General features: G+C 43.6%; 8 protein-coding genes and 2 long non-coding RNA genes across 29 annotated transcripts in view; 5 read left to right on the top strand and 5 right to left on the bottom strand.

The window, feature by feature from the left end:
• The first annotated feature begins 1,869 nt into the window (after positions 1-1,869).
• LOC310689662 (aldehyde oxidase-like) lies at positions 1,870-54,246 on the top strand. 4 transcript variants are annotated; one of them, XR_014517567.1, is made up of 37 exons: positions 1,870-2,201; positions 4,014-4,071; positions 6,777-6,873; positions 7,737-7,845; positions 9,174-9,300; positions 9,553-9,614; positions 10,529-10,615; positions 11,453-11,533; positions 12,546-12,690; positions 13,547-13,639; positions 13,809-13,960; positions 14,120-14,213; positions 16,056-16,165; positions 16,755-16,939; positions 18,365-18,527; positions 19,469-19,561; positions 20,146-20,315; positions 21,537-21,663; positions 22,621-22,743; positions 23,465-23,561; positions 24,928-25,052; positions 25,938-26,071; positions 29,072-29,159; positions 31,196-31,282; positions 32,681-32,872; positions 33,677-33,904; positions 35,405-35,500; positions 39,400-39,528; positions 40,876-40,950; positions 43,147-43,199; positions 44,603-44,717; positions 46,328-46,393; positions 46,907-47,095; positions 49,951-50,118; positions 50,397-51,919; positions 52,596-52,922; positions 53,279-54,246. XR_014517567.1 is itself a non-coding variant. In XM_083467505.1 (35 exons), the coding sequence occupies exons 1-35, from the start codon at positions 2,130-2,132 to the stop codon at positions 50,448-50,450; spliced, it is 4,044 nt and encodes a 1,347-aa protein (XP_083323631.1). In that variant the 5' UTR covers positions 1,870-2,129; the 3' UTR covers positions 50,451-54,246. The 4 variants fall into 4 exon arrangements, 1 of the variants encoding a protein (XP_083323631.1); XR_014517568.1 differs by having other exon boundaries at positions 52,596-54,246; XR_014517569.1 differs by having other exon boundaries at positions 50,397-52,922.
• Positions 54,247-55,400: 1,154 nt separating this feature from the next.
• LOC310691220 lies at positions 55,401-60,339 on the bottom strand. Its single transcript, XR_014518396.1, has 2 exons — positions 59,972-60,339; positions 55,401-56,770 (listed from the first exon to the last, which is right to left on the bottom strand). It is a non-coding gene; the product is annotated as an uncharacterized lncRNA (long non-coding RNA).
• On the top strand, positions 58,109-131,412 carry LOC310689672 (aldehyde oxidase 4-like). Of its 2 annotated transcripts, XM_083467552.1 has the most exons (35): positions 58,109-58,274; positions 60,346-60,403; positions 63,158-63,254; positions 64,944-65,052; positions 66,515-66,641; positions 67,321-67,382; positions 68,841-68,957; positions 71,657-71,737; positions 72,912-73,056; positions 74,424-74,516; positions 76,471-76,622; positions 78,992-79,085; positions 80,871-80,980; positions 83,337-83,521; positions 84,723-84,885; positions 86,353-86,445; positions 90,295-90,464; positions 92,223-92,337; positions 94,290-94,409; positions 97,066-97,162; positions 98,639-98,763; positions 100,984-101,117; positions 101,976-102,063; positions 102,519-102,605; positions 106,042-106,233; positions 116,638-116,865; positions 118,799-118,894; positions 119,143-119,271; positions 121,110-121,184; positions 122,876-122,928; positions 124,152-124,266; positions 125,674-125,739; positions 126,826-127,014; positions 127,766-127,933; positions 130,400-131,412. In XM_083467552.1, the coding sequence occupies exons 1-35, from the start codon at positions 58,221-58,223 to the stop codon at positions 130,451-130,453; spliced, it is 4,041 nt and encodes a 1,346-aa protein (XP_083323678.1). In that variant the 5' UTR covers positions 58,109-58,220; the 3' UTR covers positions 130,454-131,412. The 2 variants fall into 2 exon arrangements, with proteins under 2 accessions (XP_083323678.1, XP_083323679.1); XM_083467553.1 differs by lacking the exons at positions 58,109-58,274; positions 60,346-60,403; positions 63,158-63,254 and adding an exon at positions 63,890-64,042.
• Positions 131,413-133,028: 1,616 nt separating this feature from the next.
• BZW1 (basic leucine zipper and W2 domains 1) lies at positions 133,029-150,642 on the top strand. 3 transcript variants are annotated; one of them, XM_083469560.1, is made up of 12 exons: positions 133,029-133,302; positions 136,011-136,084; positions 140,076-140,252; positions 141,632-141,726; positions 142,258-142,323; positions 142,719-142,854; positions 143,461-143,570; positions 143,674-143,844; positions 145,228-145,374; positions 147,204-147,342; positions 148,300-148,422; positions 148,523-150,642. In XM_083469560.1, exons 2-12 carry the CDS (start codon positions 136,021-136,023, stop codon positions 148,552-148,554), a joined length of 1,260 nt encoding a protein of 419 aa, XP_083325686.1. In that variant the 5' UTR covers positions 133,029-133,302; positions 136,011-136,020; the 3' UTR covers positions 148,555-150,642. The 3 variants fall into 3 exon arrangements, with proteins under 3 accessions (XP_083325686.1, XP_083325688.1, XP_083325687.1); XM_083469562.1 differs by having other exon boundaries at positions 133,132-133,298; XM_083469561.1 differs by having other exon boundaries at positions 133,244-133,722.
• On the bottom strand, positions 150,544-160,950 carry CLK1 (CDC like kinase 1). The gene is made up of 13 exons (XM_083469071.1): positions 160,748-160,950; positions 157,682-157,839; positions 157,152-157,377; positions 155,752-155,842; positions 155,320-155,386; positions 154,736-154,852; positions 154,257-154,423; positions 154,016-154,110; positions 153,804-153,933; positions 153,336-153,418; positions 152,623-152,702; positions 150,928-151,018; positions 150,544-150,833 (listed from the first exon to the last, which is right to left on the bottom strand). Exons 2-13 carry the CDS (start codon positions 157,837-157,839, stop codon positions 150,690-150,692), a joined length of 1,449 nt encoding a protein of 482 aa, XP_083325197.1. The 5' UTR covers positions 160,748-160,950; the 3' UTR covers positions 150,544-150,689.
• A 2,031-nt stretch (positions 160,951-162,981) lies between these two features.
• Positions 162,982-171,701, bottom strand: PPIL3 (peptidylprolyl isomerase like 3). Its single transcript, XM_083470573.1, has 7 exons — positions 171,592-171,701; positions 169,421-169,494; positions 167,413-167,487; positions 165,649-165,742; positions 163,913-163,980; positions 163,542-163,660; positions 162,982-163,324 (listed from the first exon to the last, which is right to left on the bottom strand). Exons 2-7 carry the CDS (start codon positions 169,421-169,423, stop codon positions 163,198-163,200), a joined length of 486 nt encoding a protein of 161 aa, XP_083326699.1. The 5' UTR covers positions 169,424-169,494; positions 171,592-171,701; the 3' UTR covers positions 162,982-163,197.
• On the top strand, positions 171,661-183,039 carry NIF3L1 (NGG1 interacting factor 3 like 1). 4 transcript variants are annotated; one of them, XR_014518145.1, is made up of 8 exons: positions 171,696-171,787; positions 172,950-173,025; positions 173,667-174,110; positions 176,250-176,415; positions 177,417-177,543; positions 179,805-180,442; positions 181,252-181,819; positions 182,730-183,039. XR_014518145.1 is itself a non-coding variant. In XM_083470132.1 (7 exons), the coding sequence occupies exons 2-7, from the start codon at positions 173,684-173,686 to the stop codon at positions 182,912-182,914; spliced, it is 1,128 nt and encodes a 375-aa protein (XP_083326258.1). In that variant the 5' UTR covers positions 171,661-171,787; positions 173,667-173,683; the 3' UTR covers positions 182,915-183,039. The 4 variants fall into 4 exon arrangements, 1 of the variants encoding a protein (XP_083326258.1); XR_014518143.1 differs by lacking the exon at positions 172,950-173,025 and having other exon boundaries at positions 171,661-171,787; XR_014518144.1 differs by lacking the exon at positions 172,950-173,025 and having other exon boundaries at positions 171,661-171,787; positions 181,252-181,866; positions 182,236-183,039.
• A 1,146-nt stretch (positions 183,040-184,185) lies between these two features.
• On the bottom strand, positions 184,186-208,726 carry ORC2 (origin recognition complex subunit 2). 10 transcript variants are annotated; one of them, XM_083468736.1, is made up of 19 exons: positions 208,137-208,607; positions 205,944-206,104; positions 205,708-205,830; positions 205,040-205,146; positions 204,094-204,231; positions 203,745-203,831; positions 201,623-201,715; positions 199,745-199,776; positions 197,779-197,836; positions 195,112-195,296; positions 193,645-193,743; positions 192,142-192,251; positions 190,428-190,560; positions 189,250-189,346; positions 187,823-187,969; positions 186,773-186,944; positions 186,037-186,098; positions 185,359-185,477; positions 184,186-184,932 (listed from the first exon to the last, which is right to left on the bottom strand). In XM_083468736.1, exons 4-19 carry the CDS (start codon positions 205,128-205,130, stop codon positions 184,849-184,851), a joined length of 1,707 nt encoding a protein of 568 aa, XP_083324862.1. In that variant the 5' UTR covers positions 205,131-205,146; positions 205,708-205,830; positions 205,944-206,104; positions 208,137-208,607; the 3' UTR covers positions 184,186-184,848. The 10 variants fall into 10 exon arrangements, with proteins under 10 accessions (XP_083324862.1, XP_083324865.1, XP_083324861.1 ...); XM_083468739.1 differs by having other exon boundaries at positions 197,779-197,839; positions 208,137-208,511; XM_083468735.1 differs by lacking the exon at positions 205,944-206,104 and having other exon boundaries at positions 197,779-197,839; positions 208,598-208,726.
• Positions 189,341-190,373, top strand: LOC310691269. Its single transcript, XR_014518436.1, has 2 exons — positions 189,341-189,501; positions 190,028-190,373. It is a non-coding gene; the product is annotated as an uncharacterized lncRNA (long non-coding RNA).
• A 4,975-nt stretch (positions 208,727-213,701) lies between the features above and the next one.
• The window catches only part of HYCC2 (hyccin PI4KA lipid kinase complex subunit 2), a 48,247-nt gene continuing 29,758 nt past the window's right edge, over positions 213,702-232,190 (bottom strand). Inside the window, exons 11-14 of one of the 2 annotated variants that reach the window (XM_083468677.1) lie at positions 232,061-232,148; positions 228,875-229,034; positions 227,448-227,615; positions 213,702-222,197 (exon numbers count right to left, since the gene is read on the bottom strand). In XM_083468677.1, the coding sequence (XP_083324803.1) occupies positions 221,599-222,197; positions 227,448-227,615; positions 228,875-229,034; positions 232,061-232,148 (1,015 nt within the window). In that variant the 3' untranslated portion in view covers positions 213,702-221,598. The remainder of the gene's footprint in view (positions 222,198-227,447; positions 227,616-228,874; positions 229,035-232,060; positions 232,149-232,190) is intronic. The other variant, XM_083468678.1, reaches the window with a different exon arrangement.

The raw sequence follows: 232,190 nt of genomic DNA, 5'->3' as shown, positions 1-232,190 counted from the left end.
TTATATCCATTCAACATTTCCCCTAGCATTAACAATATTTGGATATGGCACAACTAGCAAGAACACTTTTGGCTTCTCACAAAATATGTCCACCTTCCATGACAATGAGAAAATACTCAGAGAACCTTCTACCTGGAGAAATACTTAGCTACTGAAAAGTATATAAATAAAATGTGACAATAATGGAGGAGCCAGGGTGGTCAATTTCATATTCTCTAATTTTGTCTTTACATTTAATTAACCCTGTTTTCTAATCACTCCTGTGATTCGCTGTGCTTCCAATTCATTTGAAACATTATCTTAATATTAAGGGCTATCCCCGTGTACCATAACAACAACGGTATAAATAATAAAATCATCATCATCATCATCATCATGAAGTATAAATAATCCTGTATTCCTGTCCCCTACATAATAGCAGGTGCCACTAGGTAAAGGTAAAGGACCACTGACAGTTAAGTCCAGTCGCAGACAACTCTGGGATTGCGGCGCTCATCTCGCTTTACAGGCTGAGGGAGCCGGCGTTTGTCCGCAGACAGTTTTTCCAGGTCATGTGGTCAGCATGACTAAGCTGCTTCTGGCGCAACGGAACACCGAAACTAGAGCAGTGCACGGAAATGCCGTTTACCTTCCCGCCGGAGCGGTATCTATTTATCTGCTTGCACTTTTTGGCGTGCTTTTGAACTGCTAGGTTGGCAGGAGCTGGGACCGAGCAACGGGAGCTCACCCCGTCGCGAGGATTCAAACCGCCGACCTTCTGATCAGCAAGCCCAAGAGGCTCAGTGGTTTAGACCACAGTGCCACAAAAAAACAAAAACAACAACAGAGGAATAAGAAGGCCAAAAAGTGTGCCTTAAGTGTCTCAAAATAACATGGGGATCAGGAGGAAAATGTAGTGCTTATCATACTGATGTTTCAGGCACTATGCAATAGGTGTTCATAACACACTTGTTTTCTGAGAAAGCTTTGCTTTTAATTTCCCCCAACCCAGGAACACTCCCAGTGAGCTTTTTACCATGGGAAAAGCTGTGGCCTGCAGTGATTGAGCCAGTGCCCAACATGAATATACACATGGAAATGAATGGCTGTATGGCAGGAATGTTGTTTCTAGGTAGCCTGGGGCCCTGAGCCCTGAGCCTTTTCTGCCAGACCCTAGATCTCCTGTCCCGTTAAACTTATTTTAGAAAACAAAAAACTTTGATGGCAGGGCAGTTGGACACACTGGAAACCACATAGCTGGGGGTACCCATCCATGCACCATCTTAATTTGTCCAGAGAAATATACAGTCCTGGGTGGAGTAGGGAAGAGATGTGTGTGAAAGTGGCTGAGAAACCCAGAGAAGGCATGTTAAGAGGAGCAGCGCACATGTGATGAAGGGGTGATAGCAAAACACAGTAACCAGTAAATCAGCATAAACTAGTCCGAGAAATCGTAGAATTAAGGGGTCAGCCATATCACACCTGGGAGTGAGTATCATCACATGCACTGCTTGTGATCATACTGGTTTTAAAAAACTTAGTGTGGGTTGGCCTTCAGTTAACATAATTTATGTCTGTGGGTTTCATTGGGTCTACTGTAGGATGACAAAAGTTGAATATCACCCACTATCTTGAAGACAGATATTAAGAATACCATATCCCAGATAGAATTGCATGAGGCTTCTTGGATGGCTGAATTTATCAGGCTGTAATTTGGAGGAGGATTGGGGCATGCAACTAATTAGCAAGGAAGTGCCACGAAGCATGCATTTATCCAGTGGTTTTCCCTCGTTACTGTGAAAAAGCAAAGACGATGTCGTCCCACATCCAGAGTTAAGGAGAAGGGTTGTTAGGAATTAAATTACAGGAAATTGGGCTTTTTCTTCCGAAACGAAGTGTTCTGCACCGGGATATAACTGGAAGATCGGGGATGCTATGGCTAAGCGGCGACCAAAAAACTTTTCCTCTGCAAGAGAAAAATGTCCTACACCCCCCCCCCCTCTAAGGCGGAAGGAGGAGGCTAGGGCTGAAGCCTCAAAGCCACGCCTCGCACTCATGTTTCATGTTGTTGAATTCACAATCAGTCCTTACTCTCCTTCACGACCTGCTGCTCCTGTTTCCTCGCTCAGTTGCTATCCCTCTGTGCTGCGATGTCTGTCCCAGCAACAGAACGAGAAGAAAGGGCTTCAGACGATCTGATTTTCTACGTGAACGGCAAAAGGGTAAGTGGGAATCGAGCTCCCCGAGGACGCAGGAACAGCTGCTTGCGGGTATTTCCTGCTCTGACAGTGCAGCTTGAAGTGTAGCAAAAGGAAACTGCCTGTACTGTACTGCCCTCTGCTTCCGATTAGAGGGTCCCAGTATAGTAGATAGACCCCCTTTATCCCTCTTCTAACAAGACGTTTCATTCTGCGTATTAACCCAAACGGCAGAAATGCTTCCCTGCCTCCGGCCCTAGGGAAAAACACAGCGGCAAATTACGTAAAAACCCTGGAAGGTTTGCATTTCACTTGCTTTGCAGGTTGAAACTATAGACACCTTTGCTCAGAAGTGAATTCCTCTGGCTACGGTAGGAGTTACTGCTAAGCAAGTGCGCAGCTTAGGAGTCTCGTTGATATTCAGAAAAGCGAGTCAAAACTCTCGGCAGTCAATCCTATTTATAAAATGCCAGACTATAATGTGTAGGGTATAGCTATACTGTACAAATATCCTTTCGAGTGTTGGAATATTGCAGGAAATTCACCCCCCATTCTCCAGCGCAATAAACTCTCAGTGCCAAGGGTGTGCATATTTACTAGCTGGAAACAAACAAGGGCATTTAGATTTTTTTAAACATACGGAGACTTTTAACATACTGGCTGATAGGCGTGCAATAAATAAATAAATGTTACACCTCCGCTGCCTCGGAATCCCAGATTTTTGGACTAAATCCCAGCTTTTGGGACTCTTGGGAGGGGAGAGTGCTGTTGTGCTCTTGTTCAGATTGCAGACTTCCCATGGGCAACTGGTCAGCCCCTGTGACCTAGATGGGCCATTGGCATGCTCCAGCAGCTCTTAAGTTTCAAGAGCATTCTTGGATAGTGCTCGTTGATATTAGTTTCACCTCTATATCTTCCTTCCATTTTATTAACTTTGTCATTTTAATTTCGTTTTTTAAAAGGGCCTTCTATACACTTCTGCAACATACTACCACAGTGTGGACTAGTTTGCTGGTTTTAATTTTAAAAGCACTGCCTTTCGATCTTGATTTTTAAAAGCATTTCCTCACTGCCAATGCTGTTCTCTCAAGCCATCACTACTCATCTGATTTCCTTTACAAAAATTAAAAAAGCAGTTTAGCTACCCACCATGGAAAACAAGAGACGTGAGTGGCGCTGTGGGTTAAACGACAGAGCCTAGGACTTGCCGATCAGAAGGTCGGCGGTTCAAATCCCTGCAATGGGGTGAGCTCCCGTTGCTCGGTCCCATCTCCTGCCCACCTAGCAGTTTGAAAGCACCTCAAAGTGTAAGTAGATAAATAGATACCACTCCGACGGGAAGGTAAACAGCATTTCCATGTGCTGCTCTGGTTCACCAGAAGTGGTTTAGTCATGCTGGCCACATGACACGGAAGCTGTACGCCGGCTCCCTCAGCCAATAAAGCGAGATGAGCGCCGCAACCCCAGAGTCGGCCACGACTGGACCTAATGGTCAGGGGTCCCTTTACCTTTTTATGGAAAACAAAACAAAAACAAAAAACCTATCCCCTGTGTCAGGGAACCTTTGATACTGAACTACAATTCACATAATCCCTGACCCATTGATGGTGCTTCTTGAGGCTTATGGGAGTTGTAATTCAGCAACATCAGGAGCGCTATAGGTTCTCCAACCTTGGTCCAGACCTGAGCCTACCTATACCTACATTTCCCAGAAGCCTTAACTAAACTACAGTTCCCAGAATTCTTTTGGGTTAGCCACATCTATTAAATGTGGTACAGGAGTGCTTTAAATGTGTGCTGTGGGTATGACTATCTGGTTTTCACCCCCCTCTGCAGGTAGTGGAGAAGAATGCCGACCCTGAGCAGACATTGCTGCCTTATCTACGGAAGATACGTATCCTTCTTCCGCTTGTGGCAGCCCAGAATCAAGTCAACTGTTTCTACTACGTTTTTCACTCATCTCCTGTTCTTTCTCACTCTCTCGCCAGTGTGGTGTAGTGGTTAAGAGCGGTAGTCTCGTAATCTGGGGAACCGGGTTCGCGTCTCCGCTCCTCCACATGCAGCTGCTGGGTGACCTTGGGCCAGTCACACTTCTCTGAAGTCTCTCAGCCCCACTCACCTCACAGAGTGTTTGTTGTGGGGGAGGAAGGGAAAGGAGAATGTTAGCCGCTTTGAGACTCCTGAAGGGGAGTGAAAGGTGGGATATCAAATCCAAACTACTACTCTTCTTCTTCTTCTTCTTCTTCTTCTTCTTCTTCTTCTTCTTCTCCTCCTCCTCCTCCTCCTCCTCCTCCTCCTCCTCCTCCTCCCACTTCTTCACACACACCAAACAAATATGTCATTAAGCCTCCCAGTGCTTCCTTTTTTAAAACCAAAATGCAGGCTCAGGGAAAGGAGTCTGCATATTTGCTTTCCAAATATTTGTGTTGTTGAATGTTCACATTTAAAAGGCATTCTAGTGGTTAGAGAGTCTAGCCAACACAGGAGTTCTAGTCACATGTTCCAATGCTTGTGAAGGGAACGGCACTATACCAAGTAATTTTGCTTCCCCACATCACGTGCCAAGTAACACGCCATCCTCTGTGCCTACAGTCAGAACATGGAGACATGATCTGGAACTGTGAGCACCTTGTGCACACAGCTGTAAACACAAAGGTCATGCGTTGAAGGCATGAGACAAGTGAGCAAAACATATTCACCTAGGACTATTGCATTGGCTGCACAGGGCTACTGGAACTAGCTTCATTTGGACACTGTCAACTCCATCTGCCTGTATATTTTGTAGTACCATATTAGAAGGGGAGGGGGAGAAAATGAGGGTTAATTCAGTTTTCCGAGGGTCTAGCATTTGGCAGCTTGAAAGAATAATGGAAGATTACTGTACATGCATTTAGATAATTTTGTATCCCAGTTCTTTGGCTTAATTCAGTTGATGTGGCATTAAATTTATGCGGTTTTGTACTGACTGACTGTAAAGTTTTATAGCTAGTCTGTGACCAGCCTGTGAACCACACGATAAACATAGAAAGGAAATGGAGGGAGGATGCTTTGTGTATTACATGAAATCCTTTCTATATCAAAAGTCAAGAACATGAAGCACTGAGCAATGCGCGTCTTGAAAAGAAGTAGTAATTTAAAGTGCCTTCAGAATTTTTGTCAGTTATATAAATGTGAAAATTTCCATGTTATAACATTGCTCAATCACTTCAAATTAATTTAGATGTCTTCAAATTATGCACGGTTTATACTAGGAAGGCCAGTGTTATTTAACATAAACTTTCCTTTTGTTTTTAGTGCTGGAGAGGTTGCACCCATTTTGGACTGCTGGTCATTTTCTTAAGTCTGATGATATGCTTGGATTTTATGCTTGGATTAATGATTTCAAACAACATATAAGCCTCTGTTATGAAAATGGAATTGCTTCTTTTTGTTCTGTAGTGCTCATTAGTTTGTAGCCTACCGATAATCTTTCCTGCAACAAATCAACTTTTGCACTTCTATTATTTTAATTGTACCTCATTTAACTCTTTAGCACTGACTTTCCCAGAATAAACTTGAGGGAGGAATCCACTGAATCATCACTTTGGAAACGCTTGTTTTCAGAAGTGATGGTCCCCATCTCTAACACAGTTTGAAAACCTTGCAGTCCAATGAAATGCGTGCTTACTCTGCAGTAAGTTTTTCTTAGTTCAGTGACACTTCCAAGTAAGTGCATGATATTACATCCTTAGTTTGGAAAACACAAACTTCTGCTTGTCACAAAAGTAACCCATGAATCTCAGTGGGTTCCTTTGGACTGGTCATCATCTCTCAACCTAGCCTATGTGGCAAGTTTGTTATGAGAATAGCATTAGGACTGGGTCATATGACACCCTGAGCTTCTGGGAGGAATTGTGAAATAAAAGTGCAATCAACCAACCCAAAACAGATACAGTACCCTCTTTAGGCCCAGGAAAGGTCAGTATTGCAATCTGAGAGTGTGCCCCCAGGCTTCTAATCTTGAAATAATCTATGGGTGGGGATGTATGTAAACTGGATTTTAAAAATTCTGCTTCAAGGCAGAATTCCTGCACGAAAGAAAGCTAAATTATGCAGTTGCACAAATGAAATTTATAATTACTTTTATTGTGTTATTTATTCTGCTCTAGTCGTGGGAATATAGAGAACACTAAAGTCCCTCGCTGCTGACTACAATCCTACTGAGTCCCACATCCCAACTTTGGATAGTTAACTGGCTATTGCCCCCATTTTTTCAAGCAACCTCCCTTCATAGCCATAAGGGTTCCCAGATAATATGCTTGTACCTTTTAATGTGTATTGCCATAGGACAAGGATGGGGAAACTGTGACCCTCAGGATGTGGGTGGACTACAAGTCACATCAGCACCAGCCAGCATGGCCAGTGTTCAGGGCTGATGAGTGTTGTGTAGTCCAGGAACATCTGGAGGACCTATGGGTCCCTGTCCATGTCTTGTTAAATGTAGATGGGGTAAGACAAGTTTGTCGCAAGAGCAATGGTGTTCCAGGTTAAAGCAGACAGAAAATTTGTGTAGTTGTGCTCCAGCACGAAACATTTCCTCCTTAACTGCAGATTTTTCAGTCCGTCTTACAGGTACCAAGTATGGCTGTGGTGGAGGCGGATGTGGTGCATGCACTGTGATGATCTCAAAATATGAGCCTGTCGCTAAGAAGATTGTGTATCCTTTTGAGCCAAGAGACTGGTAAACTGCACATTGCAACCGTCTTCCTCAGATGAGGAATATTGTTGGTTAAGTATGTTTATAGCTGTGCCATGATCTCCATGTCAGGGACTTGAAACCTGTAGCCCTCCAGGTGTCATTGGGCTCCCAACTCCCATCAGCCCAGGCTAGTATTGTCAATGGAAAGTGAATGCTCATGACTCTATATAGGTGATCGTCAATTTCAGCTTCAGTGATCTTTACATACTACTTTTCCGTATTATGCTGGAGGATGTTTATGGGAAAGTGACAGAAGTATAATAGAAAACAAACAAACCCAGAAACAATTGAGCTACAGTAGCTCAGTGCATAAATACAGGCGGTGACAATTTTAGGCAGTTCCAACCTAAATGTTTGAGGGACACGGGTGGCTCTGTGGGTTAAACCACAGAGCCTAGGACTTGCCAATCAGAAGGTCGGCGGTTCGAATCCCCGCGATGGGGTGAGCTCCCGTTGCTCGGTCCCTGCTCCTACCAACCTAGCAGTTTGAAAGCATGTCAAAGTGCAAGTAGATAAATAGGTACCGCTCCAGCGGGAAAGTAAACGGCGTTTCCGTGCGCTGCTCTGGTCTGCCAGAAGCAGCTTAGTAATGCAGGCCACATGACCCGGAAGCTGTCCGCCGGCTCCCTCGGCCAATAAAGCGAGATGAGCGCCGCAACCCCAGAGTCGGTCACGACTGGACCTAATGGTCAGGGGTCCCCTTTACCTTTTAACCTAAGTGTTTAATTTTAAATATATTTGTAATTATAATGCACACAAATAATAGAGGCAAATAATATACTTATAATAAATGCTAAACATATTTTTCTTTACAATCCAAGTCATTATTCAGCCAATGCATGCTTGATTCCCATATGTTCATTGCATGGCAGTGCAGTCATCACTGTAGAAGGAATTGGAAATACAGAAACCAGGATTCATCCAGTTCAGGTAAATGCATGCTGTAACTTGTGGGAGATTTTTTATTTACTCCTTGTACATTTCAGCAACCAGCAGTGCTGTGAATATTTATTGGGAACTGTCCAATTCATGAACACGGTTGCAGAGGGCCGAGTATGGTGCAGTTAAGCCTGCATCCAGACTATTAGAGCACATGCACATGTGAAAATGGCTACAGCCATTCCAGTTGTATCATAGCTAAGTACATTTTAATACATCAGTCCATGGCACCAATCCAGAAAAACATCCAGCTTTGCAGGTTACTCTTGTCCAGAATATACAGAAGCTCCAGCCATTCATTCACGAATGAAGAGAAAACATTGTGTTTTATTACAATGTTGCAGTGAAGGCAAACATACCAATGAGAGATCCTTACAATATACAAGTCTCCCCTGAGAGTGCATGCCTGTGTACACGCATGTGCACACACATACATACATCATGGTCATTTTGCTAATTTAAAATAACTTGTGGCTGAACTTTTTGTCCTTCGAGAGATGGGTAAAAATGTTTTTGTTTTATTTTGCTTTAATTTTGTTTAATCAGTCTCACGTTTTTTCCAACATGAAGCTCAAGGCAGCGTACATAAAGTTTCTCCAGGCAGCCTGCTCTACAGGCTCTGACCTGACCTACTTAAACTCAGTAAGGTGGCTGCAATCTTCCCCCTCAAACTATGCCCAGGGGCTTTCCTAAGACCAATGGTGGACGACTACGATCTTTGTATTTTAGCTCTTGCTTTGTGATTTTATTATGGGCTTGTTATTTTTTAATGTGGGATTTAAACTCTTGTTGCCTGTTTCAAATTGCTTTTCTGATGTTGTAGGCTGCCTTGAGGGGATTCTTGGATCTGATGTGGCAAACTATAAATCAAGCCCTAAGTTTCAGACAGGACTACTCTCATGTGCAATACATACGCAGCACTCCTGAGCTTTCTGCTTTTTTCCACTTCATCTGCCACTTGAGGCCACTTGTTGGCTCCCTGTTTTAGAATAAACAAAGCTAACATGGTGCCTTCCAGATATCACTGGAACTCCCAACTCCCATTAGCCCAGGCCAGCTTGGCCAGTAGTCAGGAATGATGGGCGCTGTAGTCCAACAAGGTCTGGAAGGTACCACATTGCCTACTTGTGTTTTACAACAGCAGTCGACTCATGTCCTGTCGCAGCAACACATGCAGGTTCCATAAGCAATAAGCCAAGCTATGGTGACCTTTATAACATTTCAGGTTCAGCTCCTGCATGAATCATGAGCAGGCTTTCATTTAAAATAGCTGAATAAGAGAATGTGGTAATCCTGCAGCAGGTTTTCCATTGTCCCAGGAACGGATTGCTAAAAGTCATGGCTCTCAGTGTGGCTTCTGCACCCCTGGAATGGTGATGTCGATCTACTCTTTGCTGCGCAACCAGATGGAACCCACGTCGGATGAAATGATGGAAGCTCTCGCTGGTAAATACTTTGAAGATAATTTTAAACTCTGAATTGTTTTATGCTACTTTTATGTTGGATTTTTTTTAAAAAAAACCTCAACATTTCATTGCTGCTGTTTCATGTGTAAGTTGCCCTGTAGATGGTTTTTTTAAGGGTAGCATAAAAATCTGTTAAGTACATAGAAATAGTGATTTTTTTTTAAAAAAACTACATTTGTTTGGGTCTTCTTATCTTGAAGAAATAACCTTATCTGTTTTATTGTTTAATTAGGTAATTTATGTCGCTGCACAGGTTACAGACCTATTATTGACTGTTGTAAAACCTTCTGTAAGGTAAGAGAGAGAGAGAGAGAGAGAGAGAGGTGGTCTGTTCATCTGGTTCTCTTATTTCCATTTGGTATTGCTCTCTGTGACGTAATTCTGCATTCACAGATTTTGGGATAAAGGGCATAGCTTAGTGGTAAAGCATTTGCATTTTATGCAGAAGGTATCGGGTTTAATCCTCAGCATTGCTAGGTTGTGCTAGGAAGGACTCAAAATCCTGGAGAGATGCTGCCAATTAGTGTAGAGTAGTGTTCTAAGATGGAACGATGATCTGACACAGCTTCCTATGATCTACAGAAAAAAGGCCATGCACAACTATGAGATGGATTGCTGATTATGAAACGAATGCATTGTTACATGCCTCCCCAATTTCCTAGTGGTGCAAGATTCCATGGGTTCCAGGCACTTACCCTGAATCCATGTTTCCTTTTGGAAATTAGGCACAGTGTAGACTGTGGGGTCTTTATGACATATGACATAAGGCATATTTACACATATATGCAACCTTGAGGCTACAATGGAGGGGCTCCCAGCATTACACTTCAAGAAAGTCTTGCTTTTGAATTCAACCTGGGATTCACACATGGTTCTGACCCTCTCTTTCAGTGGTTTCATTGTACATGCTTAAATTGCTCCCATTGACTGTTTAACTGAAAATGTATTGTGCCTTTTCTTTTTTCTTTATAAAAAGAAAAGAGAATTGAGGTGGTTGTGGGGCTGAATTCCATGCCCAATACCAAAATTGTTTCTGGCAATTCAGTTGCAGAACTATTAATATATACATAGATACATGAATACAATTTGGAGGGGCAGTTCCATTATTAGCTAAAATAAAAGTTCAGTCTAAGGCCTTTTTGGATTAATGGAAGCCATTCCACTTTTTGCTAATATCCATATTTCTCTTTACTGAATTTTGTATTTAGGAATCCTCTTGTTGCCAAAATAAAGTTTCTGGGGATTGTTGCTTGAATCAAAAAGATTATTTACCTTCACCAACTAATGAAAAAAAGGTAAGTTATTTGATTAACACACTCCCCCTTTCCTATTTTTGTTTGTTTGATTGTAACAATTGTTGGTGGCAAGAACAAAATCAGTATAAAAAGAGAATTCCTGGATGCCAAGATTCACGTTTGGGGCAGGTAGTATTTGGAGATAGAACCCCAGCAGAGATTGAAAATCACAAAATATGCAGCAAAGCGGGGAAATACATGTTGTTAGACCTTTAAAATATGCCCTTGTGAGTCCCTTCCATAGTCGCTCTCTTCCCCATCATAGAAAAAGACTACAAATTTGGTAAGTTAAATGGTTTACTTACAAACTCTCCAAAGATAAGGTTCATGTGCTTTTTCGTACATCTGTCAGAAAACACAGGAAGTGAAACTAGGCCTAGTTACAGTGGTGAAAGTTCCTTAATTATTGGTATAAGAACACAAAAAAGGCTTGTTAGAGCCATGTAGCTAAGCTGCAGCAATTGTTAGCCTCTTCACGAGCTTCTCAGGTGGACTGGGCTAAACAAAGGCCACTGTTCATGTGGAAGAGAATGATTCAGGTTAAACCCAAGAGCCAGAGAAAGTAAGTAGATGGAATAGGCAAAGACCCATAGCACTTTTTCCTGCCACTGTATAATTGAATGAACCATAGCCACCCTAATATGAGATGATAGCCTTATGGTAATAAAGGCCAATGACAATATGAGATGATAGCATAACACAGTCACAGTGATAAATGCTAGTTCTTCGGGGCAAAGTCTGAAATCTACCCAACTTAATATTCAGTTTTGAAAATACACACTCTTGGTGATTTCAATGGAAATTCACACATTTGTGTACTGTCTTTCTCTTTTTAAGATTTGCACAGCACTATTTTCTGCAGAAGAATTCCAGCCATTGGATCCCACTCAAGAACTAATATTTCCGCCAGAACTCATAGTAAGAAAAATTAGCATACATACAGCATGTTGTCTTGCAGCTTAGAGCCAATTTCCACTATCATTTTAATGTGGTGATATTTGGGCTACTGGGTGAGTCGTGAACACTGAATTTGTGAAGAAGCAACCTTGTTCTGTCCCACGGGTCCAAATACAGACTAGGGCGAAAGTTTACCTGATGCCCCACAGCACCCTGTTGCAGGGATTCCAAAGAAAGATGCACAGAAGGCCAGAGCGATCGGCTCTAGTGCTTTAAATAAATCAAGAGACTTGCAGCAGTGCAATGCAAGGTTCCTTGCCACCGCACCTCAGAGCAGATGTTGTAGGGGCAAACACCATGGCATTGTCCATGACGGGCCATTTGTATATGAGTTACTTATACAAAAAGCAAGCTATGTAAGCTGGCAGCAATAGCCCAATTAACCATCCCTGGCTTAGAGACCTGTTCCCCACTTCCATCCATCTCTCAGATATGGGGGTGGCTGACAGGCAGGCAGAGTGAGGAGTCTCCCCTCTCCCAACTAACTGAACCAAAACTAAGGTTTCAGAGCTTCAAAACAAACAGAAAATCATGTGTGATTTCATTTTACAGCTCCCATCGATTAGTTATATTGACTACCAAGATCGTGTTTACAGGCCTTTGGGGACATTTGGTTCTATACACAACCAGCTCTGATAGCTTTACTGTGTGCCCTGATTGTAGAATGCCTTACTAATATAAAGCTGAAGTTAGGCTGAACTTAGCAACTGGTGAACCATCCTTTGACCTGAGTTGGAGCAGCTGGCGAAACGCTTTGCCAACGTTGGGGTTTGCCATCCAATAGCTTATCTACCACTCCCCATACCTAAAATTTGTACTAAGGCTACCAGTGTGGTAGGGCAGCAGCGCTTAACTGACCTCCCACCATACATGTTGCTGTAGTGTCCTGGGAAGGAGAGGGGCAAGGTCAGTGCAGTTCAAACACACTCCAAAGCATATCAAACCTCTGAATCTGATACTGTTTTCCCTACAGAAAATGGCTGAAGATCAGACACCACAAACTCTTGTTTACCATGGAGAAAGGACTGCGTGGATTTCTCCTGTAAATCTAAATGAACTTCTGGAACTGAAAGCCGAGCACCCCCAGGCACCTCTTGTAGTAGGCAATACTGCTGTGGGTATGTAGATTCCATACATAAAGGAGCAGCTCCCCCACTATGAGCTATTGAAAGTCAGCTCCTGGTTAAAGTTAGATGATTTGTACGTGATCTGTCTGTAGGCCATGGTTTCATGGAGCTGCTGTGATTTATTCTTTCTGTAGAATTTCGGTATATCCTGTTACTGTAATACCAGTATATGTATCACTGCGCGCCTTGTTTTGTGGCCCTTCGTTTGCAGTGATCAAATCTGCGAACTGACATGGTGGGATTTTTTTCCGTGGGAACAGCTTTTCATTTAAAATAGTCTGCCAAGGAAATTCTGTTTGGCCCAGAATACACCCACACCTATACATACGCAACACCTTTTACCAGCAGTAAGTTTAGTCTCTGGTTACTGTGGTACATTTTAATCTTATGGTGGCATATTTTAAAGTGCAGCATTTATATGTTATTGGATTTTCTCTACAGTGGTACCTTGGGTTACATACGCTTCAGGTTACATATGCTTCAGGTTACAGAATCCGCTAGAAATATTACCTCGGGTTAAGAACTTTGCTTCAGGATGAGAACAGAAATCGTGCTTCAGCAGTGCAGCGGCAGCAGGAGGCCCCATTAGCTAAAGTGATGCTTCAGGTTAAGAACAGTTTCAGGTTAAGAACAGACCTCCAGAACGAATTAAGTTCTTAACCCGAGGTACCACTGTACTTTTAAAACATTCTCTAGATTGTTACTAGCTTTAGAGTACTTCATATCCCATCTGTGAGTAGCAGAAGTGGCTCACAATTTTTATAAACAAATATTTTCAAAGGTTTAAATTGCAATCAAGCAACATTCCCCTTCCTCCTCATTTTCACTGTTATCTTCTGCCCTTTAGGACCTGATATGAAATTTAAAGGTGTATTTCATCCACTTATCATCTCGCCCACTAGAATATTGGATCTGTATGTTGTGGAACGCACAGAAGATGGTCAGTAAACTTTGTTTTCTATCTTTGGGCCCCGCTATCAGTTTTAAGAGCAGTGGGATCAGTTTGAAAGTGCACACTGTGCTCCATTAAATGATTATTTTCCCCCCTTGATGAGCTCTGAAAAAGCAGTTCCAGCATGTGTTTTACTCCTGTGTTTTACTCTTTTCAGGACTAATTCTAGGAGCTGCGTGTAGCCTGACTGCAGTGAAAAACATCCTGACAGATGCGGTCTCAAAACTTTCAGCAGAGAAAACCAAGATATTCTCTGCTCTTTTGCAACAATTAAAAACTCTGGGTGGACAGCAGATCCGAAACGTGGCTGTATGTTTCCTTAATTGAAACATTTTTACAAATTTTACCTTGGATTACTGTTAACTGAGAAACAAATATTTTCCAGTTTAATTTGTTAACGTTGATATTGTAAGTGTTTCGTTTTTGTGTGTCGAAACTGCATTTTTCCTCCCCTCTTTTTGTTTTTAGTCCTTTGGAGGAAATATCATAAGCAGAAGTTCAACATCTGACATCAATCCCATTCTAGCAGTGAGCAACTGTATCCTCAATGTGGCATCACAAGGTAGGACCAAATGCATTCTCAGTTTTCCATCACACTTGGTATTATCCAAACCTTCCAAATCTCTTTTATGTATTTGGAACACATTGTAGGTCCCTGGGAAGCCAGCTGCAGGCCTGTGCCCTTGAGGGAGCTAGAGATAAGGCTGTGGCTATGATAGTTGCTTGTGAGGATATTTCTTTCTTTCTTTCATTGGCACAGGGAGTGTAAGCTGTGTAGCGCAATCCTATACATGTCTACTCAGAAGTAAGGCCCATTGAATTCAATGGGACTTTCCCCAGGTGAATTTGTATGGAGTTGCAGCCTTCATCATATTTTTGTTCTTTTCACTCTAAACCCTTTCTCAATAAGGAACTCTAAGGTGCCAGTGTTTTCTTTTTACGAATAAGCAAATATCACAGTAAGGATTGGAATGAAGATCCTATTACAGTGGTACCTCTGGTTACGAACTTAATTCATTCCAGAGGTCCGTTCTTAACCCGAGGCGCGCTTTCACTAATGGGGCCTCCTGCTGCCGCCGCGCCGCTGGCACATGACTTCCGCTCACATCCGGGGGCAAAGTTTGCTACTAGGAGCATCTACTTCCGGGTTAGCGGAGCTCGTTACCCAAAGCATTTGTAAGGAGGACAGTACGTAACCCAAGGTTCCACTGTATTTCACTCTAAGGCCTTTGATAAATTCATTCATTCACTAGCTGAGTTTCCTGCTGCCTGCTTATCCTACTAAGGGCATGTTTTTGATGCCCACGTCAGCTTTCTTTTTAGGGTAAATAGCAGCATTTGTGGGCAAGAGAGGTGATTTTCATCAGGACCACATCATGGCAGGGGACGGGGGTGGGACCCCTCCACCTGTAGTCCTAACCTGAATCTGGGTCTCCTGCGGTTGTGGTGCACACAACTGTGAAGGCCCATTTAATGCAATGTGTAGTTTGGCACAGCAATGCTTTGTATGTTACATTAAGAAAGGCGCAGTATGCTATCTTACAAACCAGGCTTAGTTGGAGAGCCAGTGTGGTGTAGTGGTTAAGAGCGGTAGACTTGTAATCTGGTGAACCGGGTTCGCTTCCCCGCTCCCCCACATGCAGCTGCTGGGTCAACTTGGGCTAGTCACACGTCTCTGAAGTCTCTCAGCCTCACTCACCTCACAGAGTGTTTGTTGTGGGGGAGGAAGGGAAAGGAGATTGTGAGCCGCTTTGAGACTCCTTTGGGTAGTGATAAAGCGCGATATCAAATCCAAACTCCACTGTGCAAAATCTCATGGGCAAGGCACACTTCTGTTATGATGAGAAGAAGTATGCACACATGTTTCTGGTTGTTTGCATATGTTCTTTGCAAAGCAATTTGTGGAATGTTGGAAGTTGCTTTATACGAAATTAGGACATTGGTCCAGCTAGCTCAGTGTTGCTAATACTGACAGGCAGTGACTCTTCAGGGTTTGGACAGGGGTCATTTGCAGCTCTACCAGGAGATGCCAGAGACAGAATCTGGTGCCTTCTGCAAGCAAGGCAGATGCTCTACTACTGAGCTATGGCCCTTACTGTGTAACATCCTTGCACCCTTACAAGTTTAGGTAGATATATTAAAATGCAAAGGTGTGAGACTCCCAAAAGCATTCCGACTTTGCTCTGGCACACTTCTTTAATAATTATAGGGGGGTGAAGAGAAAGTGATCGCTCCTGCCACCTAAGCAAGAAAGCCAACAGAATTGCTTTGAGTTTCTGCAACCTACATGCATAGCTAGTCCAGAATTTTCCATGTCAGCCAAGCCAAAATGATCACTCTGTGATCTCTTTACAGTGCTTAGTATTTATTTTCAATTTGTATGGATGTTAACGTTCTCTGTTAGGGAGGCTGCGACAGATTCCTTTCAGTGACCTTTTTGCTGATGGACTTGGAAACAATACCCTGGAACCAGAGGAGATCCTAGTGTCTGTTAAAATCCCACATTCCAGGAAGGTCAGTGGTCTTTCCTTTTCCTTTAAGATTGGTAATTATTAAAAAAAGTTAGATGACAATCCACAACATGCATATTTTGGCAAATGTCAGTGTTTTTGCCACATTCAGATTGGTTTGGGACTGAAACATGATACATTCATAAATACGTGAACAGTCGTAAATGGGGACCGCAAGGGCAAAGTGCTTTCTTAATGGGACTGCCAATCCTTGCCCAGAGGCTATGCCTCTTGCTTCAGGAGCTCCAGGGCTTTGAACCATCTGTAGTGCGGACCCTGGCTCTCCCCATACTCTATTCAGTTTGCTGTGAAAAATAGGAATCAAACTGTATGTAGGGGAGAATATATAGCAGTAGCCTCCAAATTTAATCTAAGGCACAAAGGCGGTCTGCAACTGCTATAAGAGGAATACAGCCTTTTAAACTTAGATTTGAATACGATCCAGGGGAGAAATTAGGAAAAACCTTTCTCTCAGTTTTCAATGGTCAGGTTGTGAGTGCCACTGTGGAATGTCCTGTAATAAAAGGTGGATTTCAAAAGGTTGTAGCCCAACTAATCTCTCTTTTTTTATTCTGATTCCTGTCCCTTTCCAGGGTGAGTTTGTCGCAGCGTTTCGACAAGCTCCGAGGCGGGAAAATGCTTTACCTATTGTTACAGCAGGGATGAGGGTTGCCTTTGAAGAAGACTGCAACATCATTAGGGACTTGCGCATCTGTTACGGAGGTGTTGGCTTCACTACAGTTGCCGCCAAGCAAACATGCCAGGCGCTCATTGGAAGGTACTATATGATTTCCTGTAGCATTGACACCTTTTAGACTGAAAGTTCACCCCAATGGTAGCAATTTCCAAAGGAAGAGGAAATAGATAAACTGTGAGTTCTCAAATCCTAAAATCATATTGTTGCCGGATAAATGCTCGACATGCAGCAATTAAATGGCCAAATTACTGTTTATATAAAATAGGTTGTAAGAATATTTCAGACCTTATTGTTCTTCAGAATTCCTTTTGGATTCATCAACACAATGGAACTATCTTTACTTTTCCATTCTGTTCGTCTTTGATCACACAAAGTCACTAGTGAGCAAGCAGTTCAGTACCAAGAGTTAAACAAGTTCTGCCATCTTGTAAAATCATTTTGTATTTTCTGCACATTTTAAGCATTTTAAATTTATGATGTTTTTTTAAAAAAATACATAATGCATGATGCATGCATGCAATGTTTAATGATTGTCAGTTGCCTTGAGTATGTTAGCAGCTATTTCTAAATTTACATCTGTGCATATAAGCTAGCATATGCCATTACTTCCTGTGCAGAGTCACAGAAATTAATGGACCTAACTTAGTCAAGTTCATTCATTTCAGTGGGTCTGCACTGAATAAAACAGTTGAATACCATCCTTAGTTAATGAAGTTGTCACTGTTTGCGTTAACTAGATTTGGTGGACAGGCTATACTTATTCTAGTCTAGTCTTATTTTGAAATGGAACCGAAGAAACAGTCATTAAAAGAGTTGAAAAACATATGCAGCCTGACTCCTTGGTTCTAGCCCTCTACGATTGTTCTGACCTCCAAATTTACCACAGTAGTCAGGAGGGCTAGCTACATAGGTCTTTAAAAAATTAAACTGGAATTCGTACAGTTTTAAACAGGAACACCTTGGGATGGGGGTCCTTTTTGTAAGCTGTATATTGTGCACATCTTCTTTAACCAAAATACAGAAATCAGATCCACTTACTTCCTAGCAAAGGAAGATACTCATAACTAAGGCACCCCAAAATATCAATCCCCATTGGAATAGTGAATCTGTTTCCTTGATGTACAATAACAGTGTGCTGCAGAATGCATGTTTTAAGTCTTTCCCCCATTAAGAATCTAATTTTACTGAGATAGCCCGTTGGAATAAAAACTTCATGATCAAAACGCTGGGCACTATTTTTGTGCTAGTGTAAGGCGATTTTTCCTCCCATGTATGCTTTGCTCTGTCTCCAAATCTGTTCTGTGGGGTTGAGTGAAACCCTCCCCCCAGACAGATTTAGGGAAAGGGGAGAGATGTGCTGTGCTGAATACAGTCCTGTGCATTTAGAGCTGTGTTCCTATAGGAAATGAATAGTAAGGATACAACTACTGTTGTTCTAATAGTAGATATGCAACTACTGTTTAGTTTGCCTGCTTACTGAGCATATATAATTATTTATTTTTCCAGACCTTGGGATGGGCAGATGCTGGATGAAGCTTGCAGAGCGGTCCTCAAAGAAATTATTCTCCCAAGTTCAGCTCCAGGTGGTAAAGTGGAGTACAGAAGAACTCTCATTGTTAGTTTCATCTTCAAATTCTACTTGGAGGTGTTGCAGTCACTGAAGATAATGGTAATTTTGATTTGTATTGATCCCTGTTTTGCTGTTATATGTGACCAGTCTGATTCATAAACCGTTTAAAGCCAAAGTGTTGGGTAAATGACATTTCCATGCCTGCATGCCTACATAATTCAGTTCCATTTCTGGGTGGAATTGAAGGGCGCAGTCTCAGGGTGAGCAGCCTACCAAGTTATTTTAGAAGCTGCGTCTCAATCTGCCTGTTCTTGTCTTGGGAGTATTTTTATTTATAATTATAATTTCTAGATGTTGGAAGGTGAATGTAATAGATGTTGAGCTGGAATTCACTAAAGTATATAATGCATTTGGTTTGTTTATATTCCATGCTGCATTTGCTTCTGATAGCATTTGGAGGAAGGGGAAGTCTTGAGACTATGTTTTGCCCCAGGTTACATCTCTATGGCTCTGCTACTAGATCAGACGAAAGGTCCCTCTAAGTCTGACATCCTCTTCTCACAGTGAACCATGAGGTGCCTATAAAAAGAGGAGACCCACCATTCTTCCACACATGCTTGCACATATCCTTATTTTTGGATTCTGTCCCTTTTTGCAAGGAGCATGGTATAGTTTATTTTTAAACATTCAAAAACTTATTTAACTGAATTACATTTACAGTGGTATCTCGGGTTAAGTACTTAATTCATTCCGTTCTTAACCTGAAACTGTTCTTAACCTGAAGCACCACTTTAGCTAATGGGGCCTCCTGCTGCTGCTGCGCCACCGGAGCACAATTTCTGTTCTCATCCTGAAGCAAAGTTCTTAACCCGAGGTACTATTTCTGGGTTAGCAGAGTCTGTAACCTGAAGCGTATGTAACCCGAGGTACCACTGTTATTGTGTATGGGGAGGTGTGTTCCTGTGTGCATGTTAACTTTAGAATTGAGTTTTAATTAAATGTTTCCTTTTTATAAAATGTGACAAATCATCTTCTTACAGTATCCTACTCAGTATCCTGATATCCCAGATAATTATGCAAGTGCCCTTGAAAGTTTCCATACAAAAATGCCACAGAGCATGCAAAAGTATCAGGTGAGCAGAATTATTTTAGTACTACCTTATTACACAAAACACATTATTTAAAAACTGTGATTTTGAGGGGTTTTGTAATATCAGGCTTTGACTTCTCTAAGTGTTAAGCTATTGCTGCCTGCTTAGAATTCAATCATTATCTTAGCTTTCTTCGTCAGATCAGTGAGCTTTGTTAGATTAGTGAGCTATTTCCAAGGTGGAATGAGAGGTGTTCCAGAGAGTCATTGATTTCAGCTTTTTTAGTCTATACATTGGAGGGCTATGGAAGCTAAGGGAAACACAGTCTGCTTTCATGCTAGGTAGAAGTCTTGTTCACTTGCATGTTATGGTAAAAGTATTAGGTAAAAGTGTGGCACTAGCTTGACTGAAAGAGTTGAACTAAAACATAATGTGGATAAGCCCTGATTTCTCTTCCTTACAGTTTAGGATGCAGTTTATCTCATTGTGATTCCAATTTGCGGGGTGGATTGTCGAAAGGAGAAATAGTTTGCATTAAAAAGAAAAGAAGTTAAAGCAAAGGGTCATCTTGACTTTTTTGTAGTTGATTTGTGGTTTCCTTTTCTTTCTTTCTTTTAATTAAAAAGGATGTGGAGCCAGGACAGCTTCCTCAAGATCCCGTAGGACGTCCAGTCATGCACCAGGCCGGTACTAAACACGCCACAGGGGAAGCTATTTATTGTGATGACATTCGCACCGTTGATGAAGAACTCTTCTTGGCTTTAGTAACCAGTTCTAAACCCCATGCAAAGATTGTGTATGTGCCGCAATATAGAAAATTATATATATTTGTGTGTGTGTGTGTGTGTGTGTATGCCATCTGCCCCTTCATGGATCACTGTCTTGTCGTGGCGAAGGGGCTTTAATAACCCCAAGAAGCTAAGAGCTATGCCGTGCAGGGCCACCAAGACGGACAGGTCATAGCCCAGAGTTTAGCCTAAATGTGATCCACCTGGAGAAGGAACTGGCAAACCACTCCAGTATTTTGCCAAGAAAACTCCGCAGACATAAAAAATGGGAAGCTTTGAGAAGAAAGTGAGAGTTTCCAAGGCATGCTCTGGTTCATGGGGTCACGGAGAGTCAAGCACGACTAAGACGGCTAAACAATAACCATATGCCACCTGATCTTATAAGATAAGAAGTTGTGGTGTATAACAATAAATTCAAGTACAATATAACGGAAAACACTGTAAAAACAATACAAAATAAGCATGATGTGTCATGTAATAGCTGCATGTAACCCAAATATAAGGGAGGTACAGACTACTACTAGTAGTAGTAATAATAATAATAATAATAATAATAATAATAATAATAATAATAAATTTATTTATTCCCCAGCCACTCTGGGCGGCTTCCAACAAAACACTAAAATACAATAACCTATTAAGCATTAAAAGCTTCCCTAAACAGGGCTGCCTTTAGATGTCTTTTAAAAGTTTGGTAGTTATTTTTCTCTTTGACATCTGGTGGGAGGGCGTTCCACAGGGCGGGTGCCACTACTGAGAAGGCCCTCTGCCTGGTTCCCTGTAACTTGGCTTCTCGCAGCAAGGGAACCGCCAGAAGGCCCTCGGCGCTGGACCTCAGTGTCCAGGCAGAACAATGGAGGTGGAGACGCTCCTTCAGGTATACTGGACCGAGGCCATTTCGGGCTTTAAAGGTCAGCACCAACACTTTGAATTGTGCTCGGAAACGTACTGGGAGCCAGTGTAGGTCTTCACCCCTTCCCTTCCCTGCCCCCCCCCCCCCAGTTTCCTTACCAGCCCCGTCTCCATTTCAGTGTCGAAGCGACACATCCCCCTGCTTCCCCACCCCAGTCCCATAGCCCCTTTAGTCTTTGCCAGCCCAATGTCCCCTTGGCACATCTCATCCTCATTCTGCCACGTACCTCCTTTTCTCCCCGCCCTTGTCCCAGCAACCTATGAATAATTGTTTCTGCGCTTATTATTAGTTAACTTGCTTGCACTACTTCTTGCAGATCTATTGATTCTTCAGAAGCTCTCAAGGTGTCAGGGGTAGTTGATATCATTTCTGTTCAGGATGTCCCAGCGACTAATGAGTTCTACAACTATGATGTCCCAGATATTGTGTTTGCCAGAGAAAAGGTATGCCACGTTTAATCATCAACAGTTCATAGTTATTTAAACTATTTATTTTAATTTTGTTAATTTAAATAAGAATTGACTCATTCTCCATTGTATATATACTTTGTTTTTTGTTTGAATATTTGTTTCTGTTGCATTATTATTTAAGTGTTCACCGATTTGTCTCACTTTTTATCTCTCTAATATTCCCCTGCCAGGGACAGTGTGTGACAGTTTCTTGACTGGGCTTCATTCACAGAGTACTTTTTCACACTGTCTCTCAGTTCATGCCTGGCTAATGAAAGTAAAGTGTGGGACAGTTGGGAAAAGTGCAGCTTTCAACTAGCTCCTGAAATTATGCAGATCCCACAGTTTGGTTTGTGCACCAAACCAGCAAACCACTGACTTGCTCCGTTAATTATACAAGTTAGTTGTGCATCAGTGTGGAGCCAATATTGAACCAACATATATATTTGTGCTGAGGTTTAGGATACACACTTTTTTATATAAAAAAGAGATAACTTTGCATATGTATGTAGAGTAAGCCCACTATTTACACAGGGGTTAAATTCTGGGGATAACTACTAAAACCAAAATCATGTATAGTCTAACACGCTGGGGGACTCAGCTATACAGCTGCAAATAAAACTTTTAAGTGCAATATACAATGTGACACTAGATGGCGATGGTGAGCCTTATGGAAAAATCAATATATTTTTAAAAACGCTTTTTAAAAAAGCATTTTCAGAATGGTTTTTATGTGTGTGTGGATTCCACCTGGGTTCAATGGCAGGTGGGGTCGTCAAAGTCATTTCTCCCAGAATTCTGCCCCCTTTTTATTTTTAAAATTACCACATGCGTAAAGCTGAATGCACACTAGTTAAATGTGTGTAAATTGTGGGCTTACTGCAGTTTCATCAGCTTTCTGTGGAATATGTGTGTCCAAAAGTTAAGACACTGGTTTTCTCTGGTTTTCAGGTGATTTGTGTGGGTCAGATTGTCTGTGCAGTGGTAGCAGATTCAGATGTTCATGCTAAACAAGCAGCTGCAAAAGTGAAAATACAGTATGAACTTCAAGAACCTGTGATCCTGACCATTGAGGTAAAGAACATCCTTTTCTTAACTGCTGCTGTGATAAAAGCTATTTATTTGTACTACTAGTTATTTCTATTAAAATTCCAGGTGTCTGATTCAGTCCACAACCCAGTTAAATCAAATTACATTGATTTAAAATAATCTAGTCCCATTGTAGGGCTAAGTAGGCCTACAACCAGATATTCGGATTTTACTAATTTCCATATTGACAGTCAGTCTGTTATAACAGAAGAACCAAAGAGTCCTGTGGCACTTTAAAAACCGAGACATCTTATGATGGTATAAGCTTATTGTGCCCTAAGCTTTGTTGCACTCTAGTAAACAGAAGCTTATGCCATAATTGACTTGGTTAATCTTTCTCTTTTTTATTACTTTTTTATTGATTTTCAAAAACAAAACAAAATTAAATAAAACTTTAACATTCAACCTTTTTTATCTTCTTATTTACCCTGCGCAATTTCGCGCCCGGACTTCCCTCCTTCCCTGCTTTGGTTTTCCCAATTTAGACTTGGTTAATCTTTCAAGTGTCACAATACTCATTGTTGCTTCTGATTTTACTGCTCCACAGCCTGCCCTGTAAATTGTGTATTTGGGCATGTCTATATTAAAGATTCACAATGCATAAAAGTTTAAATATCATGGCTTTCCCTCAAGGGGTGCTGGCAGTTTGTTCAAAATAAACAGGTAGGGTTCTGAGCTTAGGTGTATGTCTCTTCTGTTGCTGCAGGAGGCAATAGAGCACAATTCATTCTTTGAACCACAGAGAAAACTGGAACGAGGAAATGTGGATGAAGCATTTAAAGTCGTCGACCATGTGCTTAAAGGTAAATCTCAGCCTGCTGATTCAAAACCTTACCGTGAAAGCCACAGAACAGACACCCCACCATTTGCAGCAGGTGTGGGGAACATTTGGCCCTCCAGATGTTGCTGAACTGAGACTTCTATCAGCCACAGCAAGCACTGCCAATGATGATGGGAGCTGGACGTTCAGCAACACCTGGAAATCTAAAGGCTCCTTGTACCTGATTTACACCCCACTCATCAGTGCACTTGGACTGAACACAATACAAATCCACAGTGGCGTAGCGTGGGGGGTGCAAGGGGGGCCGGCCGCACCGGGCGCAACATCTGGGGGGGGGGCGCGCTCGCTGCCTCTGGAGTCGCCGAAGAGCCTCAGGCACAGGCTGTAGCAGAGCCCCATGTCTCGCGGAACCGACGAGCTGTGCGCGCGTCCGGGCTGAAGGCGTCCGGCAGGCAGCGGCTCTCAGCGCTCGCCACGGTCCCCGTGCGTCAGGGCCGCGGAGGACGCGCCAGGCAGCCCCTCCTCACAGCCCCGCCTCCGCCGCTGCTGCTGCAGCTGCTGGGCCATGTTGCATTTTCCTCGCCTCTCTGCCCCCTCCTCCTCCGGGCAAGCGGCGTCGTTTGGGCGGCAGCACCAGCGGCAACTCGCCTCAGATCACCTGACGCGGCAGGTTAGGGGTTGGGGGGCGCAAATTACTTGCCTTGCCCCGGGTGCTGACAACTCACGCTACGCCGCTGCAAATCCATGCCTCCCAAACTTGCGAATATACAGTGGTACCTCGGGTTACATATGCTTCAGGTTACGTACACTTCAGGTTACGCACTCCACTAAGCCAGAAATAGTGCTTCAGGTTAAGAACTTTGCTTCAGGATAAGAACAGAAATCGGGCTCCGGCGGCCTGGCGGCAGCAGGAGACCCCATTAGCTAAAGTGGTGCTTCAGGTTAAGAACAGTTTCAGGTTAAGTACGGACCTCCGAAATGAATTAAGTACTTAACCCGAGGTACCACTGTAGTTAATGCACCATACAATGTCAGAAACAGCTATTTGTTCGATTTGAATATATACCTTGTCAGAATGCAGGTGCTTAACCCTAATTCTCACACAGGCAATAATTTGTAACTTCTGCATACAGGCAGACTTTTAAAGATTAGTTGTGCCTCATAATTTCTGCCATAGAGAAGTGCAACATCTACATCCTTTCTTACTGGTGCCCTTTATTATACTAGGCGGTTTGAGGCTTGGCATTTCTAAGATTGCAAAAATGAACATTTGTCTACAGTTATGCACAATGCAGTGTGGTTTTTCATCCACTTTCTTCCCAGTCTCAAGAAAGCCAGGCTGCACACTTTTGGATGTACTGATTTAAGATGTTCTCTTTTTGAAACAGGCGAGATCCATGTTGGTGGACAGGAGCACTTTTATATGGAGACTCAGAGCATTCTTGCTGTTCCAACAGGAGAGGATAAAGAAATGAACTTGTTTGTGTCCACCCAGCATCCAGCATTTGTACAGGTTAAGAGAGCTATCTCATAACATGTTGCACAAGTGACAGCCACGTTCTCTGTGTCTTAAAGCCCTACGTTTATTGGGCTCAGCATATCACTTCCTCTCTTATGGGCTCCCACTGATATTTTGCTGCTACCTGGAAATCAGGATGCTACCCTGGAGAGGAGCTCCAGAATGGGCTCTTTCTTACACCTGCCGCCCGGCGCGCGGGGCGCCCTTAAGCAGAGCGCCCCTCGCGCCGGGCAGACATCCACAGTGTCGCGAGCCCTGCGGGAACTCCTGCGGGGCTCCCCACGCTGCGGATAGCAGCCTGCCACCCGGCGCGCAGGCCACCCTGAAGCAGAGCGCCCCGCGCACCGGGCAGACATCGGCCAGCCCCACAAGCTCGGGGGACAGCTGGGAGGCGCAGCACCGCCATACTGCTGTTCCCCGACCTGGTTTTGGGGGGGAAATAAAGGGGAAAATTTTTCCCTTTATTTCCCCCTCAGAAAACTAGATGCGTCCTATGGGACAGAGCGTCCTATGGGACGAAAAATACGGTAAATTGCTTTCCGCAGGTAGGAAACAATAGACTCGCATAAGCCTTCAGCTATGATTAATTTGCATTTATCAATCAATCAATCTTTATTACGCTCCAGAGACCAACAAATTTGCAATTTGATTGAATTTGCATTTATAGCAAAGCTGGTGCCTTACCTGATTCTGCTAATGTTCAACCACTTTTGGAGAAGATTTAGGAGAAAAACAACAACCAGCCTCTGAAGTATTTCTGTTGGTCCAAGTTTTAGAAAGGTGTTTTTTTTCCCCTTTTACTTTTTTAACCTATGTGTTATCCCGAATTTGAGACACCTCTGATTGTACCGGCATAATAAAATATTTGGTTTTGTGCAGGAAATGGTGGCCTCCTGTTTAGGCATCTCAAGCAACAGGATCATGTGTCATGTGAAACGAATCGGAGGGGCTTTTGGTGGAAAACTGTTGAAAACAAGTCTTCTGGCATGTGTTGTTGCTGTGGCAGCTAAGAAGTAAGTGTGTATGTGTGTGTGTATATACGATAGCTCATGAAGTTGTCTGTCAAAGCAGTGGAATTGGAGGGGATGGGAAATGAAATAATGAATAAGGCGGGTGAAACATCCATCCCATTTTCAGATGCTAATTGGAACACAGTCAACAAGCTTTTAGAAACTGAACGTATCTATTTTGATACTTAAAGTAGCATTGGATGGATTTAAATGCCAGGAAGGAATTGTCATAAAACTCTTGGCAAATGTAGAGGAGGTGTATAGGGTTTGCCATGCTGTGCTGAGACCAACAGAGCTTCTGTTGAGACAGTAGCATTGTGACTCATTGAAATAGATCAGGGGTCTGCAACCCGCGGCTCCGGAGCCACATGTGGCTCTTTTCCACCTTTGCCGCGGCTCCGGGCGGATACTAGCGAGGGGAGGAGGTGATTTGTGCGCCCCGACACTCCCCACTGTGGCGGGCGCTGTACTGGCTGTGACGTCGCATGGGAGTGGTGCGTGCATCAGTCACGCACCGTCCCGACGTCACCTTCCCGCCCACTATCAGATCAGAGGGCAGAGGCGCGCATGCAGGTCTATAACTGCGAAGAGGAAGATGACGTCCCTGTTTTGGACCCCTGGTAGGCCAGCCACGGATAAAGGCGTGTTATATTTGTTTTAAATGTCGCAATGATTTTGCGGCTCCCAGTTTTTTTTTCTCCTTCGGAAGCGGGGCCAAGTGGCTCTTTTTGTCTTAAAGGTTGCAGACCCCTGAAATAGATAATGACAGGATGTCTGTTGTAGCCCAAAGCAATGGGCTGTTGTGCAAGTGGTTCCTATCTCGAAGAAAGGCTGTGTTTTGGATACAAAGCCACCATTTCAGATTTTAGTGGCAAGAGATATATTTCACTGGTGCTGGACATCCTCATCTAAGGATAAAACTAAATTTCAAAAAAGCTGTGTATGTTAAGAGGTTTTGTTGTGATTACTTTTTTTTGTACCTCATAACATATAGCCGTGATACCAAGGTGAGATCAATTGGCCTTATTCTTTTTTTAAACAAAGGGATTTATACTTTTTGCTGTAGCTGCTAACTGCATAGGCCAGGGGTAGCCAGTGTGACGCCTTCCAGAGGTTTTGGGCTACCATTCCCATCACCATAAATGATAGTTAATGTTGGGATTTCACATTGCAAGCCTGTTCGTGTTTACTGAGAAGGAAGCCACATTAAGGGACTGGGGCTTGCTCCCTGATTAAGTTTTTCATTTTATTAAAAAAATAACATACTTATTCAGCTCATTTAATTTAAAGGTTTTGTCTCCTCTGGATTTCAGCCATGATAATAGCTATTCTCTGTGCGTGTGCGCTTGGTATGCGCGGGATCAGTACGGGAACTATTTCCTTAGATGGTAGCATGTGAATAAAATGCTGAAACATGCTCAAAGTTGGAAAGACAAGCATCCAAAGAATTGCTGAAGCATTTATTTGCTGCATTTATATTCCACACCAGAAGCACTATAGAGTTCCTGGGGCAGTTTACAATTTCTTAAAAAATGCAGTGTCATACAATATGATAGGAACGTTGCCAAATTAAAAAGAACAGCACAGTGAAAACAGCAAAAGACTCCAGTGAATACAGCCTCAAAGGAGCACAGTAGCTTAAAAGCACAACACTTAGCAGTCTGAAAAGTTAAGTACTTGAACACTCTAGGCTATAATAACATGGTTTTCTTAGAGCAAAACTAGATGGAATGTTAGACACATTGTCTGTCATGGGGTCCCTACACCCTTTTAAATAGCAGCTGGCAGGGAGTGAAGCTGCTGTTTCTTCCCCGGAGGTGCAAATCTGTAAATATTAGCTGGGCTGGTGGTGGAAAAAGCCATAGGGAAAGGGGTTAAGCCAAATCACCTCCACACACAATGGATACTATCAAAAAGAAAAGGGACCTACAGATGGCAGCAGGCAGATCCACACCATACATTAAAAGCACATAAAGTGCTTTTAAAGTGCTTGGCTCCCCCCCCCCAAAGAATCCTGGGAGATGTAGTTTGCTAAGGGCCCTGAGAGTTGTAGCTCTGTGATGGGGAAACTTCATTTCCCAGGGTTCTTTGGTGGAAGACATGTGCTTTAAATGTGTGTTGAACGTTCTTTAAATACAGTGGTACCTCGGGTTACAGACGCTTCAGGTTATAGACGCTTCAGGTTACAGACTCCACTAACCCAGAAATAGTACCTCGGGTTAAGAACTTTGCTTCAGGATAAGAACAGAAATTGCGGGGCGGCGGCAAGGGCCCCATTAGCTAAAGTGGTACCTCAGGTTAAGAACAGTTTCAGGTTAAGAATGGACCTCTGGAACAAATTAAGTTCATAACCCAAGGTACCACTGTATATGGTATGGCTCTGCCCAACATGTTTAACATCACAACTAGTTTGGTGATAGTATAGCTCCCTTCCCGTTTGATCCATTGCCTATAGTTCAAGTATATGGGAGTAGTTTATGTGGTAGCAGTTATTATGAACATGGAGCAGGGGTTTGGTTATTCTAGATGAATAAACATGGATCACATGTGTCTGTCTGCCATATGATGTGCAGGGGGCTCCTAAGAAAATGTTAAGCTACATTATCATAAAAGTAGGCATCAAAGGGGCGTTTTAGGCTTGGTTACATAGAATGCTTTTATTACAAACTTAGAAAATAAAACATGCTTCTCAAAGATCACAAATTACACTTTCACACCTGTGCAAAAAACTCTCTCTCTCTCTCTCTCCCTACTTCAGTTTCCATTCACAGCCACCACTGGTTGGAACAGCTTGTTTTAAACTTAAAGAGCTCTCTCCTTTTCCTTGCATCTTTCCTCTGATATCTCCCACATTCTACAGAAACCTGAAATCTGTTTGATGATTACATAAGTATTGCAGTGGCACTCATTGAGTTTTGCCACCCGAGGCAGTAGTTTGAATTGCCTAGTAGGTTGGGGCAGCCCTCTTTGTCACTCTCTACTTAGCTATTTTTTTGTTTTCAGGACAGGCCATGCAGTTCGCTGTGTTCTAGACAGAAGCACTGACATGTTAATCACCGGAGGCCGTCACCCAACCATCGGCAAATATAAAGTAAGCAGCAGAATTAACCTGTGTGTCAGAATTTTTTCCTGCTTCTCATCTTGCAAATAAATGTGTACATAGAACAATGCACTTGCATCAATTGTGAATGCCACACATGTAGCATGGTACCTCAGAGGCTGAGCTGTGAAAGTAGAAAGGCACAGGCTCACATTACTAGAGGTCCTTCAGTCCTCTTCAAACTTTGTTGGCATTCTTCGTTGCACTCAAGGAACACAGTTATGGGAAAGGTATCTACCCACATGTGTTCCCTCACTCATTTGCAACATTCTTCTGCAAATAGAATCTCTCCCATGCAGGCAAGAAACTGCAAAGGCATGCTTGTCAGTTGCCTGGAGAAGGGACTGCACATGTACAAGCATAGTCACATTGGAGATGTGTGAAGTATCCAAACATGGCAGAGATTGACTCTGCTGCTGCTACATTCAGCTCACACATTCAGGAGCTCCCAGCAAGCCATTGTGTCTCAGTTTTTTGAAATGGTATGATGAGGAGTGTTCAAAGAGTGTTTGCAAAGAAGATAACTAAGACTTCTAGGTTTATTAGGTGGCTTCTATGAAGGGTTTCCATTCTGAAGGAAATCAGCCCTGAGTGCTCACTGGAAGGACAGATCCTGAAGCTGAGGCTCCAATACTTTGGCCACCTCATGAGAAGAGAAGACACCCTGGAAAAGACCCTGATGTTGGGAAAGATGGAGGGCACAAGGAGAAGGGGACGACAGAGGACGAGATGGTTGGATAGTGTTCTCGAAGCTACCAGCATGAGTTTGACCAAACTTCGGGAGGCAGTGGAAGACAGAAGTGTCTGGCGTGCTCTGGTCCATGGGGTCACGAAGAGTCGGACACGACTAAACAACTAAACAACAACAACAACAATGAAGGGTTGGCAAAAGGCTGTTTCATATCTCATTCTTATCATCCAAAGGCATTCAATGTATCTGAAGCACCCTGAACCTTATGAAGTGCTATGTAAATGCTTTAAATATTGCCCTATTTTAAAACATCATATTCCTCTTCTCACCTCTCAAAGCAACTTACAAAAGGATATACAGTGGTACCTCGGGTTACATACGCTTCAGGTTACATACGCTTCAGGTTACAGACTCCGCTAACCCAGAAATATTACCTTGGGTTAATAACTTTGCTTCAGGATGGGAACAGAAATCGTGCTCTGGTGGCGTGGCAGCAGCAGGAGGCCCCATTAGCTAAAGTGGTGCTTCAGGTTAAGAACAGTTTCAGGTTAAGAACGGACCTCCGGAAAGAAATAAGTACTTAACCCAAGGTAGCACTGTAATTATAATGAAATGACTGGATCTGCCTGTGGTCAACATTGCAGTGAAAATAGGGAAAGATTTGGCCTCATCTTCTGTGTTTATTGCAGGGAAAGCTATCCTTTTAACTGAATGGTTGTTTGTACATACATAATTTTATTTGTATGCCGCCTTTCCACAGTTCAATCCATGCTCAAGGTGACTTACAACATGAAAAAATACATAACTACAAAACAACAAAAGTAAATCACAAGGTCTAAAATAAAGATACACTGGTGCCCTGCAAGACGAATGCCTCGCAAGACGGAAAACTCGCTAGACGAAAGAGTTTTCCATTTTGGAGGTGCTTCGCAAAACGAATTTCCTATGGGCTTGCTTCGCAAGACAACAATGTCTTGCGAGTTCCTGTGGGGTTTTTTTCCTCCCCCCCCCTTTTTCTAAGCCGCTAAGCCGCTTATCAGCTGATCCGATAAGCCACTAAAAGCCGCTAATAGCGCTAATAGCGCTAATCCTCTAATCCGTCAATGGGCTTGCTTCACAAGACGAAGAAACCGCTAGACGAAGAGAATCACAGAACGGATTCTTTTCATCTTGCGAGGCACCACTGTACGAAAAAAGAACAGCAAGCCCCACTCAAAAACCCCGAACACCCCCCGCAAAGACTATATTTTGCTGCAGTACCATTTAAATAATAGATAAGTGGAGAGTACCGGGCATTAAGCTCAAAGTAGCCTGTCCTTTCATTGATCCAATTTAGGTTGGCTTCATGAGTGATGGCAGAATCATGGCTTTGGATATCAATTTGTACTTGAATGGAGGATGCACCACTGATGATTCTGTTCTGGTGAGTATGTTTTAACCGGAATGATTTTTCATGTTGTACAATAGGAAAATGAACAAAACACCACCTTCCTATGAGAACAGTGGGGAAAAGGGCAGCTCTTATGAGGATGAATGCAATTTACTTATGTAGGGTGATTTTTAAAAAGCCGCTCTTCCCCTAGTTACTGATATTACCCTTGCTGGTACCTTTCCCGGGAAAATCAGAGGCTCACTATGTCAGGTTCCTATTGGAAGACCGGACAAACGCTAGAACATTATCAGTGGCAAAGTTTTTATCAGTGGTTGCAAGAACCAATGATCCCTATCTTTACGTCTGAACAAAATGCTTGTTTAACCTTGAGGTAGGCTGTCTGAATTGTGCATTGCTTTGTAACGATTTGTTGGGTCTCTGGACCGTAATAAAGATTGATTAATTGATTTACTTATGTAGGGTGATTTTTAAAAAGCCGCTGTTCCCCTAGTTACTATATGTTACATTATCACCCGTCCAGTTGCAGGAGTTCAGTTTACAATGTTTCAACAATGAAATCAGGTTAGATAAAACAAGAAAGGTCAACAATTAAATCCAAAACAAATATATACACACATACAAACCAGTGAAAATGTTCAACTTGCCCAACGGCTTTTTAATATAAATAAATGTATGGTATGGCATTCACCATAAATAGCTGAGTGCAGACAGACTTGGGATATTTTAGCAATGTGCATTTTCCAGAATACACATTAGCTACAGCCGCACACTACTGTACCTGATCTTCATAATAGAAGCTCCAGCATACATACACCTGAAGGCATGTGGAGGAGCATGGCCTGAGACATGTGCCATCATTGGGGCATGGCTGGTGCGGTCCAGTTCTCTCCCTGCCCCCCATTTGTGAAAAGAGGCTAGTGTTAATAGGCCAGGGGAAGCCAACACGGTGCCCTCCACATTCTGTTGGGCTACAACTCCCATCGGCCCCAGCCTTGTGGTAAACACTCGGAGATGGTGGGTGTTGCAACCAAACAACCTCTGGGGAGCAACACGTTGGCTCCATTTAGCAATAGGCATTAGCTTTGATTTGCTTCAGTTGATTGTGGCACATGGAATCTGAACCTTAGCTTCTTTCTTGCCTGTTTGATCCCATTTTCATTTCTGTGCATTGTATTCAGTCCTTTTAACCTCTGCTCAACTTGTTTCAGCAAGAGACCTAGTAGCAGCACAGCACTAACCATCCCAGCTTTTCAGTGTCCTCCTTGCCAAAACAATAATGGAGGCAACAGCTTCAGGAGTTCCTGGAGAGGGGAGTGGGAGTGGTTAATGCCCGTATTAGAAGAAGGTCACCCTATGTTGCGAACGGCCCAGTGTTCTCTCATATTGTTGTTATTCTCATGCTCAGCTATTAATGTTCCCCTGATGAAGGTTTCGGAGATAATGCTGCTGAAACTGAATAATTCTTACAAGATTCCCAATATCCGAGCTCACGCCCGCGCTTGCAAGACAAACATGCCACCCAACACTGCTTTCCGTGGCTTCGGTTTCCCACAAGGAGGACTCATTACAGAAGCCTGGATAACACGCGTTGCAGCCAGATGTGGATTATTACCAGAGAAGGTAGATTGGGGGCGGGGAGAAAGAGAAACTGCATGCCTATGGTTCTGAAATTTTAAGAGTGAATGAAAAAGTGCAGCTGGTTGCAAAGGGCATTCTGGGAAGAGGTGTGAGAGTGAAGGCTGGGTGTAAGTAGCTTATGCACTCCCCAGAAAGAAGAGACCCGAGTACACAGAGTACACTTTTGAAGATTTCAGATAAACCAGGGACTGCAAGATACTTTTCACAGGACTTTTGCAAGACTGAACTTTCAGAAAGCCTATCAGAAAGGAGTGTTAGCTGAGAGGAAATGTAGCTGCATCAGTAGGAGATAAGAACTTGGCATCTAACATTGGTTTCAGTACCATGAATAGTTTAATTGCCCTCTTGCTTTCTAGTGGTGGGCAGGCTATCAACTCCCTGCTCCCCACTTTTGGGACCCTTTCAGCTGTAAAGGAGCATAAGAAATGGGCTTGTTTGGTTTCTGTATTAATAAGACCTAGATGAAACCCACTTTGAAAAGTTTGCTTTCTCAAATATATTGATCCTGGTCATATAATTAAGTACCCTTGTGTGACTGAATCCTGTTTTTGAGGTGTCCTGAATATTATTGTTACTTGCTTGTATTGATGCTAGCATTAATAATACTTTATGATCTGGTAATAGTTCAAATGTGGATGTGTGTGTAAAATATAAATAGGCCCAATTCTACCTCTAGGCTGAGAAAAATCTATATAAGGTTTGGCTTTGGGTAAATGCATCTTAACTCCCAAAGCTCGTTATGAATGTGGCACCATATTGCAGTTTGTTGAGATACTTGTCTTCCAGATTAGAGAAATAAATATGTACAAAGAAACCGGACAGACAGCTTATAAACAAGAGCTCAAGCCAGAGAACCTCCTCAGATGCTGGGACGAATGCATGGAGAAGTCTATGTATCACACCAGGAAAGAAGCTGTGAATAAATTCAATAAGGAAAATTACTGGAAGAAAAAGGGGATTGCCATTATTCCCATGACGTTCCCTGTTGGATTTGGCTTACGCTCCCTAGGTCAGGTCAGTTTCTCTGGACACTGTACAAGAAGACAAGCATTGGTCACATGCCTTTCTTGTTTTTATTTTATTATTATTATTGGCTGTTTTCTGTTTCGTTTTGGAAAGTGCTCCCTTTCACTGCAGTTCCCACTTGCATGCCCCTTGCCACACAACTTGAAATCTGAGCTAGCTTCCCTTACAAGGGCAGACATGCTCCTGATAGGTGTGCCATGGTTGGCAGCAGTGTCAGTTGTAATCCTTTACTGCGCTTTGATTGTAGGAGGGCAATACATGGGAGTGGTTTTTATTTATGCCGTCTCCTTTGCAGCTTTCAGTGGTGTATTCTCAAGTTACGACTGACCCCCAAGCAGGCATGGAATTCCCACTAAGCACCATTCTTCCCCCACTGCAACCTTGACTTTCCTATCATCATCATCATCATCATCCTTGCATTGCTGGTGAACCATCAACATGGCAGTTTTACTAGCACTGTGTACCACCAGCAGAACAGCAACACCGTGCTCAAGACTGCCCCGAGACATTTTGCTGTCCACAAGGACAGTGCGTTTCCAATTCCACATACAGAAATTTGGCAGTGGAAGGTCACTTCAGCACTTCTGAGCAGGCAATGCCCACCACCACACATGAGGACAGCAGACTGGCTTAGGGGTGCAGGCCAGGCTACGTGTATCTCTGTCCTCCTATACCACTTCTCCCTACCACCCCAGCATCTGCTTGCCTGGGGTAGCTGTTTTCCTCTGCTTAATGCAAGGATGGGGAAATAATTTTTAGCCCTTCTGTCAACCTTCACGGGTGAAGAGGGCCAAAGGCAGAAGCTGACAGAGCAACAAGTGTGAATTTCATCTTTGGACCATTGGCTAGTTTCTACACACCCTTTTCTATCTTCCAAACGAGCAACAGCCAGCGTGGTGTAGTGGTTAAGAGCAGCGGACTCGTAATCTGGTGAACCGGGTTTGATTCCCTGCTCCTCCACATGCAGCTGCTGGGTGACCTTGGGCCAGTCACACTTCTCTGAAGTCTCTCAGCCCCACTCACCTCACAGAGTGTTTGTTGTGGGGGAGGAAGGGAAAGGAGATTGTTAGCCGCTTTGAGACTCCTTCGGGTAGTGATAAAGCGGGATATCAAATCCAAATCCAAACTCTTCTTATCAGTATTCAAGTGCATATTCCATCAAGGGAGAAGCACTCGTGGAGGGTGTGAAACATGGACGGCTAGGGACTTGTGTTTGGAGAGTGGATGTGGCTTGGGAAAAGTCAGGGCAAGTCCTGGAGGCTTGCATTTGACTCCTTGGCCTGAGGTTGCCAATCCCTGACCTAAGAATAGGGCTAACACTAGTGCAGCAGATTGTAGCAGCAATCCTAACCTTTCATTGCAGAGCGTCTCTTTAAAATATATATATAGCTCTTCACTTTTAGATTGATAAAGACAGCCCAAGTGAAAACATTTCTGCTCGTTTCATGCAGAGTGCAGAGCCAAACTGTGTGTTCTTATTTTATGCAGGCCGCTGCTCTGGTTCATTTGTATACCGATGGGTCCGTGCTTCTGACTTACGGTGGTGTAGAAATGGGGCAAGGGCTCCACACCAAAATGATCCAGGTACTAGGAATTGCTTATCTCTTGCTTGTGTGTGTGAATAACAAATTGCTTTAATGAGAGTTTCTGCTGATTGACATCTTTAATTTTCTGTTTTAAAAAGATGGCAGCAGTCCATGTTACTTCCTGGCATCTATTTATTAGTTTCAGTGAAGTTATGCCAGATGGAATATAGTGGTCTGATCTCAAGATAAGGGTAATTACAAACCCCAGTTTTTGTTTTTTTAAAAAATAATATTTATTGAAAAAAAGAGTTTTCTCAAAATTACAAAGATAAAAAACAAAATTATAAAAAGAAAAAAAAACAACAAAAGAAAAAAAGAAAAAACAAACCATTATTTTCAAGTTATCAATTTTCGTTACCTTCTTTCCATGACCTCCTCCTCCCCTCTCTTGTATCTTGATTTATAATTGTCACAGCAAATCCTTCTCATAATTCATAATATTCTGTCATTACGTTACCTTACTCTATTATCATCTTATCTTATAAAAAGTCTTAAAACTTAAAACTTAAATCTTATCTTTACTAACTTCTCATAACCATTACCTTTTTACCTAGTTCTTAAAACATTTTTTACAAGAGCCAAGTAATTTCATTTCAACATTTTCCCAACATTCATAAAACATTTCTAGTAATAGAAAACAAAAAAGAGAATAATAAACAATCCAATCTTCTTCCAGCGTCCCCTCCCCCCGGTCCCGGGATTGTCAGTCCTTTTTATCCCATTATTCTGGCACATAAACCTGGTGCTCTTACATCCGAGGCCTTCAAATATCTTCCATGTCCCTTCCGCAGCTCTTCTTCATATTTTCCTTTCACTCGAGGGAACGCCAGCTCAGTAATGTTTTTGACCCTTTTCAACAAGTCAGCCCCTTTCTCATAGTCCAGACTAAGCTCCATGTGGTATTTTAGGACATGTTTCAAATTCCCTCCCAGATTGGAAGTCCCAACAGCTCCAAACCTCTGGCGGCCCATTGCCAGACTCGGAAAGTCCAAACATCCCTGCATAGGGGGGGTCAGTCCAACCCCCCATTTCCAAGTCAATCCAAGCTTTGTCTTTCCAAATCTGGTTTTTCCCAAGTTCATTTATCAAATCCAAAGGTTCATTTCCCTGCTGGGCCAAAAGACCCATCCCTGGCGCCCCAGATTCAACAAAATCCTCTTCTTTCTGTTGTTCTGTCATGGCGCGCTCCTGTTTTGGTTCCTGAGTGGGTTCCATATACTTTTCCACTACCTGATCAAAGGTTCTGGCAGCCTTAGTCATAAAAACCATCTTTTGGCTTAATTGATCCAATAGGGCATTTATTTTACAGAAAGCACCCAGCAGTGCTTCTGAAGGCATTGTCCTGCAAGGTCACAAAATCCTTTCCCACGGTTGTAATCAGTGACAGCTGCAAGTTCCCAGAATTTAGTTACAGTTTTGTCATTCCCCTCAAGGGGGGGAACTTCTGATTGTTCTTTTCCTTGAAAACAACAGCAACAGAGTTTCTTTTTCAAGATGTTTTGTCCATATTAGTTCTTTTAAAAGACGAAAGGAAACAATGGAGTCACAATGTTTCTCTCCTTTTAACTATCTGTCAAAGCATTTATTTCTGGTCAATGAGCTTCAATCATCAAGTCTGACACCCCGCTCCAGGGTCAGGTCGGTGGAAAAGTACTTTAACTTTATTTCTGCAGGTTTAAACAACTCAATAAAGGGACCCCCTTCTTCTCCTGCTTCCGAAGGGGGGTTCCGCGATTTTAAGTGCTGAAAGCCGATCCTTTAAAAGTAAATTTTTAAGGCTCTAGTTTGCATTGTCTTTGCTTTGTTGTAGCTACAAGAGAACGGAAGGGTGACTTCCTGTTTAGCCCTTTCCATTTCAGTACCGAATTAGGGTAAATTTTTAAAAGTCCAAGTTCCTTTTGTTTCACAGCACCGCGCCACTTCCCCCTCTTCACTTCGGAGCCCGTTTATGGGCTCCTTTGTGGGTTGGGGGCGCGCTAAGGGTGCCCGCCGAGTCCCACGGTCACAGGCTTCCTCCGCCTGTGATTTCCAAAAGGGTCCCCGCTATGCTGCAGCGGAAAAGACCCGTTTCGTGCGGAGCTAGTCCCTCCAGTTCAGAGGGAGTCCGCCATCACCGGAGGCGCCACCCCGGAAGTCTCTACAAACCCCAGTTTTAATTGAGGACCCAACCCCCGGTGGTTTCCAGGAACTGGAAGCATTACTGCCTCTAGCTGTGGCTAATAATGACTGCTCCCCACTTCAAATGGGGGGCGCTTTTTGCGTGGCCGCGTGCAGCCCCCTGATCCCACACGATTCCGGCAATTCGGCCTGCTTTCACCTCCCCGAGCTGGATACCTGGAGGTTCCCGCCCCACCTCAGACAGTAAACCAATCCCAGCTGGGGAGGTGTTGCCAGGGGAGTCAACCAGGTAGGGTTGGGACCGCCCTGCACACACAATAGAGGGTGGAACTTACCTGGGAGTCCTCAGTCCCCTGCCCTCCCTCAGTTTATGCCTTCATTTTGCAGGTTAACATCTTCTTTACAGGTATGCGGGCGCTGCTACGGTCATTGATGGTTGCTGTTGAAGGATCAGGAAGGAATTTCCCTGCATTGGCAGGTTTTGCCTTCCCCGTAGCAAAAACGTCACAACCTTGGCAGTTTCAGGCCTTGGGCGGAATCCTTTAGTCTATCTTCCCTAAATTGGGGGGGGGCGTGAAGCGGTGACCCATGCCCCCCCTGTGGCGGTGATCCCAGGGTTCCCCATTAAAGGGGTTGTTTTTGGGGGAGTCACTGGCCGTACGCTGATAGGTTGTCAGTGCTCTCCCCTGCTTTGCAGTGAAATGGGGGGTGGGCTCTCTGCTTACATTCTCCAGAGCCAGCCCAATCCCCACACTGTTTGGACAACCCTGATGTTCCCCAGATCCCCGGCTGGGGACTGGGAGGGATAAATGCCCAATGCCTATGCCAAGGTCTCCCTACATCTGAAAGTTTAATAAAGTTGTGGCCAATTTTAATCCCATAACATGTCATGAGTCATTATTCCACCCGGGGGCCGGGGGGGTCTTCGTCTGGCCACGCAATACTGCCTTTTATTTGCAGTTGGGAAGCCACATTGGGAACAATGAGCTAGTTATGCTCGATGAAAAGATGGACAAACCTGGCTGTTTCTGGTCCGCATTACTTTCACATGCTTTTAGCCATAATTTAAGTCTGCTTCAACACTAATCTGCATTGGGGCAATAAGGTTAGTCAGAGAAGATGGTGCCAAGATGTGAAAGTTGGTGAACACTCCCTTAACTGTCTGCAGCATTAAAAGAGGAGCAAAAAACCCAACCCGTCCTGACATCTCTTCACCTACCTTCAGCGTTACTCTAGTTAATATGCAGAACAGCTGTGATTATACGCAAGCAAATTAAATAGTTATCAGTTCCTGATACATGTACATGATAAAATAGGCTCTGGCTTCTTTGTATGGTCTATATACAGTAGACATTGTGGAGGAGCTAAACCTTAATCTGATTTCTCCAGCTATACCCCCTCCATGACCATGGGAGTATAATTATTCCATACAGTATTCAGCTGCTGAAAGTGGGGGAATTTGGGTCAATGGCATTTGTTGAGTGTCTTTGTGAATGCCACTGAACCCAAAAAGACCTTTTGCAAGCAGAACTATGAGGTGTAACCCTTTTGTGTGTGTGTGTGTGTGTGTGTGTGTAAAGGTCTAGGTCAGGCTTCCTCAACCTCGGCCTTCCAGATGTTTCGAGACTACAATTCCCATCATACCTGACCACTGGTCCTGCTAGCTAGGGATCAAGGGAGTTGTAGGCCAAAAACATCTGGAGGGCCGAAGGTGAGGAAGCCTGGTCTAGGTTGCTGTACTTAAAACAGAATATTGTACGTATTCCTTTCTCATTCTAGGTTGCAAGCCGAGAATTAAAGATGCCAATGTCAAATATTCACTTCTGTGAAACAAGTACGCAGACAGTCCCGAATGCATGTGCTTCAGTTGGATCAATGGGAACGGATGTCAATGGAATGGCAGTGAAGGTAAAATAAGATATTAATCTTCTAGTTAGTGCAAAATTCCAAGGTTCCAGCTTCTTGAAAGATATTCATAGGAGCTTACTTCTGGTAGATGATGATGAAATGTATTGTTTTTTTTGAAAGACTTTCATACTAAGTGCACAGAAACGCTCAGAAGAAAGCACCACTGACTTCTTGAACACAGGTGCCTGACTGTGTTTTAGGATTGCAACCTTAAATAACGTATAAACTATAATAATAATAATTTATTATTTATACCCCACCAAGCTGGCTGGGTTTCCCCAGCCACTCTGGGCGGCTCCCAACTGAATATTAAAAACACAGTACAGCATTAAACATTAAAAACTTCCCTAAACAGGGTTGCCTTCAGATGTCTTTTAAAAGTAAGATAGTTGCTTATTGCCTTGACATCTGCTGGGAGGGCATTCCACAGGGAGGGCGCCACTACCGAGAAGGCCCTCTGCCTGGTTCCCTGTAACCTTACTTCTCGCAGCAAGGGACCCAGCAGAAGGCCCTCGGAGCTGGACCTCAGTGTCCGGGCTGAAAGATGGGGGTGGAGACACACCTTCAGGAGCTGAGTCCTACTTTCTCTTATTCCCCATACCTTGAGCAACATTGTGTTTTGCAGAGAAGATACACGCTGAGATGGGAAGTGCTGGGAGTTTCATAGATTCATAGAATTGTAAAGTTGAAGGGATCATGAGGGTCATCTAGTCCAACCCACTGCAATGCAATAATCTCGCACCCAATGTGGGGGTCGAACCCATGACCCTGAGGTTAAGAGTCTCATGCTCTATCCTGCAATGGCTTTCAGACAGCTAGGTGGGAATGTACGAATCACAGGAACAGCATAGGAAACTGCCATATACCAAGTAAGACATCTGGCCCATTTAACTTAGTTTTGTCTACACTGATGGGGAGTGGTTCTCCAGTTTTTCAGGCAAGGCTCTTTATCAGACTTACCTGGCAATGCCAGGGATTGAACCTGGGATGTTCTGCATGCGAAGCAGATACTCCACCACTGAGCTATGGTCCTTACCTGGTGAGCTACAGCACAGAGCATGCAACATCTGGTTAGTGCAAATTTGCCCAATTGGTTGTAGTACAGAAGAAGCCTTAATGAGGTTTAACTGATGCCCTTCCTCTTCTGGGTTGCAGAATTTAAGCTGCTCAGGACTGAATGTGGAGGCTCTTGATTTTTTTGTTGAAATAACCTCTTGGCAATGCCATAGGCTAGTGTTCAATGACTCCTGTGGTGTGAGCAACAGCGTAGCAGCATGGCAAAAACAGAACCCTTTCAATGTCTTACATAGAAATTTTCCTTCTTTGTGCTCCTCCCAATGTCATCAGGATGCCTGCCAGACCCTCCGGAAACATCTTGAGCCCATCATTAGGCAGAACCCTAAGGGCACATGGAAAGAGTGGGTAAGATTAGTTCTGTGGTTTCCATGGATTACCCTTTATATGGAAATTCCCAGGGCACATTTTATGTTTTTGCACTCCCTTCAGATCAGAAAGCATCAATTTCTTGCAGCATGGCTAATTATAGTGCTGCTGCATGTAAAACTTTAGCAACTTGTAATTTTGCTCTCTATTCCCGGTATTATATAGTATGATACAGTTACTAGTAATTTCAGCATTGTCAGTCTTTACTTTGTTTTGTTGGGGATCATTTTATATATTTGGGCATTTCTATTTTGACCGCTGGCTATTGACCATAACAAAGGGGTTGATTGACTTACAGCAATTAAATAAGAAACACCACAACAGACATTTGACTTGTATTAAATGTTACATGACTTTAGAGCCAAGGCATAACCTCTTGTTTTAACTTGCCTAGCTTACCGCAACATGATTAAAGAAAGAAAATGGAATATGAAGAGTTTGTGTTTATGCAGGACTTTGCCCCTGCCTTTGGCAAGTTTCTTCATTCAGATTTGTTATTCACACTTTTATAAAGGGGCTTGTTTTCTTTTCCACTGTCCCTTAAATTAATGCACTTAGTACAGAGGAGAGGAATCTTTCGCACACCAAGAACTGCTTTCCCCTGTGGGAAGTGGTGTGCACAGCAATTGATGTGACTCTTACCTTTGTAAAGAAAACAACATTGCAGCCGCACAAAAGTCACAGATTTCTGCATCCCCTCCTACCGTTCTGCATGCACAGTTCTCCGTACTTCATCTAGGCATGCACAGGGTGTTACCACAGCTGAAGGACACATTCCAGGGGGGATATTAGTCTACGGTTTGAGTGGACAAATTAACATTTAAATTAAGAGCAGTGAGGAGGTGAAATGAAGTGCCATATTTTTCGCTCTATAGGACGCACCTGACCATAGGACGTACCTTGTTTTAGAGGGGCAGAACAAGAAAAAAAAAATTCTCCTCCTCTCTGCTCAGCACCCCTTCAGCGAAGCGGCAGGAGAAACGGAGCCCCTTCCATTTCTCCTCCCGCTTCACTGAAGGGGCGCTGCACAGCTCTCCCTCTCTGCTGAAGCCGGGAGAGTCTTACTCTCCCGGCTTCAGCAAAAGGAACCGGAAGCCTTCGGAGTGCAGCGCGAGTTCCCACTGCGCTCCAAAGGCTTCAGGGATAGCCACCTGAAGCCTTTGGAGCACAGCGGAAACTCGTGCTGCGGCTATCCCTGAAGCCTGGAGAGCGAGAGGGGTCACTGTGCACTGACCCCTCTCGCTCTCCAGGCTTCAGCGAAAGCAACGCATAGCCTCTGGAGTGTGGAGGGAGTGCTCCCTCTGCGCTTCGGAGGCTTCGCGTTGCTATCACTGAAGCCAAGGAGCCTGCATTCGTTCCATAGGACGCACACACATTTCCCCTTAATTTTTGGAGGGGAAAAGGTGCGTCCTATAGAGCGAAAAATACAGTACTGTAGACACATTTCCAGAAGCTTTATGGCGCACGCCGCTATATAGAAAGCAACTTTTTCCACCACCAGGTGCTTCTCTTTTGCTGGAGGAAAATATACGGCTACTAAGAATTAGGTACAATTTGACTCTTAACTAAGCTAATAAACCTGTGTGTGGTGCTAGTGAGAGCTCATGTACTGGGACGCCTCTCCATAGAAAACAACTGCTTGCAACTATCATGTCAGGAAGAAGGCTAGGCCAAACTTCTCCCTGAAACACTAATTTTCTGGATGGATGGGATTGTTTTATTTGGAGGAGTATTCAGCTACCTGAGCTCCTACCAGCAGTCTTACTTCCTCAGTGAAAGCCTCATTTTCACAATTCTCATATGTGCAACATTCCATTTCATCATTCAGTCAACTGGAAATACAATTTTTTCCGATTGTATTTTATTAAGTTTCAACACTTTTAACATATACAATCAAAACACGATTTCGTCTTTTCTTTTTGTTGATTTCCCACCCCATTTTCCATGGAGTTGTTTCTCCCCTTCTGCTGCCCCCTATATTCTATCTATTAAATCATAAGCACAATATTATTGCCTGATTACTTCTGTTACTCATAGCTCAAATCCTGCTCATGAGTTGATCGTCCAGCTGGAAATATTAATAGGAATGTCTTGGTTTTAGCATGGCCATGGTATCTTTTTTATACAAGATTGCTTTTTGAAGGAATAAACTTACTATGCTTGCTTGTTTTACAGGCCAAAGAAGCGTTTGAGCAGAGTATCAATCTGTCAGCAATAGGTTATTTCAGGTACTAGATATTAACTCATGACTTCAAGAAGTGACTGTCAAAAGAGAATTACTGTAATGACTTGCATAACAAGGTGGCTTCTGCAGGGATCATGAATGACTTGAGCTGATGCTTTTAGTAGTTGCATATACTTCTTAGACATAAGCATACAGAGAAAAGGGCATGTCATGTCTAGTCTTGTGCATGAAGGTCCTGAAGGAGAATGTTAGCAGCAGAGTTAAAGCTACACGACTGTGGCCTACTGTTTTGCATTCTAGAAGAAGAAGAAGAGTTTGGATTTGATATCCCGCCTTTCACTCCCTTTAAGGAGTCTCAAAGCGGCTAACATTCTCCTTTCCCTTCCTCCCCCACAACAAACACTCTGTGAGGTGAGTGGGGCTGAGAGACTGGGGCTGAGAAAGGTCACCCAGCAGCTGCATGTGGAGGAGCGGGGAAGCAAACCCGGTTCACCAGATTACGAGACTACCGCTCTTAACCACTACACCACACTGGCTCTCTATAATGAATCATGCACACTGATGGCACTAAATCGATAAATATTTCAGGGAGGATCCAGAGGATCCTTCTGTGATTGAAAGGCACTAAGATCCAGCAGATCGTTCTGCTGGAGAAAGATGCATTTTTTTTAACCAGTTGGAGAAAGAGGAAGGCTGCCCTGTGCTGCTTCCCAAATGATTCCAGAGACATTCCCAACTCTCCAGAGCCACTTTTCAGGCAAAACTCACCTGTTCTCCCCCTCCCCAACCCACCTCATGGGCTTTCTCATGATCTGCATTCTGCTTACAGTAACTCTGGATCCAAACCACTGATCAAGTGGAAGGAATTATTGGTCGCATTCAGAAATTTGTACATTTGGTTAAAAGTGCTGTCAGTGAGTCTGGAGGGGTTTTTTTTATGTTTCTGTAAAGGAAAAGTCTTTCCGAATCAGAGAACTCAGGTCAGCGCTGCATTCTGACTGCATCAAGGGAGAATATAATGTGGCAACGATGAGTAGTAGATGATACAGCTTTAAATGAGGAAAAGCCAAATCCATAGATCTATTAATGGGTATTAGCCATTATAGTATTGACTGGCTTTGGGGGTGAAGAATGTCAGGGGCTTTTACCTACATCTCCTGTTTTGGGGTTCCTGGAGGCCTGGCCACTTCCAGAAACAGAATGCTGAATTAGATGAACATTTCATCTGATCAGCAGGCCTGCTGCTATGTTCTTAAACAACATGATGCATTATCAGAGCAAACATCACATTGCTCCACTGTCATGACCGATTGTACCAACTGAGGGTCCAGCACATCACTGTGATTGTGAGGCTCTTTATTGCTATTTCCCCCTTGTCTCCTTTATTGTTGTTCCCATGCCTGCAAGCATCCCTTACTCTCCAACATACTTTGTTGCTTCTTGCAGAGGTTATGAAGCAAACATGGACTGGGAGAAAGGGGAAGGCCACCCATTTGAATATTTTGTTTTTGGAGCCGCCTGCGCAGAGGTTGAAATAGACTGTCTGACTGGAGACCACAAGGTAAACTGTCAGGTGTCACTTACAGCTAGTGCAAAAAGCACAGCCAAGTTCCTGTGTAACTAATGAAAGGCTCTTGTGTTTTCTTTGTCGTATTCAGTCTAAACAGTTGTTTGCAGTGGACAGCAATAAATCCTGCTGGTTTCTACAAAGCACAGCTAATTGGAAATGGGTGCAGGATACTGTATTTTTCGCTCTATAAGACGCACCAGACCACAAGACGCACCTAGTTTTTGGAGGAGGAAAACAAGGAAAAAAAATATTCTGAATCTCAGAAGCCAGAACAGCAAGAGGGATCGCTGCGCAGTGAAAGCTGTTCTGGCTTCTGGGATAGCTGCACAGCCTGCATTCGCTCCATAAGACGCACACACATTTCCCCTTACTTTTTGGGAGGGAAAAAGTGAGTCTTATAGAGCAAAAAATACGGTGATTGGAAATGGGTGCAGGATACATAGTGGTTTCTTGTGTGGATTGAGTTTAACCTCTCCTCCTTCCTTGTGTGACTTCAGTAATCCATGAGCTGCTGCTATGGCACATGCATGGCAACTTTGAATGTGAATTCATCCGGGCACTTGTGTTGCAGTAGCCAACAGCCTCCACTTTGCCCTTTTCCCAGCTGTTTTCTTCCAAAGCTGACTGGGCAAAAGCAGGCAGCCTTGTGCAGAACCAGACAGCTTTTTATTTAAGTTTTACAATTTATGAATTCCATTTTGCACATGAATTTTCCCATAGAAGTGGTATACTGTTTATTGCCACAGAAAGATAAAAAGAATACATAGCATTTATATAGCACATAAACGAGTGTAGTCCACTTTGCATATATTGTGTAGTGGTACCTTGGGTTAAGTACTTAATTCGTTCCAGAGGTCTGTTCTTAACCTGAAACTGTTCTTAACCTGAAGCACCACTTTAGCTAATGGGGGCCTCCTGCTGCCACCGCGCCGCCGGAGCCCGATTTCTGTTCTTATCCTGAAGCAAGGTTCTTAACCTGAAGCACTATTTTTGGGCTAGTGGAGTCTGTAACCTGAAGCGTATGTAACCCGAGGTACCACTGTATCTCTAATTTTGGAGGATTCCTGCAGTATTATTCCTTTTTGGTATATGGGAATCTGGCTTTGAGGCTGAAAGGCTGCCCGGTACATTCATAGTTGAAGGAAAATTTTATTTAAAAAAACCAGAAACCTTTATTCAAAAGTTACAATACATTTTCAATCAGTATATTGGGAGGATTCAAAAGCTGGTATTTGTTGGTTTCTTAGCCAAAGCTCTCTTTCTTAGCCAATACAATGCACCAGCTTTGCTGGCTACTGTTACTTTTCCATTAAAGTGATGTCCACTCTACCTACTTCTAAAAATGAAAGTAGCATCATTGACTTTAATATGGTTTTAGACTGGGGAAAGTATTACAAGATAAGGACTTCAGCCCTAAGCATACTTATAACAAATAAAGTATTGTTAAATTCATTGGGACTTATTTCCCAAAATGAGCCACAAATAGGTCATATCACACTGGGTACAAATTCTCGATATCCTAGCCATAATATTTGGCTCATCTCCTCATGCTTCAGTCCCCCGAATGTAATACAAAGTTACAACCTGTTTTTCATTAACAGAATGTCAAAACAGATATTGTTATGGACATTGGATGCAGCATCAATCCGGCAATGGATATAGGTCAGGTAAGTCCTGAGAATTTCTTCATTTTGCTATGAGGTACTAAATTCACTTCAATTAGAATCATAAGATTTGGAGGGAGATCCAACTCCCTGTTCAGTGACAGATACAAAACCCAACAATACAGAAATTCACTGAGCACAGGATTGGACCTCCTTCCAACTCTTATGATAGAAATGGGTAATTAAAATGTAGCATCTTGCAAAAATGCCATTTCAGCTTTGTTAGATGGTGAAATTTAAGAGAAGGAGAGCAAAGAATTGAAATATTTGTGAAAGGCCAGCATTATTCATAGAATTCTGAAAGTCTAATTACAATATTAATGGAAAGGTGTCCAGTTGTCCTTCAGATGTTAGATTTTTATGCTTGCTTTTATGGTTCATTTGTTCAATTTTAATAATAAATAATTATAATTTTAAAGCTAGCATCGCTTTCAGACAATGTAACGAGAGCTCGTATTAATTTAACACAACAAAGTATATGGAAATCTCACTATAAGCTATCCTTCCTCTTGGCAGATTGAAGGTGCCTTTGTCCAGGGCCTTGGACTCTACACAACAGAGGAACTCAAATATTCCCCAGAGGGGGTCCTCTACACACGGGGCCCAGATCAATATAAAATCCCTGCTGTTTGTGACATTCCAGAACAGATCAGTGTCTCCTTGTTGGCATCTAGCCAAAACCCAACAGCGATCTACTCATCCAAGGTAAGAAGATTGAAATCCAAGGTGAAGTTCTTCCCCTTTTCTCCTGCTAAACCTAAGTGACCCATATTACTGAAGGAAAAACTGCAGACTTGGAGGATGGGATGGAAATGATACAAGAGAATAAGTTGTTTTCATTATGAATATCTTGTTACTGTATTATTAATCATGCGGCTATAATCCATCCCACAGCCATTCAGGCATAAGTGCGCTTGAAATCAACAGTGATTAAATGCGCTTAACAGCGGTTGGGTTTATGCCCACATGGATATAATATCAGGAGTATTTCATTCAGTTTTGTGACATATTATTGAGCAAGTTGTCTCCCCTAAGACTGAAGTCCTCAACTTCCCATTGGAATATTGATTGCAGACCACAAGGCAGCAGAGCCAAAAGAAAAATACATGATATACTCCAGTGGGAACCCTTGCTAGGCAATTGTTTCACTGTAGCATGTCCCCCTATCGGGAGAAGAGCAGTCAGTTTTGAGGCATTCCAAGCCCTTCTTCTTCGCCGAAGAATTGATGCTTTTGAATTATGGTGCTGGAGAAGACTCTTGAGAGTCCCATGGACTGCAAAAAGATCAAACCTATCCACTCTGAAGGAAATCAGCCCTGAGTGCTCACTGGAAGGACAGATCCTGAAGCTGAGGCTCCAATACTCTGGGCACCTCATGAGAAGAGAAGACTCCCTGGAAAGGACCCTGATGTTGGGAAAGATGGAGGGCACAAGGAAAAGGGGACGACAGAGGATGAGATGCTTGAATAGTGTTCTTGAAGCTACCAGCATGAGTTTGACCAAACTGCGGGAGGCAGTGGAAGACAGAAGTGCCTGGCGTGCTCTGGTCCATGGGGTCACGAAGAGTCGGACACGACTAAACAACAACAACAACAACAACAAAGCCCTTTTTGGAGGTATGATAGCAGAACAGGCTATCAAACAATCGGAAATAAGGAATGCAATTTTTACAGTGGCGTAGCCTTCTCTCTTAACTACCCATCGAGGCAGTGGTAGCTAGAAAAACTGTGCCAACTAGCCGAAAACAGTCAGAGCACAGTTATTTACTTGCAGCCAAACAGAACACAAGTTATGTCAAACTTCTAGCAAAACAAGGCCAAAAAGCCTAATGGGGGATTAGCCAGTTACACAGCTTGACGGATTGTGACTATAAGGCCTAAATTATCCCTTGCAGACCACACACTTGAGTGTTATTATCTGTAGCTCTGCTGGCTGTGCTAACCACCTCTGCTTGTTGATTGGCATCCATCTGTTTTGAGAGACAATGGAGTGCACCTCCAGGGATGAATTCAAACCACTGTGTTAGCAGCACCAAAATGACCTCCCCTTGCACAGCCCTGGGCAGTATGTATGGAGGTCCTGAGCTATGCAGATGGCAAGAGCCTCCCCTTTCAGCCTCACTGATGTGTTACACAGGAAAGTAGAGCAATACGTTTTGCACCAGCTTGACTGCAGGATTTGCCGGAAAGAGGCTTACTGTACATCCAACCGTTTTAGGGGCTGCACTCTGGATTTGTGCAGGGTTTACTCCTTAGCTTTTTCTTTTTCCAAAGATATCCCACGTGGCATCTTGAGGTCTAGGATCAGTGTTTTCCTTCTCCTAAATGGGCTCCCTTCCTAAGTTGACGAGCCCCTGGGAAAGCACTAATATCAGGTGATGCCAATTGTGTCCATCCATATCTTGATCTCATTGGGCTGACGCTCAAAAGGGCTTTTCACCTTTGGCCTTTTGGATGTAAAAACTGTGGCATGTAAAATGAAACACGTCGTTCCAGGGAACTGGACAGATGTTGCATCTTAGGATAAACACAGACGAGGGGGAGCTATATAGTGGCAGCCCAAGCTCAGATGAGAGGGGCAGAATAATAACAGTCACAGATTCCTAGTCTGTGACATCAGCCAGCTGCATGGGCAATTTGCTCTTCCCACTACACTCAGCTCTCCAGCACCCATGATAGGCTGCAGTTGCGGCTGCCACCATTTTGGAATATGGTGAGCAATCTTTGTGAACCGACTAGGACACAATAAAAATATGTTCTTGAATGGCAGCAGTGCGTTACTAGCAGAGAGGTGTGGCCTCACATTGTTTGTTTTCATTTTGGTTAGTCTTTAAAAAGCTGCATGTGCACACATGTGGATATAAGCTCATGCTTTCACATATATTTTTAAAGCAACCACTCAGAATAGGTTAAAACCTTTCTAAAATAGCCCAGAGTTTGCAGTCAGCATTCTCAGAAAGGCTGCCACAGGACCCTTGTTAGATATACAGCTGTCTCCTTCTCCACAGATGAGCAACAGGTGGGCACCATTGCAATTGTGACACTTGGACATTGATAAGCCACCCAGTACTGATTTGAGGAGTGCTGCTACTTCTGCTACCATCACTACTGCTCCTCCTCCTTCTCAGTAAGGCAGGGCCACCTACCACCCTTGGAGCTTAGTGGGAAATAAGTGGAAGGACAGAGAATGAGACTGGAATATCCACTCATCACATACTGAATCGGAAAGCCCGCTAGTGGCCCCATTGCAAAGGCCCCCTCAAGCTTGGAGCCAGCCCTGAGCACAGGGAGGTGTTATGCAGTAGGTTCCTATGGCTTCTCACATCAGCCACATGAAGGTGCTGGCTCATGTAAGGTCTGCCTGCTGGCCCAAGTGAGTCCACAAAGGCTGATGCCACCAAGCTCTTAAGAGTGTGTCAGATGCTGGGTCTTGTTCCCACACAATGAGAAAACAAAACTCATTTCGTGTGCGGACAGAGATGCTCCCTGAAAGGTTCTTGATGTGAAATATTTGCTAATGCCTCAACATGATTTCACTGCTTTTGTCTCTGCTTTTGGCAGGGCCTCGGTGAAGCGGCACTTTTCTTGGGGAGCTCTGTATTTTTTGCAATATGGGATGCAGTGGCTGCTGCCAGGAAGGAAAGAGGATTGCCATCAGACTTTGTGTTGAACAGCCCCTTGACTCCTGAACGAGTGCGAATGGCCTGTGGTGACCAGTTTACGGAGATGGTAAAGATTTTTAATGCATCTGGTGCCTAATTCTTCTTTCTCTTGTGACTGTCAGGATGAGGAATAGGTTACTCTTAAATTAAAATCAGGACGTAGCATCTTCTGGTCTGTCTGTCCTTAATGGCACCCTAAATCTTTTGTGCCTCCAGTGGCTTCCTCTCGTTGCCTTCAGGTATTGTTGAATCAGTTTCACAGAAATCCAAACTGATTTTGCAACAAGCCTTAGCAATGACTCTTCAAGACTGATTGTTCCGTTTACTACTTATTCATTTTTCTAGATCCCAAAGGATGAAAAAAGCAAGTCCACTGTTCCGTGGGAAATCTCCCTTTGAAGAAGAACCAGGAATGTGCAGAAAGTGCCATGAAGTGCTAACTTCTTCAAGTCAACATCTTCCAGTGCTTTATCAACAAATGCAGTTCATTTTAGTTCAGTAGTTGCTTTCTTGTGGGGAATTATATTGCAGGCTTCATATTCATTTACATGAGAGTCTCCTACCATTTTCACACTGTTTGGTACTAGGCTGCTACAATTCAAGGCCTAACCATTTGGTGGTTGTTTCTATCTGCCTTGCTAGGTTCCTAGTGCTAACATATTCCGTCTCCTTCATGGAGCCCCCTCAGCAGATCCAGGGGTCTCCTGCCTCTCTTAACTCATTTGCCAGTCTACTCTCCCTCCTCTCCCAGGGTCCTATTTCACCATCCCCTCCTTTTCTTGGCTACTAAGTTTCCTACAACCTCTAACCACCTTTCCATCCGTCTTCTGCCTCTTTCACACCTCTTTCCCTCAGTTTTTCAAGGTATTACTAAATGTTACAGAAAAACATGTGCCAGCCACTAGACATAGCAATCATGTACAGAGTTCCCCAACCTCAGGCAATATCTAATTCAGCCTTCCCCAACATAGTGAGCCTGAGATGCTTTGGACTACATCTCCCATCATTCCTGACCATTGGTTATAAAATGGCTGGAGCTGAAGGGACTTGGGAGTCCAACAACATCTGGGTTGGCGAAGGCTGATGGTAGCTGAACTTGCCTTGCATCCTCCTCGTCTCATTATGCTGTGTGTTTCCCTGTTCCCACATGCCAGGATTGGCTGCCACTGAGCATCTGCCTACTGCTGCTGTTGTCTTTGAAGTGCGAATCTCAAATTGATCCACTTTATTTACTTTGAACAAGGTCTGTGGTAAAATAAATCTTGAGCTGGTTTTGGCTTTAGGAAACCTACTGTGCAGTGGTGCGCATGAAAGATTGCTCGGGGCATCAGACAACATCCTCAGGGTGTGAGACAGCATTGTTTAATGACTGCTGACTGTTAAACAGTACAAGGTGCATGCCAGAAAGAGTCCCTTTGTGCATCTTAGACGTCTGGTTCATGCATTATCTCCTGGGACGGTTGTGTTGTGTAAGATAAGCTGTCTTTCCAGAATATCAAGCACTAGGCAATAAAAAATCATGCACATTAAAAGATGCATATGCCACTTCCTAAGGCTACCATGCAGATTATTTCTTGAAAGGCGAAGGAAATAATGTGAGGAGTGATCTGTTGTTTGATTATGTGCCTTGTTATCGCACCTTTTTTAACTAGAGCATGGATTAAAATTGATTAAGTATGCAGGTGCACGAGTAATGAAGCCTACAAGTAATATTGCTTCACACTTACCATGTTACTCTCTTGTGTGTAGCTTTGCCAGGAAGACTGAATCACTTGGCTTGCACTTCACCGAACTTTAATTTATTTTCAGAAGTTTCTCAACAAGTTTAATTAGAGATGTGCAATATATATATAAAAATAATCCCTTCCGTGCTCATGGGTGATAGAGTGGCAAAGAATTTAATGGGAGGAGGAGGAAGAAGAGGAAGAAGACTAGTTGCACTCATTCCGGCTAAGAGAATGGCAGTTCCTGGGACTCCCAGAGATCCCAGAGATCCAGAGTTGGTACCCCTCCAAATGTCAGTGGATTCCACATGCCACCATACCATATGGTTGGTCTTGGAGACCCCAGGTTCTCCATCTCTGCTGTCACTCACGGTCCTTGTCTCACACTCTTTTTCCTGGGTTTTGCATTTCACTTAACCCATGCTGTGTATGTGCAGTTGCACCCACGCCCTTGCATGCACCTTGGATCAATATGAAAATGGCAGTGCTGTGAGTTTTCCCCTCTGTGCCATCTGGTACAACTTGTCCTGTATTTTGATGTCATTGAGCTGTGCCTTTCCTTGCTTCACAGGATTGGCTGGTGTGGGCCAGGAAGCACATAGTGTAACAATGTGAGGACGCTGGGCAAATTGTGCTATGCATTATAAAGCTGGAAGAAAGATTCTGTGTTTGGCGGCACCTACCTTTTTTTGTCCGTTCACCCAAAGCAGAACTAAATCTTACAGAGGGCTTCTGGGCGGGGACTTAATGTTGTAAGTAGGTTGTTCAGAAATTACAATTGGGTTGTTGTCAACAGTTTTGGGTTTTTTTTAATAAGGAGCCCGCCCCCCCCCCGAAGGGTAAATGCAGGTTAAAGGGGGGAGAATATACAGTCTAGCATTTTGATGCCAATGAGATTGTGCAAAAAAACTGCACGAGGAACACCCATTAATAAGTACCTGTCTGAAAGCAGCCCAAGTACACAGGTGCAGTGATATAATTTCACACCTTTTTGAATCTTGTTTAGAAGAGCAGAAAAAACTGATGATGCGCAGGATGAGAGTTGGAGAAGGTTCAGAAAAGGCAATCAGAATGATCAAGGAGCTGCAGCAGCTTCCCTATGAGGAAAGCATTTTGGACTTTTTCATTTAGAGAGAAGGCAAGTACCGTATTTTTCGCTTTATTGGACGCAGTTTTCCCCCTCCAAAAATTGAGGGGAAATGTGTGTGCGTCCTATGGCGCGAATGCAGGCTTGTGCCATAGCCGTGCGCAACCCCTCCGGCAGGGAGAGGCTGCGTGGGGCTAAAGAGGAAGCCAAAGCAGTGAGCGGGATCCATCCCACTGGCTACCTTGGCTTGTGACATAGCCGCGTGCAACCCCTCCGGCAGGGAGAGGTTGTGCGCAGCCTGTACGCTGCTCTTTGGGGCTGGAGGGGGGAAAAGATTTTTTTTATTGATTTCCCCGTCTAAAAACTAGGTGCGCCCTATGGTCCAGTGCGCCCTATGGTGCGAAAAATACGGTAAGTAGTGACATGATAGGATTTTATAAGACTAGGCGTGGCATGGAGAAAGGGGATTGAGAAAATATTTTCTCCCTCATAACACTAGAAACATTCAACGATGCTTATTGAAGTACCTCACGCATAGTTAAGCTCTGGAACCCACTCCCATAAACGGCATGATAGCCACCAACTTGGAAGCCTTTAAAAGAGGATTGAACAAATGTAGAATAGACTTGTGCTCTGTCTGTATGGTCAGAAGCAGAATTATTTTGAATACCCGTTGCTGGAAACGGCAGAAGGAGTGAGGGCTCTTATGCTTGGATCTTGCTTGCGTGCTTCTCGCAGGTATCTGGTTGGCCTCTGTGAGAACCGGGTGCTGGACTAAGTGGGCCATTGGCCTCATCCAGCAGGCTCTTTAATGAGAGACTAGCAATTCTGTGCAAAGAAAAATTCAAGAAGTACAGTGCATATCATGCATTGTACTATTGTAATATTGGTAGAAAAATGCAAAAATCTGTTGGCATGGTTGCATGTAAGGTATTCTACTTCCTGACTTTCTATTTTGCAGGGGGAATTAGACTGCATGTAGCAAATTTGGGTTACGAAATTAAAGTGTATTTGGCACTCTTATGCAACAAACCATACTCCCTCTAAATGACGCTTCTTGTAGTAAGGAAAGTGTAGGGAAGAATGCACTGGAAAATGTAGGGTTACAATTGCTTGATGTGATGTACTAGAATTTCCACACAAATCAGTCTCAACTAATAGTGTATAACCTCAAGAAATTTTGTGCAAACAAATCAAAATGAATGATAATCTGTAAGTACCCCAAGTCTGGGAAATGTTTGCTGGTTTAATCAAGCTTGTTAAGGTGATGTGATCACTACAACTGTTGGTATTCATTTCTGTTGAACAAAAGGTCCCATTCTGTTTTAGTGTGGACAGATGTACCTCGGAGTCCTATTACCTAAATAAACTTTGTAAGCTTCCATTTTTGATCTTTTACTTGAAACCGCCCACAAGTGCTGGGCGTGTTAAGCAGAGGGGGGTTATAGAGTCAAATGTTTCAGAGGAGGAATGAAATATGCAATGTTGATACCTTTTCCCATCTCTGTCAACCCTGATCCCACCATGGGTATAATCCCAGGAACTACTCAACATGGAGAGGTAGTTTCAAGTCAAGGAATTGGGGAGGCTAGCTGTTCTGGACAGGGTTGCACTGCCTTTGAAGGGACAGGTGCATAACCTGGAGGTGCTCCTACAGCTGTCTTTGAAGGCTCAGGTGGTCTCCACAAGCAGTGCCTTTTACTATCTCTGGCCAATTTACCAGCTATTGCCATCCCTGGACATGGAGAGCCTTGCCACAGTGATCCAAACACTGCTGGTAACAGGGCCGTAGCTAGGGGGTGGCGAGGTGGGCCCCTGCCAGGGGCGCAGGTGAGGGGGGGGCGCAAAATCAGCTGCCAAGACCCTCCGCCGGCCAGCACCCTGTCCAGCCAGTGCTCCCTGCCTGCAGCCAAGCAGGACAAGGAAAAGGGCCCGCACCAACTTCAAAGCTTGCCTACTCTGGAGTCACTCCCCCCCTCCTTTCTCACACCCTCCCTCAAGGGTGCCAACTTGAATAAAATACATTGGGGGGGCAGGTAAGCACCGCCCTGTATAATCGACCACAAGAGGGAGCACACGGACACTATTTGAATGGCAATGCCCATTAACTGGGGGGGGGGCTCCTCAAATATTTTAGGGGGGGTGAAGGAACCTTGGCCCCAAGGAATTGGCTCCCATGCCCTTCTCCCTATTAAAGTGGGGTGCTCCCCACTTTATGCGATTTCACTTATGCAGGCAGGGGCCTAGAATGTAACCCGCACGTAAGTGGGGAGACGCCTATATACCGTCGTCTAGGTCAGCCTTCCCCATCTTGGTGGCCTTCAATCAGAACTCATTACAAAAAAGAATTCACTCCAAGGTGAAGTGCATGAGGAATTGAAGGGGGGTGTTGGAGGAGAGGCAGAAAGAAGAGCTAATTTGTTCGTGGCTGGGGGCGCAATCTGGACTGTTCTGCCAGGGGCGCAAGATCACCTAGCTACGGCTCTGGCTGGTAACCTTAGAAGTGGAAAATTGTAATGCACTCTGTGTGGACTGTCCTTGAAGTTCATCATCATCATCAAACCTTTTATTGGCATCACATACAAACATCCATAGCAAATCAACACAGAATTCCTGCCTTCCCAGTGACACAAAACGTTTGTCAAATGAAAGAGGCAAAGCAGTCTAACATTACATCTCTAGGTCTCCAGGGAGGTCAGACGTCTGCAATGTGTTTCGACGACAAAAAACCAGATATAGATATTTAGCCACTAACTTAGTGAGCTCCTGATTATTCCCCAATAATAGAAAATGTATGACCTCTAACTCTGGTTTCCATTTGGGGATGCAGAGTTGATCTAGGAACTGCTGGCGGAGATCAACATATAGTTTACATTTAAGAACCATATGTGTAAGAGTTTCCACCTGATGGTCTTCACATGGGCAAATTCTTTCTCCTTCCACCATTCCCGAGAACCTTCCCTATAGGAGGTTTGAAGGATTTGAATTAAACCTGGCCAGCGAAAATGCCCTTTCTTGAGGATTAAACAAAAAATCAAGATAATTGTGGTTAATTTCATATGCCCAAGAAAGTTGAAAGTTAAGAGGGGAACATGGTTTCTCTGCTGCCGCTGTTAGTTCCTGGCGTTCAATGTCCCACAACCTAGTTTTTATTATAGCCTTGGCAGATGGTGGGGGCATCAATCGCAAAAATTCCACTGACAGCCCAAGTTGCTGTACCTTTAGGTTAAACTGTTGTAGCCCTGGGGAAAGAAAGGGATCTAGCAAAACGTCACTAAGGAGAGGATCTTTATCTGTTGTGAGGCAGATGTTTAGCCAGCATGTAAGAAATCTCGCCCAGGCTATGGTCTCTACCTTGTGTTACCTCCCTCTAGACACAAGGCTGCATAGGGTACACCACGTGGGACAGCAAAAATCTTAATAAGGAAAGCTGCCTGCACTCGTTTTACCAGCTGGATAAACCCTGGCAGCCAGACTGGAATTCCGTAGATCAATTGAGCTATAACTTTGGCGTTGAAGACCTTGAGGGCATTGGGGATATGCGAATTACCTCCTTATAAAGAAACGCATTATGGCTTGCATAGACATCTTATTGGCATTCACCGCCATGCAAGGACCATAGAAGCCTATGATGGAATGTGATTCCCAGGTAGTTGAATTCTAATACCTGCTGGATGGGTTTTCCACCAAATACCCAGCTATAGATTTTGCGTGAATTCCCCAAAACTATTTGCTTTTATTATTTTGCTTTTATCAAAGTTCATGCACAATTTCATTCTGGACAGATAGTCAATACAGGAATTTAACAAACATTTTAGGCCAATTCTTGTCCGTGAAAGCAAAATCATATCTGCATATAGAAGGATGGGAATACTTGATGCATTGAGTTTTGGGCTGTGGGTATCCACCTGTTTTAGTAAAGAAGCGAGGTCGTTAGGAAAAAGATTAAAAAGAGAGGGAGCGAGTACACAGCCCTGCTTTACTCCTCTGTTTATAATGACAGGATCTGTCATTACATTCCCTGGTGGTGTTCTTATGCGACAGGTGTTCTTTGTGTAAAGCTTTTTGATCAAGTAAAGTCATCTAGGTTCTAGGCCCATTGTCGCCAATTTGGACCATATCAGCCCCCTGTTGACAGTGTCAAAAGCAGCCTTGATATCAAGGAAGGCCACATAAAGACATTCTTTATGAAGCTGCGTGTACAGTGGTACCTCGGGTTAAGTACTTAATTCGTTCCGGAGGTCCGTACTTAACCTGAAACTGTTCTTAACCTGAAGCACCACTTTAGCTAATGGGGCCTCCTGCTGCTGTCGTGCCACCGGAGCACAATTTCTGTTCTCATCCTGAAGCAAAGTTCTTAACCTGAAGCACTATTTCTAGGTTAGTGGAGTCTGTAACCTGAAGCGTATGTTACCTGAAGCATACGTAACCTGAGGTACCACTGTACTTAGTGGCTAAATGAGATAACACCAAACAGTTGCATAAAGTAGATTTCCCTGGTCCTTGAAGTTGATTCAGAAGCTACAATTAGTGCAGAATGTAGCTGCTAGACCTCAACTTGTAGTGGCCTGATGCAAACACACTTTTTAAAAAATGCACTAGCTACCTATATGCATACCAGGAGTGCTTGGTATTGGTTCTCCAGCTGTGGCCTTTCCTGGACAGTGATTCACAGATGGGTAACTTCAAGACTGATCTATTGTAATGTGCTCTGTGTGGAGGTACCACTGAAGTATGAAGAATGCAGAAGCTAGGCTTTTCCTGCTGCAAACAATTCTGAGAGAACTGCACTCAATGCTTGTTTGCTTCAAGTTACTTGCATTGGCTTAAAAAGCCTATACAGTTTTGGGCCAGGACACCTGACAGAAATCCTGTTCCTGTACTGACCTGCACATTTGTCAAGATCGGCCAGTCTTGCCATCCTTAGGGAAAGCCCACTTCTATGGCAATGTTTGCTGGCATCTCCTCTTTTGACCTTTCAGCGCCCTGTTCAATTGAAAAGGGAGACCGGTACAGAAAGGCATACTTGCTTAGGACGATCACAATGGTTTCTGTGTCAACCAGTCCTTTTGCTTTTTTAAAACAAAACCTTAGGTGTAAAAGCATCTGCCACCTGCAAGAAACCTTAATTTATTACAGCCATGCATCAAATTTATGATTAGAGAGGAAGAAAAGCAACCCTACAGAGCTCTTCCAACCGATTCTGCTCTGGCTCCTCCTCTTCGCCTATATAATTTGTCGCTCGGTTCTGGGCAACACAGACCAAAGCGGTGGTGGAAGCAACTGTAGAATCTGTATCCCCCCCCCTCCTTTTGCTTAATATCTGACAGCTTTCAAGGTGTGCTTTCATACGGCAGAATGGCTAATCCCCAACAATCGGATGAGCTCATTTTTTTTGTGAATGGAAGGAAGGTAAGGATTTCTTTTAGTACTTTAGTGTGTTTTTAAAAGGGGGGGGACAAGGGGCACATTCTTGTATCTACAAAGAAGATTTAAAATGTTCTCTAGATGTTATTCATGACCTTACAAATTACACATCTTTCCCCTGCAATCTTCTGTCATTTCAACTTCATTGTTTACAAGTTGGGACTTTCTTTCTCTATTTCATTGACCACCATTGATTTAGATAAATTTATTGTCATTGTCCGTATATACACAGTATACACAACAACGAAAATCAACTGTGTTTATTTCACGTTACTAAATTAAACTTTGCAGACACTTCCTCTAGTGTTTGAATGCCTAGGTCTTACGAAAATGAAAAAGGATGGAGCAACAGCTGTCAGAGCAATGCTCGGTTGCAATACCGTATCACCAAACTTTTAAAAATGAAAATACGACATGAGTTCACTGTGAGTGCCCTACAACAATCTTAAGTAAAAAGTACATTCAATGAAAGGTTCCCTAATGAAATATAATCAAATAACATTAATATCCCTTCCTGCTAAAAAAGAAAGAAAGAGGTATGCATGCAATTTAACACTTAAAATGCACCCATGTGTTTACTTTCTCTTGTTTTCTCCACTTGAGAACAAAGACAATAAAACATCTCCATTTACAGATATTTCACCCAGAGAGGACGAGGAAATGATTAAAAGACATGTGTCATGTTTCTTAGCAACTTGAATTCTGCATTTATAGGAAGAAAACTACTGCATGCACTAATTGTGCTTTGTATACTCTCAACTATAAGTCTACTATGACATAACTATAAGAGAGGCACTTTGATTTCAGTGGGAGAGAATTAAGCACATTTGAAACTGTCCTATTGAAATTGTCAGTGTTTAAAAGTGATTACTTGGCTAAATTGTGCCCTTATTTTTTATTTATTATTATCAGAAGAGGAAAATAGTGGGTGGCATTCAACTAACATTTAAGTTCATTAATTTTAACATCTGGAGGGCCAAAGGTTCCCTTCAGCTGCTATAAAATATTGTTTCATGCCACCCCAATCTCTGAGCAGTGAGAGATTCCAGAGGTTCGAAGCACTTGCCCAGGGTTTGTGTTTCCTTTTGGAAATGAGGCACAACAGAGAATACGGTGTCTTTATGACATATGGTTTCTTTACACACATATACAGCCTTAGCCTACGATGGAGGGGTTCACAACATTAACACCCCAAGAGTGTCCTACTACTCCCATAGCTGCAGCCTTGGATTCAAGCAGAAATCAAACAGAAATCTGCCTCTGGCTTTCGAACCTTCAGCTGCATTTCTAGTTTACATCACAGCTCCAAAAACTCTACATCAAACTCTGGCTTTGTATTCTAACTAACTCTGAGTTGCTATCATTTGCTATCTGGCATACAGCCCCTCTCCTTGCTTTCTTAATGGCCCATTACCTTTCCTTCGTTCTTTTAATGACCCATCACCTGGGCCTCATGAGGAAGTTTGCCCGGGTCCCAGGATTAAGAGTCTGGCACCCATTTTTACATTTCAAGCCTTGATTAAATTCTCACACTTCCTGGATCCAGGAATTACAGGTGCCTGGCACCCACAAATTCATAACAGTACTCATCCATTCATATATTTTATTACTCTTCTGCCTTGTTCTCTACAAATACATCATAGTTAAGCAGAACTTCCAAAAAAGAAAAAAATATTACAAACCTTATATGTTGGATCCAAATAAAACTAAATGCAAATAAGGGAGAAGGATTTGGATTCCAAATCTTTTTAAAGTTTCTCCGGTATGCAAGTGCTCCCCAAAATGGTTCCCATCATAAATCAAGGCATAAATCAAGATTTCAAAAGATGCAATGGGAGCACTCTAGATGCAGAGTAAATGCCTGGAATGCCATCAACCCAAGTAGCTGAACTCAAGTTCCAGTTTCCCTGTGGTTTGATAAGACCTGCATTGTTGCATCTGAATAAGAGAAACTGAAGAAAAGCGGCATGTGATATTAATTCCTCTCATCAAAGCATAGGTAATCCTCTTAAGCAAGGTGTATTTTTTGGTTTCTCGACTCTCCTTTCTAATGCAGGTGATAGAGAAATCTGCTGATCCCGAAGAACTGCTGCTTAATTACCTGAGAAAGGGGCGTATCCTTTTAGAGCTCTTGCGTTACATAACTATTCTGTTACCGATTTGAAAAGTTTATTGAGACGTATCCTGGGGCTCCCATGTTCAATCAAGTATGAGAGGTATGCAGAACTAGGTATAGGTATAGAACTAGTACTATAAAATACTGGTTGCGTTGCCATTTTCGTTGCCAACCTTCGACTCTGCAAACTGACTTACTTAGGGACTCTTCTAAATCCACCTCTTACATAGCAAAATCAGATCTATTGGTATTGACTTGGAACCCTTGTATAATTCAAGTGAGCGATATATTTATCGCAATATTCAAACCAGATTAAGGGACATTGAAAAACAAAACATCGAGTCAGCTGTAAATATAATTTACTCCCCCAAGTTCTGTGGTTTAAATACAACAGGTAACAGGGTCACCTATATCTCAAAATTAATAATTCCAGTCCAACACAGAGCCTTTATGTTAGCCCGACTGAACATTTTCCCCTCAGCTTTTGTCAAGGGCAGATATTTAAACATCCCCAGAAATGATAGCCATTGTGGATGCTCTTTGAATATGCTGGACACTGTAGAACATATCCTTTTCTACTCTCCATTGTACAGCCAGCTATGCAAACATGTGCCAAAATTACATTTTCTGTGAAAAAATCTTATACTTTGGCAACAGGTTTCTTAAGGTGTTTTTTTACAAGTCCTAGTCTAGAAGCATCCTATTCCACAATTCAATTTTGCATGCATTGGAAAAATAAATAGATATTTTAGAACTAGAAACTTACTAAAACTTAGTGTTCCGGGGCCCGGATCTGGCCCAATCACCTTCTAAATCTGGCCCGTGGACAGTCCGGGAATCCGCGTGTTTTTACATAAGTAGAATGTGTGCTTTTATTTAAATGCATTTATTTAAATGCATCTCTGGGTTATTTGTAGGGCTTGCCTGGTGTTTTTACATGAGTAAAATCTGGGCTTTTATTTAAAATGCATCTCTGGGCTATTTGTGGGGCATAGGAATTCATTCATTCCCCCCCCCAAAAAAATATATAGTCCAGCCCCCCACAAGGTCTGAGGGACAGTGGACTGGCCCTCTGCTGAAAAAGTTTGCTGACCCTTGCTCTAGAGTCTACATAATTGAAAAGTTTGCAAATAATATTTTACCAGGACTTGGAAACACTCTGGGGCATAGGATATTGCAAAGCAAAAGTCAATTTATAAAGTGAGATTAATCTCTGCAGTCATACATTTTAATGGAGCAAGCCTGTTTTTCTTGTTAGGTTCACAGAAAATCAGCATGAAATTGAAGTAAGAATAAGCAGAAGTGTTAACACTTCCAGTAATTATCCCATGAATGGAAATAGTTCCAGACAGGAGCAGCATCCATTTGCTCCCTCTCAGGTGAAATGGGAAGCTACTGTGTAGACTCACTTACAAGGTTTGTGTGGTAGTGGTGGCTTCCAGAGAGCACTCGCAAGATTTCACAACATCTTGCAGAACTCTTGTAGAGATCTCACAAGATCTCACCGGGAGCTACAGCCGCAACCACATGACCCCAGCAGGGACAGGCAGGGCCCCTGCAGGGGTGCCAGTACATGGGATTCTGCCACCCAAAGCAGCTGCTTCAGTTTGCCTCATGGGAGGGCCGGCCCCAGTTCCAAGGGATGGGCTACTTGGGCAAAAGATCTGCAGTTTTCCTTCTGATATTGGTGCCCTGCTATGGATGCTTTCTCTAGCTAAGGTAAATTGGCATCCACAAGGAGGAGCAGCATCTCTTTGGTGCTACATTCTCTACTGCACTACTGCATTATTCCTCTTGGCTTTTCAAAAGCAAGGACTTCGGGTTTGCACATAACATTAAACCGTGGTTTATTAAACTATGGTTTGTTGTTGACTTGCAAACCTAGGTTTGTTTTGATTATGGTTTGACATTACGTGGAACAGAGCACCCTTTCTCAAACGTGATTTGTTGATTACCTCAGTCCAGCCAGTCACTAAACTACAAAGGCACATGACATGTCACATGCAACAAAACAAACCATACATAAATATGAATTTCAGTAGAAACTACAACAGAGCAATAGTTACAGCACAATTCTATGCATATATACGCCTAAGTAAGTCCCACTCTTGGGTCAGTGCATATTACTTCAGTCTTAGGCTCCATTTGCACAATACATTTGAAGTAGGATCATGCCACTTTAACCAGTCATGACTTCCCCCAAAGAATCATGGGAACTGTAGTTTAAGAGTGCTGAGACCCCTATTTCTCTTAAGAAAAACCCTACAGTTCCCAGAGGGAACCCTATTTAAGGGACCTCTATTTCCCCTCAAAAAACTACAGTTCTCTGAGAAGAGGGGTTGTTAACCCACTCTGGGAACTGTAGTTCTCTGAGGGAAATAGGAGTCTCCTAACAACTCTCAGCACCCTTAACAAACTACAGTTCCCAGGATCCTTTGGGGGAAGCCATGACAGTTTAAAGTGGTACAATACTGCTTTAAATGTATAGTGCAGATGGGGCCTTTGGCTACATAAAAAGTTAAATTTAAAATATTCATTAAAATGTAGGATTTTTTTATTTAAAAAATGTCTTCTCAAACTTAGCTACCATCTTGATAAAGTGCCTTCTCTTTGTTTATTTTCTTTCTCCTCCACCCCATAAAGGATATAAAAAGTAATGTGAAAGACATCATGCGGGGTGGGGTGGGGGGAATCCAGATATTAAACAAGGAGTCAGCACTTATTTTCCTTAACCCTCCACTGTAACTACAAGTCTGCCTCACAGGAACAAAGTATGGCTGTGGAATTGGAGGCTGCGGGGCTTGCACAGTGATGATATCAACATACAACCCAGACACTAAGAAGATACGGTATCCTTAAGGAAGGGAAAGATGCTTCATGCAGATAACTGCATCAAAATTTGATGTCATTAAAAAAAAATAAAAATCACTTGCCATATATAGCTTTCCCACAAATAATCCCAGGAAATGTTGTTTGATCTATCTGATGGCTAAGAGGAGCATCTGCCACAAAGGTGCAAAAAAGACCTGCTGAATACTTAGAGGCTGTCTGCCTCCATTTTAACTTGCTTCAGACTCCATTTTGTCTCCATTTTAACTTGCTTCAGACTTGACAGTGGTACCGACAGGGGACAGGGAAGGGAGCAGGGGGTGATGAGGGGCAAACTCTGAGGGGAAGAGGAGCATTGGCGGCTGAAATATACTCAAAGTCGAGAGTGGATTTCATGCTCTTTATTCAGCTCCTAGTGTTGAGGAGGAATGAATGTCCCCTCAAAGTATCTGCTTTATATACATTATTTACACAATGGGCTGCACGTGATTGGCCAATTCCGGAATTCTCCTGTAGGCCAATCAGGTTGTGGATTCACTTCCATCTGGAGCTGGATTGGGTGGCTCCTGCAGACCAATCATACCGCTGCATTGTTCTAGGACCAATCAGACTGCTGCATTTTGGATCCTATTCAACTCAGTACATAACAGCGGCCATGAAGGGTTAAGGGCCCTGCAGGGCGTAATTTTTCTCCTCAGAGCATCAAGGCCCTGCTCAACTAGGCTGCTGCCATGGACAGAATTTAACTTTGCTCCCCCATGCGAGTTTTTGAGGGGTGATTGCGGTCCTTCCTCAGCACTTTACCTGTGTACGTGCCATACCTTTAAAACCCATTCCAAGCACCTCGTTTCCCTCAAAGAATTCTGGGCCCTGTAGCTTGTTAAGGACGGTGGTGAATTGCAACTCTGTGAGGGCCCAGAATCCTTTGAGGGAAACAATGTGTTTTGAATACGCTTCAAAGTTAAAGGGTGTGCGTGGCTTCAGGGGTCCTCCGTTTGGGTGTTGGGCCCTCAGATGTTGTTGGACTAGAACAGGGGTCAGCAAGCTTTACCGGCCATGGGCTGGATCACTCCCACGGAGATCATCGGTGCGCCGGACTGGAGCAGCGCGATGCTGGAAATTGCATCTGCACATGTCCATGGCGCCAGAAATCGCTTCTGCGCATGCCCAGATGCTGGAAATCGCGTCTGCGCAGGATTTGCCCGCGGACTTGCTGAGCAAGCGGCTCAGTTTGCGGGCAGCTTGTGGGCCGGCAAAATGGTCTTCGTGGGCTGCATCTGGCTCCTGGGCTGTCAACATTTCCCTTTTATAAAGGGAAATTCCCTTATTCCGAATAGGATTTTTCTTTTTAAAAAAGGGAAAAGTTGACAGCTATTACATTGCTGACCCCTGGACTAGAACTTCCATCATCCATGCTGACTGAGGATGATGGAATTGTAGTCTACTAACACCCGGGGCACCCAAGGAAGGTTGAAGAAGACCAGCTCTACGTCACTGTCACACCTTTCAATTGATATACATAGGTTAATGGAGAATGCAGTTTGGGAAAGAATGGGTAGTTCTGGAGTGGGGAGCAACTATTTCGAGTTCTGGTGTCCAGTGCTGCATATTGGATTGTGCTAGCCCCGAGACCATCCGTGGCTAAAAATAGCCCTAGTGGGTTGGAAAAACGTGATTTAGTCTTCAAAATTCTCCTTTACATTTCAAAGACATTATCCAGCCAACTCGTGCCTACTTCCATTATGCCTGTTGTATGGCGCTGCAGTAACTACCGTGGAAGGAGTTGGAAGTACAAAAACCAAGCTCCATCCCATTCAGGTGAGAGTAAAATAAGAGATGTTGTCCAAGTTCACTTTGCCCGAGTTTCAAAATATGTAAAAAGCCTGGTGGCCTGTATTGCTTGCCTCTGGTCCAAGGCAAGCACTGCAGCCCCATTGTTCTTCTTGGGCCAGTTTGGGTTTGGACAATCTGGAGAAGAGCTTCTAAATAATAATAATTATTTTTTATATGACGCCCATCTGACTGGGTTTCTCCAGTCACTCTAGACGGGTTCCAACAAATTAAAGCACATCCCTTCTGTCTCATCTCTCACCCATCCTCACTTTTCCCTCTCCGCTCCTCTTATCCAGCTGTTGGCATTACAGCGTTCCTTCCCTCCCACCCTCCTTCCGTTGGCATGTGTGCCAGCGACCCTGGGGAAATTGCAGAAGAATATCTGCCACAGCAACCAAAATAGAAAATAGGAGATGGAACTTGGGAAATAGTTGGGACCCTGTTATGGTATCAATGACTTCACCAAGGGTATGGCAGGATCTGAAACAGATTGCAACCAAGCTGCTTTCTTCTTCCTAGTAGTAGTAGTAGTAACAGTAGTTGTCATGGTGTCAGTAGCAGAGCCAAATTATGAATCAAGCTTTTGAGAATAGACCACCCATTTCTAGAACTTTTTTCTTTTTCTTTTTGGCCTGTGACTGTCTGGGACTTTGCCAGCTTGGTCACTGGCTCTCCTCCAAAAATGTCGCCAGCTAGGGATGCGGGTGGCACTGTGGGTTAAACCACAGAGCCTAGGACTTGCCAATCAGAAGGTCGGCGCTTCGAATCCCTGTGACGGGGTGAGCTCCCGTTGCTTGGTCCCTGCTCCTGCCAACCCAGCAGTTCGAAAGCATGTCAAAGTGCAAGTAGATAAATAGGTACTGCTCCGGCGGGAAGGTAAACGGCGTTTCCGTGCGCTGCTCTGGTTCACCAGAAGCGGCTTAGTCATGCTGGCCACATGACCTGGAAGCTGTACGCCGGCTCCCTCGGCCAATAAAGCGAGATGAGCACGCAACCCCAGAGTCGGCCATGACTAGACCTAATGGTCAGGGGTCCCTTTACCTTTATCTTAGCTACAGGTAGCATGCATATAGAAGGATGGGGAAAGCTTTTACTTAATCCTTGTATGGCAGGCTGCTGTCAAATGGTGCCACCCCCTTTAAATGAGACTTAATGCTTCTGATTAGGCAAATTTTAATGGGGGGGGGGCAGAGTTTGTTAGCAGGAGCCAGGACAGAGTGCCCCATGTCAAAGAACAAAAGCTACAATTGACACTTCAAAACTTCTCCTGCTGCTTCTGTCCTTTGCTACAGCCATGAATTTGGGCACAGGATGCATTTTTAAGTAACTTTACTGAGTAATAGTAATAATAAGGGGGCAAAGGAGATCAGGAAAAGGTAGGATGATAGTCTAGAAGTCAACGTTTCTTTGTATGGACTATCCATTTAGATATGTATTATCATTCCAGGAAAGGCTTGCAAAGTGCCACGGCTCCCAGTGTGGCTTCTGCACTCCTGGGATGGTGATGTCTATGTATTCGCTCTTGAGAAATAACCCCGAACCTACCATGGATCAGATAACTGCATGTCTGGATGGTAGGCTAGCTTTCTCAAAATATCCCCTCCCCCCAAACTGATATGTAAAAATAGTTGTTGTTGTTTTTATTTGAATGTCTTGTAAAATTGCTTAGTTAAGAGTAGGGGTGGGGGAGAAAGTTAAATCAGTTCACATTTAAAGGAGAATTTACCTAATTCTCACTTTCTGAAACAATGTACAAACCGAAATTTCTTTTGAAATTCATGCTTCTCTGAATTTTGGAATGCAGTTCTCCAGTCAAGTGGCGTGTACAAAAACGCATGTACAGGAGTAAAGTGTGCATAGAAATGCAAATATAAGTGAAAATAACATTTAAAAATGCATTATTTTCAAGAGAATTTCTTTGCAAAAATGTATATATTTAGGAGAAATTCATGCTTAAGCACTGATGAATTTTCACGGGGACTTAACAAAATAATAATCACAAACTGATGCTTAAATGCAGAACATGGGAAAATGGGAAAATGAGAAAATGGGTGGGACTGAAATTGACAAGTTTACCCATCCCTAGTTAGTAGCAGAACACTTACCATATACTTTTGTGTTGCTCTGTTGTTTGGTGTCGTCTGGTGCCTATGTGTTCTGAAGGACCATTTCTGAAATGCACATGCATTTTGCCGATGGCTCAGTAGGTTCAGCTTTGATCTATTTATCTCTGTGTCTGATTGTTCCTTCCAGGCAATTTGTGCCGTTGCACAGGATACAGACCTATAGTTGACAGCTTCAGTGCTTTCTCTCCGGTAAGGGAAACAAATAGAAAAAACAAATAATACTGTGTTAAAATTGCTATTTGTTGGTATACACAAAGGCATGGGGCACTTTTGACCCTTCGCCAAAGTGACGTGATAGAGGGATATAAAATTTTGCTTGGTCTCAGTGGTCAGGGCTCTCTCTCTGTCTCCTAGAGTCATCCCCAAAAGCTGAATGGTGGAAGATTAAGGGAAAGTGTGTATTATTCCCTCTTCACTACCACAATATGTGGAGATGGATGCCAACTTGGATGGCCTTAAGAAGGAATTAGGTAAAGTCACAGAGGATAAGGTTACCAATAGCTGCTAGTCATGATGGCTGTCTATCACCTCCAATACCATGCCTCTGGATGGTATTTAGTGAATATCACGGGTGGTGCTGTGGTCTAAACCACAGAGCCTAGGGCTTGCTGATCAGAAGGTCAGTGGTTCAAATCCCCACAACAGGGTGAGTTTCTATTGCTTGGTTCCTGCTCCTGCCAACCTAGCAGTTCGAAAGCACGTCAAGTGCAAGTAGATAATTAGGTACCACTCCAGCGGGAAGGTAAACGGCGTTTCTGTGCATTGCCCTGGTTCGCCAGAAGCGGCATAGTCATGCTGACCCCATGACTCGGAAGCTCTCTGCGGACAAACGCTGGCTCCCTTGACCAGTAAAGCGAGATGAGAGCCGCAACCCCAGAGTCATCCGCGACTGGACTTAAGGGGCCTCTTTACCTTTACTTGTTGAGGAACATGAGTTGGAGGGTGCTTCCAGGGAGGGGTATATCTTGTAGAGCCTGTGCTCCTCACGCACACTTTTCAGAGTCTACCTAATGTCCTTGTCAGGCTCTCCTCATCTCCTCATCCCTGGTTAATCTGGATTTACCCTTTCTGGGAGAAATCTGGCAATGACCTGTTGAGGGGGTGGGCATTCTAGGATATGGTCTAAGGCAGGCATAGGCAAATTCCGGCCCTCCAGATGTTTGGGACTACAATTCCCATCATCCCGGACCACTGGTCCTGTTAACTAGGGATGATGGGAATTGTAGTCCCAAACATCTAGAGGGCTGGAGTTTGCCTATGCCTGATCTAAAGGCACATGAAGCTACCATTTTACTGTAGCTAAGCAGTTCTGAATCTGTTCAGTGCTCGGTTGAGAGACTTCTTCAGAGCCATGTGGATGCCACCCGGGTTCCCTGATGGAAGAAAGGTAGGGTATTAATGTAAGAATATAAATACAACAAACAAGTGCAAACCTATGCATGTTTTCTCAAAAGTTCTCTTAGTATTTTCTAAGCCGCTTGATAGCCTTTGGGGCTAAAGGGCTGGGTGTAAATGCCACAAATAAAAATATAAAGGATCTGGCTGTGTTCCACAGGGCTTGCTTCACCTTGCAGCCTTAAAAACCCATATGCATTGCTTGGAATGGGATAACCCTCTGTAACACTATTGAATGAATTCTTTCTTTAGGAATCCTGCCCGCTGGCAGGGAGTGGGAAATGTTGCATGGATAAAGATGGGAAAGAGAAAGAAGGTAAAGAGAAAGAAGGTAAAGAGGAACACTCGTGTTCCAGAGAAGGAAACCGGGTAAGTGACCACTTTCTAATTCCCACATTTATCACACAATGATTGAATGTGTGTAATCTTTACACAAGTGCCAGTGAGTTTATCTTGGTGTTTAAAACTTCCACTTGAAGAAAGCCTTCACACCCTAGTGGAACAGCCTTCCCTGACTTCAAACGGGGAATAGGAGAAACGAAGAATGGAAACAACACAACACAACAAACTAAAATGCTATAATTCAACAATGACAATTCATTGTTTGCAGTTACGTTTCAAAGGTATTCACTCAGTTAAGAATGGATACCAATTATGGGGGGTAGGCTAAGCTGCAGGGGGCCCCAACCATGTGTAAACTACGCTTATCTATAAATCTTCCATTACAGTTCCCCAGCCCTGCTTTACAGAGTCACATGAAGTCCGAGGAACTAGCAACAATAGAGAGAGATTTTACAAATATCCCAGAATGTGACTGAGCTCAGAAATACGTAGATGCCGATCCATCCTTCAAAGCACCATCTTGCCAGATGGGAGCAAGCTTCGGAGCGATCCCAGCCCTACTCTGAAAGGGAACATAGTTTCCCAGAAAAATAGCAGTGTTTTGACAGAAAGTTGGCACCTGTCTGTCTCGAGCGACAATGGAGTGAGCCTCCGGGGGTGAAGTTAGTGGCACTGAAGTGATCTCCCCGGGGCGCAAGCCTGAGCAGGGAGAATGCCGTGAAGTAATTAGTAGTAAATCTTTCTCCAACCCAGGAGTTTATTCAGGTCAACGCAGGATCACAGAGTTTCTACCCAGAGGAGAAACTGTAGTTCCACATTAAACAGTACAAAATACCAGTTCACTGGAACTCTGATGTTTAGTGAGAACTGGATCCATCTTTCAGAAGCAGTGCAAGCTTAATGCGATTTTGCAAAGTTGTGGCAGGGGGCGTTGATATTGTGCTCAAATGTTCCACGGCTGTGGGGCACCACACAACCTCCCCTCCTCTGCCTACCTTTCCAGGTGACAATTAGGTTTGAAAAAAGGCCCGCAGTGGCGCCTTCCAACGGTTTCTAAGCTTAATTGTCACACAGGGGAGTACTAGGGGTTGGAGTCACAGTATGGGAGAGGAGGGTTAACGCTCCCTGTCTGCACTGATCGATACACCCCAAAGTCCTACACACACAGGGAGTGCAATTTTGCTTGCTAAATCATGCTTCAGAGGTCTAATGAGAGTCTCTGGAGCATTTGGTAATCCTAGAAGGGAGAAGCCAGATCTGTAAAACTTGGAGTGTAAAAACATCACTTTCAGAGGGTGAGGTGGCTTAGCTACCTTCTCATTCACCCAAGTTAAATCTTATTAGACTAGCTCTGACCTGCAGTGGGTATGTACACAGGACGTGTAACGTGATAGGTGAGTGGAAACATTTTCGGTTGTCAGCGTTTCCCTCTACTCTTCTAATACTGTTTTGCAATAAGGCAAGTTTTGGCAAAGAGGATTTATGCCATCTTCATAATCCTTTCATCAGCTTTGTGATGAGTGTGAAGGTCAAGAATGGTTTAAATGGAGCTTGTATTTCTTACACAACAGTGAAATATAATCACCACACCCTTGTGCAACATTGCAGAGGAAGTTCTAAACGTGCTTAACTATCTGGTTGTTTGCTAAGCAAAATCTTCAGTTGGCAGTGGACTACTCTGTAAAGAGCTTTGGTTATTTGTGTTTTAAAATAGGGATTAATGCGATTTGAGGAGAAATGCTTTTCTAATGCGTTTACAAAAAAGAAGAAGAAGAGTAGAGCATGTTATGTTCCAAATAATTAAATGATGGTGACATTGTCCAAACAAAGGTCATCCACAATGTGATTTTATATCCTATCAATCCCAATTTGAGGCCCGCTGAACATATGCCTTGTTAAGTTGTGGGCGAACATATCAGACGACACAGCGATTCTTCAAACAGCTCTTGTTTATTCAGAGGCCAGAACAGAACAGAACTGAAGAGCTCAGTCAGCCTGCTTATATAGAGCTCCAGAACATCGTAACTGTAGCAACTTTTTAAAACTATCCAATCACTGAATGTCACTTTCGATCCTTCATTTGCATAACTATCTACAGTATCCCCCCTGTTGGCCCAGGGTGAGAACTTCAGTACATAACATGCCTGATCTGCATTGTCTATGGAGGTCTGCTTCACAAATGCAGAACAACCAAACTGCTCACTTTTCTGAATCATGCAAATCCTTGTAACGTTTACAAAGCATCCCCTCAAAACCATCACCGAAGCACAGATCACCTGTTATGGCCACAGATGTGTTTGGTGATTTGTTGGTGCTTTTGTTGTTCATGAGGATCTGTGCCTTGGATCAATGGTTTTGACTTGCTCGTAAGCACAAGATCTCTGTTGTTGTTTTTTACTATGCTGCCTACCATTGTAAGCTTTAATTTGATGTTGCAAATTCAGGAAGATCCATTTTAATTCTCCTGGGCCTGACTTTTGCCAATTCTATTTTGAACAGCAAATATGTGTGTGACTGAGTTTTGTCTCCTTATGTCTGTATTTGGGTCCAAGGGGAGTGGGGAGAGAAGTAACCAGATGGGGGTGTCGCCTACAGCACTCCCTTTAAAAAACTTTAAATATGGGCTCATGGGCCCCACATTTTTGGCCACTGCTAGTGGTATATTATACCCTTCTTTTCCATTTCCCGTGCATGCTAATATTAAGCCTTCTTTTCTTTTCCTATAGATGTGCTCAGGTCTATGCAAGCCTGAAAGATTTCATCCCATTGACCCAACCCAGGATTATATATTTCCTCCTGAACTAATGGTAGGAGAAATTTGTTCGTGCCTGTTGTGAAGGAGTCTACAATAGACTGTATAAGTGTGTGTGTGTCTGTTTGCATATTGTTACAAAGTTTGCATGCCACCCCTAATATTTGCTGAGTGGTAGCAAGATTCCAAGATTCTAAGCACTCACTCGGGGTTATGTTTCCCCATACAACCCTAACACACTTACCCGACCCTCACCTGCTTACCAGATCTCCCCTGAAAATGCATCCCTCCTTCACTGGGGTTGCCAGAAGGATGAATGGGTTATTTTCCCCAATTGCCTGCTCATCATGGACTTCAGTCCTCTTTGTTGTTGTTGTTTAGTCGTTTAGTTGTGTCCGACTCTTCATGACCCCATGGACCAGAGCACGCCAGGCACTCCTGTCGTCCACTGCCTCCCACAGTTTGGTCAGACTCATGTTGGTAGCTTTGAGAACACTGTCCAACCATCTCGTCCTCTGTCGTCCCCTTCTCCTTGTGCCCTCCATCTTTCCCAACATCAGGGGCTTTTCCAGGGAGTTTTCTCTTCTCATGAGGTGGCCAAAGTACTGGAGTCTCGGCTTCATGATCTGTCCTTCCAGTGAGCACTCAGGGCTGATTTCCCTAAGAATGGATAGGTTTGATCTTCTTGCAGTCCATGGGACTCTCAAGAGTCTCCTCCAGCACCAGAATTCAAAAGCATCAATTCTTTGGTGATCAGCCTTCTTTATGGTCCAGCTTTCACTTCCATACTGGGAAAACCATAGCTTTAACTATACGGACCTTTGTTGGCAAGGTGATGTCTCTACTCTAGTCCTCTTTACTAGAGTATAAAAAGACAGCAACTTCACATCTCTGTGAAGTTTTTCTATCGCTGCCACTTCGTCCCCCTTATCAACACTGTTGAAAACTCTCTGAAAATATTTTCTGTTTCTTTCTTACACACTTCTTTTTAAAGCCAGAAATTCTTGTAATTTTTAACTTACCGTAAATTTAATCTCCTCTATGTTGTGGATGCACAAAACAACACCAGCACCATAGTTTCCTACAAAGCTATCCTGGGAAGAATGCTTAACACTTAACTGTAAGGTGTGGTTCAGGATTAAAGAGGGCTTGGTTCTCCCAGAAACAGCTATGTTTGCATTTTGTTCATCATTGTGCAATACTCTATCCATGTTGCTTTTCCTCACCAGAGGTTGGCCGAAGAGAGCAAAGGAAAAACTCTGGTTTTCAATGGAGAGAGAACCACCTGGATTTCTCCCGTGTCTCTGCAAGAGCTTGTCAACCTGAAAGCCAACTACCCAGATGCACCTCTTGTTGTAGGAAATACAAGTGTAGGTATGTAAATGCAGCCCTGCTAATCACCCAATCAGCCCAGAGGTCACACAAATCATACAATTGTGAATGGCTGTGGGTTAAACCACAGAGCCTAGGACTTGCCAATCAGAAGTTCGGCATTTCGAATCCCCGCGACAGGGTGAGCTCCTATTGCTCAGTCCCCGCTCCTGCCAACCTAGCAGTTCGAAAGCACGTCAAAGTGCAAGTAGATAAATAGGTACCGCTCTGGCAGGAAGATAAACGGCGTTTCTGTCCACTGCTCTGGTTCGCCAGAAGTGGCTTAGTCATGCTGGCCACATGACCCGGAAGCTGTACGCTGGCTCCCTTGGCCAATAAAGCGAGATGAGCGCCGCAACCCCAGAGTTGGTCACGACTGGAACTAATGGTCAGCGGTCCCTTTACCTTTACCTTTATGCCACTTTACCAGTCATGGTTTCCTCCAAATATTCTTTGGAACTGTAGAGCTGCAATTACCAGAACCATTAACAAACTACAGTCCCCAGCAATCTTTGGGAGAAGACATGTGCCTTGAAAATATAGTGCGGACGTGATCAAAGTGTGCATAGCATGAGGCAACATCTGCAAGGAAAGCTACTGAAAGTTTAAAATAAAATGAAGCTGCCAGCTTGACACCAAAACTTGACATACATCTATATACATGCATATGACTATATCTAGAGCAGGGGTCACCAACATGGTGCCCCCAGATGTATCATATGACCAATGACCAGGGATAATGGGAGCTGTATGCCAGCAAGCATCTGGAGGGTAATACATTGGCTATTCCTGGTCTAGGCAATTGACTGTATTAGTAATATCACTGGAAATAGAAGCCTGATGTAGTGGTTGTCAATGCATTGAGTTGTTCACGGATCATGCAGAACACTTCAGGCTAAATTTGGTGATATGAGGTGACTCTAATAGTGAGGAGACTGCTGTTTGCAGCAGAATGATGTTGCAGAATTCAGAACTGGTAGAATGGACTGTAATACTGTAGACGGCAGGCATGGAATCTGATTTTTGAATGCTTGCTGTGTAAAAAACAAAATCTCCCTGTACATACAAAATTAGCTCATTGGGGAGAAACATACAAGCTGATGTGCTAGGTTTAAACTTGCAAGGGGGGGAGTTGTTGTTTTTAATGCATGAGGCTGTTAAAAAAGTGATTCTAACCTAGTTTGAGGGACTAGATGTGACAGATATAGAGTGTGCATTGATTGGAGCCAACACCTAGAGGCTGAGGTCCCTTTGCCCTCCCCCAATAAAATAGTTGAGGGGGCTGATGCCCCCAAAAGTTGTTTCTGCCACCTTTCTTGTAGTCCTGCTTTATCTTTCTGATATCTCACTGTGATTTTTGTCCCTTTTAGGACTTGATATGAAACTTCTTTCTGTCTATCATCCCGTTCTCCTTCATCCTACTAGGATCCCAGATCTGCATGTTACTGAAGTTGGAGACAACGGTACGTCTCTAAGCAGTCACTGGGGCCACCATTGGGGATTAGTGTTTTAGCTCTTTGGTTGGCAATAAACTGTACTGAAGACAGAGAGCCAGTGTGGTGTAGTGGTTAAGAGCGGTAGTCTCGTAATCTGGGGAACCGGGTTCGCGTCTCCGCTCCTCCACATGCAGCTGCTGGGTGACCTTGGGCCAGTCACACTTCTCTGAAGTCTCTCAGCCCCACTCACCTCACAGAGTGTTTGTTGTGGGGGAGGAAGGGAAAGGAGAATGTTAGCCGCTTTGAGACTCCTTCGGGTAGTGATAAAGCAGGATATCAAATCCAAACTCTTCTTCTTCTTCTGAATGTACTGTACTACAATGATAAACAGTGTATGCATTGCCAATGTGAATATAGGCAAGCGATAATTCTTAACTGGTGGGCTTCACTGAATAAGGTATTGCCTTCATACATTGAAGGATAGACCTATTGTCCCATAGCAATCATAGAACTAGTTGTGGCTAGCTTTAAAACAATATGGATTTCAATAGGACTCTGCCCTTATTGACTTTGGCTAGACTGGGGCCATTGTGTCTGGATGGATGGATGCACACATCTTAGAGATACCATTATTTGCATACATATTTAGCAGGCAATGTTTCTCCTGTTATTTTGACGTTATCTACATGGTTTATAAGGCAGGAGATAATACAAACCCAAGATTCACTAGGCTGAGGGAGTTAGGATCCTGTTTAGTCAGCTGGTTCCTAGTGCAACCAGGCTATGCTGGTGTGAGCCCCAGATCCTGGATCAGCTGGAGATCCCCTGGCATAAATCTCTCACCATGGATCAGCTAGCTCAGGTGAGACTGGTAGATCCTACTCTGGCAGAAACTATAAAAAATAGGTGTTATTGGGTAGTTGTGGGAGGATTAATGGTGGATCCTAACTCCACTGAGTTCTGTCACATGACCTGGCAATCCAGCAAAATCTATGCCAGCAAAAAGGGTGTTGCAAACAAAACTTTATTTTAAAGGCTTGTTTCCACTCTGCCCGGCTTAGGCTAGCTCAGCCAGCAGTAGAGCTGCTCCTGAACAGAGTTTGAAATAGGGGTAATTTACACTTGCCTAGCTTTAGCTGATGTACATTCCACTGGCTTAGTAAATTCCTCCAAGTCTGTCTGGCTTCAACCCTATGCATGCTCGCCTGGGGGCAAGCCCCACTTAACCCATTTGGATTTACTACTCAGTAGACACGTGGGTGGCGCTGTGGGTTAAACCACAGAGCCTAGGACTTGCCGATCAGAAGGTCAGCGGTTCGAATCCCCACGACGGGGTCAGCTCCCGTTGTTTGGTCCCTGCTCCTGCCAACCTAGCAGTTCGAAAGCACGTCAAAGTGCAAGTAGATAAATAGGTACTGCTCTGGCAGGAAGGTAAACGGCGTTTCCGTGCGCTGCTCTGGTTCACCAGAAGCGTCTTAGTCATGCTGGCCACATGACCCGGAAGCTGTACGCCGGCTCCCTCGGCCAATAAAGCGAGATGAGCGCCGCAACCCCAGAGTCAGTCATGACTGGACCTGATGGTCAGGGGTCCCTTTACCTTTACCTTTAGACATGCACTGGATTGCATATACAGTGGTACCTTGGGTTACAGACGCTTCAGGTTACAGATGCTTCAGGTTACAGACTCCGCTAACCCAGAAATAGTACCTCGGGTTAAGAACTTTGCTTCAGGATGAGAACAGAAATCATGCTCCGGCGGCGCAGTGGCAGCATTAGCTAAAGTGGTGCTTCAGGTTAAGAACAGTTTCAGGTTAAGAATGGACCTCCAGAACAAATTAAGTTCTTAACCTGAGGTACCATTGTATCAGTTATTTGCTGCCCCTTATAATGACAAACACCAACTCTGCCTGTGGACTGTGTGGCTGTTTAAAAATGCCCATTTGTGCTCCCCATCCCCCTTGTGAAAATTGCTTGGTTCCAGGGATCTTGATCGGTGCAGCAGTCCATCTTGCCCAGCTGAGGGACTTCCTATTAACCATCACCCCAGAACTCCCAATGGAAAAGTCAAAGATTTATGGTGTGCTGCTGAAGCAACTGAGGACCCTTGCTGGAGAACAAATTAGGAATTTGGCGGTAGGTTTCCCACCTTGCTTCCTTTGACCAGGTACAAATAATAATAATAATAATAATAATAATAATAATAATAATAATAATATATATTTTTATACCCCACCCATCTGGCTGGGTCCCCCCAGCCACTCTGGGCAGCTTCCAACAAAACACTAAAATACAATAACCTATTAAACATTAAAAGCTTCCCTAAACAGGGCTGCCTTTAAATGTCTTCTAAAAGTTTGGTAATTATTTTTCTCTTTGACATCTGGTGGGAGGGCGTTCCACCGGGCAGGTGCCACTACTGAGAAGGCCCTCTGCCTGGTTCCCTGTAAGGTTCCCTGTAAGATGACTTCCAGCCATGGCTTCACAGTTCTGCCCTCCATTCTCTCATAAATATTTGCACCCTATCCAATGCTCTGTCTGTACTGCTAAGCCATGGGCTTCCTTCCCCGTTGCTCCAGAACTATCAGGTGGATCACTAAGGGTGAACATTTGGCAATAAAGGAACAGTTATGGGGTGGCGAAGGATGGATACACTTGTCTGTGTGAAGGACCCCACTCTGTCCCTACCATTGCCTGGGTCATTTTTGCTTTTACTCATCTTTCCCAGCCTTTGGAGGATAGACAACTGGCTGTGTGGTGCCCACTTCTAAACACACAAGATGTTGTCTTAGTGATTCACAAACCCACTAGCCAGTCCAAATCAAAAAGTCCCAACATTAAGGAAATCCAAAGGGAAAATATGAAGAACAGAGGTTCTGATGAACGGATTATTAAAAACGCGTGAGGCAAACAGTGGAAGTCTTTTTTTAAAAAAAACACTTTATTTAAGGTAGATAAGGACAAGAGGAAATTACACAGTTGAATATAAATATAGATGGGAAATGGCTATGTATAGTGAATACTTATCTACTTTTAAAAATTTTCACCTATGATTTTTTTCTTTTACTTCTTTATTTTTTCTTTGTTCTTTTTTCCTTTTTTCTGATATCTTATCTTTCATTTCACTCCTTTATTGTGAATAGCATTTTATAGAGGTATAAATAACTGTAAATATGAAAAGAGACAAAGTATTCTCTAATTTTTTTCCTTGGTTATATGTGTTTTCCTTTTCTTTTGCATTTTCTTTTGTTGTAAATATGTATGTTTTCTAATTTGTACTTAATAAAATTTAAAAAATTTAAAAAACAAAAAAAGTCCCAACTCTCTTACTGACAAGTCAGTGGAAAGATTTGCAAGTCTCTTTTTTTTTAGGGACAAAGGGAAGCACTCAAGTGCCTCATTAATACCAAGGCACACAGAGCAGTCAACTCCCATAGGAGTTATATATCCCATTGATGTTGTCTCTATATCATTTTCCTCTGTTGTTAATCTCAGTTTTCCAAAGCCGGTTTTCATTTTAAAAAGTAAGGAAAACTAGACATGCATAGTTTGTCCCCCCCACTCTCCTGTTTAAATAAATAATGATTTTTAAAACTTTGCTGGCTTAAGATCCAGGGCTTGAATCCAGCTGAGGCTGCATACACAATATACCGTATTTTTCGCTCTATAGGACGTACCAGACCATAGGAGGGGGAGAACAGGGGAAAAAAATCTCCCCCTCTCTGCTCAGCGCCCCTTCAGCGAAGCGGCAGGAGAAACGGAGCCCCTTCCATTTCTCCTCCCTCTTAGCTGGAGGGGCGCTGCGCAGAGAGGGGAAACTGTGCAGCACCTCTTCAGCGAAGCGAAGCCTGGAGAGCAAGAGGGATCGGTGTGCACCGACCCTCTCGCTCTCCAGGCTTCAGGCAGTTATCCGCAAGCCTTCGGAGCGCAGCAGGAAATCCTGCTGCGCTCCGAAGGCTTGCGGATAGCTGCCTGAAGCCCTCGGAGCGCAGCCTTTGAAGCCTCCACAGAGCAGCGGGGTGAAGACACCCCACTGCCTTGCGGAGGCTTTGTGCAGCCATCCCCAAGCTAGAACAGCGAGACAGAGCGGTGCGCAGCGCTCCGTCTCCCTGTTCTGTCTTTGGGCTTAGCTGTGCAGCCTGCATTCACTCTATAGGACGCACACACATTTCCCCTTAATTTTTGGAGGGGAAAAAGTGCGTCCTATAGAGCGAAAAATACGATACCTCTAAAACACATGCTAAGCATATTTCCCTCTTCAAAGAATTCTGGGCACTGTAGTTTGTTAAGGGACACTGGGAATTGCAACTCTGTGACCAGCAAACTACAGCGCGCAGAATCCTTTGAGAGGGGAAATTGGGTTGTTGTTTTTTAACCATTTGAGGGTGTGTGTGTTTTTACAGTCAAGCAGTGTATAAATTTTAAGAAATAATAAATAAAGGATATAATGATAATATAGGTATACCCAATTTAGCAGTAGTAACAGTGATATCATTGTCCATTAGTCTTTAGGAGGACATATTGTGAGCAGAGGATCGACCTGGGATCTGAACCCCGTCCTGGCTGCTGGGAATGCGCTTCTCAATCTGGTATCAATAGGTAAAAGGCAATGTCTCCCGTTGCATACATTTCTGCACTGGGTGTTGTTGTTTAGTTGTTTAGTCGTGTCCGACTCTTCGTGACCCCATGGACCAGAGCACGCCAGGCCCTCCTGTCTTCCACTGCCTCCCGCAGTTTGGTCAAACTCATGCTGGTAGCTTCGAGAACACTGTCCAACCATCTCGTCCTCTGTCGTTCCCTTCTCCTTGTGCCCTCCATCTTTCCCAACATCAGGGTCTTTTCCAGGGAGTTTTCTCTTCTCATGAGGTGGCCAAAGTATTGGAGCCTCAGCTTCAGGATCTGTCCTTCCAGTGAGCACTCAGGGCTGATTTCCTTAAGAATGGATGCATTTGATCTTCTTGCAGTCCATGGGACTCTCAAGAGTCTCCTCCAGCACCAGAATTCAAAAGCATCCATTCTTCGGTGATCAGCCTTCTTTATGGTCCAGCTCTCACTTCCATACATCACTACTGGGAAAACCATGGCTTTAACTACACGGACGTTCCTAGTCAGTTGATTCGCTCACCATTTGTATTTGTAACTGTTATTTCATTGTGTACATTTTGATCAAACTATCTGCACTTCTGCTCTTATAAACTGTTAATAAGAAAGCTTTAGACACTTTGATCAACAGTAACATAGCATCTAGTACAGTAAGATTTTTCCAATGATTTATTGGTAAACATAGATCCTATATTCTTTAAGCAGGGGGCCGGTCCACTGTCTCTCAGAACTTGTGGGGGGCCAGACTATATTTTTTTGGGGGGGGAGGAAATGAACAAATTCCTATGCCCCACAAATAACCCAGAGATGCATTTTAAATAAAAGGACACATTCTAGTCATGTAAAAACACGCTGATTCCTGGACCATCCATGGGCTGGATTTAGAAGGCGATTGGGCCGGATCCGGCCCCCGGGCCTTAGTTTACCTACCCATGTTCTAAGGGCTGTGAACTATCTGTTTCTTGATTGAACTGAGAATTATTAGGAGACCCCTACCAGAGCTATAATAATAATAATATAATAATAATTTATTATTTGTACCCCGCCCATCTGGCTGGGTTTCCCCAGCCACTCTGGGTGGCTTCTACAGAAACCAAAAATACAGTAAAATCACACATTAAAAACTTCCCTGAACAGCTAGCACCTTTAACAAACTACAGCTCCCAGGATACTTTAGGGAAGCCGTGGCTGTAAAAGCGGTACAAGAATGCTTTAAACGGATGATGTGGATGTGATTCAATTTCATAATAGTGGGGAGGGGGCAGGAATAAAATAATATCCTAATAGCAGAAGTCATTTGGAGACTGAAGAATCCTTACTTTCCTTCCCGCTGTTTTGCTCTTACGACTATGATGAGAGAGAGAGGAAACTGACTAACTGATGTTCTGTTACAATGGCAAAATGCAGGGTGGTGTATTATTACATGAAGTCTATGATATATATCATATTGCCCAAGAAGACAATATATAATAATAAACAAGTGGAAGTCCATTGTATTTATCAACGACAAATGCCAACTGACAAGTGTGCAGGTTTGATCTTGCAAAGGTCTGAGCAATACTACCTTGGCTACAAATTGGGAGCATCTGAAATGGCTAGAATTATTTGTAGCTGTCAGCACCCTTCATACAAATGTTTCTGTTGGGTAAATCAGCCGTTGAAGAGGGCCAGTTCTGCCTCAGAGCTTGAATAGATGCAGGGGTAATTTTCTCTTGCATGGGACAGATAAAATCAGTATCTGTTAAGAGCTCATTCTCTAAAGACTATTATTTCCTCTATCAGATGGATCACGACAGATTCCCTTGAATGATGAATTCCTTGCGGGCTTACCACAGGCAGACCTTTCACCAAGAGAGGTCATAGTCTCTGTTTTTATCCCTTTCTCCAAGGAAGTAAGTTGTGTGTTTGTTTGTTTGTTTGTTTGTTTGTTTGTTTGTTTGTTTATGTTTTCCTCCCCACCCCTCCCAACACAAGATGCTTTCTGCACCGTGGAACACTTACGTTGGGCAAGACAATATTTGTATCAAAATCTCAACTTAAATTAGTCCATGCAGGTCCATAAATGACAGGTCAACACATTGCTGGAGAGAGAGGCAACATATTTCCAAATATTCATCTACCAGTAAAAAATCACATGTAAATTACCTAGGGATCGGTGAAAGACACATTGCTCCCTGTTGCTCATTTATTTGTTTATTATATTTATCATCTGGTTTTCAGTTAGAAAATTGACACCTCAAATAGCCTACACCCTATAACAATTAAAATCCTACGCAAATTTCGCAGACAGGACAAAATAGTCAGACTTCACTAAATCAATATGCCAATACATAAAAAGCATGCATTGAAAACAGTCAATAAAGCTGCATTTAATAAAATGGGTGGTCTTCTCCAAATATATCCAGGGGTTTGGGGACAGAGAGACCAACATTTTTTTAAAAATTTTTTTTAAAAAAAAAAAAAATTTTGAAAAAATTTTTTTTTTAAAAAAATGTAACTCTTGAGTCCCTTTCGCTCTCACTTGGATTCAACCTTCCGACTCTACAATTCTATGATTCTGTGATTCTATAGTAGCTCTGGAAAGTTCAGATCAGTTTATTTCTTATTTGCATATAACAAATTCCTCTAGCATGTCTCGATGTGCACACTCATTAACTTTTGTCCCACTGGGCACATAGGTATTGCAGGTTTCTGAAGAACTACAAAAATATGCTAAACCTGTGAGCAGTGTTGATTGCATATGTGCCATGGGTAGTAATATTTCCTTCACTAGTAAGCAGCCACAGTGTCGTCACCATCTCTGTAGAGCAGCTTTCCTCAACCTGATGCCCTTGAGATGTTCGACTACAACTCTCATCCCTCACCAGTCTGGTGCTGATGGGAACTGTAGACCAAACCATCTGGAGACTGGGAAAGGCTGCTGTAGATGAATGATATCCAGATTTCTTGGATGGCTGAATGGCCCATGTGATGCCAGAGTTATCAACTCCCTTCTTTAATCCACTGCTATACAGCAAGAATAAAACAACCAAGTGAGGTTGAGTTTGATAGGAAGTATAGTTTATATCAGGCATCTCCAACTCCCAAGAGACAGTAAAAAAAAAACTAAAAAAAACAACAACTGGTAATGATCTACCCATTGTCATTGCCAAGAGTTGTTGATCTTTTTTTGGGAAGGGATGGTCAGAGTTGTTGAGCAATCTACCTGGAATACCCCTGCGATCTACCGGTAGATCGTAATCTACCATGCCTTTAAATACATGGATATTAACAACCAACCACATGTGCATTGGGACGCGGGTGGTGCTGTGGGTTAAACCACAGAGCCTAGGACTTGCTGATCAGAAGGTCGGCGGTTCGAATCCCTGTGACGGAGTGTGAGCTCCCGTTGCTCGGTCCCTGCTCCTGCCAACCTAGCAGTTCGAAAGCATGTCAAAGTGCAAGTAGATAAATAGGTACCACTTCGGCAGGAAGGTAAACGGCGTTTCCGTGCGCTGCTCTGGTTTGCCAGAAGTGACTTAGTCTTGCTGGCCACACGACCCGGAAGCTGTACGCCGGCTCCCTTGGCCAATAAAGCAAGATGAGCGCCGCAACCCCAGAGTCGGTCACGACTGGACCTAATGGTCAGGGGTCCCTTTACCTTTTTACATGTGCATTGCCCTGTGTATACATGAGCTAGGATGGCAACATCTTCCCAGCGAGTTTATGATGTAGTCTATTGTTTGGCAGATATACGTATGATGACTGAAGTTGGCAATCTGTCAGGGTGAAATTACACATTACATTGTTCATATGCCTTTAAATAGCATGGCTACTTCCATTTTGAAGAAAATCAATTTTGGCACTCCAATCTGGAATAGGTCCTTGATCTAGATCAGGGCCCTGCAATGTCTCACAACAAAATTCTCCCCTGTCTGCTGTTTCACTCCTGAATATGTTTCTTGTAGTAAACTGTACGCATTTAAGGGCAAGCAGTTGCTTGTGAAGAGAGCGGTTTTCAGAGGGAAACAGGAGCAGGGCCCAGACTGGGAACACATTCCAGACTGAAGCTTTGGACATGTTATTTCCTTCCAAAATAAAAGTAGCAAGGGTAACCACACTTTTTATAAAGACCACGAATAATGTAACGTGTAATTTGACCCTTACTGACTGTTTCACGGAAGGCTCTTTACGTATAATGTCACCCTACAGCTACTAGCATGATGAGGGCAGTAAAATAACCCAATTTCTCCTCCTTGCATCTGCCAGGATGAATTTGTGTCAGCATTCCGGCAGGCTGAGCGACGAAAAAATGCATTGTCTGTGACAAATTCTTCAATGAGAGTCCTTTTCCAGCCAGGCACTGGTGTCATCGAGGACATGGCTATTTTATATGGTGGCATTGGTCCTACCACAGTGAGCGCAAGAAATACCTGTCAGAAGCTCATTGGAAGGTACATTGACTGTAACATTTGACATTATATAGGAATAGCTGTTTCTTGCTTTTGGAGGAGTTTGGGGCAGAATCTAGAAGCTAGGAAAATTAAACTCTCTCTGTACTTAAACCTTGTCTGCATGTAGTAATGAAAAACTTTTGTTTTTTTTAAAGGTGGGCAAATGTCTTCATTTCAAAATTGGTTTATATCATGTCAGAATGCTGCTCTTAAAAACAAACAAACAAAAGCCCCTCTCCAACATTTCACCAAACCACACGAGTGGAAGTGGAGAAGAATTGCAATTTCTGTGAATATGAATTTGGGATAAAATTTAAGAGCACAATTATACATATCAGTTTTCTAGGAATTTTTTTCATTCTGTGGTTCCCGGGAATTGTGGGACTAGATGTCATGTAATTCAGTTCCCTGAACTGCGGCAAGATCATTCAATCATTTTTTCATTTATTAACCAACCTTCTCCCTAGGGTTCCAGGGCAGGTTACAACATGAAAACACCATGTTAAATAAAACAAAACCTTCCACACTCTTATGTATTTGGGTTAAGATTTAGGGAAGTTTTTAATATTTAATGCTGTATTGTTTTAAACACTGAATTGGGAGCTGCCTGGAGTGGCTGAGGAAACTCAGCCAGATGGGCGGGGTATAAATAAATTATTATTATTATTATTATTATTATTATTATTATTATTATTATTATGATGATGATGACACAAATCTTAACTGCATCGTTCCTTATTAGTCAAGTCATGACCTATGTACATCTTCATATCCTGCTTGTGAGTTTCTCAAGGCATCTTATCTGACTGGTCACTGTTAGAAACTGATTGTTCTGATCAACGACTTTAAGTGTTTTATCCATATGTTCCTAATGCACACTGTGGATGATGTAGGCTGGGTCACCAGCACCAATGTCCTGTTCTTCCATGTTAAAATTAGCTATGACTGGTTCATATTATGCAATCTATTTTCCCACCGTAGAAAGGACCTATTTTGAATAATATTATTTATCAGTTCCTGAGAAACCTGAAATGAAATCCCATCTGTTGAGTTTTCTTGTGGCAAAGTGTACTTCGTTATCAAAGTCACTTTAATAAACGCATTTGGAAACCTTTTTCTCCTCACCCCTTCAAAACTCTGCATATACATATCTATCGTTTGCTAAAATAAACTTATTTGGTTGTATTATTTTTCCCCCCAGCAACTGGGATGAAGAGATGCTGAATGAAGCTTGCAGGCTAATTCTTGAAGAAATTATCCTCTCTCCTTCAGCCCCGGGTGCAAAAGTGGAATACAGACGAACCCTGCTTGTCAGCTTCTTCTTCAGATTTTATCTGCAAGTGCTACAAGGTTTAAAGAACATGGTAAATAACACCCCAAAGAACAAAGCAGGGCAATAACTTTAAGAATGTCACAAAATGGCACCCAAGCCTTCAGGCTTCTCCAGAGCTCTTCATCAGGCTGGGTATTAAGCAAAGGGGGGGGGAGAGAAAATAATAATCACCCTTCCTATTTGAGTAGAAAGCCTTATACAGTGGTGCCCCGCAAGACGAATGCCTCGCAAGACGAAAAACTCGCTAGATGAAAGAGTTTTCCGTTTTGGAGGTGCTTCGCAAAACGAATCTCCTATGGGCTTTCTTCGCAAGACGACAATGTCTTGCGAGTTCCTGCTGGTTGTTTTTTTCCTCCCCCCCCTTTTTCTAAGCCACTAAGCCGCTTATCAGCTGATCCGATCAGCAGATAAGCCTCTAAAAGCAGCTAAAAGCCGCTAATAGCGCTAAGCCGCTTATCAGCTGATCCGATCAGCAGATAAGCCGCTAAAAGCCTCTAAAAGCCGCTAATAGCGCTAATCCGCTAATCCTTCAATGGGCTTGCTTCGCAAGACGAAAAAAACCGCTAGACGAAGAGAATCACAGAACGGATTCTTTTCGTCTTGCGAGGCACCACTGTACCTTTCCAATCCAGTCTCCAGCAACTCTTCACTCAGTTCCCAAAAGCTATGTGGTATGGGAAATAGCTCTGCTGTAAATCAAGCCGATATTAAAGGCACAAGAGCAAGTCTGGCCTTATTTTGGGGGTAAGCAGTTAGTAACTGAGCTAGGTACATATTCACACGGTGCTTATGGCACACATGCCTCTGAATACAAGTGGCTTGCAACACATATAAGAGGGTGCCATTGTCTTGCCTACTTTCCATAGGCACTCAGTTGACCACTATGAGAACAGAATTCTGGACCAGATGGACCTTTCGTCTGATCCAAGAAGGCTTCTCTTGTGTTCAGTATAGGTGGATAAGAAATAAACTATCCCTCCTCTTAAAAACAATGTTCCTCCTACTTTCCTGCCTCTACCAAAGATCATTGTTTCCATTAAAAAATTTTACACTCCGTTTTTTTCTGCACCTATGTAGAAAAATTGTCTTACATACAGCAGGCTTTTCTTCCTATGTAGAAAAATTGCCTTACGTACAGCAGGCTTTTCTTCCTATGTAGAAAAATTGTCTTACGTACAGCTGGCTTTTCTTCCTATGTAACAGATGCCATGCTGTTTTCATTCAGCCAGTGCTTCATGTTGGCTCGAATACAACTTTTTACAAAAATTAAAAAGTTTGTTAAAATGTTATAAGTGGAGATTTTGCTACATGACTGGAAATCCCCCCCCCCCACATGTGGAGAAAGGACACACCAGAAGTAGTTGTGCATGCCATATCTTAACTTCAGCACCCTGGTAGTACATATTTGGGCAATGAATTACCATTATATGGTTGCTTGCCCCTGAATAATTTCTTGGGAAAAATTGATGTAATATATAATTAATTTGTCTTCCCACAGAATCCATCTAAGTATCCTGACTTGCCAAAGAAATACGCCAGTGCTTTAGGCGAGTTCCGTGAGAAACCACCTCAGGGTATGCAAATATACCAGGTCAGTGAGATTGTTTTCATTGCTTTTCATCATCTAACATTAACATTCATGCCAATGCTATCATGTTAACCCACCCTTCTCTAAGTATAATGGGATGTATTCAACTGAGATCTACCCAGAGTAGGCCCACTGAAATTAATGCTTCTAAGTTACTCAGATCCATTAAGTTCAATGGGTCTAGTCTTAGTACTTAGCATGGCTTACCAGCCAGTGAAGGGACACGGGTGGCGCTGTGGGTTAAACCACAGAGCCTAGGACTTGCCGATCAGAAGGTTGGCTGTTCGAATCCCCGCGACAGGGTGAGCTCCCGTTTCTCAGTCCCTGCTCCTGCCAACCTAGCAGTTCAAAAGCACGTCAAGGTGCAAGTAGATAAATAGGTACCGCTCCGGTGGGAAGGTAAACGGCGTTTCCATGCACAGCTCTGGTTTGCCAGAAGCAGCTTAGTCATGCTGGCCACATGACCCGGAAGCTGTACGCCGGCTCCCTCGGCCAATAAAGTGAGATGAGCGCCACAACCCCAGAGTCGGCCACGACTAGACCTAATGGTCAGGGGTCCCTTTACCTTTACCACCCAGTGATCTGTGACTTAACTAATTGATTAAGTGGTTTACACCAATAAAAATATAAAACAAAGAAATAGAATACAAATCAAGTATAATGAAAACAATTCCTTGACTCCGACACACAGAAGAAAAATCATCATGAAATTGTTGTTCAATTCCATAAAATTCCAGCTGTGAAAAAGCAATAAACAAATCTTCAGCTCAGCCCACCTCCAAAAACTTGCCAGAAGAGGCGTTTCCACTCTTCATCCTGGAGAAGAGTGACTAGTGGGGTGCCACAGGGTTCTGTCTTGGGCCCGGTCTTATTCAACATCTTTATCAACGACTTGGATGATGGACTCAAGGGCATTCTGATCAAATTTGCAGATGACACCAAACTGGGAGGGGTGGCTAACACCCCAGAGGACAGGATCACACTTCAAAACTACCTTGACAGATTAGAGAACTGGGCAAAAAACAAACAAGATGAATTTTAACAGGGAGAAATGTAAAGTATTGCACTTGGGCAAAAAAAAATGAGAGGCACAAATACAAGATGGGTGACACCTGGCTTGAGAGCAGTACATGTGAAAAGGATCTAGGAGTCTTGGTTGACCACAAACTTGACATGAGCCAACAGTGTGACGCGGCAGCTAAAAAAGCCAATGCAATTCTGGGCTGCATCAATAGGAGTATAGCATCTAGATCAAGGGAAGTAATAGTGCCACTGTATTCTGCTCTGGTCAGACCTCACCTGGAGTACTGTGTCCAGTTCTGGGCACCACAATTCAAGAAGGACACTGACAAACTGGAACGTGTCCAGAGGAGGGCAACCAAAATGGTCAAAGGCCTGGAAATGATGCCTTATGAGGAACGGCTAAGGGAGCTGGGCATGTTTAGCCTGGAGAAGAGGAGGTTAAGGGGTGATATGATAGCCATGTTCAAATATATAAAAGGATGTCACATAGAGGAGGGAGAAAGGTTGTTTTCTGCTGCTCCAGAGAAGCGGACACGGAGCAATGGATCCAAACTACAAGAAAGAAGATTCCACCTAAACAATAGGAAGAACTTCCTGACAGTAAGAGCTGTTCGACAGTGGAATTTGCTGCCAAGGAGTGTGGTGGAGTCTTCTACTTTGGAGGTCTTTAAGCAGAGGCTTGACAACCATATGTCAGGAGTGCTCTGATGGTGTTTCCTGCTTGGCAGGGGGTTGGACTCGATGGCCCTTGTGGTCTCTTCCAACTCTATGATTCTATGATTCTAAATGAGTATAGGGAAGTGACCAGGTGCACCCCAGTGGGGAATTACATAGATGCAAAGCCACCATTGAAAAGGTCCTTTCCCAGGACCCTGTGCTATGTACTTCTCCCTGCCCAGGAACCACTGCAGATCTCAAGGCATGGGCAAGCTGGGATGGGAGCAGTCATTCTCTCAGCTACATGACACCTGGGTCATTCAGGGATTTAAACAGAAGTGTAAGCACCTTGAATTGGGCCTGGAACTCAGTTGCCAACCAATGTAGCTGTTGTAAAATGGGGGTTAGATGCACTCAAGCCACGGCCCCAACCAGCAACTGGCTGTCGTATTTTGCTCTAATTGCAGTTTATGGACCTTTTTCAAGGGCAGCCCCACAAGAGAGTACAATACAGGCGTCTATGACCGAGAACAATACAGTGGTGCCTCTGGTTACGTACTTAATTCGTTCCAGAGGTCCGTTCTTAACCTGAAACTGTTCTTAACCTAATCCAGTAGTAAATTAGTATACATACAAATAAATAAATAAATCAGACCACCAAAAAAACCAGGATCTCAGCAACAAAATGTCAACATGGAACCAGAACATCACTCTAAGCCCAAAGGCCCAGTGAAACAATCCTTTTAAGGAGAGTCAGAAAACCTGCAGTATGGAAGCCCATATGAATCTCTTGCAGGGAGAGTTCCACAATCTAGACACTACTGCTAAAAAGATCCTGCCTGATGTCTGTTGGTTTCTGCTTTCCTCACTGTGCAGCAAATGCTTGTCACAAGACAATGTTTACATTCCACAGTCAGAGTTACTGTTGGGTTCCCACAGGAATGGGGGACTGGATGTGACGTACACTGGTTTCCTGTTTTTCTCAGTGTTCTCTCGGTTTCTTTGTGTCGAGAGTTGTTGCTTCTCTGCTCTCACAGAGGCAAGATGTACGTTTGTATGCTCTCAGCATAGCTTGTAAATAAACTTCAGCATGTAGCACATTACCTGCTTATCCTTTCGTCTGCGTGACTACGCTCTGCTTGGGCTCAAGATAAGACGAGCCTGTACCAGCTCCAGATGGGCCGGAGCTGGTCAAATCTCACAATGTCACCATTAATTGAACCACTGAAAGTGGTGGGACAGAGAGCAGGGTCTCCACTGGTTATCTTAAGAAGTAGGCAGATTCATGAGGTAGAAAGTTGTCCTCCATAATACCAAGGATACTAATTGAAAATGTTTACATATACTAACAGAAAACGTATATTTGGCCAACATGATTTCATTGCTTGACTGGTCCTCATATATAAGCCAATATGGAATCGGAGCTTTTGGTACAGATAGTAACATGGTACAAGTTCTGGGCCCAACGTTCAGCCTGTACAAACTAAAATACAACCATGTTGTCACCATATAATTTTAGTAGGATTTTCTGAGTAGTACAGTGGTGCCCCACAAGACGAATGCCTCGCAAGACGGAAAACCTGCTAGACGAAAGGGTTTTCCGTTTTGGAGGTGCTTCGCAAAACGAATTTCCTATGGGCTTGCTTCGCAAGACGACAATGCCTTGCGAGTTCCTGCTGGGTTTTTTTCCCTTTCCCCCCCTTTTTCTAAGCCGCTAAGCCGCTTATCAGCTGATCCGATCAGCAGATAAGCTGCTAATAGCGCGAATAGCGCTAATCCGCTAATCCGTCAATGGGCTTGCTTCGCAAGACGAAAAATCCGCTAGACGAAGAGAATCACAGAACGGATTCTTTTCGTCTTGCGAGGCACCACTGTACTCAGTAAACTAATGAACCGTCTGTACAGTGGTACCTTGGGTTAAGTACTTAATTCGTTCTGGAGGTCCGTTCTTAACCTGAAACTGTTCTTAACCTGAAGCACCACGTTAGCTAATGGGGCCTCCTGCTGCCGCTGTGCCACCGGAGCACAATTTCTGTTCTCATCCTGAAGCAAAGTTCTTAACCTGAAGCACTATTTCTGGGTTAATGGAGTGTGTAACCTGAAGCGTATGTAACTTGAAGCGTATATAACCCGAGGTACCACTGTATAGTAAATGTCTCTACCATATGACAGGATGTAGACCCTCGTCAGCCTCCTCAGGACCCAGTGGGGCGTCCCATCATGCACCAGTCTGGTATTAAACATACCACCGGTGAAGCAGACTATGTCGACGACATGCCTCCAGAGGAAGGGCAGCTCTACATGGCTGTGGTCACCAGCACATGCGCCCACGCAAAGATTCTGTAAGTAACAAGAAGGAATGTGCGCGAGGAAAGTGTGGCAGTAGAACATGGGAAGGAGGACATATCGTAACAGATGCTGGCCATGCTTTTAATCTTGGTTTGGTTTACTTCAGGAGTGGGCTGGAATGCAAGTGTGCTTGCAAACGTAGGGGGAAAGAGGATGGCTTGACATACAGCTCTTTTAAACAAGAGTGGAGTGCTCTGGAAGTGCTAATTCAGTGCATCCAACACACAAGGCTGATATCCACACCCAGTTCTACCATTAGGGACAGTGAGGCAGCTGCCTGAAGCAGCCGATTTGGAGTGTCATGAAAGGGTGGCAAATGGTTTGCTAGTTAATTTATTACAGTGGTACCTTGGGTTAAGTACTTAATTTGTTCCGGAGGTCCGTTCTTAACCTGAAACTGTTCTTAACCTGAAGCACTACTTTAGCTAATGGGGCCTCCTGCTGCTGCCATGCCGCCAGAGCACAATTTCTGTTCTCATCCTGAAGCAAAGCTCTTAACCCGAGGTACTATTTCTGGGTTAGCAGAGTCTGTAACCTGAAGCGTATGTAACCTGAAGCATATGTAACCCGAGGTACCACTGTATTGTTGTGTTTAAACTCTTAGGGACAGGGTGCGGGGGGGGAGGCGTGCTTGTGGTCTTTTCTGCCTCAAATTACTTGACCAGATGGGCACTCTTCAACTTGATTTGAGAGTGGGGGACAGCACCATTTATTGTCCTGCAAAATGTCTAGGGTAGGGTTACCAGACGTCCCCAGTTCCCTGGAACAGTCCCTGGATTTGCAAATCTATCCCCGGACAAATTCCGTCCCCGGAATGTCCCAGATTTGCAAATCTGTCCCCAGGAAACGTGGCAGCGGCAGCCTCAGCAGCCCGGAGCCAGCCTGGTAGTGCAGTTGGCTCTGGCTGGCTTCAGGAGCTGCTTGCTGCTTGCTGCCATGGCGCCCACCATTTTTCCTCGCCAGAAGTCCCCATATGATGTGTTGCGCACAAAACACATCATATGGGGACTTATGGGAGGCAAACTGGCGGACGCCCTGGCAGCGAGCAGCTCCTGAAGCCAGCCAGAGCCAACTGCGCTACCAGGCTGGCTCCAGGCTGTTGACTACCGCTGCCATTGCCACTGCTGAAGAGTAACCGGGGACGTCCGGCGGTACAGATCTCCTGCCCCCTTTGTTTTGACTGATCAGGGGAGGCTAGGTAGTTGTGGGCGCGCGGCCGTTGCCCACTTTTTAAAAAAACTCTGCAGATTTATGTTTCACAGGGTGCAACAAAAGGGCTTTTTACCTTTATACAATATGCATGTGTGCTTAGGCCCAGGATCTTTTGCCTCACCATCCCCACTACTGACTCCCTGTTGCTACTCAGCTTCAAAAAAAAAAAAAAAAAAAAAAGGGGTTCTGGATTCATTGGAAAAAATCTGGAAACCACAGTCTAGGGTGGACCCTCAGCTGCACATATCAGCTGCCTGCCTGTATTGCAATTAGGGGTGATTTCACACATATACAGATACCAGTTAAGATAGTACAAAGAGGTTTTTAAGACTAAATACATTGGGTTGTTTCACTATCTGTTTCCAGCTGCAGAAATACTAGCTGTGCACAACTTAGACACGTAGGGAAAAAGTGCATGTTTACTTTAGCCCCTGAATGTTTATTTCTTAAAACATTTATTTATTTAATTCATCTTGCCATCATGTTTGATCACTGCGACCCATTGGAACAAAAGTGTTCTATTTATCTCTCCTTTCCAGATCCATTGATGTGTCAGAGGCCTTAGAAGAACCAGGGGTGGTTGCCGTGGTAACAGCAGCTGATATTCCAGGGCATAATGGTGATGGAAAAGAGGAAATTTTTGCTAGCGAAGAGGTATTTGCTGAGTTTTTTGCCTTCCTATCCAACATCTACTCAGAGATAAGCAGGCCCAGAATTGTACCCTAAAAATATCAAAGGCAGACATTTACAATTCCTTGGGCATGACTAGACCACTAGAACCGAGCTGCTTTGGAGGAAAACACTAACAAACTTTCAGAGGAAGGAAAGTAATTGCTAGCTGTAGCATCTTTCATCACCATAGCTCCTGGCCAGGGAAAGTCAAATAGTGAAAATCTCAGTTCTAGGCAACCCTTAAATGTGCAAGAGGCCCCACAGTGTCTGTGTCTGAATCATTGTTCGAAGGATCCATGAATGCAGGATTAAAACATAAATGTATTTTAAAGGCTTGTGTTCAACATAGCACTGAGGCTAAAACTCTGCAAACGCGAAGGTTTTCCTTGTGCAGCAGAAACTCTTCTCCCTCTGCATCCCCCTAAATCCGTCTGGGGACTCTCCCAACCCTCCAGAGCACATTTGGGGATGGTATGGGGCACACATTGGGGAAGAAGAGGTGAATTCCCATTATGCTGGGACCTTTAGCATATCCACTCTATCATAGAGCTATAACCCTTGGAGATAAGATTCCGCAACTAGAACTCCTTAGACTAACCCTGTATGGTGGGTCAATATTATTAACCCATATATCAGATGGATGTACTGGGCTATTTAAGGCCACCTATTTGGGTATGTGGTAGAGATTACTTTTGAGTTGGGAATTTGAAATTCACTTCCTCTTAGCCACTATGCCATAAAATTAGACACAAGCCCAATCTTCACCCCTTAATTGTCATGAATTTGAAAAGATTGTTTAAAAAAAGCAAATGTTTATGTTGGTCCTCAGTCATTCTATATACAGTGGTACCTCAGGTTAAGTACTTAATTCGTTCCGGAGGTCCGTTCTTAACCTGAAACTGTTCTTAACCTGAAGCACCACTTTAGTTAATGGGGCCTACTGCTGCCACTGCACCGCCGTGGCACGATTTCTGTTCTTATCCTGAAGCAAAGTTCTTAACCTGAGGTAATATTTCTGGGTTAGCGGAGTCTGTAACCTGAAGTGTATGTAACCCAAGGTACCACTGTACTGTATGTTAAGTTGTGGGCAAACATATCAGATGACACAGCGATTCTTCCAAAGCAGCTCTTTATTTGCAAGCTGGAACAGAACTGAACTGAGGACCTCAGCCAGCCTGCTTATATAGAGCTCCACTAGAATGCAACAGTAACCATTTTCTGTAACTAGCCAATCACTGAATGTCACTTTCGATCCTTCATTTGCATACAAACTATCCAATCACTGAACGTCACTTTCAATCCTTCATTTGCATAACTACAGTATCCCCCTGCTGGCCCAGGGTGAGAATTTCAGTACATAACACTGTATATTTTTTGGTCTCCAATATGTATACCCTTTTTTTAAAAAAAACACCCTGGCTACTTGAAAGCAAATTAATTTATCCACCCTTGTACGAAAGTCTTCTGCTTAAACAGATAAACTGGAAGCACTACATGATGCATGCTAAATACTTCATATTTACTTAAGATAAATGCCACATATATATACTTTACCAGTGGCTTTCATTGGCAAACCTCTGACATATCCACTTGTCAGCTGGTCATTGCAGAGAATTCTGAGGAGTCTTCTAGGGTGGGCCCTCAGTTCAGTTGAGGTCAGAGAGTACTCATGGCATGAGACATGCAAATTAGAATATTCCCACCCTTCCTCTGTGCCTATACATTGAAGAGGAAGGTTGGTAGTGGTAAGCAAGCAATTCACCTTCTGTTACTCCTTGCTTGAAAAGCTTCCAGAGAACCCGAGGATAGTCTCTGGAACATGGTTTGAAACCCAAAGCCTTAGCATGAAATCTATCGAAGTACATTAAATAACCACGTTGTTGTTGTTCTGTATAGTGAAGCCATTCCATTTCTGTTGGTCGGGTGCCATGCAGGTACTATATATCGGCCACATTATCTGCGGTGTGGTTGCAGAATCCTACGAGTGCGCAAAGCGAGCCAGAAGAAAAGTGAAGATAGAGTACCAAGAACTGGAACTGATCCTGACCATTGAGGTAAGAAATCAGCCTCTCGTTTGTGAAGCTTCAAGATGTACTTTACTTGCACTCTATCTTAACTATTGGAATAGATAAGAACAGTGCTTTTTTTCTGGGGGGGACACATACCCCTAAACATTTTGTGAATCTTTGTACTTTTGTCCATTTACTGTATTCATTTCCCCCGATTTGAACTAGAAGATGGTGATTTTACTGAGTCAAAATGAGAGTACCCATAAACATATTTTAAGGAAAAAAGCACTGGATAAGAACATTAGAAAAGCCAAGGCAATGCTCCAGCTACTCTAGCATCCTGTTTCCTCCTGCCAGATACAATGGTACCTTGGGTTAAGTACATAATTCGTTCTGGAGGTCCGTTCTTAACCTGAAACTGTTCTTAACCTGAAGCACCACTTTAGCTAATGGGGCCTCCTGCTGCTGCTGTGCTGGTGGAGCACAATTTCTGTTCTCATCCTGAAGCAAAGTTCTTAACCCGAGGTACTATTTCTGGGTTAGCAGAGTCTGTAACCTGAAGGGTATGTAACCTGAAGCATATGTAACCTGAGGTACCACCGTAAAGCCCAAAGTCAGGAATAAAAAAAGCAGCCCTCCATGGCTGATGGCTTCATAATATTCAAAGTCCTCCCAAAGGGCAAGCCAAAGGCATCTTGTAAGGTAAAGGTAAAGGGACCCCTGACCATTAGGTCCAGTCGTGACCGACTCTGGGGTTGTGGTGCTCATCTCGCTTTATTGGCCGAGGGAGCCAGCGTACAGCTTCTGGGCCATGTGGCCAGCGTGACTAAGCCGCTTCTGGCGAACCAGAGCAGCTCACGGAAACGCCGTTTACCTTCCCGCCAGAGTGGTACCTATTTATTTACTTGCACTTTGATGTGCTTTCGAACTGCTAGGTTGGCAGGAGAGGGACCGAGCAATGGGAGCTCACCCCGTCGCGGGGATTTGAACCGCCGACCTTCTGATCGGCAAGTCCTAGGCTCTGTGGTTTAACCCACAGCACCACCCTTGAGGCATCTTGTACCTGAGGCAAATAAATAGGATGGCAAACACACACCTGCATAGGATCTGCATGACCTTTCAGTCTTAAGGATGCTATTAGAACATGCAATACCCTGGTTTGACAGCCTATAGGTTAACACTGATAGCATTCAGATGACCATATCTTAATAAGCTGTGTCGCATTTTGGCTACACCCTTTGTGCAAGCGAACAAACAAGCCAGGAAGGATTTCACCAACTACAGTTCTCCATTTTGTCTGAACCAAGAAACTATGGCATCGGAACAAGTCAGGACATTAAGCCAAACTGTTGTATTGCAGCTTGTCCAGATGAGCTTGAATCATCCAAATATGGCCACTGTGTGCATGTATTTGATGGTTCTGAATTTCAAATTAAAAGGGCTTATCGGCTTATTAGGTTGTTCTGCCATCTCTTGAATCAGACATGTGTCTTTGAGAAAGAGGCTATGTCCATAAGTATACAGTAGTCTCCTTTCAGTAATGTCAGGATGACAGAGTACATACAAATGTACTTAGAGCCAGTGTGGTGTAGTGGTTAAGAGTGGTGGACTCGTAATCTGGTGAACCGGGTTCGATTCCCCGCTCCTCCACATGCAGCTGCTGGGTGACCTTGGGCTAGTCACACTTCTTTGAAGTCTCTCAGCCCCACTCACCTCACAGAGTGTTTGTTGTGGGGGAGGAAGGAAAAGGAGATTGTTAGCTGCTTTGAGACTCCTTCGGGTAGTGATAAAGCGGGATATCAAATCCAAACTCCTCCTCCTCTTAGCATTTGCCACGTACCTCAGACCATTTAGTGCACTTTACGTACAGCAGGCGAGGGGAGCCTGTAGCCCTACAGATGTTGTTGGACTACAACTCCCATCATCTGTAACCATTGGCCATATTGGCTGTTGGGAGTTGGAGCCTAGTGACATCTGAAGGGTCACAGTTCCCCACCCGTGGCATATAGTATCTCAGCAACCTTTAAAACAACCTATAAGATGTCAGTATCATTATCCGCATGTGATAGATTGTGGGGTAAGGTGGTTTATCATTATCCGCATGTGATAGATTGTGGGGTAAGGTGGTTGAGCGATATTGGTTCACTTGAAGTAACTAGTAAATTCATGGCTGAGGCTCAAAGCTCAACACTCTGATTACTGTGCTACACCTCCAGCTGCTTTCTGGATGAAATATGTTCCCCATTCTCACAGGTACTACTCATGTAATAATACTTACTGGGGAGCCGCAAAAGTAGATACAACTTTCAAAGAACAATACGAGAATGGGGCTTGAACAGATGGACAAAGAACACCAAATGCCTTCACCATAACACGAAAAAGGGCAGATTTTGGGATGCATGAGACAGACCAAGGGTCTTTTTTAATGTAATTGTTTATTATTTATTTCTGGAGATAGTTCTTTCCCATACAGCACTTTGGACGCAGATCTTTGAACAACAGGGATTTGATGAACAGGAAAAGAACCTATTGTTTAGTTTCTGACCAGGCATGAGCCAACTCCTTAGCTAGAGTAAAATCAGTGCAACTATACTGGGAAAGAATATCAGTGCATCTGAAAGAACTGTAAGATGGTAGTGATGAGGACCACACAGTGCTTTGTGTTCTGGGACTGAATGTTGTGTTGCCTCCTATTTTTCAGGAAGCAGTTAAGCACAAGTCATTCTTGACAGAAGAAAAGAAAATAGAAAGAGGAAACATTACAGAATCGTTTAAGAATGTTGAGAACATCATTGAAGGTAGGGTGCTATCAGTAATGGATGGTGTTCTCGTGACATAGCAGCAAGCAGGTTCAGTCTATCTGTTTGTTGTTGTTTAGTCGTTTAGTCGTGTCCAACTCTTCGTGACCCCATGGACCAGAGCACGCCAGACACTTCTGTCTTCCACTGCCTCCCGCAGTTTGGTCAAACTCATACTCGTAGCTTTGAGAAGACTGTCCAACCATCTCGTCCTCTGTCATCCCCTTCTCCTTGTGCCCTCAATCTTTCCCAACATCAGGGTCTTTTCCAGGGAGTCTTCTCTTGTCATCTATCTGTTTAAATTTCATTTAAATTGATCACAGATTGGTATGATTACCGGGTGACAACTGTGCCATGAGCACTCCTTATGCAGAAAACATAGCTGTGTGAATCAGAGATGGGGAACACTTTCGATTCAGTTCTTCTTCTTCTTTTTATTTTATTTTATTTTATTATTTTATTAATTACCTTCTAAGGCACAATCTCAAGGCAATTTACACATAAAATAATTTAAAACGGTAAAAACACAAAAACAACAAATACATTTAAAACAAGAGTAAAACCCTAACAAGTGGACACTCGTGGCAAAGATCCATTTATCCATGTCATGGACTGGTTGGATAAAGAGGAGTGGTGCGATGAACCAGCTGGGAAGCCACCAAGGCAGGCATCCCCTAACTCGGCCCTCCAGATGTTTTGGGACTACAATTTCCATCATCCCTGACCACTGGTCCTGTTAGCTAGGGATGATGGGAGTTGTAGTCCCAAAACATCTGGAGGGCCTAGTTTGGGGAGGCCTGCACCAAGGGAAGAAGGCTCAGAGCCCAGGGAGTGATGGTATTGTATGGGGCTCTTCTTGGTTGCCGTTCAGTGCCTCTCTACCATCTGTTTCAATCTGTTGAAACATCTGTTGTCAGCTTCGCCTTTGAGCCAGTGCCACCAACTGGCCTCAACCTCTTCAGCTGGGCCAGGTGAGCTGGGATAGCACTTCCAGAGAGCTTCCACACAGGAATCAGGTCTAAGTGCTGTGGACTCACAACTCAGAGCTGTGAGCACCAAACTCACTTCCAAAAGTCAGCGGAGCACAGCAGAGCATGAACCACACAAACGACAGCTTCGAAGAATAACTTCTTTTATTCTCTACAGCTACTGCAAAACTAACTAACAGACTAACAGGAGACGCTGGACTGCGTGAGTGTTACAGCTGCTTGAGCAGCGACCTCATCTATACACAGATAACACTCAGACTCCCTCTTTGAAGTCAGGCTGGAGCAGAATAAGTAATGAGCAAAATCCGCCCCCTCCTCTCTAAAACATTGTCAGGAGATTCTTGCAATGGGAAGGGGTGAAATATCCTCATCTGTTTGTTGTTCCTGCTCGTCTTAACCATCCCCTTTTATGAAGCCTACAGAAGTGCCGCATAGTATGGTAAGGTACAAATCTAATCAAATTAGCCATGCAATTGTTTTTTAACAGGCGAGATCCACGTCGGAGGGCAAGAACATTTTTACCTGGAAACAGACAGTGTGTTTGTCGTTCCAAGAAAAGAGGATAAGGAAATGGATATATATACGTCTACCCAATATGGTTCGAAAGTCCAGGTGAGGCAACTCGAAGTCCTTGACTGCTGCTAGCGTGGGGAAACTCCACAACTATTTCAGCAGTACACATGAGATGGACCCCACTGGCACAAAAGAGTCTTAAACTGGATGTAATCAGTTGTTGATGTTTGTAATTAAAAACAACAGCATTTATATTGATACAAAAGTGCCAACCCCACTCTGCAAGATTCTGAGGATTCCGGGCACTCGCCCAGGGTCATTGTTCCTTTGGTAGCTGCCATCTTTTATTTCTACACACAAAAATACATATACACACATGCTGAATTTCTGTCTTACAGCATGTGTATCCATTCTCCATAGACATGCTGCTGTTGTTTGACAGCACAGTGGTATCTCGGGTTAAGAACTTAATTCATTCTGGAGGTCCATTCTTAACCTGAAACTGTTCTTAACCTGGAGCACCACTTTAGCTAATGGGGCCTCCTGCTGCCGCCACACCGCTGGAGCACAATTTCTTACCTCTCTCGCCCTGACCTAGCCACTGTGATCCACGCGACGGTCACCTCCAGACTGGATTATTGTAACTCGCTCTACGTGGGGCTGCCCTTGAGACTGACCCAGAAACTCCGTTACTTCCAGGTCGCGCTCCGTTACTTCCGGGTCGCCACGTAGCGCAACCCGAAAATACTTACCGTATTTTTCGCCCTATAGGACGCACTTTTCCCCCTCCAAAAATGAAGGGGAAATGTGTGTGCGTCCTATGGGGCGAATGCAGGCTTTCGCTGAAGCCTGGAGAGTGAAAGGGGTCGGTGCGCACCGACCCCTCTCGCTCTCCAGGCTTCAGGAAGCTATCCGCAAGCCTTGCAAGCCCGGGGGGAGGTCCCGCGGGCTCGCAAGGCTTGTGGGCAGCAGCCTGCAGCCCACAAGCTCGGGGGATAGCGGGGAGGCGCAGCACCGCCACCCCGCTATTCCCCGACCTGGTCTGGAGGCTGGCGGGGGGGGGGGAGAGAAGCAAGCTTGCTTCTCCCCCCCCCCGCCAGCCCCACAAGCTTGGGGGATAGCGGGGAGGCGAAGCGCCACCACTCCGCTATTCCTCGACCTGATCTGAAGGCTGGCGGGGGGGGGGAGAGAAGCAAGCTTGCTTCTCCCCCCCCCCGCCAGCCCCACAAGCTCGGGGGATAGCGGGGCAAGCCGCTGCCCCACGGAGGCTAGAGAGGCTGTCCCTGAAGGCAGAAGAGGGAGACGGAGCGCTCCGTCTCCCTCTTCTAGCTTGGGGATGGCTGCGCAAACCAGGGGGGGAAATAAAATTTTTTTCCTTGATTTCACCCCAAAAAAACTAGGTGCGTCCTATGGGCCGGTGCGTCCTATAGGGCGAAAAATGCGGTATCCTGAAGTGTATTTTTCCCGAGTTATGACTGTAGTGGTTCTTTTTCTCCTAATTTATTGTAACAGAATCTGTCTCCTGCACAAAGCCATCTCAATGATTCCCTACCAGCCAGACTTTTTTGGGGGGAGACATGTTTCATCCAGAATATACTGGAAATTGTGCAGTGTTTTCAGTTAAAAGATTGGGCTGACAAAAGGTAGGTAAAGGGACCCCTGACCATTAGGTCCAGTCGCGGACAACTCTGGGGTTGCGGCGCTCATCTCGCTTTATTGGCCGAGGGAGCCGGCGTACAGCTTCCGGGTCATGTGGCCAGCATGACTAAGCCACTTCTGGCAAACCAGAGTAGCACACGGAAACGCCGTTTTCCTTCCTGCCGGAGCGGTACCTATTTATCTACTTGCACTTCGTGCTTTTGAACTGTTAGTTTGGCAGGAGCAGGGTTCGAGCAACGAGAGCTCATCCTGTTGCGGGGATTCGAACTGCCGACCTTCTGATCGGCAAGCCCTAGGTTCTGTGGTATGTACAGGAAGTGCAAGGAGATGAAATTAAATACAGTGGTACCTCGGGTTACATACGCTTCAGGTTACAGACTCCTCTAACCCAGAAATAGTACCTCGCATTTAGAACTTTGCTTCAGGATGAGAACAGAAATTGTGCTCCAGCGGCACCGCAGCAGTGGGAGGCCCCATTAGCTAAAGTGGTGCTTCATGTTAAGAACAGTTTCAGGTTAAGAATGGATCACTGGAATGAATTAAGTATGTAACCAGAGGTACCACTGTGTGTACATCTGGAGTAAATATGCTATTAATGATCTAGGGAAATACTAGGCTTTTTTACAACCTGAAAATGCTTTTATTTTGTTTATTTTGCAGCAAACAGTGGCTTCAGCATTAAATGTTCAATCCAATAGGATCATGACCCACACAAGGCGAGTTGGCGGAGCTTTTGGGGGAAAGAGTACAAAACCTTCATTTTTTGCCGCAGCTGCAGCAGTTGCTGCACACAAGTAAGTGTTGCAGTTGTCTGTGATTTTACTGAAAGCAACTAAAACGACAAGTGCCTTCTTCATATACAAAACCTCTTACCATAGAATTTTATAGACATTCTGTGTTTTCCAAAAAGCAAAGGCAATGCCCACACAGCTTATGACAGGGCGTGCATGTTTTATAACTCAAAAGCACCAGTCAGCATCTACTTATTGTTTGCCTCCAGGGGTCAGTATTTTGCAGGAGAGATTCAAGGACATACTAGAAATTAAAGGTAAAGGGACCCCTGACCATTAGGTCCAGTCGCGGACGACTCTGGGGTTGCAGTGCTCATCTTGCTTTATTGGCCGAGGGATCTGGCGTACATGTGGCCAACATGACTAAGCAGCTTCTGGTGAACCAGAGCAGCACATGGAAACGCCGTTTACCTTCCTGCCAGAGTGGTACCTATTTATCTACTTGCACTTTGACGTGCTTTTGAACTGCTAGGTTGGCAGGAGCTGGGACAGAGGAACATGAGCTCACCCCATTGCAGGGTTTCGAACCGCCGATCTTCTGATTGGCAAGTCCTAGACTCTGTGGTTTAGACCACAGCGCCACCCATGTGGTACATACTAGAAATTAGGTTTGTACAATAAAAGCAGATTAAAGCACCCTGTTGCCCTGGTGCAACTTATGCACTGAAAAGTGTAGAATGAATGGATGCTTAACAGGAAGATGAATAAACACCGAGCAAGCAAATCAACACGAGTGCTTATTGTCATATAACCTCACTGTAAACAGATCAATAAGAGCAGACAAACAGGATGTCTGTGGAGCTATTGGTTCTGCTAACAGCTTACCTTGAAGGTAGCCTAAGTCTTTGTTGTTTGGCTTAGAACTGGCCGCCCGGTCCGTTTTATCATGGAGCGAGATGATGACATGATAATACCTGGAGGTCGACATCCTCTTTGGGGGCAATATAAAGTAAGTAATACTGATTTTTACAAGCTTCTGTGACTTGCAAAACTTCCCCATGCTTTGAACTAGATTTTGCACGTCCACTGGGCTAAGTCCTTGAGGTATCTCTCCCTACATTTCCCCAAGAGGATTATTTTGACCCAAAAGTATTCATTTATTTATTAAAACACTTTTGGCTTTCCCTTCATTGCTAAATGAGTAACTGTAATATCGACCCCAGACAAGGCACTAATACCTTGCAAAAGTCGGGGGTGCATGGTATGGTCAAAAGGGAAATATGTGTGTTGGGCTGTACAGGATAGGTGGCAGGCATCAAGCATCTTTTTAGATTTATCCTATCCAAGGAAACCTAGTAAGTTAAAAGAAACACCAGTGGTTTCCAAGATAAATTCACGCAGTTCAGAGAATGAAGCATGAGTCTGATGTGCCTTAACTACTGCAATACGCTATTGAATTTTTAGGTGGGATTCACGAATGATGGCAAAATCAAAGCTGTTGATCTTTTGTTCTACGTAAATGGCGGGTGTACACCTGATGAATCAGAACTGGTAAGTTTTTCCATGGCAGCCCATTGAATTCGCAAATGGAAAATGGAATGAGAAAGGGGTACTTCACACATGACGGGATTTCAGAGTTTGGATCTCATTTCTGACATGAAGTTACTAGGCAGCCTTAAGCAAGACTTTCTCTCGAAGTCACAGCCCTCATTATCAATACAGTCATACCTTGGGTTAAATATGCTTCGGGATAAATATTTTCAGGTTGCGCTCTGCGGCAACCCGGAAGTAACGGAGTGCGTTACTTCCGGGTTTTGCCGGTCACGCATGTGCTCAAATTGATGTCGCGTGGAAGCGGCAAATTGCGGTACGCGCAGATGCGCGGGCGCGGGTTGCGTTCGCTTCAGGATGTGAACAGGGCTCTGAAACGGATCCAGTTCGCATCCAGAGGTACCACTGTATGGGATAACAACCAGATTTGAAACATTTTGGTCCATGATCTCTGAAGCCAAGAGAGATCATGGACCAAAATGTTTCAAATCTGGTTGTTATCCCATACAGTGGTACCTCTGGATGCGAACTGGTGCATCTCCTTGCCAAGGTTGCAAAGGATGGGGAGTGCTGATACAGCTCTGTGCCAAGGGTGCAAGGGAGCCTAGATATGCCTCTGTACACAGCCTCAATTACAACCATAAGGTGGAATGTGAGGGGTGAGAGGAGTCATTCAACTGAGGCTCTTTTAGAGATTCTTTGGAAGTTTCGAAATGCATTAAGGATGCAGGGAAGGATAAATATATGATGACTGATCCCCTCCCCTTTTTTTAGAATATGAAATCCAGCTGATTACCCAGATCTTTCTTCATCCTTAGAAGAAACACGCAGGTTTCTTGATGAGTGGGAAACAGGAACACGGAGAAGCTAGGCAGCTTTTACATTAACAATTTAGGTGATGGAAAGGTAAAGGTAAAGGGACCCCTGACCATTAGGTCCAGTCGTGGCCGACTCTGGGGTTGCGGCGCTCATCTCACTTTATTGGCCAAGGGAGGCGGCATACAGCTTCCGGGTCATGTGGCCAGCATGACTAAGCCGCTTCTGGCAAACCAGAGCAGCACACGGAAACACCGTTTACCTTCCCGCTGGAGCAGTACCTATTTATCTACTTGCACTTTGAGGTGCTTTTGAACTGCTAGGTGGGCAGGAGTAGGGACCGAACAATGGGAGCTCACCCCGTCGCGGGGATTCGAACCACCGACCTTTTGATTGGCAAGTCCTAGGCTCTGTGGTTTAACCCACAAGCGCCCACCCGCGTCCCTTGATTTAGGTGGTGTACTAGGTTCCAAAAAACAGCAACGTTTGAAGCCAGCTTGGGTAGCTTTTTCCTAGTAGCTGGAGAGAATGTCTCCTCACAGAATGAAGTGCCATCTACAGGTGTTTTGAATGTGACGCCCAGAATCAGAGCGTCTCTGCAAATGTATTAAACAGGATCCTGATACTTTGGAGCATATTTCATTTTCTTGTGATTTTGGCATTTATGCCAGAAGACAATTATTAGAGGCCTTACAACTCAATAGGCTGAATTCTATGATACCAACGATTCAGGACCTTGCAGACAGGAATGATCAAATTACTTTAATAGTGGCTGAATTTTTGAGTGCTGTCCATGTAGAAAGACTGGGCCATTATAAAGAGATTTAGTGGTTCTTAATTGATCAGTGATGTGGTAGTGTTGTATTGTATTATTTATGCAAATTGATTTCCTCTGGAGTTAAAGATCTGACTGGGACAAACCTTGTTATGCTGAGCTCGTATTTTGCACAATTTGTATATGGTGTCTGTTTGATAATATGTGGTTTGCTATGCCTAATAAAGGATATTTGTAATATATATCTATAGATAGATAGATAGATAGATAGATAGATAGATAGATTTCCTAAGTACAAAGTCAAGTAACCCTGTTTACAAGACTTATAGCCTGGTCTCATGCATATTTACTGAGAAGTAAATTCCAGTTTTGGTGCTGGTGCCCACTTGTGGAATGCCCTCCTCAGAGAGTCTTGCCTGCTGCCCATTTTGTTGTCTTTTCAATGTGAGGTACAGAGCATTTGTTTATGCATTTTGAGCCAATAGCTTTATAACAAAATCCAGAGAAGTGCAAAATCCAAAGGATAATTATGTTGTACTCTGTGGCCAGGAATTGCAAATTAGGTCAGTTTGCCTAAAATATGGACCAAACAAAATTCTCCTCCATCCCTTCCTGGGGCCCTCCAGCTATTGCTGGATTACAACTCCCCATCTTCCCTGGCCATTGATTTGCATAGCTGTCAAGTGTCCCTTATTTGAAGGGACAGTCCCTTATTCCAGCGCCATGTCCCGCTGCTGTCCCTTAATGATGGATGTCCCTTAAATGTCCCTTAAATGATGTCCCTTAAATTTCAAAGGAAGCAGCTCCTCTCCCTCCCTCCCTGCTGGCCAGGGAGGAGGGAGGCTCCAACTGTGTTGCTTGGCTGTGTTGCTCACCCAATAAGAAGTCTAAGAACGACTGGGGGGGGTGCAGCTTTCATGCCTTGTGTGTGGCTAGCTAATGCAAGCTGAGGGGTTTTTTGAATGCTGGACGCCATTTTGTTGCACGTGCTGCTGCAAACTTTGCAGTGCAAAGCCAGGCTGGGGAGCCATCTTAAGTTGAGGCTGCATAGGCCTTGTGGTGCATGTGATTCAGATTCTATTCAGTTGAACCTCTGGTTACAAAGTTGGTTGGACAGTGTTCTCAAAGCTACCAGCATGAGTTTGACCAGACTGCAGGAGGACAGGAAGACTGGAGTGCCTGGAACAGGTGAGGCTGCTGGTCCCTTATTTTCAAATCTGTAAGTTGACAGCTATGTTGATTTGTCCTTTGTCCATCCAGGGACAACAACATATGGGCAGCCACATGTTCCCCACCCTGCCTTAGAGTCAATAGAACCAGTTAGACCATGGGATAGTTCAGGTGTTCATCTCCAGGGGCTTGTCCACACTGACCCAAATACAGTAGATGTGAGGGTGAGTCTTTAGTCTTGGAGCTTGTGTTCACACTGGAATGAAAAATGTGAAGTTGCACCTGCCTGTTTTGCCTACATTAATAAAGGGATGGCCACATGATGTCCTCCCCATCCCAGTGTTCTACTAAACTTTCCTTCTCTAAATGTGGGTTTATTCAATCCTTGGAAGGTTGGGAAATGGCCAGGATTGGGGGGGGGGGGACACCCACATTTAAAGTAGGGAAACAATACTGGGATGCAGAGGATGTTTATGTGGACACCTATACATTAATGGCATGTGTACATTTTACTCCAGTGTAGACAAGCCCTTGGATTGCTCTGTGGATAAAGAAATATGGAACCTGACTGTACATGCATCCAGGCGTACGCACAATTCAGTTGTTTGCCACATTCAACTCCATAAGACGCAGTACTCGTGATTAACAGGTTTGTTATCTATCCCCATGCATTAGGTAATAGACTACGTTGTGCTAAAGAGTTGCAACGCATATGATATTCCCAACTTCCGAAGCCGTGGATGGGCCTGTAAGACTAACTTGCCATCGAACACTGCCTTTCGAGGATTCGGATTCCCACAGACAGCCCTTACTGCAGAAACATGGGTGGCAGCTGTGGCAGATCACCTTGGCTTGCCACATGACCAGGTAAATGAATGAACGATCAGAGGAAGTGCTGAGTGAGGAGCTCTGTACTGTGATTTGGGTACAATACCACGTTATCACGGCAAATCCATGTTCCCAACCCTGCATTTGCAAAAAAATAATAATTGTGAGTCACCACTTGCAGGAGAGGATTGGCAGAAAGGAGGGGGGCTTAACCCTTACTGTGCCAGCAGATTCTTCCCTCTAAATGCCCCTTAAGGCCACCACCACCACAGCTTCTTTTCAGTTGGCTTATGAAATGTCAAAAAATTAACAAGCGTCTAAATTTTAGACCCCCTTTGAGGCTGTACCAAGCCAGCTGGATCTTCTGCCTCCTCCCCCTACCCCCTGCCACCGCCTGCAATTGTCTCTGGCCATAACCCCCAAACTCCTGACAAATATCAGCCAAGAATGAAAATAAGCTTCAGGTCACACCTGATTCAGTATTTGGATCGTTACTGTTCCTTCTTTGGGGATAAATTTATTCTAATCAGGGACTTTCCCAGACTGTTCCTATCTTGTGGGTGGGATTCAGTCACATACTGGCAAATTCAGGTTATGTGATTAAAGTAGATTTGTGTTTTGTGAACAAAACAAAACAAAAGCTACTCAACATGGGCATAGCCAGGGGTTTTGTTAGGGGAGGAGGCACAACCTGTTAGTTAACTATTTTTATTTATTTTTTTAATTTTTAATTTTATTGATTGATTGATTTAGGGGAGGCAGCTGCCCCCCCCCAGCTACGCCCATGCTTCCCCCCAAAATTGACTTTTACTGGATGGGAAATTGCCGTGGAAACAATTGCTTGATGCGATGTCATATAACTTCCCTGCAAGCAAATCAGAACGAATGCTCGATAATCAGCCAACATCATATAACCTTGCTGAAAACTTTGTGCAAACAAATCATGGTGAATGATCAATAAGCAGGTCATCTGGAAGTGACCTGGGATGTTTATTAGAAGAAACTAAAATTGTCTATGTTTAAAGATTGTACAAACACTCCCTCATGTGGTAAAACTATGGTTTGCAGGCTTTCAAGTCCTACATAAGCCATATCAGAATTAAACCATCCCCTCCCCCTGAAACACTCCAGATCTTTCTGACTCTGTCCTTTACTGAAGTCAACTATTTACTCGAATCTAATGTGAACCTTTTTTGGCCAAATTACATTGTGAAAATTAAGGTGTGCATTAGATTCAATGGCACATTTACAGTAGCCAGCAAATACGTTTTTTTGGTTTCAAGGTTCTGAAAACTGAGGTGCTCATTAGATTTGATGGCGCATTAAAGGTAAAGGTAAAGGGACCCCTGACCATTAGGTCCAGTCTTGACCAATTCTGGGGTTGCGGCGCTCATCTCGCTTTATTGGCCAAGGGAGCTGGCGTACAGCTTCCGGGTCATGTGGCCAGCATGACTAAGCAGCTTCTGGTGAACCAGAGCAGCACACGGAAACGCCGTTTACCTTCCTGCCGGAGTGGTACCTATTTATCTACTTGCACTTTGACGTGCTTTTGAACTGCTAGTTTGGCAGGAGCAGGGACCGAGCAGCGGGAGCTCACCCCGTCGCGGGGATTCGAACCGCCGACCTTCTGATCGGCAAGTCCTAGGCTCTGTGGTTTAACCCACAGTGCCATCCACGTCCCTGATGGTGCATTAGACTCGAGTAAATGCGGTAACTTTCTCAGGACTGTGGTAGTTTGGGCGCAATTCACTTTGGGGAACAAAGGGATGGCAAAGACCATTACGGAAGCAGCAAATATTGTTCTACTCCTTCTGTAACACAATACTCTTCATAGTTACTTAAAGTACAGACTTGTGAGGCAATGCTGGTAGATTTCACCCCAAATTATCCTACTTCTGCTAACTTTGAGAGCAATCCTTTCTTGATTTTGGAGTACTTACTTGCCTTTTGGGGGCACATGTTACGTGCTGAAAGGTTCTGAAATTGCCAGTGTGAAATATACTCAGAGTCGAGAGTGGATTTCATGCTCTTTATTCAGCTCATAGTGGTGAGGAGGAATGGAAGTTCCCCCACAATATCTGCTTTATATACATTATTTACACAATGGGCTGCACGTGATTGGCTAATTCCGGAATTCTCCTGTAGGCCAATCAGGTTGTGGATTCACTTCCATCTGGAGCCAGATTGGGTGGCTCCTGCAGACCAATCATACTGCTGCATTGTTCTAGGACCAATCAGACTGCTGCCTTTTGGATCCTATTGTTCTAGGACCAATCAGACTGCTGCCTTTTGGATCCTATTGTTCTAGGAGCAATCAGGCATTTTGGATCCAATTCAAGTCAGTACATAACACAGTGACATCTTGCCATTTAAAACATAGACATTTTACTTTGAGATTGGGGGCTGGTTATGCAGACTGAGGGTACACAGCCTCTCTTACAGGCTACTGTCTGGATATTGTGAATGCAGCCAGAAGCTTTAAGCTTCAGTGGTGCCTGGTTCTGCTTGGGACTGGTAGGGCAGAGACAGTAGATAGAGGCAGAGCCAACTAATTCTAGTCTTGTCCACATCTGTCTCCCTGCTGGGTTCTATAAGGGAGCTCACTAAGCGCTGGTTGCAGGCTGTTTTGTTAGAAAGACCCATTAAAATTGGGTGTGCTAATTCCTCATTAAAAATCCAGACTTGAAAGCTATGCTTTTGTTTTTGAAAGTCCTGATGCTGTTGTTTGCCTGCTATAACATTATCAGGGCCTGTCCTTCCATTAGGCCAGGGGTCAGCAACCTTTTTCAGCCATGGGCTGCTCCACTGTCCATCAGACCATGTGGTGGGCCGGACTATATTTTGAAGGGGGGGGGAATGAACAAATTCCTATGCCCCACAAATACAGTGGTGCCTCGCAAGACGAAATTAATCCGTTCCGCGAGTCTCTTCGTCTTGCGGTTTTTTCGTCTTGCGAAGCACGGCTATTAGCGGCTTAGCGGCTATTAGTGGCTTAGCGGCTATTAACGGCTTAGCGGCTTTAAGAAAAAGGAAACAAACTCGCAAGAACTCGCAAGACGTTTCGTCTTGCGAAGCAAGCCCATAGGGAAATTCGTCTTGCGGAACGACTCAAAAAACGGAAAACTCTTTCGTCTAGCGAGCTTTTCGTCTTGCGAGGCATTCGTCTTGCGGGGCACCACTGTAACCCAGAGATGCATTTTAAATAAAAGCACACATTCTACTCATGTAAAAACACTAGGCAGGCTCCACAATTAACCCAGAGATGCATTTTAAATAAAAGGACACATTCTACTCATGTAAAAACACGCTGATTCCCAGACTGTCTGCGGGTCAGATTTAGAAGGCGATTGGGCCGGATCCAGCCCCCGGGCCTTAGTTTGCCTACCCATGCATTAGGGCCAAGTGATTCACATGGCTCAAGTAGCAGTTGCTAGGGGGGAGAAACAGCAAAGTGTTGGAGAAAGAACACTCTGTACTTCCTGGCCTGCCCCAGGCCTCCCAGGCTAGCTTACTATTCTCTGGTGTGTTGGAAGATGCTGTCTCATCAGATAAAAGCAGTGGGACAAGCGTGGATGAGTTGTTCCAGCCCAGGAGTAGGATCGCCATCATTTTGATTTTGGGACAGGGCTTCTGTGTGTAAGTAACTGCAGCATGCAGTGACGGGGCGTTTCTGTTGCCTAGTAGTTATGGAATCAACACTTTTTTAATACAAAATGTCAGGGGTTTAGGAGCAGAAGCACGGGCAAGGGAGGAAACAGAGAGCGAAGGGGAGGAGGCAGAAGAAAAGATGAGTGACGACGACGACCCGAGATCTCCTAGTCTTTCCAGTGAATCAGAGGATTCACAGAAAGGAGCACCAGTGGCGAGGGCAAGGGGGGAGTCTAGGGGGGCACCCCAGGAAGACAGAGCCAGAGAGGACTCAGGGGGGAGCAGCTGGAAATCGGGACCAGCGTCACCGCCAGGAAGCAGGGAAGAGGAAGGGAGCCAGGGGGGAAGCGCTGGCAGCTCACCACAGGAGGGAGGACATGAGTCAGGAGTGGCCACACCTCCACAGGAGGGAGGACATGAGTCGGGGATGGCCACACCTCCATCGGGGAGCGAAGAAACGGTTGAGAGGAAAGTGGAAGGTTGGGCGCGCGCGCCAAGTTCAAATGCAGAGGAAGGCGGCGCAGTAAGCAGCCCCGAAAGAGAGCCAGGTCCTAAAGCCCGGCGCAAGGAGGCAGGAGGGTCTGGGTCAGCGTCAGAAGAATCCCGGAAGGAAGAAGCCCCGGGGGGTAGAGGGACCCAGAGGAGGACAGTCAGGAGGAAAAGGTGGAGCAAGGCTAGGATATTAAGTTGGTGCACACAGGGCGGAGACTCAGACGGAGCTTCGCCGACCTAGCTACTAGGCGTAGAGTTGCGCGCAGCAGCGTGAGAATGGAAACTGTAATTCAATAAAGACTTTTACTTAATGACCGCTGGCTAGCGTGATCCTCTGTGAGCTAGGATCTTCAAGCAGCTCTGACAGTAAGCTCCGTCTCTACTTGTGGGCATCTACAGCCTCGAGGAGGGGAGAGACACAGGTGCCTACTAGCAAGCTCACGAACGGCAGACGACATGACGGCTGAGCAGCAGATAGAGGAACTCAGAAACGCGGTGGCACAACTGAACGCCGAGGCTCTAGCATCCAGGAAGAGGGAGGAGGAAGCAGCCGCAGCCTGCAGGGATCTCCAGGTCAGGTTAGACGTGCTGACAAAGCAGACACCCCGGCAGGAGGGCATTGGGTTGGCGAGACGGACAGGCGGGCTGGTCTCTCACTTCGATGGGAACCTGCAACAGTATCCCAACTTTAGAGCCGACGTACTGTGCGCACTGCAACTGCTGCATAAAGACTTTAGAGATGAACAAGAGAGAGTGGGGTTCATCATGTCCCATCTGCATGGGGATGCGAGAGCATGGCTACGCAATTTATGGAGAGATAAGGATCCGGCGCTACAGAATGCAGATGCCTTTATTAAAGCAATGGATGGGTGTTTTTTATCAAGTATTGACGTGGATCTTGCACGGAAGGAGGTGCATGGGCTGAGACAAGGGAGGGCCAGCGTCAGGCAGTACCATGCCCGCTTTTTCGCCTTGGTCAGTGCCCTGGAATGGGACAGAGATTCGGCTCCTGTAAGAGACCTCTTTTGGGAGGGGCTGCATAACTCGATTAAAGATGAGATCGCCAGGGGGGAGAGACCCCGAACCACCCAGGAGGTCGTTCAGAGGGCACTGGCAGTGGGGGTGAGGCTGGAAGGACGTCCGTGGAACAGGGACGAAGGGCGTGGAGGGCGCGAACCAGCCGGGGGCCCCTCCTTCTTTCCCAGGGAAGCAGCGCGGGCGCAATCCACGCCTCCGCCAGGAGGAGGAGCCGAACCTATGGAGGTGGGAGGTGCAAGGGCTCAGTCAGCAACCAGAGCCCTAGCACCAGCAGCAGTGAAAGCGAAGCCTCCTAGAGGGAACAGGAAGTGTTACGTCTGTGAGGAGCCAGGGCATATGGCGAAAGAGTGTCCCCAGAGGCCCCACAAGCTCACTGCAGCCTCAGCAATGGTGACTGCAGCAACACAGCAAGGAGGACCACAGCAGGGAAACGAGGCTGTCTGGCTGGAGGAAGAGGCACTGGGGCCCAGCCAGACGTGTTAGTGACGCAGTCCCCAGCGATTTTACAGCCCGTGAACCCCCTCCCGCCCAAACCAGTAGTGAGGCTCACAGCGTCTCTCCAACTGCCCAATGGAATCACCATGGACGTGCCAATCACCATTGACTCAGGCAGCAATGCGGACTTTATAGGGCAGGACTTTGTCGACAGGCACGCTGTGCAGTTGCTGCCGGCCACACTGCCCCTGCAGGTTGTCACGGTGGATGGCAGGGAGCTGCTCGGGGGGCAAGTGGTGAAGCAGACGCCACCAATGGTGATGCGACTTGGGAATCACAGAGAAATCATCAGCTTCAACGTCACTCGACTATCTGACACGCCCATTGTATTGGGCATGAGTTGGCTGGACAAGCACAGCCCAGCGATGGCTTGGTACCAGAGGCAGCTGACCTTCGGCTCTTCCTTTTGTGCTGAACACTGCATCGTGCCCAGGCAGGAAGGAGAGGAAGAGGAGTCACAGCTGCTGCTAGGCACGCTGCAAGCGATTCCACACAAGTACGCTGAATTTTTGGAAGTTTTCTGCGAGAAGGAGGCAGACAGGCTACCCCCTCACAGACCATATGACTGCAAAATTGACCTGCTGCCGGGGGCGGCGCTGCCTAAAGGGAAACTGTATTCCATGTCAGAGGACGAACTGCAGGAACTCAAAGAGTTCATTGACCATAATTTGCAACGCGGCTTCATCCGGGAGTCCAGGGCAGTGGGGGGCAGTCCCGTATTCTTTGTTAAGAAGCGGGACACGCCCCAGAAAAGACTGGTAGTGGATTACAGGATTTTGAACAGTCTGACTAGGCCATCGGACTTCCCCATGCCCCGTATTGACGACCTCCTCGCAAAGGTACGGAAGGGCAGAGTGTTCACCAAGTTGGACCTGCGGGGGGCGTACAACCTCATTCGCATGCGGGAAGGAGATGAGTGGAAGACAGCCATGTTCACGCCACTGGGGACCTACGAATATAGAGTTATGCCTTTTGGATTGCAAAATGGCTCCCACGTTTTTCAAGCGTTTATGCATCACGTGTTGGCGGGACTTCTCTACAAGACGTGCGTCTGTTTCTTAGATGACATCCTGATCTTTTCGGAGTCGCAGCAGGAGCATGACGGACACGTCAAGGAAGTGCTGAGCAGGCTAAAGCAACATAGGCTCTACGCCAAGCTGGAGAAGTGCCAATTTGACGTGCCGGAGGTGGATTTTCTGGGCTACAAGCTGTCTGACAAGGGGCTCGCCATGGACAGCGCCAAGGTTCGAGCGGTGTTGGATTGGAAGAGTCCGCGCAACCGGAAGGAGGTCCAACGGTTTGTCGGCTTTGCGAACTTCTATCGCAAGTTTATCAAGGGCTTCGCGATGCAGACAGCGGCCATCACTGACACGCTTAGCTCCAAGAAGAAGAAGTTCGTTTGGACAGCGCAGGCGGAGCAGTCCTTTCAGGCACTCAAGCGTCTCTTCGCGTCGGAAGAGCAGCTGCTTCATGTCAACCCCAGCAAGCCGATGAGGGTGGAGACAGACGCCTCGGACAGAGCCGTGGGGGCGGTCCTGTTGCAGAAAGACCCGCAGGGGGTGTGGCGACCGGGAGCGTTTTACTCCAGGAAGCTCAGCAAGTCCGAACAGAACTACACCATCTGGGACAGGGAGTTGCTGGCCATTCACGCAGCGTTCAAGGCGTGGAGGCACTTTCTGATCGGCGCCAAGCACACGGTGCAGGTTTGCACGGACCACAAGAATCTAGAGCACTGGCGCACGGCACAGTTCCTGAACCAGAGGCAGATACGTTGGGCTGAGTTCTTTGCAAACTTCGACTTCCGAATAGAGTATGTCCCGGGGGACACCAACATCATGGCAGACGCTCTCTCCCGTAAGCCACAGTATCTGGAGGACGCAACGCCAGCGGCCGCCATGCACATCTTCGCACCAGCAGTGTGGGCGTGCGCCGCGGCGACCGTGGACCTAGAGGCGGTGCGACGTGCGTTGCAGGAGGACTCCTTCGCACAAGCAAAGATGGCAGAGGTGCAGAGGGGCAAGGCAGCGGCCGACGGTTTCCGGCTACGAGATGGATTGCTCATCCGAAAAGGGGCCATCTACGTGCCGGGAGACGAACTTCGAGCCAAGGTGCTGCAGCAGCTGCACGACGCGCCCACGGCCGGGCACTTTGGCAAGGAGAAGACGGTGGAACTAGTAGCCAGGGATTTCTGGTGGCCTGGAATGAGAGGGGAGGTCGCAGACTACGTGGCGAGGTGCGACACCTGCCAGAGGGCCAAACCAGTGCACAAACCGCCGGCCGGACTGTTGGAACCGCTGCAAACTCCGGTCGAACCTTGGGAAAGGGTGGCTCTGGACTTTGTCACGGATCTGCCCAGCTCAAGGGGCAAGACGGCAGTGCTGGTGGTGGTGGACCTGTTTTCCAAGATGGCGCATTTCATTCCGTGTGCGAAGGTGGCCACGGCGGAGCAAACCGCCAAACTGTTCATAGACCACGTGTTCAAGGTTCATGGTCTGCCACGGTCTATTCTGTCCGACCGGGGGCGGCAGTTCATCTCGAATTTCTGGCAGAAGCTGATGGGCTTCCTGAACGTCAAGATCAACCTGGCGTCGGCGAGACACCCGCAGACCAACGGGCAAGCGGAGCGGGTCAATGCCATCATGCAGCAGTACCTGAGATGTTATGCAAATCAACAGCCTGCGACGTGGGTGGATTACCTACCGCTTGCCGAGTTCGCCTACAACAACACGAAGCACGTGTCCACGGGGGTCACGCCGTTCTTCGCCAACAACGGGAGGCACCCCAGAACCTTCCCGGGACTGGAAAGAATGGGGGAGGGGGAGCCGCAGACAGCAGATGCGTTCGCGTCGGAGCTGCAGGAGGTCCACGATCAGCTGAGGCGCCACCTGGAGCTGGCCAAGCACGCATACAAGGTACAAGCAGACAAGCACAGAAGGGTTGGAGAAGAGCTCCACGTGGGAGACTGGGTTTGGTTAGCAGCCCACGCAGTGCCGGCCAGGTCGTTGGCCAAGAAGAAACTAGGGCATAAGCAACTGGGGCCCTACCAAGTCGAAGAGCAGGTCAACCCGGTAGCCTTCAGACTGGCACTTCCGGAGGGTTCCAGAATGCATCCGGTATTCCACAGATCGGTGCTCACTCCCTACAAGGCACCGCACAGGTTCCAGGAACCCGGAACAGCGCCGAGTCCGGTCAGAGACAGAACAGGGCACGCGGAAGTGGCACAGAAGGAGCGCATCAACGAAGTCACTGAGATTTTGGACTCCAGATGGGGGGAAGAGGGGGTAGAATACTTTCTCGCCAAGGAGGGCACCCCGGCCAGTGCGAACAGCTGGGTGCCGGGCTACGCCTTGGACGAACCTCTCCTCAAAGACGAGTTTCATGCCCTCTTTCCCCATAGACCTATGCCAGCAGAATATTTTGACGACTGGCTTTTCACGCCCACACTTTCGGCCAGCACTTTCCGGGGGTTCGACTCGGACGAGGACCCGACACAAGACGTCCGTTCCCCGGAGGGGTCACCCTCGGGATCTGCATCAGAACCCTCGTATTGGTGGGACGATAGGCCAGAGGAGCAGTGGCGCAGATGGTGGCTGGAAGGCCCAGGACGAGCAACACCGACAGGAGGAAGTGAGGGAGAGACGGACATGGACGTTTTCGGGGACGACCCTGGTTTCGAGCACGGCGGCACAGAGATGGAAGCGGAGGTGACTGTCGTCGACGAGAGCGGGGAGGAAGACCCGGGAGACTTCAGATGGAGGCCTGCCACGGGAAGCGACCGATACCCGACGTTCGTCCCTTTGCAACAGCAGCCCCCAGCTCCAGCACCGGAAGGAGGGGAGGGGGGAATGGGGGGCTTCGAGGGGGGGATGGATGTCAGGGGTTTAGGAGCAGAAGCACGGGCAAGGGAGGAAACAGAGAGCGAAGGGGAGGAGGCAGAAGAAAAGATGAGTGACGACGACGACCCGAGATCTCCTAGTCTTTCCAGTGAATCAGAGGATTCACAGAAAGGAGCACCAGTGGCGAGGGCAAGGGGGGAGTCTAGGGGGGCACCCCAGGAAGACAGAGCCAGAGAGGACTCAGGGGGGAGCAGCTGGAAATCGGGACCAGCGTCACCGCCAGGAAGCAGGGAAGAGGAAGGGAGCCAGGGGGGAAGCGCTGGCAGCTCACCACAGGAGGGAGGACATGAGTCAGGAGTGGCCACACCTCCACAGGAGGGAGGACATGAGTCGGGGATGGCCACACCTCCATCGGGGAGCGAAGAAACGGTTGAGAGGAAAGTGGAAGGTTGGGCGCGCGCGCCAAGTTCAAATGCAGAGGAAGGCGGCGCAGTAAGCAGCCCCGAAAGAGAGCCAGGTCCTAAAGCCCGGCGCAAGGAGGCAGGAGGGTCTGGGTCAGCGTCAGAAGAATCCCGGAAGGAAGAAGCCCCGGGGGGTAGAGGGACCCAGAGGAGGACAGTCAGGAGGAAAAGGTGGAGCAAGGCTAGGATATTAAGTTGGTGCACACAGGGCGGAGACTCAGACGGAGCTTCGCCGACCTAGCTACTAGGCGTAGAGTTGCGCGCAGCAGCGTGAGAATGGAAACTGTAATTCAATAAAGACTTTTACTTAATGACCGCTGGCTAGCGTGATCCTCTGTGAGCTAGGATCTTCAAGCAGCTCTGACACAAAACCTCTTTATCAGGAAAACAACAGCTTTTGTAATGAACGTATAATGTTTTGGCTTATAAGAACTTGGAAGATATTAACAGTGTCGTGCATGTCTCCTTTAAAGGTCCGGTGGATGAACATGTACAAAGGAGTATCTGAGACTCCCTACAAAGAAGAGGTTGATGCTACAAATCTTGTCGCATGTTGGAAAGAGTGCCTGGAGAAGTCTGATTACTACAACAGGAGAAAAGCAGCGGAAGAATTTAACAAGCAAAACTACTGGAAGAAGAAAGGGATTGAGATCATTCCTATGCTGTTTTCGGTTGGATTTAATACCACATATTACCACCAGGCAAGCTTTTTGATACTCCAGAAATCTACCCATCTACAAAGTAAAGCAGAGTAACAACAGTCAAAGTTGTTAGAAACATACAGGGCAAACAGCAATTTGTGTGGGTACAATGGCACAAGGGGAAAGGGTTAAGCCTTCTCTCCTCTGGTGCCACATTCCCAATTCAAATGTCCATCTCTTCCTAGATCTCCACTTACCATTAAATAAACTGTGGGACACCCATTCACAGATCTCTTGCCAACTTGTCTAGCTGCAGGTCATTGCCCCACTCCCCCAGTGTATTGAGTCTCTGCCGTACAATGCATGATTCCAGGGGTCTTGGCAGGGTTTGTGTTTCCATTGGAAAATCAAGGCACAGCGGAGACTGTAGTGTCTTTAAGAAACATGGTTTATTTATACATATTCAAACCTGAGTCTGAATGAAGAGAGGGTTCTGAGCATCACAACTCAAGAGGGCACAGCGCTGGATTCAAAGGCAGCCCAAATGCCACCTCATTGTCTCCTCTACCAGCCCGCATGACATCTGGCCCCACGCTCTTCCCCAAAACCCTTGCTAAATGCAGCCCAAGCTTCATGCAAAAAGGACACCTTTTTTTACATGTGGTGACATCATGCCCCTGCAACCCGGGCAACCTTCCCCTCCCAACTCTCCCTGGAAAGAGAGACTCCCTGGAAAAGACCCTGATGTTGGGAAAGATGGAGGGCACAAGGAGAAGGGGACGATAGAGGATGAGATGGTTGGACAGTGTTCTCAAAGCTACCAGCATGAGTCTGACCAAACTGCAGGAGGCAGTGGAAGACAGGAGTGCCTGGCGTGCTCAGGTCCATGGGGTCACGAAGAGTCGGAAACGACTAAACGACTAAACAACAACAACAACACTCTGCTCCCCTTCCTTTCTTAATGGCACCTCTATCAGCTCATCTCCTGAACAGGAAAACAAGTATAGCCTGTATTTCTACATTGCGCTGGCATCTTCCCTTAATATTCCAAATATTAGCTAAATTGCAACATCTAAGAATTTAGGAGGATCTGCCCCCCCCCAACTCATAACAGTATCTATTTATTTGGAGTATTTCTATTCATTTTAAACATGGGTGAGACATAGCTTTAACAATAGCACAGGGGCAATTTCTCCCCCCCCCCCCAACAGTTCAGAGATGGGAATTGTTTCAGCTTTTTGATTTGTGCCCCATCTAGAAAGGATGTGATCAAGGGTGCAATGTGCAGCCATTAAAAAGAATTGGAAATTTACTATTCACCTGAATTAAATAGAGACATGACAGATTTCTCAGTGCCCACATCATCCTTGATTGTTGACTAAGCTGGCTGGGAATTGTAGTCCAACATTATCCAGGGACTCAAAGTTGAAGAATGTTGTTATAAGGAACAGTTCTCTTTATCCTGTTGCTAGGCTTCAAGAAGGCTCCTAAAATACCAGACCAAAATCTCATCTAGTCAGTACCATCACTGGCAACTGCTTTCCATCTGAGTTCTTTCCTAACCCTGCTAGTACCCCAAATTCTCATCAAGTGACTGAACCTGGAACCTTATCAACGTGTCCTTTTTTCTGCCACTGTGGGATATACCGTATTGTTTGCTCTATAGGACTCACTTTTTCCCTCCTAAAAAGTAAGGGGAAATGTGTGTGCGTCTCATGGAGCGAATGCAGGCTGCACAGCTATCCCAGAAGCCAGAACAGCAAGAGGGATCACTGCTTTCACTGCGCAGCGATCCCTCTTGCTGTTCTGGCTTCTCAGATTCAGAATATTTTTTTTCTTGTTTTCCTCCTCCAAAAACTAGGTGCGTCTTGTGGTCTGGTGCGTCTTATAGAGCGAAAAATACGGTATCTTCTTTGGCTCCTGAAATGTTTTTCTGTATCAAATCATAGTAGGATTTGATTTGATGGATAATCAGTTTGTTAATTTTCTGTAGGCTATAGCTCTGGTCCACATCTATCTGGATGGGTCTGTGCTGGTGTCCCATGGTGGAGTGGAAATGGGACAAGGAATATACACTAAGATGTTACAGGTAGTATGAAATATCAAACAAAGCTACTCACTCCTTTGCTAGTTAATTGTATATGATCCAGTTTACATCTGTGTTTTTAAAAATAGAGAAAAGTTTCAATGTTTATACTTTCTGAGCTAGATAACTAATTTTCCAACAAGTTTTGCTCCTGTATGTGTCTAACTGCAACTATAAATGTTATTTTCCCCTGTTGGTTTGAAGTTATGCTGTTAACCCCTGGTCAATATCTTTGTTTTCTAAACTAAAAGGTTGCCAGCCACGAATTGAAGATACCATTGTCTTACATACATCCTTATGAAACAACTTCAGTAACAATACCTAATGCGGTGGTCACTGCAGGATCAATTGGCACTGAAGTCAACGGGAAAGCAGTCCAGGTTAGATACTTATCTGTCGCTATTGCTTATCTGAGAATTTCCCTCTTTCTGTTGTTCAGGGTGCTTTTGATATTTTGATATTGTTATGGTTTGTTCAAAATACTTTTGTGTATGTTCTCTTCTTCTGGCACGCTGTGGCTGCGTATACACTATACATTTAAAAAAAGCATAACTCCCCCTAAAGAATATTGGAAACTGTACTTTACTCCTTCACAGAGCTACAATTCCCTAATATGCTATAATTCCCAGAATGCTTTGGGAGGAAGATGTGCATTGCATGTACTTTAAATGTATGGTGTGTACTACGATGATAACTCAAGGCCCGTAAACTGGATCACTTAATAATACGGCTTTGTTTTGGTTTTCTAAACTGAATTTTCCCAGCGTAAACAGATGCCAGTGTTGAATGCTGTTAAGGTTGTAGTTTAGGAGTGAGGAACCTGCAGCAGTTCAGAGGTTCTTTGGACTCCCATCAGTCCCAGACACCATAGCCAGTGGTCAGAAGTGATGGGAGTTGTAGTCTTAAAAAATACACACTGGAGGTCCTGCTGTCATTCTGTGCCCACTTACCTAGAAATAAGATCTAGTGAACTCAGCAGGGCTTGCATCTCACCAGACGTGTATTGGTTGCACTATAAAAAAACAACACTGAAATTGGAGAATTGGCTTCAGTGGGATTTAAACATTACAAACTTTATTTGAAATGGGGCCTCGTTTTCCAGCTGTTAGAGAGTTCAGACTTACTCCTGTACTCACTCATACCCTTACTAGGAAGGACCATAGTGTTCTAGAGGGTTTGGTGGTCCAGGTTCCTTAGCTTGCAGGCCTTAATGAGGCTTGCAGACCTCCCCATTTGGCCCTGAGGCTGTTTAGCCACATCCACTTGATATCAGGTGTGGGCAGGTAAAACTACTAAACTTGAAGGAACCAACTACAGTGGTGCCTCGCAAGACGAAAAGAATCCATTCTGTGATTCTCTTCGGCTAGCGGTTTTTTCGTCTTGCGAAGCAAGCCCATTGACGGATTAGCGGATTAGCGCTATTAGCGGCTTTTAGCGGCTTATCTGCTGATCAGATCAGCTGATAAACGGCTTAGCAGCTTAGAAAAAGGGGGGGAAGGAAAAAAAACCAGCAGGAACTCGCAAGACATTGTCGTCTTGCGAAGCAAGCCCATAGGAGATTCGTTTTGCGAAGCACCTCCAAAACGGAAAACTCTTTCGTCTAGCGAGTTTTCCGTCTTGCGAGGCATTCGTCTTGCGGGGCACCACTGTACCAGACTTGGTATAAAGCAGTTTCTTAATATCCGTTCTTTTTTGTTTATCATATTTAAGGACAAATGCAATTCTCAAGATCTTAGCTGTACTTTCCTTCATGAATTCCACCCTAGCTTCCCATTATTTTGTAATCTGTTGCAATACTCTACAGTTATTCTTTGAGAGTGCTCATTGCACATTATTTTCAGAGTGGTTATTTTATGCTGGGCTATAATACTCCAATCTGTGGTTATTGCTCCTGGCAATGAAATTTGTATTTCTTTGATTTTGCATTTGAAAATGTATTCTAATTTCAGTATCCACCCAGAGAAGAATTTGTCAAAATCTTTTAAACAAATGAATAAAAATAAACAATGGCACTAAAAATTGTTTTTGACAAATTGCTCTCCTATGCTGAGGAAACTTTGCCTATTTAATTTATCCATGTTATAAAGAAGTTTAAGTCCAGAAAAAAGTGCCAATCCTAGAGTACAATACTAAAAATATATTTTTTTAAAAAGTGAAACTTGGGTTTCATTATTGTTGACTAATTTGTCTTACCTTTCTTTGCCACCCTACTTCACAGAATGCCTGCCAGATTCTCCGGAAGCGGCTAGAACCAATAATGAAGAAAAACCCTCAGGGGAAATGGGAAGATTGGGTAAACATCATCTATATCTTAAAACTGAATTATGACCCAACTTGCATCGCATATTGTGATAGGAATTTTATGGTCTTAGATATATGGCAATGTTCATAACCGCACGTACATAGATCAGCACAGAAGACCGACCTGAAGCCATTTTGATTCCTAAACTGAGCAAATGTTTTCTCAGTACTCAGAAAAAAACTATCCTTTTTCCATTTGCTATGAATCTAAATAGCCTTCCCCAACCAGGTGTCCTGCTGCACTGCAGCTTACCAGATCTGAAGAGGAACAAAACTTTCACCCAAAATGCAACTAATTAAGCTAGACCAAAATTAAATCTAAGCATGTTGCCCAATCTCAGATCCTGCACTGGTTCCAGATTCAATGTAAAACATACACAGTATTTTTGGAGAGATGTCAAAATCACAGGGCAGTTCACAGTCTATCAGTAGAGCTCTAGCCCATTTCTGCAGGACTATTTAACACCTGTTTTGTTAATGGAATATTTGCAAAGAATGTAAGGTAAAAATAAAGGTAAAGGATCCCTGGACGGTTAAGTCCAGTCGAAGGCTACTACCTTGCTTCAGCCGAGGGAGCCTGCGTTTGTCCACAGCTTTCCAGGTCATGTGGCCAGCATGACTAAATCGCTTCTGGCGCAATGGGACACCGTGAGGGAAAGCAGAGTGCACGGAAATGCCGTTTACCTCCCCGCCGCAGCGATACCTATTTATCTACTTGCACTGGTGTACTTTCGAACTGCTAGGTTGGCAGAAGCTGGGACCGAGCAATGGGAGCTCACCCCGTTGCGCGGATTTGAACTGCCGACTTTGCGATCAGCAAGCCAAAGAGACTCAGTGGTTTAGACCACAGTGCCACCTGCGTCCCTTAATGCAAATAATGTAGGATTTGCCAAACCTTCGTCTGATCTTGTAATGCACTTCCTACTAGCTTCAGTAAAACTGCAGGCTGAGGATCACTGTACTTCATTCTGATTTGTTATGCCTTATTAATTCAGAGATCCTTACTTTAAATTGGATGATTCGTCTAGTTTAAAAAACAAGAGTAGTCCTCATAAGGCTTTTCCTTCTCAGTTTCGTCATTGTGTTTTTAAATGGTTTTCAGTGTTCAAGAGTTTTAATAGGGTGCCTCGTTTATTTATTTTTAAAAATTCATTGAGTGTTGTGTTTTGGTCATAGCTGCTTTAATTCGTATTGTGAGCTGCCTGGGGTCTTGTATTTGGAGCAAGGTAGGATATAAATAAAATAAAGATCTTGCGCCCGTAATGGACAAGCAACCTCAGCCGTCTCCATTTTAAACACAGAGGGACCTCAGCCTGTGATGGGCGTTCCTACCCATCAGTGTAACACAGGCCACATTCAGACAATAATATCTCTGCCTGATAAGCTGAAACATGATCATCCAAACTGGTCTGGACTGTCGGACCCATGCAGGCAGCTGGTTGCAAGCTGTCAGTCAGCAAAGGAAAAAGAGACAGCCCACCTTTTGCTGCGATGTTTAGAATGTTTATAGTTCTGTGGGGCTGAAGGGATAGCATAGGAAGCAGGCAGATGTAGCTCTGGAAGACAAATAATAAATCCTGCCTGTGTTGTGCAGAGATAGAAAGTTCATTCTGAATGTTCCTTGTTATTTTGATGTATACACATTTATTTTTGAAATCTGATTTAAATATATTCCTCTTGCAGATTATGGAAGCTTATGAGGAAAGCATCAACCTCTCAGCTACAGGCTACTTCAAGTAAGGCATCTATCGTCGTTTCCTAAACTGCTGTCTTTTGGAGTACCACTAAGACTGATTGGGGTTGGATAGTTTAAAGTTAAGTCTGAGACCCTACCTGCCTGCGGACTGTCTTGCCAGAGTGGTGCATGCTCTAGTTATCTCCCGCTTGGACTACTGCAATGCACTCTACATGGGGCTACCTTTGAAGGTGACCCGGAAACTGCAATTAATCCAGAATGCGGCAGCCAGACTGGGGACTGGGAGTGGCTGCCGGGACCACATAACACCAGTCCTGAGAGATCTGCATTGGCTCCCAGTACGTTTCCGAGCACAATTCAAAGTGTTGGTGTTGACCTTTAAAGCCCTAAACGGCCTCGGTCCTGTATACCTGAAGGAGCATCTCCACCCCCATCATTCAGCCTGGACACTGAGATCCAGCACCGAGAGCCTTCTGGCAGTTCCCTCATTGTGAGAAGTGAGGTTACAGGGAACCAGACAGAGGGCCTTCTCAGTAGTCGTGCCCGCCCTGTGGAACGCCCTCCCTTCAGATGTCAAAGAGATAAACATTCAGAAGACATCTTAAGGCAGCCCTGTTCAGGGAAGTTTTTAATGTGTGACATTTTAGTGTATTTTTGGTCTCTGTGGAAGCCGCCCAGAGTGGCTGGGGAAACCTAGCCAGGTGGGCGGGATACAAATAATAAATTATTATTATTATTATTATTATTATTATTATTATTGATGCCAACTATACTTACTGTATATGTTACAACAAGGGGCTGTACTGTTTTCCAGGAGACCACATCTTATGTCGGAGGAGCCAGTGTTAGATGTAAGGCTTTCTTTCAGCCAGAACTCACAGGAACTTAGTTCTGGCACCTTTCAGGTGGCCGCCATTGCCATTATAAGAAAACAATGAAGACGTTCGTGGAGAGTTCCGGCACCTCTTTTTCTAGAAAAATAGCACTGGTTAGATGGCATCAAAGAAACCCCAGGATTCTGGAATTGGGGTGTGGACCAGTGTCTATTGCCATAATCAGATAGGGTTCAACCGGAAAATACCCATTCTGTCATTGGGTAGTCCATCTCACAGCCAGTTTCTTTTTCTGCTTCCCACCCTGTGCTGGCAAAATACAGAGCATTCAAGTAATTTGGCCTTTTTTTACATGATTTCTGTTGAGCATGGTGTAGTAAAACTGAAATCTAATATCTAAATGACTCTTTCCTTCCCCTCCACCCATCAGAGGATATGTCACCAATATGGACTGGAAGACAGGAGAAGGCCACGCATTTCCATACTACGTTTTTGGTACTGCTTGTTCAGAGGTTGAGATTGACTGCCTGACAGGTGATCATAAGGTAAAAATTGAGCACTACCTCCTCTTTGGCAATCATAGGCCACTGGGTGGTTTGATGGGTCTCCTTCGCTCTCTGTTTGGATATGAACTGCTCTTTAACTGAGGGAACATTGTGCCACTAGAAGTTTTGAAAAATAGCCAATATGACTGTGTATCAAAAAGGAATAAACAGCCAGCCACTGGAGATGGAAAACTTCAATTGCTATTGGAATGGACAACTGGGTTGTGCTTAAGACGCCCATATACTGCAACGGCTAGAATACTTTTACTTGTGCCTTGGTAGTATTACAAACTGTATCTGGAACCAGGCCCTGTCATCACAGCCATGTTTTTTGGAGGAGGACATAACTCAATGGGTACAACCCCTTATTTGCATAAAGTCCCAGATTTAATCCTTATAATTTCCAGTTGAAAGGATCAGGTAGCAGATTGTCTGGAGAACTACTGCCAGTGAGAGTATTTAGTACTGGGATAGTTGGATGAACTTTATAAGACAGCTTCATATGTTCTAGCATAGACAGCCCATTGGCTGCACTAGAGTATGGCCTCTCCTTACAAGATAATGCTTGGAATAGGATTCTTCCTTTGTCGGAACCCCGGACTATCTGGGACACAACAGTAAACCCCAAGTTTTCCAAATGCAAGAGAGAGGCCAAACATCAAAATGTCAGGTTTCTGGTTTCCATCCCTCTTCCTAGGACCCTCGTACCTATGGGACTGCCTCTCCTGGTATGCCCCACGGAGAGCCTCAAGGTCCATAAATAGCAACACCCTAGTGGCCCCGGGCCCTAAGGAAGTTAGATTAGCTTCAACCAGAGCCAGGGCCTTTTCAACACTGGCTCCGGCCTGGTGGAACGCTCTGCCTCATGAGACCAGGGCCCTGCAGGATCTGATTTCTTTCCGCAGGGCCTGTAAGACAGAGTTGTTCCGCCTGGCCTTTGGCTTGGAGCCAATTTGATTCCCTCCCCCGCTTTCTTTTTCCTTTCTCCTCCTGTGATGAGACTGCATTTTAATATTTTAATGTTTCAATATTTTAATTGTTGTATTTTAATCTTGTTTTTAAGTTGTATTCATTCAACTTGTTTTTATTATTGCTTGTTAGCCGCCCTGAGCCCGGCCTTGGCTGGGGAGGGCGGGGTATAAATAAAAAATTATTATTATTCCTTGTTCTGGTCAGTGGGGGGAATCATCTGGTGCTCATATTCCGGGACTTCTGCAAGCAATTCAAAAGGGCGAGTCAGGGCTCAGGGCTTCAGAAATATTCTGATGTGCTAGAAATTCAATTTTGAGGCCCCTGATATTGTGTTCATGGTTACTGTACTTTCGAGTTGGGTGTCCTTTGTCTTCTAATTTTTCTTAAGGCTTTATAAAAAGATAATGTGCTGACAACAGCTTATTTGTCCAACAGAACATCCGAACAGACATTGTCATGGATGCCTGCTTCAGCATCAATCCAGCTGTTGACATAGGACAGGCATGTACCAAGAGCTTTGAACTTACACTTTATACTAGCTGTAAGCAAGTAGATTGGGGCCTTTCTGAATGGTAAAAAAATAAATAAATGCCCTGTTGCATTTTATTCTTGGAGTGCTTCTTCCTGTAAGCCTTGATCCAGTGCCAAAAGTGCAATTTTCCGCCTGCATCTAATGGATGGGTAGGAAGCCTTGCTGCTTGCCGGCCAAGGAAGCAGCCTTTCATGAATAAGTTTGGTGGGCAGTCCTTCTCCAAAGTGTACTGATTTGGTACTCCCCTGTGCATAGTGCATCTGATTCAAGGAAAAGTAACATTTAGAGAGAGGACTTGAAAGGCCACCACAGCAAAGGGTATAAATGAAATGTCTTTCATATTGGAACTATCATTCAGTAGCCATTTCTCCATTAGCAAGTGATCTGCCTACATTATACAGTATTTTATGAATAAATCTACACCAGCTTTATAGCTGACACATATGCCATATTTTTCGCCCTATAGGGCGCACTGGCCCATAGGGCGCACCTAGTTTTTTGGGGGGCAGGGGGAAATAAAGGGGGGAACTCCCGTCGGGCTCTCCAGGCTTGCGGATATCTGCCCGGAGCCTGGAGAGTGAGAGGGGTCGGTGCGCACCGACCCCTCTCGCTCTCCAGGCTTCAGCGAAAGCCTGCATTCGCCCCATAGGACGCACACACATTTCCCCTTCATTTTTGGAGGGGGAAAAGTGCGTCCTATAGGGCGAAAAATACGGTACTTGTTTTTGCTGCCACTGAAGTCCCTATATACCAAAAGGGACTTCCTCTTTCAATGATCGCACAGTATATCCACCCTGCAGAATGAAAGCCCCCACAACTTCCTTGAAAACAGGCAGTACTTTTCCCCACCCCAACCATTCCCCAATTCATTTTTATTGCATTTTTATTAAGGGGTTTAGCAATCAGCATGTCTGGAACTGCAGCACTGAACACAGAGGAGTGTCAGAGCAAATTCCCAGCCCTCGTGGCTGCACAGGGAAAAGAGTAAATACTTTTGAGCAAATCACAATCTATTTAAAATGAAAATCAGAATTTATGCATTTTTATTCTGTCAGATTGAAGGTGGCTTTATGCAGGGACTTGGACTTTATACGATGGAAGAAATATACTTCTCCCCAGAAGGACAGCAGTACACGCTGGGTCCAGACACATATAAAATTCCTGCTGTCTGTGATGTCCCAGAGCAGTTTAGAATCTACCTTTTGCCAAACTCAAGGAACCCAATTGCAATCTACTCCTCCAAGGTAAACAACTTAAAAGTGTGGTGATGGATAATACATAAGAGGGTGTTTGGTACAGATTACCGTAGTTACTATTGCAATGAATCTCCAAGAGGCTCAGTTAAAGCATTCATCTCAAAGCAGATGCTCTAGAGATGGTTATCTCTAGAAACAAAGGAAGGCTTTTAAAGCCATTTTCTGATATTTTATTGCCAGTTTAGCCTCTTATGTTTCCCCATTCCAGTTAATGCCTAAATATCTTAAGTGGATGCTTTGCCAGTCTGGACATACTCTCTGCAATCTGCCAAACTCAGACTTGCACAACCACTCTTAATTTTAATGGGATTATGCAGAACAATTTATTTAAAAGTTTTTTAATTGAGTTTTAGCTGAGGTGTGGTGGTGACACCTTGCAACCAGACAGGAGCTTGCATGCCCATCCAGAACAAGGTGACTATCAACTGGTGATTGGAAAAAAAAAATTGTCTAAACCAGGGTTGGCAACCTAAGGCCCGTGGGCCGGATGCGGCTGAATCGCCTTCTAAATCCAACCCATGAACGGTCTGGGAATCAGCGTGTTTTTACATGAGTAGAATGTGTGCTTTTATTTAAAATGCATCTCTGGGTTATTTGTGGGGCATAGGAATTTGTTAATATATTTTTTTCAAAATATAGTCCGCCTCTTGCTGAAAAAGTTTGCTGACCCCTGGTCTAAACTTTATGTATCTTCCCTTATCTTTGTGTTCCATCGTTGGTTGTCTTCATCTTCCTGCAGGGTGTAGGTGAAGCTGGCGTATTCCAAGCATGCTCTGTGTTTTTTGCTATTCGGGATGCAGTGGCTGCTGCCCGGAAGGAAAGAGGATTGCACCGTGTTTTCACAATGGACAGTCCACTGAACATAGAAAGGATTCGCATGGCCTGTGTTGATGACTTTACAGAGATGGTAAATACTTCCTTAAAAACACCACCACCACCTTATATTGCATTCATTTTGTGCTTTCTTCCTGTTGGCATCACCAAGACACAGAAAACTGAGGGAGAGAACTGAGGGGTCCAGTATGACTCAGCAGAGCAGAGAACCTAGGATAAAATGGCTGGAGGACCATCTAGTCTAGTGGGCGTAGCTGGGGGGGCAGCTGCCCCCCAATAAGTAAAAATCAATACAAATCAATACAAAACACTGTTCCCTTTCCCTTATGGGGTATCTAAGAGCCCGTATAGAGACCTTAAGTAGGTTCTCTATCAGTAGGAGAAAATAACAGAGGCCAGCCAGAGAATATTTTTCAGAAGCAAGGCAGCTAGTAAGCCTGATCTTTATTGATCTGTTGCAACAGGGTGCTCCCCTCACCCGCAGGAGAGAGGAGGAACCCAGAAAAATGGCGTGCAAGGCCTTATAAAGACTTTTGAAATTGCCACCCTGTAGATCAAGACCACCCCCAGAAACATCATACATACATCACAGAAGGGGTGTAACCTAAGACCACCCCTCAGATACATCATACCTACATCTCAGAAAAGGCGGCCTTAAAACAGAAATTTGAATGTTGTTTTTCTCCTGTCTGGCAGGTTACTTGATTGGATTGGCTGGGTAGCCTGGCCAGTCTTTTGTAATGATAAATACTTAGTTCCTGGGCCATGTCACAGGCTCACACCCTATTCATATCTTAAATGTGCCCTTAAGACAGGATTTGTGCGGAAAGAGACAATGGGGAGGTTTCCCACTTTGACCTTGCAGAGAAAACATTTGCTCAGTTTAGGAATCAAAATGGTGCCAGGTTGGTCTTCCTGTGCTGATCTATGTACGTGGTTGGTTAGTACATTTATGAACATTTCCATATATCTAAGACCTCAAAATTCCTATCACACCCTTCACCTTAGTTGCTTCCAGAGCCCAAGATACTGCACAAGGACAGTCAAGTCCAGCCACTCACGATTTTGCGCCATATTATACTATATAATAAGAATAATTATTATTACTTATCATTTCCAATAGGGAAGGCAGGGAGGGGGTGTGTCAGAAAACTATAATTGCAAAATAACTTTCAAAGGCTGCTCTTGGGAATATTTGACATCAAGTCTGTAGCTAATTTCCTGGAAATGAGCCCCATAGAACTCAGTGAGATTTACTTCTGTTCTCAGTTTGTATAGGTATGTATGGATTTGGGCCATAATATGCATAACAGTTTAATATATATATTTTTTAAAAAATAAAAATCTTTTTTTTATACCTCATAGTAATAGAGATATATGATCTCTGGTTTGAAAAAGGCATTGCATGAAGTGTCTCCTCTCCTGCTTCTAATGGCTCCCCCTCAAGGCCACTCCAAAACATTTTGCTGCTGAGGCAAAAGCCAAAATGGTGCTCTCCCCCAACCATGCCTCATTCAATAAATGAAATTGTGTGGTGTTTCCTGTGTGCCTGGTGCCAGAGCAAGCAGGCTCTGAGCATATTCAGAGTGCCTCACCACAAGAAAATAAATATGCAGTTATGAAGCTGACTACATTGCACAAGAATGGATGCTTTTGAATTATGGTGCTAGAGGAGACTCTTGAGAGTCCCATGGACTGCAAGAAGATCAAACCTCTCCATTCTGAAGGAAATCAGCCCTGAGTGCTCACTGGAAGGACAGATCCTGAAGCTGAGTCTCCAATACTTTGGCCACCTCATGAGAAGAGAAGACTCCCTGGAAAAGAGCCTGATGTTGGGGAAGATGGAGGGCACAAGGAGAAGGGGACGACAGAGGACGAGATGGTGGGACAGTGTTCTCGAAGCTACCAGCATGAGTTTGACCAAACTGCGGGAGGCAGTGGAAGACAGGAGTGCCTGGCGTGCTCTGGTCCATGGGGTCACGAAGAGTCGAACATGACTAAACGACTAAACAACAACAACATTGCACAATGGAGGAAGCCTATGGGTATCCTTTGCTCTTGGGCTTCCAGTATATCAATAAACTCACAGGAGGGAGCAAGAAGTATAATGGGGTATTGAAAGGCGTGGGGGCAAATAAACTAATGCACACTAGCCAGAAGACACCCCCCTGTATGTGTGTGTGAACAATTTCACAATTGTAAGTTGCTTTGGGTTGCCCTGAGCAAGATAAAGTGATTAACAAGTTCAATAAATCAATAATAAACAAGAATAACTGTTCATGCTGCCTGTATAGCATGCAGGTAGGGACACTTGCAAAGTGATGTCTAAAAAAGTTCTGTTAGAGAGGAAAAAAACTAAACTACAGTGATTCAATGGCTGAAGTAAGTACAGATCAATATAAACTCGTATCTCACATGTTTCAATGCACTGTAGCTTTCCTCTCATTAAAACAAGTTTTATATTGGTTGATTTTCTTTTATTTCCTAATATGAAATTGCACATAAGAATAGCCCTTCTGTTTCTCTCTCTCATTTTTAGATTCCAAAGGACAAGCCTGGGACCTATAAACCATGGGCTATTGAAGTAGACTAACGTCTTGGTTTTCCGCCAAAGTTTTTCGCTTTTGTATGTTCTTCCTCATTAGAAGAGCAGTCGCAGTCTAATCACACACAAGAAGGACAACGATATTAATTTCAGCTGTGCAGGATTTTTAAAAATTATATTGATGTATGAAAACAAATCTGTGAATTTCAACAGGCGTATAATCAAGCATAGACGTTGTATAAGAAAATTTAATTCCAAACTGTGAGAATTAGCAACTGTATCTCTACATCTGTGATTTGTGTTCATATCGTATTGTAATGGCCATTGACATCTACATCTGTAACTGTAGGCATATAAAATGCTGTAATTAGGTGGCTGCCTACCAGGCACACAGATACACCTCAGCTTTTATTCAGAGGAGTTAGAGAGGGGTGAGATTGTTGGTTTGCGCTTTGAGGATCATATGGATGTAGGGAGAATCATTTAGTAAATGTTAGGGCACAGGGGAGACTGCTGAAGTACTCATTTGGCTTATACATTCTGTCCGTTTAAGCAGACCTTCTCCTGGAACCTGCCCAGTTAAGCAGACCTTCTCCTGGAACTTGCCCAGACTTGGTATTCAATTAACCTTTACTCAGAGTAGACCCACATAGCATAGCTGAGGAAACTGAAAACTGTCATCAGCAGAAAGTGACCACGTGTTGCCAAGGTGCGCTGTGGAGGCGGGCAATTTTTACTTGCAAAATAGGAACAACTCTAGACTACATTGCAAGGCTGTCATAAGCCACTGGTCTGTTCCTCAACCTGAACATACCTGTGGGGGGTGGTATCAGACCCATAAAAAGGGAAGCAGTTAGCTGGTAAAATAATGGTCAAGTACTTTTAAAGCATTAACTTTAATCATTTATTATCCTGTTGATAATCACCTTTGCTCACATGATGATTTGAGAACTATTGTTTTCAAGAGATCTGACACATATGCTAATAAAAAAAATGTTATTATGAAACTGTATGAGTCACAATGAATTACTTATTTCATTTTTGTATTTTGCTGTCTCCTCAAGGAGTCCAGAGCAGCCTACATAAGCTCTCCTCACCTCCACACACACCCCAGGTTTTTAATTTTTCCCTCACAGCACTCAAGAGTCAGGCTAGGCTAAGTGTATGAGATTCACCAGGCATTACCTAATGGGCTCCATGGCCAAGTGAGGATGTGTCTTTGACCTTGCCAGTCAACTTCCTAGTCAGTGCTTGTGTAGTTTATGGCTTTGCAGTCACTGCCATAGAATTTGCTACCCTGCAGTTTTCTCCCGAATGTTGCAGGCCTAGGGCACAAGCAGATCTCACTCTCGCTGACAAGTGATACCATAATGAAACAAAAAAGATAAGCTGCCACCTATTATGCAATTAATTATTTAATTAGTATACTGCCCATTATCCGTATATCTTAGGGCAGTTCGCAACATAAAAACACAAGATTTAAAAAAAACAATAAAAGCGATAGCAAAGCAAAAAAACCCCCACTTGCCTTACACAGCAGCATTCTCAGAACATGAGATACCTTGCCACAATCAAGTAATAATGCATTTCAGCTTGACACAACTTGGCCAGGCCATTGGCTGGTGTGCCAACCGTAAGGATAACACCACCTGACTACAGAGCAGGGTGGTTGTAACTCAATTTCGGCTCCAGCCCCTGTAATGAAGGCATGAGTGATATGTCTCGAATCCTGCACCCCACCTGTAACACGGGAATAATTATTAATGATGATGATGATGGACAGTGCCGGAAGCGCCATCAGCAGCCCTGTTTAGGGAAGTTTTTAATATTTAATGCTGTATTGTTTTTAACACTTGATTGGAAGCCGCCCACAGTGGCTGGGGAAACTCAGCCAGATGGGCGGGGTATAAATAATAAATTATTATTATTATTATTAAATTTACAATTTCCTCGCACTAGAAAACCCGACTGCGTTTAAAAGCAAATGAACCTTTGCATATTTTCCCCTCCCCATTTTTCCTTTGCCTGATGGAAATCGCTGCCACCAAATCACTGCAGAGTTGGAAGGGGTACCCAGTGTCATCTAGTCCTGCAATGCAGGAATCTCAAGTAGACCATACATATAGAAACGCGGAAACAATACAAGTCATAAGCACCATTTATTTATTTTGCAAGCTCTCATTGTCGCGAGACAGACACGACAGACGAAACTTCAAAAGCAAACCAGAAAGTCTGGGCTGCTTCCTCCTACGGTGATAACCACCTGGCCTCCTCCGCCGCTTAAGTCCCCCTACTTCGGCTCAATGGATTGCGCCACGAAGTATCCCGGGCCATTCCCGGAAAAGGACGAACCTGGACGCGTCCACTTAGGGAGGGGAGGGAGAAGCGGAGAGCAGAGTCTCGTTTCAAACCCCGCCCAAGGGAACGCAGCCCATTGCTACGTAACGTAGCTCGGGAGGGGGCGAGCTGGACGAGCCCATTTCCGAAATAAACGGGGGTAGGGTAAAACAAACACGCTTGCTTCATTTTTAACTTGTACTTCCTCTCTGTATGAGGAAATAACCAACCAACCCCCCACAATTAAAAAAAACCCAGCCGGCGTCACGCACTCGACCCTCAGCACGACGCGCTTCTCTTCTCTCCCCCCCCCCACTGTGTGACGGCTGTGAATAATAGTTCCTTCCCAGCAGGCCTCGCCTCCCTCCTGCCCGTCACCCGCGTGTTCTCGCGTTGTTTCCTCTCCTCGCGGGTGAGGTTGTGTGGGGAGGGGGAGTAGAAGAGGAGGAAAAGGGGTGGAGACTTGAAGCCGCTTCAGACCGCCCGCCTTCTCCGTCCTCCGTCGCGCCGCTTAGTCAAGCTCGTGCTCCTTGGACGTTCCTTTCCTGCCTTAAAAGTCGGTGAGGCCCGAGGCGCGCGGCGGGATTGATAGCTCGCGGGGGGTGGGGAGAGAACGCGGCTTGGCGGGCGCTGATTGGGCGGGGAGCGCGGCGCGAGGCTGGCCCGTAACGGCCGCGCTGGCAGGGCCGGTTGCTGGGCCTGCTTCTCCCCTCCTCCTCCTCCCCCCCTCCTTTCCCTTCACTCGCCCGCGCCCTCTGGCCCGGCCCGGCCTGGCGGGTAACAAAGCGGCGGCCTCTGTTGGGCAGTGACGCCGCTGAGGGAGGGAGGGGACGCGGCTGTGGCGGCGGCCGGGAGGGGCAGCAGCGCGGGACTCAAGCCTAGCCGGGGCGGCGGCGCTAGCGGGAGACTTCCCCCTTCCCTTCCTTTCCGGGGCCATCGCTTCCAGCTCCTGCAGCGGCCGCCTCCGCCCGGAGGGCTCGGTGGGTAGGCCGTGAGGGAGGAGGGCGCCTCGGGTCGGCTGAGGGAACAGCCTTCCGGGAAAAGGCCCGTTTCCGGCCCAGGCAGCGGCACGAGGCGGGGCAACCCCCCCCCCCACAACTACACAAAAAATAATCACGGCCTGCCCGTGTCTGTAGATGGAGGGGGATGTCTCTCCTGAGGGGGGTGAAGGGTGGGGACACCTCCCGGGGCCGAGTGGGTGGCGCCTGGTGGGGAAGGAGGAGGAGGGGACTCAAGGTTTGGCGATTGCATTTTGAAAAGAATTTCTTTTTTATTTTTTAAAATAATTTTTATTAAGTTTTCCATTTTAACAATCCAATCCCATCACATTGAATATTCCAAATTGTACAAATGCATATCATAAAGTCCAAATATTTTGCCAAATTACAATTTTTTGTTGGGGGTTCCCAAGTTCAGTAGGGTCCAATCATCTCATGTTTCATCTGCCTTGAATGTCAGAATTTCTCAGTCTTTTTGCTTCAGTTCGAGATGATTAGCTGGCACGTTTTCCAAAATCTATGCGCTCGTGATTCTTGGTGGTTGTTTTTTCTGGGAGAGACCATGATGGGGAAAGGAGGAGATTTAAATACCACGAGGATGGGTGAAATAAGCCCTGTGGATAAAACAGGTTTTTGCATCCCCCTGCATATTTTTTGCAAAAGCGTGAAGGGCGTCTTAAGTTATTTTCCTTCTTCTCCCTGGGCGCCCTGAATTGATACTCTGTCCTGATGTAACATTATTCCAAGGCACGGGGGGGGGGGCTTTCCCCTAGCTAAGCAGTAGCCATGGGGTTGCTGGTAAGTTGGGTCCCCTCAAAATCTAAGCCCTGCCACCCCCAAAACGTGAAAGAGGATAGCTAGTTTCACTCTGGTTATGCTACATGCTCCCGGAATGCATTCAGGAATTCTGAGAAATTTTGGCCCATCCCCAAAACTCCATTCACACCCCAATACCTAGAAACATGCTGGAGGAATGTTAGCCCTGCCTTGTGTTTTATAAACAGCCATGATTTTTTGGAAGAGCAGGTACTGTAATCCTAAGCACACCTGCTCAAAATCATCCCATTTTGCTCAGGTGCAATTAGTTCCAGGGAAGTGGTCATAGGACTACAGCCTGTTGGGGTATACTGAGGACCACAAATTCCCCTTTAAAATACTCCTCTCGTTCTTGTGTACAGTTTAATCTGGAATGAATTCAAGATCAGGGCTTTAAACATTGTGATACTCTTGCTGCTCCGCCTGCCCCCCAACCCCTCCCTTTTCCCTTGAAGCCTTAAATGCAGTTCATGCTTTTGTTTTTTTGTGTTAAGGCTGGATTCTATACATACAATTAATGTTTGGACTGAGAGCCTCTCTTTTTACAAATAATTATGAAGTCGAGGTGTGAGGACATAGCCCTGTACCCCTTGGCTATCTTGATACTTTCATCTTATGATTCATCTCACTGCAGGCAGTGTCAGGCGACTGGATCTAACTAACTTAAAATCTATCACAGTGCCCCTAGCCTAGTGTTTCTGTGGGGCATTGCACTGAAATAAAAAGATTGCTGCACCATTCATCCAGCAGTGCTTGGAGCCCACTGACATAGGAAAGGGCCCACAAGAGAACGCTTTGTCAAGGAGCTAGTCCTGACTTAATTATGGCCTTGCTTAGTTTTAGGAAGAGTACTGGTAAAAATCATGAGGTTGGAAGTCCCCCAATTCCAAGTTAAGTTTGACCCCAAGTTCATTAATAGGCCTTGATAGCTATGAGTCTCTTGGTCATCCTCAGTGCTCTGATGTGTTGATAACTGCTGGTCCAGTATCAACTACTCACCTCAGAAGTCAAAGTATTTGGTCTGCAAACCATAGATTCAGATCATGGTTTGAAGGCAATGCTTGATTTGTTCTAACCATACTGTAGTTGGTTCAGTTTAGATCTTAGGGGAAAGTGTGGTAAGAACCAATTGGGAAAGGGAGAAGGGAATTCTTATGCAAGGGGGAAAGGAGGAAGAAGAACATCATGTTTCTAATCTCTCAGCCCAGATTTACTCAATTTAGGCATCATAGAACCCGAGGTCTGTTATGTATTTTGAAACATAGGAAAAGGTTTGTAAACACTTAATGTTTCCAAACGTTAAAGTAGAAAAAAAATACTTAAAGTAGGAAATCATTAAGATGCATTTTTAGGATGTTGCCAATAGCTGGTAGATGCGTAACTGAAGTCTTCCCAAACACTTAGGGATCATCTGCTTAACTGATACATCTTGAAAATTTTGTTTCTTTCCATAGGGTGTCTTTTATGAATAATCAAAAGCAGCAAAAGCCAACGCTATCAGGCCAGCGTTTTAAAACTAGGAAAAGAGGTAAGCCTAATTATATGTATGCTTAATTAAATTGTTTCTGTCTAATACAGTTGGACATCTGAGAGAAAGTTTGCTTGTGGTCTGTACTGTGTGTGTTTTTGCGCGAGCGCACACACACACACACACACACACGGAAAGCTGCATTGACTGTTTGGTGGAAAGTCTTTAGGATTGATCCTTAATCAACTTTACCTTCTTTATATTAAGGCAGCTATGTCTTACATATAATGCAAGAGTGAGAGTAGTATCAATATCCCTGTTGTTGTTTTCTTCACTTATCACCTGCTTTTAAAACAAAAATATTTGTTTTAAACAAAAATATACTTTGACCTAAAATCTTAATTTTATTAAAGCCAGTGAACTAATGAACCCGTTCTCCTTTGTCTCCCAGTGACAGGTTTTTAGTCTGCTTAAAAATCAGATTGCAGCCTCTGATTTATCTGACACAGATGTTCTCACATACTGAACTTGAGCAAAATTATTCACTGCAAGTTGTATCCAGCAGCATCCGTGCTTGAGTGAATAGACTTACGCCCATGTAGCAGGACTTCCCTCTCTGTCTAATCCTGTATGCACCCTCCGCACCTGCCCTTCACCCAAGGATCACAGGGTGGTTTACAATATCAGATAGTATAAAACCACAATATCAGATAGTATAAAACCACTAAAATACATACCATAGTAACAAACAAAAAATAACAATCTACACACAGTTTAAAAGGCCATAGATTGGCTCATTAGCCAAAGGCCTGGGGAAAGCAGCAGCAATGGATGCAGAAGTAGCCCTGACCTGTGTATCTGTTCCTTCAGAGGGAATGTAACCCCATCAAGACCAGGCAACCTCCTATCCATCCAGTCAGGAGAACCACCCACTAACAGTGCCTCAATCTTATCTGGATTGAGTTTTAGTTTTTGGCTCTCATCCAGTCCATTATCGAGGCAAGACAATGGTCCAACACATCCACTGCCACAACTGCAGATGTAAAGGAGAAGAGCTGTGTTTCGTTAACATATTGCTGGCAACATACACTAAAATTCCGGATGACCCCACTCAGCTGGTTCATGTAGATGTTAAACAGCAGGGGGAATACAAGCGAACCCTGAGGAACCCTACATTGAAGGCTCGATGGGGCCATATGGTATTTGTACCCATGGATTCAAATTTTCATGGTACTTTAATGCCTGGCTTTAGGAGAGATGTTTGTTTTAGATGGGTAGGTGCTATATTTAACTTTTCTTCAAGCTTTCAAAGGTGTTATGGCTAGGAAAGGGCCTTAATTTTGCCTCTGCACAGGGCGTATATCTCTTGCTACTATGACATATAAATAGTCCAGCCAACTGGCTATGTGGCATGCCAGAAAGCACAGGAATACTAACTTGTGGGTAGTAATTATGTTAAGGAGTGTTTGTCTGTTCAGTGTTTCTTCAGTAAATGGAGAGAAAAGTGTAGCTTTAATGAATTCTAAAGTGAAATGTTGTTATTTTAAAGATTATTTTGGTATGGTTTCAGTTAAATGACTTGTGAAGGTGAAAGCAAATCTTGATCCTATGACTTAAAACATATAGCACATGAACTTCTGTGCCAGCAAAAAAAATCACAAAATTGATTATTTTCATTGAGCCAGAACCCTGAATCTAATATTCAGAGTTGTGATAGGTCCATGATACAAGGTCTTATTTGAACTCACTTCTGTAATCCACGTTCAACTTTATGGTGGACCTTCCAGCTTTTTTGTTTTGTTTTTGTTAAACCTTTGAAACTGAAGGAGCTGCACACTTCTTGTCAGGATGTTCTAGGGAAAAGAGTGTAATCTGCTGTTTAGTACTGCTCTGCTCATGAGAAAGAATGAAACTGAACTGAGTGAAAAAGGTGGAATTCCAATAAACAAATTAGTAGGTGGGAGTGGGACCTGGAAGCAGAAATAGATAAATACTGTCTTGATCTGCTGAAACATGGTGGGTGAGCTGGAGTGCACACATGACATAATACTGTGGTATTAGTCTTTGGATAACAAATGCTCAGTATCTTGAGGATCAAAGAAAACTGATACCTGAGTTCTAAATGTCATAAGTGAAAGAAGATCCTCTCATATTCATGGAATTTACTTCCATGTAATGATTTCAGAAATTTCATTTATAATTTTCATTATTACCATCATGTAATGTTTTCAGAAGTGGAGTAGCAAGCAACTATAACAACTTTGAATTTCTGTGGGTGGTAGTAAAATTTTAGCCCATTATAAATAGACTGGTAATATGTTAAAAGAGAAATTAAGATTTCAGGTGCAGCTGATATTTTGATTGCTTTTTACCAGAGATTCTTGGCTTAAGAGAGTGCTCAAACTGACAACACTAATGCCAAAAATGATTTTGCTGTGACTGTGGCCCTTAGTTTTCTGTCTGTTGTATACTTCTGGTATCTTACAGTGAGAGTATCTTGTGTTCTAGTACAGATAAGTGGCTTATTTGAAGCTGAGAAGCTGGCCATTCAAAGATCTTGAGGGATATAGCAAATTCATGAAGGCAAGCCCTTGAAGTTTTGTTTTTTTTTAATAGATGAGTTTAAAGAGAACTTCTGCAATGCACTCATATGAGGGTTTTTATAGAGAGAACCAGAATGTAATAAAATGGCGAGAGGTAGAAATAGCTCTTGGAACTGCTGGTGAGAGTTAGCTAGCTCAGTAATAAACTGATTTGTGTCAGAATCCCTATTAAAAGTGAAAGGGAATACCTATGTTTGTGGAAGATTGAAGCAGACCTTGATGGTTGCTCAGTCATGAACGCTGTACTCATGACTTCCACATCCTGAAAATTGGGCTGGATACTGGTTGATATTTCAGGTAATTATTGTCAATTTACTGGTGCCACGCCAGAAAAAGAAGGGTGTAACCATTTTATTTTGATCTATAGAACGTGGGTGCTAACTTTTTAAAGGTACTTTTTTTTTTAATACAAAGCACACTTCTTGACGGAAAAGGGTTTGTTTTGTATTTTGCTAATAATACCAAACCATATATCATGCAAAAAAGGGGAAAGCATAGATCTTTAAAGGGCCTGGTGATGGGCCTCTCCAAAGAGTAATGGAAATCTCCAGTAACTTTTAAAGTGGAAAATGGTCATAATATGCTCCCCTGATGTGCAGTATATTAAATGCCAACCTTCTATTTCAGCAGTGTTCCATATAGTGTGATAGTTGTCCATATACAAAACTTGTTGTGTTTCTTTGTGTTGTGATTATTGAGATGTTTTGGACTACAACTTGCATTAGCCAAATAGATGTTGTAGTCGAGAACATCTGGAGGGCAGCTGGCTGGCAAAGGCTGATGTATCTGCAGTATGATCCTGTACAACAAGAGTGAGAGATACTGGGGAACTGGGTTCGGGACTTCACATATACAGAGGCCATGTCATGCCCCAGTCCTAGAAGGCTCTTTTACCCACTGCTGTACTGTTCTCTAGTGAATTAGCATGATTTTAATGTCCTACTTCCTGGTCAACCCTGACTCTCGAAGGGTATTTCAAAGAAGAAAGGTTTCTAACCTTTCTGTTCCTCAGCATCTATTGAGGAGATTACAGAGTGGCCCCACAGTAGGTAATACTGCTTTTGAATCCGCTTTCTTTGTTCTTGACTCAAGTTTGCTGTCATCATTCACAATATCAGTAAAGAAAAATCCTTTTATCTTGTTCTGTGAACCACTCTGAGGCTTCTGGGTATAGGGCGGTATATAAATTATAATAATAATAATAATAGTAATAGTAATAATAAATTTTATCTGGCTCCACTATTTTTTCCAACTGCCAGCCTGAATTTAAATGCCATGTTGTTGTGTGTGTGTGTGTTATTTGTACCCGCATAATTTGTTGTGATGAATTTCATTGATTAAACCGTGTACCTAAATTGGGGCCACTCTCTGTAATTTGATTTTGTATTAAAAACAATGTAATAAATAGTACTATGTTCACAGAATATTTATTTATTTATTTATTGCAGATGAAAAAGAGAGGTTTGACCCCACTCAGTTTCAGGACTGTATTATTCAAGGTTTAAATGAAACTGGCAGTGATTTGGAAGCAGTAGCAAAATTCCTTGATGCTTCTGGAGCAAAACTTGATTATCGCCGCTATGCAGAGACACTCTTTGACATTCTGGTGGCTGGTGGAATGCTGGGTAAGTGACCTTAAGAGGGGCTTTTTGGTTTACAAGCATGCCTGTGTATTTGTATGGTTGGATCTTAAAACTAACCAACCATTCGTTGCTCATGATCTCAGTTGCTACTGATTATGCAGCCTCTGTACCCTCCAGAATATAATAATAATAATTAATAATAATTTTATTTGTACCCCACCCTCCCCAGCCAAGACCGGGCTCAGGGCAGCTAACAACCAATAACGAAAACAAGTTTAAAATACAACATTAAAACATTAAAATGCAGCCTCATCACAGGAGGAGAAAGGAAAAAATAAAGAGGGGGAGGGAATCAAATTGATTCCAAGCCAAAGGCCAGGCAGAACAACTCTGTCTTACAGGCCAGGCGGAAAGAAATCAGATCCTGCAGGGCCCTGGTCTCACGAGACAGAGCGTTCCACCAGGCCAGAGCCAGTGTCGAAAAGGCCCTGGCTCTGGTTGAAGCAAATCTAACTTCCTTAGGGCCCGGGACCACTAGGGTGTTGCTATTTATGGACCTTGAGGCTCTCCGTGGGGCATACCGGGAGAGGCGGCCCTGTAGGTATGAGGGTCCTAGGCTGTGAAGGGCTTTAAAGGTCAAAACCAGCACCTTAAATCTGACCCTGTACTCCACCGGGAGCCAGTGCAGCTGGAAAAGCACTGGGTGAATATGCTCCCATGGCAGAGACCCCGTGAAGAGCTTCACTGCAGCATTCTGCACCCGCTGGAGTTTCTGTGACAGCTTCAAGGGCAGCCCCGCGTAGAGCGAATTACAGTAGTCAAGCCTGGAGGTGATATAATAGCATTAGAACTCTTTTTCTCTGTGAAGGGCTTCGCAAAACACAGAAGTGACGTAGTATCTTATGGTAGCTGTTAGCAACTGATGATCCAGTTCAAATTTAGGAAGATGAAAGCTAGTCAGCCTTCAGGGTTTTCCTGAAAAACTAGCATCCCTGTAAAAAGGTGGGGCTCCTAATTCTTAGCAGTTGGAAAGATTTTTATCTTGCTCTGTTTGCCATTAAACTTTAAATACAGTGGTACCTCGGGTTACATACGCTTCAGGTTACAGACTCCGCTAACCCAGAAATAGTGTTTCAGGTTAAGAACTTTGCTTCAGAATGAGAACAGAAATCGGGCTCCGGCAGCAGCGGGAGGCCCCATTAGCTAAAGTGGTGCCTCAGGTTAAGAACAGTTTCAGGTTAAGTACGGACCTCCAGAACGAATTAAGTACTTAACCCGAGGTACCACTGTAGTTGGTTTTCACTTTCTGTTGATTTACTTCACATTGCATTGTATTAAACTTAAATGCTGTTCTAATTAGTGAAAGTGATCTTAGCCAATGTTAGCTTTTCTTGTAAAACTAAACACCAATTTCTCAATAGCCCCAGGTGGTACACTGGCAGATGACATGATGCACACAGATGTCTGTGTGTTTGCAGCACAGGAAGACCTAGAAACGATGCAAGCATTTGCTCAGGTTGGTTTTGTTGGTTTTTTAAAAAATGGCTTTTCTTCATTCTACCTCCCTGCAATATAAACATCCACAAAAAAGCAAGATAAAGAGTTTATGATTGAGCCAAACAGGGATTGTTGGGGGCTTAATTGCTGAGGGATACCTGGTGGCTCTGACCAGAGCCGGAGCAGTGATGGGCATCCAGAGACAAAAGTGTTCTGGATTATTGGAGGGGTGGGATTTCCTTATCCTCAAGTCAAATAATAAGGAAAAAAGTTTTTAAAAATCAGTTGATTTTATCAGGTAAAAATACTGCTTCTTCCAGTTGTTCTGAAATTACATAGAGAGGGGGAAAGCCTGACATAATGAAGAAATTGATAGAAAGAAAGTTACTGCTGGGATGCAAAGATTCTGGGGAATCCCCTTGCTGGGGAAGATTCTGAAGGCGCTGGGGGAACATAAAATGAAAGCAGGACTGCATATGGCCCCTAGGTATCAGGTTGCCCACCTTTTCTATGAAAACTATAGTCTTAATTGCTAACATTTGTCTTTCAGGTCTTTAACAAGCTGATCAGGCGTTACAAATACCTGGAAAAAGGCTTTGAGGATGAAGTCAAAAAGGTATTGCAAGTTGAAACTATTTTTTGGACTATGGCCTTATAGATACTCCTGTATATTTGTGTGTTTGTTACTATTTAGCAAAACATTTAGTCTGCATGTGCACATATTCCTTGGCAAGTCACTTAGGGCCTTAAAGAAAAGAATAATTTCTGTCCCATTTATAAAAGTTCCATTTTCTGGTTACCTGGAGGGTATAGTTTTCCATAGGCCTCAGAGTAAGTGGCTTTGCAGAAACTTCGTGTAAGACTTTCAGTCATTATAATAAAAACTCCGCAAATGGGAGTCCTTTTCTTGTTTCCAGTGATACATTCCTTTATATCTCATGGTAGCATTCATAAATGATTTCAGCACTTCGCTTGTTTCAGAGTGTTGACTATGACTTTTACCCTTTGCAGTTGCTGCTATTCTTGAAAGGTTTTTCAGAGTCTGAGCGGAACAAACTGGCCATGCTGACGGGTATTCTTCTGGCCAATGGGACACTTAATGCGTCAATTCTCAACAGTCTTTATAATGAGAATCTAGTTAAAGAAGGTAATTGTGGTAAACTATTTTGGAAGTGTTCCCTGTCTGTTTTGATATTTAGAGGTGTATTCCTGCACAGTATCTTAGGTTTCTCTTCACCAGTGGAAGTCCTGTCCAACCCCAGTTCCTAGCATATGAGTATTTTTCTCAGAACTTTACACTGCAAGACCCAGATTTTTTTTAAGATTCACAGGTTGAAGTAGGTACTAGGTAACAGACTGTGCATTTTAGTTATAGTGAAGCAAAACCTTACCATTTAATCATCCAATGTGACCTTTGCACGTCCAGTGAGAGTGCTAGAAAACCTTTCCTCATGCAGCCAGTCAGGAAGTGATACACAAAGAACGATTTCATTATCAAAATCTGCTGACAATTTGAGACAACAAAGCCACCTGAGTTTTTATACGCTAACCTGTGGCCTACAGATGTAGATGGACTACAACTCCCATCATTCTTGTCCATTGGCCGTGCTCTATGGGAGTTGGGAGTCCAATCATGTCTGGAGGGCCAAGGGTAAGTCACATCTGATAGTAGGACAGTATTAAGCAGGAGTAACAGAGTATTACTGTTAGTAATTCAAGAGTATTAAAAGTAACCATACAAATTCTCATGCAGGTGTTTCAGCAGCCTTTGCAGTAAAACTGTTCAAATCATGGATAAATGAAAAAGATATCAATGCAGTGGCTGCTAGCCTTCGTAAAGTCAACATGGACAACAGGCTGATGGTAAGTAAATAAGATAATCTACTTTTGGTGCTGAAAATGGAGTAATTTGAGATGTGCAACTTTTTTTAAAGTACACCGCAAATAATCAATATCAATGTTTCAGGAACTCTTTCCAGCCAACAAGCAAAGCCTTGAACACTTCACAAAATACTTCACTGATGCAGGATTAAAGGAACTCTCTGAATACGTCCGGAACCAGCAGTGCATAGGGGCTCGTAAAGAACTGCAGAAAGAACTTCAGGAGCAGATGTCACGTGGGGATCCCTTTAAGGATGTAAGTACATTGGTTTCCTCTGCTCATAGCTTATGAGCCTCTTTGGTCTCTAATACTCGTTTTTCGTAACTTTGGCATCTGCCATGGCAACCAAGGAAGGTGAAAGTAGCTTGGTTTTCTAGCAGCTGTCTCAATTGCTGTAACAATTTTTGCTGTTAAAATATTTTCTTTCCAAGTGTGTTTGCCGAATTAACATTGCACTAATGCCCGCACAATGTAAAATGCTGGCACACAGCAAGGTGGGAAGTATGAAACCTTGTTTAATAATTTTTGAAACAGCTGCCGCTATTTATGAAAATAACGATAATGTTCAGGAACAGTTAAGCATGCTCACATATACGTTTGTACCTGTTCAGGCTATAGCCTTTTCACCTGTGAATAATGCTATTGTGTTTATCACATTTGCATCCTACAAGGAGCCCAGGAAAGCTTGCATTGGGTTATCTTGATCTATGCAGTAAGCCCTGTGAAGAAAGCTGGTCTGCAAGATGGTGACGTTCTCCAAGGCCACCGCCCAGGGAGCTCTGTGATTGAACAGGGATTTGATCCCTTTTCCTTGGCAAGGGTTTGGGACGCAGCTGGCTGGTTTCACCTTGCTTCCTAAGGACTGGTTGTTGCTACAGTGCACAAATCATAGATGCTTTAGGACTAGAGCTCCCACCATCCCCAGGCAGCAATTCCATTGATAGCTCATGGTAGCTGGGGATCCAAGCAATTTGGAGGGTGGAAAGCTACCATAGTTGGGTTGCCCAGTTTCTATGCTTGGTTTCTATGATCAATGAGAAATGTATTAAGATTTTATATTCTAAAATGGGGGTGGGGAAGGAGAAGCAAGATGCCTGTGTCTGCAGGCAGAAACTGTAGAAAGGAATGGGAAAGTGGCTGTTCCCACCTTGAGCTGTGTCTTGAATTTCACATTCTGAGTCTTGACAGAAATGTCTTAAAAGGTGGTGCACAATGTACCCTCCCTGCGAGAAGTGAGGTTACAGGGAACCAGGCAGAGGGCCTTCTCGGTAGTGGTGCCCGCCCTGTGGAACGCCCTCCCATCAGATGTCAAGGAAATAAACAACTATCTGACTTTTAGAGGACATCTGAAGGGAGCCCTGTTCAGGGAGGTTTTTAATGTTTGATGCTTCGTTGTGCTTTTAATTCTGTTGGGAGCCGCCCAGAGTGGCTGGAGTATAAATGATAAGTAGTAGTAGCAATAGTAGTAGTAGTTGTTGTTATTACTCAAGGGTGGTGCCAAGTATTGCAGCATTTACTGCTTGGGTAGAACAAAGTTAATCTCTAGGCCCAAGGAAATCTATATCTGAAAATCTAAGCAAAGCTTGTCAATACACGTGCAATAATGTTATGTAACACTCCCTGGAATTGCTTGTCTAGATCATCTTGTATGTCAAGGAAGAGATGAAGAAAAACAACATATCAGAACAGACTGTGATAGGCATTATCTGGTCCAGTGTAATGAGCACTGTGGAATGGAACAAAAAAGAGGAGCTAGTAGCGGAACAAGCCATCAAGCACTTGAAGGTATTTGTATGTTCATTTTTAAAAAGTACCGTATTTTTCGCCCTATAGGGGAAATGTGTGTGCGTCCTATGGGGCGGGTGAGGCTTTTGCTGAAGCCTGGAGAGCGAGAGGCGCGCCCCGTGCTTCGCGTAGATGTCCGCAAGCCTTGCGAGCCCGGCGGGAGTTCCCCCCTGGGCTCGTAAGGCTTGCAGGCAATAGCTTGTTCTGGGGGCTGGTATCGGGGGACTCTCAGGCTTTCCCCGGCCCCGCAAGCAACTCACCATCGTTCGGGCTTCCCCCAGCCCCGCAAGCAACTCGCCCCCGCAACCTCGCCATCGTTCCCAGACCCGTTCTGGGGGCTGTGGTTGGGGGAAGCTCAGGCTTCCCCCAGCTCCGGGAGCGATGGCGAGGTTGAGCGCAACCTCGCCTTTGATCCCGGACCCCCAACCCTGAGGCTAAAAACGAAGCCAGGGCATCGAGCGGGATCCATCCCGCTCGCTGTCATGGCTTCTTTGCTCTTTGGGGCTCAGGGGGGGGAAATAATTTTTTTTTCTTTATTCCCCCCTCCCCCCCCAAAAAAATAAGTGCGCCCTATGGGCCGGTGCGCCCTATAGGGCGAAAAATGCGGTATATCATATAAGCAAACTTCTGTGGGTCTATTGCAGTGCAGGCATGGGTGCAAAGTCCACGTGATCATTCCCTCTGTATCCAGCTGAGTTTTCAGGTGCTCATGCAGATGTCATGTTAGGGGTAACCCTGAGGTTTGCAGACAAATCAAATGATTTTTTTTTTTTTGAAAAAAATGAACGTAGCTGGGGTTGTACCCACAACCCGCCCCCCCCCAAAAAAAAAATAAGAGAGAGGGAAAGCCCCAAACAGGCCAATATGGGAGTAAACCTGCTCAGTGGGCACAAAATGTGCACTGGAAAGTAGGACAGTGCATGAAAGCTAGTGGCGGGAACCCTGAAAAAGAAATTTTCTACATTGCATAATGTTGTGCGGTCCCAGTCATAATACTGTATTGCCAATGCAGAGAATAGGCTGCATAAAAATGAGATTTTTCTAATGGATTCTTTTCATTTCTCCAGATTTAATATAAGCTTATTATCTCATTCAGTGTAATCCCATTCAAAATGTACCCTGACTGCCACAATGTAGGGCTCACATTCTTCCTAAAATGTTGAATTCCTGAATTTCGAACAATCTTACTTACTCCCGTCTGTAAAAGAAAATGGGAAATCACTAATAGCTAACTTGGCGGTGCATGGTTCTAAGACTGGGGTGGGGAACCTTGGGCCCTCCAGAAGTTGCTGGACTATAGTTCCCATGAGCGCCCGCGAATGTGGCCAGGAACAGTAAGAAGCTGCAGTTCAGCAACAGCCAGAGGACAAAAGGTTCATTCAATGGAAGTCTATGGGAAGTCCTCGTAGAAGTTCCCAGACAGCTGGTTTTTGCTGTCAGGATTTTTTCCCTTCATGAAAGAGGCATTTTCTGGCACCAGGGTTTGAAAATGTACATGTCCATTTTAGGACAAATTACGTGTTGATGATTTCTAATAAGCCCAATTTTAAGTAGTATTCTGGTGTACGCTAGCTTGTGCATAACAAGTAGGTGAAACATTATTATTATTTATTAAATTTGTATACCACACTAGATTTGAAGATCAAATGGCGGTTCACAACATAAAAAAACAAAATGAAAGCACAAAATATGTAATACAAAAAAGCACCCATAACTCCCTCTCCAACACATTTAAAAGGCACATGTATGGAGAAATGGGAAGCTGCTGATCAGAATAAAAGCGTGTGTGGGGTTTTTTCTGTACGTAACTGTTCTTATAATCTTCACAGCAATACAGCCCTCTTCTTGCTGCCTTTACAACCCAAGGTCAGTCTGAACTGACTCTGTTGCTCAAGATTCAAGAGTACTGTTATGACAACATCCACTTCATGAAAGCCTTCCAGAAAATAGTGGTGCTCTTCTACAAAGGTAATGGTTTAACACTCAGTCATGTGCAAAACTCAAGAGTTTAGCATTTTAACTCTCTGTAACTCATTTTAACTACTTAACCTGTAGCTTCTGATGCTTATCAGTAAAGTCTTAATCTCAAAGAAGAAAGCTGCAGCCCATAATTCCATTATGCCAATTGAAAAGGGTCTTGGTCTTCTGGTGTTGCATCCGCTTAACACTATTGTGACTTGTCAGTAAATTTGTTTAACAGAACCCCGCCCCCCATTGTGATGTCAAGTGACTTTTTTGAGATGTAGATGAGTATCCTGTTGATGAAAATAGGGTGTCCTAATGAGGCTTCAAGGGATGCGGGTAGTGCTTTGGGTTAAACCAGAGCCTAGGACTTGCCAATCAGAAGCTCTGCGGTTGAATCCCCACAACGGGGTGAGCTCCTGTTGCTCGGTCCCTGCTCCTGCCAACCTAGCAGTTCGAAAGCACGTCAAAGTGCAAGTAGATAAATAGGTACCGCTCCGGCGGGAAGGTAAATGGTGCTTCTGTGTGCTGCTCTGGTTTGCCAGAAGCAGATTAGTCATGCTGGCCACATGACCCGGAAGCTGTACGCCGGCTCCCTTGGCCAATAAAGCGAGATGAGCGCCGCAACCCCAGAGTCAGTCACGACTGGACCTAACGGTCAGGGGTCCCTTTACCTTTTTAATGAGGCTTGAGTTCCAAAGATGTGATTGAGCAACATATAAAATGTATTGCTTGATGAACTGGTCAAGTCTAGTGGAAATTTACAGCCCAAACAATGCTAAGACCACAGAGCCTGAGGAACGTGGCTTGGCAAACTTACTGGTGGTTATTTTTTTTAGAGGGTTTGCATTTAAGCACTTTGTGCTTTGAAAACACATGGTGTGACTTGGCATTTGTTTTCTAAAGCTGTGCTGCATGAAGGGACAGACACTGCTTGCCCTAACCCCACTTTGTTTTCAACAGCTGAGGTGCTAAGTGAAGAACCCATCCTGAAATGGTATAAAGATGCACATGTTGCCAAAGGAAAGAGTGTCTTTCTGGAACAAATGAAAAAGTTTGTAGAATGGCTCAAGAATGCTGAGGAAGGTGAGTAAGCCTGATGCAATTCCGCTTTGCTTACTGTGCATTCATTTGAATAAGTTTACAAAGTGTTCTCATGCTGGGATGCTTGTTTGTTTTCTTTCAGAATCTGAGTCTGAAACTGAAGAAGGTGACTAAGTTGTCAAAAACAGTAAAGCAAACAGGAGCAGTAGATAAAACGTCATGTCTTTGTGTCCTGATTCTTACATCCTACCTCCCTGTATCAAGCATGATATAAGGGCTCTCATGGCAAATTTATGTTTGTGTTTTCTATGGTCATTAGAGAACACCAGATTTAGGTTTTTAAAACCATGTGTTAGTAGCTTACAGGAGCTATAGATTTGATTCTAACATTGCATTAGTTTTTTGAGTTACCTTCTACCTCCTGTATTTTCTACTGTAACATAATTTAAGGCCTTCCACAACTTAAAATTCATTTTATCCCTGGGTTTTCTATAAAAAAAAGTTTACAAGTAGACATGATTTGGAAAAATGAAATTTGTTATAAAAATTCTGTTTGCAAATTAAACTGTACAAGTATCCAAAGTAAAAAGGCCACACTTGTGTAATTGTGTGTGAAAGATAACTAGATCCAAGCAAGAGTGATGGCATTCCTAACATCACATCATTCCCTGTTCATAATACCACTGCAATTTGCAGTCACTAAGCTCAGTATTCAAACTACGCTCTTTGCCTTCAGCTTCCTGGTTCTGGTGTTCTTGCAGTCTTAAGCAGATCCTTGAACAATCTATATTCTCTTTGAAAAATGTGTTTTTCCGCCTTGCTATTAGTTGGAAACAGAACGAAGTTTGCATTGACCATTTTTGAGCAATGTTGTATACTACTTTTTAGCTTGTAGTAAACAAAGTCCTCAAAAATTAATGAACGTGACTAGGTTATGTCTAGTGGGTCTAAATTATTATATGGGTCTACTTTTGAGTAGGATGAGTGTTGAATACCATCCTTTTAAAGGTTAAAGGGATTTGCATTTTAGATACTGAATGTGAAAGTGAAAAAGGTTCTGGAACCCCAAAGAAGCTCCAACTATCATTTAGATTCCCAATAATTTACATGGTTGGATAATGTATTCTTGCTAGCCAGGATCAGGAAGAGAAATACTGTGTGTGCTTCAATGCTGCTTTCACTGAAAAGCGGAAGGAAACTAGGCAACTCTTAGCATACTATCTGCGTAAGCTATACTAGTTTTCCTGTTACTAGCCTCAGACTCCCATGGTTTCTGTATCCCTGAATCTGCAAGAGAAAGGGGAACTGTCTAAATTGGACCCAATTGTTGATAGAGGAAAACTATTTCCTATAGGCTTCTTTCTTTAAGTGCATTAGGTGTTCCGAATATCCCCAGGTCAGAATATATTCTGGTTACATTTAGCAAGAATGTGATACAGCAGATGTGACTCTAGTAGTGGGCCTGCTGGCAGAGAATGGATGAGTCAGGCAGCTCAGAATAGCAGCCAGGGAGTGCTTCTTTCAGTGCAGAAATACATGGGTTTCTACAGACCCATATGTTTTAGTACATGCAGGTCCTGCTTTCCCACCCTGAAATGCCAAAGGAAAAACTTGTGTGTCTGATTGCTCTCCCTCTGTCCATTGTTTCTACCCAAAATGACTGCTTCTGACTAGTGAAACTCCAGCAGTTTAGCTATGTGAATCAGCCACATGCGTTGAGAGGTTTTGGATGAGCATTTAGATGTGTGTATACAGTTCCACCAAGATGCAGGTAAAATACCTTTTTCCCTAACAAATTTTGCCAGTAAAAACTTGGAATAGGCTCCATTTACAGCAACTGTGCCTTTTCCCTGGTGCATTCACCCTGGGCCAGAAGACAGGATACTTCAGGGAGTTTTGTGAAAATGCAGGTTCTGTCCTTTTTAAAGGCTTTTTTAAGCTGGTGGGTTACATTCGGTTCTAGATAACTTTCTAGGGGCTAGAGATTTTAATCAGCACATTTAACTGTATAGAAATCTGAACAATTAGTTTGCCAACCTGGGACTTCTCTTAACTTTGGAACAGAACCTGTTGTTCCAACAGCAACAAGGCTGCATGTGTGGGCAGCAGCCATTTAACAAAACCGCAACATTAAAGACTAGGAAAAAGAAAAGGGCAAAATTCTTTTTGTCAAATGCTTTATTTCAAGGGGAAGGTTAACATGAACAAGACAATATGAAAAGAAATGTACAGATCTAATTACAAAATAAATACATAAAAAGTTGCTTTTTGACTGACACAGTCTATAATCGCCTAGGGAACTCTGTTGTTTATATCTTTTCCTTACACGGGGAAAAGAAAGGATGCTCCAAGGCTTCTGCAAGAGTAATTCTTTTGGCTGGATCATACTCCAACATCTTCCCGATGAGATCAAATAGATTTTCATGGTCAGCATCATGGCACTGCATGAATTCCTAGGGGTAGGGGGAAAAGAAAGTTACCACCCTGACACTAAACAAATGAGGAGTAGGGGAAAGTATTGTATGGTTATGCAGTTACACCTCTTACCTTCAAGGGTTTACAGCGTCTTGAAACGTATCTTCCAGCAGAACTATGCTCATCCCAATCCAACTGGTCATGGTGGAAGTACTTGCGCTTTCTTGTTATGTAAAAAGAGAAGAAGTAAGAATTATGAGTTACAGGCTGCATTCAGTTGCTTGAGATTTCTCATGAAAAAGGAAGAATGACTTTGAGGGACAACGTATGAGGGGTGTATTTAGAACTCCATTAAAAAACAGGGTTCTTAAACACATTAAGAGCAGAATTATCTTCCCATGGCAAAAGTTACCCCTTCCAGAAGGCATGAGTTGCATGTTTCGAAAACATGAATACAGTCATACCTGGGCTCCTGAACAATCAAAAACCGAAGTGATCCAGTTTTTGAACGTTCTTTCGGAAGCCAATCATCCAAAGGGGCTTCCTACAGCTAATCAGAAGCTGCGCTTTGGAAGTCGAACGGACTTCCGAAACGGATTCTGTCATGTGCAGAAACACTGCGTTCTTTTCAGGATGCGAACTGAGCCTCTGAACAGATCCCGTTCGCATCCAGAGGTACCACTGTACAATACTTTCGTAGTCCTGGATACTAAAAATAGCAGTGCACTGAGCACAAATACTACATTGAGCTTGCCTTGAGTTATGTAAGCCATACTTCCTGCTACTATCCTCAAACAAAAAACAAGCAGTCAAGTAGTTCAAATAGTGACTCAGCAACTGATCTACACTGGCATTAGCAAGCCATTTTATACTCTACACTACCATATTCTTGAATATGCACACTGACGAGTGAGAAGTGGTCTATAAATATTAAAACAGGTAACCTCAACCAGAGCTGAAAATGCATGAGGTTTCAGTTCCTCTAGAATTGCTGCAAGTAAAAACATTCTTCAAATTACAACTGCCTATAGAACAAGGAAGGACATTTATCAAACCTACTTCCAGGTCAACCTAGTGAATACATTTAAATTTATAAGCACTTAGCAGTTATAACTCCTAAACCATGCTTAAAACAGGCAGACTTTGTATTTGTAGATGAATGGGTTCCCATCAGAAGTCGCTGCATGTTGTTAAAGAGCCTCAAACACAAAGCACTTTCATGCCCAACGTGTATGTTCACACACAGGTATCTGGTTACATTATGGAATTTAGGTAGTGATGGGCATCAACTTGGTTGGCTTTAATTTATGTAAGGACTATGTTCCATGTCCACACTCTGAGGCCTCTGAACAGCAGGCAGGCAATTTTTAAAATTGTTTTTTTCCATTCACAGGCAATTTACCATATAGCTTCCTCATGTGTTTATGTGCATCAGTGGAAGTATTGTCCACACCCATGCCAAGGTACACATGGACACTGTCACCAGTATAAACCAGCCTAAGTTGCACTAGGTCAATTGTTCTGTCAGGAAAAGCATTTCAGCTTGCCAGATTAAACAACACCCCCTTTCCTCCCCTTGTTCTCTCGCCCCTGCAGGGGCCACAAGGAGAGGAGGGAAAGCCCAATTGTTGAAGCGTAAGTCATTAGCTATAGCCGGCCCAATATTCCAAAAAGGAGGGTCTGGACTGTATTCATTATAACATTTATTTGTGAAGCGGCTGCTATGACAACAATGACTACAAAGGGATCAAGGGAAACACAAAATAGAAATGGATGGCACTGTGCTATGGGGCGGGAAATAGAAATGGAACCTTAAAAAAAGTTTACCTGGTTTTCTGGACCATATGAATTGGTAGCGGTCCCAGTATCTTTTCCATCATTGCCAGGTGCTCCTTACTGTCATGTGTCTGTTAATAAAGATGGAATATTGCCATATAAGTGTGTTTGAAAAACTCAAAAGGAAAGCTAGAACTATTCACAGTATATAAAGCCAACTACTATTGGAGTGTGAGTTCTCTGGCAGCTGCATAGCTTTGAGGATAGCAAGTTTGTTTTTGCATAATAGTACCTATATAAGGTAAGGTTAAGTAGCACCTTGCATGCTCCTAAACAGTCAGCTCTCCATAGCAGCTGCAACTTAGTAAGGCTCATGAAACTGATCAATGGCAGTAGGCACCCACTACACAAACTACTGCTATAAAGGGACACAGCACTGGGCTCTGAAACTGAAGAAACACCCAGCTAAGTCCATGTGAACAAGAAGGGTTTGTACTATTCCATTCCTCTCAACCCTCTTTGGAATTCAACTAGTCAGTAAATTTTGAAATGCAAGATCAGAAGAGAGGCTGCCGTCCTATTGCAGAACTGAAGGTCAAATACTTCACACAAAGTGGAGTTTATTCGGATTCATCAGGTAACATTAAAAAAAACAACAAAATTTAGCTCTTTTGTTTTTATGATAGCATTTTCTGTAAAACATCTTATCACAAGTAAGATTTGTCACTGCTGTCTCTATAGCCAACGTTTCTGCAGTTACGTACCGGAAATACAGTGAATCCAAGGTAATATTCAATAAGAATGCAGCCAATGCTCCAAACATCGCAAGGCTGTGACCATCCCAAGGCTGTGAGGAGAGAAAATAAAGGATTATGCTTATCTAATAACATTAAATCATGTAGCTTTTTCAAACCTAAGGTGTTACTGATCTGCAACTGAATTGCTTAAAGAGCTCTTCAAACAGGTTCATAATATTTTGTAAATGGGAAAGTCACAAAACAAGACTGCCTAAAAAAGAAACCCAAATTCTAATGTAAGTTCAAGATGAAACCAACATTTGCTACACTTAGAACTTAGAATTAGCATTTAGGTTGAAATTCCAAAATGCACAGGGTGCCAAGAAGGTAAACAGAAACTAGCAACTTCTAAAGCAGCCTCACTAAGCATGGTCTAAAAATGACTCACAAAAGTACTGCAAGAAAAGTAACTTTCTAGACTACTTTTCTACTCACCCAAAATAACTTCAGGAGCTCTGTAATGCCTTGTAGACACAAGAGTACTATGGTGTTCATAGTCGTATGTTGCACTTCCAAAATCCACAACTTTGATATCTGGATTTTTCAGTGTACGCTCATCACGTTTCTGAAATAATACCATAATTACTAAGCATACACGCAAAAGAGATCAATGGTGAGAGGAGCTTTTTAAGAAATGAGAGATTTACCAGTTTGGGATTGTATGCTTCTGTGTAGTCAGACTTCACAAACAGTATGTTTTCAGGCTTCAGATCTGTATGGGTTAGCTTGTTTGAATGCAAAACTGTAAAGAGAAGTCAGAAAATTATTACAAGAGATGTTAAACAGAACTCCTACATATACTGTGCAATTGTGCCTTTTCTTTTAACTAACGGCTTCGAGTCTTAAGAGACATTTTAGAAACAGAAATAAAGTGCTATGTGTACTTACAGTTTACAGATTTGCAAATCTGGTAAGCCATTCGCCTAATGTGGTCAAGACTGAATGGCAGAAAACTGTTTTCTTTTATGAAGTCATATGTACTGAGTCCCAGCAGTTCAAACACAATGCAAACATGGCCATGATGTTCAAACCATTCCAACATCTGGACACAGCGACTGTAAATACAATAATAATGTCATTCACAAGATGCTACAAAATAGTCAGGATAATACTCAATGTTAGTTATGCTAACAGTAGACCCACTTAGAGCCCATTTATCTTAATAGGTGTACTCAAAATTCAGCTCAGCTAGAGATGATCCAGGGTTCTCAACTGAGCTTACAAACTTAAAATTTAACATAAACAAAAAAATTGTATTCAGTACACCAATGAAAGCCCCCCTTATTTTCTTCTGAAAAGGAATCACACAAATAAACACAAAGCATGCAAGCATTTGTAAAAACTTCACATTTTTATAATATACTTACAATATGTTGTTAGGATCAGATTTATTTATGTGCTCCAGTACTTTTATTTCTGAACGAGCTGCTTCTGTGTATCTATCAACATTTTTGACTATTTTTACTGCTACATGTCTGCCTCCCCTAAAAAAAAAAGTTTTGAAAAGTCACAAGACTACTCCATGGCATAAAGCGAAGTTTAAACAAGTTTTGTTCAGTTAAGTAACTAATCATATCAACACTTAAATTATTTCTAGCATATTATTTTGGTGGAAATGCATATTATTTTGACGGAAAATGACAAGCTGAATGAACAATGCTAACAGGGAAATGCTGAAGCACAAAAAGCTGGTGTATCCATTTTATTATCACTCTAATAGCACCACGGTGCCTTACACAGCAAACAAACAAAAAGATTCCCTTTCTGAGGAGCTTACAACTTAGATTTAGACAATGAAAAGACAGAAGAATTGAGACCAGATGGGAAAGGGAGATGAGCATGTCTAAGTGCCATCTTAAGTACCTAGGTTTCTTTGTTTCATCTGGAGGGAAAGAACTATGTGTGGCACCATTTAGGTGTCAGGCTCTTACAAGAAAAAAGTTGAACTTACGTTTTGTTATCAATGCACTCCACGACTTTCCCAAAAGCACCTTCACCCAGAATACTGACAATTTCATCTAAAAACAGAGGGGAGAAATTAGTTATACAAACAGTGGTGTATTGTCATTATTCAAAATACCATGCTATGTTCTAGGTAGTGCCGCTATGTTAAAAAAAGTGTAACTAGACATCTTTAAAATATTTAATTGGACAACTCTTCAAGACAGTTATGTCTATCTCATTCTAAATTAACTTGCTCACTATATAAGAAGTTCCAATTAAAATTTAACTTCTATATAAAAATAATCTCCCCCCAAAGAAAAAAAGAAAACACAGAACAAAAAACCAAAGAAAGGAAAGGACTTCCAAAGACTCCTGGCTTCTTATCTAAAAGAAATTATTCTATCTGAAAAGTGTATAAGTTTTGAAAAATATTCTATACATCTTGCACTTAGTACGTCTCCACTCTGACAGATCAGGTGACCCTCCTCATCATCCTCTACACTCCTCGATCTTTTCCTTCGGTGACTCCTCTGGTAACGGCAAGTGCGCGGCACCAAGATCATCCAGCCAATCAATAAACCCGAGTGAATTCAGGGCAGAATACGAAATTCATTCAGCAGGGAGATATTCAGGCATTCAGATACGCGCCAGGCCACAAACGGTTGGCAGGAACAATTTCAAATTCCCCAGAATTTCACAGGGCACATAGTTTAGGGTTACAGGAGAAAAACATGGCAAGGAACAGATTTTCAGATAAGGTACTTCAAGTGGCAAGGCAATAACACACAATATAAACGCTTTTAAAAATATGGTTCACTAGAAAAACTATATATTTTAAGATTTGCAAATAAAATGTCTTCTGTTTAATGCTGTAACATAACAAGCACTGGAATTTATACTGCATAATGTGCAGCCTTTTATTGGTAAATAAGGAGTGTCAACAAAATGTAAAGCGTTTAAAGTACATATTGTACAGTACACATAATTTGTTATAGGTGTTCTGTGAGTAATGTAAAAAATCACAAAACCTACTTAACTGCACACAGCCACCACTTCAGTTGAGGAGATATGTGCATTACACATATCCATCCTGAGCATCACACAGCACCCACTGCTATCCTTGTAGACTTCTCCCTCCCTCAGCCAATTATCAGCACCACTTCTGGCAGCACTGATCCACCACTGGATGGTTGGGAGTGGGAAAGAGAAATGTGTGGACCAAGTCCATCAGCTGATAACCCAACAGTACTAGCTGTACTAAACATGCAACTCCCATCCTTGGAGCACCTATGTGCTAGCTTGGTAAGATAGATCGGTGCAAAGAAACTTGTTTCCCTGCACCATCAACCTTCCTGATTTGGGATCACGGTCTTGTTTGGCTGTTCCACAAAGGTTATGAGAGATTACGTTAATCTAATAAATAGTGTTTAACATTTAACACAAGCACATCAGTATCAGTTTACAAGGCATTTATTCCACTTTCATTTTTGTACTGTCCAATAAGACATTCAGAATGTAACTTGAAGCCACTGGTTCCACTGAATTTGCCTAACAGGGGAAACAATATTCATGGTGCATCTTAGCCATACTTCCAACAAATGCCTAATTCAGGTATTCAAACAGAAAAATGGAATACTGCCTGATAAACAAGCAATAGTAATAAAACTAGAAAATATTTGTCTACATGTTACAGAACTTTACCATTTCAGGAACGTAAGATCTAGCAGAAAAAGCATACTTCTATGCTAAAATACACCTCCAACTCGCTTCATTTGTGTGATTATTCAAGTGAATAGTTATATGTATAATCACATTCAAGGTGCTCTAAATTATACATACCGCGTGTGAATGATGTGATTTACTATGATGAGTCTTGTGTTTTCTTTTGTAACTGCTTCCACCGCTATGCCCCGATGACTTGCTACTGTGGTTGTGATAACCATTTTCATGGTCTCTGCAATGGTGCCTGGTTTCAGACAGTTGACTGTAGTTGTATCTGTATTCTTCCACATAACGGCGTTCATGATTATCTCTTTCATGGAAGGAGCTGGCATCTGAATAAAGGCTAGGAGAGAAACAAACAAAAGAATATAATGTGGAACATTAAACTAGCAGTTCTCATGCATGCAAGTTATGTCTGTTTACGTGTATTTCAAATTCAGACTGAGATTTAAGGTATTCATTGGAAATTTGAAGACAGAAATTGGATGGCCATCTGTCATGGATGCTTTAGTTGAGATTTCTGCATCGCAGGGGGTTGGACTAGATGACCCTCCAGGTCCCTTCCAACTCAACAATACTATGATACATATTGATAACTTTAATAAGATATAGACTTGCCATATGGCGTGGGGGGTGAACTAACTCACCTATCATAAGTTTGGGTTTGAGTATATCTGCAGCGCTTTTTCTCATGCGTACTGCTGTATGATTCTCTTCTTCTCTTATGATGGCTGCTGCCTTTTTTAGGATCCAAACATTGTTTTTCTTCCCAATCAGAATAGTGTGTTTGCTTTGAATACCGCATCTGTAAATACATACAATTATGAGACAAAAAGTCAACAGTAACTTTTTCTGTATACACCAGTTTTAGAACTATTTCCAGTAAATCTCTCTCTTCCTATCAGTCTATTAAACAGTGCAATGAGATCAAACTTAAATATACAATTTAAATGGCTTCAATTCTACCACAGTCAAATGAGAATTTTTTTATTGGGGCCCCACACTTTGAAGCACAGAAATGCCTCAGACTCGTATTAACAGTAATTATTTGAATAGGACCAATCCATATTCACAATGCAGTGTAAGCTTTTGAACTACAGAAATCTTGCATTAAAAAAATAACATATAAACAGAAAACAAACTGATCAGAAGTACTGCCACAAAGTTACTATGCATGCTTGCATATTTTGTTTACCATTGGTTGCTCCCAATAAAGCATTTTACCAAGTAATTTCTTTGTCTGCTCATTTTAAACCCACATTTTAATTCTCAATGTATGTGCGAGTTCAGTACATTTTAGCAACACATTACTCTTAATGATTATACTCAAAACTGCTGCCACCTAAAACACATCAATGAGACTAAATACTACCAACGGCTTATGCAACTGACTAGCAGGGATTTCCAAAATACCGCAGTGACAGCAATCCCCATTCATGCACTGCAATATGAAGCCTAACATGGAAAAGAAAAAGCACTAATATTAATGGAAAAGCACAGCACTTTGCACCCCACAGTACAGATCAAGTGCCGAAAATCGAAACCCCTTGAAATGCCCCAGCGTGAGAAGTCTTACCTTCCAGAGCCTGCACACCCTAAGAGTCTACCCCACCAAGCAAGGTAGAGTGCTTTTAAGCTCTCCACATTGCTTGCTGGGCTCTGAAAGGCTCCCAGCAAGATCTTGTGAGGTCATCTGAGATCTCAGGATAGCCTCCCAGAGCCCAGTAAGCAAGGAGAAGAGCTTAAAAGCTCTTTTTGTGCATTGTTAGTTTTTAAGCATACCACCTTCTGTGTGTTTAATTTCTGCAATTTCAACTGGCCAGCCAACAACCACATAAAACCACTGTACAAGTTCAACGTGCCTCAGATATGAGTTACCTGTATAGCCAGTGGCAAAATGTGCCCACAAATTTGGGCAACTTGTATGCCAATACAGTATTACTATGCTAATAGAATTATATATTACTGGGCATTAACACCATAGGATTTCAACTTTTTAAAACCAGTCCCCTTTTGTATACAAACTATAGTAGCAACCCAACTGAAACTGACATAATCAAACACAATCACACAAAAACAAAAGGAACAAGTGACTGACACTGTATAGTTCAGCTACCCAATACCTAGATCCTGAATACACTTCACAGTGTTTTGACTGTATTTTAGTAAATGTTCTTTGACGTGAAGTGAGAAGCCGCCTTGGAGACGGCACACCCTAGCTGGGGGGTCACCAGTTGCCAGCCCCCACATCTCTGATGGAAGGGAACACAGAAGGATCTCAGATGAATTAAGACCTGAGCGTCCAGACAGGCACATATTCAGATGGATGATGCCTACCGGTTTGCCTCCTCTTTTTCTCTCTTGTAGCCCACTTCTTTCTCAATTGTTTTGAATTTGCTCCTTTTATTTATATACCTATACAGTGGTACCTCGAGCTAAGAACTTATTTCATTCCGGCGGTCGGTTCTTAACCTGAAAACTGTTCTTAACCTGAAGCACCACTTCAGCTAATGGGGCCTCCTGTTGCTGTCACACTGCCGGAGCACGATTTCTGTTCTCACCTTGAAGCAAAGTTCTTAACCTGAAGCACTATTTCTGGGTTAGTGGAGTCTGTAACCTGAAGCGTATGTAACCCGAGGTACCACTGTACCTATAGATCTCTGAACAGCTCCTTTCTTTCTCTTCACGTCCCAACGAAACAAGCTCAATCGGGAATTACAACTGGGAGATACTAAGAATAAGGCCTTTTCTGGTGGCGACGCTGCAGCTCAGGCACCCTCTCTTCCCACGGGGCAGCAACAGCACCACAGGCTTTTCTTCTCTTTCCTGCTTTTAGCCAGGCTATGCAAACTTCCTTTTCCTTATCAACAAGCAAGTCCCTTTTTGCTATTTTAACCACCGCCCTTAGTTTTAGCAAGGCCAATACTCAGGGTTTGTTTACCGAGTACGGTTTGGAGGGGGAGGGGCAAACAAGCAGAGAGAAAAAAAGGTACTTCGCTCTTGTGATTTTCCCCAACCGGATTTATTCTCTGGAGGGACCCATCTCCTTTCCGCCCACTTCATTCAGCCTTCGTAATTTTTGTGATTCCATTTGTTACTGCAAAAGGCATTTTTCGGCTACAGGACCCCCCCTGGGTTGCCAGGTCATGTTGATGTTGTTGTTTGTCGTCGTTTTTACAACAACCCCCTTAATAGATATCCCTACAGTCCTGCTCGCGGCTGTGCAAAAACCACAACACTTATTACTACGACGCCGGTGACGCACTGGGAAGTTATGTCGCTCGTCTTCGCCCTGCCTGGGGTTCCTCGGATCTCGGAAAAACCAAACAAAAAACAGGTGGTTCTGCCCCCGACATGTGTGAGCCGAGGAAGCGCCAAAAAAGCGGATAAATTTCACAAGAGGAGCTTGGACGGTTAGAAAGGGACGCGACGTGCCTCTCGCGTAGGCGACGCCAAAGCGAAGGCCTCGAAGCCATTTTAAGCTCGCCTTTCCTGAGGAGAACATGGCGGGAAGGGCTCGGCTTTGGAGGGAGGGAAACCATTCTCGACCAGCCAAGCCAACCCCATCCCGGTGTGTTTCCCCCTGAGAGGAAAAAAAACCTGAGGTAAAAATAGGAGAGCCTCCCCCTCCCCCGAATATTTCCCCTCACGCGCCATTACGACCGGCCGTTCCGTGGCCCCGAGCCTTTCGCCGACCCACACCCGACACTTACGGCTCTCCTTTTCGGAGTCGACTCCGCTTCTCAAAAGGCGCCTCTGGACACGACGAGCCTTCCCGTCTCTCCTCCTCTCCGGCCTCAGCAACCGCCGCTGGGGGGGAAAAACAACCACCGTTCGCCTCGACAAAATGGCGCCGGCTGCGAGGAACCTTCTGGAAGTGGGAAGGTCGTCACAATAGCTGCGCATGCGCGGCTGCGTCACGGGCCTCGCTCCCCAGGGGTTTCGATTGGATGGAATAAGCCCCGCCCACCTGTTTCGCTGGTCGGTGTGTTAATCCCGATTGTGTTATTCTGTTCCTTGGCCCCAGGAGGCAACTCCTGGTAGAAGTCCATTCGCCCTCACAATAAAATCTTTTTGAGTCTCTCTGTCTCCCCCCCCAAAAAAGTTAATGGACATAAGGCCCTAGGGTTGCCATATTTCAAGAAGTGAAAATGCAGACACAAAAGCTGAACTTTTTTGGGCCAAGCCGTTGAGCTGCTTTTGCAAACTCTTTTATTTTGCAGTGCTTTTTTTGGGGGGGGGGAACAGGGGTAAGTATACCCCTAAAGATTTTGTGAATCTCTGTACTTTTGTCCATTTACTGTATTTATTTCCCCTGATTTGAGCTACAAAATGGTGATTTTCTTGAGTCAAAATGAAAGTACGCACCCCTAAACATTTTTTTAAAGAGAAAAAGCACTGAGTGTCAGCTATTTTATGGAGTTTTAATGCCCAAATGTATACTGCTGACAAGGGTTGCCGTATATCCGAATTTTGCCGTGCATTTTTTAGGCAAACCTAGATGTGGGGCAGGTTGTGAAGGAAGGTGAGGACAGGTGACCTCACCTAGGCCCAAAGTCACCCCCCACCAAAGCAGGCTCAAAGCTTCTCAAAGTCATTTTCTCAGCAGCTAAGCATCAGAAACATTCCGCTTGCTGTAACTAAAAAGATTGCAACAAGGTAGAGAACAGAGCCCATTGTCTTCTCAGGCCTTTCTCAGAACCACATTGCAACTTGCTTTCTCTCCGGGAACCATGCCAAAGCACAAGAATGAAACAACGGGAACACTCTGAAAACCCCCTCACCCCCTTTCCTGCCAAGAGTCCACAATAGTCCCAAGACAGATTTCTGTACATGCTCAGGAACCTCAACATGGGGCAGGACTCCTGAGGGAGGAGAAAGGAGGAGGGAACTGGAAAGGGGTATGTATATATGCTTGTGCACATGACTGTGAACTCGTGCATGCTTTTTGTGACTTATCACACTTGCTCCTTCTACCAGTTCATGGATGGTAGAAATAAAAGCCTTTTCTCCAAAACTATTCCTTGAGTGTCTGTTGACTCCCACTTCCCTTTCCCAGGCGCAATATTTTTCCCACCCGAGGGCAAAGCCTCATAAGGCTACATTTCTTGGTGTGTTGGCCGGGGAAAACAGATTCCCTGAGGATAAGGGATGTGGGTTCAAGGCATCCCTGTGGTGAACAGCTCGGTTCGTGTCAGCATTTCCAGTGCACATCCTGCCAAGTTCGTGGGAGGAATTGCCACCCGTTCCTGAGTGGACACACTGCAAGGACCGGAGAAAAAGCAACGGCCGTGCAGAAAGAAGGTACCTCGAGGACAAAGGTAAGCTCCACAGGGTTTTGGTGTCGCCCAGAAAAAGCAGCAAAAAGGGTGCTGCTGGGCCCCGGTCGAAGTCTAAGCGCTGCCGGTTGTGGTTGGTTGTTGGTTTTGTGCCCAGAAAATAAGGCTGCAGTTGCAGTTTTGAGAGAGATATAGAGATATTTAATGCTTTTTGTGTCCCCATCTAATCTTGCCCCTTTCAATAAATAGAAAGAGAGAGAAGAGAAAGAGGCAAGATTAGATGGGGACGCAAAAAGCATTACAAAAATAATCAAGATCCCTGCACCTGCTCAGTTCATGGGCCCGTTTGGAAAAGTTGTGTTTTGCTTCGCAAGAATGCAATGTCAATGTGGAGCAAGGAGGCTTCTTCTATGGGCTGCATTTTGGCTGGGCGTGAGGGAGTCCTGCAGGGAGGGAAATTAAACTACAAGCTGGCCACTGAGGTGTGTAGATGAGGCCTGCCATAAGGTTGTGGGACTATTACACTATTTGTCCCAATTGTTCAACCAACCTCGGCCTTGGAGACAAGAGTCCACATACAAAGCATTTTGAAAGAACAGCTGGTATAATCCAGATGGAATTTAACAGGAAAACATGAGTTGATTGATATATATATATATATATATATATATATATATATATATATATATATATTAAAAACATTAGCCCAGGTTTGTTAAATGTGTACAATTTCACACATCAAACAGTGGCCTTTCACCCTCATGAAATGCTGAAATTTGAACAGCTTGGGAAGTCCGTAATTCCAAGAGAAGGCACTAGCCCATGTGTCTTCAAAGACCCACCAGCAGTTTTTCAAGCCAGGAATCTGCATGGGTGCTTTGCAGCTACTGAGCAAAAGGGTTTGCGTGGATTGTAACATCTTTAACATGGACGTCGTTAAGGGGGCGGAATGTCTTCTCGTTCACTGGCAGTTTCTCCAGCTCATCCAGGGTATCCAAGCCATCGATGACCCTGTTTGAGCAGGCAAGAAATGAAAAATAGCAATAAGAACCTCCCTGCACAGAAAGGCGCAAACTTCTGATGACAATTTTTCAACCTCCCGGAATGATACGTCTTCTGATATACATAAAAACCTAAGGCTGGCATGACGCAGTTCATGTGGCCGCCAGCTCGAATATGATGACAGAATTAAATCCTGCATTGTATAATTCAATACTGTAATACTCACTTCCCAAACACGGTGTATTTCATGTCCAGGTGTGGCTGTTTGCCGTAGGTGATGAAGAATTGAGACCCATTTGTATTCGGACCATTATTTGCCATAGAAACAACTCCACGGACACTGTGCTGAGAGAGGAAGATGCAATGGGAGTGGGGACCCAAAAACAAGGTTTTTTTAAAAATTATTATAGCATTTTTCTCCTGCCTTTCACCAGATCGTCTTAAAATGTAACACACTAAAATGCAATAAATTATTATTATATGCTACTACATCTCTGGGTTTGTTTTGTTTCCTTCCAAGCAAAAAAAAGGGGCAACTTCCCTGTTCACATAAACGTACAGCAACAAGAAACTGTTAATGAACAAAGCAAAACATACTTTTAAGTATTCACTGTATTCATCTTCAAATTTTCTGCCCCAAATGCTATTTCCTCCTTTTCCGGAGCCTGAAAGAACAAGAGGGATGGGGGAAGTTGGGTAGATAGGTTAGCAGGATTCCTACAAATTCAGGCACCTTTTCCCCATGTCCACAACATACACATATCTCCCTTAAATCCTTAGCAAATTGGTAATGACTAAGCAACGGGAGATGTCCTCTCTGGTTTGTGCTGCTGTTTGGGGAAAAGGCAAGAAATAACGAAAAGACTTTCTCAGCAGCATAACAGACTCATGCCATTTCTCATCTCTCAAAAACCTCACTGCACATCAGAGAACACCCCATGTCTCTCCCTTGAGCTCCCCAAATATGCAAGAGGACAGTAAAGCAAACATACTGCAAGGCATCTACAGGGTAGAAAGAGCCAAAATTGGGAGGACTGTATTGTACCTCCATTTCAAAAGCAACCTATTTATGACACTATTATCCCCCTGGGTAATATCATAGACCTCAAAGGATTTCCAAGTGGTCTTTCATGCAGATTCTGGTTAGATTCTACAAGGTTCCTGAATCATGTACGTTCAGATGATGTCCAAGCCTAATCTCCTAGATTTCCCCTTGTTAAGCACCTTTCAGATGATTTAGGACTTGCATAGTTATTAGGTAAAGATAAAGGTAAAGGGGACCCCTGACCATTAGGTCCAGTCATGGCCAACTCTGGGGTTACAGCGCTCATCTTGCTTTATTGGCCGGGGGAGCCTGCGTACAGCTTCTGGGTCATGTGGCCAGCATGACTAAGCCACTTCTGGCGAACCAGAGCAGCACACAGAAACGCCGTTTACCTTCCCGCCGGAGTGGTACCTATTTATCTACTTGCACTTTGAGGTGCTTTCGAACTGCTAGGTGGGCAGGAGCAGGGACCGAGCAATGGGAGCTCACCCCGTTGCGGGGATTCGAACCACCGACCTTCTGATCGGCAAGTCCTAGGCTCTGTGGTTTAACCCACAGCACCACCCATGTCCCGATAGTTATTAGGTACTAGGGTTAAATATTACCACCAATTTCAAAGGAAACAGACATTGATCTGACTGGCTCCAATCTCTATGTTGGCAAAGGATGATATTAACAGGGCAGCATGAAGGAACCAGGTGGATGGCATCAATATCAGAGCAGAATCCACTGATCTAAGAAAAGTCACAGCAGATTCCACTTGCAGCTGACATTTTCCGACATATTTTGGTTCACTAACGAGTGTTTTCACAATTTCCTGTTGTATACAAGAACCAGCCATTTCACTAAGAGACTGAGCTGTGAATCAGGAGGTCGAATTGAGAATCTCCTGGTTTGCAGAGTTTCAATTCAATTCTCACCACCGTGAACTTGCCACTCTTAGAAAGATCACTCTTCTCCGCATCTCAAGGTCTTCATAGGCAACATGGGATATTAGAGTTGGCCTACATTATAAGATTGCTCTAATGGGGCTCTACAAACACGCTAAGTATTATGATTGTGATGCACTGGATACTTTTTTTGAAATACCATCTATACAGCCTGTAGCCTTGACTGGCCTTCCTTGCATATACAGTACTGCCTTTTAGAATTCGAAATTAGTATCTGTTTGTTTGAAAGAATTCAATAGCACAACAACAGTTCTCATGTTGACTGATGCTTCTCTCAGTGCTCCAAGAGAATGATTTAAGATTTAAGAATGATTTGTAGCTTAAAAAAAAGGAATTACCTGTTGGATCTCCAGTCTGCACCATAAATCCTTTGATATTCCGGTGAAAAATGCAGCCATTGTAGTAGTTACTAGCGCAGAGTGCCAGAAAATTCTAGAAAAAGAACCAGAAGCCTAGTTAAGAAATAAACCAGCAGTAAAATGCAAACTAGTATGAGGACATAAAATTTTGTCCCCTTTGAATCACATGTTCCTTTCTTTTCCCTTTTCTTTCCAGCACTAACTGCTGTAACCTTTAAATTATTTAAACCATTATTTGGTCAATCTGATTTTTTGTGGTGTTAGAAAATCCAGATTAAAATGTAACCAAATTTTGGTAAAAACAACTGTGTGTAAAACTTGCATAGACGAGCTGCTAGCAATGCACAATAAACTCCTGCCTGGAAGAACCTTTCATCTAACCAGCATTCATTTTATATTAATATAGCTATAATGGAGAAAGTTCCGCATAATTTGAGATTTAGACAAGGACTAAAACCTCCAGACAAATTTTATACAATGTGGAAGCATCTTTTTCAAGACAACCTTGACAAATCTGGATATCTAGAAATCTTGGTATCAAATAATATAAATAGTCTTCCTTTATGTGTATACAACTTTTATTCTTGCTTGGTTTTTCCATCTTTTAATTTTCATCTGTTGTTATGAAATAACAAATCTTTACCCTAATGCCACATTCATTTATGTTACGTTCTACTATTTGCAGCCGATGGAACGAACTGAACACTGGCTTATCTTTATCTGGTGAAACTGTTTTGAAAACAAAACGTGCCTCAAAGGAAACTGGACCAGCGGGTGCAAAGGCGTCAGGGCGTAGCTCTATTAATTACAGCAGATTGTTTACTAAGGAATGAAAGCACCTATTCTAACAGGAAACAAGGATGATTCACTATCCCTACCTATCTTTTCATGTTCGATTGTACCTTAATGAGAATTAAATTTAACTGAATTATTTTATTCCATTTTTATCCAACCCTTTCCTCCCAGGAGCTGAAGGTCGCATACATGATTCTCCCCCTCCCCATTTAATCCCTACAAAAACCCATGGGGTGGTTGTTGTTGTTGTTTAGTCATGTCCGATTCTTCGTGACCCCATGGACCAGAGCACGCCAGGCACTCCTGTCTTCCACTGCCTCCCGCAGTTTGGTCAAACTCATGTTCGTAGCTTCGAGAACACTGTCCAAACATCTCGTCCTCTGTCGTCCCCTTCTCCTTGTGCCCTCAATCTTTCCCAAGATCAGGGTCTTTCCCAGGGAGTCTTCCCTTCTCATGAGGTGGCCAAAGTATTGGAGCCTCAGCTTCAGGATCTGTCCTTCCAGTGACCACTCAGGGCTGATTTCCTTCAGAATGGAGAGGTTTGATCTTCTTGCAGTCCATGGGACTCTCAAGAGTCTCCCCCAGCACCATAATTCAAAAGCAATGGGGTAGGTTAGGCTAAGAGTGACCCAATGTCAGTGACTGACCCAATGACAGCCAGTTAGCTTCATGGCAGAGTGGGGCATTTGAACCCTGGTCTCCCAGATACTAGTCCAACACACTCAACTAACTCATCGCACCGGCTCTCAATTTGGTATATGAAATCTAAACATGGAAGGTGGCTGCTCATATTATTTAACAGACAGAGGTGGGCAACTTGTGGTCCTTAGCCTAATTTCAACAGCTCTTTGCAAGCCATCAGTTCAGACCTCTGGAAAGAGCATTGTGTCCTCCTGTGGTGTGTATGGGGGCAGGGGGGAAGGAAAGAGAAGGGGGGCCATCACTTACTTCACATGCCTTGGGTGCTCTTTCACAGAATAGCTCTATTTTAATTTCTCCCACATCGGTGTGTAGGGTCACAGCCTGGGGGGGGGGAGAGAGAGAGAGAGAGAGAGAGAGGAAAAATTATTATTTATTCACAGCAGTCCAGGCAAACAGCAGCCAAATCAGCAATACAATTAAGCCGGGTTATCTCAGAGCAAGAGCAGCAGCACACACAAAAGTATCTTAAAATTATTTGCAGATAGCCAAAAAGTTTAATATTTATTATTTTATTTTATTTATTGAATTTATATACAGTGGTACCTCAGGTTAAGCACTTAATTTGTCTCGGAGGTCCGTTCTTAACCTGAAACTCTTCTTAACCTGAAGCACCACTTTAGCTAATGGGGCCTCCTGCTGCCGCAGCGCCGCCGCTGCACGATTTCTGTTCTCATCCTGAAGCAAAGTTCTTAACCCGAGGTAATATTTCTGGGCTAGTAGAGTCTGTAACCTGAAGCGTATGTAACCTGAAGCGTATGTAACCAGAGGTACCACTGTACTGCCCTATACCTGGAGGTCTCAGTGCAGTTCACAGAACAAAATCAAAATATAAAACCACAATATATATAATCAAAATAAAAACAAAAACCCAATAACACACGCCGCCCTCAAATTCTGTTTAGCTATCCTTTTGCAAGTAAAGTAATGCATTTCCACAACTCGTTAGCTTCGCCTCCACCCTGGCCCAGCTGTCTGGCTCAGAATGCACACATAGAATATCAGGATGCAAACAAAACTCTCCCTTCAAACAGGCAGGTTTTCCGATTGTGGAAACTTGACCCCTCTTGCAGGAATTACAATGCAAGGAGGTATGAACATTCAACCGGCTTCCGCAAAGCTGCTTCAGGAATGTTTAGGGGAAAGGCCTAAAGAACATTTGCGCTGAAGTCCTGATCAAGTCTGCAGCCCAGAGGAAAAAATAATTCAACTGCAAGGTATTTATGTAGGACACATCCTATGCATATGACACAGGAAGTACATGCAACTGAGTTAACGGTCACAGTCTGGGAAGTGGGGAAGAATTAAAATCTTAAATCAAGCATGCCCATCATTAGTTTTTAGTTAAAGCTATGCAATCCAGGCTTTATTACTGTATTGATTTTGTTCATTTGTTTCAATTTTTTATTATGTTTTATTGCATTTTACATGTACAGTAGACCCGCAACTTTGGCACATTTAACTTGTGTGCATTCGGCTTTAGGCACTTGGTAAAACAATAATAATGATAATTTAAAGGGAAGGCGGCAACTTTCGCAATCCCACCTGCCACTGCACCCAATGTGTTTTCACTAAGCGTGATTTTGGCTTTATGCGCTATCCATGGAGCGTTAACCACCGTGTCAGTTGCAGGTCTAGTGCATTGTAAATTGCTTTTTAATGTAAAGTGATATACAAGTCTAAGAAACAAAACCACTTTTTAAAATTGAGAGGATTACCGAGATAATGTGGGAGAAGCACTTTATACTATCATTATTATTATTTATTATTATTATTGATAATAATAATAATAGAATCTATATGGTGCCCTATACAGTCATACTTCGGGTTGAATACGCTTCGAATTGAGCACATTCGAGTTGCGCTCTGCGGCAACCCGGAAGTAACGGAGCGCATTACTTCCGGGTTTCGCCACTTGCGCGTGCGCAGACGCTCAAAATGACGTCACGCGCATGCGCAGAAGCGGTGAAAAGCGACACGTGCGTGCGCAGACGTGCCATCGCTAGTTACGTTTGCTTCTAGATGCGAACAGGGCTCCGGAACGGATCCCGTTCGTATCTAGAGGCACCACTGTACCCGGACATCTCAGGGCGGTTCACAGAACAAAATCAAAATATAAACCACAAAATATATAATCAAAATAAAAACAATTGGACTACTAAATAACTGTATTATGAAACTAAATGGGAAGATTATTTATGGAAGTGTCCAATGGTTATCTTAAAAGCAGATAGGATACTGAAACAAGCAGTCTTACCATCTTTGCTGGCCAGGAATGCAAAGCGTATCAGAAGAGGCAACACCATCTGAACCTGTTAGGATTTCACAATTCTGCAGCAACAGAAGACAGAGCATCATGAATTGCCATGGGAGGTGGGAGAGAGAGAGCACGTAAATTCAGTTTGTTGCTTCTTCTTTTTTAAGAAGATTGCCAACAGCAACATCATAATCTTACCCATTTCGCCTTCACCCACTCCTTGCTATATAAAAAAAATGGCTGATATTTTTTCTAAGATAATAAGCTACCCAAAAGAAAAAAAGCAATCTCATCACCAGTGATGTAACAACAACCCCATTTTGGGATCCCTTCCACATAGGCTGCCAGCAGATATATTTTGTTTTCCCTCTCCATGGGAACCTTTAAATTTGAGATATTCTGCATTTCCTGGAAATAATAAGTACATGTCTATCCTTAAGAATCAGGTGATCTGACCTTCAGGACAGCTCTATACATCATTCCCCACCCCTGTCTCTCACACTCCTGTCATTCATGTACATCTACATCAATGTTAAAGCTATTTAATATTAGGTAAAGGGACCCCTGACCATTAGGTCCAGTCGTGGCCGACTTAGTGGTTGTGGTGCTCATCTCGCTTTATTGGCCGAGGGAGCCGGCGTACAGCTTCCAGGTCATGTGACCAGCATGACTAAGACACTTCTGGCGAACCAGAGCAGCGCACGGAAACGCCGTTTACCTTCCCGCCGAAGCGGTACCTATTTATCTACTTGCACTTTGACGTGTTTTTGAACTGCTAGGTTGGCAGGAGCAGGGACCAAGCAATGGGAGCTCACCCCATCGCGGGGATTCGAACCGCTGACCTTCTGATCAGCAAGTCCTAGGCTCAGCATTAAAGCTACGTTTAATATTGAGGTAGCACTGTGATAGGAATTTTATGGTCTTAGATATATGGTAATGTTCATAAGTGTACTAACCAAGCACATACATAGATCAGCACAGGAAGACCAACCTGGAACCATTTTGATTCCTAAACTGAGCAAATGTTTTCTCTGCAAGGTCAAAGTGGGAAACCTCCCCATTGTCTCTTTCTGCACAAATCCTGTCTTAAGGGCACATTTAAGATATGAATAGGGTGTGAGCCTGTGACATGGCCAGGAACTAAGTATTTATCATTACAAAAGACTGGCCAGGCTACCCAGGCAATCCAATCAAGTAACCTGCCAGACAGGAGAAAAATAACATTCAAATTTCTGTTTTAAGACTGCCTTTTCTGTGATGTAGGTATGATGTATCTGAGGGGTGGTCTTAGGTTACACCCCTTCTGTGATGTATGTATGATGTTTCTGGGGGTGGTCTTGATCTACAGGGTGGCAATTTCAAAAGTCTTTATAAGGCCTTACGCACCATTTTTCTGGGTTCCTCCTCTCTCCTGCGAGTGAGGGGAGCACCCTGTTGCAACAGATCAATAAAGATCAAGCTTACTAGCTGCTTTGCTTCTCAATATTCTCTGGTTGGCCTTTGTTATTCTCTCCTACCAACAGGGAACCTATGTAAGGACTCTATATGGGCTCTTGGATACCCCATAAGGGAAAAGGGCATTTTTTTGTTTAGAACAACTGTATACAGAAACACATAGCATTCTGGTTTCACCAAATCCACTGCTTTCTTCAAGCTGATCTAGGAATGCCAACTTGAATACAATATGGGGGGGAACCCCTTGGCCCCTAGGAGTTGGCTCCTATGACCTGATCCTAAGCATGTTTACTCAGAAGTAAACACCACTGAACTGGGGTGGGACTTACATCCAAAGAGCAAAGATATAACCTGATCTGAAGAATACACGCTGAGTTCAGGAGCACTTTCTCCCAGGTAAGCCAAATAACAGGGACGCAGCATCCTTCATTATTATTATTTTTTTGCTACTTTGTTTAGGTCAATTTTTGATGTTTTAGCATGTTTTTAATATTCTGTTGGGAGCCGCCCAGAGTGGCAGATGGGCGGGGTAAGAAAAAGAAGGCGGCCAGTGAAAATCAAGGCTGCTACTGCAGCTACGAACTCTTGTGTGATTGTTTATTGTTGCAGAAATACGTTTTGATCAACCCGCTTCATCTCCACCCACCCCGCTGCAAATGGACAGATCCTGCACTGCTAAAGGGTCGGGCTCTGATCCTGCGCCGCTCGCCGCTTACCTAAGAAGGGACGGCAACCTGGGCGCCGCTTGGCTCCTCGTGGGACCCGGGCAGGAAGTAGCGCTTCCCCGAGCCTGGGAGCCCGCCGGGAGGGCAGGAGGCGGCGCCGGATTTGGTCCGCGGAGCGAAGGAGGAGCCGAGCAGAGTCAGGCCTGGGTGGGCTCCGGTTCATCCTGATCCGCGTCCTGCACCTTCTGTGAGTACCAAGAAAAATGCATGCAAGAAAATGCATGCAGGGCTTGGGTTTTTTAAAATTATTATCGTCTCTTTGCACAGAATAACATCCGTCTCCCTGCCCTCTTCCTGTTCAACTCTTTATTCGCTCCCCCACACTTTCACTTTTGGGGCGCTCATATTAAAGCATATTCTCTACCCCTGAAATACTTAATAGAAGGGTTTTATAAATGACAAACACAGGATTATTGTGCTCCTTCTCCTTTCGATTTTTGGCCCACTAGGTTATTCTAACTGGAATGGAGGTGGGGTTTTTTGGTAACGTGTGGGGCTATCATTGAACACTAGGGTGGCTGCTTTTCTAGATTCACTTCTGTGAGAGTAGGTCTCTGAAGATCTTTCTTTATCTTGAGCTTTTGCCCTCTAGAGGGTTTTTTTCTTTTAAAAGAGTAGCCCAGATAATTTCCACTGTGATGAGTTTTTTACCTTTACCTATGAGTTTTTAAAACCAGCTGTTCAAAAAAAGTGTGGACTGAGAATAAATGGGGAGAAGATTTATTTGCAGTGGAGGGGACATTTCTCTCCCCCGCCAAAAGAAGCTGGGGAGACTTCGGCTATTACCACATTGTTAGAGAAATGAAAGTTTGGATGAGGCCAGCAATTGTGTTGTTTGCAGCTACAGTGTATAATCCTTGGATGCAAAATTTCTTCAAAATCTAGTACACAGTAGTGCTCAAGCTCAGCTATAGCGCTGCAAAGAGGTGCACAATTTTTTCATCCCCCTGGTTAATCCTGTGAACAGTGGTTCTGAACCTTTTTGTCAAAACGCTTCACTTTGGACAAAATTTTGGTGGAATCCTTGCTGCTAAAATCCTGTCCATGGTTAGGCAGTTGGCTCATGACAGATGTAACATTCCCAGAGAAGATGTTACGATTGGAAAATTTCCTGTGAATTTATTTGCCATTCATTTTCAGTTCTGCATTAAACAAGAGTTGTTTTAAATTCTTAAGGGGTGTATTTCTTTAATATTCTATTGCATCTTACCCTACCCAGATGTTTAGGAAGCTTGTAGGAGTTTTGTTTTAGTCTTATTCTACTGCGGGCTTAATCTCCTGCATGTTTTAGATTACGGTTGAAAATTTTGAGTGATAATTTTATTGTTTTATCTTTTATTGTAAACCAGGGGTCAGCAAGGTTTACCTCGCCTGGGCCTGTTCACTACAGCAGAGATCACTCTGTGGGCCGGATTGTGCATGTGTGTGAGTGCGTGCACCCGCGATTTCCGGCGTCTGTGTCTGTGCAAACATGATTTTGGCGCATGCGCATGGTGCTGAAGCGAGTCCCCACGCTGTGGGGACTTACCAAGCGGGTGACTCGGTTTGAGGGCGGCTCGTGGGCCAGTTAAACAACCCCCGGCCCATGGGCCTTAGGTTGCTTAAAGGTAAAGGGACCCCTGACCATTAGGTCCAACTGGGGTTGTGGTGCTCATCTCGCTTTATTGGCCGAGGGAGCCGGCGTACAGCTTCCGGGTCATGTGGCTAGCATGACTAAGCCGCTTCTGGCGAACCAGAGCAGCGCACGGAAATGCCGTTTACCTTCCCACCAGAGTGGTACCTATTTATCTACTTGCACTTTGACTTGCTTTCGAACTGCTAGGTTGGCAGGAGCAGGGACTGAGCAACGGGAGCTCACGCCGTCGTGGGGATTCGAACCGCCGACCTTCTGATTAGCAAGACCTAGGCCCCGTGGTTTAACCCACAGCGCCACCAGCGTCCCTCTTTAGGTTGCCTACCTCTGTTGTAAACCTCTCTGAGGTTTTTCTACACCTGGTATATAAAGTTTATGAAATAAAATAAATATTGGTCGACCTACTGATTTTTTCTTCTTCCTCACCTTTCAGGTTCTTCAGGAACCTGTATGCAACTGAATCGGATTCCGAGGCAGTTCTTGCACATACGGTCTTTGATCAATTTGACTGTGCGGTCCTTCATGGATCTGAAAGTTCTCGTTTCTTCCCTTAATGATTTTGCTTCGCTCTCTCTGGCCGAAAGTTGGGACAATGTGGGTCTCCTGGTTGAGCCAAGCCCTCCCCATTCTGTCCACACCCTCTTCTTGACCAATGACCTCACGGAGGAAGTGATGGAAGAAGCCCTGCAGAAGAAGGCAGATCTCATTCTCTCTTACCACCCGCCTATTTTCCAACCACTGAAACGCGTAACGTGGAAAACGTGGAAGGAACGTCTTGTGATCCGAGCCTTGGAGAACCGAATGGGCATTTATTCTCCACATACCGCATATGATGCTGTACCTCATGGAGTCAACAACTGGCTTGCTAAAGGACTTGGTGAGACATTACTGTGTTTAAATATAAAATGAATGTCAAAATTTATATACAGTGGTACCTCAGGTTACATACGCTTCAGGTTACAGACTCCGCTAACCCAGAAATAGTGCTTCAGGTTAAGAACTTTGCTTCAGGATGAGAACAGAAATCGTGCTCCGGCAGTGATTAGCTAAAGTGGTGCTTCAGGTTAAGAACAGTTTCAGGTTAAGTACGGACCTCCGGAACGAATTAAGTACTTAACCTGAGGTACCACTGTATTGGGATGGGGCATGCATGAAGAAAACCAACCATAACATATCAGCACTTTTAAAAAACAACAACACTTAATGTTCCTCCTAACATTTAATGTTACACCAAGTTCAATGGCTTGCAAAAGGATGGCTGTGTCAGTGAATGTAGAAGCTGCCCTGTTATACTGAAGCAGTACAGATGTGAGTTCACAGTCAATCTCTTCACCATGCTTAAGTAATAATAATAATAATAATAATAATAATAATTTATACCCCGCCCATCTAGCTGAGTTTCCCCAGCCACCCTGGGCAGCTTCCAATTAAATGTTAAAAACAATACAACATTAAATATTAAAAACTTCCCTGAACAGGGCTGCCTTCAGATGTCTTTTAAAAAGAAGATAGCTGCTTATTTCCTTCACATCTGAAGGGAGGGTGTTCCACAGAGCGGGGGGCCACTACCAAGAAGGCCCTCTGTCTGGTTCCCTGTAACCTCACTTCTCGCAATGAGGGAACCGCCAGAAGGCCCTCGGCGCTGGATCTCAGTGGGGGCTGAACGATGGGGGTGGAGACGCTCCTTCACGTATACAGGACTGAGGCTGTTTGGGCTTTAAAGATCAGCACCAACACTTTGAATTGTGCTCGGAAACGTACTAGGAGCCAATGCAGATCTCTCAGGACCGGTGTTATGTGGTCCTGGCAGCCACTCCCAGTCTAGCTGCTGCATTCTGGATTAATTGCAGTTTCCAGGTCACCTTCAAAGGTAGCCCCACGTAGAGCGCATTGCAGTAGTCCAAGTGGGAGATAACTAGAGCATGCACCACTCTGGCAAGACAGTGCTTAGGAGTGGACTGCGGGCTCACACTCACACACGTATTCCTGACCTGTGGCACAAGTTTCATCAATTCAGCCTATTTTCTACTTTGTTTGTGGAATCAGCAAGGTCTGCATTCCAGTTCACCAGCTGAATCTGGATTGCATTTGCCATTCATCTTCTGAAAAAATCTGACACGGCTTTTTGATATCAACGTAGTCCGAAGACATCTAATGTAGTCATTGCAGTCACACTGACGCAGTCTCAGTCTGAGCCTAGGCTAGGAGACAGTCTAGGATCTTCACACGTTCCACCCTGAGTTCCTTGGAATAAGGGAGGGATATAATTATAAATGAAGGGACACGGTTGGCACTGTGGGTTAAACCACAGAGCCTAGGACTTGCCGATCAGAAGGTCGGCGGTTCGAATCCCCGTGATGGGGTGAGCTCCCGTTGCTCGGTCCCTGCTCCTGCCAACCTAGCAGTTCAAAAGCACTTCAAAGTGCAAGTAGATAAATAGGTACTGCTCCGGCGGGAAGGTAAACGGCGTTTCCGTGCGCTGCTCTGGTTCGCCAGAAGCGGCTCAGTCATGCTGGCCACATGACCCAGAAGCTGTACACCGGCTCCCTCAGCCAATAAAGCGAGATGAGCGTCGCAACCCCAGAGTCGGTCACGACTGGACCTAATGGTCAGGGGTCCCTTTACCTTTTTATAATTATAAATAAACGCTGCCATGGAATCACGGCATAGTTATAAGAAGAGAGAGGTCTAACACGGACATAAATGGTGACTAGGGCTTTATGAAATGAACAGCCTTTCTAAATCAGTGCAGAAGATTGTCTTTCTGTACACCCAATTTGCAGACAGATTTCCTAAAGAAGCCTTCCCAACCTGGTGCCCTCTAGATATTGTTGGACTTGAGCTCCCGTCGTGTGTCCAGTGGCCATGTTGGCTGAAGCTGATGGGTGCTTGGAGACCTGGCTAAAATCTTACGATATCTACTTTCAGAAAATACGCCATCTGGTTGCAAGCAAGATAGAACTTTGTCATGTGTGTTGTACAAATCCTTTAACGTGGTACTTTTCTTTTTCCTCAGGTGCCTGCATCTCTGCTCCCTTGCAACCTGCAACAGCTTCCAGTTACCCCACAGGGGGGTCTTTCCGCGTTGAGTTTACTGCTTGCCCGGATGACAACCTAGACACAATTTTGACCCGTTTGCGTGGGGTGCCAGAGGTGTCGCTTATCACAACTGTTCCTGCCAGGTAATGTTGAAGGCTAGCCAATGTGTTTCACTCTTGCTGTCAAACAGAAACCAACAATTCTGGCAGGTGGCCTTGCTGGCCCAGTCAGAAATTGTGGTTTGCCAACCCCTTTTTCTGCAGACAAGCCGATTCCCTAGATAATCTAATCCAAAAGTGACTAGACTATGAATAAGACCAGGCCCCGTTTTTCCAGGAAAGGGCTTAACTGGCATACAAGTGTAGGAGCAAATTGTGGAATGATGTGTTAAGAATCTTGGTTTGGTGTTAATGACTTTTAACGAATGTTTGGTATATTGGTTTACATTTAGAAAGTAATTTGCCCTGGGATTGCTGTGTGGTGAAAAGCAGGATAGAAAATTAATGTATGAATTAAATAAGATATTGGTGGTAGGAGCCATTTCTTTGAGCACCCAGGAGCAGGGCTATATCCAGAAAACCCCAAACCTTAAGAGGGAAGGCAACTCTTTCCAGAACATGCAAAATACCTTCTAAGATCACTAGATCCTCTAGTTCCCAGTATGTCCATCTTAACTGGATAAAGCTTCTGTTTCTTCATCCTCATCCAATCCATAACTGCCACCAGACACTACAACAGAATTTCTACTATAACCCCCAATATCATATTATGGGAGATGAGTGAGCATTGTGGATATGGGTGGTACCCTGCCTTGAACATTTGAGTGACCTGACCCAACCTATTCAAAGAGAGGTTGGCATGGAAGAGGAGATGGATCCTTGTAGTACACCTGTGGCCCTGCAGATGTTGTTGGACCCCAACTCTCATCAGTCCCATTTAGGAGCCAGTAATGAGGGATGACAGCAGAGAGTCCATCAATGTCTGGAGGGCCAAAGACCATGGATGGGGTAGAGAAGCAGCAGGAACTTCTGAGCCTACTTTCAAGAGAGCATTGGAGTTAATGTTATTCACCCAAAGCATAATTAGTAGATCACAACTGATTTTTTTAAAAAAAATAATATTAAAAAGTTACAATTTCCCCAAGGGTTGAAGGGGAAGAGCAGACACGAGTCAGCGTGAACTGCACCCAGCAAGCCTTGATGCAAGTGGTGGCCTTGCTCTCCCAGAACAGTCTTCTCTATCAAAAGACTGAAATCGTATCATTACAGAAGGTAAGTCACACGTGTGCATGGAAACAGAGAATTCTAAGAATTGGGAGGCATCGCGAGGATCATCTAAAGGTAAAGGACGCCCGACAGTTAAGTCCAGTCGCGAACGTCTCTGGGGTTGCGGCGCTCATCTCACTTTACTGGCCGAGGGAGCCGGCGTTTGTCCACAGTTTTCCCGGGTCATGTGGCCAGCATGACTAAGCCGCTTCTGGTGAAACCAGAGCAGCGCACGGAAACGCCGTTTACCTTCCCGCCGGTGTGGTACCTATTTATCTACTGGCACTTTGACGTGCTTTTGAACTGCTAGGTTGGCAGGAGCAGGGACCGAGCAACGGGAGCTCACTCCATCGCGGGGATTCGAGCCGCTGACCTTCCGATCGGCAAGCCCTAGGCTCTGTGGTTTAGACCACAGCGCCACCCGCGTCCCCGAGGATCATCTAGCCCTGCAGAAATACGCAGCTGCCTCATGCAGGGATCGAGCTTGCAACCATGGCACCATGCTTTAAGCAACTGAGCCATCCAGGCTTGCTTTGAGGGGTCTGGCCTGAGGCTGCAAAATATACCGTGCTCTGATGGAAGAGTAGAAGACTTCTATCTTAGGAAGGAGGTGGAATGAATGGGTCAGCTACCTCAATGAGCTTAAAAGAGCCCCTCCCCTTCTCCATCAAGAACCCTGTTGTGTACTTTGGCACCTTGAGCACAGCTTGTCTGCCCATATCTTTGTTTAGTCGTTTAGTCGTGTCCGACTCTTCGTGACCCCATGGACCAGAGCATGCCAGGCACTCCTGTCTTCCACTGCCTCCCGCAGTTTGGTCAAACTCATGTTTGTATCTTAAAGAACACTGTCCAGCCATCTCGTCCTCTGTCATCCCCTTCTCCTTGTACCCTCCATCTTTCCCAACATCAGGGTCTTTTCCAGGGAGTCTTCTCTTCTCATGAGGTGGCCAAAGTCTTGGAGCCTCAGCTTCAGGATCTGTCCTTCCAGTGAGCACTCAGGGCTGATTTCCTTCAGAATGGATCAGTTTGATCTTCTTGCAGTCCATGGGACTCTCAAGAGTCTCCTCCAGCACCAGAATTCAAAAGCACTGCCTATATCTACTTAACGTTATATTGCAAGTATGGCGAACTTTGGGACTGCTGAACTACAACTCTGAGCAGCCCCAGCAAGCATGGCCCGTGACCAGGAATGATGGGAGTTGTAGTTCAGCAGCATCTGAAGCCCTGTTATATTGGATGTGTGTGTGTCTCACACACCTTTTTGAAGCCTCTGGGTAACTGTTTCCCTGCACTGTTAGCTTGATTCTGTTTGGAGGGTTGCTCTGCCCTACCTCTAGGATAAGCATAAGCTTAAGAAGCCAAGAGAGTTCTTTCCTGAGTGTGAGAGAGAAGATTGGGACCTGACGAAGATGGGTAGAGGGCAAGATTTCAAACGCTTATTTTATGCAGCAAATGTTAATGGCTTTCCTCTGCCATGTAATCTCATGGAGGCTATAATGTGTTGGTTCAGATCTGGGTGCAACTGCTGTTTCCTGGCAGTGCTTTCCACTAGGTTCGTTGCTGGTAGGGTGGGGTAGGATGAGCCGCTGCAACGACAGAAATGGTGACTAGGAAGTTGTGGCTGCATCCACTATTTGAAGACAGTTTGGGGTCCATTTATGTCCTGAGACTCCAGTTACAGCCTGTTCCTGTGCATTTTTGCTGAAGTCCATGGGGCCTGCTCCCAGGTAGGAATGCAAAGGCTCTTAAGTCTTTCTGTTGGCACATCAAAATTTAAAATAACTTATTAGAAAGAATAACAAATTACGTGAAATAGTCCAGGGGTTCCCAAACTGGTCTTCTGCAGTGTTTCTGTGGATCTGTGGTTGAAGATGGGAGCTGGCACATCCACTGCATTACATACGCGTATTGTTGTATTGCTTATATTGCATTTGGTATTATTGCAATTTGCATTGTATGGCATTCAAGTAATACGAAACGCAATGTATAAAAAAAGGAAAGGCGCAATAAAATTGCAATTATAAGTCCCACAAGTGCATTTACAATGGTTAAAACAGGCAGAAGAATCAGGAAGCAGCCTGCCCAGACTTTCAGTGGCCCACGAGGGGAAAACGTTTGGGAACAACTGATACAGTACAGTCCTTTAAGAGTATCACATTTCTTAGGAAACGTGCTTGTATTTAGGGAAACTGTCCCTTGTTGAAGTGGGCCAAGATGTGTGTAAGCCCTTCTAAAGGAACTCTTTTTTAATTTTTGCTTCTCCTCAGCCTCTTCTTGAAGATACTGGCATGGGACGCTTGTGTGCACTGAAGGAGCCAGCTTCTATTTCCATCTTGGTTGAAAGAGTGAAAAGCCACTTAAGACTGTCTCATATTCGCCTAGCCCTTGGAGCTGGAAAATCATTGGGTATGGTACTTTTATTTCCTCATATGAAAAAACACTGGGCCACAGACATGCATTACTTACTTCCTGTAAATGGTCTATTGTTCTGTATACAACAGGAGAACGTCCACTCGCTGCAGCAAAGAGAGCTAGTTAATTCTGAAGTGACTGTTTTTCTTCCTACTGTTAAACGGGGGCAGCCCATGTATCCTGGCCATGCAAGCAGCCTTCAGATCCTTGAAGGAAAGGCAGGTTATAAATATTATAAAACACTGCTTGAATGCCAGTCTTGGCCATACTCAATCTTAATGGGGCGTACGTCCAAGTAAATGTCTGTGAGTTCAGTGGGACTTCCTCTCTAGTAAGCGTGTTTAGAATTGCAGAAGTAAAAGTGACTAAAGCAAGTTCAGACAGTCTATAACTGGACCAGCTGGAACTTCTGGAAGTGGCTTAAAAACATGCACACAAAGAGAGAGGAGACTCAAACAAATGTCTTCTGAACAGAACATCTTTCGGAGGGTAGGTACCGCATTTTTCGCTCTATAAGACGCACCGGACCATAGGAGGGGGAGAAGAGGGAAATTTTTTTTTCTTGTTCTTCCCCTCAAAAACAAGGTGCGTTCAAGAGCAGGTTGGGGAACAGCGCAAAGGCTGCGTGCAGCCTTACCATTGCCCCCCGAGCTTGTGGGGCTGGCGGTGGCGAGAAGCGCTGCTTTCCCCCACCGCCAACCTCAAAAATCCCTGAAGACTTTGGAGCGCAGCTTCGGGGACAGCCTTTCAAGCCTCCGCAGGGCGGCGAGGTGCCTTCACCCCGCCACCCTGCGGAGGCTTTGCGCATCCATCCCGAAGCTAGAACAGCAAGATGGAGGGCTGCTCAGCGCCCCGTCTCGCTGTTTTGGCTTCGGGGACAGCCTTTCAAGCCTACGCAGGGCGGCGGGGTGCCTTCACCCCGCCGCCTTGGGGAGGCTTTGCGCAGCCATCCCAAAGCTAGAACAGCTTCGGGCTGAAGGCTGCTGTCCGCAAGCCTTCAGAGCCTGGCAGGAACTCCCACCGGGCTCCACAGGCTTGCGGATAGCTGCCCTAAGCCCGGGGTGCGCAGCGACACGCTCCCCGGACTTCGGGCTGCAGGCAGCTGTCCACAAGACTGCGGAGCCTGGCGGGAACTCCCGCCGGGCTCCACAGGCTTGCGGATAGCTGCCTGAAGCCTGGAGAGCGAGGGGTCAGTGCACACCGACCCCTCTTGCTCTCCAGGCTTCAGCGAAAGCCTGCATTCGCTCCATAGGACGCACACACTTTTCCCCTTCATTTTTGGAGGGGAAGTGCGTCCTATAGAGCGAAAAATACGGTAGTTCTGTCTCACAATGGGGAACATGGAACAATTGAAGTGGTGAAGCTCACTACGATTTGTGGAGGACTTAACTTGGTCTTATAGTATTATATGGATCTAAGATGCAGGCTTTGACCGCTTGCCCACCTGGGCTGAGTGGTATCTTCCTGGCAGCAGCTACTTATGGTCTTCGGCTGCTGGAGGTTTTTCAGGGTATTGTGACCAGGGTTTACTTACACTGGAATTTGGTTGTGGGAACTGAACATGAGGCTTCCTGTAGGCAAAATGTGCTCTTCTGCCAAGTTATAGCCTCCTCCTGTAGAAAACTTTGGAAACTGCATAATGCTCCTTGGCACAGGGATGGAGAACCTGCTGCCGTTCGGACCAATGTTGTTGGACCTCAACTCTCATCAGACCCTTGGGAGAGCCACAGGTTCCCCAGCCTCCGAGAGGACCAACGGTGTAACAATGCGGTTTACCATTTTGTAGAATCCCAGGTGAAGGTGGTTGCCCTTTGCGCCGGCTCAGGAAGTAGTGTTCTGAAAGGCACAGAAAGTGATCTCTACCTTACAGGTAAGAACCTCTCATTAATAATGTAGTCGATTCAAAGAACCTGTTAGGTTGCTGTCAGGGAAGATCGGTGAGTGCTAGCAGAGATAAGAGTCCGGGAATCCAGCCATATTTACAGGATTTATAGGTTTCTTCTTGCTATTTACAAAGAGCTCTGAGAGTACATCTGCATCATGGAGTGTCAGTTGCAGAGACTGAAGAAGCTTTCGTTTTCTTCCAGCATATCCACTTCCTGAACCCACCCCCCTTCCTTCCTGTTACGAGAGTGGCTGGGCCCCGCAAGTGGCTCCTCCCTCTTTGATTCATTGCTTCCTGACAGTCACCCTCCTCGTCCGAGGAAGTACAGCTGCTAAGTAACTGAGGCTTATCTCTATAAGTCCCCATTCTCTCCCCCTTCTCTGCCTCCAATTCCCTGACAGTTGCCTAGGAATCGAGGTAGCGAAGACACCGGGTTTAACGGTTAAACCAAAGGGGCAGAGTGAAGAGCAGCAAGTATAACACATATGGAAATCTCGTGTCGCAGCCTGAATTAAGTCTTGGGGAGAAGGGAAAAGGTGAGATGCAGGAAACAGGCGCAAAAGAAAGATGGCGGATTGGGTGGGGATGCAAGAGCCATGCACAGCCTTCAGTTCCCTGCAATGCATCCTCATAGTTCTATGGGAAATTGGAAAATGAAGCTTTTTGGTACCTATGAGGCCTCTTCCTTGGCACTGAATTTGCCTGGATTGAGCCCAGATCGATCTTTCTTGAAACCTGTTCACATCACATTTTTTTAAAGTATGCATTGTACTCTGCTTTTCAGCCAATGCCTGTAAGATCACTAACCAACACAGCCATTGGCTCTTTTCTGTCTTAATTACAAGCAAAGTGCCCAAGTCCTGATCAATAACCAGTATCTTAATTATATTGGTAGGAGAGATGTCCCACCACGACGTACTGGATGCTGTTTCCAAAGGGATCAGCGTGATCTTGTGCGAGCACAGCAACACTGAGCGAGGCTTTCTGCTGGAGCTGCAAAAAGAGCTGGCTGTGCACCTTCAGAACAAGATCTGTATCGTAGTTTCTGAGAGAGACAGAGACCCCCTTCAAGTGGTATAGCAAAAGTGTGAGGTCCAGAACATCAGACTGTATTTAACATGCAAAAATATAAAACGGTTAAAAGCACAATATGGTTTTCAAAGTGCTAGGGATAACCTGCCTGGAAATAAATGGCTGACTGACAATCTGTTTGCAAAATGTGACTTTCTTTATCACAACTGAGAACTGTGTGCCCTGCTATTTAATTTGTCTTCCACATAATCAAATGCTTTGTATTTTTGGGCAGCTGATACTGTTATCTCATCTTACTGCATTTTACCTTGTGAGGTAGGCAGTTCTCAAGGGGAGCAGAGCTCTCTCTCTCTAAGGCGGGGTGCGATAAGTCAGGCAAAAGACTAAGCACTGGGAAGGTGAGAGAAGAATTTCAACAGCAATTGCTCCTGGGTGATGTGAAGCTTCCCTCCATAGTAAGGAGGCATTTGCTTCCCAGAAGTGTAGAGAGGGGGGTACCTGATGGAGAACTATAAGGGCACAAAAGCAAAGAGGTACTAGCAAAGTAACACCATTTGTGGGGCCCCAAAGAGGACTTCCGGGTAGGTTCACAGGGTTGCAGCTAAAATCACTCTTTGATTGGTAGCCTTAGCACAAAAATTAATCAGGAATTTTAGGAAAAAACTATTTCTCAACTTCACTTTTGGAATTTTATGCTGTGCAAGGAATCTACCCCCCCCCCCCAAAGAAAGCACTTCTACCTGACAGCTAGCTTTTTTTATCTTGGAAAATGTAAGGCAAAAAATAAGCTAAACCAATGATTTATGTAGTACATGAAGATGCACATCTCAGAACTTTTTCAAACAAACTTTCAATGGTCTAATGGTCATTGAACTGTCAGGGGTTGATCGCTTCGATGTCAGAACCAGCAGTATCTAATTTAGGCTGCAATCCCATGAACATTTATTTTGGAAGAAGCGCCATTGAATTTAGTGGGATTTGAACTTCTGAGTAAGGGATCAGTCCGAACTCCAGCTGTTGATGGTATGGGCTTTATGCAGCAGTAGGGAGATGATGAATTCTGCCTTGATTGGGCCCCTACATTATCACACGTCGGAACTGGAAAGCGCTCGGGGACTAACAAATCCTGCCCCATTTCAGGATCTTCCACTGGCTCTACAGCAGCACTTCTGCCAGCTCACACAAGGGCTGCATGAATGTAGTGACACACCACCACCCCACTACCTGGCACAAGAAGGGACATTGGATCGCTCCACCCGCTCAACAGCACCTCTTCTGCCATTTCAGTTGACGTTTTTTCAAATACAAGTCTTCGCCAGGACTATAAACTGTGTTTTATTTAGAACCATACAAAAAAAACTATTGCACAACTACACATTTTTATTCAGATTATTTTTTTAAAAAACCCAAATACTACCTCTCATTACTTCTGACGTTATTATTAAGAAAGTTGGTTTGAAAAATCAGCATAGCTGCCATTTTCTTTACATCACAGAGACAGGTGCCAGCTTATTCTTTACTTTACAATGGCTTGTATACCAATGAAGGCTAAAACGTCAACAAACTTGTCCAAAATAACCTGGGTCTCTGGTGTTTGTATTTTGCTTTGCCCAAGTACAGGCACCTCTTCATCTCACACTGCACATATTAGAAAACCAATAAGGTAGTCTGTAAATATGACATACTCATTCATTGTTGAAAAACTTAAGCTGCTAACAGCCAACAATGTGTATTTTCATGAGCAGAAAGGCACATTCCTATGTCACGTTTTCTTTGTAATGGAATACAAAGGAGGAAATCGTCATCCAAAGCGGAAAACCTAAGCAGTTTTAGATATATATATAAAAGTTGGCTTTGCACAAACAATGCTTTACTCAATTATTACAGGCAGATAAAAACTCCTGAGATCTGAAAATTGACTACACTGTAGGCAGTATTCCAGCAGCTCTTGAGAGCAATTGCTATTGCACATTTCAGAGCCTTCAAATGTCATTATCTTTCTGTAAAAAGTCAGTCAAGGTCCCAGCGTCCACAGGAATTAATAAATATTCAACTCCATCAGCACCCTGAAAACAAGCACACTATTTTGATTATTTCCGAGGCATAAGAATAACAAAGAATTTTTGTTCATTCCAACTAGCAGTCATGCACTGATAGGGATATGCCCTCTCAAGTTATGCTACGTGACTAGAACAAACTGAAGCACATTTCCTCCTCAAAAGGCACGATCCAATGTCCTACCAGAAATTTGTAGAAGACTGCTTCCACATTTTGGATGGCAACTTTCACAATAGTATAAGCAGCCTTTGGCTTGTTTCAATACCATGAACACACATGTGATTCTTCTGTCTATTAATATGCACCGCAAATATTTAATTGTAGTTCTATTGTCATTCACCCTGTACCCAGAATCATACACTCTGATTTTTTCTGCAGCATAGGCACTGTTAAACAAATAGTCACATTAGCATGTCTATAGCAGCTTCACTCACCCTCTTAGTCTTAATGAGCTTGTGATCCCTGAATTCTGTGAGCTGAGCCCTGAGAGTTAGGTCACTATTGACCAGGAAGGCTTCCCGACATTGCTGGTAGAAATCTTGGAAGGAAAGTCCTAGCAGGGGAAAAGAAGCAATGGAACGCCTAGCATTAAAAGCGAGGTCTTGCTCAAATGAAGATCAATGTTGCTAACAAGATCTATATGATGCTTGAAGGAGGTTTTATGAAAAAGGTAGTATGAAAACTTTTCTTTGAGAAAGCCATGCACGAGAAGTATCTCCCCACCATTGTGTTCCCTCAAAATATCAATTCGAAAAATGGGGGAAGGGGTTGATTTCCTCAAAACTTTTCCTTTCTGGATCTTTTCCTACCTGAGATAGCACTGAAAGCAAGGCTTCATTCCCTAGTCTGGTCCTCTCATTCAGTTCAAAGCAATGCTACATTTCAGCGGCCAGTTTCATGACAACTGGAAGAGCTTACAATCTCACCCACTCAAATGAATTGCTGCAGCAAGCGTCCACATGCCTACTACCAATTGATACTCACATAAAACAGAAGTTTCATCACATTTATATAGGCATTGTGCTCAGAATCCATGACTTAGGCTAAAGCTCATGTCCTAGTGCTACCCTAGTTTGACCTCCAGAAAGAAGAATTCATGTCTGTTGAGTTACCTGGGTATGAGGAGTTATCCTTATTTTCCAACTGATATTCTGCCAAAAGTCTGAAAATCCCCCTGAGAAGTAAAAGAAGTATCTTTAAACAAGACTAGAAACATAACTTACAATATGGAAGGGGGCATGTTTTGAAAAGAAAAAGGGCTTAATTGTGCACGCGACCACTTTTAACATCCTATTTCTGTTCTTGGCTTTATACTTTCTGCAGTGATTCCACCCAGAATTGGAACAGCTCCCTCTGTTGTGTACCAAAGCATTTGCTCCCCCTCCCTTTACACCATTGCTGAAAATCCACATTTATTCCCAACTACAGACTTCCTTCTGAGGAAAACCTTTTTTAAAAATCTCCCGCCAGCTATACTAATTCTACTAATTATTTTGTGTGGGAAACATCATTTCTGTTGATACAGCACAACCCTTCTGTGAAAAAACAAAAGGGAAAATGAAGATCATCTGTAGGGCTATATTAGTCATGATCTACACTGTAGATTCTACAATATAGCAGGGAAAAATCTGGAGTCTCCCACTGTTGTGTATCTAGCAAATACTAGGCAACATGAACTCTAGGCACTACGAAAATAGCATTCAGGTCTTGTTTCCCTATTTGTAAAGCAGCTTTCCATTCCCAACATTGAAGCTTTATTTAAAAACCACTCCTCCCACCCCCCCAAGAATTAGCCCCCTAGTCGCAGCGAAGGTCCCTGACACTTGAACATCACAGAAGAGTTCTTACCTTGCATTAGGAGTGAGACTGCGCAGAACGTGAGTGAGAGAGCTCAAAGCCAAAGACCCGGATTGCTGTATCAAGAGGGAGTTCTCAAAGGATGTTTCTTCTACATAAGGACTGTAAGTGGTCGTTTCATACCACAACCAATTATACATGCTTTGCTTTGCTTGATCCCACACTACAAGAGCAGAAAAGAAAGAAAAAGTAAAAATTTTGTAACTCCACTTTATGTGGAGATTTTTGGGAGGGGCGGGAAGATGCTCCCCAAATCTCGGGCTCTGTGTGGGAAAACACAGTGGGAACAAGGAGGTGAGGCTGGCGGTTCCCCACCCTTCCTGTAAACAGTTCAAGTCGGAACACCAGTGTGCCCAACACTACAAACTCAATTGGTCTAAGATGCCATGTGGACTCCATAACTATTAATGACTAACACCCGGGTACGTAATGCTAATACCTAGTGTCAGGGAACTGACATCGGAGCGAGAGGCGAAGGGGAGGCTCCCAGATGATGCTGGCGAAGGACCCAGCAGCAGGGGGAGAAACAGCTCAGTAGAGGGGGAAGCTAATCAGCGCAACACCAGGGATAAAGGGGGGCAGATGGGGGAATTGGAGAGAGGGCTCCAGGACTCTTCACTGGACAGCAGTGAGGAGAGCCCAGGTCCTCCGCTACCCACGCCTTCCCTGCGCAGAAGACTCCCGCGCAGTGAGAGGAGGAAGAGGCTGGGTGTCAAAAAACTTTTATGTTGGAAGAGGTTCAAGAAACGCCCACTGCCGGATTCTGCCAGCGACTGAGGCAGCCACGATGAGAAAGGGCTGTGCAGTCAGAAAGGTTTAACAAGGCAAATTAGCCGAAAAAGGCACCAGTTTACGCACAAGTAACTCATACCCATTACACCTGGTTTGTGGGCAAGCTTGTGTTCAGCTATAATACCAAACCATGGTTAAGAAATGCATCTAAATACGGCCACAGAATGCATTACATATGTACCAAACAGATGTTCCCACTGACTAAGATGGATTTTTCAAGCCAGAGGGCTGAAAGGCCTAAGAACTTACTGAGTGGTGCATTAATGTGATCAATAGATGCTATGAGGTAGATATTAGAAAGAGATGACAATTGTGCTAGGATTTGTTGGTTTTTGTCTCCTCTCAATGTTGGACTGTCCAAGTTGTGGATGAGCAGGTAGAGCTCCAGCGAAGGATCTGGCAAATGAGAAGAAGTACAAGGGTTAAAAACAGGCTGTCAAGGAAGTAGGAAAGTCACCTAGCCGCAGCCAAATGCTGACAAGCTTTCTGTGGCTGCTCATCACCTCCAAAAATCACAGGACCAGTCATTCAGGTAAAAACCACCTATATTTATGTGTCCAGGAATCCAGGATTCATGGCTAGTAACGCAAACATGTATTCTGAATAAAAGAATTCCATTTTAACCCATGCTATAATATTTTGTAATCCAGATTCCCACTCAAAATTTTGTTTTGAAAACTTCTCTCAACACTTGCATTTTTTAGATTCAGTACCAGAGAGACGGGGAAATGAACTGAATGTGAAGAATTTTGCTTTTAAAAAAAAAACCTGAGGGGGATGGTGAGATCATCTGGCAAGATGTCGGATTAACGTGTTTCTCCAACCTTCTATTCCTCCTTTTAGTACTTCTAAGTACAGTGGTACCTCTGGTTAAGTACTTAATTTGTTCCGGAGGTCCGTTCTTAACCTGAAATTGTTCTTAACCTGAAGCACCACTTTAGTTAATGGGGCCTCCTGCTGCCGCTGCGCCGCCAGAGCACAATTTCTGTTCTCATCCTGAAGTAACGTTCTTAACCAGAGGTACTATTTCTGGGTTAGCGGAGTCTGTAACCTGAAGCGTATGTAACCCGAGGTACCACTGTATATATAATCAAAATAAAAACAACAACCCAATAACGCACGCCGCCCCCAAATTCTGCTATCCTTTTGCAAGTAAAGTACTATAATGCATTTCCACAACTAGTTAGCTTCCAAGCTAGTTTTTTTTAAAACAACTCAGATGGGGAAAACCCTTTTTAATTGTGTTTATTCACTGAAAATAAATAAAACTTCTTATTAAAAAAACTCCACTCATTTCATTTGATCACTGAGCAACATCCCCACTCAAATCTAGAAGTCTAGATCTGTGCTGATAATTGCATAAAATACTGTTGCACTATCAAGGTGGGACTGAACTGCCCAACTGTTTAGTTGAAACTAATGCCAAGTTATCAGTAACAGCTATAATGAATGTGTACCTCCACAGCAATAACTCAAAGCCTACTGGAGCAAGTCCCATGTTTTACAAATTGGTATTGCGTCCTAGATGAATTGCCAGAATAAGCACCTTTATAATCACTGTATTTGAACAGGCAATAAATACATGAGTAAACCAAATCATTAGTTTCATCCAATCTTTTTTTTTTTTTAACTTAGGAAGACTCCGAACTTCTAATATATTGGCCCATCTGTATTACCTTCTTTAAATCTTTTCACAATCAAGTCCAGCTGATCCTGGGGGCTGCGAAAAGTGCCCATGTGATCCAGCACCTCCTCTGTTACGGAATTAAGAATCTGGCACAGAAAAACAGCAGGTCACCATTTTCCTTTGGAACTGTGTTGTTGTTTTTTAAGCATGGTTTTTCAAAGAGCGCTTAACTCAAGTTAAAAACAGCTGTCTCGCTATTAAGACTATTTCACAGAATTCCTATATTGAAAGCAATACAGTGGTGCTTCGCAAGACGAAAAGAATCCGTTCCGCGAGTCCCTTCGTCTTGTGGTTTTTTCGTCTTGCGAAGCAAGCCCATTAGCGGCTTAGCAGATTAGCGCTATTAGCGGCTTAGCGGATCAGCTGATAAGCGGTTTAGCGGCTCAGCAGATCAGCTGTTAAGCGGCTTAGCGGATCAGCTGTTAAGCGGCTTAGCGGATCAGCTGTTAAGCGGCTTAGCGGATCAGCTGTTAAGCGGCTCAGCAGATCAGCTGATAAGCGCTTAGCGGATCAGCTGTTAAGCGGCTTAGCGGCTCAGCTGATAAGCGGCTTAGCGGGTTAGGATCAGCTGATAAGCGGCTTAGCGGCTTGGGGAAAGGGGGGGGGAGGAAAAAAAACCCCACAGGAACTCGCAAGACATTTTCGTCTTGTGAAGCAAGCCCATAGGAAATTCGTTTTGCGAAGCACCTCTAAAACGGAAAACCCTTTAGTCTAGCGGGTTTTCCGTCTTGCGAGGCATTCGTCTTGCGGGGCACCACTGTATGTAGTAAAAACATCCACACATACAATACACAGAAGAGCCTTCCATATACAAACTTCGCAATATCTGAAACAATCCTTAGCAGTTTGCAGGTTTCTTAAGTATAAACTTAAAACACACATTAGGCAGGTTTTTCTACGTTCCAACCAGCGCAACCTGCCCTTTCATATAAACAGCATTTGCAAATGAAGACCCATATAGGAAGTCAAAGCAAACCAAAACCATGGACTGCCTTTATGTATTGGAGGCTTTGTCTGCTAGAATTAAGAGATGAACCGAATGTAAACCAACTTCATTTGAGCTGTGTTCTAAATAACGGTAACCTATTAATAAACCATGCAGTTTGTATTGAAGCTTTTGTTTACTTCTCTGAATGCATGCATGCATATATGTCTCTTTTTTCTTACCGATTTCACGGTGATGCTGGGGAAGAACCCATTCACAACAATATGAACAGAATCTTGCAGAAGAGAAATGCGAAAATTCTCCAACAGAGCTTTCTTTGAACCTAATCCATATAGCACAATATTGAATCCTAGGCTGCAAGAAAGAAAACATCTCTGAAATTTACAATATAGCACATAACCTGTTGAAAGTGTTCTTATCGAGAACAGTATTTTACTTTTTGTTATTCTGACAGTTAGAACTGTATTTGTTTTTTCTTTGTAAACACTTATTCCGTCTTCATTCCCGAATAACAACAACAATTGAAGTTTGTTTAAATTTAGTATCTTTGAAGAAATCTCCGATCCTTTTCCAGTCCTGAAAAGCAAAATTAAATGCTCAGCAGAAAGATGAGATTCCCACTGTCATGTTTGTTTGCTGCCTACTTGCAAAGCAGCAGAGGAAGAGGGAACAGAGACAATTCTAATTCTGAAGCAGAGTACAGTGGTACCTCGGGTTAAGAACTTAATTCGTTCTAGAGGTCCATTCTTAACCTGAAACTGTTCTTAACCTGAAGCACCACTTTAGCTAATGGGGCCTCCTGCTGCCACTGTGCCGTTGCTACACGATTTCTGTTCTCATCCTGAAGCAAAGTTCTTAACCCGGGGTAATATTTCTGGGTTGGCGGAGTCTGTAACCTGAAGCGTATGTAACCCGAGGTACCACTGTACAGTCATACTTTGTGTTGCGTCTGCTTCATGTTGCGCCTTTTCGCGTTACGTCCCACGGCAACCCGGAGGTCCCAGAACGGGTTACTTCCGGATTTTGCTACTCACGCCTGCGTAGAAGCGTCAAATCGCGCTGCGCGCCTGCGCAAACATAGCGCTTCAAGTTACGGGCATTTCACATTACGGACGGGCCTCCAGAACGGATCCCGTCTGTAACACGAGGTACCACTGTATGCAACAAAACTACTGTGTGGGCCTACTTTTTTTTAACCTGCAAGAGATAAACATTGAGAGTTGATGTGACGTAGAGGTTACAGTGTCGCACCGGAGAGATGTATATACATATCCCTACCCACCCATTAAGTTCACTAGGAGAAACCAACCTCACAGGGTTGTTGTGAAGGTAAAATGGTGGTGGTGAGGAGAGTAACGAGCAACTTGGAGAACAGAAATGTAATAAGGGCCCTACACTTCCTCATTTGGCTTCAGTTCTGCATCATAAATGCTAAAAGCAGCATCTACGCCTATTATCTGTTTATTTTCTTGATGCCAACTTGCAGTGGAATGGAAATAAGTGCAGCCATACTGTGAACAGCACCCAGTCTGCACTTCTCTCCCATATATTCAATCTGGAAAGTGGCTATGACAATTAGCTAATAGACCTTTACAATCTAGGATCTATTTAAATCCCATGTACTTTTCTGTTATAGAAAACCAATAGCTATCACCCAGAAGATTTGTGACTGCTTTATATGAGATAGTTTCCTATCTGTTTTAGAAACTTGGTTGAAAGCATTTCCATCCCTCAAATATCATCCAAATGAGGTTCCTTTTATAAAGACCTCAACTCCAGAAAATGCATTAACTGTACCATGGGAAGTGAATGTGGTTTTATTCAATGAAAACTATTTCCGAGCCTAAGAAAGAATTAGGCTTAATTACAACTTCAATTTGTTTTAAGAGAACATTGTATATTGCATGTTCTTACAGAAGCCCACCAGATACTTACTGCAGCTGCAACATCCATTTGTAAAAGAGAGATTCATGTTGCTTGGTTAATGCCTCACATTCAGAAGCAAAAGCAACAGGTACTTTATTCAAGATGTTTTGCAGGGACTCCTAGACCAGGAAGGGAAAAATAAGGCATTAGAATAGGTGCAGGGCTGAAAGATATGAAGCAATATATTTCTAATTAAAACAGGGAGGGAGAAACTGCTGCAAAGGGTACCTGTTTTCAGCCAGGCCCCACTTTTCTGTCTCAGCAGGGAAAGAAGTACCTGTTTCTTCAGCATTGCATGATGGAGCAGTATCTGCCAGAGCCAGTGTTAGAAACTGAGATATGAAGGCTAGAAGCTAAATGGCACCTTAAAGTTAAGTTATGGGCACAACAACGGAATGTCTAGGCACACTTTTTTACTAACAAGAATGCGAAGCTGAAAATGAACGAACTGCAGCTAAAATATTATATTCATTTTTCACACGATCTAGTCCTTCCCCTGCCTACCCCCCTAGTATTCTTAAGAGGGTCTCTTCTCCAGTATTCAGAGAGTAGCTGGAAGTGGGGAGGCAGAAAAAGGTCCTCCCTTCCTTCCACTCTGCAGTTTTAATCTGAAATCTTAGGTGTGGTACTGTGCCCAGAGCTCAGAAACTGCTTGCGCTAATGAAATTCCCTGTCGCAAAATGCACCGAGAACAATGGGAGTTTCGAACACTGGTCAGAGCTGATTTCTAAAGCAGACATTGGTTTCGGCAGGGACTGCTCCATTACAAAGCGATGAAGAAAAACCCCAGGTCTGCTTGCTTTTGCTGCACATGCAATGAAAGATGGCTAGAAAGCCTTCCCCACATGGATCCTTTTTGGGGATGGATGGGATCAATGTGGGATGGCTGGGGGGGCTTTCCAAAAAGGTCCTGCCCACCAGCTGACATTAATAGAGATGCAAGCTGACTGGCGGGTGGGCATGGTTTGTGGAAAATGCCCTTGTGGGCCAAGGTGGCGAGGCAAGAATGGCCTGCAGGCCAGAAGTTCCACACCCCTCTTCTAGCTTAACCAAGCCCTTTTCACTGCAAAGTACCATATTTTTCGCTCTATAAGACGCACCAGACCACAAGATGCACCTAGTTTTTGGAGGAGGAAAAAAAGAAAATATATATTCTGAATCTCAGAAGCCAGAACAGCAAGAGGGATAGCTGCGCAGTGAAAGCAGCAATCCCTCTTGCTGTTCTGGCTTCTGGGATAGCTGCGCAGCCTGCATTCGCTCCATAAGACACACACACATTTCCCCTTACTTTTTAGGAGGGAAAAGGTGAGTCTTATAGAGCAAAAAATACAGTATTTCTCACTGTTTTCAGCATTACAACTCAAACTGTGCTACTACCAATAAGGTAAAATAAACCAATGAACCAACCACTGGGTCCATCCAAGAACAAGCACAGAGACAGTTGCTAGAAGTTTCTCTGAACAAAGACCTCAAAAGGAAATTCTAATACAAATAGTCCCTCATAGCACATACCTGATCCATTTTCTCTTTCTGTAGCTTCTGAAGTGTTCGGTCAGAAGTTAAAGCCTTGGAACTGCTATGTGCTTCAAAATACTCTTCCAACAAATTACTCTGCAGGAAGAGAGAAACACACAGTGGGAAGCTGCTTCAGTCATGGGGGAAGGGGAAGGGGAAAAGGGATAGCAGCAAATTGAGAAGAAAAGGAAAATTTCTAAACGCACATGTTATTTCATGCATAACTATCTCGCAGTCATTATCCCTTAGTCAAGAAGCTGCCTTCTATAATAAGGCAAAAAGTATACAACAAAGTTTATCATAGACTAAGGATGTAATCCTATGCAAACTTACTTGGGAGTAAATGCAAGACACTCAGTTAAGGCTTCCAAGTAGACATGCAATAGCACTGGACTGTTAGGCTGCAATCCTAGAAACCCCCTACCTGTGAATAAATTCCATTGCACACACAGGGACTTAAATCTAAGTAAAGAGGCACATTGTCTTCATTGTCATATGCAATTCCAGAGGGTTCTTAAAACAAAACAAAACAATAAAAATCTGTATCAACCCATTTAAATCACTATAAATTATAGAATACTGTAACAATGGGCTCAAAAATTAATGTCCATCATATGTCTTCAGCAGGTACCTAAAATACATGAGTCAGTGCTCACCACATTTCAGAGGGGAAGGAATGCTATAATTATGGCACCCCTCCTCCTAAGAAAGCCCTAATTCAGGGTACAGCATAAGCAACCTCCAATGAAATATGGGACCATCAGGAGGGCCTGCACCCCTGATCTCAACACAATATGGAGGCCTGTATGGGAGAATGCGCTCCTTGGACAGTGCAGGTCCCAAGCTGGATAAAACCTCATATATAACACTTAGGGGTCTTTATATGTAAATCTGGGACAGCATCTCCTGCCTTGACAAGCCCAAGGAAATAGGCAGAAAGGCTCCGATCTGGTGGAACGCTCTGCCACAAGAGACTAGGGCCCTGCGGGACTTGACATCTTTCCGCAGGGCCTGCAAGACAGAGCTGTTCCACCAGGCCTTTGGCCAGGGCACAGCCTGACTCCCTCCTTTGGCAATCTTCACAGAGCTTTGGCCTAATGGTTGCCATCAATTTGATTTGAATTAATTTTATAATGAAATGATTTTAGAATGTTGTATTATTTAATTGTTGTTAGCCACCCTGAGCCCGGCTTCGGCTGGGGAGGGACGGATATAAATAAAAAAATATTATTATTTATTATTATTTCCCGTGCACCTTCCAAAGTCATATGATGCACCTTTCCGCAGAATTAAGCCTGTAAGATTCAAAACGAATTGGGATTAAACTGCCACTAAGCACATCCGCAATGTTTCCTGCCAGAGACGGGCCCACATTTAATTCAATGTTTGAAATGTTTTGAGAAGCCCTTATTTCTGTGGCCAATAGCCAATGTGATTAACAAACTGAAGTGCATCCACACTTACAGGAACTTCTCTCTTCAGCTTCTTAGCTGGCGTTTCTTTGTTAGCCGGAGCAGATGATGTCTGGGGTCTGGCCAGCATTTTTGGATCGACAGCATAATCTGTAGTTTCTTTACAGCTGTCATCTTCCTCTTCTTCAGAGCATGAAGTCGAATAATCACTTTCAGTATCAGAGCACATGTTTAAAGCTAAAAAGGAAACATTGGGCAAGAGACTTGTGAGTTTCCGTTCCTAACTCATCTTGTACAGTGGAAATTTTGTACTTCAACTTCATATTGCATATACTGGGTAGAAAAAAAGGCCACTTACAAGTGGTGCATAATTGATAGGGCACATAGCTGTTTCCTTACAGATAGTAAATGGAGTTCTCCCTTCACCTCACACACATACAGTGGTACCATGGTTCTCGAACAGCTTAGTTGTCGAACAAATCAACTGCCGAATGCCGCAAACCCGGAAGTAAGTGCTCCGGTTTGCGAACATTTTGCAGAAGCTGAACATCTGATGCGGCTTCCACTTGAGTGCAGGAAACTCCTGCAGCCAATCGGAAGCTGTGCCTTGGTTTTTGAATGGTTTCAGGAGTCGAATGGACTCCCGGAATGGATTAAGTTCGAAAACCAAGGTACCACTGTTTAAGCCACAGAGTCACCTTCTCAAATAACAGCAGAATCTCAACATAGTCTAGGTAGGGAGAAACTGGGTAAAGAACACAGTATGTGGCAAGAAAATAAGCCACTGCCTAATCCAGGGTTTCAGCAACCCTTTTCAGCCATGGGCCGGTCCACTGTCCCTCAGACCATGTGGTAGGCCAGACTATATTGTTGTGGGGGGAGAGAGAATGAATTCCTATGCCCCACAAATAACCCAGAGATGCATTTTAAATAAAAGGACACATTCTACTCATGTAAAAACATGCTGATTCCCGGACTGTCCGCGGGCTGGATTGAGAAGGCGATTGGGCCTCATCCGGCCCATGGGCCTTAGGTTGCCCACCCCTGGCCTAACCCAAGGGTTCCCATTATCCATGTAGATTTGAAGGACACAACTGAAATGCTGCTGTGGAGTCCAGGCACTTCATTTCCTCCCCTGCTCCCGATCTGCCAGAACTTAATGGTCACCAAACACACTCTGTCATCATTTGGTCAGCTTTGGGTTGACCCCAATTCTTTGCTTTGCTTTTTGACCAACAATCTTTCTGAACTTCTGCAAAGCTTGGATTCCCCTGAACCTCTCAAAACCTGTCTTCCGCAGAGGTGGTGTTTTTTTAGTGGTGTACTTTGCAGCACTTTGAACACTGGAAATACAGGGAACAATATCTACTGCACACCACACTTTGTATATGTCAATGTGGAAAAATGACTGCACAGATTTAAAAAAAACCCACAGAAATCTGCCATAATGTATTCAAACCCCCCATCAGAACTGAAGCAGTTTCAATCTAAAAATAATGGGTGGACACTACAGAATTAAGACTACTTAATTGAAACCAACACATTAAAAAAAGCTTACATCCGGATCTCCCTACGATCTGGGCAACAGCTTTTGGAATTGGTATTCGGCTAAATCTCTCTGTGTGTCACTGAAGCACACAGATGGAAGGAAGGCCCATACATTTCCTCCAAGTTTTGATGTGCTAATTCAAGTACACTGTATCAATAAACCTCACTGGTAATCTATACAATAGAGCCAGTGAGGATTAACAGTTCACCTGAGGTATGAAACATAAAACCTCACGCAAAGTGGTACCTTCTTTAGGATACTGCTTTCCCACATATTGGGTATTATTCAACTAAATTTTACTCACAGCAGACCCACTGAAATTAATGAACACATTTAAGTTAGGTCCATTAATTTCAATAGATCTAGTTTGAGTGAACCTTAAAGGTAAAGGGACCCCTGACCATTAGGTCCAGTCGTGGCCGACTCTGGGGTTACAGCACTCATCTCGCTTTATTGGCCGAGGGAGCCGGCGTACAGCTTCCGGGTCATGTGGCCAGCATGACTAAGCCGCTTCTGGCGAACCAGAGCAGGGCACGGAAACACCGTTTACCTTCCCACCGGAGCGGTACCTATTTATCTACTTGCACTTTGACGTGCTTTCGAACTGCTAGGTTGGCAGGAGCAGGGACCGAGCAACGGGAGCGCACCCCATCGCAGGGATTCGAATCGCCGACCTTCTGATCGGCAAGCCCTAGGCTCTGTGATTTAACCCACAGCGCCACCTGCGTCCCTCTTGAGTGAACCTTAGTTGAATACTAAAGCACAAGGGAGAGACCAAAAAAATTGAGGATGGAATTCAACATTACACTATGATGAACATTCTGTTTGAGCAAGCATTTCATCTTGCCAGGCAAAACCATCTGCCCCAAACTCCTCCGAACCTGCTCTTGAGGTTCTCCTAACCCCCACAGGTCAATTTTAGGGGTTGAGCAGGGGGAGGAGGGGGGGCTCCTGCTGATTCAGCTCCTTAGGTGAATACCATCCCAAAAGCTTATGCGATGATAGTTTTATTCAACTCTAATGTGCTACAAGATTAGTTGCCGCAATACAGCTACTCCTCTGGAAATTTTTATACCATGTCAGAACTGAAGAGGCAGAGCACAAGAATGAAATCTCATCTTATAAAACACCACTGAACTATATTAGCTGGAATTTAATGCAAATGCTTACCCGTAATTCTTTTCCTGAGTCTGTAGGGTGTTTTTGACATGAATTCATTCTTTTTACTCTGCTAATAAAGCAAGCATATGAAGTATCTTCTAAATTAAATCTCATCTGTTTAGATGGTTTAGAAAGCCTTAAACACAAAAACTGAACGTAACCTGCAGAATCTAGATCTGGAATCTCATTATTATTAGACCTAGAGACCAAGCAAAGTCAGTTAAGAACCCAGGTTGTACTTGTTTCTACTTCTGGGACAGTCTAGATTAGTTTCTTCCAAACCTACAGATTTACAGCTATCATGTACCAGTTTCAGATCAATACATTAAGACTGAACTCATATTTGAAATAGACCTGGAAATGTCTTATGGATATTTGCAGAACACTAGGACTGCATGAAGCAGTTTTTTGTTTGTTTTTTAATACCCCACCCATCTGGCTGAGTTTCCCCAGCTACTCTGGGCGGCTCCCAATCAAGTGTTAAAAACAATACAGCATTAATTATTAAAAATATTAAAAACTTCCCTAAACAGGGCTGCCTTCAGATGTCTTTTAAAGATAGGATAGCTACTTATTTCCTTCACATCTGAAGGGAGGGTGTTCCACAGGGTGGGCGCCACAATCTATTCTCAAAGTTACTTCACACCCAGGAAGCCATGAGTTGATCTTTCAAGGAAGATCCATAAGCTATATTTTCAAGTTACTTAAACCCAACTTTTCAAAGCAGATTACAACTACAATTTGAAGAATATATATGATTAAATTAAAACGTAACAGTCACACAATCGGTAAAAACAAACATAATCAATACTAAAATGTCTTCTAGAACTAAAAAAAGTGATCAATACTGATTAAAATATGGGTAGAGGGAGAACTTGTCAGATCTTTCCAGGGATACAGCAGTGCTGTTACCAAGGTGGATCTATTTGCGATACCAGCTAAGCCAGCATATTCTAGCAACAGGCCAGAGAGTACGTGCTGATCTTAACACTTGAGAAGTTGGGTCATGAAAAATCCATGTAGATGGCCATTTATGCTATTTTCCCTAAAACCTCCAGCTACTCAGTTCTCAACAAGTATGAAGGGCAAGCCCATTCTTCTGCTAGATGACTCGAATCTCTTGTCAACAGTACTATCCAGATAAAACGTTTATATATCACTCAGCTGACAGTAAAGTTCAATCAGCAGAATGGGGAGGGAAGCAATTTTCAGCTATATCCCTTCCTGCTGCAGTCCCACCCCTTAAATCTGTTCCGGGGGTCTGGGAGCTCTCCTAGTCACATTTAAGGTAAAGGTAAAGGTACCCCTGCTCGTACGAGCCAGTCTTGAAAGACTCTAGGGTTGTGCGCTCATCTCACTCTAGAGGCCGGGAGCCAGCGCTGTCCGCAGACACTTCTGGATCACGTGGCCAGCGTGACGAAGCTACTCTGGCGAGCCAGAGCCGCACACGGAAACGCCGTTTACCTTCCCACTAGTAAGCGGTCCCTATTTATCTACTTGCACCTGGTGGTGCTTTCAAACTGCTAGGTTGGCAGGCGCTGGGACTGAGCAGCGGGAGCGCACCCCGCCGCAGGGATTCGAACCGCCGACCATGCGACCGGCAAGTCCTAGGCACTGAGGTTTTACCCACAGCGCCACCCACGTCCCTGTCACATTTAGGGGAGGGGAAATTCCTGAAAATGTCTTCCCTCTAATGCCATGGACAGGTGAATACCACTGCTGGATAAAACTTAACAAAAAACACATAGCTAAGCAGTACAGTTTTACCTAATACCAGCTTAGGATCAGTCAAAGGAAGCAACACTGCATGTAAATTCAAGCATTATACTGGATTGCAAATGTTCAGAGCCACCTCAGATAGTCCTGTATTTGGCCAAACTACTGAAGGCAACACTTGGGAGATTCTACACATAATGGAGAAAGGTCATTCTCCATCAATGACTGATGTTTTTAACCACCAAAAATTGCCACTCACCTCCACCTTGCCTTTGCTTGAAGCAGAATACTCTGGAAATTAAACAAAGACTGTCACAAATTACCAAGAAACATTAGCTCTTTTGTACTTCCTTAACTAAGCATCTTCAGATGCTCATACCAGAAAATACTTCAGATTGCAAATAATGTTGAACTTTGGACAATGCCCTCATCTCTATGCAGAATTAACGCAGGTGACAAATTCATCCAGTGCCTTCCCATGTAAAAAGAATGAACTAAGTTATATTGACTATTTTGTATCTGTTTAATTCTGTGCCTAGCACTGGGAGTTTTCTGCAAAGGCTTCTCCTAAATAAACTATTTCATATTCCCCAAATGCTTATTGCATCTTAACTAAATTCTCCTCTCAGATAACACATGATCCCCAAGTACCAGCATATTTTTACACTGGGACTCAACGTACATATAAGATTTTTGATTCTGTACGAGTAGTCACTGAATGATCATGCAGTCACAGAAACCGTGGCAGATTATGATCCTGCAATTTTAAAAGTGTGCTAGAATAGGAGTGAAATCCCTATGATCTGCATAGCAAAACGCATCCTATTAGTAGAAACTTGCATGCTAACTAGTTATGCATTCCTTAAACATTTTAGAATATGATTTAGGTATAATTTTTTATATGTAACTTGTTCTTAATGCTTGATTTTATCGCTATCTTAAATGAGTATTTTAGATTGTCATTTGTAAACCACTTACAGGTCTTTTGTTTAAGCAGTAAAACAAATTTGTTAATCAATAAATAAGTATAGTAGAAAGCTACACATACAAGATTCCAAAATCCACCTTTCATTTCAAATAACTAGACATCTTGGCACATGGATGGCTATCATGAAAAGGTAAAAAGTGTGTTAAATATTTAGCAAAAATCAGCACTCTAGCCTGTCAGATTAAGGCTCACGTTAATCAAGAGCACATATTCATCTGCCTTTATTGTCAAGACATTCATACTCTAATTCTCCTTCCCTAGCGAAGAACCATTGTGTTAATCCTAGACACTACAAAATATAACCCACAAAGGAAATACCGTATTTTTCACTCCATAGGACGCACCAGACCATAGGGCGCACCTAGTTTTTAAAGGGGGAAATCAAGAGGGGGGGGGGACTTAATCCCCCCCCCAGCCCCAAAGAGCAGCTGTTTTGGCTTCCTCTTTAGCTGCGTGCAACCTCTCCAGCCGAGAGAGGCTGCGCGGGGCTGAAGAAACCATAGCCCTGCGCAGCCTCTCCCTGCCAGAGAGGTTGCGTGCGGGTCTGTCACAAACCAAGACAGCACGCAACCTCTCCCTGCCGGAGGGGTTGCACGTGGCCATGGCACAAGCCAAGACAGCGAGTGGAGAAAAGGAGACCCTTCTGTTCCTCCTCCGGCTTCCAGGCAGGTGCGTGGCTGAAGGGGCGCTGCACAGTTCTCCCTCTCTGCGCAGCGCCTCTCCACGAAGCGCCCCTTCAAGCGAAGCTGGAGGAGGAACAGAAGGAGACCCTTCTGTTCCTCCTCTAGCTTCGGACAGGCGCCTCGCTGCGAAGCTGGAGAAGGAACAGAAGAAGACCCTTCTGTTCCTCCTCCGGCTTCCAGGCAGGTGCGTGGCTGAAGCCTTTGCTCTCCCGGCTTCAGCTAAAGGAACCCGAAGCCTTCGGAGCGTAGCGCAAGGAGCCTGCATTCGCTCCATAGGATGCACACACATTTCCCCTTAATTTTTGGAGGGGAAAAAGTGCGTCCTAGAGAGCAAACAATATGGTAGTAAGTGTAAAAGCTACACATGAATTCTCCCCAAAGCAAAACCTTTCAAAAGCAGCTTTTACCAAACGCAGCTCTTACTAAAGCATTTGATAATTTAGTTTATTACTTCAATGGAACTTACTCTTGCTGCTTTGAGGAGTGCTTGCTCCCTTTTCAGGATCCTTCAGCTTCTCATGTTTTACATTGCTACCTGCTGTCTGAGCTAGCTCAGAGGCTTTGAACAAAGGAAAATGCCAGATTAAAGAAGCATGGACACAACATATTAATACAATTTAAAACACTTTCCTCAACCTAGTGCCCTCCAGATGTTTTGAACTGGGGCTGATGGGAGCTGCAGTTTGAAACATATGGAGGGAGCTACATTGGGGAAGGTTAGTGTAGGCCATTGTTGAAACATGAGGTTAAAGAAATAAACTGCTCATTAGTCATTATTTATTACAGTGCTAAAGGTGAGACCAAAATATTGGTACAAAGGTAATACAAGCAATATGATACAAATGCCCTGTGATCCTTGGATGAAAGGCGGTACAGTGGTGCCTCGCAAGACGAAATTAATCCGTTCCGTGAGCCTCTTCGTCTAGCGGTTTTTTCGTCTTGCGAAGCAACCCTATTAGCGGCTTAGCAGCTATTAAAGGCTTAGCGGATTAGCGGCTAAAAGGCTATTAGCGGCTATTAAAGGCTTAGCGGATTAGCGGCTAAAAGGCTATTAGCGGCTTAGCGGCTTAGAAAAAGGGGGGGGGAGCAAAAAAAATCGGAACACTTGCAAGACGTTTTTGTCTTGCAAAGCAAGCCCATGGGGAAAATCGTCTTGCGAAGCAGCTCAAAAACGGAAAACCCTTTCGTCTAGCGGGTTTTCCGTCTTGCAAGGCATTCGTCTTGCAGGGCACCACTATTACCACAAGAGTGTGACCACCAGCATTTTTAAAACAATAATGTTGCAGCTGCTTCAGAGGCACCAAGGCTTGCATGGACCAAATAGGATTTTTCTCTTGTAAACATTTGAACTTAAACAACTTCCATGCTGCTACGCAAACACTTTTTAAAACTCTCCCAGGTTCAGAAGCAAAAGAAAAAGGCTGCTGTTCTGAAATAGAAGCCAAAAGCCTCAACAAGACCTACAAAGGTTACTCATGTGGTTCTCAGGAATGTGGCGAAAGTGAAACTCATATCGCAATATTTTGTTGCTCAGTAGCACTGACAAACACTAGATATATCAAAGCAGAGAGCATGGGCCTGCACTGTGAGGTGAGGAGGGAAGTGAAGCAGCTACGTTAATCTGCTCTGCGGCTGCCTCACAAAAACAGCCCTATACCCTATGTAGCTTACTGGCCATGTTCGCATATAACACCCAGCTATGGCTTGCTTTACCCATGGTTACCAGTTGGCCTGGTTCACATGACACACATGCCAAACCATGGCTTGTGGTGAGGAGAGAGTTCAACCATCAGATCTGGCTCAGATGATGCATTAGATCAGGCATAGGCAAGCTCGGCCCCCCAGATGTTTTGAGACTACAATTCCCATCATCCCTGACCACTGGTCCTGTTAGATAGGGGTGATGGGAGTTGTGGTCCCAAAACATCTGGAGGGCCAAGTTTGCCTATGCTTGCATTAGATCAAACTGTGGGTTAGTTTAACACAAATTCAAAAGGACTGCACAGCAACAAAGCAGCCCAGGATTGCATGGTCTTGCTATGTCAACATTTGGCTTAGCCAGCCATACAAATAAATTTGTTATCTTACAGTTGACAACACAAGCCATAATTTGTTTCTCCCAAGCTTGGTTTGTTTTCCAGCTGCTCTTGCCTTGAGCCTTTGTAGCCTGTCAAGCTTAGGGGGAAGGGTTCAAATAAACTATGGTTAAGAAAGTCTATTTGGTTTGGAGATAGTATCAAACAACAGTTAAAAACAAGCCAACAAGCTCATAAGCCAACAACAAACCATACCTGCACATGGTTAGCCTGATGGGCTGGATTCATTCAGACAAGCCACAGTTAGGCTAAGCAAACCATGGTTTAGCATTAAGTGTGAACCAGGTCACTTACTGGTCCAGCCAACTCACTGCTTTGGGTAGTGTGGTGAGGCAATTAGTTGAGGAAGAAAATCAAGGAATCACAACAGAGTTAAACAAACAATAAATTTTAGCATTCTGTAATTGAACGATTGAACAGTTTTATTCCTTCACAGTTTCATTTCTAAGACTAGGACCAAAGAGTTAATTTGCTGAACAAAACAGTCCCTACCCATTTCTGCCATCTTGTTAGAGCGTTTTGGAGTTTGGAATGGAAAGACATCCCCACCACCTGCACTGGAGCCATTTTTCAAAGAGCCTAAAACACACCAAAACAAACAAAAACCCTCAGAAGCAAACTTGTGGGAGGTGGGAAGAGAAATTATAACAATTATCTGCCACACAGCAAAGGACTTGCATGTTGTTAAATGAGCAAACATTGTTTACAGTGAAAATGGGCGGGTCAACCCACATAACACTGTATTGATATCAATACTGAACACAGCCATTTCTTAGCCAACATTCACAAGGCTAATAGCTGGGTAAAGTTTTTCAAAGTGTTACCTTTTTCTCATAAATACCTTGGATGCCTAGGACAGAAACATATTCCTGTTCTTTAAAAGTTTCCTGAGACTCATTATCTGAGGTATCGTCTGTTTTCTTCACCCATCTTTTTGCATCAAGCGTTTGTGCAGCTTTGTTCTTTCGAACCTTATGACCTGGAAGAGAAGCAGTAAGGCTTTAATATCAAACAAACCAGACACAGTTAGCTGTTCTCCTGCTTCTGCCAAATCTTTCTCTGCATACACACTTACAACAAAATCCTATGTATGTTTCCTCAGAAGTAACAGCCATTGTATTTAGTAAGTGTTAAGCACTACAGCCTTAGACCCTTTGCATGTAACATATATTTATATCCATTTAGAGTTCATTCAACTCAGACTGAGGAGCAGAACACTTTCTTACCAAAATACAAAGGGAGAAACATATTCTAGCAAACTGAATCCCTTAGCTAGTTTTTATTGAGAAAAGGCAAGCAAAAACAATTACTCCGCAAAAGATGGCAAGGATTCAACTGAAGGCAAGGCACCAAAACTAGTCCGTCTGCTTATTGTGGATAAGCGTACAAAGGCCTTGTGATAGTAATACCATTGCACTTCTGAACATTATTAACCTGCAATCCTAAGATTTCTGAATGTGAATAAAAGGTCTGTCCTGATCTATAAGCAGATCATAATTGGTGGCGGGGGGAACTGTACAAAGAATAGTCACCTCCTTCAAGAAACAAGATGATGGATAAGAGTTTTGGTCTCTTAGAAAAACCTGGGTTTCCATTATGGCATACACTCAAAAGAAAATCTGTAAAAGCACCAGACTTTCTCCTTTTTAAAAAATATGTAACTTTAAAGGCATTTAAAGATATCCAGAGTTTCTAATTACTTTTTTAAAAAACCCAGCTGAGAAATGTAGTACCCTATTTTATAATAATGTAAATAAGTTGTCCTTGCACTAACAAGCAATTCATACCTGTATCTTCAGAAATGTGCTTTAGGACATCCTCATCTGCCACAAACTTGACCTCTATCACATTGCTTTTCTTTAACTTCGGATTACTCATAGCAAGAAGCCTACAACTAAAAACAAAGTATGTGTCATGTTCCTATCCAGGCACAAGTACAATTAAACTATCCTTATTACCAATAGGAGATGTAACCAAGCCTGAAATGCATGGTATACAAGCAGAAGCGTAGAAAGATTAGTAGCAATAATAATCCTTTCTACTTTCAGAGAATCATAGAATTGTAGAGTTGGAAGAGACTGTGATGGTCACCTAGTGATGGGCAGGAATCCTGCCCATAACCGTCCTAGGTAGACAGACTCGAACCACCAACTTTCTGGTTAACAGCCAGATGCACTGACCCATTTATACAAGAAGTATTGTTTCCCCCCGCCACAAGCATTAAGGCCTGCAATATTTAAACAGATGATGTTTTAAACAAGGTATTGGATCATCTCCCCAATGAAGTCCCTGCTAGAATTTCTTAGGATTTTGCACCACCATGTTGGCAGCCATCTTCAATTTTGGGCTGAACCCCCATTGTTAACCACATCTTAAGCAAAGCAAAATTAAGATTTCACACCTCAAAACACATAAAACCCAACCTTCAAAACGAATTTTACTCAAATGTACTTACAGAGATAAAAACAACCTTACATATCAGCATGAACAGGATTGGAGAGAATACACTTCCACAAAGTCAGCCAGCTTAAGTGGATGAGCCTACATTGTCTAAGTTCCACACAGCATTTTCTTTAATCTGAAATGAAAGGAAGAGCCAGAAACACCTTAAAATGGTCAGAAGGGTAGATATGGCACCCTACTGAAATCCCCCAACATTTAAAAAACAATTTAAAAACAACAACAACTTGCAACCTATGGATAAGGAATCCAAGTATGTAATTTTTTACACAATGCCTCTGATTTGTTTTATCTGAGTTTTCCAACCATTTTCTTCTTGCATAGATCTGTTGGTGATTTTAAAGTCCTCAATCTCCCCTCCTCCCTGGCCAGCTGGCCTAGCACAGGACCAACTGATGGAATGAGAGGCAAGCAAAGAAAACATCAGGGACAGCTCCCGGTAGATTGTCTAAGGCGCTGCCCTGGGCCAACTGGCACCAATTGCCCTTCAACAGGAAAGAAAAGAGTGAGGGAGGCAGGCAAAGGCAAAGGCAAATTCAGGGCCTCCTCCAGTAGGATTGTTCTGTCCCTGACTCTCAAAGAGCCAACTTATAGCAACCACCCTATGGGAAGGAGCATTTAATGCCTAGTGTGCCTGGCTGTTTCATTTTTGAACATGAGCTTCTCGGTGAATCTGTTGCATTTTATAAGTGTTGTTGGTCACTTTGGGGACTCAAGTTTCAAAGTGGGATGTAGTGGGATGCACAATCGTTCACAAAATTGAGACGGTGAAGATCAGTAAAGTACTGCAGAAACGAACAGTGCACAGTTAAACTACACTTTGAAACAAAATGGAGAGAGCCAATGAGAAGCACCAACACACTGTTCCTAAAATAAGTCTGCCATTAGAATTCTGGGAAGAATTCAACATAGTGTTATGGCAACACCATACCTCAGTTTACCAAACTCTCCTCTTCCCCCTGTGCTGTTCTGGGATTTCTCCTGACCACCACCCTGCAACCAATGTGAAGGTGTTGGTGTAAGGGGAGGAGAAAAACACCACTGCACCAGCAGGAGTCCTTTGTGTATGAACTATCATGTTCAATGTAATCCTAGCCATGTCTACTCGGAAATAAGTCCTACATTCCCCAGGTAAGTGGGGTTAAGATTGCAGCCTGACGTAGCCGGTGTTAGGACACAAGTGCCAGGATTCTTGTTATAAGACTAACAGCCATGACCCTCGCAACCTGATTCATGCAGCTCAAGGCTACAATCCTATGTACAGTAGGCACATCTACCTGGACTGGGAGTAAAGACAAAATGTAAAGGTAAATGACCCCTGAACAGTTAAGTCCAGTCGAAGGAGACTATGGGGTTGCAGCACTCATTTCGCTTTCAGGCCGAGGAAGCCGGGGTTTGTCCACAGACAGCTTTCCAGGTCATGTGGCGAACAGGATTAAACCGCTTCTGGCACAATGGAACACCATGATGAAAACCAAAGCACACACAAATGCCATTTACATTCCCGCCGCAGCGATACCTATTTATCTACTTGCACTGGTGTGCTTTCCAACTGCTAGGTTGGCTGGAGCTGGGACAGAGCAACTGGAGCTCTCCCAGTTGCAGGGATTTGAACCGCTGACCTTCTGATAGGCAAGCCTAAGAGGCTCAGTGGTTTAGACCACGGTGCCAGTAAATACTGCTGACCTCTGGGAGTTATTCTGCTTAAAAATGAATGGCAGGGAGTTATGAACACCAGAAATTAAGGGTCACAGGAGGGACGCGGGTGGTGCTGTGGGTTAAACCACAGAGCCTAGGACTTGCCGATCAGAAGGTCAGCGGTTCGAATCCCCGCGACGGGGTGAACTCCAGTTGCTTGGTCCCTGCTCCTGCCAACCTAGCAGTTCGAAAGCATGTCAAAGTGCAAGTAGATAAATAGGTACCGCTCCGGCGGGAAGGTAAACGGTGTTTCTGCGCGCTGCTCTGGTTCGCCAGAAGCGGCTTAGTCCTGCTGGCCACATGACCCGGAAGCTGTACACCGGCTCCCTCGGCCAATGAAGCGAGATGAGCACGCAACCCCGGAGTCGGTCATGACTGGACCTAATGGCCCCTTTACCTTTAACTCCACAGGATTTGTTTCCCAGCAGACATACAGTGGTACCTCAGGTTACATACGCTTCAGGTTACAGACTCTGCTAACCCAGAAATAGTACTTCAGGTTAAGAACTTTGCTTCAGGATGAGAACAGAAATCTGCTCCGGTGGCGCGGCAGCAGCAGGAGGCCCCATTAGCTAAAGTGGTGCTTCAGGTTAAGAACAGTTTCAGGTTAAGAACGGATCTCCGGAACGAATTAAGTACTTAACCCGAGGTACCACTGTATTTACGATTACCTTGAAAGTGTATTACACCCCCCCCCCCGCAACCAAATATTTAAACTCAATATACTGTGAAATAAACCCACAGGAACTAACGTAACCACTAAAAAGCTGCAGTCCTGAGGCAATTCACGAGGCCAGCTGAATTCAGCTGCGCTTGCGCTACATCCCCCGCGCCGGTCAACCTGACGATTTCGGGAAGACAAACCCTCCACCGGCCCATTGAGAGATTAACAAAGCAAAGCAAAACACTAGTCCTCATGAACTCGAGGCTGCCTTCCTGCCCTCCCTTTGAGATACACAGAGCCATTCTGCCAAGGTCTACTCTACTCGGAAGCAAGGCTCGTTCGAATTCAAAGGGGCCGGGGCTTACTCTCAGGTAAAGTACACCGGTAACGTACACGCCAACCCCCTTCCACACGTGCTTTCTGTTGCCCCCTCAGAAGCCACGTGACCGAGCCCAACGCGCGGCGCATGCGGGGACTCGCCACCCACCGTTGGCCCCGCCCAGAGCCCCCCGTTAAAACTCACAGAGGCGAATGAACACGAACGGACCCGCGCGCAGCCGGAACTAGCGCTCTACTTCCCGCGACGTCCGCCGGGACAACGGCCCCGCCCATCTCCGTTCTGATAGGCCGGGGCCGGGCTGGCCGCTGCCTTCCCATAGGGGGAAACCTAACGCTCGTCTTTGCGATTGGGTTCCCGTTCCTTAGAGCCGATTGGCTCCCCTTCCCTTCCCTCCGCCCCGCGAGGAAAGGCGCTGTTGTGAGGCGAACGAAACGCGCAGGGAGTCTGCGCGGACTGGCGGCGCTCTGACCAGGCCTCTGGCGGAGTTCAGCCTCCGTGGCAGCTCGGTTCCCCTTCCCAAGGCCTGCAGTGACAAACTGCGAAGCGGGTTCGGGTCCAGCAAGCCTCTGGGCCTTTTTTAAAAATATCAAATTCACAAGGCGGCTTACAGTATAAAAGCGCAAAAATACACAACGTAAAAATACACGCAAAAATACACAACGTAATAACAAAACAAACACCCCCCCCACCTCGCCCCAGTTTAAAAGGCCATCGGTTTAAAAAGCCAAAAGCCTGATTATCAGGAAACGTTTTCGCCAGGCGCCGAAAATTGTGTCAGGAGGCCGCCAGGCGAGCCTCCCCCGGGGAGCATGTGAAAAATGGGGAGCCACTTTTCTTCTTCATCATCATATCAGCCCTTGAAGTGTTTAAAGCAACACCCTTAGCACAATTAAAGATTCCCCTTTACCTTGCATAGCATCTAAAGAACTCGAGAGCTTGCCAGACACTTGTGGCATTTCGGGTTGTTGTTGTTTAGTCGTGTCCGACTCTTCATGACCCCCTGGACCAGAGCACGCCAGGCCCTCCTGTCTTCCACTGCCTCCCGTGGTTTGGTCAAACTCATGCTGGTAGCTTCGAGAACACTGTCCAACCATCTCGTCCTCTGTCGTCCCCTTCTCTTTCCCAACATCAGGGTCTTTTCCAAGGAGTCTTCTCTTCTCATGAGGTGGCCAAAGTACAGTCATACCTCGGGTTGAATACACTTCGAGTTGAGTGCGTTCGAGTTGCGCTCTGTGGAGTGCGTTACTTCCAGGTTTTGCCGCTTGCGCATGCACAGACGCTCAAAATGACGTCACACACATGCACAGAAGCGGTGAAAAGCGATGTGTGCGTGCGCAGACGTGCCGTCACTAGTTACGTTTACCTCTAGATGCGAACGGGGCTCCAGAACGGATCCCGTTTGTATCTAGAGGTACCACTGTATTGGAGCCTCAGCTTCAGGATCTGTCCTTCCAGTGAGCACTCAGGGCTGATTTCCTTCAGAATGGACAGGTTTGATCCTCTTGCAGTCCATAGCTTTAACTATACGGACCATTGTCGGCAAGGTGATGTCTCTGCTTTTTAAGATGCTGTCTAGGTTTGTCATTGCTTTTCTCCCAAATGGATCACTGCCTTGCCGTGGCGAAGGGGCTTGAATAACTCAGAGAAGCTATGAGCTATGCCGTGCAGGGCCACCCAAGATGGACAGGTCATAGTGGAGAGTTCTGACCAAACGTGATCCACTTGGAGCAGGAACTGGCAAGCCACTCCAGTATCCCTGCCAAGAAAACTCCATGGACAAAGACAACAGGCATACACAACGTAATAACAAAACAACCCCCCCCCACACACACACCTTGCTCCAGTTTAAAAGGCCATCGGTTTAAATAGCCAAAGGCCTGGTTATCAGGAAACGTTTTCGCCTGGTGCCTAAAATTGTTTCAGGAGGCCGCCAGGCAAGCCTCCCTGGGGGAGCATGTGAAAAATGGGGAGCCAGTTTTCATCATTAGCAGCAGCAGCCCTTGAAGTGTTTAAAGCAAAATCCTTAGCACAATGAAAGATTCCCCTTTACCTTGCATAGCATCTAAAGAACTCAAGAGCTTGCCAGACATTTGTGGCATTTGGGGTTGAGGAACATAGGAACTTACCTTCTTTCTTAGCATTTCCAGCCAAGCAAGTAAGAACCTGGGGAACTACATCAGCATTATTGTTGGCTTCTTGTTCATTCAAAAGTGGCAATCTTTAAAGGAAGGTGCTGGTTTGTGTTTCAGCACAAGGTGGCAGTGCTTACCAAGAACTATTTAAAAACTCGCTTGAATGACAAATAAGCGTTTTTAAAAAAATATTGTTTGGTGTTCACAGCGCTTTGATTTTCTGCTGGTTGCAATTATAGCAAATACAAGGCTGTCCAAAAAATGCTAATCTGGACAAAATTCGGCTAGGAAGCTTGAAATGTGGACCCATTTCCAATGTCCTTAAGAGATGCTTTCCCCACAGCTGCAAATCAGCACATTAAAAAAAAAAAATGTCCAGTAGCACCTTAGAGACCAACTAAGTTTGCTCTGGCTTATTTAACATATGCAGAATTCATCATGTGAAAGGCTGGGCTGGATGAAAACATTAGGAAGAACTTCCTGACAGTAAGAGCTGTTCGACAGTGGAATTTGCTGCCAAGGAGTGTGGTGGAGTCTCCTTCTTTGGAGGTCTTTAAGCAGAGGCTTGACAACCATATGTCAGGAGTGCTCTGATGGTATTTCCTGCTTGGCAGGGGGTTGGACTCGATGGCCCTTGTGGTCTCTTCCAACTCTATGATTCTATGAATCCCTAGCTGGAATTAAGATTGCCGGAAGAAATATCAACAACCTCAGATATGCAGATGACAAAACCTTGATGGCAGAAAGTGAGGAGGAATTAAAGAACCTTTTAATGAGGGTGAAAGAGGAGAGCACAAAATATGGTTTGAAGCTCAACATCAAAAAAACGAAGATCATGGCCACTGGTCCCATCACCTCCTGGCAAATAGAAGGGGAAGAAATGGAGGCAGTGAGAGAGGAGAAGTTGGTTGGACAGTGTTCTTGAAGCTACGAACATGAATTTGACCAAACTGTGGGAGGCACTGGAAGACAGGAGTCCCTGGCGTGCTCTGGTCAATGGAGTCACAAAGAGTCGGGCACGACTAAGGGACTAAGCAACCACAAGGTGCTACTGGACAATTTTTTATTTCGACTGCATCAGACCAACACTGCTACCTACCTGAATCCACATTAAAAATAGTGAGCCTATTTATTAACTAGATGTTGCCTTCAAACTATGCAATTTTCACCATTTTATGATTCTCTTATATATATTAGATTATTCCCTGTGTAATTCCCTAAAGATAGGGGAATTCTTTTTTGAACAGCAGGGCAAAATCTACTAATTAGTGATAATGTAACTGACAATAAATTATCACACATAATGGGGTTAATGTGTCCCAGAAATCACCTATGTTGAAATCTATAATGTTTCAGGTGACCAATGGTTTTTAGCAGATAAAAATGTGACTGGCAAGGGAAGCAATTTGTTATTTTCGGTTATGCGACCACCCCCTTAAGGCAGTAGACATCCTTACCTCACACCTCCAGGAAAAGTACCCAGATATTAGATATAGGCAATGACCGATTCACGTACATTCAATATGTGCATGACTGTGCACACACACATCATGGCGACCCAGAAATGGCCAGAAAAGGGGGCAGTGCCGGCTTAGGCACGCTCTGCTGTCGCACAGAATGACCTAGAATGCAACCCCACACAAATCAAGGGTTGCCTGTACAGTGGTACCTCAGGTTACATACGCTTCAGGTTACATACGCTTCAGGTTACAGACTCCGCTAACCCAGAAATAGTACCTCAGGCTAAGAACTTTGCTTCAGAATGAGAACAGAAATTGCGCGGCGGCAGCGAGAGGCCCCATTAGCTAAAGTGGTGCTTCAGGTTAAGAACAGTTTCAGGTTAAGAACGGACCTCCGGAATGAATTAAGTTCTTAACCCGAGGTACCACTGTACTTGCTTTGCAACTGGGAACAGCTGTTGACTGAGCAACAGTAGATAAAGGTGGCAGGCTGGAAAATGTGGATGTGGATTAATAGTATAACACATGGGATGGATCTACACACAAGAAAAAAAACTATTAATAAGTCAGAAATTATATCGTTGTAACAAAAGAAAAAATGCTATGTAAACATTGCTTATATTATTATTATTATTATTATTATTATTATTATTATTATTATTATGGGACTCCCCCAGGAAGTACATATGGCCACGGAAATGATGACTTTTAAGCAAATTTTAATGCTACTTCTCCTAGCTTTTTAATTACAATTCCTGAGATTTATTTATTTTTAATTTACTGGCTTCTTATTGTTTGATATATAAGCCACCTTACGAAGATTATGCGACAAGAAGGCAGGATATACATATATTTACTTCATGCTGTAGAGGACAAAACTCTGAGTGAAAGCCCTCTTGAGCAGGATAGAAATATGATTAGGCTGAAATTATAATTTGACATCTGAATTGCTCCTGTTAAAAATGTTGCTCTGATAAAAAGTGCCTTCTGGATTATGCATCAGTGTTTTTAAGCTCCCCGTCTTTCAGCTTGTCCGTTTTCATGATGGTTGAATGCAAATAGTCAAAATCCTCTAATCCTAAATGAAGGAAGGAGAGATACTAATACACTTATTTTGACAGAGTATCTGAATTTCTCTGACTTAGTTAAATTTTTTTTTTAAACCACAGAGTTCACATATATTTGAATTAGTTAAAGGAACTGGAATAAAGCACATTGTGAGATGAAAGTTTTACATACATTGTATGTCTGACTGTTACAATCTTTCCCTCTGCACATTACCTTTCCATGGATCAGGGAATTCTGCAGCAAGAGATAAAAATATACTTCTGTCACTGTGTCCCACCAGTTTTGAGGGGTAGGCTTAAGAGCAAAAAGTATTTCTGAATGGCCAATGAAAGACCTGGAGTTGCCATATGTCCGGAATTTCCCGGATATAACCAAAATATCACAGTCAAAAGCGGTGTCTGCGGAAATCCGATGTCGGTAGTGTCATTTTTGCCAGTTTTCCTTAAAATAGCTAAAAAAATGTCCAATTTATTTGCGCTTTTGCAAAAAAACCAACCACAAGAGCTTTGGGCATTTTTTTTAAATGAAAAAAAAAAGCCCAACAAAAGAAAAGCTCTCTTTGCAGCAGCTTCTCTTCATTCTAAGGGATGTAAAGCAAAATTGGGGAAGAAATACAACAGTGCCACATTTTTCCAGAAACAGCACAATATTTATTTAAACATCTTTATATATTTATATATATATCTTTTCTGCATTGCAGATTTGTTTCAATTTTATACACCTCTATTTACAATGATTTAAAATATTCTCTCTCTGGCAGGTATTTACAAGATCAACATTTCACATTTTAACAACAGTCAACAGCATTAACCAGATTCAGTAGGACAGTTAAGATAATGGCTTACATGCACCAATATAATGATCTTAAAACATGTCATCTGAGTTCTGTTAATACAAGCTATTCACAGGTTCCAGTTTAGGGTCCCCAACACCGTAAAGACTGCATTTATTACATAACCCATTTTGATTAGCATTTCACCAGCACCAGATTCTGAACGTTTTGGGTGTTATACCAACATGCATGTTCATGTTGGTGGAACATTAACATAATTCAAGTCTTTCTGCCAAATAGATTTTGTTTACAGTAAGCAGAGTAATTGCTGCCTATGCTCCTTTTGCGAACGAGGTAAAACAGGTTACATAATGCCGAAAAAGTAAAAATCCTTCAAAAATCTTAGTTCAGAAGTAAACCTTTGTATGAGAGAAAATAAAGGGTGGGGTGGTGCTTTCGATAGCTAAACATTATACAACAGCTTTAAAAATGATTGCAATTCCTGCAGGATAATAAGATTCAAACGGTTAATGGTAAATTGGGTGTTCCTATTACAAACATTAAAAATTCAGCGACAACTTCTTTCGCAACTTGTTAAATAATAATAGAAGTCCCACCCCAATCGAGACTTCCGTGTAACTTATAGTTTGGAAACTGCTTTCCAAATAATAGCCAGAACAAAATTACTAATGCCCTTCCCACAAATTTCTACACTAATGGTGAGACACTGTAAAAAGTATTTTTACAAGAGAACAGTTCTCTCCCTCCCTCCCTCTCACATACACACGTTCAAACATTCATGACTATTTTTCATGAACTCCCACCCCACCCCTGAATGATCCTTAAATCAGCAGGTTAAAAAAGATACACACTCACATTCATTATAAATAAAATTTCAAGTCAAAGAGAAAGTTGGGTAAACTCAGTGAAACACAGTGTTTTTTTTTTACTTTCTCCAATTTCAAGTCCTGCTAAATTTTGTTTTATAAAGACTTGGAGTAATTGTTGAACTAGGAGGGCTGTTAACTATAGAAGTCCTTACTCAGGGCCAGAAAAGGAAGAATATTGGTCCCATCTGAATTAAAGCACCAAAGAGTGTTCTACTGTCATTTTATCTGGTACCAACATATAATTCAATGTATAATTATTTTAATTCTTCAACATCTAGCACATGAGATAACTGTTTTGAAGTCATCTTTTAAAACAAATGACAAAAGCAGAAATATACCAACATTCTACTGTGCTCACTAAAATATATCTACCTTGCAAATTAAGTTATGAAAATGAAACAGCTTATTAACACAACTGACTTTGTTAAGAAATATGCAAAATGATAAACTATTCCTAAGCACTTTGTCTAACATTATTTTTGGAAAAGGCCAGTAGGCAGTTCTGAGAACTCTGCTTTAAAAGTTAGTCTACTGAAGACTGGACACATTTTAAACACAAATTCTTCAGGAATTTACAAAAACACACACAAAAAGTTATACCCCCCAACCCTGCACCCATCCTAGATATTATATTTTCTACTTCTAAATATGACTACATAACCTATTGTGATTTATGCAATTCCAAGCCTCAGTCCTGATAACCACAAGGAATTTCAGTAAATATATATTTAAAATGGCTATTATCTACATAGTTTGCTCCTGCGTTTTTAAAAATTGTGATTCTGGAGTTAGCTTGGAATTTACAAATGATGAAAATGGCTAAACATACATACACAAACAAACACCATGCTCTCTGGAATTCTTCAAGTCTGATGAATACATTCTGCTTCACAAAACCTAGGCATTCCCCCCCCCCCCATTATTTTAGGGCAGAGCATTTATTACTCAATTTACTTGCTGCACATAAAGTTAAAATACTAAATAGAATTATAAACAGTGACTGCAATCCAACACCTGTAAAAATAATTCCGAGAGCTCAAGCAGAGTTTAGATTAGTTTGCTTCAAAACAGAACACGGTTGTAAAAGCTAAAGTTTCAAATGTGGCTTAGTGGATGGCATCAGTTTTGAGTGTGGTATTTCTTAAGAGTTAGAAATTAAATTCGCAAGCACTTGAGTGATTCTAAATTATCTTTGGATCCCAAACAACAAAAAAGTAACAAGCTTCATATTAATAATCGCAGTAGGACAATCTAGACAATTTTCAAATCAGTAAGTGACCTAGTTCCATTGACTCAACAAGGTGCGAAGCACTGATCTTTCCTTGATGTCCATTAAATAAAAGAACGATTTACTTTCTCTAGATTTATCTGTTTTAATATTTATCTGTATAAAACTAGGTAAGATTTGTTAAAACTGTTGGAATGAAGCAGATTAACTGGGAATTAACCCAAACAGAGGTTTGCAAAAATAAATTGAGCCTATGGGCATTAGTTTATTTAATGTATTTATTACTAGATAACGCATCAACTCAACAGTATTTGGCATGGATTGAATTTTCCCAGCTTACACTTTGAGTACTAAAGACAGTTTATAATTGCAGCGTTTTCAATCTTCTTGTAAGATGTTAAGAAACAAAACATCTGAAATTTTTATCCAAATATTATTATTTTTAGGTTTGACCATTCTTTCAGTATGTTTTACAGTCTGTATAATATCCTGAACTGTTTATTGTTGCTGTGTGTGAGTTCAGAAGGGGAAATCATCTTAGCTTAAAACCATGGCCAGAGGGGTAGCATTCCCACCCTAAAATGAGTACTTTCGAACCTAATTTTAATCAACCATAAAAAAATCTTTTAACTTACAGGTAAACACTGATAAAAATGAAAAGGCAAACCTTAACTTTTTTTGGAGGCAAGAAAATATTACGGTTATATTTACATATTGCATACAAACAACTGAGGCAATCGATTGTCAACCCATGACAAATGTACCTATTTGCATACACTCATCCAATAAGGGGGTGACCAGTCCCTCAACCCTGCAATTCTACTGTTCACAAAATAGTGCAAATAAAATTGTTTGAAAACATTGTGATTTTCCTTACTTTGATGGCAAAATATATAAACTTGCCAAGCTTAAATCTAGGAAGAGAAACATGATAATTAGAGCATCTACTACATGTATCAGACACTGACTGAATTTGAAAAACCTATGTTAATACATATCCGCTGTGATACGAATTCATCACTTCCATATGGAACTTTAGTTTCACGCTGATAATCACTTTAAGAACTGAACCGAAGTCCTGCCCTTAAGTTGCACACTTCAGATGTACAATAATACACTTTCATTCTCAATATAGTGCTTAATGTTGTTTGATAGCTAGCCACTACATCTCACACTGTTGCCTGCAGCATGAAACGATAGCTCCCTTACCCCAATATCCAAACGTAACTAAAATAAGACCGCTTGCAATTGTATGTTCACCTTTCCTCATGTATAAATCCTGGGCAAAATTAAAAGCAGGATATTATTTAATTGTGGGACCGTTCAGAAGTAACATTATTCCACCCTACAGGTTTGCAAGTGAAAATTGTTGCATTGAACTGTGATCCTAACATCTCCTGCTCACAGACTTTTCCTGCAAAATCTCACATGAACACCACGTTTTCAACTAACACATGTCCTGCTCATATTCCTCCACAAGGTACCTTCAGTTTAAACACAAGATGTGAAAGTGTAAAACCACACTCTAAAAAGCAGAAGCTGTGACAACAACAGTAATTACAGGGAAAGGGCTTTAAGTGCAAATACTGTTTTTGTCACGAGTTATCAGGAAGTGACTTAAAATACGCTGAAAACAGCTCGTAAGGCAAATGATCAATCAGAGTTCATTTGGCAACTCTGGCCTTTCCACATCAATTCAATGCTGTATCATTTCAGTTCAATTCATTTCTTGAGAAAGCACAGTGGCTCAATGAAGACCTAGCATTTCTCTAGTTTCTTAAGATGATTAAAATATTGGGAGCTTCCTTGGGGGCACAAGCACTTGGCTCCTTCTCTGTGTCCTCCTTCCTTTTCAACATTTTGCTAGCATAGTTTCTGTGTCAAGTTGAATGCTCACCCCAAGTCAGGTTTTAAGCCAGCAACTAAAAGCTAGTGTTTGACTCTCTGTATACTTTTGGTATTGTATTAATATTTCTAAAATACATTATAGATACTCAAAACACTCCCAAGAACTAGTGTGCCACCAAATCCAGAAATAAACTAAAGTGGGTGGGATTTTAGCAGAAAGGAGGAAGAGGAGAGCGTGCAAAAGTCAAGGTGCTAAGAGGAAAGGAACACACTTGGGCTAACTCCCAGTATCAAACATGGATTTTTTAAAAAAATGAGTGGGGAGGGGAGAGATGTTACATCTATATTGAGCCAGTACTTAAAAGCACCAGACAGTGCAGATTTTCAACAGAACTTTGGAACACCATAGCATGGAGCAGCAGATCCACCAACAGACGCTCAAACAGCACCAACATGGACCCGTTAAAGCAACTGCTTGATACCAGCAGGTGACACACAAACACACACCGTTAAGAAAGACGCTCAGCAGCATTTATCTGTTACAGAACATACTATAAAGATCCTCGAGGGGACAAGGAAAGCATACCACTTGAACCCACAATATGGGGAAAGTGCATATTAAAACAGGGATAGAATCTGAATTGCGTCAAAAGAGGACAATAAAGGGAATTTAAGAAGAAGAAGAAGAGGAGCAGCAAGCAAGTATTAGATTCATGCCAGAAGGCACTAAAAACAAAAGAACCAAGTACAATTATGTTTCTACTGCACAACAAAAAAAGAACCAATTTGGGTTTCAGCAGCCTTATCTGAGACAACCTCTATCCCACACACAAACATTATGTATAATTTATTAATTTTTTTGTAATTTTAATGTGCTGAAGATACACAACATCTTTTGGTTTTCATTTTAATAAGCAATAAAGACTTATTGTTAAACACATTCAAACTTGATAGCAGGACTACCACCCATTGGGATGCATAATACGCATTTCTGCACTTTGTGTACATGCCATTACAAATCAGAATAGGCTGGCACGTTCTTTCAAAACTCATTTGAACATCTCACTTCCGTGTCTTTCAGAAAGAAAAAGTACAAACAACCGATTTGGTCCTCAGCACATGTCAGCCAAGGGAAGGGGACAGGACGCTTTCTGAAACTCCAATTCCCATCAGCCTCAGCCAACATAACCAATGATCAGGGACGATGGGAAAAATAGTCAAAAGCAGCTGAAAAAGCTCAGGTCCCCCAGCCCTGCTTTACAATAATATAAATTTCCTCTCTTTTGACTAAGATTCCCTTTTTTGGCTTCATTTGTGTAGACTACATAGAGTGGGATCCTAAAAAGGTACTCAAGATGTGCCTATGAGCTTGGTCATACCCAGTGATTTTTATTTTTAAATTTCCAGTTTAATTGCAACCAGAGCTATCCCCACCATGGCCATGATCCACAATTTTCTTTTAAAAACTCCCTCCATTTCAAACATGGTTTGACAGGTGGGATGGTGAGTTGTTGTTTACCAAACCCAAAGCCTAAGGAACTAGTCTTGCAGCCTTTGGGGACCTGGCTATAGTTTCTGCTATTTTTTAAAAAAGGAAGTGTTTCTATAGAACAATAATTGAGAGTGGATCCCACCAGTATGCTAGAAAATTAAGAGGTGTGATCATGCCCCTTTCATCAGTCTATGGAACATAAGCACTTTCTGAAGTACTGTACTGACTTCAGAGCCAAAAGAAGTCTAGCCAACACCTTACACACTGCTTAGTTATTACTTTGGATATTTATTAGTTGCATTTAATCACAAGTGAACCTTCCTGAGTTTCAATTATACGGGATTGGATTCAAACTAATTTAGTTGAACTCAGGTCTCATGGAAATCAAGGTAATAATTTTGTCATTAAAAGTCCCACTGCTTTGGATGGGAACTAAGTGTAAATAACTTTCTCTAGATCCATCCCTTAGTATGTAATGGTTCAACATTAGTTTAAGCTTCAGTAAGAACCCTTTACAGAACTGCTATAACTCTTACAGCAATTGTACGAAACAACATTGCTATTAGGTAGGCTAGGTCCTTTTGAAAAAGTGGAATTTTAAAGTTATGAGTCCGGGAAGCAAGAGAGCAGCAGAACTGGAAGTTGTCAATTATATTTTAAAAATTGTTTTCATTATTATTTAGCAGAGTAATGGCACTTTGTAGTTCTAAATATCATAGTCTTTATTCTCTCTAAAAATAACCTATTGTTTCTACTCCTCCCAACCTTCCTCTCCAATGTAATGAACCCAAAATGCCAGAGTTGGGAGACAGAACTTAACAGCTTTTTCTTAGATTAATAACCTGCACATTTCCAGATCAATGTACAAGGGATATAAGGGCAAAATTCCCCCTTTTGCTGTTGATGTATACACAAGACTGTCCAAAACATGATGAATACTTTTCTTTAGAATAAGAAATGCAATTTAAAGCAGTGATCTACAGCGTAAACGCCAAATATTGCCCACACACCAGTCACATGCATTCAAAATTAGTTTCAATTGTACGAGTTCCCAGATTATTAGAGGGAAGAGGATTCTACCTCACCCCTTACATTAGCTAGATGAAATAGTCACAACTGCAATAGATTAATCAAAATATAGGCAGTGAGTTGTTACCCTTCTAGGAGATAGGACTGCCAAAAACGCCATTGTTTGGGCAAAGGTTTAAAGAGGATTCAGTCACCTATGTTTCCTGCAGCCATTGGCTCTGTTCCTGGCATATCTTTCTGGAGAACATTCTGTATTTACCGCAGATATCCGAGTCTATTCTATGACTAAATTTAGTCACACCACAGCAAGCGGCCTCTCTTCATCTGCAGTTTCTTGTTCATTTCAAAGAATATCAACTTACAAAAATAGCTTCTTTTAAAGGAGCAGTGCTGAATAGCAATTTCTGGGTAAGCCTGTGTGCTCCTTTTCTACTTCTCACTTATTTTGAACATAATTCATCTTTCAGGAAGTCCTGGCATATAGGCAAATCAACCCTGTGTCCTGGACGGGGAAGACATGTAACATGAAATATGGCTACAACGCCATTAAAAGTGCATTGTAACCTACACTGTCTACTTACAGCCCACTCTTTCGGAGGAGGCAACAACTTGGAAAACGTGCATGTCTCAATTGCTGAACGTGAAGTGTTTGGGGAGGAAGAATAGAGGATGGTAGAGAGGGAGGACTGCTCTCGTTTTCATGACAAAGTGCATTCAGACAGCCACCAGGAGCAATGGCAGCATTTCCCTCCCTCGGAATTGATTGCACTAACTCAGAGGTCCAAAGTCCTATTAGAATCTCTGAGGCACTCCTGGTTCTAAGAGACAAAAAGTCACAGTCCAGTAGTCTTTGCAGAACTGTAGATTGAGAAAGCTAACCCGTTTCTATTTCTCAAAAAAAGCCAAAGCTTCATTTTCATAGGGATCACATTCACCATTTCCTCCGATCTTCTCAAAACTCACAGTGTTGAAATGGGACTGATCAGCCTACAATGGATTGCACATCACCCAAGGAGAAAGGAAGGCATGGAAAAGGCATAAAGTACATCTTATACTTGCTTCACAACAACATTTAGGGAGGGCAAGGGCGGGGGGGATTGGAACATGAGGTTTTATTGCTGTTTCAGTACAAAATATAGTATGACATCTAAAATGAATTGAACAAGATCACAAAAGCCAGGATTTTCACACTATAGGATGATGGTTGCTGTTGTTGCTCAACGAGGAATTGGGTAAAAGGGGAAAGTGGAGGAAGGACAACGAAGTTAAACCTGGGATATGAGTTGCATATTGAAACTTGGGGATCGGGACTGCTTGGTCAGAGGAGCTCCTGGCGAGATGACATCTTTGCCATTTCCAGCTTGGCCTAAGCGGTCCTCCTGTAGACTAATGGTCGAAAACCGATTGGTGTTGCCAGCTGCTAAGTTAGTAACACCCTCACCGCCAATACCAACTCCTGAACCCCCTTGACTGCCATTCACATAGTCAAATGATTTACTGGAAGAAGCACTAGCAGTCCGAATCAGGCTCACGCTATTGGCTTTTGGCACCACCTGCCCAGCAGGCAGGCTCAGGTGTTTCTTTGTAGGAGTCATTTCAATTGCATCTGTACTGAGGTCAATAGACTGGTTCAGGTACTGCTTACGGGCAGATTCTCGAGGGCTCTCCGTGGATTTAGTAGGTGTTGAAATCTCCTTATCCTTGGCTGAACGCCCAGTCACTCCTTTCCTTAAGCTGCCCCTTTGAGATGTGGATGAAAGTTTGGCTCCAACTGGCTGGCTGCTCAGGGACGCCCCAGATGAAAATCCTTCATCAGCATCATTAAGATTCACAGATTCTTCTCTTCCATTGACACCCTCACCATCTAAAAACCCAAAAGAAATCAGATTGAGAAACGAAACCATCATGGTACAAATTTTACAACATTTCTACGACTGCACCTAGAACATTTGTGTTTTATTCTGTGACCTAACTCTCCTAATAAACATGGTTAGGATTGAAAACACAATATATATTTTTTCTGTCAAAGCCCAGAAGATCCATATAAGGCTGAAGTCTTGAAACACACTTACTCAGAGGGATTACTTCTGAGTAAACGTTATTAGAATTGTTCTGGGTGGCTACAATTTCCAACAAATTACATTCCATTGATAATACTCTGCATCCTACTTAAATCTTCAATGGTTATGGCCAAACTAGACATTCAGTGGGCATAATTGCATTTAACATGTTTATTTTCCCTTCTAAACAGCAGTTGTGATGGGCCAACTGAGATTCAGACCAAGGCACACAGGAAGAGGGGAGTTTAATCCTTCCCTTCGCCATAGTCATGATGAAAATCACCAGAGGAAGCATCAGCTTTCAGTGGGGAGTTTCTTAGAAGGACAAAATAGACACAAGAAATACAATCACACATTTACCAGCACACCTAGTTAGGCCCTTAAAAGCTACTACCAATACTATAGAGCACTTTTACCCAAGTTATCAAAGTCCTTCATGTAATATTCCTGATCTTAGAATTGTTTCTTATATCAATGACACTGTAGTGCTACTTCCAACACATAAGCATCTAAAAATGGAATGTGAAGATGAAGGTACATAACCAGCTTGAACAGGTACCAACACTTTGAGATACCCAGTGCAGCCTGGCAATATCTGCTTCTCTCTCTCTCTCAAGGCTAGTTATAAATTCATTCATTAGATATGATAGAGGAAGTCACTGGCTCCGTACGTCAAGACTGAACTGAACAGATCCACACCTCCTAGTGGGAGTCAGAACAAACCTATGTACTCAGTTCTGAATTTTTCAGCCATGTTCCTGGTACAATCAGTTCTTATGAGGTGATGCAAGAGCTGCCTTGGACATTTTCAAGGTAATAGCTGTTCCAAGCAACTAGTATTTTAATGTTGTATTTTAATCTTGTTTTTAAGTTGTATTCATTCAGCTTGTTTTTATCATTGCTTGTTAGCCGCCCTGAGCCCGGCCTTGGCTGGAGAGGGCGGGGTATAAATAAAAATAAAAATAATAATTATTATTATAGTAAACCTGGCTCCTGTCAGGACCCACAGCAACCCCACTGAAGATGAGGCAGCAAATGCCTCCAGGACTGGGAGGGCATACTGAAATACCATCTCTTCCAGAAAAGAGATTACGGGAAAAGAGATTACTGTCCTTATAGGACTTATGTGTTGAAGGAATGTTTTGGTGCCATTAATATAAGAATGCATGCTATGTGTTTTGCTTTTGTGAATTTTAGTGAGGGTATATATATATATATATATATATATATATGGGTTTTGGTGTCTTCGGGTGTCTTCCCGTGTAACTCTTACACGGGAAGACACCCGAAGACACCAAAACCTGCATTCCTGTACCCGTGAAAATCTACGAAAGCATATATATATATATATATATATATATATATATATATATATATATATATATCAAACAGGAAAATGGAAAAGATTTAGGAAACAAAAGCAAAATGACACGGATTAGATGCTGACTGGCCAGTTTATCCCCTATATTCATTCTTCTTGAAAGCAATATTATTGTTCCAGATGTGCGTGACTTAAGGTAGAATCTCACTATATTGTCGTTTCTATGAAAGTGCCATTGTAAATACTTTTATGGGGCTACTGCTAAACCTTTTCAAAGCAACTTGACTCGCTACATGATTTGCCTGTTGTGCCAACACTAACTGCTGGAAACATGCAACACTGGCAAGAAACCTCCATTTGAGGCAATCCACATGGTGAGCAGTTTTCAACTGTCAGTGGAATTAGTGCCATATGGAAGCATCTCCAGTCTCATCTCCATCTAGATGGGTAATAAGAAGAACTGCCACCTTTGGGAGCATTCCTGCATCATCTATACTGCAGTAGCCTTCTGTAGCTGTTGTTGTAGCTTCCAACCCACTAACTGGAAATCACTGCCCTAACTCAATTTTCATAATTATGCAACAGTCCTCAGTTTTATCAAGTGGTTCCTAATATATCCTGTCTTTCATCTCTTCTCCTCGGTAAGATTACCATATTGGCAGATTTTTAAATCTAGTATTAAATTCAACTGTCAAGGAACACACAACATTTTACACGCTGAAGGGGTATTTTCTGTTCTTTTCTAAGCAGAATTTATTCAACTCGTCTTTATAAATATTAACATAACATTGCCCTGCGAAACGCAACAAAATTAGAAAGCAGCCTGTCGCACATTTCCATACAGTGCTTCCCATATATCAAAGAGGACATTTAAAGAAAACGAGTCACTCTGCACATGGTATTATTTACACATACAAATACAAAAGCCATTTAATACATACCTAGAACAGAACATCCTGAAAACAAAAGCACCCCTTTATCAGACGCAACATTTATATTCTTTGAGATCATCGTGCAAAGCCAGATGACAGTGCATTTGGTTCAACAGCAGCAGCTGCCACCAACGCCACCTCTCTCAAGTCTTTCTTATCCTAATGGATATCGTGAAAGTTGCATGGAGAAGCTCCAGAACTACATGGCCAAAGTTCTCCATAAGTGCAACTGAAGTCTCGTGATAATTTTGCAATGTACTCAAAATTAAATAGTTTGAACCTGCAAGATGGGAGACCTGCAACAATAATTGAGGAATTAAGACCATGAAATATCCATTCCGCTCGGAGAAAAGAGTCAAGAGAGGCTCGGTGGGAGCTTTTGGGAGGCTACCACCATGCAGAGGCCCAAGCAGCTCAGCAGTGCTCAAGAGTGAAAAACAGACAAGACAACATGCAGGATAGTACCTTTCAAGCCAGAACCCAGACACTCCAGTGAGGTTTCTGAGCAATTTGCTTAACTAAGTTACTATTCAGTATCCACCCTCCTACTTCCTTTCTGGCCTCAATCAAAACAAGGAAGCACAGCTTTCTTCTCCCACAGAAAATGAAAAACAAAAGTTATTTAACAAAGCCTAGAGAGGCAGCAAAATGTTTGTCACAACAATAAAACAAAAAAATCAGAAGCATGTAGCGGGGGCCAGTTTTTGTCATACTGAAATATTTTTATTTTTGACTCTCCACACTATCACCATCTGTCCAATGGCCACAAACCACTAACCAAAACCTGCTGTCAATATCACACCTTTCCATACAGACATTACTATTCCACTTCTTGTTAACTTGCAGTACAGTGGTAGCTCGGCTTTCAAACGTAATCTGTTCCAGAAGATCATTTGAGTTCTGATACATTCAAAAACCGGAAACTCAATAGCTGACAGCTAGGCCTCAGGATCTTGTACTCAGCGGAAGCTGCATGGCATATTCAACTTCTGAGGCATGTTCGAAAACCGAAACATTTGCTTCCAGGTTTACGGCATTCGAAAACCAAAATATTCGTCAATGGAGACGTTTGAAAACCAAGGTACCACTGTATATGAAAACTGAGATAGCTTCATTTCACAGAAACCCAAGTCTTCCACCTACCATTCTTCGTAATTAAAAATGTGGAATATTAGAAATTAGCATAGCCAAGAAACAGTATTTACTAGTTGTATTTTTTGCAAGACCAACATCACCAATAAAAACCACAAAAATGAAAACTCACATTACAAACAGGATTATTATTATTATTTTTACCCAAGCCCAAACCCGTTTCACCCCAGAACATCACTGAAAAACAGCTTTGCTCAGCCTGAACAAAAAGTCAACCTCAAGTTTTCTCTGCTTGGAGCCATGCTCCCATATTCTTCCCTCCATTTGCCATTAACCGTGATAGGGTGATGCACACTCCAAATAAAAAGTCACGTGGTACAACACTGAAGGTCTTTAAAAATAAGACGTGTTTTTAAAAATGTGAGTGCCACATACTTAGCAACCATTTTTCAAAAGAAGATACTCAGCATGTGAGGATTTCTCAGCATCCTTCTGGCCATGCACATGCAATGTTTTAGTTAGTACAACAAAAAAACAGACTGGTTGGGACAAATGGAGAAAGGTTGAGGCTCTTATTTACTGAGCATGCTCAAACTCATTCTGCACCACGAGCTAATTCTAAAATTGCTTAACACTTCCATAATTTTCTACTGATGCCTAAGGTCTTGCCTTTCCTTTACATTTGATGCAACAAAACATTAACTCTAGAAATATTTTGAATGTTAACCTTCCTTACGGCAACTGCAACGCATGTGCAGTACATAGCCTGCAAGTACAACGTCACAAAAGATATGACTTGAGTCATCAGCCATGCCAAAAAGGCTGCACCAAATATAGAAAGGGGTCTTCACACAAACAGGTTCAGATGACCTGAGGAATAGCAAAATATATTCATATAACTGTACAGCAAATTAAGCATCCCTCCATCAGGACCAAAGGGACTGTAGACTGATCATATCAACTACATAAAAAGAGAACCTCTTCCTTCAAGAGAACAAGATAATATCTTGTCTAAATAAAAAGGCACTAATGGCCTGAAGGATACCACTGTATTAGGCTATGTTTTTCACAAAGATTAGGCTGCACCTACCAGGACAACCTGGTATGAGACACAATCTCATAACTAGAATTTAATTCAGCTTTAGGACATAGCTGGTCACTCACACAGTTCTCATGACCAGAAGATTAAAACAATCAAGCAAATTGGAAACACAGCAAGTGAAGTGTTATGCAAAAGATGCTTGACGAGAAAAAAAAACCTTTAGAAATTTCTTTAATTAAATATTTTCTTAACTGAAATCAGGGTAAAATAAAAATTGCATACCCTAAATTTACAAAATGATTTTGGCCTGTTTACTTGGTGCATTCACTTATTCTGATTATTCTGATTATTATTATTATTGAGTTAACATGCTCAGTAACAGGGTGTTTCCAAGCAATCCCAAAGTTATCGTGTGTGGCGCTTTGCCTTATTTTAGCCATGCCAAGCTAAGTGTCACAAAGAGGTTTGAGTTGCATAGTACTGGAAAAGTTAGTTCCAAACCTGGTGCTAAGCATAAAGGGATATATGTGTGTTAGAAGCGGAAGAGAATACACCTTGGGATAGTGGAAACACACTCCAGAATGAAAAGGATTTCTGCTTGGGGATAAGGAGCAAGGATCCTCCTCCAGCAACTGCCTTACTGACTTCTGCCTCATCTCTGTCCTACCCTCTGTTGTGGCTGCTGCCAGGTTGGGCTCCGGTGAGCCATGCTCAGGGGTCCTGAGCACCAGCACGTCCCCCTCTTGCTTGCGTTTGATCCCTAGGTCTGTGGAGCCGTGTAGGATCGGAGATCCGGGAATGCTCAAGTCAGCATCGCTTGAGAAGTCAAAGCCATCTGGGATTCAACATATAATATTTTAGTGCTTTTCTACTCTTTCCCTAAACATTCCGCCCCAGGCAGGGAAATGAAGGTTTTGCATAGACATGGAACACAACAATAATGCTATCTGCACTTTACTAGGCAGAGAGCAGCAGGACACCATATAAATAGACGTGCTGTAGACAAAGAGACCAGCATACAACATATCAATGATAAGGACACACATGACCAAGGATTTGCGAAATGGTAATACTGGTTTTAGGGTCAGGAAACCAGAATAGTAAGAAACACCAGAGTATCAGCAGAAGGAAGCTTAATGGAGAGAAGAATTCCATTTTTAAAGTTTGCCTATTATGCTTTTCTACTCTAATATATGTAGCAATATAAGCATTAAAAGTAATGTGATTCAAAAATAAACACAATTCTAAAATAAACATAATGCCCTGCCTGCATGAAAAGTAATTATAATAGATATTTTTTAAATTTCAACTTTATGTTTGTTTTAGAACCAGTCTTAATTAGAAAGCTGCTCATCATTAAAAATAATGAGAAAAGTCCAAAATTGGCTCAACACACAAACTGACATTCACCAATAAGGTTTTTGTTTTGTTTTTCAAATTTAGGGCCTGAAAATATAGTTCTGGGGACAGTACATATTATGTAAACTTGGTGAAAGTTCTATCTAAGCTTCTTAGTATTTCTTAAATGCCAGTCATAAATTTTGTCAATGAAAACCTTATTAGTTTTATAGTTATGAATCCTCTCACTCCAAGCTCTATTATTATTTTGACATTGCTTCCCCTTTTTCAAAGTTTTTTACATTCCAAAATTGCACTCCTGGAATGTGAAACATTCAAAATTCCAAATTTTCAGAGATGCTATGTGGCTGCATACTACAAACTGCAAATGAGCATATTTTCAAGCCACGGGAGTATGTTTTAAGACTGTTTTAGAGATATGATCCAACTAACAAAATATGGAAAAGGATGTCAGAACTTCATTATGTTCTAGCCCTGCAAAAACAAACAAACTGTACCATAGGATACCACTTAAATCACTTAAACCCTTCTAGGTTCCCCAGAACATAAAGTAAGGATACTGACCTCCTTACAGGATATCATGATTATATGTTTACACATGCAGTGGACAGAAATTGATCACAACTATCTATATTGCAGAAACCAATGTTAACATTCACGCTCAGAGACCAGTTTGTAGCAATGGAGGTGAAGAATGCTATGCTACATTAATAGCTTAACACCGGAAAGAATTACCTTCTCTTCTCCAGCGATGTCGGCGGATTGAAGCTGTTGTAATGGCAGTCCGAGAAATCCTCGGCACAGTTGGAGTAACCTCCACCTTCAACACCTTCTGTCCTCCTTGCGAGGCATCAGGAGCATCAAAGGGCAACGAATTCTTCATAGCATTTGCAACCTATGGCAACAGTAAAACGCTGTACAAATTTGCTCTTAACAAGTGGATTAACACCCCCCAAAAACAGAACAAACTGGAAAAGGAGCCAGGAGCATTACATAAATTTAACTGCAATCCCAGGACACTCAAATCTATTTCTTAAGTAAGAGAAAACCAGAGAAGGAAGACAGTTCTAAAAGAAAAGAAAATTCCGTAATAAAGTAGTTTAGGAGAAAACTGACAAGTGTTTGAAATGAGGATGGCATTACTCCTATTATTAGTAGTAGTATTATTATTAAATGAGACAAATCAATTGAGTTACTTTTCTGTTGGGCTCATTGTTTAGTCAGAAAAAAAAGCTGAATTAAAATATAAATCCACCTACAAGTTTTATAGCATAGCTGGTCTCAGAAACAGGCCAGCAGTAGGTTAAATTTTCCAGTTGAATTTTCAATCTAGTAGTGCATTTAGTCATCCCCTAAATGAAATCATGGTTCCAATAATTCACCAGGTAAGAGGCATTATGGTGTTCAGAAGCATGCAATTAAATGTTCCAGCCAATAACGTTTCATCAAATGAGCTATGTAATCAAATCTATTCAAAAGATGAAAATTGCATTTCTTTTCTGCCTATAAATGAACCCACAGTACTCCGCTGCAAAATGGCTAGTACTTAAATGCTATAAAACACACACGCACATTTATTTAAGTTAGTTTTTAGACTGCTGCATGAGTATCAGACTTCAATATTATTACGTTACCTTTTAGGAAGTACATCCTGAACTGGCTCTCTGCCTCTAATCTTTACAGAAATCAGCAACTAACAGCCCTGGCTCAAATCTGTTGCCCCATGGCCCAATTCTCTGTGAATGTCATCTGTCTGAAGGCAGCCCTGTATAGGGGAGTTTTTAATGTTGGGTGTCTTACTGTGTTTTAATTTGTCAGAAGCTGCCCAGAGTGGCTGGGGCAACCCAGTCAGATGGGTAGTATATAAAGAAATTGTTGCTGTTGTTACGTTCTTTTTCTACATTCACAGACAAAGGTGCAGATCTCTTGTTTCGTTATCAATTTTATTTTTATTTATGTCTAGTTGAGGCCAATTACTTCAGCAGTTTTTATTGTTCAATATTCATATGTCATCTGCCAAAGGGTATACGCAGAGAGACCATTCCTTAGTCCAATCAATTAATATACAGAGCCACATATATAAAAACCAGGAGGGGGGGGGGGAAATAGAACTTTATAGCATGATTGGGAACTGAAGCAGAAATTACATCCAAAGGAGAAAACAAGACAAGGTGGACTCACGAAAGACATAAACTGTTGCTTACCATTCCAATATCTAATCTTTTGGTGCGCTATTTTTTCAGCTACTGCCAACACAAGTTAATATACTGTTAACCGGCTAGAACAGCCTTCTCCAGCCTTTGCAGGTGCTTTGGACTATAACTCCCCTGATTCCTATTCTGCATGGCCAATGCTCAAGGATGTTGGGAGTTATAGTCTACAGGACATGGCGGGGACTAGGTTGGGGAAGTCAAGGAGTCATCAAATTAACTACAGATCCACAGTTGTTTTAGTCTTGTTTTCCTTAAATAGCAGCCCCTTATGCTGCACGGCAAACTCATTTTGAAAACATGAGAGATAGGAGAAGTGGGAAAATACTATCTGTACTATGGCTGTACAAGAAACCCACTGGCACAAATCTCTTGGGTTGGAATGAACAGATTTCAGGAACGTTGAATTACAAAATGGAGACGGTGGGGAGACACTCACAAAATGGCAATGTGAAAGCATTATTGGGCTTTATTTCGTTTTAGTAAGACATAGGCTCGAAATACAAACACAATGTGTGTGCAAGAACATTCATTCTAGGTCTCCCTCATATGAACCTCGTGATACAAGATCATGGTTCTGCCCATCACAAACGTGTGATGTGACAACGAGACATAATACAGAGTGGTTAACCTCTGTCTGGCCAGGGGGCTTGATCTGTCACCAGAAGATATTTATTTTTTTATGGCCCCCAAGACTCTACCAGCAGGGAAAAAAGAAACAGAAATGTGAAGGAAAACAACGTTGGGGTGAACAGAGATATTTAAACATCTAGCTCAGAATCTGAGTGGAGATGGTTATCAGACTGATCACTTGATGAGCAGGGAGGGGATGCTAACCTCCAGATCAGCTGAGAAGGGGAGACTATGCTCCTGTGTGCATAATGCATGTACATTTGCGCATGGCATGCTGCCACCAGAGGGTTGGCCACTCCTCAGGCCAAAAGAGGTTGCTATTCCTCCCCACCATGGCATAGCCAAAGTGCACATTTGCATGATTCACAAAGGAGTTCTTTGGTCAAGCATGCTGGGAGAACACCAGTCACTGATCCACCTCCACTCTTCCCCCAGTCAACTAGCATTTTACTGAATGCCACCGTACATGAAGCCGAGCAACTCTTTGGTTCTCAGCCCTGTTTGGGAAGGCTTCATACATACAGCTCCATGGCACAGTCAGAACCCCAAAGCACCACTGTTTCTCATGAGACCACTACAAGTAAGGTAAGGTAAAGGATCCCTGGATGGTTAAGTCCAGTCAAAGGTATCTATGGGGTATGGCGCTCATTTCGCTTTTCAGGCCAAGGGAGCTGGTATTTGTCCACAGACAGCTTTCCGGGTCATGTGGCCAGCATGACTAAACCGCTTCTGGCACAACAGGACACCATGACGAGTGCTAAAGTGCACAGAAACGCCATTTACCTTCCTGCCACAGTGGTACCTATTTATCTACTTGCACTGGTATGCTTTCAAACTGCTACGTTGGCAGAAGGTGGGACAAAGCAACAGGAGCTCACCCTGTCATGCGATTCAAACCACTGACCTTCCGATTGGCAAGCCCAAGAGGCTCAGTGGTTTAGACCACAGCACCACCCGTGTCCCTACCACACAGACCACTAGAAAAAAGATTAAGCTAGGTCTGAAAGGGTTTGAGCATGTGACACATATGTACACACATATTAATGATATCAATGGATTGCAGTTACTTTTTCCTTACCAACAGTGGCTGAGAAAAAAGTTCAAGCTGGGCTCTGTAAATTATGTCATCTAGTGCTTCTTGGCCAACTTCCCACTGTCCATTATAACTACATATGGATAAAAAGGAAACAAGATGATTCATTATTTTT

Source organism: Podarcis liolepis (assembly GCF_965112155.1).
Source record: "Podarcis liolepis genome assembly, chromosome: 1".
NCBI lineage: Eukaryota > Metazoa > Chordata > Lepidosauria > Squamata > Lacertidae > Podarcis > Podarcis liolepis.
Note: the sequence above shows the minus strand (reverse complement) of the source record. Positions and strands in the feature narration are given on the sequence as shown.

What these genes read in the sequence shown, in the direction of transcription:
- NIF3L1 (XM_083470132.1), top strand. Translation starts at nt 173,684, where the DNA reads ATGCAACTGAATCGGATTCCGAGGCAGTTCTTGCACATACGGTCTTTG. An exon ending in CTGGCTTGCTAAAGGACTTG is followed by an intron (nt 174,111 to 176,249) that starts GTGAGACATTAC and finishes CTTTTTCCTCAG; the next exon opens with GTGCCTGCATCTCTGCTCCC. An exon ending in AAATCGTATCATTACAGAAG is followed by an intron (nt 177,544 to 179,804) that starts GTAAGTCACACG and finishes GCTTCTCCTCAG; the next exon opens with CCTCTTCTTGAAGATACTGG.
- BZW1 (XM_083469560.1), top strand. Translation starts at nt 136,021, where the DNA reads ATGAATAATCAAAAGCAGCAAAAGCCAACGCTATCAGGCCAGCGTTTT. An exon ending in TTTTAAAACTAGGAAAAGAG is followed by an intron (nt 136,085 to 140,075) that starts GTAAGCCTAATT and finishes TATTTATTGCAG; the next exon opens with ATGAAAAAGAGAGGTTTGAC. An exon ending in GCTCAAGAATGCTGAGGAAG is followed by an intron (nt 148,423 to 148,522) that starts GTGAGTAAGCCT and finishes GTTTTCTTTCAG; the next exon opens with AATCTGAGTCTGAAACTGAA.
- PPIL3 (XM_083470573.1), bottom strand. An exon ending in GAGCACCCAAGGCATGTGAA is followed by an intron (nt 165,743 to 167,412) that starts GTAAGTGATGGC and finishes TTCTTTTTCTAG; the next exon opens with AATTTTCTGGCACTCTGCGC. An exon ending in AATACAGTGAATACTTAAAA is followed by an intron (nt 163,661 to 163,912) that starts GTATGTTTTGCT and finishes TTCCTCTCTCAG; the next exon opens with CACAGTGTCCGTGGAGTTGT.
- LOC310689662 (XM_083467505.1), top strand. Translation starts at nt 2,130, where the DNA reads ATGTCTGTCCCAGCAACAGAACGAGAAGAAAGGGCTTCAGACGATCTG. An exon ending in TCAGCAATAGGTTATTTCAG is followed by an intron (nt 43,200 to 44,602) that starts GTACTAGATATT and finishes TGCTTCTTGCAG; the next exon opens with AGGTTATGAAGCAAACATGG. An exon ending in GTCTGACTGGAGACCACAAG is followed by an intron (nt 44,718 to 46,327) that starts GTAAACTGTCAG and finishes TTTCATTAACAG; the next exon opens with AATGTCAAAACAGATATTGT.
- ORC2 (XM_083468735.1), bottom strand. Translation starts at nt 205,130, where the DNA reads ATGAGTAATCCGAAGTTAAAGAAAAGCAATGTGATAGAGGTCAAGTTT. An exon ending in GCACATTTCTGAAGATACAG is followed by an intron (nt 204,232 to 205,039) that starts GTATGAATTGCT and finishes CTTCTCTTCCAG; the next exon opens with GTCATAAGGTTCGAAAGAAC. An exon ending in TGTGAAAAGATTTAAAGAAG is followed by an intron (nt 187,970 to 189,249) that starts GTAATACAGATG and finishes CTCATTTGCCAG; the next exon opens with ATCCTTCGCTGGAGCTCTAC.
- LOC310689672 (XM_083467552.1), top strand. Translation starts at nt 58,221, where the DNA reads ATGGCTAATCCCCAACAATCGGATGAGCTCATTTTTTTTGTGAATGGA. An exon ending in CCAAGCTCCATCCCATTCAG is followed by an intron (nt 65,053 to 66,514) that starts GTGAGAGTAAAA and finishes TTATCATTCCAG; the next exon opens with GAAAGGCTTGCAAAGTGCCA. An exon ending in ATACCACATATTACCACCAG is followed by an intron (nt 116,866 to 118,798) that starts GCAAGCTTTTTG and finishes AATTTTCTGTAG; the next exon opens with GCTATAGCTCTGGTCCACAT.
- CLK1 (XM_083469071.1), bottom strand. Translation starts at nt 157,839, where the DNA reads ATGCGGTATTCAAAGCAAACACACTATTCTGATTGGGAAGAAAAACAA. An exon ending in GAGTGCATTGATAACAAAAC is followed by an intron (nt 154,853 to 155,319) that starts GTAAGTTCAACT and finishes TTTTTTTTTTAG; the next exon opens with GGGAGGCAGACATGTAGCAG. An exon ending in CATATGGTCCAGAAAACCAG is followed by an intron (nt 151,019 to 152,622) that starts GTAAACTTTTTT and finishes TTACATAACAAG; the next exon opens with AAAGCGCAAGTACTTCCACC.